Source organism: Ahaetulla prasina, chromosome 3 (assembly GCF_028640845.1).
Source record: "Ahaetulla prasina isolate Xishuangbanna chromosome 3, ASM2864084v1, whole genome shotgun sequence".
Classification (NCBI taxonomy): Eukaryota; Metazoa; Chordata; class Lepidosauria; order Squamata; family Colubridae; genus Ahaetulla; species Ahaetulla prasina.
The window spans coordinates 181,205,684-181,491,397 of record NC_080541.1 but is presented as its reverse complement, the minus strand read 5'-3'; the positions used below and the strand labels follow the sequence as shown (position 1 = coordinate 181,491,397).

General features: G+C 39.4%; 7 protein-coding genes across 14 annotated transcripts; 3 read left to right on the top strand and 4 right to left on the bottom strand.

Moving 5' to 3' along the window:
* The first annotated feature begins 74,772 nt into the window (after window positions 1-74,772).
* LOC131194893 (armadillo repeat-containing protein 12-like) lies at window positions 74,773-84,998 on the top strand. The gene is made up of 6 exons (XM_058176462.1): window positions 74,773-74,911; window positions 76,440-76,588; window positions 77,380-77,514; window positions 80,812-80,985; window positions 81,608-81,679; window positions 82,588-84,998. The coding sequence occupies exons 1-6, from the start codon at window positions 74,773-74,775 to the stop codon at window positions 82,954-82,956; spliced, it is 1,038 nt and encodes a 345-aa protein (XP_058032445.1). The 3' UTR covers window positions 82,957-84,998.
* A 333-nt stretch (window positions 84,999-85,331) lies between these two features.
* BRPF3 (bromodomain and PHD finger containing 3) lies at window positions 85,332-142,463 on the bottom strand. 5 transcript variants are annotated; one of them, XM_058176457.1, is made up of 13 exons: window positions 142,228-142,463; window positions 117,239-118,605; window positions 116,282-116,438; window positions 115,269-115,400; window positions 113,617-113,745; window positions 112,633-112,945; window positions 112,107-112,370; window positions 104,471-104,977; window positions 99,472-99,568; window positions 98,101-98,198; window positions 89,827-89,924; window positions 87,654-87,808; window positions 85,332-87,257 (listed from the first exon to the last, which is right to left on the bottom strand). In XM_058176457.1, exons 2-13 carry the CDS (start codon window positions 118,585-118,587, stop codon window positions 87,074-87,076), a joined length of 3,483 nt encoding a protein of 1,160 aa, XP_058032440.1. In that variant the 5' UTR covers window positions 118,588-118,605; window positions 142,228-142,463; the 3' UTR covers window positions 85,332-87,073. The 5 variants fall into 5 exon arrangements, with proteins under 5 accessions (XP_058032440.1, XP_058032441.1, XP_058032442.1 ...); XM_058176458.1 differs by having other exon boundaries at window positions 99,472-99,565; XM_058176459.1 differs by having other exon boundaries at window positions 104,471-104,974.
* Window positions 142,464-146,473: 4,010 nt separating this feature from the next.
* On the bottom strand, window positions 146,474-175,820 carry MAPK13 (mitogen-activated protein kinase 13). The gene is made up of 12 exons (XM_058177186.1): window positions 175,528-175,820; window positions 171,339-171,468; window positions 169,592-169,650; window positions 163,659-163,767; window positions 161,102-161,131; window positions 157,947-157,994; window positions 155,781-155,895; window positions 154,293-154,364; window positions 152,468-152,547; window positions 150,983-151,061; window positions 148,472-148,648; window positions 146,474-146,778 (listed from the first exon to the last, which is right to left on the bottom strand). Exons 1-12 carry the CDS (start codon window positions 175,644-175,646, stop codon window positions 146,699-146,701), a joined length of 1,098 nt encoding a protein of 365 aa, XP_058033169.1. The 5' UTR covers window positions 175,647-175,820; the 3' UTR covers window positions 146,474-146,698.
* Window positions 175,821-178,555: 2,735 nt separating this feature from the next.
* On the bottom strand, window positions 178,556-224,015 carry MAPK14 (mitogen-activated protein kinase 14). 4 transcript variants are annotated; one of them, XM_058178986.1, is made up of 12 exons: window positions 223,739-224,015; window positions 214,619-214,748; window positions 211,200-211,258; window positions 207,911-208,022; window positions 206,111-206,140; window positions 205,678-205,725; window positions 205,164-205,278; window positions 204,325-204,396; window positions 189,973-190,052; window positions 185,976-186,054; window positions 182,806-182,979; window positions 178,556-180,661 (listed from the first exon to the last, which is right to left on the bottom strand). In XM_058178986.1, exons 1-12 carry the CDS (start codon window positions 223,852-223,854, stop codon window positions 180,594-180,596), a joined length of 1,083 nt encoding a protein of 360 aa, XP_058034969.1. In that variant the 5' UTR covers window positions 223,855-224,015; the 3' UTR covers window positions 178,556-180,593. The 4 variants fall into 4 exon arrangements, with proteins under 4 accessions (XP_058034969.1, XP_058034970.1, XP_058034968.1 ...); XM_058178987.1 differs by lacking the exon at window positions 223,739-224,015 and adding an exon at window positions 220,148-220,580; XM_058178985.1 differs by lacking the exons at window positions 189,973-190,052; window positions 223,739-224,015 and adding exons at window positions 187,056-187,135; window positions 220,148-220,408.
* Window positions 224,016-224,095: 80 nt separating this feature from the next.
* On the top strand, window positions 224,096-264,825 carry SRPK1 (SRSF protein kinase 1). The gene is made up of 16 exons (XM_058178984.1): window positions 224,096-224,455; window positions 224,901-224,961; window positions 243,922-244,040; window positions 247,007-247,115; window positions 247,674-247,761; window positions 248,320-248,407; window positions 248,964-249,070; window positions 250,703-250,868; window positions 253,012-253,037; window positions 254,625-254,838; window positions 255,303-255,710; window positions 256,309-256,409; window positions 258,321-258,428; window positions 258,891-258,960; window positions 259,838-259,930; window positions 262,217-264,825. The coding sequence occupies exons 1-16, from the start codon at window positions 224,134-224,136 to the stop codon at window positions 262,399-262,401; spliced, it is 2,265 nt and encodes a 754-aa protein (XP_058034967.1). The 5' UTR covers window positions 224,096-224,133; the 3' UTR covers window positions 262,402-264,825.
* A 2,936-nt stretch (window positions 264,826-267,761) lies between these two features.
* On the bottom strand, window positions 267,762-274,687 carry LHFPL5 (LHFPL tetraspan subfamily member 5). Its single transcript, XM_058177842.1, has 3 exons — window positions 273,975-274,687; window positions 270,036-270,272; window positions 267,762-268,081 (listed from the first exon to the last, which is right to left on the bottom strand). The coding sequence occupies exons 1-3, from the start codon at window positions 274,384-274,386 to the stop codon at window positions 268,065-268,067; spliced, it is 666 nt and encodes a 221-aa protein (XP_058033825.1). The 5' UTR covers window positions 274,387-274,687; the 3' UTR covers window positions 267,762-268,064.
* Window positions 274,688-283,372: 8,685 nt separating this feature from the next.
* CLPS (colipase) lies at window positions 283,373-285,145 on the top strand. Its single transcript, XM_058177843.1, has 3 exons — window positions 283,373-283,686; window positions 284,145-284,267; window positions 284,694-285,145. The coding sequence occupies exons 1-3, from the start codon at window positions 283,603-283,605 to the stop codon at window positions 284,856-284,858; spliced, it is 372 nt and encodes a 123-aa protein (XP_058033826.1). The 5' UTR covers window positions 283,373-283,602; the 3' UTR covers window positions 284,859-285,145.
* The last annotated feature ends 569 nt before the right edge of the window (window positions 285,146-285,714 follow it).

Genomic DNA, 285,714 nt, shown 5'->3' with positions numbered 1-285,714 from the left:
TTATTTATTTATTTATTTATTTATTTATTTATTTAATTGGATTTTTATACCGCCCTATCTCCCAAAGGACTCAGGTAGCCAGATAAAAATAAACAAGAACAAATACAAGATAAAAACAATTTTAAAAAACTTATTAAATTGGCCCAAATTAAAATATAATTAAAACAGTAAAAACCCCATTTAAAACTGAAATCCTACGCCAGTCCTGCGTGAATAAATAGATATGTCTTCAGCTCACAACAAAAGGTTCGAAGGTCCGGAAGTTGGCGGAGTCCTGGGGAAAGCTCATTCCAGAGGGTGGGAGCCGCCACAGAGAAGGCCCTTCCCCTGGGTGTCGCTAGTCGACATTGCTTGGCGGACGGCACCCTAAGGAGTCCCTCTCTGGATATAATATGCTAGCAGCAAAATACAATTGTTTAGGATAATTCAATGGACATCTTTGTGAGAACTATGCAGACCTTTGAAAAGGTGGATGCTCCAATGTGGTATTCATGGATTCCTGGGCATCAGTATGAGGAACGGGTTCAAATCTGTTCTGCTTCTCGACAGGCCGCCTTCTCCAGGATGGGTCTGTGCTGAGATGAACCCAGTCTGGGGGTGCTTCTACCCCCCTCCCCAAAAGCAACTGGACTGTTTTCCTTTTTCTTGAGGAAAAAGAACAAAACATTTCATTTCTCATCCAAAAACTTCATCAGTTGTTTTGGGAGGGAAGGAGGGAGGGAGGGAATGGGAGAATGGGTGGAGGAGAGAAATGGAAGGATTGTATTTCTTTGCATTCATCGGGTCATTAGCACACTCTTAACTTCAGGGTCACCAGTGTCAAAGTGCAGATGGAAGTGAAATCTTCTTGGAACTACTGCAAGGGTTATAGATTGGATATAGGTAGTCTCTTATGCCATCCCCTCTGTTGAGGGGATGGATTAACTCAGCATTAACATAATGGACTTCTTTTAACCCTCTTTCAAACCAATGATCCTCTCTATCTGAAATTCATTTGGGAATGATGAAAGTGGCCCAATACTTGGATGGTATCAAATTGGCAAACACTCTTCTAATTCCTATCTTAATAGTAAAATGGAAAAATCCCACCCCACCCCCAACAGCATACTAAAATAAAAAAGAGAAATGATTCCTGATCTCAAACAAGAAGAATGGGGCCAGTCAAGTTACCTTATTAAAAATACACTGTTGATTTATTACAAGTGCTTCCAACCTACTGCCTCCATATGGATCTCACTGCAATTCACATCAGTCAATGAAGATTATGCCTTTTAATGTATTTCTATACTAGCCTAAGGTGTCCTATATAAGTGGATGCAGAGGCAAAACAAGATAATGACAAGTTTGGGAACCTTTATTGCTCTTTTGTAAATATTTTGACAAGGTATTAAGAGAGAAAGCCATTAAGGCCTGAGAAACAAAATGCACAGGTACCGTATATATGGTACCTTGCTCAATAGTACTAACTGTGAGAGGGATCTTGGAGTCCTAGTGGACAACCATTTAGATATGAGCCAGCAGTGTGTAGCAGCTGCCAAAAAAGCCAACACAGTTCTGGGCTGCATAAACAGAGGAATAGAATCAAGATCACGTGAAGTGTTAATACCACTTTATAATGCCTTGGCAAGGCCACACTTTGAATATTGCATTCAGTTCTGATCGCCACAATGTAAAAAAAGATGTTGAGACTCTAGAAAGAGTGCAGAGAAGAGCAACAAAGATGATTAGAGGACTGGAGGCTAAAACATATGAAGAATGGTTACAGGAATTTGGTATGCCTAGTTTAATAAAAAGAAGGACTAGGAGTGAAATAATAGCAGTGCTCCAATATCTAAGAGGTTGCCATAAAGAAGAGCTATTCTTCAACCTATTCTCCAAAGCACCAGAAGGCAGGACAAGAAGCAATGGATGGAAACTAACCAAGGAGAGAAGCAACCTAAAACTAAGGAGAAATTTCCTGACAGAGGAATCAATAGAACGACTTATCTCCAAAAGTTGTGTGTGCTCGAACACTGGAGTTTTTAAAGAAGAGATTGGACAACCATTTGTCTGAAATGGTATAGGGTTGCCTGAGCAGGGAGTTGGACTAGAAGACCTCCAACGTCCCTTCCCATCCTGTTATTTTGGTCTTATTTTGTTATTCAGTTGTTTAGAATGGATGAGCAGGGAGCTAGAAGCTGCTCGTGTGCAGCCCCAGTTATGGGGATAGCTTCAGTCAGAGCATTTTCTTCTCAAGGAGAAAAGCTGACTGCTTCTGCTCTGCCCTCCATAGCTGTTGGCTTGTTCTTGGGTGAGGCACCCTGCCAGAATCTGACCCCTCTGAGTCATCCCCCACCTGCTCAGTTTCACTGCTTCTTGAGCTGCCTCAGGTGTCTGTGTGCCTGCCAGCACCTCAGGCTCACAGTCCGGCTGGCCTGTCTCTCAGCCTCTGACTCAGAAGAGACTGTCATAAAAGGGCAACACCGTCCAAGGCAGTTCCCATCAACGGCATAAAATATTGATAAACCCAAACACTGCAAAGTTAAAACACTTCTCCAAAATGCTAAAATCTCATTTACAAATGAGACCCCAGACAGACCATTTCAGATGCATTCAGGGGAAAGCTTGAAAGAGAGGAGCCGGACATTTTGTGCTTTCTTAAAAAATTGGCAGTTACAGCTTAAGAATGGACTCACAATGGAGAAAACGTTCTCTTTTTCTTTAACAAATCGAATCGTATTCAAGTGAGGACAAGGGAAAAGGGCTCCCATTCCCAAAGGGAGCTGCTATTTGTGTCCTCACTGCTGGTCTTTGGGAAAATACTGAGAACAGAGCTATTTCAGAGGAAATATTTCTCCAGAAACACTACACTACTACACTGCTAACCAGAGCATATAAAACATTTGCTAGATCAATTCTTGAATACAGCTCGCCTGTCTGAAACCCATACCTCATTTTGGACATCAATACAATTGAACATGTCCAGAAATATTTTACAAGAAGAGTTCCCCACTCCTCTGAATACAACAAAATACCTTATGCCACCAGACTTGAAATCCTGGGTTTAGAAAATTTAGAACTCTGCCGCCTTCGACATGACCTGAGTTTAACTCATAGAATCATCTATTACAATGTCCTTCCTGTTGAAGACTACTTCAGCTTCAATCGCAACAATACACGAGCACACAATAGATTTAAACTTAATGTTAACCGCTCCAATCTTGATTGCAGAAAATATGACTTCAGTAACAGAGTTGTAAATACTTGGAACACACTACCTGACTCTCTGGTCTCTTCCCAAAATCCCCAAAGCTTTAACCAAAAACTGTCTACTATTGACCTCACCCCATTCCTAAGAGGTCTGTAAGGGGCGTGCATAAGAGCACAAGTATGCCTACCGTTCCTGTCCTATTGTTTCCTTTCATTATATCCAATTAATATAGTTATTACATACTTATGCTTATATATATGCTTATATATAGTTTAGTTATTTCGTGCTTATGCTTATATATGCTGTTGTGACAAAATAAAAAAATAAAAAAATAAAAATAAGATTCTTGTAATTTAAGCATGGTGCCTTCGTTTTACCCCTTCTCTGTTGTTCAACTGTTTGTGTGTGTTTCCATCAGGACTTAAAATACAGGAGTTATTAAACAGTTATTATTTATTGTTTTTAACTATACTGTGGATAATTTAATGTTGTCATTTATTTAATTTTTTATTCTTCCCAACTACCAGCAGCCTGGGGTGGTTATACTTACTATATCAGTCAATGACAACTCTTGATGGCAACAGGATATAAGTTAAATAAATGAATATATGGCATCTAACCAGAGCAGACAAAACAATTTATCATTTTGACCAGCATTCATTCCTATGTGCAACAGGTGAAATACTGACAGATTCTTGTATTTATCCAGACTGAGAACATAATAATTTTTAAAAATAGAAGAATCGGTGTCAGATAACTCTTTGTATGATGCTGTGATGTGAAGAAAGGCATTGAACCAGAGGTGGGTTTCACCAGGTTCTGACCAGTTCTGGAGAACCGGTAATTGAAATTTTAAGTAGTTCGGAGAACCAGTAGTAAAAATTCTGACTGGCCCCACCCCCATCTATTTTCTGCCTCCCGAGTCCCAGCTGATCGGGAGAAAATGGGGATTTTGCAGTATCCTTCCCCTGGAGTGGGGTGGGAATGGAGATATTACAGTATCCTTTCCCTACCATGCCCACCAAGCCACACCCACCAAGCCACATCCACAGAACCGGTAGTAAAAAAAAATTGAAGCCCACCACTGCATTGAACCCAACAGTGTTTTTTTACCTTAGTCACTTTAAGTTATATGGATCTCAGGTTCCAGAGTATGCTGGCTGGGGAATTCTGGGAACTGAAGTCCATTTTAACATGAGTAAAGTTGAGAAACACTGCAGTAGAGAATGTGATGAAGCAATTTAGTGCTCACCCTGTTGAGGCACGCCAAATATCAAAGATATCCCAGTGTTTATACTAGGCAAACCTTCACTTCTGCACCAGTTGTGAACATTACAAGCAACTTGTTGTTTTCTATGAGAAAAGCACATGTCAATCAAATAACACTTTTAATAGGATTCAGCACATGCACATTTAAGTCATGATATAGTTTCTTCTGTAGTATTTACTTCTGACTTATAAAAGCATCGTGAATGCTAGCAGCATAACATCACAATAGAGAGAGATGTCCCAAATGCTATTGAAGCAAAGGTGAACTTCAAGCTACTTGTTTATGTGCAAGGTTTCTAGGAAAAAAAATAAGATTATTTATAGAAGTATCCAGCAATCTGCTCACCACTGACCACAAAATAAAACAGGCCTTCTATGTCTTTTTTTCTAATTGCCCTGAAATTACACTTGTGCCGTCTCAACATGATGTGCTAAAATCAGTGGTGAGGACTTCCTCAAATTACACTAAGTTACAGGTTATGGAGAGTAATGACTTGCAGTAATACCAACAAGCATCAACATTTCAGAATGGAAAAGCAATTAAATAACAAGGGTAGAAGCAACCTGCTTTTGTTAATACCGAAACAAAAAATTCTAATACATTCTATTAACCTGGACAAACGTCCAAAGAAATGTACAGTAATACATATGAACAATAGTTAAATAACTGGCCATTCTGCTGTCTATATGTTCAAGTGAGACCTGATTCACTATATAAAGCCAACAGAATGGATTTAAACTTTCCATGACTTTGGCTATCTAAGAACAATCTTTGCTTTTAAATTTTGTTTTAATTGAAGTAGGGAACCAACTTTTTCTAGCCTAATAGCTGCAATTTAGAATAGAGTTCCAAAAAATTATTATGTGAATGGAGAGGCTTGCTACACATATCTGCCAATCATAAAGTCCATCATCCAATCTTTATGTAAGGCTTTATAAGGATGTAGTAGCAATGTTATTTTCTCTGAGAAAACATTTGGCTTTTTATAGAACTATACTATTTTATTCCAAAGTGTGCATCATATGACATCCACATGAAAGGTGAAATAATTGCTTGTAAGTAGCCATCATTTTATTTACCAGCTGCAGTGAAAACTCCCAAGGTGTTATTTCCAGAATGATGAAAGTCACGCTAGTAAAAATGCTGCAAAAACGATTTTGCACAAAACCTTACATCTTGGTACTGAGTTTATGGCCTATCAGAGATCTTCTTTTTAAGTTGAAGCTAGGATTTCAAAAACAAATGTTCTTCTAAATAAATAAGACATGTGTGCAGGTTTTTTAAATATTGTCAACGTGGAATGGAGATCTATTACTAAAGTGTCTTTTGTCTTGTTTGTCAATCAACAGTGCTACCCTTTTCTACAGCTATAAACGGGAGAATTTGCTAGCAAGGGAAATGCTACATAAGCACCTGTGAAGTTTAGCTATGAGAACCATGGTTTCCACTGTTGCTTATTGCTCAGGTGGTTCCTCTGAGTTCTCTCCTCTTGAATATGCAAACCAAGGAAAAGAAGGGGCAACTTTCTAGTTGTGATTTTGTTGAAATAATAAGGAATTACTTAATGAGTTTCCATATATAAAGATATACTGAAAAGACAGACTCTTCTGTGACAACATTAATAGCTGCACAATTATCATTACCAGTTCTGGCTGCAAAGCCCTGGATCACCCTTAGATGGCAGGGAAAAAATGGAGTTTTCTGCATCTCTTTACTGCCATCTAGTGGTCACCCAGAGTTTGCAACACCAGCATAACATTAACATTAGGACATACAGTAGTAGCGTTCTCTTTCTCAGTGAAATCAAAATGGTCAAATCAAATATTTATTAAGGTGACGAATCAGCATATTAAAATGGAAAGACATTTGCCAGGTTGTCACAGTCAACTCTTACATTCAGCAAAGACCTGTATTTATTTAAAGCAATACCTAGAGGAAGAATTTTTTAGACAGAGCTGGGGAGAGTTAAACTGCTCTCCTTAGAATAGAATAGAATAGAATAGAATAGAATAGAATAGAATAGAATAGAATAGAATAGAATAGAATAGAATAGAATTTTTTATTGGCCAAGTGTGATTGGACACACAAGGAATTTGTCTTGGTGCATATGCTCTCAGTGTACATAAAAGAAAAGATACGTTCATCAAGGTACAACATTTACAACACAATTGATGATCAATATATCAATATAAATCATAAGGATTGCCAGCAACAAGTTATAGTCATACAGTCATAAGTGGAAAGAGATTGGTGATGGGAACTATGAAACGATTAATAGTAGTGCAGATTCAGTAAATAGTCTGACAGTGTTGAGGGAATTATTTGTTTAGCAGAGTGATGGCCTTCGGGAAAAAACTGTTCTTGTGTCTAGTTGTTCTGGTGTGCAGTGCTCTATAGCGTCGTTTTGAGGGTAGGAGTTGAAACAGTTTATGTCCAGGATGCGAGGGATCTGCAAATATTTTCACGGCCTCTTCTTGATTCGTGCAGTATACAGGTCCTCAATGGAAGGCAAGTTGGTAGCAATTATTTTTCTGCAGCTCTAATTATCCTCTGAAGTCTGTGTTTTTCTTGTTGGGTTGCAGAACCGAACCAGACAGTTATAGAGGTGCAAATGACAGACTCAATAATTCCTCTGTAGAATTGGATCAGCAGCTCCTTGGGCAGTTTGAGCTTACTGAGTTGGCGCAGAAAGAACATTCTTTGTTGTCCTTTTTAATGATGTTTTGATGTTAGCTGTCCATTTGAGATCTTGCGATATGATAGAACCCAGAAATTTGAAGGTTTCTACTGTTGATACTGTGTTGTCAAGTATTGTGAGAGGTGGAAGTATGGAAGGGTTTTTCCTAAAGTCTACCACCATTTCTACGGTTTTGAGTGTGTTCAGTTCCAGATTGTTTTGGTTGCACCACAAGGCTAGTCGTTTGACCTCTCGTCTATATGCGGATTCGTCATTGTCTCGAATGAGACCAATCACTGTTGTGTCATCTGCGAACTTCAGTAGCTTAACTGATGGATCATTGGAGATGCAGTCATTGGTATACAGAGAGAAGAGAAGTGGGGAGAGCACACAGCCTTGGGGGGGCCCTGTGCTAATTGTACAGGTATTTGATGTGATCTTGCTTAGCTTCACCTGCTGCTTCCTGTTTGTTAGGAAGCTTGTGATCCACTTACAAGTCTGTTCCGGTACCTGTAGCTGGTTTAGCTTAGTTAGAAGAATGTCTGGAATGATGGTATTGAATGCTGAACTAAAGTCTACAAAAAGGACCCTTGCATAGGTCTTTGGAGACTCAAGATGTTGTAGGATGTAGTGCAGAGCCATATTAACAGCATCATCTGTTGATCTATTTGCTCGGTATGCAAATTGCAAGGGGTCTAACAGCGGATCCGTGATGGTTTTCAGGTAGGAAAGCACTAGCCTTTCAAAGGTTTTCATGACTACAGATGTTAAAGCAACTGGTCTGTAGTCATTCAGTTCCTTGATAGTGGGCTTCTTCGGCACTGGGATGATGGTAGAGCGTTTGAAGCAAGAAGGAACATAACACATCTCTAGTGATTTATTGAAAATATGGGTGAAGATGGGGGCCAATTGGTCAGCACAGACTTTTAAGCAAGAAGGAGTTATCTTGTCTGGGCCTGGAGCTTTTCCTGGCTTTTGTCTGTGAAATAGGTCCTGCACTTCCTTTTCTGTGATCACTAGGGGTTGTGAACCCAATGAAATGGGGTCAGTTGTAGGAGGCTTGGCTGTTGTTGGTGTGTCTGAGTTGGGGTTGTGGAGATAGGTGGCTGTAGTTTCCTTTCAAACCTGCAGTAAAACTCATTCAGGTCATCTGCCAGTTGTTGATTACCTTCAGCCTGGGAAGGAGGTTTGCCATAGCCGGTGATATTTTAAGAGTTTTCCACATGTTTGCTGGTTCATTTGCTGAAAACTGATTCTTTAGCTTTTCAGAGTAGCTTCTTTTTGCTGCTCTTATCTCCCTTGTTAGTGCATTTCTGGCCTGATTGTACAGCATTTTATCACCTTTTCTGTAGGCTTCCTCTTTGGAATGTCGTAGCTGCTTAAGTTTAGGTGTAAACCAAGGTTTGTTGTTACTGTGTATTCGCAAGTTCCTTGTAGGTACACATAGGTCTTCACAGAAGCTGACATATGATGTTACAGTATCTGTGAGTTCATCCAGGTCTGCAGAGGTATCTTTAAAAATATTCCAATCAGTGCAGTCAAAACATGCCTGTAGCTTTAATTCTGATTCCTCCGTCCAGGTTTTCACTGATTTAATTATTGGTTTTATGGCTTTAAGTCTTTGCCTGTAAGCAGGTACAAGGTGAATCATGCAATGATCAGAGTGTCCTACAGCTGCACGTGGTAAAGACCGATAGGCATCTTTTAGTGTTGTGTAGCAGTGGTCTAGAGTATTCTTGCCTCTGGTGGGACAATTGACATGCTGAAAGTATTTTGGTAGTTCTTTCCTTAAGTTTGCCTTGTTTAGATCTCCCAAAACAATGGCCAGTGAATCAGGGTGTTTGGCTTCAGCCTCCATGATTTGGTCAGCTAGAGTTCGTAATGCCTTGTTTATGTGCTGTGATGGTCCCAATAAAAATATTCATGCAACACATACCTACTATTACATTACCATCTAATTGCCACTCAAATATATAACTCCTCCCAAAGTCAGTGTAGCCTGAAGGTTTAAATAGCTGTGATGCTAGATTTGTTGCTCCAGAGTCAGTCCTTATAATTTTATGTCATCTCCCTAGTCGCACTTGAATGTCTTTGGTAGTGTCAAGAGTTATAAACAGGATTCTTCAAAGAGAAAGACTTTATGTTGTTGAATCTTCTTCCTGTGCACAAGCAGTGGTGGGATTCAAGTAATTTAGCAACCGGTTCTCTGCCCTAATAATTTCTTCCAATAACCAGTTTGCCAAACTGCTCAGACAGTTAACAACCGGTTCTCCCGAAGTGGTGCGTACTGGCTGAATCCCACCACTGTGCACAAGCCTGGTTCTTGAAAATCTTGCACTTGGGTTTCTAGCTTCACCTTTATACTCTGGCTTTCAGCTACCTTTTCTACTTGCCTTCCTTTTTTAATGTTCTTACTGTAGTTCTGAGGATTATTTTAATATATCACATTTTCTCTCCTTTGCCTGAAGGTGGATTGCTATTTTGTGACACTCCCCACCCCCCAGCTTTCTCTGATTGCATCAATGAGATTCATATTGCTACAATTTGGCACATTTTTTGCCAAAATGTGGCATCAGTTTTCCAGTGAAATTAGATGGCGAACCACTGTTCAATAGCTGGAAAGCTAACTTAAGCCTAACTTGGGTGTTTTTGGGGGGTTGGGTTGGGTTTGGAAATTGATAGGGTGTGGGTGTGTTCGACTCTTTTGCCCAGAATTAAACTATTCTGCTCACAATTCATCATTACCTGGTCTGTGATCATGCTGCATGGGGTCCTGCCCACAGTGGCTCTCACCAAAAAATTCAGCAGAGAGGATTTCTTTGAATCTTAAAGTGATCTGTATACTATGAGAGAGACATGGTAATCAATGCAAAATGGAATGGGAATATAAACATTCTTCCCCAGATGCTTTCCATGCTGGCTTGGTATGATGGGATCAGTAATGTGTGGTGGACATAAACTGAAGAAGGCTGGACTAGATAGATTTTTTGTTGTATTGTGCAGATTTTTTTTCTTAATTTGTAATGTTCTTAATTTTTTTCCCCTCCAAAAGAAAACCTCAGACAGTAACTTATGGTCTTCCAATGAGTCATGGAATTCATTCTTCACCAACCTCATCCAGCCAGGATATTAATAACTAAGCAATTGAGAGTTGAGTGAGATTTATTTAGCAATCAAGTGGTTGGATTTGGACTGGGAAAAGCCAAGTTCAGTTCCTGGAAGCTCACTGAGTGACTCTGGGCTACTCACTCTCACAGCTCAGCCTACCTCACAAGGAGAACAAGGTTGCTATTGGGGAGAATATTTGGAGCAGGGAGTTCTGTGTCTGCCACCTTAAGCTCCTGGAGGAAAGACTGGATATAAATGTATCAAATAGTTAATAAGAATTAATACAACGAGAGTTGGAGTCCAATCGCAGCTGAAGGCTACAGTTTTCTTACTCCTGCACTAAAGGATACCCTGCTCCCTCTCCATTTCCAGCAAACACTTAGAACATGGGAACGTGGAGTAGAAGCAGGTGGAAAAAAAGGGATGGGGTATTGGGCAATAAGTTGTAATTTAAATCTTCTTGGAAGACACAAATAATAATAATAATAATTTGCTTTGTGCTAACCAAAAATGAGAAATGAAAGTTCACGCTTCGCTAGATGCATCTGCCTGTGAAAATTTATTTTATTTAGCAATTCTAATGGGTCAATTAAAATATATTAGCATGACAATTTCATTTCTTTTCTGATCAGTTACAAAGTAAACAGACAAATTTAAACCCTTAAGCTGTGAAACAACCTTCAAAATACCTTAAAAAGAATGTCAAGAGGGAACGAGCTTATTACTGTTACTACTATGCATCTCATAAAGTGGTCCTTGGGTCTTTCCAGACAAAAGGTTCTAGTATTGATAATGCTTGATCTTTACCTGGAAACTAAAAATCAAAATTCCCATTTGCTATCCACACACCAGGAGTCTAACTAAGCCTATCTAATATGTAGCGATAATATTGGCCTTGGACTGAGCAAAGCCAGACTCAAATCCCACTGACCACAATGCTCACCAAGGCTCACTTGAGCCTAGTTAGTATCTCTCAGCTCAACTTATTTCACAGGGTTGCAGTGGAGATAAAACTAGGCGAAAGACCACTGTGAGATCTCACCGAACAATTAAAATATAAATGCCATACAAGCAGAGCTTCCCCTGGACGCTTCTCGCTAAGCACCATCCACAGAATGGCATGATACAGCCAGACGGACATGGTTGGACTCTTATGTTCCTGAACACTCTTGGTCCCAACACGTTCCTTCTCAGCATAGTTTGAAGCCAGTATTCCCACCCTGTTTTCTGCTCCATTTTTGTTTTTTGAAAAAGGAGGCAGCTGAAGCAGACAGCAAGTGATTTGCCGTGCTTCTGCAACATGCCTAAAATCATCTTTCATTTCCGTCATCTTCTCAATCTGGATAGAAATCTCACTGCTGTTACTCTCATCCATTTCAAGAGTGCCCTTTTTGAACCACCATTTAAATTATGGCAATTGCTATATTTGCAGTTGGTCGCTTCCAGCTGGACTGGACTAAAGCAACTCTGGGATCTATCTTACTCTCCCCTCCCTCCACCCAGTGGTAGCTTTCAAAATTTTTTACTACCAGTTTTATGGGTGTGGCTTGGTGGGTGTGGCATAGCTTGGTGGATGTGGCTTGGTGGGCATGGCAGGAGAAGGACACTGTAAAATCTTCATTCCCACCCCATTCCAGGGGAAGGTTACTACAAAATCTCCATTTCCTCCCAATTGGGAGGCAGAGAATAGATGGGCCAGTCAGAATTTTTACTACCGGTTCTCCAAACTACTCAACATTTCCACTACCGGTTCTCCAGAACTGGTCAGAACCTGCTGAAACCCACCTCTGCCTCCACCAATCTGCTTCAAGCACCTCTCCCTTGCTATTTTTAAAATATAAAACTGTGTTGCTCTTTTCAATTGCAAAACTGTTGTAATCATTAAGAAGACTGCAGACCTTCGCAGAAGGAGTCTTTCTGTGTTCCAAGGAGCCTCTTTCTTTCTTTAGAAGCTCAGAGGAGCCTTGAAAGAAAGAAAGTAAGTTGCTCTGGGCAGCACAAAACTCTGTTACTGGAACAAACGCTGTGGCACACAACAAAGGAGGGTTATTTCTGCCATGCCATTCATGCGTCCCACAGGACAACTATTCCTATTGTGTCTGAATTGCAAATTGTCCTGTCTCTACCCGCTAAAAATTATGCTGCTACTCTGTTGTGTCCTTTCACAGGGGCCTATTTTACCCTTAGTGGGAGAAATGGATTCAACAGCTCAAAAAGGCCAGACCAACTACACTTAGAGCATTGTCATTTGGAGCCCTCCATAACATTCTGGAAAGGAGGCAGCAGGGGTCAATTCTACTTACGTTTACTACTGGTTCGCATTGTGCCCGCGCCTGAGCACATGCTCTTCTGCGCATGTGCAGATCACTTTTGATGATGTTCGGGTCAGTCGGCGGAGCTTCCTGCCGGTTTTACTACCTGTTCTATAGAACCAGTCCAAACTGGGGGCAACCCACCACTGGGAGGCAGGCTTATTGCACTGTAACAGCTTCCTAGATCTCTCTTTATCTAAAATATACTTGTTGTGACTCGTCCTCCCTCCTCTCCTCAGCCGGGCCCCTCCCATCTCCAACTGGGCCTTTTATCAGACTCCGAGTCTGATAATGAAGATGAACGGCCTGTCATGTCTCCAGCCCCCTGCCCCATGCCTGGAGAGGATTCCAGGAGTGGGAGGAAAAGCCCGATAAACCTCACTCGTACAGCGTGTGTTCCTTTGGCTCAGCCATCAGAGCAGGAAGGCAGCCAGGTGCTGGATTTACTCGGCCCTACTCCCTCTGACCCCTCCCTTTCCCAGAAGCTGCCAGCAGATCCAGCTGAAGACAATTCAGGGTGGGAGGACCCTTGCTTCCAGAGATCTGAGAGGCGATGCCAGCAGAAGGAGGGGTGGGGCAGGCCTGGATAAATGCTGAGTCATGGAGCCACACCCCACAGCCTATATAAAGGACCTGCTTTTGGCATTTCAACCTTGAGTCAAGCAAAGTCTTATCAAGTTTGCTGATACCAGACCCTATCGCTGAAGTCACAACTTGGACTCCTGCCTGCCCTGATAAACCTCGAAGGAACTTGGCAAGCTGCAGAGGCTTCGTTGCCAAGTTTGTCACGGACTTCTTTGACTCTTTCGTCGGAGTGGGGGGTGGGACACGACAATACTTTTTTTTCTGATCCCTTCAAATCAATCCTGGTTTGCTAATGTCTTCTTCCTAGGGCTGAGAGACAGCGACAATGCCAGAATGTTTTCTTCCTGCCTTCCTTACAGGATTAGCCCTGTAAAGTGGGGAAAAAAATAAAATAAGATTTCTTCCAACAACCGGTTCTCTGAACTGCTTAGAAAGTTAACAACCGGTTCTCCCGAATAGGTGCGAACTGGCTGAATCCCACTACTGATTACAGATGAAGAACTCAGGTTGTTCAAATTTGCAATAAAGAGGTTGCTGGAATTCTGGCCATGTACAGTGACCTCCCATCACTGGCTTTTTATTTCTGAAATTATTGGTTTCAGCTCCTTCATCCCATGCCAGGGGTCACTGCACGTGAGTGAGCTGAGCCCTCCTGTAAGGCAGCTTGCTACATGGACAGCGTTGCATCTTTTCTAATCACGAATCTTGATCTATGAATACTGACAGCTGACTGATTGGAGGACATCTCTGGCTGGCTATGTGGGTGCTCCATACTATAATGAGCATTAGGGAGGTATTAAGAGGTAATGCCAGAAGAACGGAACAGTGTCTCATACTAATACCTTCTTAAATTCTAAGCAGAACGAACACATTTCCCATTTTATCATATAGTATTACAATCCCTTTATTCCAACTGTACCTAATGATAGATGATCATTGCATCTGACAGATGCTGGTGCAGCAGAGTGACAGCTGCTCACTGCCCTTTGATTAAGGAGCTGCTTTCAGGCTATCATCCATAGAGCTGTTGGAGTCAGCATAACAGGAGGAAACTATACCCATGGTTCACTGTAAAAGAAAACATGCCCAAGAATGGCTCCTTTGAAAAAAATATGATTTTTTTCCTTAAATCTACTGCAGTATTTGGTATGAATATCCTTCTGTGAGAAGGGGGGGCACAACTAATGTAAAACATTCCAATAAAATAGGCATTTATACAAAAATGTTCAGAATCATCAAGAGTAGCATCTGACTAGACCAGGGGTCTCCAACCTTGGTAACTTTAAGCCTGGAGGACTTCAACTCCCAGAATTCCCCAGCCAGCTTTGCTGGCTGGGGTATTCTGGGAGTTGAAGTCCTCCAGGCTTAAAGTTGCCAAGGTTGGAGACCCCTGGACTAGACAGTGCAAGCAGCAAGATTTCAGAGGTTCTTTGGCAAGGGAAACAAGTCACATGATTCCTATACTCCCAACTGTCTTGCACATCCTGAGGAAAATAAAAATAATAACCCGCTTAGCAGAGATGTCAGTAGGGTACAGCCAAAAATCTCAAGATGGCAGCTGTGAGGGTGAGATTGAAGCGCCCTTTTGGTGTGTGTGTCACCTGTGTGCGTCACACATAAAATCAGATAGTACTTCAATTGTGTTGTCACGGCCACCATCTTGACTTTCTTGACCATGGACTGCAGAAACCTTGGCCCTGAGATTGGGAAGGCAAGCTGTCAGCCTTGTATTTCCATGGAATGTTAATTCTCCAGGCCTGATGCCATGGAATTCTTATGTATCCATTTTTCTACTTCTCTTTATGCACTTGAAACTCAGCCAATTCACAGAACTATAGAGTTTAAAAGGACCTCAGAGGTCATCACTGGCCCAGTCTTCTGCATATCGCAGGTTTTGCTACATTATCCCCAATGGATGACTATCCAGCTTCTGTTGTAAAACCTCTAGTGAAGGGGAAAAAACATTCTACGTGGTAATCAGTTCCACTAACTGACAGCTCTTGGTGACTAGAAGTTTTTTCTAACATCAAAACTGCATCTCCACCCTTGAAGTTTCATTCCATTAAGTCTGGCCTTATTCTCTAGAAAAGTGGGAATTAATCCAAAACCTCTACAAAGTGTCAGGCCTTTAGATATTTGAAAAGAGCTATTACGTCCCTTTCAACCTTCTGCAAATCTAAATGCATCTTCTAGTCTTTTTAACATTCCTCATAGGACTTAATTTTATAGTCCTTTCACCATCTTAGTAGCCCTTCTCTGGACTTGGTCCTGTTCATTGGTGTTTTTTAAACTGGGTTGTGCAGACCTAAATCCTAAAGAAAGGCAGAGTCGAGCAGGATAATCCAGATTCTGTGCTTTTTAAGATGTTGTTGCAGAGGTGGTATTCAGCAGGTTCTGACCAGTTCCGGAGAACCGGTAGCAGAAATTTTGAGTAGTCCGGAGAACCGGTAAATATCACATTTGACTGGCCCCACCCCCATCTATTCTCTGCCAGTCCCAGCTGATTGGAAGGAAATGGTGATTTTGCAATAATCTTTCCCTGCCACGCCCACCAAGCCACTCCCGCCAAGCCATGCCACACCCACCAAGCCACGCCCACAGAACCGGTAGTAAAAAAATTTGAAACCCACCATTGTGTTGTTGGTCTTCTTTGCAACTGTACTACACTATTGAGATGTGTTGAGCTTGTGATTCCCTTGCACCAGATCTTCTCCATTCTGTACATGTATCTTTTGTTTTACCCATTATCCTCTATAGTTACAAGCACATCCCTTGAAAGCTATTTTGTACCTTTGTGACAGGACCAGACAGATGTCAAAAATGAAGGTGGCAGAAATGCCATCATTACAGAACAAACAAGTTTCTCCAGAGTGAAGACAGAAAGCTGGCGTCTGGCAGAGAGCTTGTTTGTGAATGGGGGCGTGGGAGGAAGTTCATCTCTAATCTTCTTCTTCTTCCATGGAACTCAAGTGGACATATCTATAATTGTCATTCATTCAGGCCCTGACCTACTTAGTTTTATGATATACATCCTCTATGGGGAAAACATAAACTTTTTTCTGTTTACAATCTTCATATTAATATTCTGTAAATTAGGTCAGCAAATAATACTAATTCATTCATGAAGACTGCAGTTTTTAAGAACAATGTTTTCATTCTCTATTGTCTCACGGCAGGTAAGGGCAATGTGGAAACTTGTAAATTAAACTGCCCAATTATATTTTATGCAAAGAAATTCCCTAATCACAAGTGTAGGAGGTGGTGGCTCAGTGGCTAAGATGCTGAGCTTGTCAATCAAAAGGTTGGCAGTTCAGCGATTCAAATCCCTAGTACCGCGTAACGGGGTGAGCTCCCGTTACTTGTCCCAGCTTCTGCCAACCTAGCAGTTCGAAAGCACATAAAAAATGCAAGTAGAAAAATAGGGACCACCTTTGGTGGAAAGGTAACAGTGCTCCGTGCGCCTTTAGCATTTAGTCATGCCGGCCACATGACCACGGAGACGTCTTCGGACAGCGCTGGCTCTTCAGCTTTGAAACGGAGATGAGCACCATCCCCTAAAGTCGGGAACGACTAGCACATATGTGCAAGGCGAACTGTTACCTTTACTTTAATCACAAGTATACCTAGACATAATTATGAGACTGCAACAAAGGGCATCTAATTGTCTTCAGCAGTAGCCATCTTGATATTTGTACATCTCACAGACTACAAATAATGTAGATTTTTAGCAAGTAATCTGCAGTTTAGAAGATGACATAGAGCTCTAGATTGTAAGAGATTCAGTTCTAAAGCCATGTCCACAAATACAAATTGTATAATCTAACGTGATGACCTGATTCACAAAAGGCAGGAGGGGGAAAAAGACTGGATCCCCACAATACACTGAACCACCAACCACCCAATCCCATTTTAGCCTAGTTTAGCATGTGAAGTACAATGTGGCTCACAAATCATGTTCAGAAAAGATCTCACATTCAGTCAACAAGTAAGTTAGGACAGGGCGGCTGGTTGGATTTAATGCTCAGTTCATCGACTGATAGGAATTCATTAGACAACTTTCTAAAGAGCCATTTGAACCTTTTCTATTTTCAATGAACACAACCAACCCCTCACTGATTCACAGAAAAGCTATAAGAAATTCAAAAAGTCTCCATCCTATCATATTAAAGATAAATTGGTTAAAAGCTGGAAGTGATCAAAGTTGTTTATAAGCCTATCTTGTTAAGGAAGACAGTCAGCATTTACCTGGAAGAAATATTTTGTTTCCTTGAGGCAACTACCAAAAACTTGGCATCCAGGGGCATCTCATCCAATAACCCAGCCATTTTCTACACACAAAGTACCACAGAATAATTCATTTGGCATGGAAGTTTTCATAGGACTAGAATGTTCAATTGGATGGGCAGAGAATCCCTCCGTGCATGAAACCAGAGTAAGATTATTGACAATATGCATGAAACCAGTGGCAGATTATTCACAGTTTGTAGGGAAGGATGGCCCATGTTACTACATACACATTAACTGAATGAGTATGTCTTGCTCTTCACAGAGCTCCTGGGAGATGGATAAAGGATTGTTCCATTGATACCACTGGCTCGATTGCCATAGAATCAGCTTAAACATATGCTGTTCTTGAAAAAAAAGAGAGAAAAATTTGCATTATAAAGATTTTACAAATTACATGCAGCGGAATCAGAGAGATTTGAGCTTCCCAACCTCCCCTTCTCTTGGTAAGCTTGTGCACAATTTTAGGGTAATTCAGTTGAATAGATTGGCATCAAATTCAGAACAAGAAAAAGGATGTCTTTCTAACCACAGCATTTAATTTGCTTATGGAATTCATTAGTGTAAGATGTAATAATGTCAGGAGATTAGATGACTTTTTAAAAGTAGTATTAGGCAACTCCAGGAAAGAACAGTCTCCCTCGGATTAGCAATACCACTTCATAGTGCTTTACAGCCCTCTCTAAGAGGTTTACAGAATCAGCAAATTGCCCCCAACAATCTGGGTCCTCATTTTACCCACCTTGGAAGGATGGAAGACTGAGTCAACCTTGAGCCTGGTGAGATTTGAACTGCAGCTAGCAGTCAGCTGAAGTAGCTTGCAATACTGCACTCTAACCCATGTGCCACCTTGGCTCTTTTTGCTATGCCATAAAACAATGGATAGCCCATCTTTGCAGCCAAGATACCCCAATTCACAGTGCCCTCCTTCTCCGCATGATCGTATATGTTGACCCTTCTTCAGTGGTGAAATCCAATTTTTTTTTACTACCGGTTCTGTGGGCATGATGTGGCTTGGTGGCCGTGGCTTGGTGGCTGTGGCAGGGGAAGGATACTGCAAAAACTCCATTCCCACCCCACTCCAGGAGAAGGATACTCAAAATCCCCATTCCGTCCCCACTCCTGGGGGAAAGATATTGCAAAATCTCCATTCCTACCCCACTCTGGGGCCAGCCAGAGGTGGTATTTGCCAGTTTTCCGAACTACTCAAAATTTCCGCTACCGGTTCTCCAAACTGCTCAAAATTTCCACTACCAGTTCTCTAGAACCTGTCAGAATCTGTTGGATTTCACCCCTGCCTTCTTCAACCTGATACTCTTTAAATGTGTGTGGCGTTTGCAATTCCTACCTTCCATAGCTAGGTGGCTGCAGAATGAATTCCAAAAATGCAAGTTGCAACACATGAGGGTGAGGGTAGTTTTAAGAAGTGTAATCAGATACAGAGGCCATCTTCATACGATGTTCACTTGCACATTTAAGCTTGGTTAGCTTTAACTTTCATTTTTTAAAAATACTCTGGTGTGCAAATCCAAGCTATAGGATTAGTTCCTAATACAATGAATAGACTGCAATGAATAGAATAATACAATAATGAATAATACAATGAATAGACTGCACTATTATTAATCTTCTCATAGTTCCCATCACCAATCTCTTTCCATTTATGACTGTATGACTATAACTTGTTGCTGGCAATCCTTATGATTTATATTGATATATTGACCATCAATTGTGTTGTAAATGTTGTACCTTGATGAACGTATCTTTTCTTTTATGTACGCTGAGAGCATATGCACCAAGACAAATTCCTTGTGTGTCCAATCACACTTGGCCAATAAAAATTCTATTCTATTCTATTCTATTCTAGAGCGAATCCAGAATAAGGGCTAAATCAGTAACCAGGATAAATACAATTCAAAACACAGTCAGGAAAAAAAAGAAAACCAAATGATTGGCTCATGTATAAAATAAGGTGATACAGTTGTACAGTTGTGAATTTGTCTACATTTCTTTTAGCAGCTATAAAAATGGATTTGGTACACGGCCTGGCCAACTTGCTTTATCTAAAAAATCATTCACCCTACCTGTTGTTATCTATATATTTACATACCATAAGCAGAAAGTAAGGAATGCCAACCAGCTTCCCTATCTCTGCTAGATCGAATAGAAGATAGGCAAACAACAAGTAGTCCTTGATTTACAACCATAATGGAGCTTCCCATTACAGGCAGATTTACAACTTTCTTTGTGGGGTCCAAAAGGTGCTTTTTTCAGGAGACAACTAGACTTTCTTGTTTTTCCTTTTGAAGATGTTTTGCTTCTTATCCAAGAAGCTTCTTCAGCTCTGACAGGATAGTGGAAAGATTTATATTTCTTGCAGACAACTGGTAATCTGCATTCTTTTAGCGAGTCATTGAATCACTTCTTTGTGGTGGTTGTTAAGCAAATGCTGGGGTCCTAAAGTGATCTAATTCTTCACCATAGGCCAGTTTGCCCAAAACCCAGAAGTAGCAATAGCAATAGCACTTAGACAGTGCTTTTACAGCCCTCTCTAAGCAGTTTACAGGGTCAGCATATTGCCCCCAACAATCTGGGTCCTCATTTTACCAACCTCAGAAGAATGGAAGGCAGAGTCAACCTTGAGCCTGGTGAGATTCGATCTGCCAAATTGCAGGCAGCCAGCGGTCAGCAGAACTAGCCTGCAGTACTGCATTCTAACCACTGTGCCACTGTGGCTCTAGTAAATGGAACAGTTTGCCTTCGGAAGTTTTTTTCTTAAAAAAACTCTCCACTAATATAGCAGAACCCCTAAGCATAATCTTTGATAAAGCTTTCACGACTGGTTCCCTTCCCAAACTTTGGTCTCTAGCCACAGTCATCCCTATCTTCAAAAAAGGAGATCCCAGCCTAGTTGAAAATTACAGACCAATCTCTCTATGCTGTGTCCCCTGCAAAGTAATGGAATCTATCATCAACCAATCCATTACCCTCCACCTAGAAACAAACAACCTACTCTCTAATAAACAATTTGGTTTCAGAAAAAAATTATCATGTAACTTACAACTTCTCCACTGCAAAAACATATGGACTACTAATCTTGATCAAGGCAAAGCAATAGATGCAATCTACATAGACTTCTGCAAAGCTTTTGACTCAGTAGTACACGATAAACTTCTCCTAAAACTAAAATCCTACGGCATTTCAGGACCTCTTCACAATTGGATAACTGCTTTCCTGTCAAACAGACAACAAGTGGTCAAAATTGGCAATGCTCTATCAAATCCTGTTCCTGTCAAAAGTGGCGTTCCTCAAGGCAGCGTTCTTGGACCAACGCTCTTCATACTATACATAAATGATCTCTGTGACCATATCTCAAGTTATTGTGTTCTCTTTGCTGACGATGTCAAACTATTTAACACCACCAACAATACTATTACCCTTCAAAAAGACCTTGACTTTGTATCCGATTGGTCTAAAACTTGGCAACTCCGAATCTCAACCAGCAAATGCTCAGTCTTACATATTGGAAAAAAGAACCCAAATACTAAGTACAAGCTTGATGGACATTACCTTACAGATGGCCCCCACTCTGTTAAAGACCTTGGAGTTTTCATATCAAATGATCTAAGTGCCAAAGCCCACTGCAACTACATAGCAAAAAAGGCTCTAAGAGTTGTAAACCTAATTTTGTGTAGCTTCTTTTCCAAAAACTCTACACTACTAACCAGAGCATACAAAACATTTGCTAGACCTATTCTTGAATATAGCTCACCTGTCTGGAACCCATACCACATCTCTGACATTAATACAATTGAACGAGTCCAGAAATATTTTACAAGAACAGTTCTCTGCTCCTCTGTAAACAACAAAATACCTTAGACCACCAGACTTGAAATCCTGGGATTAGAAAATTTAGAACTCCGCCGACTCCAACAAGACCTGTGTTTTAACACAGAGAATCATCTATTGCAATGTCCTTCCTGTTAAAGACTATTTCAGCTTCAATCACAATAATACAAGAGCAAACAATAGATTCAAACTTAATGTTAACCGCTTCAATCTTGATTGCAGAAAATATGACTTTTGTAACAGAGTTGTTAATGCTTGGAATACACTACCTGACTCTGTGGTCTCTTCTCAAACTCCCAAAAGCTTTAACCAAAAACTGTCTACCATTGACCTCACCCCATTCCTAAGAGGACTATAAGGGGCGTGCATAAGTGCACAAAAGTGCCTACTGTTCCTGTCCTATTGTTTCCTTTCACTGTATGTGCTTGTATATAATGTTGTGACAAAATGAAATAAAATAATAATAATAATTAAAAAAAAGTTGTCGGAGCTTCATCACTTAAGACTTTCAAGAAAAGATTGGACTGCCATTTGTCAGAAATGGTATAGGGTCTCTTGCTTGAGCAAAGAGTTGGACTAGATGACCTATTAGGTCCCTTCCAACTCTGTTAATCTGTAAATGCTAGTTTTGGGTAAAAACTTGTAAAATACAGTCAAATGACTATGGGATGCTCCAAATGATTGTAAAAGAGTGTTGCTGTTGCTGAGTGCCTGCTGAGTGCCTGACCTGCAGTCATGAGGTCATCATAACTTAAGAGCTGGGTCATAAGTACCCTTGATGAGGTCCATCATAACTTCAAATGGTCAGTAAGTGACCTACCATAAGTTAAGGGCTACCTGTACTACTTCATTACAGAATATTCTAGCACTAGATTTCCGCCTCAAGCATAAAAATAGACTAGTTTGCTTATAAGACACCGCACAATTTTATCATTTCATTGGATAAACAGCAATTTATCAATTCCTTCCCAGAATAATGACTATTGAATTCACCAAAACAGGAGAGGCATGGTGGCTTAGAGGTGAAAAAGCTTGCCTTCCATTTGGAAGGTTGAGAGTTCAATCCTAGGCAGAGACAGATTTTCTCTTATCAGGGCACAAAGAGAAAATATCTGCTGTGAACTCTGCAAAGGCATCAGGAAGGGCATCCAGTGAGTAAAAGCTCAACTTCAGTCACCCCCAAGTCCACCCTGATAAAAAGAGATTATTAAAACGATAAACAGCAATAAAGGATTATTGATATTAGGGTCTGCCCTCCAACTCTGTTCTTTAACTATTGGCCAACTTGAGAATAGGAAATCCACCTTTAAAATGCAAATACCTTTACACAGGCAAAGTGACAGACATGTCAGGCTCACATATATATTTCTCTCTCTGCAAACATTCTATAGCAGATTAGGGCCATCTGAAGCATTGGAAAAAGAAGTACCCTATATAGAAAGCAAAGCACCACTCAGGCATAAAGTAGCTGCCTCTTTCGGTAAGGACCCCCATGTTTGCTTCAGAAGCTGTCCTTCCTGTGGGACTGCAAGTGAATTAAAGAAGCCATGAATGCATTCACCATATGCAAACAAAAGGGGACATCCTTTGACACAGCTGTATCAGCTCTCCAAAGCAGGGATCTCCAACCGTGACAACTTGAAGCCTGGAGGACTTCAATGCCCAGAATTCCCCAGCCAGCTTTGCAAAGCTGGCTGGGGAATTCTGGGCATTGAAGTCCTCCAGGCTTCAAGTTGCCAAGGATGGAGACCCCTGCTCCAAAGGATGTGGCTGCTTTAATGTTTCAGTAAGTACTTTGTTCTTACTGAAAACCCAAAGAATATCGACACTTTTTTCTTTGGCTTCCCTATGCAAAGCAATTATTTCCAATGCTTTTACAATTTTTACTACAGATTAATGAGTGTCTAATGGTCATTGAGAAACAAAAAAAGCAATCTTAATAGTCATGTGATCAGCTGAATGTATGGAACCAGATTGCTCAGTTTCTGACCATTAATATCAAGAAGGAAATGGATAGGTTACTTCCTGCCAGCCAGTAAGTTAGGTGAGCACAGCAAATGCGAATGAGACTTATTCTAAATAGACAAAGATAGGGTTGCTCAACTAGTTTTTAATAGTATACTTAGGATTTTTTTTTTAAAAAAAGGCAATGGTATGGCAAAAGATATAGCTTTCCCCCTTCAATTCATATAGAATTTATTTAGGCATCAGAAATTACTTTCACTTATATAGTCTAGTTGTCCATTTTCCATGTATCCTTGCAATTAACAATGCTTGAGTCTCTTGTTCTCCTTGAGATCTCTTGAAGAACACGGTAAGCTATGCAATCTGACTCTCAAATGGCCCAAGATGCTAGCAGAGGGACAGTCATCTTTCCTCTCATCCATAAAAAAAGTTCCAAGGTCACAAATCCTTTGACTGTCCTACCTGTTGTGACCCAGGCCCAAGTAGGTAGTAATAAACTTAGTCCGTGGAAAAATAAACTTTATTTGAACAGCTGGGAATTACTTCTCAGCGTCATTCAACTCAAAGTAAAACAAATGCCTCCCAAACCCAAATTCTTCAGTTATCTTACAAACCTTAGTCCAATTAGGCAAACTGCCAAAGGCCCTTCCTCGCAAACGTCCAGAAGCCACAAAAACAAAGACGAATACAAAGCAGAAGACAAAGCAGAAGACGCAGCTACAACGTTGTTTTTTGGCAAAGCTGAAATGCCGGTGCTGGTCTGTTTTAAGCCTTATGGGAGGGGCCAATCATCTCTTGGCCCTACTCCCGAGTTGTCGTCTCTGCTTGAGCTGCTCTTGCCTTTTGGCAGCTCTTCTCATGCGTGCATTAGGAACAGGCTCCTCCTGTTCCTCTGCCTCACTACTGTCAGGCTCTGGAGGCTCTGGAGTCTGCATCTCACTTCCCGATGGCCCTGGCTTCACCTCAGCCACATCACTGTCTGACTCCGTTGCCAGCTCCATAGGCTGCTGAAGGACTACAACACTACCGGTTTTGGTAGAAGGGAGTTCAGCCACTACAGTTTTACCACTAGACATTTGTTGAAACACTGTAGTTCTAATTTCCTAATATCTCACCCTGGTAAATCATGGCTCGTTTTTCTTTTCACTTCTTGTTAAAGAAGAGTTATGTTTCAGAGCTCGCTCGCTAGAAGCTAATCCTTTGGGGAGTTTTCTAAGCACATGAAGCACACTGATCACAAAACATTGGGATGCCATTTGATATATAGCAGGCAGAATCGCGTCCCCTTAATTTGGAATAACACTAGTTAAGTGGGGACATAGAGTGCAATACCTGTGACAGAAGAATTGAAGTGTTAAAAGATCATTTTCATTTGTCATCATGAAACAGTGAAGAGTGTGTTGCAGAGAGTATAAGCACCTGAAAATTGCTTCCCAGAATAATGGCTACTAGACTCACCAATGAATTATCTCTAGATGTATCCGGCTACTGTTCCTATAATTTCTCCTCACCTTCTCTTCGTCTTCAGGCTCAATGTGTGTGGTTCATTCAGTCTTTCTCTACAGAAAGCTTTCTCGCATCTGACGATCACCACCACTATACCGTGTTTCCCTGAAAATAAGTCCAGGTCTTATATTAATTTTTGCTCCAAAAGACACATTAGGGCTTATTTTCTGATTAGGTCATATTTTGGGTAAAATATAGTACTAAATGCATCTGTCTGGCTGACAAGCTTAGTAAAGGTAAAGGTTCCCCTCGCACATACTGTATGTGCTAGTCATTCCCGACTCTAGGGGGCGGTGCTTACCTCCGTTTCAAAGCTGAAGAGCCAGCACTGTCTGAAGACGTCTCCGTGGTCATGTGGCCGGCATGAATAAACGCCAAAGGCGCACAGAATGCTGTTACCTTCCCACCAAAGGTGGTCCCTATTTTTCTACTTGCATTTTTTACGTGCTTTTGAACTGCTAGGTTGGCAGAAGCTGGGACAAGTAACGGGAGTTCACCCCATTACACGGCAGCCCTAGGGATTCGAACCACTGAACTGCTGACCTTTTGATCGACAAGCTCAGGATCTTAGCCAACTGAGCCACCACATCCCAGTGTAACAATCTTAACTGGGGCTTATTTTGAGGGTAGGGCTTTTATTATGAGCATCCTGAAAAATCATGCTAGGACTTATTTTCCGGTTGGGTCTTATTCATAGATTCAAAGCAGCTGTTCCTTTCATGCAGAGCAAAGTCTGAGACTCTTTGTGCAATCCCCCCACCAGCTCTCCCAAATAGTGCTGCTTGACTACAATTCTTAATGTAACCGAAGAAAAAAAAATCACATGTGAAGATCATTACCATTATTTAATTTTCTTAATTTTGAACCCAAGTCTAAACTTTGACTTTCATTCATGGTTCATTGAATCTCCTTGTCACCATTCTGGTCCAACTTACTTGTCACTCAGAAGGCAAGTGCCACCTCAGCTGGCAGAGGGTCATCTACCCCTAGCTTATCTTACTCTCAAACAGTGGTACTCAAACAACAAGGCCAGTCCTCTGCATTTCTCCAGATGCTTTTTAATTCCCATGCCATTTCCCAGTAATGAAACACACCACAGGCACCTATTTAAGCCATAAAAAGACAAGCTTCTGACTTGTACTGTTCAGAGGAAGAAAATGATCTTTTATTGTTCTGGTGTCTCCAGATGAACCCTGTGTGGCTACTTGGAGACTTCCCAGCCCTTCCTCCAGCTTCCCTTGGCAAACTTAATTGAAGAGTCTGTTCTGCTAAAGAGCGGGGCTTCCTGGACCTTCAAGGTCATTCTAATTGCTCCCTTGTGTCTTAAACAGCCTCTGTTTCAACCCGTTTTTGCAAGAATGATAGAATTTCTCAGTTCACTGGTTCAGATAATCCCTCTGGTCTCAGAAACAAACAGCAGTAATAAGAGACTGTAATGCCTTAGGAACTTATTTCAGATTTCTCAAACTTTCAGCAGGTTTCTCATTTCAGGGAACCAAAATGAGAAGCAACTAACCTTGAAGGACATTCTTGCGGCATCATCCCTTGTTGCCTGGGAGGAGAGTGGCGATTTCCAGCATGCCTCCTGGTTAGTGCTGAAGCGGGCATATAGTGGCATCCATCACCTCGCTCCTTTGGGCAGCAGCCAGTTTCCCTCCCCCGCCCCCTCAGCTGAAGTGCAAGACAAAGGGAAATGGATCAGAATCAGGTGAGCAGGGATGACAGGGAAGCAAGCCATGGAAAGAGAGGTCAGCCAAAGTTTTTCCCTTTGGCCCTGCAATGCTGGCTTTAAGCCAGTTTGCCCAGCTGCCGTAAATCAACCACCCCAGCAAAATGAAGCTAATATTAGGAAAGCTCATTCTCATTTTAATGTAAGCTTACCTCATTCCATGCCTCCGGATGAGCATAAGAACTGAAACTATCATTTCTACTAGGTTATTTCACAGTGATGGTGCCAATTCTTTTTGTTATTTGCAGTAGTCTTCTTGAACTTAGTTGAAATGGAATTGTTACCAATAATGTAGTTGTTGTGATATGTTAATTGTACCATGACTGTTTTAGTTGATGGAATTAAGATTCACTTCATAAACTGTCGAGCTTTGTTGATATCTGCCAATCAGTAAATCAAAAGTAGGACTACTATATATGGACTGAAAAAAACTGGAAAACAACTAGATGGCAGAGAAGAGGTGTGTTCTATACCCTTTACTACAGGGGTAAAATCTACTTACCTTCACGACCGGTTTGGAAGTGTGCGCGCATGTCACGTGTGATTTTGGACCCTCTGCGCATGCACAAAGCTTTCTGCGCATATGCAGAAGGTAAAAAACAAGTTACTTCCTGGTTAAAACCAGGAAGTAACAACATCCGGGCAGGTGGGTGGAGCCTTGTGCTGCCGCTTCTAGTGGTTCTCCAAACCACCTGCCACCGTTGCTACCGGTTCGCCTGAACCAGTGTGAACCAGTAGCATTTCACCCCTGCTTTACTACCATCTAGTAGTCATTTGGAATTCTGAGTCTAGGATTGCTCTATAACTGAGTTGCAAAATTCATTGCTTTTTAACATACATGGGTCGTCACAGATTTGATCCTAATTCAAGTAATACATGCAACAATGTTAAGGAACTCACTAATGTTTTTTCATTGTGGCTTGAGTATATCTTCTGAAAAAGAAACTTCTGTTTCTCAGAACAATTGTAAAATCAGACCAAATGAAGACCATTCATTTCACATGTATTCAGAAAGATGTACAATGGACAAACAATAAATAATCAGGCTGAATGAGAGCTCTAGACTGTGACTGTTATGAAATATTTCTTTTCTCGTGGTGTAAGAATTATCCCAGATCTGGGATACCAAATTGGAGAAAAGTTGCTATTCCTGACCCAGGAATAGTTCTTACCTCATGAGAAATAGTGTTGTTGTTTTTTTATCAGAATCACAGTTGCTATAGTCCTAGATTTGGATGTGTAAACCATTGGTTTATTACATTTATGGCCATTAAGCCTCTGCAGACTTCAGAAGTGACATTAAAGCAGCTGAACCTTGTTCAAACTCCTGCAGAAGCCTGGAAAAAGCTGTTGCTGCTGCTGCTGCTTTAAGAAATCCACTCATTAAGCCTGGAAAAGGTCTAGCTGCTCTAATGAGTAGCAGGGACCTTGTCCTTGCATTTGGTTCAAACCATGCCTTCGAATCGTTTTAAAATCAGCCGTAATAGCCACCATTTTCTAGGACACTGGCATAAAGAATAGAGAGTTCTTGGCTTTTGTTTGTTTTTTGTTTTGTTTTGTACACCAGTGAGTTTTGTTCACTAATTGATTATATCCACTTATTTCAGCTGTCTCACACTTTTTTTTAATTGATAGATGACTGACAGTTACTGCTGCGATTTTATGCACCCATACCATAATCACCAGGATTTTGCATCAATTGATTATCTCCACAAAACTTTTTGGACATGAGATTTTAACACTAGCATTGGGCAAAAAAAAAATTAAAAAAATGCAGAAGCCCTACCTTTTATCCTTATGACAATCCTGTGAAGTAAGTAAGATGGAGGAATGGAGAACAGCATGTTCTCTGTGAACAACGTGCAGATAAAACTGAGATTTCTGAGCCTAACTTCCACTTAGCAGGTTCTAAATAAAGGATTAAATATTGTGGAAAGAGGTTCATTCTTTCTGGGTGTTGCTTATTGTTCCATCTTCAGCTTTCTTTACGCCACAATCCCTACTCAGCTAGACACTATGGTACAGCTTTAGTTGAGAACTGATGGCTCATGTGAGGAGCAGACTTCTCCAGTAACTGCATTTCATGGATAGGACTGTTAATAATGGAGAAACCCCGTTCTTCTCTGAATATATTCTTTGTTAAAGAATCTTTGTAGGGAGATGTTCTTCTATTCAAGAGGGGATATAAGGAAACAATATTGCACATGAGTACATATGTCCTGGAAAGCTGTCAGAAGATGATGAGACTCTATTACCTACTATCATTAAGTGTTGTAAGTGTTGTACCTTGATGAAGTGTACCTTTTATGTACACTGAGAGCGTATGCATCAAGACAATTTCCTTGTTATCTCCAGAAACTTGGCAGGCCCGTGGGTAGACGTGGCCAGGACATTTATATATATGTAAATAAATCAGAAAAGAGGCCTCTGACTGACTCTTTGCTGGGAGTATTGGGGAAGGAAACAGAACATTTTGTCCAAGACCTGACTAAAACATCTTCCACCAAAGATGGACCAGCAGCAGGTACAGCAGCAGTTAGAGCAGCTACAAGCGGCTAATCAACAGCTCCAGCAGCAAGTGGCTCACTTGGCAGGCCCGTGGGTAGACGTGGCCAGGACATTTATATATATGTAAATAAATCAGAAAAGAGGCCTCTGACTGACTCTTTGCTGGGAGTATTGCGGGAAGGGAAACAGAACATTTTGTCCAAGACCTGACTAAAACATCTTCCACCAAAGATGCACCAGCAGCAGGTACAGCAGCAGTTAGAGCAGCTCCAAGCGGCTAATCAACTGCTCCAGCAGCAAGTGGCTCACTTGGCAGGCCCGTGGGTAGACGTGGCCAGGACATTTATATATATGTAAATAAATCAGAAAAGAGGCCTCTGACTGACTCTTTGCTGGGAGTATTGGGGGAAGGGAAACAGAACATTTTGTCCAAGACCTGACTAAAACATCTTCCACCAAAGATGGACCAGCAGCAGGTACAGCAGCAGTTAGAGCAGCTACAAGCGGCTAATCAACAGCTCCAGCAGCAAGTGGCTCACTTGGCAGGCCCGTGGGTAGACGTGGCCAGGACATTTATATATATGTAAATAAATCAGAAAAGAGGCCTCTGACTGACTCTTTGCTGGGAGTATTGGGGAAGGAAACAGAACATTTTGTCCAAGACCTGACTAAAACATCTTCCACCAAAGATGGACCAGCAGCAGGTACAGCAGCAGTTAGAGCAGCTACAAGCGGCTAATCAACAGCTCCAGCAGCAAGTGGCTCACTTGGCAGGCCCGTGGGTAGACGTGGCCAGGACATTTATATATATGTAAATAAATCAGAAAAGAGGCCTCTGACTGACTCTTTGCTGGGAGTATTGGGGAAGGAAACAGAACATTTTGTCCAAGACCTGACTAAAACATCTTCCACCAAAGATGGACCAGCAGCAGGTACAGCAGCAGTTAGAGCAGCTACAAGCGGCTAATCAACAGCTCCAGCAGCAAGTGGCTCACTTGGCAGGCCCGTGGGTAGACGTGGCCAGGACATTTATATATATGTAAATAAATCAGAAAAGAGGCCTCTGACTGACTCTTTGCTGGGAGTATTGGGGGAAGGGAAACAGAACATTTTGTCCAAGACCTGACTAAAACATCTTCCACCAAAGATGGACCAGCAGCAGGTACAGCAGCAGTTAGAGCAGCTACAAGCGGCTAATCAACAGCTCCAGCAGCAAGTGGCTCACTTGGCAGGCCCGTGGGTAGACGTGGCCAGGACATTTATATATATGTAAATAAATCAGAAAAGAGGCCTCTGACTGACTCTTTGCTGGGAGTATTGGGGGAAGGGAAACAGAACATTTTGTCCAAGACCTGACTAAAACATCTTCCACCAAAGATGGACCAGCAGCAGGTACAGCAGCAGTTAGAGCAGCTACAAGCGGCTAATCAACAGCTCCAGCAGCAAGTGGCTCACTTGGCAGGCCCGTGGGTAGACGTGGCCAGGACATTTATATATATGTAAATAAATCAGAAAAGAGGCCTCTGACTGACTCTTTGCTGGGAGTATTGGGGGAAGGGAAACAGAACATTTTGTCCAAGACCTGACTAAAACATCTTCCACCAAAGATGGACCAGCAGCAGGTACAGCAGCAGTTAGAGCAGCTACAAGCGGCTAATCAACAGCTCCAGCAGCAAGTGGCTCACTTGGCAGGCCCGTGGGTAGACGTGGCCAGGACATTTATATATATGTAAATAAATCAGAAAAGAGGCCTCTGACTGACTCTTTGCTGGGAGTATTGGGGAAGGAAAAGTTGAATGTTTGATCCATTAATCAGCAAATTTAATTGGCAATAACAAATTTTAATCTGTAAGATAGAAAGTTTAAAGACACACCAATTGATATTAAAGCTATTTTAATTTGTAAATCCACCATGGTACTATAATAGCAAAATTAAAAAAATTAAAAATGAGGCCTTTTAACAATGAGGAGTAGCTTTTCTTTATTAAATGGTTACTTTATCTTAACATTTTTTCCAGCATGCTAAAAGGTTTAGATGACATGAAGATTTGTTTAAATTTAATTGATTACTTTAAAGGCAGGGAATTAATGAGCAAAATCTTCTTTGATATTGGCTTTGTTATAAACATTCAGTGATTGAATTGCGATTATTGGGGTAGTATTATTTCTGAATATCGTAGAGAAAAAAAAATCATAGTACTTTTTAATTAGCTGCAGCTTCAACGTATTTCACAAATATCTCTGAGGTTTACCTCTAAAAAGTTTCAAACTGCATTTGGAATTCATTTACGAGGGAAGGTCCATTGAACACAATAGGGCTGATTTTTTTTAATTAAATATGCATAAAATTGCAATCACCCTAAAATGGGAATAGAGGAATGGAATGATGGTGTTGTGACCCAAGTTCCTGGACCCGGACTCCTGGACTCGGATGATTCAGAAAGTGAGGGAGAAGACCTGGCCAGCCCTGCTTCTCGTGAGCCCTTTCCCTCCCTGGCACCCACTCAAAGGGAGGAGGAGGGGCCGGCAAAGCCTGATTCCATGGAGCCTCCTTCTGATTTGGCAACGCCCCAAGAACAGTTTTGGAGTGATGCAAGATTACGAAGACGTGATCGGCGTGCACAGCAGCAGAAGAGTTGGGACAAAGCCAAGTCATAATTGTCATGCAGTGACATCTGCAGAGACTATAAATAGGAGGCGGGACTTCCTGGTTTTTTGTCTTGGACAAAGTAATGAATTTGCGCGGGCAATCTGTATCAACGGAGGGAAGAATATATTCGTGAGTAATTCTGGCCTTATCTGTAATTTCCTTGTTATCTCCAGAAACTTGGCAGGCCCGTGGGTAGACATAGCCAGGACATTTATATATATGTAAATAAATCAGAAAAGAGGCCTCTGACTGACTCTTTGCTGGGAGTATTGGGGGAAGGGAAACAGAACATTTTGTCCAAGACCTGACTAAAACATCTTCCACCAAAGATGGACCAGCAGCAGGTACAGCAGCAGTTAGAGCAGCTACAAGCGGCTAATCAACAGCTCCAGCAGCAAGTGGCTCACTTGGCAGGCCAACTTGCTGCCAGGAATGTGCCTGCAGCCCCCCCCATCCTCCCATTCCTCCTCCTCGTCGCAAGTGCCCGATAACCGTGCCGGATAAGTTTTCTGGGCAGCCTGAGATGTTCCCGACCTTCTTGGGACAGTGCCAGCTCTACATGGCTATGAGGCCAGAGGATTTCCCAGACAACCGGGCTAAGGTGGCCTTCGTGATTAACCTTCTTTCCGGCTTGGCTGCTCGATGGGCCACGCCCCTCTTGCTCCAGGACAGCCCGCTGCTGGCGGACCAACAGCGTTTTTGGCAGCACCTGCGCACCATGTATGAGGACCCCGTTCGAATGCTGACGGCAACCAGGCGCCTTAAGGAACTCCGTCAAGGGAAACGCCCCCTGCAGGAGTACATCGCCGAATTTCGTCTTTTGTGCCAGGACTCTGACTGGAATGATGCAGCGCTGGTGGACTCAGGGCCACAACAAACTTTATGGACCAGGCCTTTGTGACCCAGTTTGCGGTCCCGTGGTTCCGTGGACCCTCCGATGCGGGTAGAGACAATTGATGGGCGAGAACTGGTGTCCGGCCCCATTAAATTCGCCACCCAGCCTTTGCGCCTGGCTATTGGGGACCATGAGGAGGCGATCCAGTTTTATGTCACGGCGGACCTTCATTTTCCCTTGGTCCTTGGGTTGGCCTGGCTTGGACCCACGATCCTCAGGTGGCCTGGTCGCGAACGCCATCTCTTTCCCGAGTCTGCAGTGCGTCGATCACATCCGCCACACCTGTGCCGGCCAGAACGTCCCCACCGCTGCCATCACCTTGCCTCCTGAGCTGACGGACTTCGCCCGGCGTGTTCAGCGAGAAGGAGGCGGACTTCCTGGACAAAAACCTGGCCCGAGGGTTCATCCGCCTTCAAAGTCCCTCTCTCGGCCCCGGTCCTCTTCGTGAAGAAGAAGACAGGGACTTGCGCCTATGCTGTGATTACCGCCGGCTAAATGCCATTACGGTGCGGAATCGCTACCCCTGCCGCTCATCCCGGAGCTACTGGAGAGGTTGCGGAGGCCACGATCTTCACCAAGCTCGATCTCCGGGGCCTACAACCTGGTGCGGATGCGAGAAGGAGGCGGACTTCCTGGACAAAAACCTGGCCCGAGGGTTCATCCGCCTTCAAAGTCCCTCTCTCGGCCCCGGTCCTCTTCGTGAAGAAGAAGACAGGGACTTGCGCCTATGCTGTGATTACCGCCGGCTAAACGCCATTACGGTGCGGAATCGCTACCCCTGCCGCTCATCCCGGAGCTACTGGAGAGGTTGCGGAGGCCACGATCTTCACCAAGCTCGATCTCCGGGGCCTACAACCTGGTGCGGATGCGAGAAGGAGGCGGACTTCCTGGACAAAAACCTGGCCCGAGGGTTCATCCGCCTTCAAAGTCCCTCTCTCGGCCCCGGTCCTCTTCGTGAAGAAGAAGACAGGGACTTGCGCCTATGCTGTGATTACCGCCGGCTAAACGCCATTACGGTGCGGAATCGCTACCCCTGCCGCTCATCCCGGAGCTACTGGAGAGGTTGCGGAGGCCACGATCTTCACCAAGCTCGATCTCCGGGGCCTACAACCTGGTGCGGATGCGAGAAGGAGGCGGACTTCCTGGACAAAAACCTGGCCCGAGGGTTCATCCGCCTTCAAAGTCCCTCTCTCGGCCCCGGTCCTCTTCGTGAAGAAGAAGACAGGGACTTGCGCCTATGCTGTGATTACCGCCGGCTAAATGCCATTACGGTGCGGAATCGCTACCCCTGCCGCTCATCCCGGAGCTACTGGAGAGGTTGCGGAGGCCACGATCTTCACCAAGCTCGATCTCCGGGGCCTACAACCTGGTGCGGATGCGAGAAGGAGGCGGACTTCCTGGACAAAAACCTGGCCCGAGGGTTCATCCGCCTTCAAAGTCCCCTCTCTCGGCCCCGGTCCTCTTCGTGAAGAAGAAGACAGGGGACTTGCGCCTATGCTGTGATTACCGCCGGCTAAACGCCATTACGGTGCGGAATCGCTACCCCCTGCCGCTCATCCCGGAGCTACTGGAGAGGTTGCGGGAGGCCACGATCTTCACCAAGCTCGATCTCCGGGGCCTACAACCTGGTGCGGATGCGAGAAGGAGACGAATGGAAGACGGCATTCGGCACCTGATACGGACACTACAAATACACTGTCATGCCATTTGGGTTGACCAACACTCCCGCCGTTTTTCAGCACTTCATGAACGACGTGTTCCGAGACATGTTGGATCGGTCCGTGGTTATCTACCTGAACGACATCCTGATTTACTCCCGGTCCAGGTAAAGCCACCTTCGACACGTCGGTCTGGTTCTGCAACGCTTGCGGGAGCAACAACTCAATGCGAAGCTGGAGAAATGCGTCTTCTTCCGGACTTCCATAGAATTCCTCGGGCATATCATCTCGCCCGAGGGCATAGCCATGGACCCATGTAAAGTAGAAGCTTTGTGTAGCTGGGAAGCCCCTCGTCGGGTGAAGGATGTTCAGCGCCTGCTGGGCTTCGCCAACTACTACCGGACCTTCATCCCGGGCTTCGCCACACTGACGGCTCCACTTACCCAGCTCCTCAGGAAGAAGGTTGCGTTCCGGTGGGGTCCCCCGCAGCAAGAAGCATTCACAGCCCTCAAGAAAGCCTTCGTCACGGAACCCGTCCTGAGGCATCCCGACCCGCTCCGGCCTTTTGTGGTGGAAACGGACGCGTCCAATGTGGCTCTGGGAGCGGTGCTGCTACAGGCTCCGACGAATGGCGGCACACTTTTTCCCTGTGCTTACTACTCCCGGAAACTCAATCCTTCCGAGCGCAACTACACTATCTGGGAAAAGCAGGTGCCCGCTATCAAGGCTGCATTCCTGGCTTGGCGACACCATCTGGAGGGCCCGACATCAGGTGGAGGTCGAGCGGCCCATCGGAATCTCGAGCACCTCACCACAGCTCGGAAGTTGAACCAGCGGCAGATCCGGTGGTCGTTGTTTTTTGCCCGGTTCAACTTCCGCGTGACCTACATTCCCAGCGGTCACAACCGGAGGGCGGATGCCCTGTCCCGCAAGCCAGAGTACCTCTGCGCCAAGGACCCCCTTCCTCCACGGACAGTGCTGCCGGCAGAAGCCTTGGCCGCAGCACGGGAGCCAGTGGACTTGCGGGCCCAGGTGCGAGAGGCGCAGCGCCAGGACGCCTGGTCGCAAGAAAGGAGGTGGGCCCCACGTCTCCTTGGACCTTGGAGGAGGGCTTACTCAAGTTTTGGGGGCGATTATATGTGCCCACAGGACCACTCCGAGCTCTCGTCATGACCCAGTGCCACGACAACCCTGCAGCAGGACATTTTGGGTTCTTCAAGACCCTCCACCTGGTGACACGGACCTTTTGGTGGCCCCGAGTGCGGCATGATATACATGCCTACGTGACATCCTGCGTACCGTGCCGGCAAGCCAAGACCGCCATGGGGGCACCTCCCGGGCTCCTCCAGCCCTTACCGATACCCGACAGACCCTGGGGGGCGATCTCTATGGACTTCCTGACAGACCTGCCGCCGTCCTCTGGGTTCACCACGGTGCTGGTGGTGGTGGACATGCTCACCAAGATGGCACACTTCATCCCATGCCGCGGACTGCCCACAGCCGCAAAAACGGCCCGTCTCTTTCTGCAGCACATCTTCCGCCTCCATGGTCTACCGGACAGGGTGGTTTCGGACCGCGGAGTTCAGTTCACAGCCCGCTTCTGGAAGAGACTGATGGCCGCGTTGGAGGTGCAGGTATGTCTGTCGTCATCGCACCATCCGGAGACCGACGGGGGTACAGAGAAGGTCATCGGTATACTGGAACAGTATCTCCGTTGCTTCATCAACCAGCAACAGGACAACTGGGCCGACTACCTGTCCCTGGCGGAGTTTGCTTTTAACAACTCTCAGCACACCTCTACTCAGATGACCCCGTTCTTTGCCAATGTGGGGTACCATCCGCGGCTCTTCCCTCTGGCACCACCGGACTCTCCTGTTCCCGAAACGCAGACCTTCCTGACGGAATTGCATGCGGTCCAACAGTTGGTACGTCAGCAGCTGAATCGGGCAAAGGAGGACTACAAACGGTCCGCCGACCGCTCCCGACGGGCAACGCCCCCGCTGGCAGTTGGAGACCGGTGTGGCTCTCCACCAAACACCTCCCGTCCGACCTCCCGGTAAAGAAGTTGGACCACTGATTCATCGGCCCGTTCCCTGTCGAGGCAGTCATCAACCCGGTAGCCTACCGACTGAGCCTGCCACGATCCATGCGGATCCACCCCGGTTTTCACGGTCCCTTCTGGTTCCTGAGGCCACACCGAGTCCCCTTCGGTGCCCAACAGCACCCGTCACTGTCGCCGAGGACGGATCGGAGGAATCTGAAGTCCACAGCGTCTGAGACTCCCGCTGGCTGAAGGGTCGTTTCCAATATTTGATCGCGTGGAAGGGATACGGGACTGATTTCTCCTGGGTAGATGCCTCCGGCGTTCATGCCCTGACCTGGTGCAGGCCTTCCATGAGCAGAACCCAGCCCGACCGCATCCCGATCGTCAGCCCGGGGAAGGGCCCTGCGGTGAGGATAGTGTTGTGACCCAGGTTCCTGGACCCGGACTCCTGGACTCGGATGATTCAGAAAGTGAGGAGAAGACCTGGCCAGCCCTGCTTCTCTTGAGCCCTTTCCTCCCTGGCACCCACTCAAAGGGAGGAGGAGGGCCGGCAAAGCCTGATTCCATGGAGCCTCCTTCTGATTTGGCAACGCCCCAAGAACAGTTTTGGAGTGATGCAAGATTACGAAGACGTGATCGGCGTGCGCAGCAGCGGAAGAGTTGGGACAAAGCCAAGTCATAATTGTCATGCAGTGACATCTGCAGAGACTATAAATAGGAGGCAGGACTTCCTGGTTTTTTGTCTTGGACAAAGTAATGAATTTGCGCGGGCAATCTGTATCAACGGAGGGAAGAATATATTCGTGAGTAATTCTGGCCTTATCTGTAATTTCCTTGTTATCTCCAGAAACTTGGCAGGCCCGTGGGTAGACGTAGCCAGGACATTTATATATATGTAAATAAATCAGAAAAGAGGCCTCTGACTGACTCTTTGCTGGGAGTATTGGGGGAAGGGAAACAGAACAGATGGATTGTCTTAATGCTGCATTTGAATAGCATCCAGGCTCTAAGATCTGTTTTTAATGCCTGGTTTCCACTATGTAACATGTTAAATAACATATTTTTGAGCCCATGAAAACTGTCTGTCTCAGTGAGACATTTTGATTAGGTAAAACGGTTTAATAGGTAAAGTGTGATATTCAGACAGGTGAAGGTCACTCTGCTCTTCATTGTGCAAGTACATCCCTTAATGTCAGTGCACGGCATGGATTTGTTTTTGTTTTCTATAAGTACAGTAATCCCCTCTTAATGACAGTAATTGAGGCTGGAATATGCAATGCTATTCTAAAGCACAATGTCACGTGACCATATGCAGCTTAGTGATGGAGATTCCAGCAGTCTTCAGTTGTAGTCATTAAACAAATCGCTGTGGCTCTTAAAGGAAGAACGTCATGTGACTGCAACTTCCAACAGGTGGCTTCCTCATTGAGTTCATTGTGGGAAACCATCAGGGAAACTTGCAAATTATGAACATGATGACGGTCGGAAATCTGGGCCAGTTACTGAGTGCCTGGATCACAAGAATGCAGTGATGTTCAGAACATCAAGATTGGTTGTAAGTACCACTTGTTCAGAAACAAGTCTGAATGGTCATCAATGAAGACGTGCTTGCATTTTCTTTTCATTGGTTTCACATTTGGTTTTGCTGCTTAATTTCTTCTCTGCCCAAAGAAAAGGGTGAATATTACACCAACTGCCAATGGATAACAGAGCCATAATTATCTCCTAGGACTGTGAAACCAATTTTCTCCAGTAATCCTGCCAGTAATCCTTGCTAACAAGACTCAGGTAGCATCACCTGCAAGCAATGACATATAACTTGTTGAAGTATTTAAAATGGTCCTGCTATTCATGGTGCCTTTACAATACACAGAAGGATGCTAGACCTTGAAAAATTCAATAATAGAAGACAACTGTGTTCACGCATAGATTCAAAGCCACTGCTCTCATTGTTATACACAAACCCACAATGATGAATCATTAGAGCCCAAATATTATGACTACAAATGCTACATTCAACTTTACTAGAAAAGTGAAAACCTGGGGTTACATTAAAACTGTGAGGTTGCTGTAATGTATGGGAAGATCAGCAGAAGAACAAGTGATACAGAGAAGATATGCTGCTAGCCATCGGTTACAGCAATGCTGAGTTGTGCCTTTGGAAGTATTTATTTATATAATTAGTTGTCAAATTTATATGGTCACCCATCTCCCCTACTCTCACCCCTGCTCTTTTCTCTCAGCAGGTCAAAGAAAAACAAAGTCCAGGGGCCTCTTGAAAAAGCACCTTTGGGATGGCAATTGAAAGGGTCTTTGGTTTTTCTGCCGTTGTTTACCTTGTTCCTATTTTACAGCCAGCACAATAGCTAATTAAAAAAAAAGTTCTATATATCCATCCCAATTTGCACAATGACAAAAGAAGCCTATTCACATTCAGGATCTTTCTACCCTTTTTCAATATAGCTGCTGTAAATGTAGAGTCTTAATTACTTGACAACATCTGCTTAGCAGTAAATCAATGCACCCATATAGTTGATTTAGTCAAAGTCTCTGGTCCTGGAGGAACACTTTCAAGGCACACTTGCCAGAGCCACTTATGGGCCAAGCAGCATTAAAAGTCCTCCTGCTCATCCTGGGTTACCCAAAGGCGTCGCGTCGTAGAATAGGAATCAGTTCATGAGCTTGAAGTCAGCTTTCTCCATTAGAAATTCCAGATGTTTGTACTGACAGATTCTTTTTATTACTTTTAATGGAGCCCAATTGAAAAAAAACCTTGCCTCCTTCAATAGATTTTTAAAAGAGATTGGAAGTCAAGCTGTTAAGCAAAAGTGCCCTTGGGTTCAGCACAGGAGAAGTTGGGAGAGGGGTATCTCAGACATCTGTCAAACGCAGACCTTTGATAGCTTTTATCTTTCACAATCAGGTGCTTTGCTATGAAATGGCGTTCGATCTTTCATTTTTCCTGCCTCATTAATTCACTACATACAGGCATGTGGCACTTTCCAATAATGGATCTTGTGAGATCTCTGCCCCAAAAGGTTTGCAGTTGATAACAAATGCAGAAAATAATAAAAGAATGAAAATAGAGGCTTAGGGAATACTGTGGATTGAGTCTTAGTTGATGATCACTTAATTTTGGTTTGTTGTTTCACCAGGCAAAAGCCAACACTGACCTCCACATTTCAATGGTGTAATAACTCAAAGACACAACTATCATCTCAAAGGGCCACAGATAATTGGAAGAAACAAGAACAACTAACAACCACATTGCCCCTCTACAGGGAAATTGGAGCGACATTTCCTAAAAGAACACATTCTGAGCAAGTGCTTTTATATGAAAGCAACTTTTTATCAAGCTCAGATTAACAGAGTTGGAAGGGACCTTGTAGGTCATCTAGTCCAACCGCCCTGCCCAAACAGGAGACCCTACACCAAATTTCTGACAGATGGTAGTCCAGTCTCCTCTTGAAAGCTTCCCATGGTGAAGCTCCCACACCTCTGAAGGCAAGCTATTTCATTGGTTGATTGATCTCACTGTCAGAAAATGTCTCCTTATTTCTAGGTTAAATCTCTCTTTGATTCAAATTTTAAGCAAACATTGTTGATGTCAAAAACTAAACAAATTCAGACCAAATTAACCTCTGGATGGGAGACCAACACGAAATACCAAGAAAATATGTATCTATGTAATCATCAAGTCATCTAATTTGGCTAGAGGAAGATTTCACCTTTTCCCTAAAAATGAAGGGGCTGCAATCTTTTTTTAACAATTTATCCTCAAATTTAAGATCATTCTCAAGGAGCCTTACTTCAACTTTTGTATAGTTAAGAATGGGGCATTTTATTCCAATCATATAAAATACATTCAAATGGAATCCTTTTCTTGGCGTGTCCTGTTTTCTTGTTTACCTTCTCTATGGTAGATCAATTTCACTATTATAGAACTATTAACTGAAAATTAACAAGACCACCTCTTGGTATAGGTATGGGACACAGTTGTTTGTATACTGGTAATGATTATACATGCAATTATGTACTCTGTGATCTAGCCAATGAAATTACCATATCGTGTGCATATTGGTGACAGTATAGGTTTACATACGTGTAGATAACCACATGTGTGGTTGGCATTATTCTGATTGTCAGATAAAGAATAACTACCCATTTCCTTAGAGCTCTTGTGTGTCTGACCAGGACTGAAGGCTTTCATCTGATTGGATGCTGTGAACATTGATCATGGATTGATGAATCTGCACTGTCCCACTGAGTAATTACAGGCCATTCTACAGAGTAACATCATCCATCAATGTCCTGATACAGTAAAGAAAAAAAAAAGCACGCTTGGAAAAAGCTTTTTCTTCCTTGTCCACATTTTTTCTCCTTCCTTACCCTGGCCAATCTAAATACATTTACTCTTCAATCATTTTATTCACTCACTAAAATTTGAATATATTTCTGAGTCTTTTAAAAATAGGTTGGTTCATGCAGTGATCCACCTAATTTTGAATTCTGTGGTAAGAATATAAAATGACCCCCATTGGATTATATCAAAGGTTCCTTTAAACCAGGATTTTATTTCCATAATGGGCAACTAAACAATAGCAGGAAACCCACAAATCTAGGGCTTGAGGACAATGAAGCCTGTACTTCTCCAATGACTATGACCTAGAGATATTGGCTATTTCCAGTAATAAACAGTTGTTATAAATGAAGTCCACTGAATCTGTCCAAAGTTTCCCAACTGGTAACTATCATTAATATTCTAAAGAAACAAATTAAATTGATTAATGATGTACCAGGGGTGAAATCCAGCAGGTTCTGACAGAACCGGTAGCAGAAATTTTGAGTAGTCCGGAGAACTGGCAAATACCACCTCTGGCTGGTCCCAGAGTGGGGTGGGAATGGAGATTTTGCAATATCCTTCCCTTGCCATGCCTACCAAGCCACGCCCACAGAACCAGTAGTTAAAAAAAATGGATTTCACCCCTGTGGTGTACTATGCCATGCAGTCAGTCAATCCTTGATTCCTGAATCTTTCACCAATGTACTGGAGGTTGGTATTATTATGTAGTAAAATTTGCTTCTATTCCCTTTTTCTACCATAACCCTGACTCTGTTCCCAGGCATATGATATTTTAATAACTTCAAAAACTTCAAGCCTTGATCATTCTGGCCAACCTTTTCTGAACCCTATCTTTTTTTTCTAGCTCTAAATATATACTTTATGAGGTAGAAACTACAGTTGTACTGAAAGCCATATATAATACTATACATACATACTTTTAGATTTATAATATAAATATTATAAACTATATTATAAAATATAAATATTATAAACATTATGGAGTTTCAAAGCTGAGAGTTTAATCTGTTAAACCATAGTTTCTAAACTTGTTGCCATCACATCTCTCTTTAGTGTAATCTTAATATACACACTTCTCCTAAAAATCCAAACCAAATGCCAAAACGAATCAAATGAACAATGAAAACAATACAGACCTTGACTATGTGTCAGATTGGTCTAACAAGTGGCAACTTCAAATCTCAACCAACAAATGCTCTGTCTTGCACATTGGCAAAAAAAAAATATCAAAACATAAAATACAAATTAGATGGACATGTCCTTATAGATGATCCTCACTCTGTCACCTTGGAATAGTCATTTCTAAAGATCAAAGTGCCAAAGCCCACTGTAACAACATTGCCAAAAAGGCACTAAGAGTTGTTAGCCTAATCTTGCGTAGCTTCTTCACTGGTAATATTGTACTACTAACTAGAGCATACAAAACATTTGCTAGATCAATTCTTGAATACAGCTCATCTGTCTGGAACCCGCGCTGCATATCGGACATAAATACAATCGAGAGAGTCCAGAAATGTTTTACAAGAAGAGTCCTCCACTCCTCTACCTGCAGTAAAATATCTTATGCCAACAGACTCCAAATCTTGGGCTTAGACAATTTAGAACTACGCCGACTTCAGTCTGACATAAGCATAGTACATAAAATTATCTACCACAATGTCCTACCTGTCAATGACTACTTCAACTTCAACCACAACAATACACAAGCAAATAATAGATACAAACTCAAGGTTAACCGCTCCAAACTTGATTGCAGAAAATATGACTTCAGTAACAGAGTAGTCAGTGCCTGGAATGCACTACCTGACTCTGTAGTTTCTTCCCCAAACCCCCAAAACTTTAAACTTAAACTGTCTACTGTTGACCTCACCCCATTCCTAAGAAGTCTATAAGGGGAGTGCATAAGTGCACCTGTGTGCCTACCATCCCTGTCCTAATATTCCTTTTTACTTACTCTTTTCATGTATCGAAATTATGTTTATACTTTTACCTGTTATCTTATATATTATTGACAAAATAATTAAATAATTAAATAAAACAAAACAATTGAAATAGGTTTATTGTAACAATGTAACAAGAAGTTTCTGCACATTTCCCCTGGACTTTTTCGACATCTACCCATGGTAGGTACGTCCCACACTTTGGAAAAACCTGTGTTATTCCTTCTCTTGATACTATTTTCAAACCAATTGCCTTTAGGCCAAGATTTTTGTCTGGCAATCTTCCCAGTTCCCTTTCCTGGTCAGTCAGTGGGAACTCAGATTCTATCTGCATGTGTGTGAAATGAGGATTGTTGTTCCAAAGTGCTTGCTTTATTATGTAATTAAATGTTAAGAGTTATTCCACCAGTTGGTGAGATGAGAATTTTTCTAAAACGTATGTGAACCACTCTCAAAAAGGAATGAAGAACCTCTTCAGCTAAGACTTTCCAGTCTCAATTATTTCTATTAAGAACTTAGAGAACATAAAACATCAGAATTGGAAGGTCCTTGGAGGTCTTCTATTTCAATCCCACACGAGCAGAAGATCCTATCATCTCAGACAAATAACTGTCCAGTCTCTTCTTAAAAGCCTCCAGTAATAGAGCATCCACAACTTTTGAAGGCAAGCTGTTCACTGGTTGATTGTTCTCACGGTCAGAAAATTTCTCCTTAGTTCTTGGTTGCTTCTTTTCTTGGTTACTTTCCATCCATTGATTCTTATCTTGCCTTCTGGCACTTCTGGAAAATAAGTTGACCCACTCTTCCTTGTGGCAGCCTCTCAAATATTGGAATGCTGCTGTCATGTCATCCCTTGTCCTTCTTTTCATTAAACTAGACATACCCAATTCCTGCAACCTTTCTTCATATGTTTAGCCTCCAGCCCTCTAATCATCTTTGTTACTCTTCTCTGCACTCTTTCCAAAATCTCAACTACTTTTTTATATTGTGGTGACCAAAACTGGATGCAGTTTTCTAAGTGTAGTCTTACACTTCATGTGATCTTGATTCTATCACTCGGTTAATGCAGCCTAGAATTGCACTGCATACTGCTGATTCACATATAAGTGATTGTTTACTAGGACTCCAAGATCCCTCTCGCAGTTACTGTTATTGAGTCAAGTTTCACCTAATCTGTACTTGTATATTTGATTTTCCTTGCCTAAGTGTAAAATCTTGCTTTTCTCTACACTGAATTTCATTTTGTTGGATAGGGCCCAGTGTTCAAATCTGTTGAGATCCATCTAGATCTTGACCCCATCTTTTGGGGTGTTGGCAATTCCTGCCAGTTTGCTGTTGTCTACAAATTTGATGAGTTCCCCTTCTATTCCCTCATTTTATGAAGATATTGAAGAGTACTTGGCCTAAAACAGAACCTAGGGGTACCCCACTGCTTACATCTCTCCATGTAGATGTAGTTTCATTAAGATTAGGACCCAGATTGTTGGGGGCAATAAGTTGACTTTGTATATAATATACAAATGGATGAAGACTATTGCTTAACACAGTGTAAGCCGCCCTGAGTCTTCGGAGAAGGGCGGGATATAAATGCAAATAAACAAAAAAAAGACTTAACCACTTAATCACTGTTTTGGTGTTCTTATTGTTTTAATTTAGTAGTTTCCCTAAGTGTCCTATTGGCCCCACTGCTTGTGCATTGTGAATCTAGCAGCTAATATCAAGTTAAAACAACAATTAAAAAATGTCTCCAGAAAAAAAAATCATAGCATGTCCAAAACCTATCCCACTCCAAGCAAGATCCTTAAAAAAGGATCATCAAGTAATCTGGCTCAATGTGTAGCATTTATTTATTTGTATTATTTCTTTAACTGACTATATGTCTAACTATGAGATTTCTTAGTAGTTTACAATAAAAAATAAAACCACATTTTAAAGCAGACATACCCAAAGCAATTAGAATAGCACTTAGACACAGAAAGCCAACCATTAAACTCAATACTGAAAGACATGGTTTAAAAAACATGTCAGGAGTCTTTTTAGTAGTGTGCACAAAATTAAAAAATAGGTTTTATTTTGAACGTGGAATGAAACAGACAAATCAGAAGCATTGTCTTTAACTGAGCCCCATTGGAACAGTTCTCAGAATGTTTCCAATATTCTGGTTTTATGTAACAATGGAACTTCAAAAAGTTTAGCAGTAGATGAAGTGGAAATCCCTGCTGGCTCCTATCAGCCACTAATTGGCCAAAGGGATTATTTTTTAAAATATCAAGAAAATTCCCTAAAGAAAACAATAAAAATATAGCTCTGGTCTCATCAATGATAAGTCAGTGAGTTTTAATTAGCTCCACTTTCCTGGTTCTTATTTCAGTAGAGAAGTATTTTCATTTTTTAAAAAAAGCCTGGAGATATATGAACTAGATAGTCATATAAAAAGTACTCTTCATTTCTATAGTATTTTGTTTTAATATTTTTTAAAATTGTACTACTGTGCTGTTCTTAAAAAGAACAGTATAGCACTATTGCAAAAAGAAGAAAGATATGCTGCCAGGTTTTAGCCCTAAATTTTGATTTTCCAGAGTCTTATTTACAGCAAATGCTCAGAGGGATGGATGGACATAGCTAGAAAAGCACATACAATCTGCCTCTTGCAGAATCCCAAAATCAAGCTCTATTTGTCTACCTACGACCTATCTAATGTATCTTCTCCAGAGTATAAAGTCTAATTACTTTTATCCCATCACTTTGAGTAAATAGACATTTGGTCCTTCTCTTCCTGACCTTGAGAATAAGGAATACCTGTTAATGTTTACATAATGGTTCAGTCTAGCCTGAAAATCACTAGATTCCACCTCATCAGTCCCAGCTTTTACAGAAATAAAAAAAAAAATTTTGCCACGTTCTTCAACTAATGAATAAATTTAAATATATCTAAAAGTCACAAGGATAAAATAATAAGAAACCTCAGCAACAATATATTCAAATAAAATATTTACATTTATCAACTCACTTAGAACTCAATAAGGCACAAGCAACATGCATAGGATGCTTTGCCCAAAGCTCAACAAAGCATCCCAAAACATTATAGGAAACTTTGTATTTTTAAACATACATTGAAACTCAAGAGGCCAACAGAGCATGCACGATGTGCACATGTACACAAAAAGCACAACAAATCAACCCTGCCATTAAATAATTTTCGCATTTTCACAAGTTTTTCATTGTGAACAATACTTGTCCATAATGCAAAGTCCTACAGCTGTACAGACAAATCTTCGCATCACTTGCTAACAAAACAAAACAAAACAAAAATAAGATACATATCACCCATCCACATAAACTCTGATTTCCCCATATCACAACTTCTTTTTCAATAGCCGGTACTTGTCAGGAAGGCAGCTAGTCATGCAGTTGCAAGTATCTTTCTGTGCTTAACTGCTTCTTTACCTATAGTGAATCCTATATCCAGTCTAAACCTCTATAGTAGCAGGAATAGAGCAGATTTTGTTGCTGTATTGGTGAGCTGGTAAAAAAATTGGAAGAAAGTAGCCAGTCACAAGTCACAAGACATGAGCTCACCATGTGTAGAAGAGATGGAACAAATGAAATAAACATAACTCAAAACAGCCGGGTTTGGTTCTTGGTTGAAATACAACAGATGTTTCATTCTGACCTTGAATTAAAAAACAACAACAACAACCCTTTCAAACATTCACTTTTTGATTTAAGCTTGAAACACTTGAGAAGGTTGTTTGAAGGACAGGGATGTTTTCATAGGGAAACATTTTGCATACCGCTTTGGGGTTTTTAAAAAAAAAAGCAAATCAAGAGGCTAAACTCTCCCCCCAAAAATGTTAGGAGTCTGAAAGGAAGGGCCTTCTTTAAACATTCTCCAGTATTCACAAATACTTCAGATTTCTTAAGTGCTGGAGCAGGGGTGTCAAACTCAAGGCCTGTGGGCCGGATCCAGCCCACGGGGTGCTTAGATCCGGCCTGCAGGCCACCCTGAAAACAGTGAATGACCCTCCTGAGCTCTGTTTTCGCTGGCAGAGGGTTGCAGGAGGCCATCATAGCCAGAAATGGAGCTCAAAAACCCATTTTCACTGGCAGAGCACTCGGGCAGCCACAGGTGCCCCCCACATGAATGACATCAAGCAGGCCATGCGCACTCTGGCCACACCCATCCCGGCTCCCTGAGGTCAAACACAACCCTGATGTGGCCCTCAATGAAATTGAGTTTGACACCCCTGTGCTGGAGAATCTGATAGGAAGCTTTTCTGGCTTTTGTAAGTGACAAATGTAAGAGACATGGGTAGCACTGGCAGATTCAGTAGGCAAAGCTTTGTAAGGGTTTCTGATCACTCCACAGTGGCCAGCCAGCAGCCAAACCAAAGCATGGGATATCACTATCAGCCTCCTGTTGCTAATCCATGGCAACATCCCCTTTTTCAAAGAGTTGGTCTTTGGCTGTTCAGTTGGTAATTCCCAGTAAGTCTCTCCCTCCATGGATTTATGGGTCTATCTTTTCATGTCTTTTTCTAGTCATTTGCCATGACAGTTGAGGTTCCAAATGGAGTCTTGAGGTTGGGCTGACTTTCAGCTGTACCTTAAGATAGTCTTTGAATCAAACAAGGTAATCGCATTGACAGATTTCACAACAGGAGTAGATTGTGTCTGGGAAAAATACAGGGAATACAAATCATAGGGGAAACCTCAGTTAGTTTTCTCTTCTGCTGTTGCCACTGCATCAGGGTGGGGGGGATGGTCTTTGGAAATATCATACAAACATCTGACAGTAGACTTCTTGGTCTCTTGAATAATTTGTAAATGTTATTTATTTCTATGGATCAGTTGATGGTTGATTTGCCTGAACGCCAAGCTTTCAGGAAATTCCTAATGTTTTGGAGTTAGCTTGGTCTGAGGATGCTCACAGTTCCCCAGTTAAAACTATGGTTAGGATTAGTCTGCAGATGTGTTCCACACCTTTTATGGAGTTTTCATTCTGTCTTCTGATTGCTAGTTGGTATTCATGGATGCCTGTCTGTCCAACATGGTGTCTGTTACAGTGCCTGTATGTTGCAGATGACTTTTTTCTTTTTCATTTATTTCTTTTTTATTTGTTTACTTTGTCAAGCATGTATGAGAAAACAAGTAGAAGTATGAACATAACATATAAACATATAAGTATAAACAGAGATAAGTGTATACATAAGAAATGAGTCTGAATAAATGGGAGCAGTAGGACAGGGACGGAAAGCACGCTGGTGCACTTAGGCACACCCCTTACAGACCTCTAAGGAATGGGGTAAGGTCCACGGTAGACAGTGTAAGATTAAAGTTTTGGGGGTTTAAGGATGTAACAAAAGAGTCAGGTAGTGCGTTCCAGGCATTGACCACTCTGTTGCTGAAGTCGTATTTTCTGCAATCGAGTTTGGAACGGTTTATTTTGAGTTTATATCTATTGTTTGCCCATGTTTTATTGCAGTTGAAGCTGAAGTAATCATTGACAGGACCTTGTAGCAGACAATTTTGTGTACTAAGCTTAGGTCAGACCATAAGCAGCGTAGTTCTAGGTTGTCCAAGTCCAAAATTTCAAGCCTGGTGGCATAAGGTATTCTACTGTGAGCAGAGGAGTGGAGTACTCTTCTCGTGAAATACCTCTGGACTCACTCAATTGTATTAATGTCCATTTATACAGTGTGGATTCCAGGCAGATGAGCTGTATTCGAGAATTGGTCTGGCAAAGGTTTTTTATGCCCTGGTTTGCAGAGAAGAAACTTCACAAAACTAGGTTAACAACTCTTAATGCCTTTTTGGCAATGCTGTTACAGTGCGCTCTGGGGCTTATATCTTTTGAAATGAATACTCCTAGGTCCTCGACAGAGTGAGGGTCATCTACAAGGTCATATCCGCCCAGTTTGTATTTGGTGTTCTGATTTTTGTTGCCAATGTATAAGACAGAGCATTTGTTCATTGAAATTTGAAGTTGCCAATTGTTCGACCATTCTGACACATAGTCAAGGTCACTTTGTAGGGCAGCCGTATTATCAGTGATGTTAAATAATTTTACGTCATCAGTGATTTCTTGGTTTAGTGTTTTGGAGGTCTTTAGTTTATTTGTGTGCTATCATGATGCCATGTGGTTGTAATAATCTGTTCAGATCAGTGGTGGGTTGCCCCCGATTTGGACTGGTTCTTGTGAACCAGTAGTAAAATCAGGAGGAGATTCCACCCACCGACCCTGACATCATCAGGAAGCTTCTGCGCATGCAAACCCGATCCCACGATCGCGCTGCAAACCGGTAGTAAAGGTAAGTAGAACGCACCCGTGGTTCAGATGTTTATCCATCACACATTTACACACTACACAAAATAAAATCCTAAGAAGGAAACAAAGAGACCAGAACACATCTCCTCCAGCGTTCAGCATCCAAATAAGTAGATTAACACCAGACAAACAATCAAACAGAAAACAATACAAAGCAATATCAAGAAACTACCATGGAGAAAACCACACTACCAACACTAGCAGGCAAGCTACTATATATAAACAGGGAGCAAACTCCATACTCACTACCACTGATGATGTTATCTAGTTCACGGGTCTCCAATGTTGGCAACTTTAAGACTTGTGGATTTCAACTCCCAGAATTCCTCAAATCAGCTTTGCTGGCTGAGGAATTCTGGGAGTTGAAGTCCACAAGTCCTTAAAGTTGCCAATGTTGGAGACCCCTGATCTAGTTGGTTAATAAAATGTCTGCAGGCAAACAGCTCAGAGAGCAGCAAAGACTTCACAGTTCAACCCTGAGTTACTTTTCTATTGAAATATGTAACAGCCTTTCAAAAGATGACTTCTACTTAAATGAGCATTCATTTGCCTTTTTTAATGCTATTCTTTCTCCTGGTCTACAAAACAGTGTTAAACTATCTTCAGTTTTTTTTAAAAAATCCTTAAGTAATTAAGTGAATTAAGCTATACAAAACAAGACAATAAAAACAGCAAAGCAATGTTCATTTAAAATATTTGAACATGTTCTGTGGGAAGAAGAGCCCTTTTCCATTAACACCATCCATCTGCTGAACCGTTTGAAATTATGAAAGAAGTAGCACTTCTTTTTAAGAGCTTGTGCTATGACCTATGTTGGATGTTTAGAAGAACTTAAGAAAAAAAGTGACTAAATTCATCAGCAACATTCTGATCTCATATTCCATGCCTACAACATTTACCCGCATGGGATTATTCTGACTGCAGTCTGTAATTAATGCTTGTTTCCATGATCATGCAGAGGTATGTGAGCCATGCCAGCTTCCAATCCTATCCCCACCCATCGTCATCCCTGGTGCATTCCGCCAAACTGCCCACATTTCCATTCCATCTGCCCCAAGCCAATTGCACTGGCTCTGGAGTGGAGTGACCCCCCAGCTCCTGGCAGGAGTCCTGCAAATTAATTGTGCAACCTTAATTAAAATTAAGTAATTTTTCATTTGTGGCTGAGCCGGTGCTTTCCTGATGATTTATTAAAGCAAGCCACGGGTAAATTAGTCACACTCTGACTGTCGTTTCTGTGTGATGGATAGGGTGGAACGAAGTGAGCACAGCAAAAGAGGGATGCAGGCCACCAGGATATAGCACAGCTGACCTTTCCCCTTCAAACAGGCATCTCTTTCTATCCTGCCTCTTGCATATAACTAGATGGGTCCCGCTTCTAAGGTTGTCTTCCACTACTATGTGGCGCTGAGCAAGTGAGCTAAAATTTCTTGAAGGGTTGATACTCTGCTACTATGGTTGTTGCATCCACTTTGGATCTACGAAGGAAAAGGTTATTTCAGCTCTGAAAGAAAAGACAGTTGTGGGCTGCTCTTCTTCTAGGATAAAAATTCCTACTTCTCAGCAAAGCTGACTTTTTAACATAATTTGTAGATAGATAGATATTTTTCAATGCTCTTTGAATACAGTATATTTCATATGCTGGATTATTTTTCCCTTGCATTCATTATACTTCATCTGAATGACGATTCACAAAATGCATACCTTTCATAAATAATAAATTACATGACATCCGACAGATTTGTAATAGCAGCATTCAAGTCCTGACTTGAATACATAATTGACCTGGACAATAGATCTAAAAGAATTCCCATAAATATCTTTTATGTATATCTAATCTTTATTGGTTTCAGTATTATTCAAGACACAACTAGATTGAGCAATCATGTGCTAGCACATCAGTTAATTCTTAGCGATCAAAAAGCACAACAAAGAATGTTCTTTCTGCACCAGCTCAGAAAGCTCTAACTGTCCAAGGAGCTGCTGATACAGTTCTACAGAGGAATTATTGAGTCTGTCATCTGTACCTTTATAACTGTCTGGTTTGGTTCTGCAATCCAACAAGACAGACACAGACTTCAGAGGATAATTAGAACTGCAGAAAAAACAATTGCTACCAACCTACCTTCCATTGAGGGCCTGTATACTGCACGAGTCACATCCTGGACATAAATTGTTTTAACTCCTACCCTCAAAACGATGCTACAGAGCACTGCACACCAGAACAACTAGACACAAGAACAGTTTCTTCCCAAACGCCATCATTCTACTAAACAAATAATTCCCTCAACACTGTCAAACTATTGACTAAATCTGCACTATTATTAATCTTCTCATCGTTCCCATCACCAATCTCCTTTCACTTATGACTGTATGACTGTAACTTTGTTGCTTGTATTCTTACGATTTATATTGATATTGTTTGTTTCCTGATTGTTTATTTGTACCTTATGACTATCGTTAAGTGTTGTACCTTAGAATTCTTGATGAAGGTATCTTTTATGTACACTGAGAGCATATGCACCAAGACATATTCCTTGTATGTCCAATCACACTTGGCCAATAAAGAATTCTATTCTATTCTATTCTATTCTATTCTATTCTATTCTATTCTATTCTATTCTATTCTATTCTAAATAAATATACCTTCTCTAGGACCATCTATACTCAACTTGTCCCTTTAGGTCTTCCAGTGACACACTCATTATCACTCTGACTGGATCTATTCACCTTGCTGTTAATCAGCCTTTTTTTTCCTCTTTCCTTCCATCTTTCTCAGTATTATAGACATTTTCAGACAGCTAGGTCTGTTTACAATATGTCAATATACTTTCTAACCTGTTTCTTCAAAGTCCAGCTTTCATTTCCATAGAATGTCACTGATCCTGATTTTTGAGGATATAGACATGTCACAGCAGATGAATATATATTTTTTCAAACCCTTCATTGCTACTTGATCAAGTGCTAGTCTGCTGTGTATTTCTTGACTGCTGGTTGTTTGACTGTTCATAGTTGAATTTAAAAGGCAGAAACTATCTACGGCTTCAGTATGTTCATTGTCAGTTCTGTATTATTTGCTATACTTGTGATTAGATCTGCTTCTTTATATTTACACTTGTAGTTAGTCTAGACCTTGCAGATCAATGACTGTAGTGTCATCAGCATCATGACAGTAGTGTCATCTGTGGGGGCACCTACCCTCTGGAATGAGCTTCCCCCAGGACTTCGACAACTTCCTGACCTCCGGACCTTTCGCCGCGAGCTTAAAACGTATCTATTCTTCCAAGCAGGACTGGCTTAATAGGGTTTTTAAACATGGATTTTATTGGGGTTTATTTTATATTTTGTATTGTATTTAGGCTTTATTGAATAAGTTTTTTAAATAGTGTTTTTATTGTAATATATTGTATTATTTTATCTGCCTGTTCACCGCCCTGAGTCCTTCGGGAGAAGGGCGGTATAAAAATTAAATTATTATTATTATTATTATTATTATTATTATTATTATTATTATTATTATTATTATTATTATTATTATTATTATCAATGTTTCTTTCTCCAGTTTTAAAATCATGCTAATTTTTTCCAGTCCAGCCCATGAATAAGGAGAGAGAATGCTTCATTTACTCCTTTGAAACTGGAGTGAATCTTTTTCGTCGTGTTCCATCCAATCCTGTGTCTAGCAGTATTCCCCAACCTTTTGGGCACCAGGGACCAGTTCTGTGGAGAAAGGTTTTTCCACAACCCGGCGGGGCATGGTTTTGCGTGCTGCCTGCATTCCGTGGATGGATCTTTGCTTGTTTGTCTAGACCGGTTGCTGGCCTGCTGCAGCCCGGTGCCAGTCCATGGGGACCCCTGGTGTATAGCATCACAGCAGGACAACCAGCACTTCTGCAATTCCCATTTCCCTAAGAATATTCTACACCCTGATATGGTGAACTCAGTCAAAGTCTTTCTATCATCAATGAAGAATATATTAATATTTGAAGCAGTGGTGGGTTTCAAATTTTTTTACTACCAGTTCTATGGGTGTGGCTTGGTGGGTGTGGTATGGTTTGGTGGGCGTGGCTTGGTGGGCATGGCATGGGAAGGATACTGTAAAATCTCCATTCCCTTCCCAATCCAGGGGAAGGTTACTGCAAAATCCCCATTTCCTCCCGATCAGCTGGGACTCGGGAGGCAGAGAATAGATAGGGGCGGGGCCAGTCAGAATTTTTACTACCGGTTCTCCAAACTGCTCAAAATTTCTGCTACCAGTTCTCCAGAACTGGTCAGAACCTGCTGAAACCCATCTCTGATTTAAGGGATTATGCTTTGGCTTTCTCAATTATGCAGTTGCTATCAGCATTAATGCTTCTTATTCTTTGCCTTGTCTAAAACCATCATTTTTCTTTCCAGCACCTCCTTTTCTATACAGGGCTCTCATCTGCATTGAATGATTCTAAACATTATCTTGCTATTATTTGAAAGTTTGCTCACTTTGTTAAGTCTTATTTCTATTGCCTTGGTGCATGGACTGATTCCTTCCAGTCTGTTGGCCACTGTGTCATTCTCTAGATTTGCTGACATAGTTTTGTTAGTACCTTTGCTGATTCTTCTGCTGCTTGCCATATTTCTGTAGATATTCCATCAACCCTTCCCACCAGTAGTGAATGGTGTGCTGATCTAACTTCATCTTCTAGTACTTGAGGTTTTTATAAATAGGGTATATCTTCTAAGGTTTCTTGAATGTTAATGTCTCTATTGTACAGAATTTTAATGTAATCCTTCAAGTATTTGTTTGATATTTGGATCAATTACTATTAGTCCATTGGCATCTTTGCAACCTCCCTCTGAATTTAGAGATCTTTTGAAAGACTTTCCTTGTTTTTCTGTATCTGTTTCCATCTTCAGTGTCCTTACAGAAGTTGTAATGCTGACTCCTGTCTCTTAAATCCTTTGTTAAGTTCCTTCCTGATACTTTTTTCTTTCTGGTTTCTGGCTTCTCTTCTCCTCTTGGCAATTTTTACTTTTTGTTCTAACATCCAGCAATTTTCTTTTGTTTCCTGGTCTGTGGCAATCCCTTTTCAAATTCATCCTAATAAATCCTTCTTTGATTTCATTCCACAGTTCCTCTGGCTCCCTGTCTGTATGATTCAGAATTTCAATATGATTTCTGATTCTCTCTTTGCAAATAGTAAATATATGTTAAATATCATACTACGGAAACTGGTTAACTTCATTCTTTCGTTGTAGCTCGACTTGAAGTTGCACATGAGCAGTTTGTGAATTATTCCATAATCAGCCTCTGGCCACTGTCGTAACTGAGCTCTCCCATATTCTTATGCAAACAATATAGTCCATTTTTTAAAAACTCCACGTATTCCATCTGGTCATGTCCATATATATAGGCATTGTTTTGGTTGTCTGAAGAGTATTAACAATGAAGAAATAATTAGACTGGCAGAAATTGATAAATCATTCTCCTATTTCATTTCTGTGTCCTAGGCCATACAACTATCTTTCCTACTTCCTACTTCCAACTTAAGAAATTCAGCTTCTAGTCATGCACACAGCATCAGTGGTGGGTTTCAAAATTTTTTACTACCGGTTCTGTGGGCATAGCTTGGTGGGCGTGGCTTGGTAGCCGTGGCATGGGAAGGATACTGTAAAATCTCCATTCCCACCCCACTCCAGAGGAAGGATATTGCAAAATCCCCATTTCCTTCTGATCAGATTTGAGATTTGGGATTTGAGAGGCAGAGAATAAATGGGGGCGGGGCCAGTCAGAATTTTTACTACTGGTTCTCCAAACTACTCAAAATTTCCACTACCGGTTCTCCAGAACTGGTCAGAACCTGCTGAAACCCACCTCTGCACAGCATGTTTTCTGAATTTGTTCTGTCACTTTCAGATTGAACTTGCCCATAAAAACCTGCCAATTTCTTCTACTTTTGTATCAATAGATGGAATGTTAATTTAGGTAGTCATCATTTAAAGGATTTTCTAATTGGTATGATGTGGTCACTGAATGCATTTGTATCCAAGTACTCTCTTTGCTGTTTCCTTTCTGACTATAAACACAATCCCATGCCTTGTTTGGCTTTTGTTTTGTTTGGGTCCTGGCTAGTAAACAGTATGATCTTCTGACTGAAAGGGTTAAAAATCCAATCCATTTTAATTCATGGATACTAAGATGATAATGTGCGGCTGATTCATGCAATTTTTCATTCTGTTGAGCTTTCCTGTGTTTCTACTGTTTCCTTCCCATTTTCCCTGTATAATTCTGCCGTTGTAGCTTTGGCTACCTGTCAATAACAGGATATCCTAAAGGCTTTAATCCCAGTCGCCCCATAAACACTATGATTTTAAGTATTTGTTTCATTTAATCTGTTTTTAAAAAGTGCATAAAACCATGACTTTGTGAGCAAAAAAAAAAAAGTATTGGAATTGCCATGCACGGAAGAATTATCTAACCTCTCTGCCATAAGCAAGGGCTTAAGGCAAATTCCTGCTCTTGTGCAATTTAGGATGGCATTTTAAAGTCATTTCTGGACAGGGGCGACTTAGCTACAATAGTTTATGTACTGGTAATCTTACAGCTTAATTATGTAATGCATAGTAGGTAAGGCTGATTTTATGCGTGGTACAAGTACAGTAGCTATTGCAAGATGCTAGGTTGCTGTGCGTTCAGTCTAACCTCAGCTTTGTTACAGTCCTGTACTAACTGTTGATCAATTGTATAAGATTTTGTATCAACTAAAAACACCATAAAGCTGATAATGTCTTACCCAAAGAGTAACTTTCAACCTAACTAACAACTCTGACTCCTGCAAGCCTTGCAACCTCCTATTCGTGTTTGCACTTTTTGGATATTCACTGGGCTTCATTATTGGAAAATCCAGAATGCATAATACTTCTCTCAAAAGGAGAAAGCAGATAGCCACCATATTTCTACCATGTTTCCCTGAAAATAAGCTCTCCCCCAAAAATAAGCCCTCCCTGAAAATATTTAAATGCATGTGCAGCTGATCCCCACCATTTCCTATGGTTAGGGTTAGGGAGACAGAGCTGGAAATCAGGTAAGATGGCAAGAGGAGACCTGTCTTGCTCCATGCACCCCAAAATGATAAGACCTCCCCCAAAATAAGGCCAAGTGCTTATTTCAGGGTTCAAAAAAATATAAGACAGGGTCTTATTTTCAGGGAAACACGGTATTTAGGTGCATGTTTTTATTTACCTAGATCAGGGATCTGCAAACCTGGCTCTTTTAAGACTTGTGGACTTCAACTCCCAGAGTTCCTCAGCCAGCTTTGCTCTGGGAGTTGAAGCCACAAGTCTTAAAAGAGCCAAGTTTGCAGACCCCTGACCTAGATGGATGACATTTCCTTATAGTCCTGTCTTACTCATGGCCAACTGATTCGTTTGTTTTGTATCAATATAATAAATAGTAAGATTTAAATGAGCTTTAGTTTAACTTATGTAATGGTTTCTTTAATATTGTACATTGTCTAGTGCTGCAGTGTTTGAAAAGCAGTGCAGAAAGATTTCAGATAATTAAGCTATGCCATGGATATGAACGGAGAACTTTTTCAAAATATACCACTCCGGAGAATGAAATGTTCTCAGCTGCACGTCAGTGGATGAAAATGGTGTATTTTCACTCTGAAGTTGCTATGAGCCTTAGCCCACCACAAGAGCAACTGCCATTAAAAGACTATTTAGCAACATGCATGGTTAGGTCTTCACTTCTCCCAGGCTTTGAGGCCCCAGCAGGAGTGATAGCAATCTCACTGCTGGCAGAATGGTCTACTCTACATAGCACAGAGTTTTGCATCTTAGCGTGAGATTCTTTCTCTACATCCCACACTTCTGCCTTTGTGTTGTTGATGCAATGAATATTTAGTGTGGGAAGAGTCTGAGCAGATGCATTGTCAGGGCACTTTAATTTTTTAAAAGGAAAAAAACTAATCAGTCTGCAGAATAAATGTAAAAACTGATCTGGGCTAGAAGTCAGCTCTACTACACTAACAGAGACAGACAACATAAACAGTGCAAAAGGAGGCTCATGATTAGCACATAATAGGTAGAAATAGAGCGACTGGTTTTTCAGTCCTCTGTCTGAAAGCTATCCTTCCACTGTTGAGTTACTTTCTTCCAGTTCTTGTGTTTGAAGGGGGAGTTCTAAAACAAGAAAGGGATGGAGGGCTCTCAAAGTTGCCCATTAAATAATACCACCTGGGGAGACTGAATAGGCAAGTGTCCAAGTCACAGTGCTAATCCTTCCAGCCAAACCCCAGCCTTGAGTCAACAAAAAGCTAAATCAAGTTTTGCTGACCCTACTGGCATGAGGTACAGTAAGTATACAGGCCACATCTATAAATTAGTGGATTTCCTCAACTTAATTTCCTTTATTTATATGCCCCATCAACTGACACCAGCCAGCCAGAAAACATCCACCAATCACTTCCTTTAAGTAGGATGGGGCTAAGGAAGAATTGAGTTTTGTTACATGGCTACAGAGGCAGATTTAACACACCCTTTAGAACAGGGCACTCCAACCTGGGCAACTTTAAGCCTGGAAGACTTCAACTCCCAGAATTCCCCAGCCAGCAAAGCTGGCTGGGGAATTCTGGGAGTTGAAGTCCTCCAGGCTTAAAGTTGCCCAGGTTGGAGACCCCTGCTTTAGGATCAAAAATCACTTTGAGTTTGCACAAGTATTTTTGCTTGGATGCATTCCTAGTGCTATTCCAGAAAAACAATAAACCCATATTCCAAAGCAGCTCAAACAACAGGTCACGGGCATGGAGGGGATATGCTATGATGAAAAAGACATATTTTCTATCTTTACTTTAACTGTGCAGACTCCCTCAAGCTGCTGTTAGGCTGATCCAGGTCTCTAATGTGGGATTTGGCTCAGGGAGTGATGGGTACAAAGGGGAAGTCCAATTCAAAAGAAATGGACTCTTACTGCCCTAACCAGAAAGGTCCTGGAGGATGGTCCCCAGGATATTCTGCCCCAACCTAAAATAACCCATAGGATCTGGGCCAATTCCTATTATAGGAGTAATCTGCCTGTATCAGCATCAGAATGGTTTATAAAGCATGCCAGATTGTATTGGGAAAGAAAGACAATACTACTTTAAGACTGAAGCAGCTAAGCATGACTTACAATTGCCTCTGGTATGGATGAGGACACAATGAGGGCAATCCCAAGAGGTCACAGCACCAAAAAAAGAGATTTCTGGGAAATGCCCATATCATGTTTAGGTACGTTAAGAAAAACTCCCAGTTTCCCACACCAATAGCCAAAAGTATTGAATTTCTACCAAAATCATAGCCATTATTTCAAAATGTTTATCTAGAAACGTAAACAAACGTGTAAATTGTTGGCTCATTTTCTACTCCTTGGCTCGAATATTTCTGGCATTTGCAACGTGGTATTGTTTGCTAATCCTAGTCCTTGCTTAACAGTCATTCCCTTAATCACACTGTTCAAAATCACAACAGCCTTGGAAAAAGTGCTTTACAACCTCATCCTTGCAAAACATCACACCATATTTCCACGGTCACCTATCCCATCTGGATGCTTGGGGCTGATTCGCATTTACGACCAGTTGGCGAGCACCCCGTGTTTATCTGATCACCATTTGCCATTTTCTCTGTCAGCTTTCCCAGAAAGTCAATAGGGAAGTTGGCAGGGAAAGTTGCAAGCTGCTGCCGCCTACCGAAAGAATTCCTTCTCATGTTTGGGGGTTGGCTAAAAGAACTCCATCAAAGGATTACAGCTCCATGCAAGCAGATACACAGCTGAAATCATTTTCATGCCCTTGGAGATGTAGGGAGAGAAGGATTTTGTGTCTGCTTGGATTTCAGATGTCAGAGAAGGGATGTGAGTCACTTTGTGCTTGCTGGGGTGGGTGGGGGTAAGGAACAGGGCAAGAAAGCTGAAGACTCCCAGGCCTAATAGGGTGAGGAACAGGCTGGAGCCTCTCAGACTTGGTGGGTTAGGAACAGGCTGAAGGTCCTGAGCCTGGCTGGGGGAAAGGAGAGGGCTGGTGGTGCAGGAACTGGGTTGAAGAGTCCTGGGCTACAGCAGCATCTCCCCAACTCACATGTGGTCTGCACCAGTTCTTCATGAACCTCCCACCCCCACCATACCACTTAACTTACATATAATCATTTAAAGACCACAACTGGGAGAGTCAGGATTGCAGTCATTGAGCAAAGCTGTCACGTGATACCTTGCTTCATGACTGCTTCACTCAGCAACCAAGATTATGGTCCCAGTTGTGTTCATTAAAGGAGGACTATCTGTAGTAGGAAGGCAACCTTTTAAATTTGAAATGATAGGCTGAATTTGCAGATTTTAGGTGATGTAAAAAAACTCAGCAGTTCAAAAGCATGCAAATGCTAGTAGATTTATAAGTACCACATTGGTGGGAAGGAAACAACATTCTGTGCACCTTTGTCATATAGCTATGCTGGCCACATGTCCATGGAAATTGTCTTTGGACAACGCTGGCTCCCTCGGCCAAGAAATGGAGATGAGCACCGTGCCCTAGAGCTGGACACAACTGACAGGACAACCTTTACCTCTTTTTTTTTTTTTTAAACCACATTATATATAAAGACATCCTAAACCCAGTGAAATAATGTGCTTCATTCATGGTGGGAAGCATCACAGAATTTCATTTGTTGTTGCAGAAGGTTGCAAGATCATGGTGTTTGAGAACCTCGAATAAGAAATTATTCCTATTCCTAAAAGTTATCACAGCCGTCATCAAAAGCGGCTCTTTAAGAAGAAAGCTGTGTGGATGTTCATATATGGAGACAGAATATTTCGCCTTTAGATCAGAGGTGGGTTTCAGCAGATTCTGACCAGTTCTGGAGAACTGGTAGTAGAAACTTTGAGTAGTTTGGAGAACCAGTAGTAAAAATTCTGACTGGCTCCGCCCCCATCTATTCTCTACCTCCCGAGTCCCAGCTGGTCGGGAGGAAATGGGGATTTTGCAGTAACCTTCCGCTGGATTGGGGTGGGAATGGAGATTTTGCAGTATCCTTCCCCTGCCACGCCCACCAAGCCATGCCACGCCCACCAAGCCACACCCATAGAACCGGTAGTAAAAAAATTTGAAACCCACCACTGCTTTAGATGATGGAAGACTGAAGCAGCCATCCGCAGCTCGCTTTCCCAAAACCTGCCGCCTACTCTGCACATTGTGCTGCCTGGAACCTTCCCCTCTCCCCACCTGTTTTGATTACCATTCTGCCACGGTAAAGCAATGCTGACGAGAGCACAGCACTGTCAGTTGTGAAATATGGCATTAGACAGCTTAATGGCACAGAACTCCTGCAGCACTACTGTTTGAGAAACCCCATTAGCTGCCTGATAGAAATGTAAGATTATAAAATAACTATTTATTTTGAGCCCAGTGACACGATTGGAGAGGCAGAGATAGCAGAGGGAAAGGTTGCCCCTTTGAGGGATAGCACTGGGCAGGCAAACAGATGGACCGGAGTGAAACATTCCTGTCGGAAGACATCACTGTGCCTCCTAATGCTGCCTCGAAAATTCACTAGATTTCAACAGGTGTTGCAGTGTGTGCAGGTATTGTCTAGTAGTTCAACACATACCTTCAGTAAAATTACTACTTTCTAGACCACAGATTTCTGGACTAAAATCAGGGCAGAGCAACATTTAGGTGACTGAAAATTTGAACAGATTTAGACAGAATAAGAGCCATGGATAGCAAATGGGGTGACCTAACATGTATACAATTTCCCCTTTTTCTATCTTGGGGCCATACACTGAAGGCTTTCCTTTTTTCTTAGTTTTATTTATCCCACTCTAGATCTTACTTTAACTGCTTTATTATGATTCCCACCTACAAACAATGGGATTTATTTTTAGCAAACATAGCACCAAAATCTGTCCTTGAAACAGAAGCAAGCCATGTGTGTACTTCCATAGGTATATGAGGAATTAATACTTAGTCCAAAAATAACAACACTAGATTTTTGTCACAAGATATCAATCCATCTGCAATAAGCTCACTTCATAAACAGGTCTCTTGTTTTATCATTGGCAGATGAACTTAAGGACAGCCTTTCCCAACAGACCATGGCTGAGAATCATATTGTGGAATTCCCTTTGATTGATTTTCAACTGAGACCTTGGGGTAAAAAAGAGACAGGAGAATCTATGGCTAGTAAATCAAATCGTGGTATGACAAAGGACTAGAAGCAGCCTGCTCAGACAGGTGCTACAAGAATAGTAATGAGTGAAGTGCAGTCACTAGAGAATGAGAGTAATTATCTGTGTTTTACTGTTCACACATTGCTGCTAGGTTAAAGCTGTGGTATGGCTGGCTGTCTTCTGTGAAGTTAAACAGTTGCATGTGGCCTTATTTCTCTAACTTACCGAAACTCACACACACACACACACACACACACACCTCAATCTTCACATTTTCTTGTTGTTTTGAGTGATGGAAATTGTATTCCAAATATAAGTAATATTTCTCGAATATAATCTAACCAGGCAAAAGGCCACAGTAGCTGAATGCAATCCTATGAAAATAAATGTGCTTTTTTGGATTTTCTAATGTTTGCAAATCTTTGCTAGTTAATATTATGGGCACTTCAAATGTGTGCATCAGTGTAGGTATGTCCATATGTCCTTTGATTATCAGAAGTTCATAAAGGAAGTTCCAAATAGTGCAGGAAATGGAATTTCTAGCATGTATACACTACTAAAACAGCGATGTCTATGCTGGCTTGGGCATGTCATGAGAATGGCTGATGGTTGGATTCCGAAAGATCTTCTGTATGGAGAATTAGTGCAGGGAAAGCACCTCAGAGGGGACCACAGCTATGATATAAGGATATCTGCAAGAGGGATCTAAAGGCTTTGGGAATGGACATTAACCACTGGGAAACCTTGACCTGTGATCGTTCAGCTTGGAGGCTAAAGACACAGCATGGCCTTCTCCAATTCGAAGAGACATTTGTTCGGCAGGCTGAGGCAAAGATGCAGTCCTGGAACCAGCGAAATCTGGGGGCTGGGCAGGGGACAGAATGTATCTGCCCTCAGTGTGGAAGGGATTGCCACTCCCGAATTGGCCTTTTTAGTCACACTAGATGCTGTTTTAGGATCTCTTTCCAGAGCACGATACCATAGTCTTTTGAAACTGAAGGATGCCAATAGAAAAAGATTTTTTAAAAAAACAGAACAGAGACAGATTTAGGGATGAAAAGTATAGTTTGAATAGAAAAGTCAAGTCTAGATAGAAATTAAATAGAACCAACTCAAGGGCATCAGCCATAGCACACTAAATTAAAGTGGAAACCCTCTAAAGGACAATCAGGACTAGGGATAGCTCCAATACCACCCCCTGCATGGTAAAAGACAGCTGAAACCATACAGTGAAAGCTACTGTTTGAATGAAGTGAGCTTCCCAGGGGAGAAGCCAATTGGATTGCTGAAGGGCCCTCACCTAATTTCCAATTTCGGTGAGACTGGAGAGAGATGATATCTTCCATAATTTCATTCTAAAAATCAGAAGATAATGGCAAGTCTGCATCATCTAAGCCAGAGGGACTGTCCATTCCCCAAGGAAGCAATCTCAGCAATGTTGTTGTCAGAGTTTTCTGCTACATGATGAGATGTCTAAAAGCCTTGAATCATGGCAGTGCATATGTGAAAGGCAGTTGTGAATCATTTGCTCAAACATTGCTTCTCTTTGAAAAGCACTCAAATAGGCATCACAGATCATGTCGCTGAATGTGTAATTGTGAATGATAAGATATAGGATAAAGAGAAACTTGTTTGCATTATATGTGAGAATGTTCTGCTATATTAATGGCATCAGAAGAAAAAATATACTGGGAGGGACAAAATATTAGTTAGATTGGCAGTTGGATCTTCCTTGAATATGGATATTAGAACAAACATTTGTACCATTAGGTCTGACGATCGCAAGCTAGTTAGTGAGCAAGTGATAGTTTGATTGTCATACAATTCAACTCCAGCAACTTCCATCTCCCAGAATCAACAATCTAGGACAGTGTGCTGTTTGGGGAATTCTGGGAGTTGAAGTCCACATATCTTAAAGTGATCAAACATTGATCTAAAGTAACTTTTTCTTTAAAGTAAGATGAACACTGTACTGTAATCTTTCTGTGCATCACTGGATTGAATCGGGATGGAATTCAAAATTTTATACTACCAGTTCTGTGGGCGTGACTTGGTGGGTATGGCATGGCTTTGTGGGCATGGCAGGGGAAGGATTCTGTAAAATCTCCATTCCCTCCCAGCTCCAGGGGAAGGATATTGTAAAATCTCCATTTCCTCCTGATCAGCTGGGACTCGGGAGGCAGAGAATAGATGGGGGTGGGGCCAGTCAGAGGTGGTATTTACCGGTTCACCAAACTACTCAAAGTTTCTGCTATTGGTTCTCCAGAACTGGTCAGAACCTGCTGAATACCACCTCTGAAATGAACCCTTTCCATGCATTACTATTGGTTTGTGGATTACAGTTGATTCACTTCCGCTTCCGCTTTGCATCATATAACATATCCTGTGCTCATTAAAGATTCATGTGATTTAACAAGTATTAGCCAGAGGGATGTACAAAAAATTGTGAGTTCCTTGTGGAAGGTTGTAGTCAAGAATAGTACACAAACTGATTGCTGTGACAATTTCTTTTATCATATTTATGCCAGAAATGAGTATAAAAAAATTAGTGAAATAAGAGGATGACAACAGGGAAAATTATTAAGAGAGGAGATTTTTTCACGTATAAATGTGATGTAAATATTAACAGGGGGCATGACTGAGTAGAATACTGCTTCGTATCCTTTAGTGTCATCCAGACTTTTACACACCATAAATGGCACCATAACTGGAAAGATGGTTTAGTTCCATTTTCAAGTCATACTGCAAATGTTAGAAAAGCCAGCTATCCCAGTGAAATCTTGTCATACTAGCTAATTTGATTTGCGGTGCTCTCAGAGCTATATCAAATAAAACATTTATTTTAATATAGGGTAGTAGAATTATTCTTTTATGGTGTAAAAAAAAAAATACATGTCTTGAGTGGGCCCAGTAATGTATCATTAACACACATCCTTCTATGAGTTTGAGGCACTTTCCATAAAGGAATAGATTCACTAATTACTTGCTACAAATCAAAGTGAAATGAAACCCATGTTGTATGCAGTAGATCTCAATTCTGTTTGAATCAAACAGAACGAGAAAGAAGGAGGGAAGGCGTTGCAGGAAAAACAAATCATAGGAGGTCAAGACTTCTTTGCTTCCCTAATTTCCACCATCATCTGGTGATTGGTCTATAGCTATTTGTGGTGCGCCTTTTCCATGACAGAAAGCCTGGGGAAAGTGATGAGCGTATCTGAAACATTTGACAGCAGAGGGCAAGTTGTAACAAGTAATTAAAGGGAAATTAAAGTTTTACTTAGGATTTTTCAAACTAATTATTGCCTTTCTCCAAAGATATTGTAACTCCAATGACAGACACAATAGAGAATATCCTGTTATTCTGTTAGCTCTATAGGCAGTGACATGAGCTGGATGCTACAAAGATGGTTGAACCAGTCAGGCAAATGCTTCACTTCAGCAGCATGTGCAATGGAAGTACAACCCCCTATGCTGTTCTATCTGCCACTTAATCAAATCCACCCAATTTAGAGAAATATCAGTAATGGTGTCACAGATACATAAGGTAAAGGTTCCCCTCACACATATGTGCTAGTCGTTCCTGACTCTAGGGGGCGGTGCTCATCTCCGTTTCAAAACCGAAGAGCCAGCGCTGTCTGAAGACGTCTCCATGGTCATGTGGCCGGCATGACTAAATGCCAAAGGTGCACGGAATGCTGCTACCTTCCCACCAAAGGTGGTCCCTATTTTTCTACTTGCATTTTGTACGTGCTTTCGAACTGCTAGGTTGGCAGAAGCTGGGACAAGTAACGGGAGCTCACCCCATTACGCAGCACTAGGGATTCGAACTGCTGAGCTGCTGACCTTTCGATCGACAAGCTCAGTGTCTTAGACACTGAGCCACCATGTCCCTATCACAGATACATACAGCTGCCCAAATGATGAGACGCAGTAGAAAAAAATAGGCTTGTAATGGTGGGTTAAACCACTTTTGGCTTAATGTATAACAGACTTATAATAAAATCAATGGGGGAGGCTAGCAAAGAGATGATAGAGCACTTCCTTTTTGAAATGTTAAATGCTTGTAACTATACTGGGGTTTTGTAACTAGACGGGGCTCTCCAACCCCAGGTATACGTACCGGTACCAGTCTGTGGCCTGTTGGGAACTGGCCCGCACAAGTGGTGACCAAGCATGCAGAACTCCATTTGCACATGCACAGGATTAGATTGCATGAACGAAACCATCTTCTCCCTCCCCTGCCACTGCCATCCGCCGGTGGTCCTCAGACCCAGAAAGATTGAGAACCACTGTTGTAAGATATACTATATCTTACCTTTTAGTTCAGGGGTCTCAACCTTGGCAACTTTAAGACTTGTGGACTTCAACTCCCAGAATTCCTCAGCCAGCAAAGCTGAAGTCCACAAGTCTTAAAGTTGCTAAGGTTATAGAACCCTGTTCTAGTTGGCTCAGCTGGTGGAAGTTCAAACATTGCACTTGGGCTCAGTTCTGAGCTACAACTTCACCCTGTGTATGGTTTCTCCATTGACTATAATGCAAATTTTTCAAATGCTTATATAGTATGGGGAGAGAGAAATTTGCATGCAATTTTTGGGCTTGATAATCTTTTCTGGGGAACAAGGCCTGCCAAATGTCCAATTGTTGTAAAAGCAGTGTGGGTCAATATATCTTTTCAGGTTGTTTTATTTTAGGATTTTTAAAAAGAAAGTTAATGAATGCCTTTGAGGATGCTTTGGAATATGAGGCAAGACCAAATTCACCTTCAGAATGGAAAAATATTTTAATATCATCTGAGCAAAACCATCCCACTGTTTGCACCCCCAGTAAAGTTTCAAAATAATTAATGAAAGACTGAGCAATGTATTTGAATATCTACCATTGGATTCCCATCACATTCACTTTGTAACTGTTCTTTTGCCCATTTGCCTGGCAACATGTGAATAAAATGTGCCTTATCAGTGGAACAGAAGCAAGTACTTCTGTTTCGATCTGCCTGTTGAATTTTTCATACCCGCCTTGTAAGGACAGCCATGTTCATCTCTTGTAGCAGAACCTCAGGATTGTTCTAAGTCAACCAACATCTTCATAGCTGGCCTAGAACAATGCTTTCTCAACTCTTGTGCCCGAAGTCCTCTCTTGCATAATACTTGAGAGTCGTTGATGACATTTTCATCTGGATCCAAAGGAATAAAGCTCTCATCAAACTACATCATGATTTCAATCATTTTCATCCCACAATCAACCTCAGACTACTGTAGACCTTTAGAACAAGTCTACTTCCTTGAAGTAAAACTACCCAAAAAAATGGACACAAACGTCATGTTATACAGAGAACCTATAGATTGCCAGGCATCTCCATATGTTTCAGCTTCCACCCAGAACATACCACTAAATCTGTCACTTATAGTCAGGCTCTTTGTTACAATCACATTTATTCTGACCTACATGATAGAGATGCTAAACTGAATGAATAAAAGCGGACATTCAGGATACTCACCCAATAAGATCAATAGAAAATTAACAGAGCCAGACTGATTATGAGAGAGGACCTATTAAAAGAGGACCACAAAAGCAACACAACAGAACACCACTAGTTGTCACTTACAACTCAAATCACTCATATTATTAATAAACTACAGTCCATATTGGACAATGACCTTGTTCTTTCTTAGACAGTGGGTAGCAGGCTTATACTTGTATGCAGGCAACCACTCAGCCTGAAGCAAATTCTCACAAGCAGCAAGAAAGGACAAGGACAGGACAAGCCTTTCAACATTCCAGGATAGTCTTTTGCAGCTATGTAAACGACTGGAAAAACAAGACTTTAAGAGCATCACTGAGCAAGAGACTGCTGAACATCTAAAATCAGACATTTTGATGCTGATACATCAAAAGGTTTCAGGCTATCTCAAAAGTCTCAACAAAATAGGTTTTTAGTATGTTAACAATGTTAATTGAGAAAGTATTTACTGTATGATCTAGGGATGCAGTGGTTTAGTGGCTAAGATGCTGAGCTTGTTGGTCGAAAGGTTGGCAGTTCAGCGGTTTTAATCCTTAGTGCCACGTAACAGGGTGAGCTCCCGTTACTTGTCCCAGCTTCTGCCAACCTAGCAGTTCGAAAGCATGTAAAAAATGCAAGTAGAAAAATGGAGACCACCTTTGGTGGAAAGGTAACAGCGTTCTGTGCGCCTTTGGCCTTTAGTCATGCCGGTCACATGACCATGGAGACATCTTCGGACAGCGCTGGCTCTTTGGCTTTGAAACGGAGATGAGCACCACCCCCTAGAGTCGGGAAAGACTAGCAAATATGTGCGAGGGGAACCTTTACCTTTACTTATGATCTATCTCACATGTAACCTGCATTTGCAAAACTCAGCTGTCTCTCCTTCTGCCATCTCCCATCTCTAAATCCTACGAGCCACTCTATACATCTAATAAACTGAGCTGCAGTTGATGAAAGTTACACTTTTTGATAAAATGTGTTAGTTGGAAAAAGCACTATTTGACTGCTCCTGATTTTGCACGCCCATCTAGGCCAATATCTCTTCTAAGTCTTGCCACGCAACCCTTGACATTTGTCCAAAACTTCACAAACAATGAATCATGGATGAAGGCAGTCTTAAGTTGTGACAAGGCTGAACTAATCCATAGATATTCATACTCACTCTAAACTCTCTCATTTTTTAAAATAATGATAAAACGAAATATGTTATCATGTTCTCAAAATGAGTTTAAATGTATTAAGCAATACATTTAAAACTCCACCAACCTAAGAGAGTTTTAAATATATTTCCTTTGAAAGGCATTTCAAGGGAAGCATTTCCTGGGTGGTGTTATACCCTCATCTTTAGCTATAGAAAAAAAATTTTTTTTTGCCAAAATAATATATGGATAGTGATCTTCAGGGTGCTGAATACGAAACATGCTGATGTCAGGTTTTGATGCCGCAAGTGGTAAAGGCGATTGCTCAGAGTCTTTGAAATGAACACACTGAAAAGCTTCAGCAGCATCATGTCTGTCTAGAAAAATGAGTGTTGTTTTTCCTTCGTGTAAAATAAAATAGCGTAGTTGCTCTGGAGGAGAATTTTTAACTTGTACAATGATATGCAAAAGGCAGCTTGAAAACAGTCCACTCCTCTTGGACTGTGATAGCTGATCACTAAGTGTCTCATGGCATTCTGGCTTTAGCTCTGCTCTGTTGGTATCAACTACTATTATCCCTTCAATAAGAACCGGGGAATGATGCTTAGAGAGATGATTGGCTGGGCTAGAAGACAAAGAAAGTAATTTAACACTGAAATTAATCAAACTCCACACAGGAGATAGTCCTTAAGACAGAGCATTACTTCCTTCTCTTCCAAAAGGTGAAATGGAAAAGCAGTACGTCTTTCCCACTCCAAGTTCTTTCATCAGTGAAAGCAGATCGATCCTTGCAAGAGGAAGCCCTTGTCCTCCACTCCCACTTAAATCTATTAGCAGGAACAAGAATTTAATTACCGAGTACTTTATCAGGAGTTTGAGTTGTGGCGTATGAAACACAACAGAAGAGCCGCTGAGTGAGAGAGATTTCTAGAACTTTCTTGGTTTCTTTCTCTAAAAAAGAAGCTGAGAAGACACCAAAAGAACAGGACGAAGAGAGGAAAATGGCTTTTTCAGATTTGGGAGTAGAAGTTGGCCACCATATGCCAGGACTACTTAGAATAACATGAAGAGCACAGCCTGATCAGACTGCCTGCATGTAGTTCAGTACTGTACAACAAATATCCTCAAAAGATATGCATGAAGTCTTCATCATATACAGGTGTTGGAAGAAATGTCCATCTGGGTTCAGTTCCAAGTGGGGATAAAGACACTGGAAACGTGGAGACTGCTTGGAAAGATGGTTTAATGGTGATCAGGATCACATGGCTTGAGTTCCTGACCAGAAAAGGGCGAGGTGCTGAGCTTGCCCTGGCTTTATGCTTTCTCTGAGCTTTGAACTTCCTGGGGTACAGGAAGAGTATCCTGATTGGTTGTCAGACTCCCAGTGGGTGGGGGTCTTAGCTAGCCTTGCTGGCTGATGTAATCTTCCCAGGTGTCATGTGGTGAGTTTCTGTTGCTAGATGGGTCCTATTGTGTTGCAGATGATGGTCCATTGACAAAGGTGGGGACAATGAGTTTCTGTCTCTGACCCATTGACAAAGGGGGGTGGGATGAGTTTCTGTCTCTGGCCCATTGACAAAGGTGGGGGGAGTCAGGAAGCTGCAGGGAGCTGCTTTGTCCTTAAAACATGTTTTTCCATTTCTCATCTAGGGAAATATATTCTGCCTTTTTAATATTTTCTAAAATATTTCATTCTTCTAAGAGGGGAGTGGGTGCTAACTTCCTACACAGGCAAGGCAGATTTTTGCTGGAGATGCTCCAGCCCACAATTCCTATAATGAGTAGGAAATTTTCTAGGTCATCCAGACAATAAGCACACACAAATGAACTAACCCTACTGTATTGTAAGATTATAGTAACAGAATTTTGCAAAACTTCCCTCCTTTATTTTTTTTCCAGAAAACTAGGGAGGGTCTTTTCTGAAATACTTCCCATACCCCTTTTCTTTCTGTGGACTGGGATACCTTTGGCAAGATGTTTGTCTAGACTACTACTCTGTCTCTTGTCTCCCAGGGTCATTCCTGCAAATAATTACAGGGCTTTCAGCTCTGTATTTCAGTGGTTAGTTTTCTTTTCATGGTGCTCTTAGACCTGGGGTTGGCAACCTTAAAGACTCAAAGAGCCATTTGGGGCCGTTTCCCACAGAAAAGAAAACACCGGGAGCCACAAAACCCTTTTGACATCTAAAATGAAGATAACACTGGGTATATCGTTTTTTACCTTTATGCTATGTATAAAAAAACTATAATGTGTTGCATTTATGAAATCAATGATCTGCTACAGAGAAAACATATTTTTATTTCTGCATGCAACAAAAACATTTTGAACTCCAAAAAAAAAAAAAAGATAGGTTGAAAAGCTCAATAAATCATGTGCCAACAGATGTCGCACATTGGCAGTTGTGATGCATATTTTGAGCGACAGGGAGACGCAGCAGAAGGATGAAAGAGCCACATGCCGCTCCAGAGCCACAGGTTGCAGACTCCTGTCTTAGACCAAGAGTTTTTTCAAATGCCAGGTGATTTAAACTAAGAAGTAATCTGTAAAGGGGGGGAAACCTGCACTGGATTAAATAGCATGTTCCCAGTTGGTCTGGCATGCAAATTATTGCCTCTTTGTCTTCCATTCATTTTCATACGATCTGTTTTCCATATCTAAGTTATAGGTAAAATATTATAAGCTTCTAAGCTATAGGTAAAATATTACCTATGTTCTACGTTTTGTTGAAGAGCAACTGAGTTGACTTAAATTGGAGTGCTTTGTTTTATTTTTTAAAAATCTCTTATTTGACTGTTTAGCGCAAAATGGGCAGGTAACCACATGAGTTTTTGTATCTGGGTTGCTTCAGTCCATGGTCAATGATGATGACAATGACGATGATGGTGATTAATTGACACCTAGCACTCAAGGACTCCAGGAAACTCACAATAATCAAACAAAGAAATTTCAATCAAATCAATAAAACATAAAGATGGCAAGCACAACAGACCAGATAGAATGAAGTCAGGGTTTCATTCTCCCTTGCCAAAGACATGGGTGAAGATGCCAGAGGCACTGCTACAGGGAAGTGCACTTCAACCATCCTACTAATAAATGACATTGTTTAAATGACCAACGTGTACCAATCCTGGAATATCAAATTGGCTGGGCAGATTTGATTTTTTTTTATTTGCATTTATATCCCGCCCTTCTCCGAAGACTCAGGGCGGCTTACACTATGTCAAGCAATAGTCTTCATCCATTTGTATATTATATACAAAGTCAACTTATTGCCCCCAACAATCTGGGTCCTCATTTTACCTACCTTATAAAGGATGGAAGGCTGAGTCAACTTTGGGCCTGGTGGGACTTGAACCTGCAGTAATTGCAAGCAGCTGCTGTTAATAATAGACTGCATTAGTCTGTTGAGCCACCAGAGGCCCGTAATAGATGCTGTAGGAGATGGACAGTTATTTAAGTAACCACTCTGTATCAAGTATATGCTGGTCCAGGGGTCTCCAACCTTGTCAATTTTATGGCTTGTGGACTTCAATTCCCAGAATTCCTCAGCCAGCAGAGGAATTATGGGAGTTGAAGTCCACAAGTCATAAAGTTGCCAAGGTTGGAGACCCCTGTGCTATCAGTAGAAAGCCTGAACTACCTTTGTGCAATTTAACATACTTGCATCAAAGAGGAATTGAGCCTCCCTTGTGATATAGATGCCACCTGAGATGAATAAAAGTTCCTGAAAAGAAAAGTAAAATAGACCATACAGATGATGTCGCAACTTTACCATTTAGGCAAAATACACTGGCATCACAGAAAAAATAATTAGTTTTAGGCTCAAAGCCTAAAACTTTGGAGGATGGGGGTCATGTGTATGTGTGTGTGTGTGTGTATATATATATATATATATATATGTCTTTGGTTGTTCGGGTTTTCTCCCGTGTAAAATTGGAAGTGTCTTGGCGACGTTTCAACGAAGTCTCATTCGTCATCTTCAGGCTTCAGCTTCGTGCTTCTGGGAGCAAGCATATATATATATGTATGTATGTATAAATATATGTATGTATGTATGTGTGTATGTATATGTGTGTGTGTGTGTGTGTGTGTGTGTGTGTGTGTGTGTGTGTATATGTATATATATTTGTTTTCTGAGGTTTTCGCGGGTGTTTGTATGTAGGTCTTTGGTTATTTGGGTTTTCTCCCGCGTAAAATTGGAAGTGTCTTGTCGACGTTTTGACAAAGTCTCATTCGTCATCTTCAGGCTTCAGCTTCGTGCTTCTGGGAGCAATGTGTGATTACAGCTGTTTCTTCCTTTTTAACTGCTAGTGGGGGTTTGAACTGATTGGGTGGGAGCTTGGCTGTGCTCTGATTGGATGATTGGTTCAAATCCCCCTGCAACTCAGACTAATCTGAGCACAACCAAGCCCCCACCCAAACAGGACACACCCCCAGCCAATCAGAGCACAAAGAAATCCCCAGCCAATCAGAGCACAGCCAAGCTCCCACTCAATCAGTTCAAACCCCCACTAGCAGTTAAAAAGGAAGAAACAGCTGTAATCACACATTGCTCCCAGAAGCACGAAGCTGAAGCCTGAAGATGACGAATGAGACTTCGTCGAAACGTCGCCAAGACACTTCCAATTTTACACGGGAGAAAACCCGAACAACCAAAGACATATATATATATATATATATAACAACTGTCATGTTCTACAAATATAAACATATGGAGCTCTCTTTCCAAAAAGGCATCTGGAAATGTTTGGCAACATTTTCCACAACCAGGTCTACATATCTTCTATCCATGATGCCAGCAAGCCAGATGGTCTGAACAGAGCACCGCTAGAGGCACATGCTACATTAATGCTGCGGTGTCTGCATTATTTTTCATATTCCTTCAGTAACAGTTTGAGGTACTTCTTGATTGATAGAGCCCACAGCAACCAAACCTATCTAGCAGCCACCTCTGTAAGTCTACGCATTTCTAACTCTGAACAAGTGCACCCTCTTGAGGCTAAATGCATGACATTAAGGGATCATCCCTAGCAAGTAAGGCATGTTTCTGGTAGCTAAATGAGTAGACAACCATGGGCTTTGCGGCTCCCTTTTCTAATTAGGCTTTGTTCAGCTGTAGTTGTGTTAGCTGTTAGTCAGATATTTTCTCTCTGTATTGCGGAAACCCTCCCAGTTGGGATTCTATGAGGTTATTCAACGGACTGAAAGAAAGGATTGTTACAAAGACCTAACCATCATTATGAACAGCTCCGGTTCCATAAGTGTACTGCTCAGCATTTCTGGGTTGGCATTATCTGAATATACTGTATTGGATTATAACTTCTCAGTCTGCAATCTAACATATTTGGAAGGATTCAGTCTCAAGAAAGCAGCAGCTGTTTTTGAAAATACACACACTTCTTTCTTTCTTTGAGCACTTGTTCAGGGAAACAGGCCACCTCAAAGTTAACTTTGCACAAAGTTGCCAGAGTTTTGTGCACTAACTCCAGAGACAGCACAAAATATTTTGAAAGACTGTTGTATGATTTTAAAACTAACAGAGAGATACAGAGACAGAGATACAGAGAGAGAGATGCAGAGAGAGGGGTGAGGGTGAGAGAGAGAGAGACATAGAGAGATACAGAGAGAGGGGGGAGAGGGGGGAGAAAGAGACATAGAGAGAGATACAGAGAGGGAAAGAGACAGAGGGATACAGAGAGAAGGGGAGAGGGAGGGAGAGAGCGAAGGAGGGAGAAGAAAGTTTTGGGGAGGGGGGGAGAGAGAGAAAGATGTCAAAGGGGTTTTGTGGCTCCCATTGTTTTTTAACAACTAGTGTTTGAGTGTTTAAGGTTGCAGACCCCTGGTGTAGGTTTATAAAAGGACTAAAAATGGAAGTCAGAAAGTATGAAGCTGCATCTTCCAAATTGTAGTATGCCCTATAACTTAAACCACACATATATTGCTATGGAAGTGATTGCTTTTCTATGGATTGCATCAGGAGCTGCACAATTGCAGTGAGATTTAAGCAGGGGTGAAATGTTCCCAGTTCGGACCGGATCGCCCAATCCGGTAGCAATGGCAACGGGTGGTTCAGAGAACCGGTAGCAAAAAGCTCTGGCCCCCCTCATGCCCAGGCCGCGCGTTCATCAGAGTTTTGTTGTTTTTTTTTACTTTTAAAAGCATGTTTTCTTCAGCCAAAAAATTCTTTTAAAAGTAAAAAAAAGCCTCTGATGATCGCGCGGCTCAGCTGGGATAGTCAGAGGAGCCTTTTAAAAGCATTTTTTTACAACCTCTTCAGTTGTAGAAAAAATGCTTTTAAAAGTAAAAAAAAAAGTTGGCCACACCCACCCAGTCACATTACCATCACCACCACCACCAAGCTACGCCCACAGAACCAGTAGTAACAAATTTTACATTTCACCACTGGATTTGAGGGACTTGTAGTCAAACCAATTAATTTCCCAAAAGTTTGTACTGGCTAGATGCTCTAGTTCAGGGGTCTCCAACCTTGGCAACTTTAAGCCTGGAGGACTTCAACTCCCAGAATTCCCTAGCCAGCAAAGCTGACTGGGGAATTCTGGGAGTTGAAGTCCTCCAGGCTTAAAGTTGCCAAGGTTGGAGACCCCTGCTCTAGTTGACAATCTTACATTGGAGTTGCAATGTGTACTTTTATCATACTGACTGCCATAAGAAGGTTGTTATAAGTCATACCGTGAATGTTAATTCAAAAGTTAACATTTCATGTCAAAAGCAAATCAAACAATTTATGGAATGCACAGTATGTGATTAATTTCTAACCAGTACAATTCTCAGTTTAGCATGGAAACCAGATGATAGACAACCCACGTACTTATAATTCGCGGTTTTTCCCAGTCTTATTTAATATCTGAAACTCCGGTCTCTCTTCCTTAAAAGGTTGCCTACCGTCAGTATAGGCAACATTGAAAAATTAAAAGATCCTCGTTCCTTTTTCACTGCTGTCATGTTGTATTGTAAGTGTCATGATGGAACCTGATGATGTCATAAACCATGCACAATCCATCTAACCTTTCCTATTTAAGGATCTGCAGAAGGTCAGGGCCTAGCTGAATCTGGCAATTCAGGAAGAGGAAATGAAGTATTTAGAGCTGATAACAACAAGAAACATGGTATCTGCTGCTACAGGAGCTGGCGCTATTTTCCTGGTGGCCAAGACCATCATGGAAGGGATCAAGAGTCCTCCTCATAATCCAGAGCCTCTTCCCTTAGCCAGTGAGTAATATGGATTCAGGGAGATGTCAAGGTATTTTGCTCCGTTTCAGAAGTGGTGGTGATAAACAATCTATATGGCAGTTTCTCTGAAGCCTTCGTTTAACTGTCAGCTACCAACCAATAGCACCTATGGCTGTGCTTCAAAGTAGTAGTATCATACTTTGCCAGGCCACATGAAGTGTGATATCTTTGTACTATGAATCCAACATAAAACTGATTTTTGGATTATTTACCAAAAATTGATTCAATTTAGGCCTTTCTCCTTTCCCTATACAGGGGTCCTCGACTTACGACTACAACTGAGCCCAAAATTTGTGCTGTTAAGTGAGACATTTGTTAAGTGAGTTTTGTCCCATTTCACGACCTTTCTTGCCTCTGTTGTTAAGTGAATCACTACAGCTGATAAGTTAGTAACCCAGTTGTTAAATGAATCTGGCTTTCCCCGTTGACTTGACTTGTCAGAAGGTCGCAAAAGGTGATATACGTGACCTTGGGACACTGCAACAGTTGCCAAGAAGCTGAATTTTGATCATATGATCATGGGGATGTTGCAAAGGTCATAACTGTAAAAAAGGGTCATAAATTGCTTTTTTCAGTGGCATTGTAACTTTGAATGGTCACTAAATGGACTGTTGTAAGTTGAGGACTACCTGTACTGAAGCTGATGGTTTACTATCTGACTCACATCTATATCAGTTTTTCTCAATCTAATTCACCCCAGATGTGTTTAATTATAACCATCCCCAGATAACATAGATCAATGTCCATGTGTCAGGCACAAAAAAATCAAGGACCAGGGATATTCAATTGAGTACAAGTTTCTTCCATGCTACCTCTAAACAAGAATCTGAACTATTAATGGTCAAGGCAAATTGGTGGCAGAGAAGAGTCAATGGAATTCAAGGGCTGGACTTAGATCCCTTGTGGACGTGAAGGGACTCCAAACTACTGATGTGCTTGACCCTTCCTCAAGCTCAGGCTGATCATTTCCTGCACTGCTCTTTGGAAGTGCAGTCCAATCCATTTGAATACTGCCAGATTGGACAGAGAACATTAATATAGATGACCTCTAAAAGAGAGCAGTGTGGTTTCTTTTATAGCAATGATTGTCTCTGAGGTTAGGTATTAAATTAGGGCATGGTCTAGTTCCTCATATTCTGTTGCCTAAACAACATTAGTTCAGGTCATACATAGAGCAATATTAGAATCACTATTTTTCATGACATGTAAACATAACTAATTGTTGTTTATTTAATAAACTATGTTTAAGATGCTTCAGCGTTTTGTGTGAACTCGGGGTTGATTTTATTATTAGTTCTGCCCATCACTCTGAATGAATCTGCTTCATTCTGCTGCTTAGAAATTATGTAGCCCAACAAGCTGGGAGGACACCAGGTTGGAGAAAGCTGGTCAAAATATATCACCAGTTTTACTGAGTCTCATCTATATTCCATTCACTTCCACTTAAATTCCCTGATTACTTCTCATTTTTGTCTTCTTGCTACTCTCCATCCCTTTTCACTCTTAGAACTTGCTTTAGCTCACCAGAGTAAAGCTGAGGTGGATTCTGGAGAACTCAGAGGACTTTTGCTCTCTCTCAATCCAAAGCTAGATGCTTACTCCAAGAATATGATACTCCACGGAATCACCCGTTGTGTTTATTTACTGGAATCAGAGGTGAGAGTCCAGAATGATAAGGGCAGTGGTGGGATTCAAATAATTTAACAACCAGTTCTCTGCCCTAACGATTTCTTCCAACAACCAGTTCACCAAACTGCTTAGAAAGTTAACAACCGATTCTCCCAAAGTGGTGCGAACTGCCTGAATCCCACCACTGGATAAGGTGTATAATACAATGATGGAAGACTAAGCCAATTGGTAGGGTTTTTGACTAACTGACACAGTTAAGCATAATTAGGCAGAACACAGCAATTTATTCATTATTTTTTTGCTGCATGAACTCCCTATTTCTTGAACTGCATACTTCAAGAAATTTATTTCACAGCTATCATACTATCATAATTAAAAAATAAATTTAGTTGGCAAGCTTCAGACTTCTGTTCCTTAATTTGTTTAACTGTTCTCATCTTTCCTATTACCTATCTCATCTTCTTATGATTATAACTTTGTTGCTTGTATCTTGTGAATTATATTGTTTATTTAGTAGCCTAGTATGATTTACGTTGATTGCTTATTTAGTATCCTATGACTATCATGAAGTGTTGTATCTTAAGATTTATGATGAATGTTTGGAAACCAGAATAGCCAGGAATAAATACCGGTAGGTAATAAGAAATAAATAACTGGTTACTTCACATATTTTAAAATTTAAAAAAAATTGAGTCATTATTTGAATGTGAAAAGTTACAAAGTATTAAGTGGAATTGAATATACTTTCATACGCTTTGCTTTAACTTAGCCATACATGCATTTGCACACACACACACTAATTCTGAATTTTTCCCCAGGCATCTGCATGTACTTATGAGGATATTAAACTTGTGGCCTCATTCCTGGATGATTCGGACATGGGTGTCAAGATTCAGACAATGCATGCTCTCAAGGCTTTTGCTGGCATCTGGAAATTTAGAATCAGAATTCAGGTGATCACCAATATAATACTGTATTTCCATGCTAGACACCTACATATATCAGTATCAATTCACATGTGAATGATTGTCATTTGATATCATGGTCATTGTCATCTATAAGCTTGGAGCTACACCTGTGAAGTTTCTTCAAAGATAAGTATATCGTATACAAAATACAGAAGAGCTGTGAACATGCTGGCCACAAAATTTGATCGACAACTGTGCTTTCATTAAAAACAACCAAAATAATCACTTTAGCTATTTATCAGTTCATCTGTAGGAACTGCAAGAAGCCAGCACTATTTCAAAGTTGTTAGTTGAGAATACCTGTAAGAACCATTCCATAAAGAGAAAGATTCTCTTTCTTGCTTCAATAGTATCAAAGTCATTTGTAATGGATATAACACCAAAAGCATCAAATTAGGAGACCCACAAGGTAGTTGTGAAAGAAACCATGGACAGTTTTGAAAATATGGTTTATATTCCCCCACATGTCTCTTCCCTACCTGTAATGTGGTTGCTAACCATAATGAATCAGAGTCTTTCCTTACTATGGAAGAAGATCCCACTTGTTATTCAGCCCCTAGTTAGATGTGTCCTTCTACACCAAGGCTGTCAAACTGCCAGCCCACGGACTGGATGCGTCACGGGCTGGCCACACCCACACCCGGTTTAGCAAAGGGGAAAAAAGTTCCGATAAGTCACATAATGCCATCATGACAACATGAGTTTGACATCCCGGTTCTACACTATATAATAGTAGAGTGTACAGTTTGCGGTGGATTTAGTTTAAATGCATTAAAAATCAAAACCAAACATTTAGCATACGAGTGAATTACGTGCTCTTTTTTTTGCTAAATATGTCTAATACAAAAAACATTTAGAAAGAGACATTTTCAACTGTAATTAATCTGGCAACAAATAGCTTATGTATGGGAAGTTTGATTCTTTTTTCTTTTTTCAGCTACTAAATTATCTTTTGAACACTCAGAAAAATACAGGGGGTTTTTCCCCACAGCAAAAGCAGGACATACAGGATATCCTTAGGAAATTGAAAATTGATCAATGTTCATAATGTATTTGGAATACAAATAAAATGTTCATGGGCCAATGACTTAACAACAAATAAATTGCTGGGGTGGGTGGGAGGGAGGGATGTTTGTTTATCTCCTGGAAAAAACTGTCTGTATTTTCCAAAGGGATAGGCTAGTTGCTGCATGAAGACTAAATTATAGAAAGCTGCATGATTTTAATCTGCATAATCAGTAGTTAGGCATAACATAAAGTACTCTTATCACCAGAAATTAGTCCCAACAAGAAATGTCAATCTGGTTTTGATTTCAACCTTACAATTTGCAATTAATGAACCCTACCCTTTATTAATTGAGCTCACAAGTACAACTAGAAAAATATTGCAACTTCAATAAACCATACACAAAATGGTTCTCTAAATCTCTTTGGAATCTTTTCCTCTTTCAACTGGATGGGACTGTTAAGATACATCATCTGGTCTGCTTAAGATTTATTCATGATAAATCCAGCTATGTTCTCTCATCACTACAGCAATGACACTGAGAGAAGAGATTTACCATAACTTTCTTGGGGCAAGTTATAAGATGCTTTATGTATGAATGTGCCAGAGTAATGCACTGGCTTAACCACTGACTGATATTGGAATGAGAGCCCCATTTTTGTTGATCATCTGGTTTATAGGTGACAAATAATTTTTTTGCCAAAACCTCAGTGTACTTTTGTGTCCCACAGACATCAAACTTGGTGACAGCTAGAAAGTGACAGGTGTAGGGGCACTGTGGTTTACCCTGCACAGCTATTGTCTTTGCAGCTTCTGCAGACATTTATATTGTCTTTTATTATATTGTCTTTTATTATTGTCATTTATATTTACATTTATATATCATTTATACTGATATTGTTTCCTGATTGCTTATTTGTAGTCTATGACTATCACTAAGTGTTGTATCATTGTTAAATTTGTACCCTATGATTATCATTAAGTATTGTAAGTGTTGTACCTTGATGAACGTATCTTTTCTTTTATGTACATTGAAAGCATATGCACCAAGACAAATTCCTTGTGTGTCCAATCACATTTGGCCAATAAAGAATTCTATTCTATTCTATTCTATTCTATTCTATTCTATTCTATTCTATTCTATTCTATTCTATTCTATTCTCTCAAGAACAGGAAGTCCTGTAACTTCCTAATACCCTGCATATTTTCAGAGTCTGCAAAGTTGTTTACTAATGCCATTTATTTTACGTGGTCTTGGCATTTGTGTTTCCTTTCTGGCTCAATGGAGACACTGGTGCTGCACTTAAGATTTGGGAAAACACTGCTATTAATGTCCCTTGAAGGAGCTCTTAGATTCTCCAAAGAAATCACTCCTTTCCTTTCATCCACCAACTATGAGGAGGAACAGATGATGTTGCAAGATGAGTTGCTACATTCCTCCTGTGGGATTCCATCTCTTCTTCCCTTCTTTTTCTAAACTCAACTTCAGAAGCTGGTGTTAGAAGGATACTAGTACTCTTCTCTAGAAGGTGAAACCAAGAGTGGGAAACATGTTTCCTCCCAAAGGGGCAGGAAATAAATTCCTTTTCTTGGCTTGTTTCTCCCCGGAAATTAAACTATTCCTGTGATACTCTCTGGTGCTCAAGAATTGTTCTATTTATATTTTATCCAACACTTATCTGGAATAATAAATAATTATTAAGTAATGAAACAATTCCAAGAATATGATTAATTATAGGACTGCTACTATAATACACTCAAAAGGAATCACCCAGTAGGTTTATGTTTTTTCTGATTTTGGAAAAGAAAACTCTTTTTTTTAAAAAAAATCATTTATAGTAAAATATTAGTGCTTTAATGATTTAACAAAAACTGAAAAAAAACCCTGAAAGCATCAGTTCTTATACAAATGGTGTTTGCAATGATACATAGTAAGAAATATATAACCTGAGGCTCACTATCAGTGCAGGCAGCATCCCCAGAGAGCTCTAAATGTTATCAAATTGTAATTATTAATCTGATTGAATGGGGGAAGTTATGAAATGCATGACTTGAGGGTAATCATATTAACTGTATTTAATTAGAATGTAAGTGAAATGAATCCAGTTTCTTTTCTTTTCTTTTTTTGTTCTGATGTCGCTCACTACTTTTTGCAATGCAGCCCCTGGCCCAGCACTTAATGGCTACTTGTAGCACACCTCTGAAACAAAGGATTTCTGCCCTATTATTCACAAAATAATGCTGTTATAAAAAAAATGCTGTTTTGTTCTTTGCAGGAATTCATGCCCAAGATTCTTGAAATGATCACTGAATTATGGGACACCGATATACACGTTGCTGGACTGAGATTACTGAATGGATTGCCGTGGCCAAATCACATGCAACCTCTCCTGAAAAAGCTCTTGCCCACCTTAATGGACATTCTGCAGATGGGGACCAATTTGGCTCAGGTACTTTGATTCATGGACTGTCCAATATGCTCTACTCCAGGGGTGTCAAACTTGATTTCATTGAGGGCCGCATCATGGTTGTGTTTGACCTGGGGAGGCTGGGGGAGGCATGGCCGGCTTGACGTCACTCATGTTGGGGGATCTGTGATGGCCCGAGTGCTCTTCCAGCGAAAATGGGGCTCCTGAGTTCCATTATCAACTGGAACAGCCTACTGCCGCCCTCGGCCAGAGAAAATGGAGCTCAGGAGGGCGCGTACACCCACCCAAGCTCCATTTTCACTGGCAGAGGGCGGCAGGAGGCTGTCGCAGCTGATAACGGAGCCTGCCCTCATGGAGCTGAGAACAGAGCCTGCCACACACTGACCTCCCAAGTTCCATTTTTGCTGGCAGAGGCGCCGTGGGCCAGTCCTTTGCTGTTTCTAGGGTGGCCCCATAGGCCAGATCTAAGCATCCCACAGGCCAGATCTGGCCCCCAGGCCTTGAGTTTGACACCCCTGTTCTACTCTAAACCCAAACTCCTAATATCATCAGCTTTTGGAGGGCCATAATGAAGAAGCCATGGTGTACATAAGCACCCCTACCTTTACTGATTATATGGTCTGAAAGTGTTTTTTTTTTTCAGGTGCAGATTCTAAAATTCCTTAGCACATTAGCCCAGAAGGAGGAACTGTTATTTGATATCATGAATTGCCAGGTAAATATTTCCTCCCTGCCCCCACAGGGATATTTGGGAGTGGAAGTAAAATACTCGAGATCAAAAGTAGATTTAAAGGAGTTATTTAATCAAACAGACATTAACCAATATGTAATTGGAAGATACCCTAATGTGTATCTTCCAAACATGCTGACATTGCAATTCCCATTGCTAGCTATACATTCTAGGGATTGCATCCCAACACGGAGTATGTCAGATGTCAGAAAACAAAATACCATATTTTTCAGAGTATAAAATGTTCCAGACTATAAGACGCACCTACCTCTTTTGGTGAGGAAAACAAGAAAAAGAAATCTGCTTCTGCCTCCCAGCAATTTTGCCTCGTTGCAGCAAACAGCAAACAGCCTGCTTTACTTTCATTTTCGTTTTCAGCATAGCTTGATTAGCACAAGAAAAAAAAAGTCTGCTCCCAGCAATTTACCTCCTTGCAGCAAGCAGCAGAGGCCAGCTCAGCAATAGGCAATGGCAATCCTTGCAGCCTGAAACAGCTGAGAGTCGAAAGGCCGATCCAACCGACACTCAACTTGTGCTAATTAGGCTGTGCTGAAGCTGAAATGGGCTGTTTCTTCTTGCTGCTTGCTGCAAGGAGGTAAATTGCTTGGAGGCAGAGGCCAAAGGATGGGGGCCAGTGGGTGGGAGGGGATACATTCAATGTATAAGACGCACCTGAATTTTCACTCCCTTTAAGGGGGGGGAAAGGTGCCTTTTATATTCCGAAAAATACGGTACATCTTTCCTGTCATGAGATAATTTCTTTTAAAAGAATCCAAAGTCTGTTACCCTCAAAAGATGAAATCAATTAGCCAGCAGGGCATGAACAGTCTGTTGGATACTTATTTTATATTTTTCTTTAAGGCTTACATTTCATTACCTTTCCCTTTTTTAAGGTGCATCCAGAATTCCTCAGCCTATTCCAACCTTCCCAGCTTGGAAGCCTGCTCTTTGAGCTGCTCGTGCTCGTGGAACGGCTCTGTGAGGGTCGCCTGACTCCCCATTACCAATCAGGGCACTGGCAATACAATGAATTGTCACTCTATGAAGTCCTTTTTGGAATCAATTCTCGGCTAGCTGATTGTCTTCTCTCCCTCATCATTCATCCCGAGGAAGAAGTGCAGATTCAAGCCTGCAGAGTTATTCTGAAACTGCAATTAAATGAGGAGGGGGAAATGGCTGGTATCCAGAGCACCAATTCTTCTTTCAGCAAATTCTTCGGTGAGATCAACACTGATGGCCCCAATGCTGAACCTATCTATTAGATCATTGCAAAATTTAACACAGAATTAAATTATCTTTAGAAATATAGAAAGAAAATAATTATTTTGAAAAGATAAAATCTTTCGAATTGGAAAGTGTATATAGGAGAATAGCAGGTTGGTATTCAGTCAAGGGACCAAACAATCCTAGTGGCCTTGCACCAGTAAAAGAAGAAAAACTCTTCCTCAATAGTAATATCCCAAAAGAGAGCAATATTGAAAGCATCCGTCCAACTGGTAGAACCAAGAAGGGCCTTCTCTGTGGTAGCTCCCTCCCTGTGGAAGATCATCTTTGCAGAAATAAAATTGGTCCTCACCTTGATGCTCTTTCAAAAGGCCCTGAAGACCTGGTTTTCCCAGTGGGCCTGGAGGTGGTTGGTTTAATTGTTCTTGCCAGGGGGATGAGGGTTTATTGGATGTTGTATTGGGGCCTTTGTAAGACCTGGAATCACTGTGAGTGAATTGGGTGGTTGCATAAATCAGGGGTCTCCAATCTTGGCAACTTTAAGCCTGGTGGACTTCAACTCCCAGAATGCCCCAGCCAGCAAAGCTTATTTGCTTTATTAAATTGCTTTAATAAATAAATAAATAAATAAATATGACCCCCAACATAAAAACATAATTAGTATTAAACCAATCACAGGCACATATTCCTATGCCCAAGAGTCAAAGAAAATGTAAAGCTACTCAAGATGCAAACATGGAATTTCCCTGTCCCACCATTTATATAACATATAGCAGGGGTGTCAAACTTGCGTTGTCACGGCAATGTCACGTGACGTATCGGAACTTTTTTCCCCTTCACTAAACTGGGTGTGGGCGTGGCCAGCACATGATACATCCAGCCCACCGGCCGCGAGTTTGAGACCCCTGACATACAGTATAATCCACTCTGGAGGAGGATGACCTGGTGTTTTTCACTGAATGAATTAATGAAGTATAAATAGGAATAAAGCAACTAGAAGTTCTCATACATTTATCACTTATATTCATCCCAGCCCATGCATATTTCCTTTGGATTGAAAAGCAGAAATGGAAGAAGCAGCAGCACAACAGAAGATCTGAAAACTCCTGTAGTTGGAGGTTTGCATATAGAATACAGTGAAAACATGAATATCCTGCTCAAAGGCCTGCTCTTTCATAATCCCCCAAACTGATATGGACAGAAAAGTATAAAGATTAATCCTAAACCAAGGTTTTTAACAAGATACTTGTCTCTCCTCCCTAATATTTTCCATCTTGAAACAGTCCAATGTAGAGTGGCGAGGAGACCTTGTATATTAACTTGCATGCACATCATGTAGCCTAGAGGTGGAGCTCTTCCCTCACAATCAGGAGGTTGTGAGTTCAATCCTAGGTAGAGGCAGATATAGGGTCTCCTGCTTGGACAGGGGTTGGACTAGATATCCTGCAAAGTCCCTTCCAACTCTGTTAATCTGTAACTTCTGATAAATTAAAATACTCATGGGGCAAAGTAAGTTCTTTGAATTGACCTCTTCAGAAATCAGTATTAATGATGTTTATAAATTTGGCATATAATTGCTCTTTTTGTGCCTCAACCATCAATGATGATCGTATTTTTGGCTATTTCCCTGGCAAAGTTGCTTTGACATGCAGGTATTCTAGTGTGGAAGTGCATCAACATATCTATAGCATTACATTTGCTTGTGCTCGGGGGTCACTTTTCCACACCTCATAGTTTTCTAGAGAATGTACCTGGAAACAGGAAAGGCTTATGGTGTTTTCAAGAGGAGCTATTCATAAATCTTCTAAATACATTGACAAATCATTTCATTTCAGAATCCATCTCTGGCAAGAAATCTCCCCTGCTAAAATAGTCCAATCAGATATTTTACATTAGAACATTTATTTCTCAGAGAGAAAATATAGTTTCAGACAGTCAGATTATAGTAGGTAAAATTAGCATTTTTCTTTACAAGCATAGAATTTATTACCTCTTATTTCATCTGATATAAACAGTTCTAGAAAGCAAATAAACTCACTTTCTACAATAAATAGAGCCATCTGTGCTTTACAGCAGACTGACAAGTTACGTTTAGGTCCCATAGCAACAGCAGGATATTAGCCAATTCAAATCCTTAAATTGTAATTTTTTTTAAAAAAAAATGGAAGAAATTAAAATGCAAGATCTTAAAACAGTTAAACATAAATCACAAGTCCACAGCCAGGCTACAATCTGGGAAAATGTATGTTTCTTTAAATTAATTATATTGTATGCATACAAAAGACCCAGCAACACAACTGAGGACTTAAAGATTAATAATTGGCCTGAATAATTTAGAACAGTAGTTTACAATTATGTACAAAAGTTCCTTCTGTAACCACACCCTTGAGATATTATTAACTTTTTTTTAAAAAAAAAAGATTCCTATTCATGTTCTGTATATGTTACAGATTTTTCCCATATAGTGTGGTTTTATGTCCCAATGTATAAGATGTGGTTCTTGGAAAAAAAAGACCACATAGAAATGGCAGTGATTTTCCCACAATAACATTTGTCCCACAATCTCTTAATAAGAAAATAACAATAATAAAGTTAAAAAGGGAAAAGAGGGGGGACACAATGGTTTTCAAATTACAATCTTGCACTGTACCTTTGGTTTGAAATTGTTAAAGGAACAAAAAAACTTCACAAAATCAAATGTTACCTATGAAATGCACTGTCAACTTGCAAGGTTCAGCTCTTTCTCTTTTTGTAGCATAGGCAAGTTGGAAAAAAAAAAGGTTTCTCCAAGGGGTTGTGCTCTATTTTTAACAGAACCCAATAACGGAAGCTCAGAGCGCATGAAAGCAAATACTGAAGTGTTTATGGGGTGGCCAAGAGTGACTGTAGGGAATTCCAGTGAATAAGATGACAAACACATTCCAATTTAATTCTCATTTCTTCGGGTAAAGGGGAACCATGATTCTACATGATTGCCCTAGTCCAGAGCTGCATACGTCAAAATACATATGGCACTCTATATAAGCAGATACTTACTACTGAAAACTGGAAAAAGCTCTAAATGAGTAATGTGATGCTTAATGGCCCAAACCTAAGTAGGGTGATGCATATAAGGAAGAGATTTTTATGCATGTTCCCTTGTAAATAAACAAGAGGCTGCTTCCATGCCTAAAAAATCCTACAGAATGGACAGGATGCTGTGATTTTCTGAAGGACAGACATGACAAGTGAGACAAGGGCTTCAGTGACATTGTTCATGAAAGGCGGGGGGGGCAATGGGGGGGGCAATGTTTTCAATACCATAAAGATTGTTTTTTCCTCATTTCACAATAAACCTTCATATCTAGCAACAACATTCTAGCAGCATAAGTATTTGTAAAATAACATTTAAAATATTACTTTATCAATTTTCAGAAGTATACGGATCTGAAATTGAAATGTAAAAATCACAGAAAATATCTCCCAAGGGGTTTCTTCATATTTAAAGCTCTGTGAACGTGAGCATGAGGCAAAATCAGGAAAGGGGCATTACCCCAAAATATTCTATCTATCTTTCTTTTTCTTTAATTGTAATCTCTAACATAAAAACATATACAAATTTAGAGAGTTCTACACAGGGTTGCAAATATAATTGCATGGGGGAGGGGGACCAGTGTTTTTCAAAAATAACTTGAAAATATATGGTGAATATTAGTGAACATTTGGCACACGAGAGTCATCAAAAAGACCCTCAAGTCATAACAGAAGCAATAAGCTCCACAGCTGCTTCAGGACTAGCTGAAGATTAAAAACTCAAGAGTCTGAGGGCTTTTGTCCAATCAGCAAATTATCTAAGGTTCTGCCAGGGTAGCAGCATTATAGTGTAGCTGCTCCTGACATCTTCTTACTAGGTCAGGCTGCTACATCACTTCTTTCCCTCCTGGATCCTTTGGCTAACATGTTCAGAAAGAAACCAGGCAGACTTTTTGGCACATATCAAGTATGCAACATGAACTTTTCCTACTGTTGGAAATACCATGTCTCTACTAAGAATGCAAATGTGGCAATTACATCTTCTTGTAGGCAGGAAAATCCCATATTCCTCAGGTCATAGTTGATCTACTTTGCCTGTAGATGCAGACCTTACTTCCTACAGGATGGGGAGAGCAAAATTTCCTACAGATAATTGGGTGTGACGAATGGATGGTCTCCCCGAACACGGCTCATATGAATCATTGCACGATCATATGCAACCTGGACAGACTTGCGGATACTGGTTTTCCGTCCTTCCAGCATCTTGAGTTTATCCACAGTGTCATCTACTCCAAGAGGAAGAACTTTTTCTCGTGGAAGCCACTGCCTACAGGAGAGAGAAGAGAGAGAGAGGGAGGAAGGGAGGAGGGGGAGAGAGAGAGAGAGACAGAACATTATTATGGAGACAGTGAAGAAATCAAGAGCATTACAAATTGTACAAATCAACCCTTCTATGACTTTTATATCTTCAAGTTGCACTAATGCCTGATAAAGTGTTAGGAAATGTACACTCTCTAGCAAAAACAAGCTAGGGTTCTTAGTGGAGTTACAAACAGAAGACATATTTATGATTCACTAGAAGAAGAATGAATTCTTAGTTTGCTCCTCAGTTACAAAGACTGAAACGTCCCTCAATCATCAAGCAAGCTTGCTACATTAATGAAAATAAATACTTGACATTTTATTGTCCAAAGAAAAGAAGTTATTGGCTTATTTTACTCACCATGTCCTCTTGTTATCAAAGAAAAGGACAAGGAAAAGTTTTTCTCCAGCCTCCGCTTGCTTCTGCTCACCTAATTTTAGCACTTCCAGAGGGGGGACAGGGATTGGGACTCCATTGTGAAGGAGGCCTTCTTGCGGCATCTCAGGATCAATGATCTAAAAGCCAAGAGCAAAACACAGTGGTGATTTAACACAAGTCACAAAAATTTAGCTCAAAGATATAAATAGCCCTTTGTTGTAAAATCTCGGGATGTTTGAAACAAAAAGAAGCTTAGATGGCATCTAGGTTTTGGTGGTAACATGGGCATTTTGTTTTGGCAAGCAAAGCTTAAATATTTTTGCACAAATTAGACCAACCTTTGCTCACTGCTTAAAGGGGGAGAATGTATTTCCTCTAAGAACATACTTCAAAATTCTTACGCCAGCATAAAAAACAGATTAACCCTGATAATCACTCTCTTGTACCATGAAAGTAATTTATTGAAATTGTTGTATAAAATACAAATTTATATATTTATATATATAAATATTTGTTGTAATAATTTATTTTATATTTTCATTTTCGTATGGAACAAGGCACACTTTTATATACCCTGAATCTAATAGCCCAGATTTCTGAGATTAAATCATGGAATTTAACTGGATCTGGGAACTCACTTGAAAGTATTAGCATTGATTAAGTATTAGTATTAAAACATGGAATGAAGTTAAAAAAGACATTAATATGGGAGAAACTACAATTGTTAGGGAGAATTTCTGTAATAAAAATGAACGTCTTGTGTAGAATGATGTTTCTGTTTTAGATAATACCTGCTTTGACAACTAATGCACCATTTTAAACAATGGCAAAAGGATATATTTATGCTTGTGTAGCGGGGGGAGGAACCAAATGTTAAATATATGGTATTACAAGATGCAAAAGAGGGTATTGGATTTGTAATTGTATTTTGCAGCATGGCCGCAGCTGAGAAATAGAAGGCTTCTGCAGTAAGATGGACATGACCTGAGATTTGTATTACTTGTTATTTGTAGCACAATAAAATCAAGACTAATGTGGATTTTAAAAATTACTATGTTAGATATGCCCTATTGAAAATAAGAAATAAAGTCAAACCCACAGGTTGTGCCCAAAAATACCTTTGTGAATCTGACACAAGAAGCATTTATAAATGAGAAATAATAGGCAAATACTAAAAATTCTTGATGGGCTTTTTGTGTAAAACAGAAGAAAATGAATGTATGGTTCATGGTTTTGATGATAGGCAGGGAAGATTAGATAAAGAGTCATGATGTAACTTTAGAGAAAGACACACATTTATAATTATATTTATAACTGCTATAAAGAAGACCAGAAGCCATTTCTTTGTATTCTTTTTTGAACTTTAGCTTTTTTATTTTTCTTTCTTTCTTATTTTATATTAGTTGCATTAGATTTTATCTTTATCTTTTAAAACTTTTAATAAAATTATTTTTTTAAATAAAACGTATTAGCACTGTATGTCCTCTGTACTTCTCATTTATGTTGTTGGAATTTATATAATGTTACATCATAATCTATCTTAAGGCAGATATTATTTCAAATCTACTTTGTGAAAAGCAGAGTAAAATATTATAGAATAAATGAGTTAATCTGGCATTTTGCTGTCATGATAATGTAAGTTTTAGAATAATATTTTAAAATTCTAGAGACTTAAGAGAATGAACTATTTAGTAAACATAGAGAGAAGTCTAACTCAGAAAAGTTAAAAACAGCAATACATCTTATAAATATTAACTCACAATATGCTAAGATAATAAGAAACACAAGTGAATTATTAATGATTTAATTTACTATTTATTATTTAAATTCAATATATTCTGAACAGAAAAACATTAGCTATATAAAATGGAGACTTAAGAATATTCAGCTATATGACTTTTAAATTGAAGGAGAAAAATAAACAATTAATAAATAGTTAAACTACCAAACTGAATTCTGAAAATTCAAATCTAGCCCAGATAATCTTAAAATATTAAGAGGCTGTTTGATATTTCCAAGTAGGTGCACTATTCTACCTTTTAGCATGAAGCAAATATAAAAATACTGAGTAAGACTGTTCTTATGCACAGTTCTTCAACAGAATTAACTTCTTTTTCCAAGAAGAAGTACTGCTGGCTTAGCCTTAGATACATACCAGGGCTGGGTAAGAAGGATAGCCACGACATTTTGCCCACACAAGCTCCAGAGGTTCTAGGTCAGCGTGTTCCTCGAATGACATCAGCAAGTTTCTTCCTAAGAAGTTACAGTAACAGACAATTTAGAATTATGTTGTGCTATGCCAAATTCATCAATCATAACAATGAAGATTCAGTGTTATTGCTATGGAAGCATAGACTGTACACAGACTAGATTGTTCTAGGTCTTACATGCTAATTAAAAATAGATATACTAAAATAAAAATTGAACAAAAATAAAAATAGCATATTAGGGAAAGAAGGCAATAACTTATCCTACCACTTTCTTCTTGTAAATTGATAAAAAGAGCCTCTTATAATGAATTTAGTACAAAAGAAATATATTGCAAATTAGGCAGGACAATCCTATTATGTCATTAGGGCAAAATTCATGAATGTCCCTACAATGCCCTATTCAAATCATCCTCAATCTACTAAAAGGAAAACAACATAAGATACAAATCTTCTACTAGCACAGGAATGACTGATAAAAGAACTGTCTTATATTCTTGTATACATAACCAACATTTTCACCTATAAATTTGGAACTACAGGTAGTCACCAACTTACAACTGACCACTTAACAATAGACTCAAAATAAGTTACTTGCAACTTGTCCTCAAAGTTACAACTGCCATATCACTCCCACAATCACATAATCACATTTTGGACACTTGGCAACCAGTTTACATTTATGGCTACATGATCATTTTTGCAACTTTTTTTCTGGCAAAAAACACCCATTGGATAAGCTGGGTTTGGATTTATGACCAGATAATTCACTTAATAACTAACTGTTTCCGCAAATTCTTGCAAATTTCTAATTGTTTTATATAGTAAAGCATTTTGTACTGTGAATACATTGTATAAGATTTTAAATGTCTTTCTTCTGCATTCCTATATCTGTATCCTGTTCCCCAAAGTAACTACTGTATTTTTTGGACTATAAGACGCACCTTAATTTTTGGGGAGGAAAACAAGAAAATGGACGTTGGTCTTACCTGAGACGTCCTTTCTCAGCAAGGAGGAAAACGGCAGTCAGGCATGGGTTAACTCTTGTGTCAAGCTTGTAGGACCGAGTCTTTAATCTGTTTCAAGCCCCGCCTTATCCTGTTGTCTCTCCAGTTTTTGGCGAGGAAGCTGCTCAGACTCTACGTGTCTTCCTGAAATGACAAACAATTAATGTACGCCCCCCCCCCCCCCATGGATAAACATCGGCCCCAGAAGGGTGGGGCTGACTGCCGTTTTCCTCCTTGCTGAGAAAGGACGTCTCAGGTAAGACCAACGTCCATTCTCCAGACAGGTGGGAAAACGGCAGTCAGGCATGGGACATACCAAAGCTAGGTGATTGTCCGGGAGGGTGAAGATAGGCCGATGAGTCATGGGTTGTCGTGTACACTTTGCAAAACTCGTCTACCGAAGGAGGCTTCTGCCGATGCATAGGTATCGAGTTTATAGTGTCTGATGAAAGGCGACGGTGATGACCAAGTTGCCGCCCAGCATACTTCCTCTAAGGGCGCCTGGGTCGCCCAAGCTGCCGAAGTGGAGGCACTCCTCGTGGAGTGTGCTGTGATGTTCTTTGGCCGAGGAAGAGATTGCAAATCGTATGTCATGGCTATGGTGGCCCGTATCCATCTGCCAATGGTAGGTCCTGAAACTTTGGAGCCTAACGAAGAAGGTTGGAAGGAAACAAGGAGAGCTTCCGTTTTACGAAATGGAGAAGTACGATGTAAGTATATCTTTAAGGCTCTTCGGACATCCAACGTATGCCATTCATGTTCCTTTTGATGTCTGGGTACGGGACAGAAATTTGGGAGAATCAGTTCCTGAGAACGATGAAATAGTGAATTAACTTTTGGAACAAAGGTTGGGTCGAGACGCAGAACTACCCTATCGAGGTGAAAAATGCAAAGGTCTTTGCGTGTTGAGAGCGCTGCCAATTCTGAAATGCGGCGAGCTGAAGTTATGGCAATAAGGAAAGTCACCTTGAAAGTCAAGAGTCGTAAAGAAGCCTCTCGGAGTGGTTCAAATGGCGCTCTCATTAATGTATTAAGAACTTTATTAAGGTTCCAGGATGGGTACCTGTGAATAGTAGGAGGATGCAGGTTAGAGGCTCCCCTCAAAAACAATCTGATGACTGGATCCTTTGCCAGGGACTCTGATGAGCTGAAGGTAAGCACCGAGGAAAGAGCTGCGACTTGGCGTCGGAGGGTGTTAGGAGAGAGACCTGACGTCAGGCCCTCTTGTAGGAAACCAATGATGTGAGATAGGTCAGGATCCCTAGGTGAAATGGACCTCTTTGAGCACCACATCGAAAGCTTTCCAAGTGAATTGGTATATGCGCCGTGGATGGTCGTCGTGCCGCCTGAATTGTCGGTACTGCATCTGGGGAATGTTGAGACCGCTAAGATGTCCCGCTCAATCGCCAGACGGTGAGTTGTAACCACTGAGGTTCTGGATGGATGAGAACGCCAGACTGAGAGCAATCTGATTGTCTGGTATGCGCCAAGGTGTTGTCACTGAAAGAGCTTTGAGGTCCGCAAACCAAGGTCTCCGAGGCCAATGAGGAGCCACTAGGATTAGTTCGGCCTTCTCTTCCAGGAGTATTCTGATTACCTTGGGAATTAATGGAGCGGAGGAGCATAAAGCAGTTCCGTGGCCATGGTGATCTTAGCGCATCGACCGCTTCCGCTCCTGGGGACGGGAACCTGGCAAAGAATCTGGGTAGTTGATGATTTGAGGAGTTGCAAATAGATCCACCTTGGGAAGACCAAATCGAAGGAAATCTTTTGAAAGAGAGCTGGATCTAGTTTCCACTCCGCTTGATCTATTTGCTGGCGACTGAGGGCATCCGCCCGAACATTTGCTGTGCCTGAAATATGGGAAGCTCGAGCGAGAGAAGGTTGAATTCGGCCCAGTGGCCGAGGTCAGTGTCTCTGTCATGAGGGTTCTTGAATGTGTGCCTCCCCATCTGTTTATATGGGCTTTTGCTGTTGTGTTGTCTGTGAGCACAAGAATGTCCTGACCCTTCACTAAGTCGTGGAAGTGGAGAAGGGCCTTGTGGATTGCTCTTAGTTCTAGAAGGTTTATATTGAGTTTGCGTTCCTGTGCTGACCATAAGCCTTGAGCCATATTTGGACCCAGGTGGGCTCCCCATCCTGTGAGACTGGCATCTGTCGTAAGGACAATTCTGTTGGGTTCTCTGAATCGACTGCCCTTGGACAGAGCGTCTGATAGCCACCACTGGAGTGATGTCAGTGTCTTTGGTAGAAGGCAATTCTTGTTAGTGATGTGGACTGGCCTCTTCGTTGATACGGGAGCAAGGTCCATTGTAGTTCCCTGCTGTGTAAGCGAGACCAGGGTACAATTCCAAAAGTGGAAACCATCTTCCCCAATAGTTGGGAAAGGGATTTCAAGGACTGGATCGGGAATAAATGATCTGTCTGACCAGATCCTTGAGACTATTCTGGCGATCCTGGGAGAGGAATACTAATGACTGTTTGGAATCTATGATAGCTCCCAGGTGTAAGATAATGTTGGAAGGTGAGAGGTGGCTTTTGGCCCAATTTATGGAAAAGCCATGTTCCTGTAGTATATGAATAGTGGTATTTAGGTCCCGATGAGCCAAGGGCTCAGATCGGGACATGATGATAATATCATCCAGGTAGAATTGGATACGGATGGGATGAGTGCGAATGTGACCAATTAAGGCTCCCATGACTTTGGAGAACACTCTAGGGGCTGAAGATAAACCAAACGGAAGGGCCCTATATTGAAAATGTTGGCCATTGTAACAGAAACGGAGGTATTTTCTATGTCCCGGGGCAATAAGAACATGAAGATAAGCTTCTGTTAGGTCTATTGAAGCCATGAAATCCTCTGGGTGAATGGCTTCTAAAATAGAATGTAAGGACTGCATCTTAAATTTTCGATAAGCAATGAATTTATTTAAGGATTTAAGGTCCAGAATTGCCCTCCATCCCCCCGAGGGTTTAGCTACTACAAAAAGTCTAGAGTAAAACCCCTTGCCCTGATGAGACTGTGGAACCTGTTGAATAGCTTTGATATTGGAGAGATGAGTAATGGCCTCTTCCATGATAGCACGTTATGACTGTCGTGAGAAATGGGACAAGGAATAAAAACCTAGGGGAATAGAGGTGAATTCTAAAAGAGACCTTCCTAATAGTCTGTAGAACCCAAGCATCCGAAATAGTAGATTCCCAGTGGGCGGAGAAAGGGACAGGCGTCCGCCAATGGGAGGAAGAGAGTGAATTACTTAGATCTCACGGGCCTTCCCTACCCCCACGGAAGGGCTTTCGGAAGAAATCTTGTAAGGTGTTCTGACCTGATTGTCCTGCTGAAAGGAGCCTCTGGGTTGAAAGGTCTGTGTTGACGTGGCTGGTAGAAGCTGGAATCGGAACCCGAAAGGACTGATGACGAGAATAAGGAGTTGAGCGAGCGTCAGGCGCCTGGACAATGATGGAAGAATCTTCCGCTTATCTTTTGTTTCAATCAAGAGGGGTTCAAGTGATTCCCCAAACAATTTTTCTCCTGAAAAGGGTGATGAGGCTAGTCTCCATTTGTTTTTGACATCTGCCTGCCAATTACGAAGCCAAAGGAGCCTGCGTGAAGTGATAGAAGACCCTATGGCCTTGGATGCGAAACGAGCGGCATTGAGTGTGGCATCTGCCGAGTATTCCAGTGCTGCAATGATCTTGTTAAGGTCCTGGTGGGATCTTGTATCTGCTGGGTTTGTCCTTGCTTGTAACTGCTTCAACCAAATGATGGTTGCTCTGTTGAAAAAGGATGCTGAAGCAGCCGCCTTCACTGACCAAGCTGCCGCCTGATGCCCTTTTATTAGAACCTTTTCAGCCCTTTTATCTTCAGGACGAAGATATTCCTCTGGCGGTCCCGTTATGTGGAGGTGGCAGAAAGAGACTATAGGATTGTCTACTGCCGGTACCTGTAGGAGGTTGGACATTTCAGAAGTCATATTATATAAACGTTTGTCTAGGCTGTTTGGAAAAGGTCCAGAACCTGGGACTCCCCATTGTCGTTGAACCACATCTGTAAATAGTTTGGGGGACGGTACAGCGTCTGCTGTTATTGCTGGTTCAGAAAATAAAGTAGTAGAGGGATCATCCCCTTTTTCCCTACTAATTCTAGTTGTGGCCACTTCTCCCAATCGGGTGGTCATTTGGGCCTTATGTAATAGTGATTTAAAGACTTGAGGATTAAATAATCCAATGAAGGCTGGTTGTTCAAGATCTAAGCCTTCATCTTCTGAAAGGGCCTCATCCCTAGGGATCTCTCCCTCTGACAAATATTCTTGATCTGAATGGTCAGGAGATACCGTCTGACCGTGTTCTGACATGATGTCTTCAGAACCTAGATGTTCCTGATGAGATCTGGCTGGAGTAGCTTGAGGCCTAGACTCCTGCTGATAACATTGCCTGAAGCTGGATCGAATTGCATCAGCAATGAGAATCCCAAACTCTGGAGGAAGCTGTAAGCCCCCCTGGCCCTGGATAGGATTGGAATGGGGCGCTGTTTGAATGGGCTCCCTGGCATCAGAATGTTGGCTTGGTCTTATATCAGTTTCTGGCATAGTCTGAAACAATGGGGCCCCATCTATAGGGACTGGAGTAGATCCTGTAGTTGGTTGATCTGGTGACCAATTAGGGGGTAAAGAGGTAACAGATGCTGCCCTGTGGGGGGACTGTTCCTCCTCCCGTGAAGGAGTAGTACTCACAGTGGACTGAGGTCTGGAAGTGAGAGAGGCCTGGTGCTGGGCCTTGAGACTGCCTTTTCTAATGCCTTATGTCTCCTCCTTTCCTCCACCGTGGGTTTGGATTTGAGTTCAGATCCCTTACTTTTGGAAGATCTGCCTGTAGGGGCTGATGTTCCCTCCCCTGGGACATCCTCAGGAACCCGGGAGGTGATATTTCTTTCTTTATTGGTCTTTTTGCTCATTTTTTAATAATCCTCCGAAATAAGCAGGCAAAAGCTTAGTAAGAATCGCTTCCCAATATGGCGACCGGCTAAAGAACTTTAATTGCCTCCAAAATGGCGCCCGGAGTCTTTTCGCCAAAATTAGCCGTTCGAGAGATCGCGCCAATATAAACTGCCCTTGTGGCCTCAGAGGCAAAAGCTCAAGTAGGAGGCCCCACTCTACTTCCCCCACGATTTCACCAGCCGGTGGTATACTTGCGTGAGGAGGGTTCTGTAGCGTCAGCCAAACTGTTCTCCGCAGCTGCAGCTGAGATCGGAAAGATAAGGGCTGTAATAGATCTCTCGGTGGGCCGTTTCAGCTGCTCAGCAAAGGCTGTGAAACGCAGCTTGCAGAAAACTCCGCCCCTTTGCAGAGTTGGGAAGCTAAGCAAACCTCTCTGAGCCCCGGGAGGTTGCTGAGGAATGAATCTGCCAGCCGGCAAGATTGCTGCTCTCCTTTTGCCGCTTGATGATTGAAATCTGAATCCTTTGTAAATCTTGAAATAACGCTGAAAACTTGATTAAATAAACGCACAGAAGAAAAATAAAACTAGAGCTAACTTAGGAGCTCAGGAAGACACGTTGGTCCAGCTTGGGACCGAGTAAAAAACTGGAGAGACAACAGGATAAGGCGGGGCTTGAAACAGATTAAAGACTCGGTCCTACAAGCTTGACACAAGAGTTAACCCATGCCTGACTGCCGTTTTCCCACCTGTCTGGAGAACAAGAATTCTGCCTCTGCCTACCAGCATCAGGATCAGCAGTGTCCTCACTTCCACTCGGATTCTGATAACGAGTAGCAAGATCTTTTTATAGTTTAAAACAAACCCTATCATTCTACGCACGTTTAATTAGAGTGGGTGGGGTGGGGGATGATTTTCATGGGGGCAGAAGAGGGACTTGGCACCGAACGCTCCACTCCCAAGATGCCCCGTCTTCCTACCTATAGCTATAGGCGTTGAAAGCCTGGCTTTCTCGCAGCAAGGCCTCATAGAGATGCAGCACTTCAGTCCACCTGGATGCTGCCATCTTGTAGACATGGTGCCGGGTTTCCCAGCAAGCCCCCTTTGCTGCCTCAGTCGGAGCCTGATTCCGGAAGCAGTCCAGGAAAGCGCAGAGGTTGGGACTCAGTTGGAGAAGCAGGTGCTACACAGGGGGCGTAAGCAAGGCTCTGCCACCCAAAAACAGTGTTGCCATGATCTCCGCTGCCTGGAGATCTCCAATGCCTCCCCGATTCCAAAATGAGGCGTGCAGAGACAAAAGAGCATTGCATTTTCTGGCGGTTCCAGGCAGCAGAGATCGCGACAACAGTGTTTTTAGATGGCAGCGCCTTGCCTTGTACCTCCTGCACAGCGCCCAGCAAGCCACCAGTTCCTTGAAGATGCAAGCCCACTCAGCATACCCGAAGCCTGCAGGTGGCCTGCATGGACCACCCTGTGCAGGAGGTACGCTGCGTAGCAGCCGTGGGGGCAGAAATCTTGGGAGGTTAAGGAGAAGTCTGCTGCTGTAGGGAGTGGGGATCTCCAGTCTTCGCACAAGTAGTGAAGGCAGCCATCAGAACTGCTAGAGCCGCTTCCAGGCAGACCCTGGGAGGACTCGGAGCTCTTGGTGGCTAAAAGGGAAGAAGAAAACTCTGGGCACGTTGAGAAGACACACACTCCTGTTGCTGGAAGAAGGGGAGAAGGGCTGCTTCTCCTGCAGTCCCCCCCACTCATCCTTGCACCTACCCTTGCGCCTGCACTCCTCCCTCCTCAGCCACCTTCTCCTCCCAAATGGTCTTCATGCCCAGAGGGGCTCCATCCGCGATCGAGGTTCATTCCCCCCACTTCTCTCTTAAACTGAACTGCATTGTGCTTTTCTGACTTGCTGATAAATGATCCTGGGAGAAAGCAGCAGCTGACCACTGCGGAGGCGGCACTGATCCATTTCAGGTGGTCAAAAGGCCAAGCGGCTGTGGGGAACTGAGACATTTCTCCTTCACGCCGACCCCCCAGCTGCTCAGTGCAGTTCAGTTTAAGAGAGCAAGGGGGGAATCAACCTCAACCGTGGATTGAGCCCCTCTGGACACAAAGAATAAATTGACAAACTGTTTTTATGACTATTCAAAAGCAAGCACCGCTGAATTTGGTAGTGCTTAACTTTACAGCAATATGCAGAGAACCTATTCTCCTGTGGCACAACCAACATGAAAAACAGCACCTATATCTTACTCATATTAATTTTATGTGCAAATTTTATCTCACCTGAGTTGCTATATGCCAAATCTTTATTTACACCATCCAGAAAAGGGACCCGTATAAGAGCAGGCTTTCCTCGGCTACGTTTGTGTGGTGGAGGACTACTGTGAAAAAAGGAGGTATGACAAAAAAGTGAGATACTATAATACCATTTGATAGTTAGCTTCAGTTCAATTCACATAATGCCATGAACTAAAGGAACCTAAGGAGTCAAGTCACAAAGGAGTGTTATTTTCTGGGATGGTCACCATGCTAATGCCAAAGCCATTCCCCTGGGCTTGATATGCAATTTCAGCATCCTTCTCCAGCGGGCCACAAGACCTTTACATGAGATGGATATCTGCAGGGCAACTGAAACCACATGAAGGAAAACAATGGCAAAATAATTGCCGATTGATTGAATATTTCCTATTTCTAAACTGCTCATTTCCCTCAGAGAGGGGCTCTGTTATGTCTTTAAAATAATGATTAGCTGCTTCCAGGAATTGCATAGGACAGGGGTCTCCGACCTTAGTCCCTTTAAGACTTGTGGACTTCAACTCCCAGAGTTCTTCAGCCAGCTTTGCTGGCTGAGGGACTCTGGGAGTTGAAGCCCACAAGTCTTAAAGGGACCAAGGTTGAAGACCCCTGGCATAGGAGGAATGAGGAAGCAAACAAATGCCAAGGATGTTTCACATTGTTAGGAAAGATAAAGAAAGACGATGACAAGAGTTAGCCGAGCTAATTTAGTTCTACAATTTCTAAGGCAAAAGTTTGGATATAAATCTAAAAGGATTTAGATGTCTACTGGACGAAGCAAACCATTGTTTTTGTAGGGAACTTTCCTAACACTTGGATTGGAATTTATTCTTGACCTTACGGTACCCATATATCTTGAAATCATAAGGTAAGTTAATTTTAAAATACTAGTGCAAAATGAAAAAAAAAGGATCAGAAAATAAATATTCTACAAGGAAGGGCTTCCCCAACTTTCTGCCAACATGCTTGCCATCACATTTTCCTTTAGTGTAATCTTAATGTATATACCTCCTATAAAAAAAACACAAAAATTGACACAAATGAACAATGAAAATAATACAATGAAACTTTGGAAAAGTGAATTTGTTGCAATCATATATTGTAACTAAAGGGTTCTTCATTCCTCCCGTGGACTTTGTCTGCACCTCCCCAAGGGAGCTATACCTCAGACTGGGAAACCCTACTATAAGGTAAAACATATACTGCACATATGAGATCCAGCGTTACTACTGGATTGTATGTTGCCCAAAACATAAGGCAAGAACAAACACCTTGAAATCTGCAAAATCTTCTACAGTAAATATATAAAATTAGTAGAATTCTAATTATTTGAATGCAACCACCCAAAAGGGGTCTTACCTGCAGATATCAAATGAAAGACCGCTGCCCTGTCCAGAGCTACATTCTGAGTCAGACCCACTTTCTATGTGCTTCCTGAAGCCATTGGTCACAGCTGCTGAGAAGACAGATGAGAATAAGTCTAGTTATACATAATAGTCTTCTTCAAAAGATATTCAGAGATTCAAGGAAAACTCAGAAACACAGTTATACATTCCAGCTAATGAGATTAGTTGAGCACGTTCAGAATGCCTTTAAGATGTAAGGCAACAATTGGGAGGATCTTCCAAACGTTTGTGCAGGGTGGCAGCCCAGGAACATTTTCCATCTGGATATCTAGAATATTTTTGATTCTAGAGACCTGGTTGAGCAGTGAAATGAACTTAATCTAGCTGTTTTGGCAGCCAGAGAAATGTTGAGGAACATACACTATCACAACTTCATCATGCTTAAGGAGACTCCTGTGTGGGCATAGCAGAACTTATGTTGCTTTAGCTTTTCAAATCTGAGCCGGATTCACCAGCATCCAGTGAGTTCTGAATTTTATTTATGATGCCATTGGCTTGAACCCAATAAAGCCTTATGCAGTTAACATATAGATTGTGTTAATCCAGATACAGTAACTGTGGGGCAGGAAAGTGAGATATATGTAAGAACCCATTTATTAAATGACGCACAACAGACCTTGGGGAAAATGTGAGCAATTTTAACTCCTTGTCCTAATTACAATATAACATTTGAGTTTGAAGCCTGATGGAGATATTTATCAAAGTAATTATTCTAGGGACAATCTTATTAATAGAATCCTACATTCCTTTGATCCTCACAGATGGTATTCTTCCAAATTACGTTAAGAGGATAACACTTTTAGTTTTATAGGCACATTTTGCTTTTCACTCTATTTCCAAAAAATAATAAAGAAGCCAATTAGTTCCAAGTTATCCCTTCAAACTAATAGAACTCATTCAAAATACATGTTCACTGCGTTTTCAATTGCATTTTTCCCCCAGCGTAAAAGTCACTTCAAGGTAATTTTATGTTTCTTCATGTGCATTATTACAATAGAAGAAGTACAGTAGTAGAATAAAACAGATAATTCAATACGGTAGTTTTGGAGGGGTATTTCAAGGATTATATTCTGCAATCTTATGCAAGTGCCTGATCACCAGGGGAATCTTGCATATACTGTACTAAAGTTGGAACATTTGTATGTATATGAATATTTACTGTCTTTCTATAAACATCTTCTAGGTCAAGAAATGTTAAACATTCTAGTGTCTTTAACCATATTTTCTATGAATTAAAAGTTATTTTGGACCCAAAATAAACTAAAAGAGAATGAAAACACATAGCATGCAAACCTAACATTATATGGATTATAGGTAATCTCTGACAAAAAGTTTTGAGATTACACAGCATTTTCAGTATGATTATAAATATAAATAAATATAAATAAATACAGTTCATATTGAATTGTGTACTTAATGTTCTACATATAGGTTTATTTTGGTTTTGCCTGAATATAATTATCCCATAAAAATAGTACTTGTATCAGTAATTCTATCAATCTCTCATAGAATTAATTTTGGAATGGTCTTCATTCCAGCCATTAACCCATGATTTTTCAACAGCTAAGTCTTTTATCCCTATCCTTTTAAGTTGTTGTTTTAAATTTTGATTATTATATCCATTCACACAAGAATCCCTTAGGCACCTCATTACTTTTCTTCTGAGAATATGTATTTGTTTTAGTCTTTATTTAATCCCAATAGATTATTATGCATTTGTATTATAACAAAGGTGCTACTTTCCTCCCTACTGTCATTTCCTTTATTATGACGATTCTAAAGGAAAAAAACCTGTCTAGCTATCTTCTATATATTCACTAATACCAGTTATTATGTATTATAAGTATAAAGGTATAAAAAGTAGTAATATTCTTGGTTCTAGAAGAAGGAAGGGCGTACACAGGAAGAGAAATTTTAACATGAAAAGGGTAATAAACATATCTTCACTTTTGAGCTTAGTTCTTATAGAATAATTCTTATCCAACTGAAGACACTGAAATTGGAAATAAAATTTACAATGATGCTACAAAAGGAAATCTCCCTACAAAAGCAGCTGTCTTGGGAGTGATTAATAATAGCATCATCACGTTCTGTTTAACTGCCCTGCCTATGTAAAAGGCAGTGGTGGGTTTCAAATTTTTTTACTACTGGTTCTGTGGGTGTGGCTTGGTGGGCATGGCAGGGAAAGGATACTGTAAAATCTCCATTCCCTCCCCAATCCAGGGGAAGGTTACTGCAAAATCCCCATTTCCTCCCTATCAGTTGGGACTCAGGAGGCAGAGAATACATGGGGTGGGGCCAGTCAGAATTTTTACTACCAGTTCTCTAAACTACTCAAAATTTCCACTACCGGTTCTCCAGAACTGGTCACAACCTGCTGAAACCCACCTCTGGTAAAAGGGGTTTAAATGCTTTTAGAGGTATCACTATTGCCTTATCTGCCTGATTTGTTTGAGTTTTACATATGCTAAAAGTGTTCCAGACCTACTAAAATGACAATCTTTGCCGTTTTGTTTCAGGTTGTGTATGATCTACTATTTTTTATGATGATAATGGATTTTATTTAACTAGAAACAAGATTGAGCAGTAAAACTGCCAAAAGATTGCCAACATCAAAATTATTCCTCTGATGTAAAATGCTCTAAAAGGATATTTTAGAGTTTAGAGTATTTTAGAGAATTGGCAATTAAATGGTGAATATGATTCAAACCACCATAAACTGATTAAACATTAGACTGAACAGGAACTAGATCTCATGGTCATAGAAAATAGATAAATGTGGAATAACAACCAGAGGGACAACCCGAAACTTGGCTCCCAAATAAAATGCATTCATGAAATACATTAGCCTCAAGAAGACTCCCTATTGATGTTATTTTTTTAAAAGAAAGGTCCACATCACCCCCTCAAAATACAAGGATGAAATCATTCTATTTTGCAAAGGATTAGCACTGACATAATAAACTATCTGATCTTATTTTCTGCCAATTAGTCTTCATTCTTTTTCTTAACAAACGTGTCCTTATAATTAATTCATGAGAGGAAAAGCAGAAAACTTCCTTTTCTTCACTATATAATTTTCTATTCACAAACAAAAAGATAAAAAGGATGGAGTCTAAGGGGAAAAAGTTTGAATGAAAACAGTTTTCAGCAGAATATTAGAATCTTTTTGTAATCACTGAGCTGTCACACAAATGCCTCAAATGGGAAAAATAACCGCTGCGCTTACGAGAATACGAAACTACCCTGATAGTTTATTATTTTTAACAACAGCTGCTATGTAATCCTAACACACTAAGCTGACGGCATCTGAACTCAAAAGCAAACAGGTTAAGCTTAATTAATATTTGGACAGGAGACCTGCAGGTGATACCACAGCTATTGTGCATAAGCTTTTGAAATAAGACTGCACAAATGTTATAAAGCATGGATGCAAGCACATAACACACCCATCACTGATTATGTGACCACCATATCATTGTTGACTCTTCGCAACCACGTAGGTATTCTCCATGACAATCTGTCCCTAATATGCTCCTTCAACTCTTCCAATGACATCCTCAACAGCCCAAACACATAAATATCAAAACACCTTGGGATATACTTAAGTGGGAGATTTCACCTGCTACTAGTTTCTCAAAATTGGATGCTCCCGAAATATGACAATTCTCACAAAATGTAACTGCCCGGTACGAGGTTGAAGAAGACAGACCCATGACTCTAACATTATTTGCTGCTACTTAAGAAAACGCTGCATGCAACAGTTATCAGAGTTATGTACTACCAATACTTAAGAAAATGTAAGGTCTTTGGTCCTGCAATATATTAAAATTACTGATCTATATTTTGTCTCTTTTAAACAGTTTTCAGGGAAAAAATTTTTATGCATAGGATCATTCTGCTGCATTTTACTTGATTATTGTATGCCGCCTAGAGTCGCGTCTCGTGACATGGTCAGCCATATAAATTTGATAGATAAATAAATAAAAGTACTCTGTGGAGCACGTACAGTAAGTAAAAATATTGCTTTTGGAATGGATAATTTGGATATTTTGATTCTCTCTCTTTTAAATATTGAAATAATATAATGGCTCACAGATCAATGTTCACTGTGTAATGACTACAGCATCAAATGTTAACTGCCACATGTGAATAAACTCTTAGAGATAAGTATCATGGCAGAACTTCAAATATGAGAATTTTCAGATATGTTTTTCAGGGGAGCCTGATCTCACATTCACTTGTGAGTCATCACGTGAGCCTTGAATTCAGAGACACATTAAGAGAAGTGTTAGAACCTGCTGTTTAATATTTCAGATCTTATAAGGTGAAGTGAAGCTTTCATACTGTTGCATTCTTCCAGGCACCATCAAACTTGTGTTCGGCACATTATTCTGTTCTATTCTAAAAGCAGTGGAGATGATTCTGGTGGTAACTGTTTACATCAAATGTTCACTGGAAAAAAAATCTCAATAGTATCAGGATTCATTCCAATGAAAGAGTTATAGAAAGTAATATACATAGTGACCCTCCCCCAAGTAAAAATATGAAAAGAGGTCTAGGCAAGGGGAAACATTTTTGGGGTGAAAACAGAGAAAATTATATCCTTTTCTACTCTCAAATGTTCCAAATCCTCCTAAAAGCAGTCCTAGCAACAGAATAAATAATAATAAAAATAATCTAATCAATTACAAATCAAAAAGTCAGCATATCTTTCACAACTCAGGCTAATCTTCTGTTTAGAGCCCATAGCTTTCTCTTGTCCTTAATATCATTGGAGCCTGGTGTGAAAATTCCTATGACAGAAACTGCACAGAAGCCAATTATCACTCAGGGAAATCTTGATGCTATAGAGATACAGACATTTCTTGCCAGCCAGCAAGCAGATATCCTTACTCTAGAAATCTCTGACTTTCCAAAACATCAGAGGAATGAAAGCTCAGGGGAGTCACCTGTCACTCCTGCCTGCCTGGGGGATTTCTCGTCATCGCTCTCGCTGTAGCTCCCACTCTGTGGCTGTTTCCGAGATGGCTGCTCACCCTCTATGCTGGAGGGGGAGAGCTGCCCACTTTGGCTGTGGTCCTCTCCATTCTCAAGGGGACAGTCCAGATCTCTTTGTAGTTTCACCCCGTTCTTGGCTTTTTTAAAAAGGACAGAAGTCCGCCTGCCCACGCCACTAAACGGGGGGCTGGCAGAAGTGCCCGTAGCCTGAAGGGCCAATCCATTCAGGCCGTTGTCGCTGAGCAAATGGTGGAAGGCGTGGTGGCTCTCCCTCTGCAGCGTCTTCTTATCAAAGAGCTCACCCTCGGACTTCAGCCGTTTATGCAGTCTGTTCAAGGACTTGCTTTCGCTAATGGGTTTGAGAGTTGGAGGGTCCTGCAGAGAGTCCAGCTCCGATAGGGAGGGTGCAGGTCCTGTGGGCTCCAGGGTAGGGGGAAGTGGGGGCTTGGTGTCATCTGCTAAAGAGAAAAAGAATCTACTTGAACATTTTACAAAGTATTCCCCAAAGTAGGATCACAGCTTTCTGTTTCCTCCTATGATTGTAAGTCAATGGTACATCAGTTAAATAACTACTTTTTGTATTATGTATTTAAGGGGGGGGCATTCCAAGTATGGGAGAACAAGGCAGAGAGAATCTTATCAGAGTCTTCAGAAGGAACTATTCTGACTGCCACAGGAGCTAGGAAATACATCATCATTTATCCTGTGGCATTATTTAGGATGGAATAAATATGCAAAATATGCAAAATTTCTTAATCCCCCACACATTACATTTAGAAGGATTTACTTCTGAGTAAATATGCAGAAAACACTGAGCTGCATGAAATTCATTTTCCTATCTTTCTTTACTCATTTTTTCAGATTCTAATACTTTTCAAGTATTCTGGCCTTCACATGATTCCCTACATAAGAGGATCCGGACTTATGAAAGGTCTAGTCTAGAGATTAAAGAAGAATTTCAAATGCGGTCCAAGTCTCTTTAAAGGGATGAAATCCAGTTTCATGCACACTAAAAGCAGTCACTAATGTATTTTTTAAATTTCAAACAAAACTGTCACTGTTCCTTGCACAGTCACCAAAACATTCAGGATAGTCCAGATCTGACATATTTCTTGTTCTCTTACACGACTATGGCATGCTTGAAACTCATAACAGAATGAAATCACACTTTCATTCTTCTCCCATTTAAGTTCTCTTTCCATCCAAACAATCAGTCTAAGCTAAATTATTCACTCCATATCCTAAACCATATAGCTTTCAACATGGATGACCAGGGCAGAAGGTCAATACAACAGATGATGAAACATGCACAATGTCATCACACAAAAACAACATACAGAGTTGTGTCAGAGACTAGGACACAAGTATGTAAAGACAACATTTGTTTGATGAAATCATTGGATTTATTTTATCATCTTCCTCATGCTATTCACTGACCATTCTCATGGAAGAAGGAATGACTCAAGAATTTCCTAACTAAATTAAAGAGTGCTGACTGAAAAATAGCATACCAAGTATTTTATTTCTCCATGAATGAGAATGAGAATAACACTTAAAACACTGCTAGAAGATAGCAACATTCTGTAGTTGCTTCACTAACAGTTAAACATAATTTAGTCCCACTTGGGGAACTGACCGCAAGAGTGTAATTTCTGGGAAAAAGTGTGTGGAGAAAACAACTTGAAAGTATCCCTGCAAGAGAAATTAGACCGGTGTAAGTCATTTCCAAGGTTTTCATGTGCTGCCCTATCTTTCTTTTGGTCTGCAGAACAGCTGTTTCATATCTTCTGATCTTATAACTGGAGTGCTGTTTGAATAACAATAGCTCTCCCTACAGTTATTGTTCCCTTGCAGAGAGCTACAGAAGTCTAAACATCTGATGTGTGACAAAATACTAAAAATCTTCAAGTCTGCATTTAGAAGAGTACACATATTTTTTTATATTACAGGTTTTCTAGGAAAAAAAATATATATGTAGCAATTTATGAACCAAAAACTAGAAACAAAGACACATGGAATGAACTCATTTTTTTAATTAAATACCCATCTCATTTTCAGACTAGTTTTTAGAAAAAGCAAGGAAAGAGGATGTTTCTCCGTCATTTTCTCTTGCAGCATGTAGTAATACTTACAAATCAATTATAATCCTTGGAAAACACTTGCTGTATTTTTTTTAAAAAACCACCTTATGCTACTAGCCATGGACAAAATGGAAGTGGAAATGGCAAATGGACATAACATTCTGAGTAGATATGAATAGGACAGCAAAATCTCCATATCCTAATCAAGCGGTGTTATTTTTTTTAATGCTATTTCTAAAAAGCAAGCACGCATTTGTCTTTCATGTCAGTCATGAAAAATGATAGGAAAAGAGGTAGAAACCAATTGTGTAAATTTAAATTGGCTACACTCCCGAACTGTCAAAAATGCTGCATGGGACCATAAATGTCACAATGCAGAAAGAAGATAAACTACAGACCAGCAGTATAAGCAGTCTTCATTTCTGTGATACAAGTTAGGGAAATACTGAAACTGCTATATAGGTAGTCCTTGACTGTAACACTGGTTTCCAATAAAACATGTCATAAATCACGGTCATTGGACTGTGTGATGCTGCAAACACCTATAAATGTGGGCCATTATTAAGTGCCCAAAATGCAGTTATGTGACTGTGGAAGAGAGAAGCAGCCCTAGAAATTTTGAATCTGGTTTCATAAGAACCTTTTGCAAGCTTACAAAACAGAAATGGGCAAAAGTTTGTCATGCTGTGGCTAGATAGCTGAGGAATTCTGTTCTGAAACTCTGGATGTGAAAATAATTAGCTTTGATAAGTGGAACTTTATTCTGAGGAATACCAAAAAGAACAGAGATAGGAAACTGCAATATGAATAAATCAGATCAGCGGTAGACACCTACAAGCAACTTTTGTGAATTAACAGATGCCTCAATATTTTTACTGCAGAAAGAGGACATAGAAAATACAGATAGTCCTCGACTTATGACCACAAATGTGGCCTCGACTTTTGAGCCCAAAATTTATGTTACTAAGTGAGATATTTGTTAAGTGGGTTTTACCCCACTTTCTGACCTTTCTTGCCACAGATGTTAAGTAAATCCCTGCAGCTGTTAAATTAGTCACACGGTTGTTAAGTGAATCTGGCTTCCCCATTGACTTTGAGTGTCAGAATGATCACATGACCCTGGGACTCTGCAACTGTCATAAATATGAGCCAGTTGCCAAGCGTCTGAATTTTGATCACCTGACCACGGAGGTGCTTCAACAGTGGTTAATGTGAAAAATGATAATAAGTGACTTTTTCAGTGCCGTTGTAACTCTGGTCACTAAATGAACTGTTGTAAGATGAGGACCTCCTGTACTCTAACTGAACAGTTGATAACCTACTATACTGTGCAGTTTAAGACCAAACAAATAAGTCCTTGACTTACGACCATTTGTTTAGTGACCATTCAAAGTTACAATGGCACTAAAATAGCGACTTATGACTTATATTTTCACATTTACAGCCTCTGCAGCATCCCAGAGTAATGCAATCATAATTTAGGCACTTGGCAAGTGGTGGATATTTATAATGTACTGTCCTGGGGGTCATATGATCACTATTTGTAACCTTGCGACAAGCAAAATCAATGGTGGAAGTCATATTCATTTAATAACTGCATTGATTCGCTTAACAACTGTGGCAAAAAGGTTGTATAATGAGGCAGAACTCCCCTAACAACTCCCTTACTTAGCAATGCAAATTTTGGGCTCAACTGTTGAGGTCTATCTATAACAACAACAACAACAAAAACAACCTTTCATCTTTCCTCACTAAATACAATTGATAGTTTCTTTTCACAGGCAGACATATATTAAGGCTGCAATGAAAGCCAACTTGAGAGTAATAGGGCTATATTGTAAAATATCTTTAAAATTATATCTAAATTTTTCTTGAGGGTAAAGAGAAATTTATTTATTTCTACAAAAAAGGAAGAGATGACGAATGGGATATTGTACAGTACACAGTACTAAGAATTCTCTATCAGGAAACATCCAATACGAGTTGTCCTCGATTTACAACCATTCGTTTAGTGACCGTTCAAAGTTACAATGTCACTGAAACAAATGACATATGACCCTTTTTCACACTTACAACCATTGCAGTATCCCCATGGTCATGTGATCAAAATTTGGACACTTGACAACTGGCATGTATTTATGAGTGTCCTGGAGTCATATTTGGCAATATTCCAACAAGCAAAAGTCAATGGGAAAGCCAGATTCACTTAACAATCGTCTCAGTGCTGTGACCACTAAACAACTGTGGCAAGAAAGATCGTAAAATGGGGCAAAACTCTCTTAACAACTGCATTGCTTAGCAATGGAAATTTTGGGCTGGACTGTGGTCGTAAATTGAGGACTATCCTTACAGCAGTAGCCAGTTCATGCTGAATTTACTGATGACTATTATTTGTAATGTATTAATGATATCGAACCTCAGCTAGACTATTTTTAGGGAAGGAAAGCAAATAATCTGAGCAGCTCTTTTTGTGCTATTGCCACAGCATTCTGTGTAAATCCCTGAATAGCCCAGCTCAGAATCAGCCTCCTGCCTGCTTTTCTATATACAGCATTTTCCATTTTCACTGCCTCAAAACGTAAGAATTATGACTTCACATCTTTCTTTGGGAGAGAACAATCAAGTTAGTTACAGTCAGTCAACTAATGTCACTTGAAAAAAAATAATAACCCCTTGTTCAAAAACAGATTAAGACTCTTGCTAGCTGAAATCACTTACGGCTTTAAGTCATGATTCATTTTGGTGATGGTTTATTGAACAAGTCATGGTATTCTGACTCATTCAAAAATCCTTAAACACTGTGTACATAAATCACAATGTTTGGTTTTATGTATTACACATAGACAAAATCGAATCTATTTTGATTCCCGCTGCCCTATGATCAGAGTTCAAGATCTCTTGAATTCCCTTATTTACTATTAATTGGAGAATGTGTGTATAGTTTCCTTGGAAATCTCATGGTATAATATTCATGGCTCATTTTTACAGGTAAGAACACAGTTGCAAAAGACTTCTTAGTCACAGAATAATAGACAGGAAGGGAACATTTAAGCCATTATGCAAAACACCCTGCTCAGCACAAATTAAAGAATCCTCAACAAATACTGTATCTGTCTAACCTATGTTTGCACATACTCAGTGAAGGAGACCCTCCTACCTTCACTTGTTAACTGGTTCTGTTGTCAAAAATGCTTTTAACATTAGAATTTTCCCCCCTAATATTCCATTGGAATAGTCTTCCTATAATTTAAATCTGCTACTGTGTGTCACGTCCAACATTTTGGAACAATAGAAAACTGACCTTTTGGGATCAGTGGTAACTTCTGAGCTTGCTTTTCTTCTTGCAGACATTTAATTACTAGGCTAGGTAATATCATTAATGCATGAGGGAAGGAAGTCTTCTTGCTGTTTAAATATGGTGGCTTGTGGTACTAGCCTCCATTGGGGTATTGTTTCTTTCTCAACTGCTCTTTGAACTGAGTGTAGATTCTTCCTTGATTGTTCCTATTCAGGTTCTAGTTCTTGCTTTTCTAAGTGTTGGTTAATGTGTTATGTGATTGATTGTAACACAACGTACATAACCGATGAAAAGGATAGCACTACCACAGGTATCTCCAACCCCCAGCACCAGTCCTCAGCATGCCAGAAACCATGCTACACAAACAAACAAAACCCCATCGCCAGGATGCAGGTAGCACGCAAAACCACATCCCCTCAGGTCTATGGAAAAAACTTTCTCCACAGAACTGGTCCCTTGTGCCCAAAAGGTTGGAAGCTGCTGCTTTACCACACATTAAAAACATCTTAGAAATTACTCCCAGGTTAGTATAACTTGTTGACATTACAGCAGCCCCTCAATCATCAGTATCTATCCAAAGCAAACATAAAGACTCAACAGCCAAAGAAGACAAAACATGTCAAGTGACAACATACAATGCACGGACCATGCAGATTGCTATATAGGACAAATTGGCAGTACGTAACCATGAAAATCAATTAGCAGCTGGAAGACATGAGGAAAATTCTTTAATTTCATTACACACTGACAAGTATAGGTGGTCCTCGACTTACAACAGTTCACTTAGTGACCGTTCCAAGTTAGAACGACACTGAAAAAAGTGACTTATGACCATTTCTCACACTTACACCATTGCAGTATCCCCATGATCATGTGATCAAAATTCAGATGCTTGGTAACTGACTCATATTTATGATGGTTGCAGTGTCCCAGGGTCATATGATCACCTTTTGCGACCTTCTGACAAGCAAAGTCAAAGGAGAAAGCAGATTCACTTACAACAATGTGACTAACTTAACAACTGCAGTGCTTCGCTTAACAATTGGGGCAAGAAAGCTCGTAAAATGGGGGGAAATCTCACTTAACAACAGTCTCGCTTAGCAACAGAAATTTTGGGTCATACACCGAGGACTACCTGTACAAACACAATTTCAATTGGGAAATTATAAATGTTTTAAACCAGGCCAGATCAATCTATCACATATAAATAGGTAACAAATTTCAGCACCACACGTACTAATGATTTCACCCAGCCTGGGAATGAAATATCTACAAGAAGCAAATGGAAGCACAGAGAACACCAAGAGCCAAAAAATTCAACTCTCAGCTACATATATTCTCTACTAGAAAACAGGTCTCAACTTACTTTTCTGTAAAGTCCTTTTAGGTATTTGAATAGTGCTATTATATCCTCCCTTAATCTTCTTTTCTCAAGGCTAAACATACCCAGTTAACTCAATGCCTCCTCACAGGTTCCTCTTTATACCAGTTTAGGTTTTCTAAATTTGTTTTAAATCATAATACTCAGAACTAGACACAATAGCTGAGATGGAATCTGAATAAGGCATAATAACCAAAAGCCCACTATTGCTTTCCTTGAACTGACTTTCTATTAATGAAGGCTAAAACTGCATTTATCTCTTTTGTAGCCACCTACTCTGGTGACTCATATTTTTTCTTTTCCTCTTTCCTTCCTTCCTTTCCTTCCTTCCTTCCTTCCTTCCTTTCCCTCCCTCCCCCGCCACACCTCTCTCTTCTTTTTCCCCAAAGAACTATTTAATACTTCCAGGATATGTGATAGCACACAGAATGTTCCAACCTAGTATTCCCTATAGATGCTACAGAGATATCAGTATAAGGACATATTCTGGGCTGCAGCCAAGTAGATTCAAGTCTGGAAAATCTGATTAGCCTCGGTTGTTTTCTTCCAAATTCACCAATTTATCATGAGGTACAATTTGCACTGTGCAGTATGACAAATATCACAATTCCTGAAGATATCTTTGACTCAATGTTTAAATAATTTTGGTATGCATTATTAAAAGCAATAATTATAGCAAGGATTCTTCTAACAGACTTGTGTAAGATTAATGTGAACGGATTCCTAGGGGTATTTTTACTTACCCCACCCAGCCCAGCCCAGCCCAGCCCAGCCTAAACTAAATCTATTTCCTCACTAACTTATTGAAATCTAGTGAAGTCTCTCACCTTTTTCCCTATCTTCATCACTTTGCAGCATTTTTTCCAGACCTTCTTCCCATGGAGCTGATTCTCCATTTGGCATGGCTTTATTCTGCTGCTGAGCCAGCTTTTGCCTGACGGAGTTGATTTCCCGTCTCAAGAGTCGAACACGACGAGTTCGGGCACCGCTTGATCTCATGGTGCTCACTATGTCTAGCTTTTCCAGTAGTTCCTTCAGTTGTACTTCCAAGGAAAGATGAGCTCGGTTCTCAGCAACAAGAATATTGTCAACTGCAATCAGAAATATTGGGTGTGTGATAACAATTGAGAAAGTTCTCCGCATCTCAAGCCAGACCTACTCACCATTCCTACCTAGCTGAACATTATGCTACATTATGAATATTATACCACAAGCAGGAAATTCATCCCTTAAATCTGGAATTAGTTAAATATTTTTATATAGGACACTTTTCAAGGTGACTTCTTGAGTTGCTTTACATTTTTATACACATGTAGTTGTCTTTATTATATCAGAAATAGCTCAGAAACTTACCATCCTCCCAAGAAAAACGATAAAAATCTTCTGTCTTTGGAGATTCAGGCAAATGAATCCCCACTTGGGGGTCAAAGCCAATATTCTCAGCTTGCCGTCGTGCATGGCGTAATATTGAACCTCCAAGGTCTCTGAGCCGGACAGCTGCTCGATGGAAAATTGTGTCTTTAGAATTATACCTCATGCAATTGGCAAGCATAAGGTTAAAATCTTCTTCAAATTCATCCAGTGTTTGATACTGGTGGGACTCCAACTTCTTCCTCATGGTAGAAAAATCCATTGGCTTGGAAATGAATTCCAGGTAATCTGGAACCTAAACATATAAAACCTGTACAATTACAAAAATCATTTACTAGCCAACCAGGGTATACCCATCATAAGTATTCTGTATGTCCTCTTATTGGCACTGGGTTTGAACATAAACTTACAACAATGCTACTTACTTAATTACATTCCCTTCAGCTCTTGTAAACACAACTATCTTGCTAAGAGATACAGTCCATTTCCATATAGACAGTGCTCAGGTTAGGGACAGTTTGGTAGCTCTTTGCGTAAGCAGTTTATTCTTCCAAAATACTTTATTTTATGAAACAATAACATGAATTAATCAAGTAACAAAACTTTATTGTTGTCAGTTGTATTTTTACATTGTCCAAGAGCTGGCAGGGTTTTATTTTTTTCAGTTGCTGAGTACTATAAATGCTTTTATTTGATGATAAAAGAACAAGAATATTGCATTGTTTATCTCTGTAACAATGAGAGAAACTTTGCAAGAATTTTGTGAAATTTTAGCATTTGCACCCCTCAAACTCTTGGTAATATTGCAAGGCTATCTTTAATTCGTGGGTCCTGAAGAAGTTGTTGTTGTTGTTTTTATTGTCCAAATGATTCAATGCTCCCAAGTATTGCATTGCCAATCTTTGATACAGCCATTCCTCTAAACAGAGTCTTCAGATCATCCTAACCATGTATCTAGGTACTTGCCTCACTCAGGTTTACGGGATCTGCAAAGATCTGGGCTGGATCCTTTTCCTGCAGTAAATCCAGTGTTGTGCGCAGAAGAACATTGAATGGTGTGAGCTGTAACTCCATAGCAGCTTGCTGAACCTTTACCTGAAATCAGAATAATACTACTATTCAGAGATACCAGAGAGGGGGGAAAAGGAATATTTTCTTTTCATATATAATTAATCTACAAAACTCACTCATTCATTATATAACACTGTAAAATGAACTGTAAATAAAACCCAGGGAGTTATCCAATATATGAAATTGCCTGATAGTATATAGGAGCATATATTTCAAGACGACAACATTCGCTCTGCTCAACTTATATCACTTTGTCAGAACAAGACAGTGATTATTTAAAGCATAAAACTGCAAATTAAAGCAGATACCGTATTTTTCAAAGTAATAAGACGCACCAGAGTATAAGACACACCTTAGTTTTGGGGGAGGAAAATAAGAAAAAAGCTGATCGGCAAGTGGATTGGCCTCCCAGAATGCCCCCAATCAGCTGTTCCCAGAGGTGAATTTTAGCAACAGGTTCCTTGGTTGTGAGCTCTATGCCTTATTTTTTTTTCCTTTTTTCTGCCTCTGAAACTTCTGAAACTCTGTTTCAGAAAAAACTTTTTTTTATGCCTTTGAAAGCCTCTGAAACAGCTTCAGGAAAAAAGCCTCTGAAGCTCTGTTGGGGGTTTCTTTTCTGAAGCTTCGTTTCTGATGCTTTTTTCAGCCTCTGAAACCTCCATTTGAGATGCTGGGCGGGACTACATTCGGAATATAAAACACACCCAAATTTTCACCCTTTTTTGGGGGGAAAAAGGTGCGTCTTATATTCCAAAAAATATGGAGTACTTAGCTGTAAAATGGCATTTTACATGATTGTGAAATTTAGAAATATAGCTTTGTTGAAACCTTTAACTTAAACTAACTGGATAACATATAGTTATGCCTTCCCATCTTTATGCAGATACATAAGGGTCCATAATTAGATAAGTGATAATTGGTGAAAGAACCATGGCTTGTCCCCTCCAGGGAAGCTCATCTGGGAAGCCTACTGTTCTTGTAACACCAATCAAAAATATTCATATTTCCCCAAACAGTTCAGTAATAAAATTGATTTTACATTACTGGTGTAGTTCTACAGATGTGCTTGTTTTCATAGATTTATCTTTGCTTTTAAAATTTTTATTATTATTTGACCATGCACCATCCAGAGAAAAATCTGGAGTGTTTGAACCAATCAAATGTGCCCTAAAACATGTTTTAATTACACAATTTCCAATCCATTTCCAGATTTATCTTTGGCTGCAATTATATGGCAACTTAATCGAGTGTGAGTCACACTAAATAAAGTGATGTTTGATTTTGAATAAACATGCCTAGAACTGGAAATCAGCATAGAAAAAATTAATATAATCCCTTTTCTTGATCTAATCAACATGAAATATTATTCATATTTATATACCACCTGGAGTTGTTTCAATATGAGATGAGTGGCAAATAAATTTAATTAATGAATTAATTAATCCATCCTTCAGTAGCTATAAAAATCTGTAATGCATATGCAACTTCAGTAGCAATTAATATACAGAAATGATTCTAAAGCATCATCAAGACATGCTTCTATTTACCTGTTCACGTTTGAGTTTCTCACGTTTACGAATTAATTCAATGAGCAGCCGGGCTCTTTCTAGATCATGTCGAAGTTTCTGCCAATATTTAAGCTCTTCTTTTACTGCACTAGTCTTTTCATCCTGCTCCTTCTGTGGAGATAACACTTTATTGTTACAGATTGTATTCTGTCACTTCACATCTCGCCATTTTCTCTTTCTCTCCACAGTAATTCACAATTAGGGTCTACCTAAAATACAGTATCTAATGCTTAACCATAAATATTTAACCCAACTGAATCTTAAGTCTTGGTGCTAGGCTGCTTATGTGATTGTCTTTCCCAGGTTGTTTTTGACCCATCCATTCAGTCCAGTAGGATGCTCTGGGTCCTGTCTGTTTTAGAGTGTCAGCCAATGGGGCCCAAGAGAAGAGCCTTTTCTGTTGTGGCACCTGGAATATCATCCCTCTGGAAATCATCCCTCTACTCATTGGTCTTTTGTTAAGCCTAGAAGGCATGGTTCTGTGCTTGAGCCTGGTACCCCAGATGTGGATCAGATCCCATTTCTCAGTTGTGCACTTAAAAAGTTAGAATTGGAAAAAAATATTCCTCTATAGGAGAAAGAACATCTTAATAATTAATATCCACAACCCAAGTGTTAATATCCACAATGAATAAAAACTCTATAGAAGGAGTTAACCCTATTTCCAGGCTCAAGGAATAGTTTCATGAATATATCTCATCTTGGTTTTGCCTCTTTGCTGTATTATGTAATATAAAATATTGATGTTATGCAGCCATAACTGATAGTAAAGGAACTATGCAATGGAAGCATCCACTAAGAGAAGATTTAATGATTCCATTACTACTATCCATTCAAACTATCAAAGTTAAGTAACTTATTCTAACTAAAAATAGCTATTCCAGAAAGGATCATTTTCATCCAATTCTTTCCTAAACCTTCCCATTCAGTTTACCAAACATTTCTCTTTCATACTACTCCAGCAATACTATCATGATGAAAAATTCTTATACCAGTTCTGCATTTCTTTGGGACTGTAAGTGAGAGTGTAGCCTCCGTATCAGTGGTACACCGTTTCTTGACTGACGTTTCAATAGCCAATAATTGTGCAGCCTCTGCATGAACTGATTCTTTCTCTGGAAGTTGAGTCCACTGCAGATTTTATTCAGCCTGGAGAAAATAATAGCATCAAAAGAGCTTATCCCTTATTAAATCCAATTTCAGATTCCGCAAATCCATATGAGGCATGGTAACTCCTCTACTTCAGGCAACATGGACCACTGCCTAATTCTCTAGTCACATGAGCTTTAAATACAAATTTGCAGTATCTCAGATTAGAGGATTTTCAACTGGAAAATTAATGCCACTAGAAACAGTTGTACAGATCCAGATCAGCAGCAGTAATAGTAAAATGAGCTATGCCCATCCACCAAATGAGCTCAAACGAACAAAATTTACTTCACAGTTCTAATTAACCAAAGCAATTTAGTATTTCAAAAAACATTTTTGTACAATATGAACTTCAAGAAACAAGCTTAGCTGTGGGCTGGGGCTACAATCAAGCATATATAGTAAGGCTGCCTCATTCATCCCGAAATCTGTTAGATAGGTCTTTCTAATTCCCCTCCCACAGGGCCACTACCACCAACCACCCTGTAAGAATGATCCCTAAAGAGAGACATTGAGAGAGGGGAAGGAAGGCTAGACTTCGCTCCCCCTGTTCTGGCTATTTAGAAGGGACCCTAAAATTTTATTCACTTGCTCATTTCAAATAATATTCATTTTTATCTGCCTCTTTAAATGCCTTATAAGCCATTTGGAGGGATTGTTTATTCTACAAGGAAGGATGTAAATAATTGGAAACTGTACATAGGTTAAGTCCTGTGAGATTAAAGCAGAAACCACAGCAGACAGACTACTAGGCCATGGATCTATACCGAAACGATGGCTGCAACAGCTGTGCCACTCACCGGTAAGAAGGGATCTGTGTGACCATTAGCAGAGGTGCAGAAGCACTGCTTTCCTTTTTCACCTTCTGCTTCCAATTTACTTTGCTTTTATTTTTGGGACTGACCCTTTCCATTGTCACATTCTTTACAATGTCCTCATCTCCTTCATGAGCAGTAGTTGCATGTCCTTTTTTCACAGTGCCAGGAGGGGAATGTGCCTCACAGTAAGCAGTTTTGCGCACAGTGAACGTAGTGCCATTGAGACTGGTCTCCCTCATGGGCTCAATCTTCATGAAGAGACCAGCTCTCTGGGCACAGGTAACATGGAAAGCAGTGTAGCAGTTCATTTTGTGGCACTGGATAGCTGCTCCCATGCCCTTCTGCTTGCAGATGTAACAAGTTAGTTTCCAGCGGGCAGGCGGGATATTTTCTATTCCCTCAATGGGTTCCAGAAACACAGTGTTTGCAAAACAGATTTCTGGGATCCAGATGGCACAAACAACGTGAGCCCAGTGACCATCACTGGTCTGTTTGAATGCTCCACCTTTGTTTGGACACAAGACACAATCAACAGGGTGGGAAGGGGATTGTAAACAGCAGCGACAAAGCCATTGTCCCTCAGGGATGTAGGGAACTCCATAACACTCTTGGTGCACAGCCAAGTTGCATATGTCACAAAATAAAATGACATTGCTGTTATGACATTCATCATCCATGCAAACACAACAAACAGCATCCTCATCTATCATAGTCTGCTGGGCTCCATTATTACGACTCTCCAAATACGATTCTTTCTCCAGACGATCTAGTAGCAATTCAAAAGTCTCTGCAGAAATTGACCCATACCCATCACTCTTCCTTTTGTCATTGATCATGTCAAGCCAGGCCAAATCCTCCTCATCCAAATCATACTCCACTTCAGCGTCAACATCCTCGAGTGGTTTCTCAATATACTGATAGTAAGCTGAAGGCAAGGGTGGTGCATCCAGCTGGCTGAAAGAATCAATCATGCGAAAGCTGGGCTGTGGTAGATGAAAAGATGCTCCCGAAGCATGTTTGGTGCATGTCTCCTTTTTTTTACCTTTGCACTGATTTTTCTTAGATTTTGAAGGAAAAAGGGGTTGTTCGCTGTTTTCTTTGTTACTGTTGCATTCTGTGATGTCCTGGGCGGTTAGCTCATCCTCGGTGATGATCTTTAGAGGATCATAAATGCTGATGCGATGGAGACGGCCATCAATATCGACTTCCACTATTCGCTGAGCCTGAGCATATGTCAGGGTCTCTCGGGTGGGTGAGCATTTCAACCTGTATGGTGAAGGAGAACGTCTTCCCTCTAAAGTCTGCCGGGACCTCCTCCGAGGTTTCCTCATAGCAGCAAGTTAGAAAACCTATAGGATAGTACAACAGAAAATAGTTTGAACACCACTATATTCAAGCATGTGCACATCATTTTAGTACATGGAGTCTAACTCATTAGCTGATTAATTGCTTGGAGTGATTTCTAATTAGTGGTACTTAGAAACAAAGCACACCCAACAGCAGTTTAGTTAACCACAGTTTATTGAATAAAGCACAACTGGCCAAATTTTGACAATATACTGTATAAGTTACAAACCAGGGGACTCTATAGACGCCAGTTCAGGGGTGAAATGCTCCCAGTTCGGACCGGATCGGGTGATCCGGTAGCAATGGGGGCGGGTAGTTCAGAGAACCGGTAGCAAAAATCCCTGCCCCCACCCCCACCCCCATGCCCACCCAATTGCCCGGTCTCCACTTGCCTACTTGACAGCTTGCTGCTTCTTTCGGGCTCGCTCGCTTTTCCTGCCTTGCTTCGGCAGCTGCAATCAATTGCATCAGCTAACAACTCAATCTGCCTGCCTGCAATCCATCTCATGGTGAGCAACTCATTCTCATTTATTTGTAAAAAAAGAATTGGCATGCTTTGAAGCATCTGCAGCCATAAACCCCAAGAATTTTGTGATATTTCAAATAATGTTACAAAAACTTCAGGAATATTACAGAAATGTCAGGAGAGACTGATTTTGAAGGAAGTGAGATGATATATATTAAATAAAACCTGTTTATTGCCTGGATCCCAGCTTGTGTTACAATCATAATTTGGTTTGCTTGGCTTTGATATAGGCTATTCATTATGTGAATCTTGTCACTGTGGGAATCACTAACCACTTAAATAATATTGATAATCTTGCAATATTTCTTGTATGAATATATATTAATAATTTTGGTTCCTGTGATTTTGTGAAAATTCTGCAGGGCTATGAAGATATAGCTTTTCACCCCAGCAATAGACTAGGATAGAAGTGAGGTTAGCAAATGCAAGAGTAACGGTAGACTTGATCAGATGTTATGGCACTGAAATTGGGATATAAGGTGTTGTTCTAGATTTAGTTGATCATATTTATTCTGTTTTGTTAGATGTCATTTGTGAGCCACTTAGGATGACCATATAAAGATAAGCCGCCATGTAGGTTTTCTAAACAAACAAACTGGCACAGGGGTAAAATCTAAAAATTTTCTCTACAGGTTCTATGGGTGTGGCTTAATTGGTGGGTGTGGCTTGGTGGTCAGGTGACTGGATGGGCAAGGCCAATAACAATAAATAATTTAAAAAGTACACAAAACAATAAGAGGTACAAAAAACCAATTTTGACACTTTACACACACACAACACAACTGACTCACACATACACACACACAATGCCACATACAGCTTTATGAGATTTTGTGTGTTTGTATAGTTAGAGTGAAACACTACAGAAACACACCAAATCTCAGAAAGCTGCACAAATATTTTATTATTCTATTTTATTTTATTTTTAGATAAAAGCAGCTAAATTTAAAAGTTCCTTAACTTTGAATTGCTATGGCTAAAAAACAAAATAAAACTCCTAAAAAAACTCCAATCAATTATTTTTTTAAAGCTCCCCCCCCCCCAGTTACTTATCCAATTGAAAGCACAAGGCAGGCAGATTGACTAAACTATTGGAGCAGCCATAATATTCAAATGGGTATGGCTATCTTTTGGACATTAGAAATTGAATTTCTTTGCTACACACTAAAGAACACAGCTAAATATTTTAACCTAAAAATTGATTAATACCAACCATGGCTAGATTAAAACATCCACTCTTCAAATCATGATTCCTGAGGCTAGTTTGTTTAAGATACATATCCATAGTTATAATGATGCTACCTATTCTAGCTAACTTCAACTGGATGGTTTCCAAATACCTCCTTTCCTAACCAGACAGCAAACCAGACTTGTTGTGGCTTGTATGTATATTACACTAAACCAGTCTGTCTAGGTTCCAACATCACAGCAGCCTGCATTTAATCTAAAGCATAAGCAAATGTTTTCAAACTCCTTCCAATTGAGAAGCTGAAGAGCTTAAAACTCACTAAGATGACTCCTTGTAACAAAAAGAAAACTTAGTATTAAATGTGAGCAAAACCTTTTAATCAAAACAAAACATGATAATTAGGAATTATATTTTTTGACTAGAATCTAATCAAGTTTGACTGTAATGTTTGAAGCACAGTAAACATTATGAAATAAAATAACAGTGCCAAATAGCTATTGTCAGATAAGGCTCCTGTTAAAACAGAAATCTGCTAATGTAGATTGGCTTACAGTTTGGCTCCCAGGCTTATTATTTTGAAAGGTGTAATCATTATTCAGGGGCAATTTAATTTAAATAAATGAGCTTTCTAAAACTGTCAACCATTAGAAGAAAAATTTTTAGAAACTAATTTCCAAGACAAATATGTGAATACAGACACATAGGAATTTTTTTTCTATATCAATAAGTATTATATTGGGGTTTTTTTTTAAGTCAGTTCATAACAAGCTAGGGTGTTACTAGTAGAAAATAAACATTTTGGTCACTAACTTGTAACTTCTGAATTTAATGTAACTGTCTTCCAAGAGAAAAAGGATTGCCAGAATGTCTATGGAATCCAAGCTTTTCATTTTTGTAACCACATATAATCACAAGATAGTTTAGGTAGACTAAACATAAAATGTTCAGCATACACAGCACCCTGAAAGACAAAGAAAGTATCAACTACCACTTTATTTTATTCAGGCACATACTGTTATAAAAAAGGAGCTTTTTGCATATATTGGCAGACATCCTTTTAGGAACTTTTTAATCCTGTTTACAGCAGCAGTTACATACCAGTTTTTTTATTATTTATTTTTTTTATTATATTATTTAAACTTATATACCGCCCTATCTCCCAAAGGACTCAGGGCGGTTTACAGGCATATAAAAACATCAATATACAAATTAAAATAATCATTAAAAGACTTATTCTAATGCCAATAATTAATAATACCAATTATTAAAAATAGAAATATAAATATTAAAATCAATTTAAAACCCCTCTAAATTTAAAAATCTAAGCCAGTCCTGCACAGATGAATAAATGAGTCTTGAGCTCGCGACGGAAGGTTCGAAGATCTGGAAGTTGACGGAGTCCTGGGGGGAGTTCGTTCCAGAGGGTGGGAGCCCCCACAGAGAAGGCCCTTCCCCTGGGCGTCGCCAGACGACACTGCCTAGCTGACGGCACCCTGAGGAGTCCCTCTCTGTGAGAGCGCACGGGTCGGTGAGAGGTATCTGGTCGCAGTAGGCGGTCCCGTAGATAACCCGGCCCTATGCCATGGGCGCTTTAAAGGTGGTCACCAAAACCTTGAAGCGCACCGGAAGGCCACAGGTAGCCAGTGCAGCCTCGCAGGATGGGTGTTATCACGGGAGCCACGAGGGCTCCATCTATCACCAGCGCAGCCGCATTCTGGACTAACTGTAGCCTCGGATGCCCTTCAAGGAAGCCCCATGTAGAGCGTTGCAGTAATCCAGGCGAGACGTCACGAGAGCGTGAGTGACCGTGCATAGGGCCTCCCGGTCCAGAAAGGGGCGCAACTGGCGCACCAGGCGAACCTGGTAGAACGCTCTCCTGGAGACGGCCGTCAAGTGATCTTCTAGAGACAGCCGTTCATCCAGGAGGCCGCCTAAGTTGCGCACCCTCTCCATCGGGGCCAATGACTCGCCACCGATGGTCAGCCGCGGATTTAGCTGACTGTACCGGGATGCCGGCATCCACAGCCACTCTGTCTTGGAGGGATTGAGCTTGAGCCTGTTTCTCCCCATCCAGACCCGGACGGCCTCCAGACACCGGGACAGCACTTGATAACCGTTGGGGTGGTCCGGTGTGGAAAAGTCCAGCTGGGTGTCATCCGCATACAGCTGGTACCCCACACCGAACCCACTGATGATCTCACCCAGCGGCTTCATGTAGATGTTGAACAGAAGGGGCGAGAGGATCGATCCCTGCGGCACCCCACAAGTGAGGCGCCTCGGGGCCGACCTCTGCCCCCTGTCAACACCGACTGCGACGGTCGGAGAGATAGGAGGAGAACCACCGATAAACGGTGCCTCCACTCCCAATCCTCCAACCGGCGCAGCAGGATACCATGGTCGATGGTATCAAAAGCCGCTGAGAGGTCTAATAGGACCAGGGCAGAGGAACAACCCCTATCCCTGGCCCTCCAGAGATCAACCACCAACGCGACCAAAGCCGTCTCCGTGCTGGAGCCGGGGCGGGAACCGGACTGGAGCAGGTCTAGATAGACAGTTTCATCCAGGTGCAAGGAAACTGATATGCCACCATACTCTCTACAACCTTCGCGCGAGCGGGTTGGAGACCGACGATAATTACCTAAAACAGCGGGTCAGGAAGGCTTCTTGAGGAGGGCCTCACCACCGCCTCTTTCAAGGCGGCGGAAGACACCCTCCACCAAGGAAGCGCTCGTAATCGCCTGGAGCCAGCCTCGTGTCACCTCCTGCGTGGCCAGCACCAACCAGGAGGGGCACGGGTCCAGTAAACACGTGGTGGCATTCAGCCTCCCTAACAGCCTGTCCATGTCCTCGGGAGCGACAGGGTCAAACTCATCCCATAAAATGTCACCAAGACCACCCTCAGCCGTCTCACCCGTATCACGCAATCTTGGTCCAAACCATCCCGAAGCTGAGCGATTTTATCGTATAGATAACCGTTAAACTCCTCAGCACGTCCCTGCAGCGGGTCATCCCGCTCCCCTGGTGTAGGAGGGAGCGGGTCACCCAAACAGGGCGGCTGGGCGGTTATCTGCCGATGCAATGAGGAGGCGTAGCTCGCCTCGCTTCCCTCAATGCCACTAGGTAAGCCCTAGTATAGGACTTCACTAGTGTCCAATCAGCTTCCGAACGGCTAGACCTCCAGGAACTCTCTAGGCGTCTTCTCCGGCGCTTCATCCCTCTCAGCTCCTTGGAGAACCAAGGAGCCGGTTGGGACCTGCGCCGGGTCAGAGGCCGCAAAGGCACGACACGGTCTAAGGCCCCCGCCGCGGCCCGTTCCCAGGCCGCAACAAGTTCCTCAGCCGAGCCGTGAGCCAGACCCTCAGGAAATGGCCCAAGCTCCGTCCGGAACCCCTCCGGGTCCATCAGGCGCCTGGGGCGGAACCAACGTGTCGGCTCCGTCTCCCTGCGGTGGTGAATGGCGGTCAGAAAGTCCAGGCGAAGAAGAGAGTGATCTGACCATGACAAAGGTTCAGTGACTATTTCCTTTAAGTCCAGATCTCTCGACCACTGACCAGAGACAAAAATCAGGTCCAGAGTGCCACCCCCAATGTGAGTAGGGCCATCAACTACTTGGGTCAGGTCCAAGGCCGTCATGGAAGCCATGAACTCCCGAGCTGCCGTCGATGGCAGGCGGACGATGGCAAGTTAAAGTCCCCCATGACTAAAAGTCTGGGGGTCTCAACTGCCACCCCGGCCAGCATCTCCAGGAGCTCGGGCAGGGCAGCTGTCACACAGCAAGGAGCCAGGTACGTGATCAGCAAACCCATCTGGCACCTATGACCCCATCTCACAAGAGGATTCGCACCCGGCAATCTGAGGTACAGTGGTCTCCCTCGGCTCTAGACTCTCTCTAATCACAACCGCCACCCCCCCACCCCTACCCTGGGCCCTCGGCTGATGGAATGCACAGAAACCCGGCGGGCACATCTCCACAAGGGGCACACCCCCTTCTGTGCCCAGCCAGGTTTCCGTGCGCCTATAAGGTCCGCAGCGCCCCCCTGGATAAGGTCATATATTAGGGGGGCCTTATTAACTACGGACCGTGCGTTGCATAACATCAGCCGCAGGCCCAGGCTCTGGGGGTCTTGACCATCCGAGGCAGGAAAGGGCGAGGATCGGGCGCGACCGCTTGCAAACATCGGGCGCGCCCCCAGAACGATATGATCCCCCTTCCGCCATATCTGCCCCTCCACTTACCGTGAAAATCGGGCCACCCTCACCAACAGGAACGCAATCTCCCCTAACCTCCGAACCTATTAAAGAACCGTCACGAGCACGCGCAGGACTGGCTCCCCTCGACGGGCTACCCCAACGCCCGCCCTAACCCTCCCACCCCTTAAAAAAGCCCTATCTAAAAAACCCCAAAGGCTCTTTTTTTTCGCATGCCACCTCTGTGGGTCCCAGGACCCGTCATTGAGGCCGGCCCTTGATAATGGGGCGGGCCATTCCTGCGAGGTGGGGGCACCTCGCAGGCGCAAGAGTTCTAAGGCAGAATATCGCATAAATAGGTTAAAAGCATAAACAGGAGAGAGAAGACGACGTGAGGTAGCAAGGTAATGTCTGGGGTGGCAGGATGTAATGCCAAGTCCAAGTGGATACCCATCTTCCAAAATGTCTTCAGATGGTGGCTGGCTTAAAGCTGGTACAAGCTGGTATAAGTCGCAGATGCAGTCTGATAGTAAAAAGTTATTGTGACTCTGCGGAAAGCTCAGTCCTAAAATCCATCCTAATAGAGGTGGTATTCATCTCCCCCGTTCGTGGCGTCACCGAGATTTCCAAAGTGGATGTTTCCTCAAAAGATGTTGCAGAGTAGGGCCCCAATACACCATTCGGTCTCCAGTCACCTTCCCGGACAGTCCCAAAAATGGCCATAACCCCTAACTCCAGCCGGCCATATAAAGTGCAAGATGACAAATGCAGCTGACCCATGTTGCAGATGGTAATGCAACTCCTAGTCCGAGAAGAGGCAGGCCCCGCTAGGCCTGACCAGGCCAAGCTAGGCCAGGACACCTCCGGTGGGGGCCACAAGAGGGATCTTTCACAGCCCTTCACCCTAGGCCCCTCCACCAAGTCCAGAGGGGGTCAGGGGAAGTCAAGAAGAGCTGGAGAGCCCAGAAACCATCCGAAGACGTCAGATGCCAAGAAAGCAACGAAACGGGGGGAAAAACCCAGCTGCGGCTTCCAACAGCCAAATCCAAGCCGCAGCCTCGTCCGTAGCCCAGTGGCTGCCATCCGCAGCTCGCCCATCCCTCGGCCTCGTTCCGGCAGTCGGGGGTCCAGAGAGGCTCCCAGACCTCTCCCCCGGCTGCCCGAAAGATGACATACCGGATTGGGGGGCGAAACCGCTCGGCAGGCCACCTAGGTACCGGCGTCCTTCCTCCATGCCCAGCTGTTTCCTTCTTCGGCTCCCGCCCGGCCGAGTAGTAAAATGGCCGCCGTTCGCAGCTCGCTCTTCCCCGGCTTCGGTCTCGGCAGCCGTGGGTCCAAGGAGGTCCCAAGACCCCTCTCACGGCTGCTCAGATGGTAATAGACCTAGCCGGGGGGCGTAGGCTGCTCGGCAGGCCGCCTGAGCGTCGCCATCCCCCACTTCACCGGATCGTCGTCCTCCCGATCTCCCGGTTAGGCAGCCATCTTGCGCATGCGCAGAGCCTTACCAGTACATTGTTTAGGCAGAAAGCTACCATGGGACACTATCAGTAATACAGATTTCCCAGAAAATGTTGAACCGTGAAACTTTCTGCTGCTTTAAATCAAGTGAGATCCAATCTCACATTACTGACCTCTATGTAATATTGTTCTTTTTCTTCCATTTAATAAACATATAAAAAGTATCCTCCACCGATACTCTATAGCCATGATGGCGAATCTAGGGCATGCGTGCCACAGGTGGCATGCAGTACCCTCTTTCTGGGCATGTGAGCTGTTGCCCCAGTTCAGCTCCGCCGTGCATGTGCGCGTGCCTCCAGCTGGCCAGCTGGTCATCAGATCTCCACAACACATGTGCAGCGGGTGGGCCATGTGCACGGGCCATGTGTGCAGGTGTTGGGACGGTGCACATGCAGGAGGGGTTAGGGTTAATGTGAGTGGCCACACGCGCATACGTGGGGGCAGGGCTTATGCAGGGGTGGGTGCACACATGCACGAGGGGTGGGGCGTATGCAGAGGGCTGCACTCACATAACATTCTGGGGATTTGGGTGCGCACCTGTGCATTCGCAGGCACACATGCGCACGCTTTGGGCACTCGGTCCAGAAGAGGTTAGCCAGCACTGCTATATAGTATATAAAGATTTCTCCTGTAGCTAAAAGTATCAGAAATAATGTGGAAATAGCTAAACATGATGTGATTTCCACATTTCACCTCCTCCATCCCCAAAAGGGGAAAGTTCATTTCCAAAAGATTATGCTGGAAATTAATGTTCTACTTTAGGATTCTACTACCTCAGCAGATGGCAGCACTGAGCTAAATTACTTTACTCTCAGAAGTGCTAAAGTGCTAACTCTTAAGAGTGCTGGCCCTGGTCGGTCTTGTCTGTCTGTCTGTCGGTCTGTCTCTTTCCATCCTACTATCCATCCTATTTATATGACCAATCTTGTCACAAACCATGATTCTCTGCGATATCCAAAAAAACCCATAAAAGGGCAATATTAAAAATATTCCACAATTTAAAAAATCATTATTAAAAGGCTAGAGGAGAATGTCAAATGTTACAAACAATGTAGCCACATTATTAAATCACCAGTTAATATTATATGAGAACCACAATGGAATTTAAGGTAATTAAGCTGGGGAACTGAGAAAAGAAGGAACTTTTATCACATAGTCACAAAAAATTGTCAGACTATACCAGTGATGGCCATACTTTTGCCTCAGCATGTCAAAAATTCAGAAAATAACAAAATAACTGAATTGGAAGGGACGGACTTTGAAGGTTTTCTAGTCCAACGTCTATATCCGTGATGGCGAACTTATGGCACGCATGCCAGAGGTGGCACATAAAGCCCTCTCTGTGGGCACGCACGATGTCGCCAGCTGCTCTTCTGATTTCTGGCATGCACATGAGCGCCAGCCAACTGCTTTTTGTGGGTGCTAGAGTCTGAAAAACGGCCAAAAACTGCCTGAAAAAAACCCAAAAAACAGCCTGAAAACAGACATGCGCGTGTCGGCTAGCTGGTGTTTAGGTTTCGAAGGTTCACCATTACTGTTCTATACCATTCCAAACAAATAGCTGTTCAATCCCTTCTTAAAAGCCTCCAATTCAGGCTCCCACCCCCACTGAACAAACAAACAAATCAATTCTTTACATTGATTTTACATACAGATAGTCCTCGACTCAAGATCACAATTAAGCCCAAAATGGCTACTGCTAAGCGAGGCAGCTGTTAAATGAATTTTGCCCCGTTTTATTATCTTTCTTGCCACAGTTGTTAAGTGAATCACTTAAGTAATCACATGATCCCAGACACTGCAGTTGTCATAAATATGAGTCAGTTTCCAAGCATCTGAATTTTGATCAGGTAAACTAGAGGATGCTGCAATAGTTGTGTGAAAAATGGTCATAAGTCACTTTTTTAGTGTTGGCGTATCTTTGAATGGTCACTAAATTTGAACTATTGTAAGTTGACCCATATTTGTTTTTAAAAAATACAGTCCAAATACAGTCCAATTATGTGATCTCCAGATCTGCACACCGCTTACCTTCAGGCAATGTTCTCTTTCTATTGGCAGGCCTACCCAAAGTACCTCCAGATTGCACAAGGCCTTTGTTCTTGACACCACATTCTTGTGCAGTCTCCACAACCTCCAAAAATCTTGTGAGAATGAAGTGAATACTTTCAAGAATATTTGTTGGGAGTTGGTGAATGGTGGTGTCAGCCACAATGTCATGGCCTGTCACATGGGTGTTGTAGGTTCGTCATCATTGGACTACACTCAGCTTTCTCAATCTCCCTTTCACCAACTTGGGTCCAGTAATCAAATAGAATAAATAAACAAGGGCTACCAGATCTCAGCTGCAAAAATCAGATAATCTGATCGGCAAGAAATAGTTTCTCTTTTCTTAGCATTTTCTTTAGATGCTCTAATAATATTCAGATTTTTGAAGCCTAGATTTGATAGCCTTATTATATTAAAGCTTTAGACTACTTCAGGCAACATGGAATAACTGTTTATATGGTCTACTAAGCACTTATGTAATACTTTTCTGATGTTACACAAAGTGATTTCGTTATTATAACTTAGCATAGTATAAACCAAGCCAATATCACTTGTTCAACAAATAATGCTTAAAACAAATGCAAATAATGCACTATCCAAGCCATTTAGTTACTCTTCCCAGTTAAGTAAATTTTAACCAGGAGATTGGACTATCTCTAATAAATTATTTATCATTTGGGAGCGCTCTTGGAGCTGGTAATGTCATTTGGGTCAACGTAACCTTAAGCGCATGGGGCTTATCACTTATATGGATATTCCAATAAAGATCTGACGTGGACAGAGATACTGTATTCAAAACAGAATGTTAATGTTTTTCTAGATCTTTCTACTTCCTTAGTAATCTGCTGTTGGTCTTATTTTTATTCTGCAGCTTTGTATACGTTTGTTAGATTTTATCTGTACTCCTATTAATTTCTTTTAGTTGAGCTGTCTAGAAAACTCCAAATCTTTGGTGGTATTTAAGTAGTGCATAAAACGGATATCCAGCACTTGTCTAATAAATAAAACATACCAGATTTTTTTCCATTTCTTGGCCCAAAAAAAATCAAAAAGCTATTATGTAATTCCCTAAATTCACTAATCATATAACTCATCTTTCAGTATTTTAGACAACTACAAAGATAACTGCGTCAAGAGCAGAGGGTAAGGCAATCAATAATATATTACTTAATTGCATGCATACAACTCAAAGCATTTCAATTTCAAAATAATTTTATGAAGTGGATTTGATAAGCAATAACAACTTATTCCTAATTCTCACATTCAAGCCTCATACATTTAAGTGAATATACAATAATACTCCCAGCAGAAATAATATTCAGATTTTTGAAGCCTAGATTTGATAGCCTTATTATATTAAAGCTTTAGACTACTTCAGGCAACATGGAATAACTGTTTATATGGTCTACTAAGCACTTATGTAATACTTTTCTGATGTTACACAAAGTGATTTCGTTATTATAACTTAGCATAGTATAAACCAAGCCAATATCACTTGTTCAACAAATAATGCTTAAAACAAATGCAAATAATGCACTATCCAAGCCATTTAGTTACTCTTCCCAGTTAAGTAAATTTTAACCAGGAGATTGGACTATCTCTAATAAATTATTTATCATTTGGGAGCGCTCTTGGAGCTGGTAATGTCATTTGGGTCAACGTAACCTTAAGCGCATGGGGCTTATCACTTATATGGATATTCCAATAAAGATCTGACGTGGACAGAGATACTGTATTCAAAACAGAATGAAATTGTTAATAAGGATGGCCATATCTAACTGCTTTTGTGGGTGCTAGAGTCTGAAAAACGGCCAAAAACTGCCTGAAAAAAACCCAAAAAACAGCCTGAAAACAGACATGCGCGTGTCGGCTAGCTGGTGTTTAGGTTTCGAAGGTTCACCATTACTGTTCTATACCATTCCAAACAAATAGCTGTTCAATCCCTTCTTAAAAGCCTCCAATTCAGGCTCCCACCCCCACTGAACAAACAAACAAATCAATTCTTTACATTGATTTTACATACAGATAGTCCTCGACTCAAGATCACAATTAAGCCCAAAATGGCTACTGCTAAGCGAGGCAGCTGTTAAATGAATTTTGCCCCGTTTTATTATCTTTCTTGCCACAGTTGTTAAGTGAATCACTTAAGTAATCACATGATCCCAGACACTGCAGTTGTCAAAAATATGAGTCAGTTTCCAAGCATCTGAATTTTGATCAGGTAAACTAGAGGATGCTGCAATAGTTGTGTGAAAAATGGTCATAAGTCACTTTTTTAGTGTTGGCGTATCTTTGAATGGTCACTAAATTTGAACTATTGTAAGTTGACCCATATTTGTTTTTAAAAAATACAGTCCAAATACAGTCCAATTATGTGATCTCCAGATCTGCGGCACACCGCTTACCTTCAGGCAATGTTCTCTTTCTATTGGCAGGCCTACCCAAAGTACCTCCAGATTGCACAAGGCCTTTGTTCTTGACACCACATTCTTGTGCAGTCTCCACAACCTCCAAAAATCTTGTGAGAATGAAGTGAATACTTTCAAGAATATTTGTTGGGAGTTGGTGAATGGTGGTGTGTCAGCCACAATGTCATGGCCTGTCACATGGGTGTTGTAGGTTCGTCATCATTGGACTACACTCAGCTTTCTCAATCTCCCTTTCACCAACTTGGGTCCAGTAATCAAATAGAATAAATAAACAAGGGCTACCAGATCTCAGCTGCAAAAATCAGATAATCTGATCGGCAAGAAATAGTTTCTCTTTTCTTAGCATTTTCTTTAGATGCTCTAATAATATTCAGATTTTTGAAGCCTAGATTTGATAGCCTTATTATATTAAAGCTTTAGACTACTTCAGGCAACATGGAATAACTGTTTATATGGTCTACTAAGCACTTATGTAATACTTTTCTGATGTTACACAAAGTGATTTCGTTATTATAACTTAGCATAGTATAAACCAAGCCAATATCACTTGTTCAACAAATAATGCTTAAAACAAATGCAAATAATGCACTATCCAAGCCATTTAGTTACTCTTCCCAGTTAAGTAAATTTTAACCAGGAGATTGGACTATCTCTAATAAATTATTTATCATTTGGGAGCGCTCTTGGAGCTGGTAATGTCATTTGGGTCAACGTAACCTTAAGCGCATGGGGCTTATCACTTATATGGATATTCCAATAAAGATCTGACGTGGACAGAGATACTGTATTCAAAACAGAATGAAATTGTTAATAAGGATGGCCATATCTAACTGCTTTGTGCTGTTTGCGGAACTAATTCAAAGACCTGGTTAGGGAAAAATTATCAAAAAAATTGTCTGAGATTGTTAAATTATTTTAAGTATCTTTCTCAGAATGCTTCAAGCAAATAAAAATAGGGCACCCCCAAATTCTTTGGCTGTTAATTTTTAAACAGAATGTTAATGTTTTTCTAGATCTTTCTACTTCCTTAGTAATCTGCTGTTGGTCTTATTTTTATTCTGCAGCTTTGTATACGTTTGTTAGATTTTATCTGTACTCCTATTAATTTCTTTTAGTTGAGCTGTCTAGAAAACTCCAAATCTTTGGTGGTATTTAAGTAGTGCATAAAACGGATATCCAGCACTTGTCTAATAAATAAAACATACCAGATTTTTTTCCATTTCTTGGCCCAAAAAAAATCAAAAAGCTATTATGTAATTCCCTAAATTCACTAATCATATAACTCATCTTTCAGTATTTTAGACAACTACAAAGATAACTGCGTCAAGAGCAGAGGGTAAGGCAATCAATAATATATTACTTAATTGCATGCATACAACTCAAAGCATTTCAATTTCAAAATAATTTTATGAAGTGGATTTGATAAGCAATAACAACTTATTCCTAATTCTCACATTCAAGCCTCATACATTTAAGTGAATATACAATAATACTCCCAGCAGAAATAATATTCAATATCATTTCATTGTGAACAAATTGGTCCAAATATTAAGAATAAAAATTTTAGAAAAATAAATGAAATTCTCAGCATTCAGTTTCTAATATTCAACTAGTACATAGTAATCAGTTCTCATTATTAAACTTAGTCTAGCAAGGAATATGACTGACTAATCAAATCGTATCCACACAAATTAATTACATTAGCTTTTCTATGCTGTTGCTGTTTTCTGTGATTTATTTATTTATTTTTATTATTATGATCCCGGACACTGCAGTTGTCATAAATATGAGTCAGTTTCCAAGCATCTGAATTTTGATCAGGTAAAAATCTAATAATAAATAAAAATCTAATAAATAAATAAATAAATTATCCTGTAGGATAGTCAATTTGTACTATTGGTTAAGTTATCAGGCCTGAAACTGGAAGACTGAATTCTAGCGTGTCTTTAGCCATAAAAGCCAGCTGGATGACTTTGGGCCAGTCATTCCCTATCAGCCAATGACATCCGGCTCGGGCGACAAGCCAGTGGATCAAATCCCATTGCAATCAATAGCTCAATATTCAGTTGACTCATAAAAAGTTGACCCTACACTTGCAGGAAAACACTAGGAGGAAACTAACAATGATATAGCACTTCATATTACTCTGACTATAATACTAAAGAATGACCTAAAAGTCTGTTCAATAAATAGTAAGGCAGATAAATTCATAAATCTCAAATTAAAAGATATCTATAGTATATTCTTTATACTCCACACTCAGATCTCTTGAGTATCTGAGTGTGGAATATAAATGCCAAAGCCCACTGCAACAACATCGCAAAAAAGGCTCTAAGAGTTGTAAACTTAATCTTGCGTAGCTACTTCTCCAGAAATATTACACTACTAACCAGAGCATATAAAACATTTGCAGGACCAATTCTTGAATACACTCACCTTTCTGGAACCCACACCTCATTTCGGACATTAATACAATTGAGCGTGTCCAGAAATATTTTACAAGAAGAGTTCTCCACTCCTCTGAATACAACAAAATACCTTATGCCACCAGACTTGAAATCCTGGGCTTAGAAAATTTAGAACTCCGCCGCCTTCGGCATGACCTGAGCCTAACTCATAGAATCATCTGTTACAATGTCCTTCCTGTTGAAGACTACTTCAGCATCAATCGCAACAATACACGAGCACACAATAGATTTAAGCTTAATGTGAACCGCTCCAATCTTGATTGCAGAAAATATGACTTCAGTAACAGAGTTAATGCCTGGAATGCACTACCTGACTCTATGGTCTCTTCCCAAAATCCTCAAAGCTTTAACCAAAGACTATCTACTATTGACCTCACCCCATTCCTAAGAGGTCTATAAGTGGCGTGCATAAGAGCACCAACGTGCCTACCGTTCCTGTCCTAATGTTCCCCTTGATTGTATCCAACTCGTATAATTATTTCATGCTTATACTCATATATATGCTTATATGTCGTATAGTTATTTTATGCTTATGCTTATAAATACCATTGTGACAAAATAAATAAATAAAATAAAATATAGTCCGCCTGTATTACTGAACAAAAAATAATTCTAAGGAATAAAAGAATAGTGTTGCTGAGAATTCAATGATTGAATTATTTCATCAAATAAGCAAATATGAAACAGGAGATTAGTAAGGGAGGCCAAAGCACTTTTCTTTCTTTTTCTTCTTCCAATCTAAACTAGTGATTAGGCAACTTCCAGAAAAAGTGGGGTGGGAGGCTTCAAGCAAGGTGGAAAGAAAGGGAAACATAGTTGTAAGGTACATACAATATTTACCTTCTGAATTCAACTGTACACAAACTATACTTGGTTTGTGCTAGTTTGCAGATGAGGAGAAACTGGGAATTATAGTTAATACTTTAGTGAAACAATATAGATAGATTTGAGCACACAGCCAAAATGAATACTACAGAATGCAATAGGGTGGACCAGGGTGACCTTATTGATCATACATTGAACATGTACCAGGAGTATGAGGCAGCTGCTAAAAAGCATATATGATCTTTAATAGCAGTGCAAATCCAAATCATTGTCCTTCAAAAGCAACTGTGACAAATTGGATTGAGTTCAGAGGAAAGGTATCAAGATGATGGAGGGTGTAGAAAATAAACCCTATGAGGAACACATAAAGGATCTGGGTATGCTTAGCCTACATAAAAGAGTGAGAGGAGACATGATAGCAGTCTGTTCATTTGAAGGCTACCCAACTCCAGAATGACTCTATTTTACCATTTAAAAGCAGAAAAACAATAGAGGAAGAATCTGAAACATCCAATTAACCACATTTTATGTTAAAAAAGAACCCCAAAGAGACAGGCACCACAGCTAACCTATCACAGAACTTGGCAGAACAACCCAATGATTTTAAGGACTTCCAGAATATCATTAGGATTGGATCCCATTCCAGAGGGCTACAACGGAACTTCTACACAAAGAGGGAGTGGGATTATTTTTAAGAGCTGTGGTGGTGCAGTTAGAATACAGTACTGCAGGCTACTTCTGCTGATTGCCAGCTTCCAGCAGTTTGGCAGTTCGAGTCTCACTGGCTCAAGGTTGGCTCAGTCTTCCATCCTTCTGAGGTGGGTAAAATGAGGACCCAGATTGTTGGGGGCAATATGATGACTCCGTAAATCACTTAGAGAGGGCTGTAAAGCACTATGAAGCAGTATATAAGTCTAAGTGCTATTGCTATTCTATTATTACTCCAGAGGGCAGGACCAGAAGAATGGGTTAAAACTATAAGGAAAAGCTTTCAGGCTACACGAGGATAAATCTTCCAGTAATATGAGCTGACTGCTACTGGAACAGACTGCCACATGAAGTGGTGAGTTCTCTTTTGCTGCAATTCTTCAGAGGTTGGATAGTCATCTATCAGAGGTGCTGTAGGGTAGGTGTCGTGTCCCACTCCTCCGCTGACGACCGGGTCGGGGAAGTCCGTATCAAACGTGCCTCTGCAGCTCTGCCAAAGTCCTATCAGAGTTCTCAAGGCAGGCAGGAGACCAGGAAGTGACTTCAGCAATCCAAGTTAGACTTTGCCTGACTCAGAGAATGCCAGAAAGCAGATCCTTTATATAGGCCACGGGGTGTGGCTCCATGACTCAGCACTTATCCAGGCCTGCCCCTCCCTTCCTTTTGCTGACGTCGCCTCTCAACTCTCCGGAAGCGAGGATCTCTCCAGCCTCCAGCTGTTGGCAATCCTAGCTCATGACTGGCCTCACATTCTTCAGGCTCACATGCTGTGGGGGAGGGATTTAGTTGCTCCGTTTGCCTGGGCATGGTGCCAGGACTGGGGGCTGAAGGCACGTCAGGCCCTTCATCTTGCTCGGCCTGTCCGGGCATGGTGCCAGGGCTGGGGCCTGGAGGCATGCCAGGACATTCTTCCGAACTATCAGCGTCCGGCAGGAGATAAGAGGGGCCCGGCTGCGGCAGGGGTAGCGGGTGAGACACAACAGTAGGACTACATAACATCTAAGGTCCCCTCAAACCCTATACTTCTCTGCACTTGCTAAAATATTGGTTAGTCCTTTTGCTTGATGTATTCGTGTTATATAGAATTGATTTTAGATTTAAAAGCACAGCGATGATGCTCCAAAAACTACAAAATACAGAGTTGGATAATATCCTTACTAAGTACAACTAACATATCACAAAATAATGTGCACATTTTCTAATACTTGAACATTCTGAGACAAAAGAGCCAAAGTACATAAATTAGACCACAAGGCCTGAATTTAAACAGTGATGGGTTACACATGCCAGTGTGGAATTTGTAGTTACTGTGCAAAGCCAAATGAATTATGATTTATTAAGCCAAGTATAGATGATAAATCACAGCTGACTACAGGTCATTCCCAAAATGAAGACTGCAGTAGTATAAATTTGAGAATGCCAGCAATTGTAAGTATCAGGTTCAATACAAGATTCTGAAAGATGAAGAAATGCCTGGCCCTATGTGTAGGGGGGGAAACAAGACTCCCAGCTATTAGTCAAGCAGTTTAGTTATTGAATAGTTAAATGTAATATCTCATTGCTTAAAAGCAACATTTATAAGAAACCAATATTCTGCTTTACTGAAGGAAGGACTATAAAGCTTCAAAGATTCCAAAGCAATTTTTCCATTTTCCATTTCTCCCTTCATTCCTACCATGACAGCAGAATATTTTATAGAGGGGATGTAAGAACTGTCCAAGATTTGATGCACAAAAGTCCATCAAATAGCTGTATGAATTCAGATGTACCCAATGAGATGCATTAAACTGATTCTATGATTTAATTAAGTACTTTGATCAAACTGAAGCTTCACATAGTTCTAATGTGCTTCTTACAGGGCTATATTCCATGGCTTGATGATATAAGCTCTGATCCATGAAAGCTAACATGAAAATGAATTTGTTACTGTTTATGGTATCACAAGATTTTTGTTTATACAGAAGATACAGCAAAGGAATGTATCCTTTAAAGTTTCTGTTTAAGAAGGAAAAAGGGAAATGGAAAGCAAATGTGAATAAGAAAAGTGAAAGCATGCAAAGAAGTGGAGGAAGGAAAAGGAATAAGGTAAGAACAGCATTACCTACCGGTATCAAGCGATTTCCAGAAACTCTGAGAATTATAGTACTAGTGGCATCAGATTGTGAATGGCTGACTGAAAACAATTTTTTTGTTCAGGAAATTTATTTATGCATTCAAGTAAAGGTTTACAAAATAGTTGCTAACCATTTATTTTTTCAAGACTACTTCATCAGGGAAAAAAGTTAAAGATCCCATAAAGAGGAGAACAAAAAATCATGTATAATGATCAATCCATGTCTTTAGGAAGCCATCATAATCTAGTCGTGCATATAGGCTTCATAATATATAGAAGTTTTATTAACTTGAACCAAGGAGCTCCCATAATTTGCTGGGAACAAATAATTTGTTAGGAACTAATTATTTTCCTCTCTTTTATAATTCTGGAAATATAAAATTAGAAGTTAATAGCAAAACTGCTCAAGGATGATTCAGAAACAAGCAAAGCTATTACTAAAATTAATAGCAACATGGCTTTGTTAAAAACAGATCATGCCAGACAAACCTTATTGCAATCTTTGACAAAGTGACAAATTAGTGGACCAAAGAAATGCTGCAGACATAGTATACTTGGATTTGACAAAGTAGACCACAACCTACTTCTTGATACATTAGAAAAATATGGAATTTTCTAATATATCAGTTCACCGCCAAAAGGATTCATAACTGGCTGACTAACTGCATCTAACATGTACTCCTCGAGGGAATTACATCTACATACAGTGGGGTACCCCAAGTTTCTGTCTTAGGCTTAGTATTCTTCCATTTTTTTCATAAATGATTTAGATGAGAGGATAGAAGGGGAACTCATCAAATTTGCAGATAACACCAAGCTGGGGGGAAGGGGATTAGCCAACACTTTAGAAGATAGACAGTGCATCGCACTTAAATACTGAGTCCTATCCAACAAAATGCAATTCAGTGGTGAGAAAAGTAAAGTTTTACACTTAGGTAAGAAAAACCAAATGCACATCTATAGAATAGGTGATATGTGGCTCAATAGCAGTAATAGTGAGAGGAATCTAGGAGTCCTAGTGGACAACATTTAAGTATGAGTGTGCTGCAGCTGCCAAAAACTAATGCTGTCCTAGATTGCATCAACAGAGGGTTAAAATCAAGATCCCATGAAGTGTTAATACTGCTTTATACCAGTTTGGCCAGATCAAACCTGGAATATTGCATCTAGTTTTGACCACCATGCTAGAAAAAATGCATTGAGACTCTAGAAAAGATGCAGAGAAGAACAACAAAGATGATTGGCGGCTGGAGGCTAAAACATATGATGAATGGTTACAGGAACTGGGTATTTCTACCAGTAGTTTAATGAAGAAAAGGACTAGGGGTGATATGATAGCAGTCTTCCAATATTTGAGAGGATGTCACAGAGAACAGGGGGTCGGTCAACCTATTCTTCAAATCACCTAAGGACAGGACAAGAAGTAATAGATGGAAACTTATTAAAGAGAGATCCAACCTAAACCTAAGGAAAAATTCCCTGATAGCAAGAAAAATTAACCAGTGGAATGGCTTGCCTCCAGAAGTTGTGGGTGGTCTGTCACTGGAGGTTTTTTAAGAAGAGACTGAGTAGCCATTTGTCTGGAATGATATAGGATTTCCTGCTATAACTACCCTTACGTGCTGATGTTGCACTTTTTACAGTTAGCAGAATACAGTTTTTTTCCATTGCTGATGGAAAAAATAATGCTAAATTAAAATGATACAGACGATAGTACTTTATTCTGTGTATCATTTTAATTCAGCACTATTTTTCCCATCAGCAATGTCCTTCATATCCAAGATCAACCTCACAAGTAAGTCCCACTTAGAGACAAGATTCTGGAATTCAAAATGTATTGCCTGTAAATTCTGCCTGTTTTATTGCTTCCTGTAGACTCTAGCTGAGGAATTCAGGATGAAAGCAAAGACAGCTGCCCCCCACCCACCCAATAGCCTCTTTTGACTGCCTATTTTTGTGAAAGGGAGACTGGTTCTCCATGGCTCCAATCATCAGAATTTATTTTTGTGCACTCAGTTGGTCAAACTAAACATAATATTAAATATATACTTTCTGTGATTTCTACAACTACAGCTACAGTAGGACCCCGAATACAGCTGTGTAAATAGGAGGGAAGAGTTCCCTTTCCAAAGAAACCATTGGTCCTGGAAATAGTTTGCACAGATAACAATTGACATTTCTGTGCCAATATGCATGTGATTTTTAACAATTTCATAACATGAGGAAAAGTTTTAAACTCCCATTATTTGTGTACCAAACCCCATAACAGAAGAGAATATCTGTAGCTTATCAAGGACTCCACAGTGTTCAAGTAGCCTACAATAGCTATTAATTACTTTAATATCTAACATTGAACCTAATCATGCATTTCAGATCTTAGAAATTTGAATCTTCTAGTTCAGTGTTTCTCAACTTTGAACTGTATGGTCTTCAACTCCCAGAATTCTACAGCCAGGTACATAAAATATGGCTAAAAACAAGGCTCCGAACCATTTGTGTGTATGCAACTTTAGATTTATCTCTATGGTGAATTCTGAAATCTGGTTTATTTTTTTTATTCTTCTACACTTTGGATGTGACTGCTCATAAACCACATTGAAGATGATTTATAAACTTTAAATCATAATGAATCAAGATGATAGGGCCTTGCAGTTAAGTGAAGATTCAGAGAAGATAAGGTGCCAGTGTATTTTGCCTCTTTGGGGGCCAGTGAGCTTTAATTCTTTCTCATACCATGCTAAAATCTATATAACATTTTCTTCTCAAACAGTATAGATCTAATGGAGTTACAGAGGTTTATAGAGTTACACTTCTACTCTGTCACCCCATATTGTATTGTTTCTCTCATTTAAATATTCCCAGATATGGAGAGAAAATGGTTAGGGAAAACTTCATCCATTTAATTATATAAATATTACAATTTAAAGGCTAGTAAAAGCATGTCTAAGCTTAATAACAATGACATGAAAACAAAAAGGATATATAAATACTAAATACATTAATAAATATTGCTTTAAGTTGCAATAATATTTGATTTACAGTTGAATATTGTAATATTTTCCATTTAATAAGCAATCTACTAAATGAAAAACTAGCTTTCAAGCAATTTTATCAGCCTTTTAGCTACCCTTCCAGATTTTAATTAAGATATATTTGCTAATGCCAATTTACCTAGAACTACTGAAACAGTTTTCAAACACTTCACATCCCCTTCCTTTGTATTGCACAGCTCATTCATCAACAGGTAAAAGTTGACATATTGCCACAACCCACCCACCCCAACCACCTTTTGGGATTTGTGGAAAGCAGAATTTGAAACAAACACTTTTCAGTGCTTGATACTGCAAATCTGGTGGGTTTAAATGGCATACTAAACCTCTAAGTTCTTTTAACTCAGGCCCAAAAGTTAAAAAATTGGGGGTTAAGACAGAAGCATATACATCCTTGTTAAAGCTATAGAACTGGAGTTGGGCTTTACTAGTAACAAGGAAACAGGCAGCTAAGGGAGGAAACAGATGTTGGATCTAGACACCATGATATAGAAAATCTGGCATTTCTGATATTTACAGTTACTAGTTTACCGTTACATTGGGACATGTAATATATGGGACCAACAAAGGAAGGGGAAGCAAGTGAATTATTCTGAACTAATTGGTCAAATATGTGCTGACAGGATTCGTATTTCCCAATATATTTGTATAATGCACAGTTGACTATAGTCATGCCTGCTTTAGCCACTATAATACCTGTTTGTGCAACAGATTTAAGTCAAAACTAAAGAAAACATTCTTGGATTCAAAATCAATGCAGCCAATAAATCAGATATTAAGGCTATACTTTCACAACAGGAGTTTTCTACACCAGACAAAAATCAATCAAAGCATTGTAAGCACAGACTTACGAAAAGAACTGTCATTATGTACCGTGTTCCACGTTGTTTTTAAAATGCCCTATACCCCTGAAGAAATCAATTGAGCACTGATAAATATACTTGAGTCGCAGGGTTTTCTCACCTCAAAATGAATACACTACTTCAAAGAGGGAGGGGTGTCATTTTTGTTTTCATGTCTGAGGAACAATATACTGTTGGCATATTTAATTAACTGGATGGTTATCCTCTTGAGATTCTGTAACAGTGCATTCTTGCAGAGGGTCAGTCTAGATGATCTGTAAAGTATATCCCAATTCCTTCTTCCTACAATTCTACAGAAATTTTGAAAGTAAGCCTAAGCTGACATTTACTTAATTCCATTCTACCAGCCATTTTTATATTCAGGATAACGCATGAAAGCTTTTCTGTCATCTCGGTGCATCTTTTCCAAGACTTGTGTAACTTCCAAGGAGAGAAGCAATCTAGAACTAAGGAGAAATTTCCTAACAGTTAAAACAATTAATCAGTAGAACAAATTGCCTCCAGAAGTTGTAAATGCTCCAACACTGGAAGTTTTTAAGAAGAAATTGCATAGCCATTTGTCTAAAATGGTATAGTTTCCTGCCTAACAGGGGGTTGGACTGGAAGACCTCCAAGGTCCCTTTCCAGCTCTGTTTTCTATTCTAATTCTTAATTCCAAATTCTATTCTATTCTGTTGCCTGAATACGGACGGGCAGCCATGAATTCCGCTAAGGCTTTTTTCGATTCCTTCAACACAGTAATGACTCTCTAGCAAACCAACCGATATCAGGCAGCAGAAGCGTGTAACGTTGGACTACAGACATCGCTCTATCTAGAAAAAGCTGTCTTGGTAGAATCCTGCCAATCCTGAATCCTCTGAGCGGAATTCGGGTTCTACGCAAAGCTTTGCTTTTTTTCCACCGACCGAGGCATTCATTGCACGACGTCAAGTATCGGACCCCAAGCAAAAATTCCCCCAGGCCCCTCCACGGAAAATACTTTTCCCAGGAGGACGGTCTTAATCAACCCTGTTGCAAGCGAGGCTCTTGTCACGTGGCCGACAAGGCAACAATTTTGATCTCTCAAAAGCCAGCCCGTCTCACTTCCTTCCACAGATTTAAAAAAAAAACAAAAAACAGCAAAGGGACGGGGTGGGGGAGGGAGGAGGGGGGAAAGGAGGAGAAAAAGTAGGCCTGAATATGAATTTATCAATGTCTCCAAGGCCCCGGGGCGGGGGGGGGGAGGGCAGGGGGGAATCCCTCCACTAATTGCATAGCAGGTAAAGGAATCATCCGTAGTCGTGTTCGGATTGGGAAGAGGCGCCGTCCATCATCCGTCAATGGAATCAATCGCATCCTCCGGGTTCCAAACGGGAGCGACGTGTCCATGCCTCGACCAATGATGAAGGGGAAGGTGGGCGTGGCCAATGATGTCCCGGTTATGAGGGCAAACAAGATGGCGGGGAGCGGTTTCCCTCTTTCCCCCGCGTTCTCAGTTGCTCTCCCTTTTCCCCTCAAATTCGGTATAAGGCGTTGTGGAAGGATCCCTGCCCCGCATCTCGGAGGGTTCCAGGCCTTTCTAATTCTGTCACCCAGCTCCCGCCCAAGCCGGTCACCTTCATGCGATCCTAGGGGGACCGCGAGGAAGGGAAGGGGAAGGAGGTTGCGACTGCGGCGGCACGGGAGGTGGGGGGGCGGGAGATCTTACTCTCTACTTGCCTGGGCCGCCTCCTTGTTCTCCTCCGCGGGGGCCCCTGGCTTTCTGCGGGGCGCTCGGGATTGCACCGTCGGCAAAGGGTGGAGCGGGTGGGGGACACAAGATGTCGCCTCAGCCCGTATCTCCTCAGCGCCGCCCCCTCATGCCCGCGATTCCCAGCCCGCTCGGCCCCGCTGCCTCTTGCCTCAGTGCCTCTGCCGCGGCTCCGGCTCCTGTTGCGGGGTGGGTGGGGGGAAGGGAGCGAGGAAAGGCAAGATGGAGGCGGCGGCGGCAAAAAAAAAAAAAAAAAAAGCAGGAGCGCAGCCCGGCCAAACGATGGAGAGGAAAAGGGGGGAAGGGAGGGAAGAAGGCGGCGAGGGAGGGGGCTGCAGCCGCGCTCGGCTCTCTTTCTCGCCCCCCCCCGACAAGGACCGCCCCCCCCCCGCTTTTCCTCTCCGGACATAAAATTGGGAAGGCCTGGGGGCAGCGGTGGGACGGGAGGGGGGGGGGGTGACCGAGGTAGGCTAATGAACCTTGTGTGGTGCGGCTGACAAGACACACTTGGGTGGGGGGTAATTCTTGAAACTGGCTGCCTCAGGAGGCCGGTTTTGGGGACTAAGTTGAATTCTGGCGACATGCAGGGACTAAAAGTGCTGGGAATCATTCTGAGGCAGCAAACGGAGAGCTTGTTCATACCTGATCCAATTCCTACAGGGGGAGTCACTTCCGTGTAAGAACGTGTGTATCCCATATGTAGATTGGAGCATGTGTGCAATTCGCTGCAGGCTTATGTTTTGGGAGGCCCTGACCAACAAAATGACAAGTGTCTGAATATGGCCTGGTGAACTACATGTGATGTTAATATTATGTGCCACACTAATAAATGAGCCTGTTTCTCATAAATTTCAAGAACCTGGGTCTCAACCAGTCTCCTCAATCTGCTCCAAAAGTTTCTGTTCCCTCCCTTCCCCAATACAATCACTGGCATTTTAATCCATTACGTGTTGGAAAGCACCAGGTTGAAGGTGGCAGTCCTGGATTATACCATTCAGGTACATGGAAATAGGAAAGATGTGGACTGCTGTTTAAACTTTCATTTGATTCGTGAAGAGGCTGGATTTTACATGTTGTACAGAACTTTTTCCCCATTGTTATAATTGCAATAAATTGCAGCCATATGCTATTTACAAGGATTCCAAATATATGAGTTAGCTAGTGACATAAAGAAGCCAGACAGTATAAGCTGTGTGATTCATATGAAAAAGAAGTTACATTGCAGTAGTGCTCAATTCATGAATGCTAAGTAGAAGGAAGTAGAAGAACTTTTGAAATTGTTATATAGTTTGCTCACCAACATGCTTATACCTTTATTACAGGCATAGTATACTCATTTGGCTAAAACTACTCATGCTATTACTGAATGCAGATTCAAAATGAAAATGCACGGCTTTAAAAGCCAGCTGCTATTAAAAATGGGAAGTATTCTCAGTCAGGCTATAGTAAGTAAACCTGGATACTCAGCTATCCAGAACTTGTACTCTGGCAATTTAGAAGATTAACTTGTAAATAGTTTTGATTTTCTCTACTATTTATATATATATATAATTTGGATTGTTTTATCATAACCTCTAATCTGTTTAAAATGTTCCACTTCTTTTCAGCTCTCAATTTTTATGAAATGCATGCAACTTAATAAAAGTTACTTTAAAACTAAAAAAACAATCTTGTTATTTGTTGCTATACTCCTCTCACCTGTATTATTTATTTACTAGAATGATATTCCACCTTTTGTGCAAGAGTTTAGAAAAGGCACACAATATAGGATGTGCTCTGTCCTATTTTCCCCCCAGCAATTACCCTCTGAGATAGGATGTGCTGATAGCAAATTATTTCTTCCAAATCAACCAATGAGCTTCTGTGTCTGAGAGTTAAATTTATTTCCTCAATACCAGTGATGATTTGCTTCCAATGCTGTGAAACAGATTTGGAAGTACACATTAAGAAAATGTTCCACTGATGCAATGGCATAATTTAAGTTTCTTTGATAGCAGCTAACAATTGTTGATACTTATTTTCTGTTAATAATGGGTTGATACAGTTTTTTCCATAGATGTTTCTATTGAACTAAAGTAAAACTAAAAGTAAGTATCAAAAAGGGATAATTTTGAATTCGAAATACAGAGTAGAACAAAGAATTCAGAAAAATATTTCCAAATAATTTCTGGAGAGAAAAGTCATTTCCAAAACAAGATTGGTTTGCAACTTAGGTATTTTTACGGCTGAGGTGATAATTGTTTTATGAAGAGTAGAATTAATACATCACTGCTTCCTCATTGTGTGGTGGTGGTATGTGTCCTTGAGAGAGATGAGCAAAGAACACCAGGAGTGTACATTATGAAAATAGATTCTTAACAAGTTCATCAAAAATGAGAAAACAAACAAGTAACTATATCAGGCCACTGGAGGTGACTTTTGTGACAATGGCAAAGGCATTTTGTATTGCATAAAAGAAAGCAATGGTAAATGACGGTAGTTAAACAATAAAGGCACAGAGATAATGTAATTCTGTGCTGGATTTTGAGTTTCTTGGGTCAGATGGCACTGCATATGTTCCCAAAGAAGAGCTGAGGCTTTTGGAGTACTACCACTACCACCAGTGTTTGTAGCATGGTTAGATGAAAGCCTTAGGAACATGCAGTTGCTGTGTTGGCTTATTGTGCAGGAAAAGAAAACCCAAAGCTACAGAGACATGACAGTGGAAACCTAACAAACATAAACATGGGAAAGTTCAACACAGTGAAATGTCATACTGACATTTTAGGCATCAGAAAATTCACAATTCAGTTTACTACTCTGGGCACAAAGATCAAGTGTTGCTTTAATAGGAAGGATGGAGCAAAAACTATTTGGGTACAATGCAGTCAGTGGCTGAATAATATCAGACTTCACAGACAACTCTGACATAGTTATCTATGTTTATGTTCCAATCACCTGTAGTAGAGGAAGTTCTGATGTGTTTTATGGTCAGGTTCAATCTGACATCAAGAAAACATGTAAGGTGTGCTTCTATTGGAGATGAATGCCAGAGTTGGAAATTGTAAAGAAGAAAATCTGAAAATATTATTTGCCTAAGAAACAGAAATGGATCTGGAGAAAAATTTAAGTTTTTGAATGATTTCATTGTTGACAGTTTTCCAACAAGCCTATATATGTGTACATTATCAGATGAAATATCTAAAAATTAAAGTGGCTGTGCAGAAGTTATAAGTTAGACCTCTACAAGCAGGTGTAAAAAGACTGAAGATGGTATTGGGAATGGAAAAACATAATTTACAAAATAATCTCTGAACTCAAATGGAGGTTCCATGCTTGAATTGGTATATTAAAAAAAACACCACTTAACGGATAGAACTGGCTCTCTGGAGGAGCCTAATACTGAGAAAGATGGAAGAAAAAGTAAGAGGACAACCACCAGCAAACTGGGTGGATTCAATTTCAGTGGCAATGGGTGCAGCTTCAGAAGATCAAATGGGCAAAACGGTAAATAGATCATGCTGGAGAAGTTCTGTGTATGAGGTTGCTAAGAGTCAATACTGACTTGAGTATTGATGTTTAAAAACATGCATTATCATAAAGGGCTTCTGAGAATTACAGTAATATGAAACTACCCTTCATTTCATCGCATTATACATTTCAATCATTTTAAAGTACTAAATATTGCCAAATGAGTCCGATCTATAATCCAACAGGCTATTCAGTTCTTCTGCTTTTTATCTTAAATTGTAAATCCTGGCGCTCATATATGTGTGTGTGTGTGAGTGAACATGTGATGTACACGCACACACATATCCCAAATCCCAAATTAAATAATAATAATAGAGTTAACATTTGCAAAGAAACATACTGGGATATTGGTGAAAATCATGGCAGTTGGGAATTATCAATGCTTAAAGATGTAAATACTTCCCGTTTGCAATACAATATGGCTAATGTAAGGCCATTAAGAAGTGAGAGATCTGTTTCAAATGTAAAATATTTAGTCAGAATGAATCACAAGGAACATAATGTAACTGCTCTTTGCAACTGTTCCTTTATTATATATAAATATTTTTCTTTTTTGAAACATGCTTTTTTATTTAATTGGAGATATTAGGAGAAAGAAAGAAAAAAGATTTTATTCACTTGTAGAAATATTTACTTTAACTTTTAGACCAAGTTTATGGAACCAGTTACAAAAAGTACAAGAAAAGGAAAAACATAGCCATCACATTTTATCACAAAGAGATTTAATGAGAATCACCTCAACTGGTGCCACTCAAGGTTGTTATTATCACTCTGATGTTCAGAGCAAAGTTGGCCTCTGTCGATTCATTATTATTGTGCTATATGTATATGGCCTTTTTCATCCTGATTTATATTTATTCTTCTTTAGGATCAAAACACCGATGGTTGTATATCGTTGGAAAGGTCAATCAGCGCTAGACATACAAGAGTCTATAAGGTCATTCCACTTCTCCTCTTGGAATCTTTCCGAGCAATTGGGCTGAATGACAGTATTTCACTGTAAATATGCCCTTTAAAGATAAGCAAAATTTACATACATGTAAGTGCATTTTTGTTCAAACAATAAGGGCACGCTGAACACATATTGGTAAACTATAATGGATGGAGGATTGAATGCAGCTGAAAATACCTGTTGCTATCCCAGTATAATTTTTGAACAGCAACAAATACAATAGTAACAGATGGCAACACTTCATCTTATATAGGCCTTCCTAAACTGCTCAGTTTTTTAAAAGGTTGTAAAAGATCTATTCTTACTACTGGTAGTATCCCATTCTATTGAATTTCACAAAGAGATGGGTAATTACTCCTGCTGTATTTAAATGATATTTAAAAACATTATTATAGGTGGCATTATTTGTTACTTTTATTAGGTATGGATTTAGTTTGCTAGCTGCTTTTTAAAACCTAATTTAAATGTTATAATTTTATGAACGCACTATATTGAATTGTATATTAGACTTATACTGTTTTGACTGCCACCCTGAAGATAACAGGCAATACATGGCTAAGAAATGCTTCCAATATGTCAATACTTAATAATTAGATGACTAAAAAAATGGATCTGTCATTGTTAAACATCAATTTGTTAGATTTATCAGTTCATCTCTTCAGTATAAGTGAGTTCTGTTCTAGCTTGTCATTCCATATCATATACCCATGAATGTACCCACTACAAGGTGGGCTGTTCCCTGCCATTATTAAGGTTTCATAGGAAAGGATTATAAATAAACATTTGCTTCTTTAAGTTTTTAACTTATCATTCAAACTAGGCTATTAGCCGCTGGCTCTTACTTTTATCTAGTAGATTCCTTTTTTGCTGCATAACCCCAGGCTTAAGCAGTTAGGGTTATTTAATTTTTAACATTATAAAATGTTCTATTATGTGACGAGTACTCCAAGTGTGGTTTATCCATAAATTCCCAAAAAATTTTCTATCAGTCAGAAAATGGAAGAGTGGCTCATTTCCTTTTTCACTTGCTGGAAAGATATCACCAACCAGTTATTAACTATATTCTTTTCATACATGAAATTTAATCTAATGCCATAGTTGTCAACTGGTCCAATAACCATCATGTCCTGTTCTCCGCAAAATTCCTAAGTCTAATAGGAGTTGTGTTTTTTTTAAAGTATTCTGGTGAGATCTGAGCTGCTTATGGCATATAATTTGGTGGTCTTTAGAAAGTAGGTATTCCTTTCATTACTCATTGTTTTTCTTTTTCTTTCCCTCTTTTGAATAATCCCTGGTCTTTATTCTTTAGGAGACTTATTTCCCAAGTGCTTCTGCTTGACACTCAGTTTTAAACCTAAAATGAGAAATGTGTTGGTGGATTACTGTAAGTGACCTTCAACATAGTGACAACGAAATGCAGTGTAGTGATGTTTCCATATTATATTAAAGTATGCTGAATTTTTGTGTTTCTTCTTGCCCAAAGAATTATGGAATAACAAACAGTGGTGAAAAAGAATGGGGGAATTACCTACAGAATTTTTCTTAATTAGTATTTGTGTAGGTCAAGTTGCAGTCTATACTCATAGTTATGAATTTTATCTACTTCAGAGAGAACCTGTACTTCAGACTGTATTCAACATTAATATAGCTAGTTATTATGTGTGCAGGAATTGGAGGACTTCAGGTTCATAAACTCTGATGAGGATTGCACTAGAGGCAAGGATATATAAAAATTGTCCAGCTGAACTTACTTCTCCATTCATTTATTGAAAGCTTTGTACTCCCTATGGAATCATCATAGGAGTGCTGGGCTTCTGTCTCTTCCTCAACATCTCTGAATGGATCGAAGTAGGAATGGGCCAGAGCTTGGGTTGCTGTGAGTCGTTTTTCTACATCGAGCTGCAACATTTTGTCGAGCAAGTCCACAGCTACAAGTAAAGATATAAATGTAAAAATTAAAGAAAGCTATAACTGTTTATTATAGGAAGGATAAATCTAAAAGCTTAAGATGGCTGGTGAACTAAATTGGCTATATTTGCTTCATCCAGTTTTCACATTTCAGTAAACAAATATAAGTGGCTCATTACTGTAGTTGAAACGTACTGTAGAAGGAACTTCAAACAATATCCCTGGAAAATCTCAGTACGAGATGAGCCCAAATATAGGTCAAGTCATTTGACCTATATATGATAAAGCTTACAACATAGTTAAATTAGGTAGAAGGATTCAGCTTGATGTATTGTAAAGTGGTCTGTAACTTCAACAAAGTTTAACTTTTAAAACATATTTTTTGAAGTTTCAGGCCACTTTGTAATACATCAAGCTGAATCCTTCTATCTAGTTTAACTACGTTGTAAGCTTTATCATTTGGAATTTGAGGCAGGGTGAAACCCAAGTGACTTGATGTATATTTGTAAATTTTACCATTACATCACCATGGAGCCAGTGAATAATTTCTTCTCACTACAAGTAGAAGTTTTGGGAAAGTGCTCTTATCCAGACTGTAGTGAGGAGGCAACAGTAAAATTTAGAAATATGTAGGAAATGTGAAATACTTTTTATTTGAAAGTCAAAATAAAATTCAGTGTTCTTGAAATGAAACTGAAAATGGGACCACCTAAAATTCCCTTCAAAATCACAAAACTGTGCCTCACTTATTTTGGCAATGTCATGAGGGGGAATTCACTGGAGAAAGCAATTATTATTGGAAGACTTAGCGGTAAAAGGAAACCAAGCTGCCAAGGAACATGATGACTGGACAATATCAAAGTTGACACCAATCAGAGCTTAAAACAACTCAAAGAAGTAGTGCAAAATCAGAAGATGCAGAGAGACCTGGCCCATATAATCACCAAGAGACAGACATGACTGAATGGTTGACATCATCATCATTATCAACATCAATGTTCCCTTGTTCCCTTGTTTTTTACCACAAATCCAAGAGGAAATTGCAGTGCAGTGCAGTGCATACTGATTGCTACTAGACAATTGGCAGAACAAATGATCAAGGTATAGTTTTAAAAAAACAAAAAACAAATTCTCCACTTGAAACAAGAATACAGCCCTGTTCTTATCCACTGAGAAGAGAGTAACAGTTGTTTACAATATGTTAGCAAAATATACACCTTGTTTCAGCGGGGAAGTTTCTTTAAATAAATCTTGAAATACTGAGCTAATTTCTGGTATTCTTTTCAATTAATATTTTTTTCCAATCTGAAAACGTAAGGCCACCTATTATACAGATTCTATTTCCATAAATCCCTATCAGGTTTCCTTAATGTTTTCAACATGCGCCTGCCAAACTTCAACAAGCCACAACATCATTTTTTTCATTGTTAAATTTATTCATGATTATATTTACTTTCTGCCCATCTCACAGTTTGAGATGACTCTATGCATGTTGCAATCTGATAAAATTATGCTAGTATTCTTAAAGTTTACATAATCTCAGTACTGTTAACAAAACTTGTATAAGAAGTATGCAGTACATATGCAGATACATTTGGCTTGCCTGCTTGCAAAATTAAGCACAGTACACATGAACCTTAACTGGGACCGATTCACTTGTAAATGCTAATTTCCCCTAACAGTTTTATTTTAAAGAGGAAAAAAAAATCAGATTGGACAATCATCTGGCTCAGATCAATCTTTTGTCTGCTCATGTGCTTAACTGCTTCTCATCACTCACTCCCATATCAGCAGATCCAGTCTAAGCAAATGGTAGCAGGGACATGATTAGCTCCTTCTGTCATACTGGCTCGACCAGAAAACATGTGGCTAAGAAAAAGGCAACCCTCCTGTGACAAGGCACAGAGCAGCCCGGCTGGAGAGCTAGTAGTACTCGGAAAACTCCACCAAATGACACTACTTGAAATAGTAAAATTTTACTCTGGGATCAGCTCCAAACTCTTACAACTCATGTTTTGTTTTGAATACCAAAAATGCCACTTGTGGCTGCTAAGCTAGAGAAGACTGGCATATAATACAACATTTATTTTAGAGTATTTCCCATTATACTTAAGGGGATTTATTTTCACAACAACATCCAGAGGGTAATGCATTATTCATGCTTAATTACATTTTGAAGATTTCTTTGCTATCAAAGTCACACAGAATATGCTGGCTCAGCTAGAATCATAAAAGAGATTCTTTTGACATGTTCATCTGTCATCCGAATAGAAGTTAAATAATAAATTTTGGTTGTATAATCTTTCTGAGGAATATTAGTTTTATCGTAAATTAAAACATATAAAAGAACTTACCCAGGGGACTGGCTTTGGGTAAAAGCAGAGACAAATCCATTTTGGGAATTTTAGGAAGCGTCTGTATGTAGCTTTTAGCCTAAAAGAAATAACATTTTCATAAAGCCATATAAATGTCACCTTGAAAAGTTACATCATAATCAACTCTTTATAGATTGATTAGAAGCCCACATACTGGCCATACACTTCTTTTATATAAAGTAAAAGGTCCACATTAGCCTCCTTTGGGCTGTGTTGTACATAAGACAAAGTAATAATTTTACTGTCGTCGGAATAATAATATGACTTCATGGCTCTAATAGTTGCAGCTCTCTTTATATCAAGATGGAAGCTTGTAATCTAATGTATAACATGCTGCCTAATTTCATATAATGAGAGAGTTCAGAAGGCAGACAATTGGGAGAGAAACTATTCAGCTATCTAAAAAGAGCAGCCTCTTGCCCCTGCTAGTTAACTAGGTAAGGAGGGCAATATAGAAAATCGGATTTAGGAAGCGAAAGAAAGGGCACCTTTGAAGAAGAGAAAGAAAGGCCATCTTTCATCCATATCTGGCTTTGGTGCTGCTCATCTTAAGAGCAATGATTGGCACTTCAAAAAATACCTTTATGGTTCAGATGACAGTTTCTGCCTGTTTGTTCTGACTTCTCCAAGTAAATAAGGTGCAGTACTAAACAAAAATCAAACCAAAGTAGGATTTGCATCTAAATAAACATGCATAATACTCCATCTTCAATTTATGGAAATGAAATATTTCTACTTACTGATCTCTGAATATCTATATTCATTTGCCATTTTCATAAGAATTTGTCTGTCTATAAATCATGCTATGTTTATAGCTAGCACATTCCAGCTTATTCTGGCCTTTGTTCAACATTTTTGTCATTCCTTTTTCAATTTTTATAAGGCGATACCTTTTCCATGACAGGAAAACCTTCCTATACTGGCAGGGAAGCCGTCTTTCATCAGGCTGTGTACAGAACAGGCAACCCAGGGCCATTTCCCCCTCCCAGTTCTGCTTTAGGGAAGGAAAGTGCATCTTTCTCCAGCTGTTACAACCCCAGTATTTCATTTAATTTCAGAGTTAGTGTTCAATGGTTTTTGTCAGGAGCTGAATGCACCCAACAATCCTCAGCAGCGATGCAGGAATAAACAAGTGTTAATGAATATTAATAATGCATGTTATAAAACTCAAAGGTTATTAAAACAAAATGCTGGTATAATATCATTCAGTTTTCTTGTCAGAGAAACTTACAAGGGTGGTCGTTTAAAGTACTAGATTAAAGCTAGGAAGATACCCATCACATCAGTTTTCTCTATTTTAACTGACAGGGTTTTTGGGAAGATTAATGGGGCTATGAGAAAGCACATTACTCTGAGTTAATTGGAGGAGTGGTGGGATACATATGTACACTAACAGTTGATATCATTTATAAAAATTGGGAAGAAAGTTAAACTTTCTAAAACAATAAGAACATATGACTTTACCGCTTTGTCTTCCAGTTTTTGCACAAACTCTTCTCCAGGGCTTCCCGTCACTTTCAGGATCTGGGTGAGCTGATCAAGATCTGCCAGGCTGAATCAAGGATTATCAACAGAAGCCAGACATTGAATTTGACAAAAAAAAAAAACCCTTCATAAATGGCTCCATTTACCATATATTTATCCTACTTTTTCTATAAAAGGGCAAGATATATAGCTTGCTTCCCTACCTCGTTGTTGGCATCACTAGGCTGAGAGATACTGAATCTTTCCTGCTAAATCATTGATTGTTAGGGAGAATAAAACCTGCAACCCACAAACATTTGTGTTAAAGTATAAATAGTCCTTGGCTTACAACAGTTCATTTAGTGACTGTTCAAAGTTACAACATCACTGAAAAAAAGTGACTTATGACCATTTCTCACACTTACGACCGTTGCTGTATCCCCATGGTCATGGGATCAAAACTCAGATGCTTGGCAACTATATGACGGCTTCAGTGTCCCAGGATCATGTGATCTCCTTTTGCGACCTTCTGACAAGCAAAGCCAATGAGTAAACCACATTCACTTAACAATCATATTACTCACTTAACTATTGCAATGATTCACTTAACAACTGTGGCAGGAAAGGTCGTAAAATGAAGCAAAACTCACTCAACAAATGTCTCACTTAGCAATCTAAATTTTGGGCTCAGTTGTGATCATAAGTTGAGGACTACTGTAATAGGAACAACTTCAGAATATCAGTTTATTTCAGAAATGTCTAACAGCATAATCTATGACCTCCTGGCTAAACATTTAAAAGCCTTTTCATCAACAGAGATAAGTGTGCAGTGTGCATGTCAGTTTTCAGACTGCTGAAGATGTTGGCAAAAGATCCAAGCAATGAGCTGATGTAGGCTGCCTCACCTGCATAGAAACAGCAGGCCTCTTCCCACTTCTTAGCCCCCTCCACCATAGGCACAATCAAGGGTTTATTGACTATTCATAGATGCCTTATCTGAAAGAACAGCAGTTGCTAGAACTCTTGTGTATATAGTAACCTTAGCCTTCCTTCTAGTGAATCTTGGAACTCTGCAGAGAAGGAAGGAGAGAGACAGGATGCTGGACGTTGTGGCTATACTTATGGAAGACTTTATAAATGAAAATGGGGTTGAATTGTGTCATTTCACAGAAAAAAAAACTTGTTTGGTTTAAGGAGCTGCAGACCGAGCTGTGAAGAAATTGAGATGTGATGAGTGAAATGTGATTTGGAGCACATGCGGACATACATGAGGGCGTGCATGTCAGGAGCACCTTCAGCTAAGCATGACTTTTCCCAGGATCATGCATCAGCTGCTGAGGGCAACTCCATAAAACCTAAGAATAGAGTCAACAGTTTTAAGCTGTTGCTGACAAATACAACATGTGCCCCCATTCTTGTTCTTAATCCCATTTCCCACCCCCACACACCCTGATCTATGCCCAACCTGAACAGACAGGAGCTATGTTGGTGCTCAATGCTTCCTGATGTTTGCTTTTGAAAGTGAAGCCTTGCACAATCTATTATACATTGTCTTGAACACAGCTAAAGATCTCAAGCATCAAGAGAGAAAGAAACATTAAATAACCTTGTTTGCCACAACTTTGCTATTAATTAAAATCCCGTAATACGTGAAAATAGATTTTTAGATTAAACAGTGCTCACAGTATTTATTTTTTGCAAGTGTAAGTATTTTGAATTTTCATACTAGATTTCTTCCTACTGATAGATAACCCTCTATGTTATTTATATTTTCAATCCAAGCTGTGAGAGCATCAGTTTCAGACAGGGGCACAGAGAAGGATACAGTCTTTACCCTTAAACAGAGTTTTTCCAGTCAACATTTCTGCCATGATACAACCAACAGACCAGATGTCCACTGTTTGAAAGAGAGAAATATACGAGAAACGATTTAATGCTAAGGTTTGAAATAGCAGTATTAGAAACACTTTACGCATGCTTGTAACAGATCTGCTTATTTACAAGTTACATTACTGTACCTTTAGCCATCAGACCTGGGCTGCAAAAATCCAGACAACTTGCAGCCAAGAGATATAGAAAAGTCTAACTCTTTGCTGCCATCTTGTGATCATCCAGATTTTTTCAACATAAAACTGATAGTCCAACTTGTAATATTATCTTTTATTATTCTTATTTTGTGGTTTTGAAATCCTCTTTAAGTGCTATACAGCAATGAGCTATTTTGCACAAAGGAAGCTTTTCCCCAACTTGCTGCAAACACATGCACACGTGCGCATGTGCGCGTGCGCGTGCGCACACACTCACACAATGGGCTGTGTCTAACATAATTCCTAGCCAGCAACTCTCTGACCGTGCTTGTAGAGGATTGGGGAGTTGAAGAGCAAACCATTTTGAGGACACTATAATGGGCAAATGTGTATTCAGATTTTTTCTATTGTAATTTGGTTACACAAAATATATGGCTGGCACTTATGGTTTTTTCAGATATTTTAGCTTCATTTTATTCAAAGGTGCTATTATAGGAGAAATGCATTAGACCAGGGCTGTCAAACTTCTGGCCCGCGGGCCGGATGCATCACACACTGGCTATACCTACCCCCGGTTTAATTCCGATATGTCAAGTGATGCTGCCATGATGACCTGAATTTGACACCCCTGCATTAAACTAACAAAACAACTTTTTCACAGTAGTAATAGTTTTGTCAACAGCTGCATATGAAGCACGGGTGTCCACATATCACAATGCAATTGAGTTAGAAATTACTCATGCTGATCAATTAACCAGGAGACACAGAACAAGATTCTTTTCTATTCTTTGCAAAATCATTGGACTGAATTAATCTGAGTTTTAGGAATTAATAGCAGTGAAAATAAAAATATGTAACACACTCTGTGGTAGCTGTCTGCAGTTTATGGAAAGTGACAATTCAAATTAGATGAAATCTTTTATGCATCTATCTGGGTATAAGCATCACTGAAAAGAATACAACTTCTCAGTAAGCAAAGTAGGAGAAGCCATAGTACTTTAATTAATGTTTGCTTGAAGAAAAGTAGACTGCATACTTTGGGCATATCATTTGCAAAGCTATATACTATGTTTTACAAACTAATTATTGGGCTCCTACAATTTGAATGCCACAGTTTAAGATAATCTGAATCAGGTCATGCTGTGAGGGTTTGTATTGTACTTATTGAAAAAAGGGGAAAATTAAATACATTAAAAATCTCATAGAAACTCCAGAGTTAGCCATTAATCCACAACTTACTAAGAATTCCCCAACACAGACAGACCCAAATAAATAATTTAACCCACCAGTCTGGTTGTAATGCATCCAGTTCAGAATCACTTCAGGTGCTCTGTACCAACGAGTTACAACGTAGCCTGTCATCTCTGTGTCTGTATGCCTTGCTAAGCCAAAATCCAAGATCTAAAAACATGAAAAATTGTTTTGTGCAATGAGAAATTTACAGAGCGGTGTTGCCATGTACCCAAAGCAATAGCAAAAAAAATAATAATATTTTTTTTCCAGAAGGTTCCATAAAGTTTCTTAAGTGCTTCCTAGAAGCAATAAATTGCTATTACAAAGCCATCACTGCTTTTTAACACAGTGGTGACTAAAAGCACGTTAGCTTTAATGATGCCAGCTGAGGGCCTTTCCCCATTGTGGAGCCAAAGGGCAATCCACCCATCTTTGAGTCAGCAGGAAACTACACTGGCTTGAAATGTGCTGCCTAATTACAATGCCTAGCCTGCCTCTGTTGCCATCTGCTCTAAGTCACCATCAGCTTGTGTTGTCTTGATGTTGTGGGTACAGCACGTGATAAGCCAACAATTAGTTGATCCCTCTGGCTGTGCTGACCTCCCTCTTCAGCATGTCACCAGTCACAGCACTGTAGCAGGACAATGTCTGTCATCTCTCCTACCTGTGCCCTATCCCCTGGCATCCCAGTCTGTCATAATCCATGTGGAATAATCTTTTTTAAGAAAAACAGGCTGGAATCAAGAAGAACTCTGAGTCAAAAAATAGCACTTATTCAGGGCTGCCCTCTTCTTCCTTCTTTAGCTATATCACAAATGCCAGTTTTCAGTGTTCTGTTATGAGAGGCAAAAGAGGGGTTGATGCTATCATTCCATGCTAATTTTGCCTTGGATCAAAGTAAAGGCATAGAATTAAAGACGTTTCAATACTGCACAGTGCTATTGTGCAATTCTGATAAGTCAATGGCACTACACTAAAATGTCCAGCTGCTAGAGCAGAACTGGTGCAGAAAAGGGTGACAGGAAGGGGGAAGATGTGCCTTCATCACCTGAAATGGTCAATCGTAATTCTCTGAACACATCTTTTACCTCTGTCATACAGTGGTGGAAAAGCATAACAATTTTTGCCCATCTTAAAGTCTGTCATTAAATGCTGTTGGTATAAGGGGAAGAAACTGCTTTAGCTGGGGATAATTTAAAACAGCCTCAGTCATGGGCTGGGGACAAGAGGAAAACAACCTAATGGGAACAGACAAGCAAGAGCAGCATTGCCAGGGCATGTTTATAGCATGACTAAGTACAGGTGGGAAAGGCCTAGAGGGAAACCAGTTCTATTTCATTTTTTGAGTGTTATAATCTTGTTTAGCCAAGACTCATATGCTTTGCCAAAACTCATGTTCTAAAGATTTGCCAAGCCTAGCTATAAATCAAGGGCAGAAAGTATAGCAATAGCATTTAGACTTGTATACCATCCCATAAGCTTTACAGTGCTCTTTGGGCAGTTTGCAATGCTGGCTTATTGCCCCCAACAATTTGGGTACTCATTTTACCGACCTCGGAGGGCGGCGTCAACCTTGAGCCCCATCAGGACTGAACTACAGACTGTGGACAGAATTAGCCTGCAATACTGAATTTTAACCTCTACCCCACCAGGATTCTTTCCTATATACTCCATTGTACTATAGAAAGAGTACTGACAAATCATTTAAGATGCCATTATTATGCAAGTCTAAAACTGAGAGTGGGATGTAAACTGCATTAATATTACTGTGGATTTAAATTCTGAGCCTCTGCAGTATAGGTTTAAAACAGAGGACATCATTAAGCTCTAATTATATGTATCTTATGTAATGTAAGGATTCTTCTTGGTGAAAGTTCTTTGTGAACATACTTTTTTCCCTAATTAATAAAAATATAATTTTTCTGAAGGAAAGAAAATAGTTGGAAGAAATAATAGGAAATATGGGAAATTTAGATGATGTCATCTAAAATTCCATTTCAAACAAAGCAATTGCTTAATAAAACACAATAAATGTGTTACCACTCAGGTGCACTTTAAACTGGCTGATTTAAATGAATCTAACTTTAGATGGCCCATCAAAATAAGTAGGTGTTATTTCCAAATGATGTGTTGCAAAGGAAGGTGCACTGAAGATTCAGAACAACAGTCAAACCAACAACGCAGTCGACTTTTTCATTAAACAAAAACAAAAATCCTACCTTTAATTCACAGTCTTCATTCACTGCTAAATTGCCTGGCTTTAGATCCTGCAGTATACAAAATTAGAAAACTCCATTGTCACTATCACAATTCGATCCTATGTAATAGATAATTACATAATAAACATGTTCTTTCCTCCCATCCCACACATTGGGTTTGCTCCCTAACAAGCACTTAACATGATCCAGGCTGTCTGATGTCCATTTGGTCCTCAGCGCTGAAGAAGCAGTTTCCCTGGCTAAAAATTAGAATGTGACCAGCCAGGATATTCAAAGGAAAAATCTGCTACTGATTAGTATATAGAATGTCTACCAGGGAGGTGTTGTAAGGTTTAGTCATTCTGTTCCATTAATCTTTTTTCTACTTTTTGATTCACATGATTGTTAATCTATTGACTTCATGACTACTGGCTGCCACCAAAGAGGTTGTTTTTCTTAATTGCATGTTAATGATCACTTGTATTTGTACAGCCTTGATGCACCTGCTCCCCCACATAAGTATTACTGAAGCCGAAGATGTTGAAGACACATGTTGAATTATAGTGTCTCTTACATACATCCAAATCACTTCTCTCAAAATGTTTGTGACCCGTTGATCTGTTGGCTAGTCATCCTTTCAACCCATCTGCCACGTTTGTATCTCTTTGCTGCCATCTCATTGTTAACCGGATCTGTACATCACTGTATGTGGAAGCCATACCTCTTCTAGGTTACCTTCTGGGATGGGGTGAACTTTTCAAAGAACATCCTGTGAGAAAGAGAGGCAGGGCTTCCCCAAAAGCAGGCTGTCCATTGGGAAGGGGAATGTAGGCTGCAAAGGTGCAAGAGCCAGGTCTATTCAGTTAACCTTTCAGTTAGGTGCATTAAGCCAGGGATAGGCTAGTCAATTTGAGGTCTTTACAGGGTCTATATTGGCCAAGTTTGGCTAAAACACCACTGAAGAAAGATGTGCAACCCATATGAACCAGATGAAAGGAAGGATCCCACAGTAGAACTGCCAGCCCAAAGGTACTGGAGCAGGGAAGGAACGTAATACATGACATCTGCCCGCCGAAGCAATGGGCTGACTATCAGATGGAGGCTGTGTTGCAAGGAAATGTCCTTGGGGAAACACTAATGGGGTATGCTTGTGCTACAATAAGGAACTGTGTGGATGAGCTCTTAAACCAGGGGTCTCCAACCTTGGTCCCTTTAAGACTTGTGGACTTCAACTCCCAGAGTTCCTCAGCCAGCTGGCTGAGGGACTCTGGGAGTTGAAGTCCACAAGTCTTAAAGGGACCAAGGTTGGAGACCCCTGTCTTAAACTGTAATCCAGTTCCCACTAATTTAATAATTTTCTTTTAAGCTCAAAAATTAGGAACAACTTAGATTGCACTCTTCTTGCTGGTTGACAGAGGGTTTTTAACTCACTTAACAGCTCTAGCAATATTTTGGAAGGAAGGATACCAAGCAGGAATCTTCCTGCTTTGCCTATGAGTGCTCCACTGCCGTAGATGTTCTACCAATAGAGTTGTGGATGTCACAAAACAGCAGTGGATTTGCCGGATCCAAATTTCCTTACTCTTCTTAACAATTTTCTCCCAAACAGCCGATGCCACATTGGCAAATTGCCTTCCATTTCATTCAACAGGAGTGGGGCGGGGAAGAAAACCTGTTTTTCTATCTCTCCCTGTTGTTGTGCTGCTGCAGCAGAATGACAGAACAGAGGGGATAGTAGTCATTCTATAAAGGCTTTTCATTTCCCAATTCCTCTGTTGTAATTATTAAGAGCTAAATTCCTCTCCTTCGCCACAATTAATGTGAATATAAATATTCTCTGAGACTCCAAGTATTGCGCATCTGACTATCTTTGCAATTGCATGGTATGTACTAATAGGACAGTGTGACACATTTCTGCTCCATGTGTTCAACCAGGTAAGTATTCTTCCTCTTTGAAAGGTACCTAAAAGTCTCTCTCTCTCTCTCTCTCAGTTCTGTAATGTTTTCATTGGATTATTTCCATGTTTTAAAAACTGGCCTCAGGGCATGCACGAGGTCTGTCTAGTGATGTCTTTGGCTTGGGTGACATGTAATATGTTTTCCTCAGGCAGTTTTCAACTGCCATATAAAAAGGTGAGCCAACAAGTTGGATTACAGGGTTTGATGCTGAAATGCATGAGAGAAATGTCAAATGAATTATATCTCAGTTGGGACAGAATGTATTTTCTAAAGTGAGATGCGCCTTGTAGCTACCAGCTTCCACCAGTAGCAGGAGACTGGAGAGGCAGAAATTCTTACGTGAACATTGCACCAAAACTTGTGTTTATTAAAACATTGGCCTGAGCATCATGTGGGGTATGATCTTGGCCCTGCTCCTGACCACAAAAAGTTTTGGATTGGCGCAATGAGTTTTTTTTCCTTTCTGAGGACAGATATGTACAATTGGCCAGGTTCCCATATTAATATGGTTCGCTAGTCTTTAGCTTAGCATATAAAGTGGGAAGCATTGCTAAATAAATCCTGATTTAGTTAATTAATTCTATATTTGTAAATATATGGAGAACATCTTAACTCTTCTGTTGTTTTCCAACTACTGGGTTATTTTATAAGGAAGAATCAGTGGGTTAAGAAATTTAGCAATTTCACACACACACACCCTCTCTCTATATATATATATTCTTGCAAATGTATATAGCAAAATATATAGCAAAAATATTTATACTGTCAGTGTGTTTCTCCACATTAATATTAACAAAGGAAACAAGGAATTTCCAAAGTTGGGGATAGGATGATATCAGCTGAATAGGATAAGAGGGGCTGTCGTTGTTTGCAACATGCTGGTGGGCCAGAATTAGGATATTGACACCAACTACCAAGAGGCTTCTAGGACTAGGGAGATGTGCAGGTTCTCTTCTGGGGGGACAGAAAACAAAGGTCATTTGGTTTCAGCACAGCAATAGAGATTAGGCGATCTTTTTACATACCAAAGAGGATGGAAAAGATTGACAACAAAAGCAGTTTAGCAATATGCACTAGTGCAGTCTTCCATAGCTTGGGGCCAGTGGTGTTTGAGGCTGGGAGATTATGGGAGCCACACCTGGAAGGCACCAGGTTGTAGAAGGCTGCACTGGTAAGCTGTACACTCTAGAACAGGAATAACTTTAAAAAGAACATACCCTGTGAATGATTCCAGCAGAGTGAATATACTGCAAAAGAAGAAAAAGACCACGTGAAGATTACATACAGCCTCCTCCATAATTGATATTAATCACAGATTCCCTGTGATAGAGCATGTTCTATAGCAGGGGTCTCCAACCTTGGCAACTTTAAGACTTGTAGACTTCAGCTTCCAGAATTCCTCAGCCAGCTTTGCTGGGAATTCTGGAAGTTAAAGTCCACAAGTTTTAAAGTTGCCAAGGTTGGAGACCCCTGTTCTATAGAATAGAATTTTTTATTGGCCAAGTGTGATTGGACACACAAGGAATTTGTCTTGGTGCATATGCTCTCAGTGTACATAAAAGAAAAGATACGTTCATCAAGGTACAACATTTACAACACAATTGATAGGGTACACAAAGTATCTTTCTATGTGGATTGATTATCTCAAAACAACCCTTAGAAAGTGGAAAGACCATTTATACCAAAAAGAAAAATAATCCAATAGAAATATTCTAGAATTCCTCAGAGCTTCTTGTCAACAAGCAAAAGCAACCCTGATGAGGCCTTCTTTTTTTTTGTGAGAGGGATTCTGGTGAACTCTTTCCTTGCAACTTTCTCCTTTCCTCATTTTTGCTAAGTCATGAGCTCTGGCAATCTTCTTTACTGATGACCTTTTCCTATGCTGAACGACTAGCCCTAGAATACCCAGGAGGTGTGGTCACCACTGGATGGGCATGATAGGAGGGGTGAACGAAGGTGAGGACACTGATAATGAACAATTCAATACAGAGATAATAGCCATCTTGCTTATAACCAAGCTATCTTGGCTACAAGCCAGATGCTGTGGATGGGAATGATTTGTACTTCAGAAATGGGAGATGCTTCTGAGAAGAGAAACTCCAGGTACTGTAAATGATGAGGTCCACCTCATGTGGACATCAGTATGCAAAGCAATAGGCCAAGCAAACCAAGGATTTAAGGGTCTCTGTATCAAAATTCCAGAAAGTTTAACAATCAGTTCTTGAAAGCATATCCCTGGATATAATCATGCAAGAGGTACGTGGAAGTCCAAAAGGCTAAAGCACAAAAGAATTTTAAAGTAATAAGGGAAGTAAAAGCAATAAGAAGGTTTTTTTTTCCTGGCCATTTCAATAGTAAATGAAGAAAAAGGAAAGAGCTGAGACTACTTGTTAGAGAAATGGTAATGTAGTAGAAAAGGTCCCTTTCAACATCTTTTTCTTTCTTTCTTCTTCCTTGTGATATTTTTATTCCTTGCTCTATTAAAAGACAATTCCCTCTAGGGAGGAGTGGCAATCTGTTAGGGAGCATGTGACTTCTGTGAACATGTTTAAATCTCCAGGTCAGACCAGCTGCATCTGAAAATCTTGAAAGAGCTTGCAGATGTTACCTCCAAGCCCTTTTCTATGATCTTTGAGAAAATATGGAGAATGGAGAAGGGCAAATGCTGTACTGATCTTCACAAAGAAGTAGGGTTGGGGAGGGGAAGGGAAGAAGGACCAGAATAATTACCAACCAGTAAGCCTGTAATTGACACATGACAAAACTCTGCAATAGATTATTAAAAAGCTGATTAAGGAGAATTAAAAATAAATAACTTGCCAGAAGCCAGCAAGTATTCATCAAGAAGAAATCATGTCACATGAAATTGATATTTTTGGACAAAGCGGTTAATTTATTTGATTGTAGGAATGTACCTTGACTTCAGCAAACCATTAGCCCAGGTTTGTCATAAGATCTTAATAGAGCAAATGGCACAAAGTTGACTGGCTTATGCTGCTTTTAGATAGAAACAGAGCTTGTACAATCATACCCCATGAGTGCCATCATGCCAGTGACTCCCTATTAGGCTGGAAGGAATTATTGCAGGGGTGCGTTATTCTTTTACTACATCTACTTTCATTTTAATAAAGCTTCCTAAAGCAGGGGTCTCCAGCCTTGGTCCCTTTAAGACTTGTGGACTTTAACTCCCAGAGTCCCTCAGCCAGCTTTGCTGGGAGTTGAAGTCGACAAGTCTTAAAGGGACCAAGGTTGGAGACCCCGATCCTAAAGAGAACTTGGAGAGATTCATGTTTAGGAAAAATGTCTTTCAGATAAAGCAACTATCAAAGATCTGATAGGGTGATTGTGTGTTGTGTTGAGGGTAAGTGTCAAGTGGCATATCACCAGGGTTAGACGCTGTATATTTATAACTATCTAGAATGAGAGGTTAGAAAAAAGTAATCATCATAGTTGTAGATAATAAATATATGAGAGAGAGCAAATGCCTTAGAGCAGGGGTCTCCAACCTTGGTCACTTTAAGACTTGTGGAATTCAACTCCCAGAATTCCTCAGCCAGCATATACTGCTTGATTGGTCAGGGCCCAGGGATGCTAAAGTTACAGATCCATGTACTTCATGATCTCTAAAGTTCCTCTCACTCCTTTCAATCCTATGATTATATGTTCAAAATCTATTAAAATATGTTGTCACTACAAAGCTACTAAAGAAATGAGGTGATTTGGCAAAAGTGGCAGAAATTTATTTCTGTTCTGAACTTTTCTGAAGTTACTTACCTTCAAGCCTTTCAAAACCTGGTATATCAGATACTGAATCTTTTCCTCACTGAATTGGTGTCCCATTATCTTTTGTAAATCTGTCTGCATGTATGGCATCACCAGGTAACTAAAAAAATTTAAAAGTTAAGTATCAGAAAAAGATGTAAGGTATAATATCTTGGAGTTATATAGTTCACCAGAAATAGTAGCTAATTCATGCTAAGACTCTTACCAATTTTATAAAATCCCATTTCTGAAAATAAGAGTACAGGGGTGTATTTTAGAACCAGGAATGGGAACAATAGCTTTATCTCCTTAAACAAAATACAACTTAACTTAATCTTTTTACTGCAACCCATAACAAAATCACCTGAACTTCTCTGAAACCACTATGTCTACTGTCTTAAATAAGTCTATTGTCAATAATAGTTTAGTTGATGTGAGACTCACACTGCTGGCTTTTCAGATCCATTTAATCTATGCTTTTCAATTTCTGACTCTGTGTTTATCCATACAACACAAGGGACTACCAGATGGAATAACTATTGACTGGCAGCTAAGGCCCACTTGATTTGCACTGACTTCTTATGTAGTTATTAATTATATAGAAGTAAGAGTCATCTTTGAAACCCTTAACTATGGTACAAACCATAGCACAAACATTTCCTTATGATATTGCTTTTAATCCCCAACCAACACCTATGGCAGCTTAAAGTAATCTTAAAGTGAACTGTTTCAACTTAGAGTGGTGTTCTCCATCTCCTCCCAACACAATTCTTGCTCTGGATACATTCTAGCATGCTTCATTGATGATATGGATGATGGTCAGGATTTGGAACCTGTCCAGATTCTAGTGGCCATCTAAGCTGCTATGGGTTAGGTTAGCCTCTCACCCCCAAATCATGGGGATTGCCCTCCACGGCAGTGGTAGGATTCAATTTTTTTTACTACCAGTTCTGGGGGCATTGCTTGGTGGGTGTGGCATGGCTTAGTGGGCATTGCTTGGTGGGCATGGCAAGGGAAGGATACGGTAAAATCTCCATTCCCACCCCACTTCAGGGGAAGGTTACTGCAAAATCCCCATTTCTGAAAATAAGAGTACAGGGGTGTATTTTAGAACCAGGAATGGGAACAATAGCTTTATCTCCTTAAACAAAATACAACTTAACTTAATCTTTTTACTGCAACCCATAACAAAATCACCTGAACTTCTCTGAAACCACTATGTCTACTGTCTTAAATAAGTCTATTGTCAATTTAATAGTTTAGTTGATGTGAGACTCACACTGCTGGCTTTTCAGATCCATTTAATCTATGCTTTTCAATTTCTGACTCTGTGTTTATCCATACAACACAAGGGACTACCAGATGGAATAACTATTGACTGGCAGCTAAGGCCCACTTGATTTGCACTGACTTCTTATGTAGTTATTAATTATATAGAAGTAAGAGTCATCTTTGAAACCCTTAACTATGGTACAAACCATAGCACAAACATTTCCTTATGATATTGCTTTTAATCCCCAACCAACACCTATGGCAGCTTAAAGTAATCTTAAAGTGAACTGTTTCAACTTAGAGTGGTGTTCTCCATCTCCTCCCAACACAATTCTTGCTCTGGATACATTCTAGCATGCTTCATTGATGATATGGATGATGGTCAGGATTTGGAACCTGTCCAGATTCTAGTGGCCATCTAAGCTGCTATGGGTTAGGTTAGCCTCTCACCCCCAAATCATGGGGATTGCCCTCCACGGCAGTGGTAGGATTCAATTTTTTTTACTACCAGTTCTGGGGGCATTGCTTGGTGGGTGTGGCATGGCTTAGTGGGCATTGCTTGGTGGGCATGGCAAGGGAAGGATACGGTAAAATCTCCATTCCCACCCCACTTCAGGGGAAGGTTACTGCAAAATCCCCATTTCTTCCCGATCAGCTGGAATAGAAGGGGGCAGGGCCAGTCAGAGGTGGTATTCTCCGAACTACTCAAAATTTCTGCTACCGGTTCACAGAACCTCTGCTCCATAGTCATTTCAATTTGGGTTGCAGTAATCACCAGAGACATAGCTTCTACAGAGGTACTTGCCTATAGAATGTCAATTGGCACTTCCTGAAATATTTGTCAGATGTTATGCAGGCTTCTTATAAAGACAGGCTTAATGCCCTTTTGAAAGAACACTAGACTTATTTTTCAAAAACAAGATTGCTGCTCAGTGCTGCAGAGAAGATTGACTTAATCTGGGGAAGAGAGTTGGATTTTGCTAGTTGTGTCAATATTGGGTGCATTATGGATCTTCTGCCAATAGGTATCTTGTATAGTTCTGTATGTTATTGTTTCTATCACTGGGACAAGGGGAATGACTTCTATTTTGACTTCATTATTTTGTCTACCTCTGAAAGCCCTGTTGACAGCAGTTTCATTCTCTCTTATTACAAATTAAAACCAATTATTGATTGTCCTTTCCTATTTCACTCTATGCCCCACTTCCATTCAATTTCAGAAGGATGCTAGACCCATGTTTGGAAATAGTAGAACTGGCAAGAATATCAGAAAACAATAGCAATTTTTAAAAAAAAAATGTACTCACAAGTTGTACTCTGCACAATGTGCATTAAACATATAACTATGTGTTGTTTTTGTATAAAGACTTTTAAAAAAATGCCTAGTCCATTTTTACATATATTTGAATATTATAGCTTCATATTTTGCTTTATATGTTGCTGCTGATATGTTGTTTTTCTTTTACATTTATATGATTGGTTTAGACTTTGTGCAATTGTTTAGTATTCATTGTTCTTTCAAGGAATATAAAAAGGGCAGTTGCATAACATTACCAGAAAGCACATCCTAAGCTAAATATTAAAAGTAACTGTACCAACTCTTATGGAAAAAATCAGTTGCCTTGAAATGTTAAAAAAAAAAGTCATCTCTATAGATTTTACTCTGCTAGTCGTTGCCCTAAAATGTAGTAGTCTTTATTAAAGGCATTTATGTAGAAGCTATATTGTGTCAACACAGTGTAAAATGTTTCGCATTTTGAATCATGCATCAAGCAAGTTTCATAAGATGACCTATGATGTCTCTTCCAATTATGTTTTATGATTAATTAATGAACATATCATAAATATCTCCCCAATCAAATATCTCAGATTTTATTAACTATTGCCCATCCCATAATACAGATTGTATTCAAAGTCCTGATTGGCTTTTGTGTGACACAGATTGCTCTCAGCAGGCAATTTTTTTGTATAAATATTAAATATTAAAACATTACAAGGATAAAAGATTGTTATGGGATGCCAATTCTGGTAGAAAGCATATTCTCCTCCCATGTCATCTATTTTCAAATGTAACTCTGTCATCAAAGTTCCATTTGAAAAAATGCACAGCAGGATGAAAATACCATTTCTTCATTTGGGAAATTGAGATCCAATGGAAGCAGTTTTAAAAAAATGTAAACAGAACATCTGATTATGAGTAGCAATTGTTTCATTAGATTGGCCCCAGAAAGTTTCTAATTTAAAAGCAACAGTTAAAGACAGAATTTTCAGGATGCTAAATTGTATGTAAAAACTAATGTGTACTTTGCACTAACAGCAACAAAAACAAACTAGGAATTGACAAAATGTCCATCTGCCAATTGTGAAACTCCACACTGCTTGTATCCACACATATAGTATGCTGTTACATTACAACAGAAGTTCTTGGGAAGAATTCGATATGTATGAAAGCCAATACCAACTAAAGAACTGGCAGTTGTGATTTCATATTTTTGTGTAGATGATAATAATGAGCACTTTGTCTATGCTGTGGTCCCACCAGTTCTTTGTTGCAGATAAATAGCAATATTCTATATTGCCATTTACATATTTATATATTGCAGATATTCCAATGCACCATTGTTGCCACTTTATCATGTTTGTTGTTAGAAAATGAAGAAACTGAAATGAAGACAAGCCATATAACACCATAAACTTAACAAATTGTTGATTTTAAAAAGACAAAAAAGTCTGGATAATGGATATGGCAGTACCTGAAGATAGGAGAAGAGAAGAGAAGAGAAGAGAAGAGAAGAGAAGAGAAGAGAAGAGAAGAGAAAGAACTGGAGAAAATTACAAAATATGAAGACCTGCAATTCTTTTGACTGTGGCAAAAGAAAACAAAGACAGTATCAATAGTAGTAGCCACCTTGGATGCAATACCAAAGCACCATTTGAACATCAGCAGTGTCAAAATTGCTATCGGTCAATTGCAAAAGGCAGCTTTACTTGGAACAGCTAACATCCTGTGACAATATCATTAATACCATCAAACAATGACACCTGCCTATTCCAGGTAAGGACTTGATAGATGGATAAAAATACCCAATCCAGTATAAACATTTGGCTGACTGTGCAACCAACTGTAATATCATCAAGCAACATCTACCTATCCTAGGTCCTTGGGAAGGACTCAGTAGGTGGATAAAAAAATGCCAAATCCAGTCTAAACATCTGGCTGACTATGCAATTAACCATCATCATAATAAAAACTGAAAAAACAGTTGAACACCTAATTAGCTGCTGCAAGAAGATCACACAGCCTGACTACAAAGAATGGCATGATAAAGAAGTAACAATAGTGCAGTAGAATATCTGCAAGAAATACCATCTGCTTGCAAGCAAAAACTGGTGACATCACAAAACAGACCAAATAATAGAAATTGAATAAATTGAAGGAACTTTAGAATTCAAACAGACCAAGACCTGCCACACAACACCTTAGACTGAACAATTGTTGATAAGAAGGACACAAAAAAATCTAAATAGTGGATCCACTATTTAATAGCAACAGCAGAATAGAATAGTAGAGAAAAACTGGAGAAAAATCACAAAATACAAATATCTGCAAATAGGAGTAGAATGACTGCGGCAAAAGTCACACCTTGAATACAGTCCCAAAACATCTGGAGCATCACTTGAAGACAACCAGCATTGACAAAATCATCATCACTCAATTGCAAAAGGCAATTTTACTTAGAACTGTTTACATCCTGTGACGACACCTTTAATATCACCGAACAACAACATCTGCCTATTCCAGGTCCTTGGGAAGGACTCAATAGATGAATACAAATGCCAAATCCAGTCTAAACTTCTGGCTGATTATATGACCAACCATAATTTATTAAACCTGCATACCACCCGACTATCAACTATTCACAATAATAAAACATTACAATAAGATCACTAAAACATAAAAGACAAACACGGTGAAGTGAGAGGTATTACTCTTCCTAACCAAAGACCTGGAAAAACAGCCAATTCTTCACAACTCTTTTAAACAATAGTAGGATAGGCGCCATCTGGATCTTGGAAGGAACCTTATTCAGGAACTGCTACAAAGAAAACATGCTTCGATCTTTTGGAAACACACTTCCAATAGGTGACATTGATTAATTGAAGGAATCTGGAGCACATCAAGATTGCAGGATTGCATCAGCTAGACGGATGTTATGGGAAGCATATGGTCCCTCAAGTATCCAGGCCCTTTATGGCTAGTTATTTATTTATTGCTAAACTAGGTGACAGAACCGGTATAGATTCATGTTTGAAAATAACAGATTTTGAGAGAAAATGATTAAGGGACCAAGCTGTTGTGCCATCTTTAAAAGTGATTATTTTAGAGTGGATCTACCTATTCATCAAACCACCTGAAAGCAGAACAAGGAGCAGGGGATGGAAACAAATCAAGGAGGGAACCAACTTCGAACTAAAGAGACATTTCCTGACTGTTAGAACAATTAATCAGTGGAATAACTTTCATCCAGAAATTTGTCTGAAATGGAGGAGGGTCTTCTGTTTGAACAGGGTGTTGGAGTAAAAGCCCTCCAAGGTCCCTTCCCAATCTGTTATTCTGTTATAATTCTGCAATAGAGCTATAGAACATCAGAGGGTAGAAAATGCAAACTTACAAGTCCTGGAATCCATCAAATGAAGTAGCTGAAGTGAAGACATCAAGTAATCCAATAACCTGCAGCAGAGGTAGACTCAGAATGTTAGCTTACACAGAGTACAAGTAAAAAGAACATATCTATCTAACATGATAAAAACATTCTGCTTTCCCAACCAGAGACCAAGCCATGTTTATTGGCAACTTGAGGCCTTTCTGAGCAATGGGCTGGGAGAGGGGAAGTCTTATATTTTGTGATGTTCTCATAGGAAACTCCAAGACCAGGGAATAAATCCAGGGATAGTTGTATAGAATGTATGTTTCAAATTCTGGATGCATCAATATTTTATAAATTAATTAGAGCCTGCTGCACCACAGCTGACACTTTACTGTAGCTGAGAAAATAGCAATTATAGAAAACTGCCAGCATATGTTTGCATAAGTTTCATTCTTATTAAAATTCAGGCTGGATTCCCATTCCCAAAAGGCTACTGAATTTAGAAAAAAAAAGACATTTCCATTAACAGAGTGTCATGCAAAATGATGCTGCACTCTTCCTATCTAGTTCATGTAGAGAATAGGAGATTCCAATACACTAGACTGATGTCAAGGAGATACCATGTAATAGGGATGTGTTATGTCTGCTGGAATCATGTGCTTGCTTACATAAAATAAATCAGAGTGCGAGACACAGGAAAGAAGGTGCTAGGAGTGGAATTTCTCAGATGTCATTTGCAGCCCCTTATGGCTATGTTACACTTGCCCTACAGTAAGTTAGCAATTGATAAAACTTTTGCTGTGCTAGTTAGTACAGAGCATAATTAAATTAAAAAAAACAATAACCTGTAGCTTAATGAATGCATAGCATGAAAGGACCAGATTTCTACCCAAACTACAAATCAGGCAGTAGCATTAAACCTGAAGTACAGAAATTCAGTACCTGTATCAGGCAGTAACTGCAATGCCTAGCTTCTATACAGTACTGTAAATCCACTATTGCTAAAAAATTGGGGTGGAGGGATGAAGGAAAAGGAGTTAAGAAGTAACTATCACTATCAGGATGTTAGGAACCCATCAGCAGAGTGTGAAGAAGGCTTGCTTTTACACTCTGGGGCTGCTTGGGAGTATTTGATTTATTCATAGCATATTGTAGATAATTACATTTTGCCAAGTATAATTTATCGATCAATTATGTGGCTCTTAAATCTTTCAGCAAAAATTGAAATATGATTATCAGTAGGCAGACCAGGGCATTCAGCTATGTTAAATTCATGACAAGTTATCCTTGTTATTGAAAATGAATATTATAAACTTATCCCTCTTTTCATCCGGTGCACAGAATGTTTATTGCATCTAATTTTAGCTTCAGACATACAGGGGCTACAATTTGCAGAATTCCAAAGCATCCAACATATCTCAAACTCAATCAGGTTGAAAAAGGAAATATGAGAACTTGTCATAACTGATGGTCCAAACTTACTACGGCACTGATTTGTAACTTTTGAGTCAATGTAGCAACTTGAATGAATGAGATCTGTCTATCAGACGCAGGGATGAATTTCAGAGAAGCTGTTACTGCAAGTTGTTACTCTTCTGGGCACACATATTTTGCTATTTATTTGAATTTTTGTCTCAGGTGAAGATAGAAATTATGCCTTTTCTTTCTTTTTCCCCTTCTCTTTCCCTCTTTTCCCAATTCAGTTGTTATTGTGTAAAACACGGAGAACTCTTTTGGATACAAACAAACATACAGAGAAGTAGCTACTCACATTTTCATGCTGCATGTGCTTTAGCAGTGTGAGTTCCCGATAGGCTCGTTTGGCAAAAATCTCAGACTGGAATGGACGACAGAGCTTCTTGATAGCTACTTTGTCTCCTGTTTTCTTATCAATTGCAGAACTATGGCAAATCAGAAAAAAAAAATTCAGAAGGTAATTACATGGAAGCATTATGCTGATCTGTGAAATCCTAACCATATTTATAGGTAAGAGAGTTTTTTTTCAATGAAGTTTATGGTCTAGGACGCATAACTAGGACTGCAACTTTAGCTGTACTGCTGCAGTATTTGGATGAAAATTCAATTATTTTCTGCGTATATCAATATGCCTAAGGACACTGACATATAAACTTAAGGCTTTGTTTATAACACATAGTGGTAAATGTGTTTGCCACTGCATTTTTACATGATGAAGAACCAAAGACTGCAGCCACTTCCTGAGTTATTTAACCATTCTGTTCTAGAAAACTGCATAATCTAGTTTTTGTGTAGATCTGGAATTCATCTACAAGCTCTATTAATTTGGATTACGCATGAAAATGCACTTTTATGCATTTTAGATATGGCTTATAGAAACATTTGTATAAAGTTGAGTCTAAAATTGGATCTTATGTTACCTGGGAAGCCTAGCTACATAGACACTTTTATTTCTGAATGCATACATCTATAAAAACCTATTTCTACATATATGTTATAAATTAAATGTATCAGGGTCTCTACTAGTTCTTATCAACTGATGCCTTCTAGAAATTTTAAAACTACTATAATTCTCTGCCAGCATTAGTGTATTGCAATCTGGAGAATATTAGGTTTGGGAACTACAGCCTTTCCAAATAATGGGACACAAATTCAATACCAAAAATTGTAACTTTCAAAAACTCTTCCATCTCTCAGGGAACTTTGTAATATCACCAATCAAAAAGTTCAAGGGGAGATTTTAAACTGTTGAACTATAATTTCTTAGCACCTAGTATTAATATTCACTTAAAACTTAATAAATATATAACTCTGTATAACTGGGAAGAGAAACAGGAAGAGGAGGATGAAAGTGGGATATGGACAGCAGTATTGGAAGTTAGTTTCTAGATTAGAGATCTTGGCTTGCATAGAATAGTGTGAGAATTCTTGAAGTAAAACTGAGTTTTGATTGCGCTTGTGACATTCTGGCCAAAATGTACCTGAGTTGACTATTAATATCCTTACCATTAGAAAGAAATGTCAATGAAGGTGAATGAGGTAGGAATGAGTTACTGAAGAAGAGATTGTAAAGCAAGAAGAGATAGGGGTAGGGTTAAGAATGATGAATTAACATAAATTGACTACAAAATGATCTATTCAAATCATGTATGCTCAGATAGTTTTGTCAAATGAGGAATTTTTTTTTTTTTGAGGAATGAATGCATATGGAAAAATAATTCTAAATCAAGTAAGAGTATGTGAACAGAGAGAATACTGTAATTAGATGAAGTCGATGAGATTCTGAAAAAAAAAGGAGAGAGAGATGAGAATCTTAGAAAACAAAAGACAGTGTATGGACTTATGTATGGATGTGGTGGAAAAAAGAATTTAAAGGCAGTTCAAGGGCAGAAAGGTGTGGAGAGCTTTAGTGTATTATGGTGACTTCAATTACATTTAGATTTCCTCCTCTTTTAATTTCTTGCCTTAATTATTATTTTTAACTCACTGGCTCTTACTCTTTGACTGAATTTTCTTACCCATAATGTTTATAATATTTCTTACCTAAAAGAGGAATAGTAGGATGGGTAGTTATATACCTCTGGAATACAGGACTTGGGTTGGTATTAGAATAGAATAGAATAGAATAGAATAGAATAGAATAGAATAGAATAGAATTTTTCATTGGCCAGTGTGATTGGACACACAAGGAATTTGTCTTGGTGCATATGCTCTCAGTGTACATAAAAGAAAATATACCTTCATCAAGGTACAACATTTACAACACAAATGATGGTCAATATATCAATATAAATCATAAGGATTGCCAGCAACAAAGTTACAGTCATACAGTCATAAGTGGAAAGAGATTGGTGATGGGAACGATGAGAAGATTAATAGTAGGGCAGATTTAGTAAATAGTTTGACAGTGTTGAGGGAATTATTTGTTTAGCAGAGTGATGGCCTTCAGGAAAAAACTGTTCTTGTGTCTAGTTGTTCTGGTGTGCAGTGATTTATAGCGTCGTTTTGAGGGTAGGAGTTGAAACAGTTTATGTCCTGGATGTGAGGGATCTGTAAATATTTTCACGGCCCTTATTAAATTATAAATGTAATTATTTCATTTAAAAGTCACCTGCAATCTGGATTTATTTCTGTTTTAATTAATATTCTTTATCTTTATTGCTATTATTGTTGATAGATTTTTGTCACTATTCACTGGAAAGGGAATGCATATTTTACATGCCATAAACTTTTTTTTAATGCAATGAGTGAAGCACCTATTTCATTTTTCAGAAGCAGCAGGATAAAAACCAATACATCAGTTTTGTATTTTCTGTAATACAGTATTTGCTGACCAACACTAAAGAAACTAGCCACTCAATGAACCTGTCATGTCTCATTCATTGATTCTCATGCAAGACTGGATCTATGTGGGACGGATAGACAGCTTCCTTACTCCTGAGAAAAAGCAATAGGATCTTACCCCAAAGGAATTCCTTCCAACATTATTATATTTAAATTTAATGTTTGGCAGTGTTACCTGGCATTTGTTCATTTGATTCTGAGGAAGCGATATATATCCAGGAATCTGAACTCAGTTAAAAATCCAAAATAAATGATTGTTCTTTTTATTCCCTTGATCGTAAACACAAAGGAATGGCTATAAACAAACTATTTAAATGCCTTAAATCTGTCTAGGATCCGCCTGTAGCTACAAAATGTTACATTTGACATTAGTCAGAATAAGTCAATGCACAATTAACATTTCAAATTAGGCTGTCATGTGAAAATATCTGCAAAAATCATGGATGTAAATTTTAACTTTAGATACATCTCGCTCAGAAGCCAGCATAATATAAAGAAACAAAATCACCCCACCCCACAAATATATTCTATGTGACAAAAGCATTGACTCACTGGCTCTGGCTGTTACAGCATGTCTGCTCCAGGCATTTCAGCCCAAGAACCTGTGCGCTGTAGAAGTCATTGTACTTTAACCAAAGCACAGAGGGTAGTTCAGAAAGAATAGTTTAATGTAAACAAGACTTGTCTGATAACAGTAGCAACTGGGACTGCTGGACTCAGTGTTGGGAAGTACAAAAGGAAAAAGGCCCTTCCTTCCTCCATATCATCTTATTTCATCTCAACACTCGTCCCAGGCCCTATAACACTTTGACCAGCCTGGAGAATTGTGGGAGTTATCCTAACATATTCCCAGTTGGAAAAGTGTTTTGCATACAACAGCATAGCATAATCATACTGCAAATCTTTGGCAGATTACTATCATTTTTCTCTGGCTATAAACGTTTTGTGAAAACAAGACATCATTCCATGCATTGCTATAGTCACTTTCTGTATGTCAAATATATACTGTAAGCCAAGTCCAACTAACTTGAAAAAGTGTAGTGTGAAAACTGGAAGGTTTAGTAAAGGATCTCCTTTACTAAAAAAAAAGTAAACTTATATTTATTTGATCAGCGTGAATTGTTAGGGTTCCTACAGCGTTTTCATAGTAGAGTATTGGAAATAATTTAGCTATGTTGTCTCTAGGAATCGAAAATGATGGCACATAACCATTAATTGAAAATAAGATGGTGCTAGACAATGCTCCTTATTAATTTGTCATGCCAGCAATATCTGAATTGTTTCCCTTCCAACTGCAAACAAACAGCACAGCACAGTATTTGTGCTTCACCCTGTTTAAAGATTAAAATACCAAATAATTGTAAAATAAGGGACTTTGCAGAAAAAGAACCATTGGAAACTCAGAAGGTTTCCATACACAAGGTAACTTTCAATATCTGATCAACTGACGCTTAGAATGACGTTGAAAACTGTGGCCGGAAGGAAACCAATTCTCTTTTCCAGAATGCAAATGTATGTTCACCAGGGTTAAATAAAGTGATTCCCTATGATTCCTCCTCAAAATCTAAGATTCCAGGATCCTGTATATCCATCCCCACTTCCCGCTTTGCCAAAGCCCCGAGATCCAGAAAGTCACTCACCAGACAGAGCCATAAGCCCCAGATCCTACAGGGATGATAGCAGTATATCGTCTAGGAAGTTCCCAAATTGTCTTGTTCACTTCTTGCCTGAAGAAGCCTTTTCGCCTGGGAAAGCTCATCTCCTCTGTGCCTGGAGTAGAACTCTCCAGTACACCAAGTTCCAAAGAAACTCAGGCCAATCCAGATTTTACCACACGTAAGCAGACAGACAACTTCTCTTAGGAAAGTCAACCGTAGATTTCCTTCTCAACTGTGTTGTGAACAATGAGTGTGTATGAGGAGACTTATAGCCCGCCTCCTTCTGCCCACTCATCAGCTCAGGAGGAAGGAGTCAGGTTTCAAATGAGACACTCCCCTTGCAGGTACTTTCAAAGGATCACCTTTTCTATGTGAAAGGTAGCCTTTATAGTAATAGAAATAACAGCCATGCCTGCCTAATACAGATCTACTGCTACTACCAATACTTTTTTGAAGTCTTAATAAACTTGCAGTGTAAATGAGTAAAGACATACTGTAACTTACTTTTATTCCTTGGATATTTTTTTTAAAAAATCCTTTAATAATTTTATTAAACTTATCAAAGTATAAAATACAATTAATGCAACGACAGATAATACTTGTTGATGAGAGAATGTTGGAAGTTTAAAGGCAAAAGATAGTTTCCTGTAGCAAAAATTCTGATATATGAAATTTTTAAGTCTATTTGGGATACAGTTGATTGAATAGGCAATAGACAATACTTATGTTCTCTTGTAAGAGGTGGACAGCCATGATCTAAAGGGCAAGAGCTAATCAGCTGTCAACTTTCCTGCCCGTCATACATTGTGGGTAGTTGTTTTGAGTTGCCAGTTATGTATGTTTCCTTGATCACATAATCACATGCCGATTGCGAGAGCTAGCAATTAGGTGGATAAATTAATGCAGCCTCTCATTATGAGAGGTTTGGTCATACTGAAAAATGTGTGTCTGCAGTTAATGGGTTCCTGCACAGAATGACAATCACAATTTTGTCATGCTCATGGACTGTACCATCCTTGTTCTTAAACAGAGGACATCTAGTGCTTTATAAAAGGCACACCTTATTCTAACATTAGCGTGTGTGTAGGCCAGGTTTTTTAGAAGACTGTCATGAGTGGAAAGTGGTTTTTTTTTATAGTCATCTAATATCTGAATATCTAAGTTGTATCCCAAAAGCCAAATAAACTAAATTTATTTTTTATTCTTGGGCTGTATTTTAGAGAATTTCTGCTTTGCAATTGAGTGAAAAGGTCTTTTTAAAAAAAAGTCTAACAAGTGCATTTAAAGCCAATTTTAAATATAAATTAAATGTTTTATATCAGCAGGTGGCAGCACTTGTAAAATCAATATGCTCAAGTGGAGGCTCTTCAGGCATTGTGAATGTTGAGGCCGGCCCATCTGCTGATATGTCAGCTGATATCAGAAACATGTACTAACAATGAGTTATTTTTGGCCAACAACAAAGAAGGTGGCTTCATTCTGGCAATTTAAAGTTTGATCTAGACACGGAAGCAGCAGCACCTGATTTCCCTTGCTTGAATTCCAAAACTAAAATCACACCTTGTTAATTCTTGGAGGAACGCAGCCAGGAAATTCCAGGGTTGTAAACTTAACAGGGAAGTCAGGGGTAAAAACACCTAATGGAAAACAAGAACATACCTTTTCCACAGTTGCCAGGAAAACTGCAAGGATATCTCCAAATATCACAGATGGCAGTGCTACTATTGAGTTTTGTGATGAAAAACTGGTTACAAATACCACTTACCTTCATTAATGAGTTTTTTTTAAGCTTCATAAAATATTCTGAAATTTGTTATAGTGCTATGTGCCTTTATTTAAAATAGTGATTTTACTGGTTAAAGAAGTCTTAAGTTAGCAATTTTCTGAGATTCAGAAGCTGGAAGGGAATCACACGTAAGAGAGATCTTGAACATACAGGGTAGAACTTGTGCCAGAACCTATTTCCAAAGTGCCTGGGTTGATGCAACTGCGATGCTTCAGGACTTGGATATGGTCTTCCAGAAATCCAACCTTGGGTGCCTGGGGCAGGAGCCCTTCAGCTTGGATCATTTCTGAGCATGGTGGGCCAAAGGATTGGAGCAGCCTTATAACGCTGGGGTGAGATGAAAGGGGCTGCCTCTAAGGCGGGGCCTGATGCTCAGAAGCCATAGGGGAGTCAGCAAATGGGTTGATCTCTTCCATTGAGTAGTTTTGTTGTTCCCAATAAAAATATTTTGTTTTGTGAGACTTAAGTTTTTAATCATTGTTTGGCTTGGTTTATAGATTGGAATTTGATCAGTGAGCATGGTGATGTATTTTTTTTAATTGGCCAAGTATAAACATTGTTTTGGGGAGGGATTAGGGAGTCATCACACAGCTCCATGTCATTTTATAGGGTTGCATCACTACAGATGTTTGAAGAACTTTCATCCTAAAAAATTATATTTGTATGCTTATAGTTTGAATAATATGGATAAAGCAAATGAAATATTTTGCTTTTAATGATAAGATTTACATTTATTTATGTTTAAATAAGCATTCATCGATAAAAGAGAAGCCAGGCTACTTTTGACAAATTTATGACAATGCCAAGGATTAGAAATAGGAATGCAACACACTTTCTTAAACTATGGGTGCAAATGTTAATTTGTATAAAAAAAAAAAAACCACTTGCAGAATTGACATTTAATTGGATACAGAAATCTCTTTAAAAATCACCACCAGTATCTATTTACAGTACCTTTATCACCATGCACCACATGGACCCATGGCGTTTTAAAAAAATTCTTATTGTTTTTATAATTAGATTAAACTTAAACAGACTTAGTTTGGATTTTTATTCCACAGCTTACTCTCAGGGATGAAGCAAAGCAAGTGCAGCATTTAAAAGCAAATTAAAATATATGTGGCTAGTTAGGAAAATTATTGTTATGTGTAAAATTGGGATCCAACTGTATGCATCATCATGAAACTTTATCACAATTAAACAGCAATTTATAAACACGATCAGTCCGTTTAGTCTGAAAAATAACTTTATTTTAAAACCAGTTGCATTGAGTGATTTCCTATTTGGCAAAACCAGTTAGAGCAGAATTCCACTTTAAAGTTTGTATTTTCTATCGTTCTAACCAGGAGTGCACTCCACAGGGGTCCCTCCATCTAAAATCTCAGCTTTAAGTGTTTTACTCACATATAAACTTACATTTTTTAAAATTCCCTTTGTAGTATTTATGCATGAAAGTCACAGCTACAATAAAATGACAGATAAAAATAAACTTCCTGTATATTTGACAGAATATATCTACATTTCCACCTGAATTCCCAGACCGCAGGTTCAACAGACAAGTGATTTTGTTTAGTTTACAGAAGGCCTCTGGACAAGAAGCATGAAGAAGCATTGTTCTCTGGACCCCAAGATAAGGTTTCTTTGCAGAGGGGTCTGAACTGAAGAGAAAGGAAGGATCTGATGGCTTCATTATCCACATTCCCTTTTTTTTCTTTTTCTTCCTTCCTTCCTTCCTTTAAAAAAAAAACAGCTTCTATGTACAAAAGGGATAAATACACAAAATCCCAAATCCATCAGAAAAAACAAAAATATTGTGGAGCTTTCAAATAGGCATACAATTCATGCATGATGCCTGCATTATATAAATCTCAGGAAATATTTTAAAAATAGGTTCTTGGATATTCAGAATATCTGATGAACACAAAATATTTGAACTGAGGCCTCCCACCCATCCTTATGCAGGGAAATGTTTCTTGAATTCATGAATACAATGAACTGAGTTCTTCTTCAGGCACATATCAGTTGATAAATGAACTGATTTTTAAAGTCACAGATAGAAAGTTAAAGAAAGATGCATATTTATCAGTTCCTTTCCTGTTAAAAGTGCCCAAAATATTAAACCATAAATTGGACAAAGTTAGATGGATGCTAAATTGTACGGCTCTAACGCTGATAACTGAATACATTAATTTATTGACCAAGTTGCCTCTTCCAAAATAATATAAGCAAGCCTACATGCTTGTACAGCTACAACATGCAAAAACCCACATTTCATCTGAAGATGGTATAGAAAACAGTAGCATAGCAGAGGTGAGAATCTCAGAATTGGGGAGAGAAATAAGAAAGAGAAATGATCAAATTGCTTCATGAGGAATGGCTGGAATATCTGTGTCTTGATTACAGTAGTCAGGTGGGGATACCTAGGTATTTTGAGGCCTGCACTTCAAAAAGAAGCAACCTCCAAATTCCATTGCTGAGACCATGAACTCAGACTTAATTTTACGCTCAGTCATTTAAGGCAGTGCTTCTCAACCTCAGAAACTTTAAAATGTGTGGACTTCAACTGCCAGAGTCCCCCAGCCAGAATGTAGATTGCAGAAATCTGGGAGTTGAAGCCATATTCCTTAAAGCTGCCAAAGTTGAGAAACACTGATTTAAGGCACAAACTTTTTTTTAAAAAACAACAACACCTGTTTCATATTAAAGACAGCCAGACATTCAGGAGTCAATTTTTCTGCTATTATAAAATAGTGGGGAGACTTTGTGGGAATAAGTAACTGAAATAAATCCACTACCCCCTCATCTTTGAAAGCAGGGAGCACAGTTCAAGTAATAGTTCAGTTTCCATTTTCTAAGTCTTTTCTTGGTAGAAGAGCCATTTAATGGCAACAATTTCTACTGAGCATCTGAAATCTCAGCTTCCCTGCATACTATCTGCCTAGACCTAGAGCAATGAAAGCTGATTATCAGCAGTAAAGGCGAAAAAGCAATCAAACAGGTCTGTAGAAACATGTCCCAAACTGTGTACAAAAATACAAGAGAACATGCAATTTTATACAGGTTCTGTATAAATATTCCCCTCTGAATCTTTCTTTTCCTTCCTTTTCATTCAGCACATTCACACATATGCACACATACACACGTGCACACATCCTCCCCCAAGGAGAATCTTCATGGCAAGAGGCACTTGAACAATATGTGGAGAATTCCTATGAAAAAGATGTTCCCCTCACAGTGATATGGGACAAAGAGAAATAGGTTCTCAGGATTCCATTTCTTCCTGATCAAGTGGTGGCGGCACAAAGCTAACCACTTCATCATAGGTCAGGCCTGGAGGAGAAAGAAAGATGGGTTAAGACATTCAATAGCTCAGAGATAACTACTTCCCACTCTTTTATCCCAGATGATGAAAAGAAATGACTCTAAAGTTATTTCAATCTGGTGAGATAACTATAATTTTCTTTCGAAAAGGATGCTGATAAAGGCCACATCCAACATTGCCTGAAAAGACTTTCCTTCCTTCTTGGCCTCTCCCTAATCTCTGGAACAGCTGTATTTCTAAAACACATCGGAACATGCATTAGAGTCCTTTCTCCTGACAGAATGTTACTAGATTTTTAAAAATCTTGTAGACTTGTGGGATTATAAATCAGACCCAAATGTTTTTTTAGAGGAAAATGGCAAACTAGATAACAGCAAATATAGTCAAATTTTCATGAGATTAGATGTCTCCCAAATTCTAATTCAAGCATTCACTGCGGACATGTGAGTAGAGAAATACACAAAGGGATCTGGATATACAATATACTTCAGCCACATCGCAACTACCTTTGTGCAAACTGTCTCAAACCTTTCTGAATTACAAGTGCTGCAGTTGTCCCAAAGGAAAATTAGAAACGAACAACTTTACTTTCCTATCTTCTCCATAGCATTGTCAGCTCCCATTGAAAACACTAATTGGGGGGGGGGGAATCTCCCAACAAATATGTGGCTCTGACCTATTTGTATACAGATATACAAATTTGTATACATTAAGTCCTTGACTTATGACTACAATTGAGGCCAACATTTCTGTTGCCAAGCAAGACAGTTATTGTGAGGTTGGCCCATTTTACAACTTTCTTGTGACAATTGTTAAGTTGAATCACTGCAGTTGTTAAGTTAGTAACTGCCATAAAAAGATGCCAGTCGCCAAGCATCTGAATTGGGATCACATAGGACCATGGGGATGCTGCAGCAGTCCTAAGTGAGAAAAACAATCATAAGTCACTTTTTTCAGTGCTGTTGTAACTTTGAATGGTCAGTAAATAAATGGTTGTAAGTTGAAGGCGACCTGTATATATAGTGAGCAATTATAAAAGTGTAACTTTGTTTTACAAAACTGTAAACATTGCAAACTAAAAATCTCCGCTCAGCAAGTATAAAGCAAAATGCATACTTACTTTGCAGCAAGTCCTATTGAACAATAGCTCTTATTCCAGATAAATGTACATAGACTATTGTTTTGTGTACATGTGTGCATGCACACATGCAATTTAGTTTATTCCAGCAACCTGGATAAATTGGGGAAAAGTTTCTCGAGATACCATTTTTCTCCCTTCTGTTTACTAAAGAAAACTGGCTGACAGAGAGGCCCTTAAATTGGATTGCAAGCACACTTGTGCAAACACACAAATAGTATACTTGCTCTGTACTACATCCCATTGATTCAATGGCTTTTACTTTCAGTCAGTGTGCTCAGGATCCCACAAGTATGCAGCAAGTGTCTACAACAACTGAGGCCCCCTCTCTATCCATTTAAAACACTCCATTCATGGAAGGTTCAGATTCTCCTGGATCCTCAGTTTGCATGGAGCCTCCATAATTAGTGAGACCCTACACGACACTCACTCAGTCTCTACAGTGGAAGTTCCTAACTGATAGAAGCAACTCCTCCCTGTCTTGTGCCTCAACTTCAGCTTCCTGCCCGTTTGTTTCCTTTCCACAGCTTGTTTCTCTCATCATATTCTCAGCCAGAGGAGAAAGACAAAGCTAGTCTGCTTGTTCCCATCTGCCTTGAATTATTTCCCTTTCGTCTGTTTCAGCCATTTCTTTTCTTTATTTACAACTGTCCCCCTCCCCCATAATTTTGCTTTACCTGCCTCTTCCCATTACAGAATTCTTAGTGAATGCAAAATAAAAACCCTATTTTTTTCTTTATGGTAGAATGCAAAAACTATAACGAAGAGAAGGATTTTGTAAAGTGTTCTTTCACTGAGCATCATCAGGACTGTTTTAATATTGATGGTAAGTCACAGAAGCCTTGACTCATCAACTATACTAAGTTTTCTGAATTTCTCTATTCAGAAGGTATGCTTCTGCACAACCTTCCTATTTTGCAAACCAGATTTCATTACTTCCTGACATCTTTATCTTTTCACATGGAACTACAACAATAATATTGGTGAATGGCATCAGTCTACCAGAAAACGTACTTTTCCACTCCTCAATATCAAGTTCTCTGCTTTCAAAGGATTGATCATAAGGATCTGCTACTGGCTCATCATCTGGGTCATGATACTGAGAAAAATAGCCGTGGGCCAAAGCTTCAGCAGCAGTGATCCGTTTATCTGTGTCCAGCACCAGCATCTTCTCCAGCAAGTCTACAGCTTCGGAAGCCAAGGGAAGAAAACAAAAAGAGGGATTAATGTGCAATTCCTCGTAAAGTCCCAACTCAACTTAAAGCAAATCAGTATTCCCCAATGCCAATATGCTGCCATTCAGTTTGTATGCAAGAATAATAATATGAGTTTAATATCTATAAAACAACATTCTAAGAAAAGTGTGCTTCTAAGAAAAGTGTTGAAAATTTGAATTCAACAGGAACCCTTGGTTGTGTTTCTGAGCATAAAGGTGAATGGTAAAAGTATTCAGACTTCTCTTTCTCTCTCTCTCTCTTTCTCTCTGTGTAGCATACATGGAAATCTGCAATGCTTTTTATAACAAAGTAGTCCTGGCAGTTTAAGATCGCTAGTTTGTTACTGGTAGTTCGTGGACGCACACTATTCCACAGTGCAACAAGGGGGCAAACTAGCTTTGTACCAACTGGCAAGCAGAGTTCGAGGTATGTTGGGTCATCGGGGTTTCTTCTACCGACTTTGCCTCGCATTCAGAAAATATTGAGTAATTAGGAGGCAGAGCACCACATTGAAAAGGAAGAATGTACATAGTATTTATTTAAAAGATCTATATGGCCACCTATCTTAGAACACAAGATAACTATCTTGAATGCAAAGTATGCGCTTAACCTAACTATCAATGAAAACTAAGTGACATTAATTATATATGGAATAAAACATAAGAAATAAATGAAGATAAAAAAAAAATCACTTTTATTGAAAACATTTCTTTAAGAGGAGAAAGTGTGTTGAGTTCTCTTTTGTCTCTTAAACAAAAATATTCATTTAATTAACAAAAGGCCAGGTGAAAATCCTGGAGGGACAGCTGTTCCCCATATTTATCACTCACCTAGTAGATAAAGCAGCTCATAGATGCAAAGAAATGAAGCAATCTCCAACAAAACATAAACATATATACATAGACAGACAAACACAACAAATGATTCTGGATGATATAAAAAATTAAAAACAAAACAATACCAGACAATAGAAAAGGAAATGGTCATCGTAGTGGAATACATATAAAACTCTCTCCTGGACGAGGTCCACATCCCCTCCTAGCTCAAAGCCTAGGAAAAGACCTAGGTCTTCAGTGTTTGCATAAAGTACAGTAGAATACAATAGAACTGGGGTCATTCAAATCCCTAGGAAGATACTGTTTCAGAGCCCAGGTGCTGCCAAAGAGAAAGCATGCTTCCTGGTTCATATTGTTTAATGGATAAGACCTGGGATATGCTGACTCCGTCTGATCCTACAGGATGTGCACACACAAAGGAAGACAGGTGGTTCCTCAAACAACTAGAGTCTATGCTGTATAGGGTTTTGAAGGATAGCTAGGACCTTGAACTGGAACCTAATGGTAACCAGTAACCAGTGCAGCTTGCAAAACACAGGTGTTACATGGGTTTCCCATAGCATATCTTTAATGGTTCATAATGGTGTGTTCTGAAACAACCTAACCTTCTGAATTGCCTTCAAGGGCAACCTCATAGAGTACACTCTGGTAGTCCAAATATGATGTAATCATGGCTCAGTAGCTATTTAAAAAGCCTTCCAGTTTCAGGAACATGTGCAATTGCTGCACAATAGGAATCTGTACAAGTTTCTTCCTGGTAACAGCTGCTGACGATGCTTTGATCAGGAGCTATAGGAAGAATTCGAGAAGTCCTTCAAATTGCATCTAAGTTTCATCATGGAAACTCCAGCCTCATTTAGAAGTACATATGAAAAATCCCTGGAACCAGACAATCTTTACATAGCTAGCCTCTTGGTTTTGCTAGGGTAGCAACTCCAGGACCTGAGATCAAATGCTGACAGCATCACTGAGGTAGCCATGGAGTTTATGAACTACTGGGCTGCTCCAAACTCTACATCGGATGTGGGCAGAAAGGACTTTTAAGTCTTTGAGACTCCACTATTAACTGGCAACAAAGCCAAGCAGGTTATGTAGAGATCTCACTGAGTAGCAGGTAAGCTGGTACAGCAGCAACTAATCAACTACTCCCTTAAGCCTAACTTCAGGCACAGGATCTTCCATCTGGTTATCCATGGTTCAAAACCTTGAAAAGCCATTAGAACTTTGTAGATGAAAACTGTCCCCCTCCCCAGGCCATGCCAAATTAAAAACTTAAGAGGGTTTATTACAGACAGAAGGATGCTGCCCTCTGGGTCCTTCCAATTCTTGATTATGTATTGACATAATCAGGTTGGTTGTCTCAGCCATAATAAAATTATCAACTTAACATTTGTTTGTAAGAAAATAAATATATTTGAGAAAGTATAGGTTGGGCTTAGGACTTTCAGTTAATATACTGGTCTCATTTTCCTCGTTTCCTCCAAATTATTTAGTGCTACAATTGGAATTGTCTTTTCTATGGACTCTCTCTATCCATAGAAGGTCCTGATACTCATTTGAATGGACAGTTGTGTTTTGATGATAAACAATTTGCTGACTTACTGGAAAAACCTCCACTTGAAACAATTTTTATGGCAAGGTGCAGAATCTATTTTTAAATTATTAAAACAGGTCAATGACACTAGACAGCAAATTCAAAAATAAATGGAACAAAATACAGTAGCAATTTTCAAAATTCTATTCAGAAAGGAATTTTATCCAGAAATTCTCTGGTATCATCATCTGAAAGACAAGCATTCAGTAAATTACATTAAAGTTCTGAGTATTAGTATGAAATGAATAAAACAAACCAAAAATTCTTGGTTCATATTTGATGCTAAAGGAATCACAAAATGAACATCTGAGTTGCTTAACCTTATCTCCTGGCAGAAGGAATGAAGTAGGAGAGATTTAGTGTTATGAATAAGCCTGAATGACTGCATACAAATGAAACCAAAGTCATCTTCACTATGTATGTGAAAAACTGCTTCAAAGCCTTTATCTTTATCTGTCATGCCAATATAGTGTTCACGAACTTGGTGTACATGCATTTGATATTCTCCACTGTGGTGGAACTACTGTTAAGCCTTACCTAGAGGATTCGCACCAATAAATACATTTTCAAAATTCATCTTCGGCATGTAAGACAAGGACTGTATGTAATTTCTTGCCTGGAGGAAAATAAAACATATTATTAAACTACCAGTATGCTTCTTAATCACTGCAAGTTTCTATGTAGGCCTGTTTTTTTACTTTGATTTCATCTGATTTTAGTTTTTTAATTACTATCTATCTTTATCTTCTCATTTATATACTCAGCATGATAGTGATGCTATAAATAAAAGGCTAGAATTTGGGTCCTATGCACTGCATAAGCAATACCTGTGATATGCTAGAGGATAGCAATGATCTTAGATGGTTGGAACATTGATTCATTGCAACATATTACAGCAGAGGAACATCTGCATGGGACAAGTGTACCAATTAAATGAGAGATGTACAATTGTACTAAGAAGAATAGAAAAAAATGTGTGACTCATCAATTTAGATTTGCTTCTGATTACTTCTTCACTGAACTACAGTAACTTGCCTACATGTAAAGCTTCTTGTGTAGATGGTTTGAAAACCTCAGTTGGTATAAAATGGAGCTTTTGAAAGTTCTTGGGAAATAGATGTTCACAGCACCTTTCTTTAATATTTTACAATTTGTATAGATTTGTTATTGGTTTTCTAGTACTAAAACTTTAGTGAAATGGGACCAGATTTCACCTGAAGCACTAGCTGTACTAATATAAGCTTCCTCAAAACTGCCTTAATGATCCTCACACTAATGGGTATCAAAAACATATTTCCCATTATCCATACCTAATGAATTGTTTCTTTTAAAAATATATACAGTTCCCTATATATTATCCTTTAAATACATTGTAAAGATGATTTTATTTCTATTGTACCTACTACTGGAACACAAAATGCTGAAATTACATGGAGAGAAGTGGAGGAACCAGATTCTCAGGTCAATAAGTACTTTTAGATTGGGAGTAGATTGTTACAAATGCTTTTATGATTGTTTAAATTTGGGTGCCCTTGGAAAGTTAAAAAATATTAAAGTGAATAAAACAATCAAATATTTAAATTGCAGACCAATGTGCACATCCTCCTAAGATCTCACCTCATGGCTGGGCATCCTGTTAATGAGATATGCAGGGGGTGTCCCCGTCAGACGCATGATTTGCTGAAGCTGGTTAATATCTTAAAATGCCTTGTCAAGGGCTTTGTTACTATTTCAACAACAGTGTCAATGCTCAAATTAGCTTTCACTCTTTTGCTACTTAATAGAATGCCTTGAGGGTACAGCATGTAAGAATTTTTCCTATAGATACAAACTTTCAAAGCAAACATGCAATATTAGAAAGCACAAAAATACTAGTTTGTCAGTGAATAAACGAAAACTGATTTAGTATCAACTAAAGCCAAGTGTGCACAAGTGACTAGGAAAAAAAAAAAAACTACACACATTAATCTATTTAATTCCATGTATGACATTTCATTCTAAATCACAACTTGCCTGCATAGGGAAGGAAGAAAAGAGATTTTAACTAATTCCTGATATTGTAAATACCAAACTAAACTAAGGGATTACAAATTTTTCAACTTCAGAATGGTACTACAATCTAAAGTCCTTTTGAAAATCTAATATTACTTTCTCTAAGAAAATACACTATTATCATATTTTTGTTTAAAGAACATCATTACTTTAGACAGCCAATAAATTATTTTGCCTTTAGGCAGAAGCTCGATTCCTTAACTTTTATGATGTATATCTTTATCTGCAAGGAGAAATCAGATTAATTACTCACTCACTGCTGAATTTTTGTTATCAAACTAAAAGTCACATGAGAAAAGATGGGCAACCTGTTTTCTCCCAGATAAGACAAATATAAACAAAAGGCTGTATATGTTGAGATTCATTAGAAAGGGAATTGACGCACCAGTTGGAAAGTGTAGGGACTCTATTTTCTCCTTCTTTGGACAACTAGTATAACTGAAAAATTCTGGGGAAAAAATCCAACCAAAGAATAAGGCCTTGGTAGTGCCAATTTCCATACTAACAAATAATGCAAGTTAAGGCAACTGGTAATTAACAATCAAGGTCTCATATTGTTAGCCATATAAAAAATGAGCATGAAAAGAGGAAAATTTATCCTTTGTCCTAATCAGACTTAGGAAAATACTGTGATATTATTTTAAGATATTACTAATACTGACAACAGCAGCAAGACTTATCTATTCTCAAGGATCAGCTGAGCTACAGGGGGAAAAAACTGGCTTCCCTATCTCTGAAATACAGATTCCAAGTTAGAGGACCAGAATGTTTAATTGTTCTGTGAACACCTTGATCTTCAATATTGTCTTGTATTTATTCTCAGAAAAATCAATCCCTAATAAGTCTTCTACTTTGTGTATGCTAAAGTTACGTTTATCAGATCTGTATGTCATATTACTTATTCAAACCAATGACTAAGCTAACCAAAATCTTTATCTCAAGTATTTGTTTGAAAGCTTTTTCAGATAACACGATGCTATACTCTTTAACATTTTTCACTATTCAGCATGCTCTTTCCTGAGATCTTGAGTTGGCAACTAGCAGAGCAAAACCCAGCATGCATAAAGGAGTTGATGTGACAGTTGCAATCAATGAAGCTGTAAGGGGAAAAAAACCCTGTTACCTGAAAAGTAGACCCTGATTTCCAAGCTGTCAAGCACAAAGACAAGTATTTTTTATTACATAACATACAGGGAAAATTAGTTTTCATGCTTTTACCAAACTGAAGCACATGCTTTTCAGAGGACAGCTATTTCCTCTTTTCTCAATAAGCCAGTTCTTCTAAATCTCTCCAGAATTAGAATGTTGACTACATAGTTTTCTTCAAACTGTCATGTTTTCACCTGTTTAAATAGTAAGTTTATTTACTTACTTATATTTCATATTTCTTAACCGCTCATTTCCCTTGAAGTTCTTGAGCATTATTCTTTTTACAATCCATAGTATTTCCTTTATGTTCATTCAGAATTTGTTTTTAAAAAAAGAGTTGTTTTATACATATACATTATATACACATTCCTCTTTTATCAAATCTTCCTGGACCGAATGAATTAAGCATTTTTCAACCATTCCTACCGTAGTTTCTTTTAATTTCATTGATGATGAAATTATATTAAAATTATATTGAAATTATATTAAAAATCTACTCATATAGAAAGGCAAAATATGTTAGCTACTATGCTCAAATGTACTTTAACGCTGCTTACCAAAAAGACTAGAATAATTATACAGCAATTTTATGATGCCATGCTTTGAACTCTAAATGGATTATGCAATCTGAAGTACCGTTACTTGAGGTAACATCCAGAGTTCTCAGCAAAGGTCATGCTGGCAAGGAATTCTTGCATGCATGAGAACACTCAAGTTTGGTGTGTGAAGGTTGGTCTGAAACAAGTAATAACTGCAATTCAAATGCTTCATTTCATGGATTGTTAAGTCTGTGATAAAACAAATTCAAGTTACAAAGACCAACCTCTAAGAAATGCACAATCCATTTAACAGAGATGGCACAATGTGCTATCTATTCCAATGTCTTAGTGGTACAAATTTTGGCTCATAGAACAAAAACTAGATTCTTCCTATCTGGAGAGCTAGATTTTCCTGAATAAATGTAGGACATGCATGGAAATAGGAGAAGTAAAGGAAAAGGACACCCATTTCAGAGTTTGCACATGCACTATTGCATGTAGTTTCTCAATAGCATGTGTGAAAATGTCTATACTAATAGCATTTAATAAAGTATATTTAATGTTTAACTAAGCCTCATATAGCCTACGAGAAACAAAATAATGAATAATGTGAGGAACTAGTTAACTGAAAAACAATATAGAGGAAGAACAGTGAAACATCAAGATGCCTATAGAAATGAAGAAGAAAAAAAGCCAACATAAAAAAAATAGAAAGACAATCGTCATGACAGCAGAGCAAATGAAAGAAAAGAAATCCACATAAGGGAGTCATTACAATCAAATTTTAAACTCACAGACTCTGAAGAGATTTTCTTCAAAAGCTCAGGGCCTGGGGTTCCAACGAGCCTCAAAATGAGCTTCAACTGATCAATATCTAACAATGGACCATAAAGGAAAATTCTGGGACAAATAAAATGAAAAAGCAGCAGCCCAATAAAATAAAAGGGGAAAATTCAACCAAATAATTATAAGCAAAATTAGCATACCTCTTATGTATAAATAAATATCCCAAATACCTCCTGGAAATTCTTTGCTCAAATATATCTAAGTAATATGGAACACTGGAAGTAATTAACTTCTGGAGGTGGCCACTCATCAGAGCAATGCAATTTCATGAAATCATTCTCAATATTGTGACTTTTCTTCCATAAGCTGTTATTTTCCTGTTCATGAAAGTAATACAGTTCTGAATACAATAGCAGTAATGTAGAATACAGACCTTCTTCAGAATTTTGAGACTCATGTCATATAGACAGTATAAAATTCTACAGCTGATATAATTGGGTTTTTGTCTAAAGGATTAAAAATATGAAAAGATTATAGTTGAAGTTCTAAGATCAATTTATCTATAAAGCATTTTTATTAGCTATCAAAGTATTTCCAAGTTAATTTAGGTTTCCTCCACCTTGTTCAAACCATTTCCTAATGCAATGCACTTTTGCAATATAAAACCTAATTTATATACCAAAGACTTAAATGGTTTTAAGTTAGATATACTTAGCTCAAAGTCATTAGCAAGATGAAGGCTCAGTGTCAAATACAAAAACTGGCATGCACAGGTGCTACTCATTGTAATAATTACTATTATTTACTTCTAAAGCCTACATTAAGTTTTTGAGACTAGTTTTAATATAGAACAATTTTTTTTGCTTATAGTCCACTAATTCAATTATCTCCCTCAGTTTATCCCAAACTAGTAAATTATTTGTCTTACAAATATATTACCAAAACCAATAAGAAAAAGGTCAAGACAATACATAATTATTTGAAACAGGAAGAATTTCAGCTACTTCAATTTGAAGCAATCTATCTTATAAAAGTTGTGATTACTAAATAAAATATTCTGACCATAGAGATACAAAGCTTTAATTCTTATCAGTATAATGCTGTATGTGTAATACCCAAACCAATTGTTCTAAATATCTTACTTCCTCTAGGATAAATGCTAAATGGTTTACATTATTTGAAAAAGAATTTGAAAAATGAACTAAGTTAGGTATTATATGTTCTTGAAACCAAATTACTGCATTCAAATTATATTTCTCCATTACCTATACAGTATTTTCTAAGACTATTGAAGATATGTTCAGTCGCAATCGATGAACATTTTGTACAAGCAGTAAAAAATACTGAAATTGTATTATTTGAAACCAATCCAAAGAATAATTTGTGATCAGCTACAGAAGAAAATTCTTATACAAAATTATAACTTTGACATGATTAGATGATTTAATTACATTTTGGAAATGATGCCACCATTCCTGATTGCAGTCAGATTAAAAGAGAAGCTAAGAGTAATCTACAACTGCAATGAGGATAAAACTTGGATTCTGAAGTATGGAAGAAGTTGACCACTTAGATTCTTCTAAGTCTTAGAAGAAGGCAATGACAAAACACTTCTGTACTGTTGACATAAAAACTACATGGATATAAATGAAAAATTTAGACAGACCAGGGTGCCAAAATAAATGCTACCCACTTCTCCATTTAACATAACATAACATAACATCAGAGTTGGAAGGGACCTTGGAGGCCTTCTAGTCCAACCCCCTGCCCAGGCAGGAAACCCTACACCATCTCAGTCAGATGGTTATCCAACATTTTCTTAAAAATTTCCAGTGTTGGAGCATTCACAACTTCTGAAGGCAAGTCGTTCCACTTATTAATTGTTCTAACTGTCAGGAAATTTCTCCTTAGTTCTAAGTTGCTTCTTTCCTTGATCAGTTTCCACCCATTGCTTCTTGTTCTACCCTCAGGTGCTCTGGAGAACAGCCCAACTCCCACTTCTCTGTGGCAGCCCCTGAGATATTGGAACACTGCTATCATGTCTCCCCTAGTCCTTCTTTTTGTTAAACTAGACATACCCAGTTCCTGCAACCGTTCTTCATATGTTTTATCCTCCAGTCCCCTAATCATCTTTGTTGCTCTTCTCTGCACTCTTTCTAGAGTCTCAACATCTTTTTTACATCGTGGCGACCAAAACTGGATGCAATATTCCAAGTGTGGCCTTACCAAGGCATTATAAAGTGGTACTAGCACTTCACGTGATCTTGATTCTATCCCTCTGTTTATGCAGCCCAGAACTGTGTTGGCTTTTTTAACAGCTGCTGCACACTGCTGGCTCATATCTAGATGGTTATCCACTAGGACTCCAAGATCCCTCTCACAGGTACTACTATTGAGCAAGGTACCACATATACGGTACTGGTGCATTTTGTTTTTGTGGCCTAAATGTAGAACCTTACTATTTTCACTGTTGAATTTCATTTTGTTAGATAGCGCCCAATGTTCAAGTCTGTCAAGATCTTTCTGTAACTTGAGCCTATCTTCTGGAGTGTTGGCTATTCCTGCCAGCTTGGTGTCATCTGCAAATTTGATGAGTTCCCCATCTATCCCCTCGTCCAAGTCATTGATGAAGATGTTGAAGAGTACTGGGCCTAAAACAGAGCCTTGGGGTACTCCACTGCATACTTCCCTCCATGTGGATGTAGTTCCGTTGAGGACTACACGTTGAGTGCGGTTGGTCAGCCAGTTACGAATCCATCTGGTGGTGGTGCTGTCTAACCCACATTTTTCTACTTTATCTAGTAGTAGGTTATGGTCTACTTTATCAAATGCTTTACTGAAGTCCAAGTAAATTATATCAACAGCATTCCTCTGGTCTACTAATTTTGTCATTTTGTCAAAGAATGTGATAAGATTAGTCTGGCATGATCTGTTTTAGACAAACCCATGTTGGCTTTTGGTTATTACTTTGTTTGCTTCTAGGTGTTCGGTGATTCGTTGCTTGATTATCTTTTCCAGAATCTTCCCCGGTATTGAGGTCAGACTGATAGGTCTGTAGTTTCCTGGATCTGTTTTTCCTTTTTGAAGATGGGAACTACATCAGCTCTTTTCCAGTCCTCTGGCAGCTCCCTGTGCTCCAGGATCTTTGAAAGATATAGTTCAGTGGTTCTGAAATCACGTCTGCCAGTTCCTTCAGAACCTTGGGGTTTAGTCCATCCGGTCCTGGTGATTTGAACTCGTCTAGGGTAGACAGGTGTTCACTTACCATTTTCTTCCCTATTTTAACTTGTGTTTCTAATCTGTTTTTGTAGTGCTGTTTTGATAGGTTGGATTGTTTTTCCTTTTGTGTAAAGACAGATGCAAAATATGAGTTAAGTAGATCTGCTTTCTCCCTGTTGCTTGTCATCTTCTTGCCACTTTCTCCCAGCAATGGGCCAATTGTTTCCTTGACTTTTTCTTGTTTTTAACATGTTGGAAGAAGCTTTTTATTATTTTTACTTTTGTCGCTAGCCTTTGTTCATTGTGAGCCTTAGCTTTCCTCACTTCATCTTTACAGGCTCGGGCTGTTGCTGATATTCTGCCTTAGTTATTTGCCCCTCTTTCCACTTTTTATATTTGTCCTTTTGTCTTTCAATTTGTCAGATAGTTCTTTATGCATCCATGCTGGTTTCTTTGTGATCTACTATTTTCTTCTTCATTGGTATTGTGTTAGACTGTGCTTTTATAATCTCACTTTTCAAAATTTCCCAAGCTTCTTGAGTTGTTTTCCCCCTGAGGATTCTCATCCATTGAATCCTTCTCAAGATCTCTCTAAGTTTATTGAAATTAGCTCTCTTAAAGTCCAAGACTCTAGTTTGACTTTGTTCTACTACTTGTATTTGCTTAATGTTGAATTCCAATATTGCGTGGTCACTTGCCCCAAGGTTCCTGTAGCTTCAACACCTTCTATCATTTCATCTCTGTTAGTGAGAATTAAGTCCAATATGGCTGATCCTTGTCGCCTTCTCTATTTTTGGGAAACAAAGTTGTCTGCTAGGTTTGTTAGGAACCTGTTGGATCTTCCACTTGGTGCAGAGTTTGTTTCCCAGTTGATGTCAGGGTAGAAGAAGGAATATTTAAAATTTATTCATCAGTTTTAGTCTTAGATTTTACTCAACACAAACTTGACTGAACATATTAATATGCTTAAATTTAAGTACCCAATCTTCTACTAAATTTTTGAAATATGTAATCCAGATATGTATAGCAAATATTAACAAACTGCATCTACACAGCTTAATTTCTTTTATTAAAAATTATAATAATAAAATCTAATATAAACGAAAGTTAAAGAAAAAACATAGAGTACAGGTTCTTTGATGATCATAAAAATTTAAAACAGCCGCAACCACTAAACAGATGTCAAAAGGCTGCAGAGGTTCAACAGTACCTGGAAATCAGGCTTTAAATGCTGGCAATAAAAGTTTCTTGAAAATTATTGATTCTCAATGCATTTATTTGTGGTGATAGCCATAGCATTCTTACTATACCAAGTGTGTGCCATATGCATCTTTAAGATGTCCATATGATTCCCTGAAAAAACTGGGAATTGAAAGAACTGGAACCATTCCTACTCACTCTTGTTGTTGTTTTATAAAAAGCTTACCCAAGATAATGTGTGTCTTTTACAGCGAATATTGCTGAAGCAATTTACCTCTTTGCAGCAAACAGCAAACAGCAAACAGCAAACAGCAAACAGCAAACAGCAAACAGCAAACAGCAAACAGCAAACAGCAAACAGCAAACAGCAAACAGCAAACAGCAAACAGCAAACAGCAAGGCCAGCCTCAGCACAGCCTGATTTAGCACAAGCAGTTGATTGGCAGTTGGATTGGCCTCCCAGAATACCTCCTATCAGCTATTCCAGGCTGTGGGGATTGCTGCCACCATTGCCTGTCACCTACTGCCGCCTCCGCAGTCCATTTTCAGCCTCAGTGCATCCTATTTTCAGCCTCAGTGCATCCTATTTTCAGCCTCAGTGCATCCTATTTTCAGCCTCAGTGCATCCTATTTTCAGCCTCAGTGCATCCTATTTTCAGCCTCAGTGCATCCTATTTTCAGCCTCAGTGCATCCTATTTTCAGCCTCAGTGCATCCTATTTTCAGCCTCAGTGCATCCTATTTTCAGCCTCAGTGCATCCTATTTTCAGCCTCAGTGCATCCTATTTTCAGCCTCAGTGCATCCTATTTTCAGCCTCAGTGCATCCTATTTTCAGCCTCAGTGCATCCTATTTTCAGCCTCAGTGCATCCTATTTTCAGCCTCAGTGCATCCTATTTTCAGCCTCAGTGCATCCTATTTTCAGCCTCAGTGCATCCTATTTTCAGCCTCAGTGCATCCTATTTTCAGCCTCAGTGCATCCTATTTTCAGCCTCAGTGCATCCTATTTTCAGCCTCAGTGCATCCTATTTTCAGCCTCAGTGCATCCTATTTTCAGCCTCAGTGCATCCTATTTTCAGCCTCAGTGCATCCTATTTTCAGCCTCAGTGCATCCTATTTTCAGCCTCAGTGCATCCTATTTTCAGCCTCAGTGCATCCTATTTTCAGCCTCAGTGCATCCTATTTTCAGCCTCAGTGCATCCTAGATGAAAGGATCTAAGTGGTCACTGAAATGTCATTGAAAGAGTTACCAATTGTGGCCAGGCAGAGATGGGTGGCATTTGTCCATATAATCACCAAGGTCCCAATTTAAGGACACCTAAGTAAGTAATTAGCAGAAGTAAAACTAAAATAAGAAGAATTTATCCAAAACAAATTTTATTAAAAGAAAGACATGCAAGTAGCAGTAAGACTCGTCTTTAAGGACCGGGAAGTCCCACAACTGAAGCTTGCCAAAATCATAAATGAATTGTGTAAAAGCCAAATCTTATTCAGATAAAGCAAACTGTTGATCTATAATCAAAGTGAGTAATCAATAAGCAAATACAAAGACAATATTTTGAAATTATCTTTTCAAAAGTTTTAATAACTTAAGAGTATTTTCATAATATAAATTGTGTGCCAATGTAGACAATTTTCTTATAATACTTTATGCTGAGAGAAGAATTTAAATTCAGGTCTAATTCACACATCACACTTAGACATGCTGGAGTGTGTATAATGCTTAATGTGTGACATTTGAAACCACTGTAATAATTTGTAAATCCCAATTTATGATCACCATAACTATGTTCAATAAATCATATGTTAGAACAGTTTACTAGTGTGAACAAAGGCAGCCTAAAAGTTCACTTCAACTACATTAATCACATACTTCCCAGAACACAGCTTCACAATTGAAATATTACATTGAATGGGGTCAGGGTAGAAGAAGGAATATTTAAAATTTATTCATCAGTTTTAGTCTTAGATTTTACTCAACACAAACTTGACTGAACATATTAATATGCTTAAATTTAAGTACCCAATCTTCTACTAAATTTTTGAAATATGTAATCCAGATATGTATAGCAAATATTAACAAACTGCATCTACACAGCTTAATTTCTTTTTATTAAAAAATTATAATAATAAAATCTAATATAAACGAAAGTTAAAGAAAAAAAACATACGAGTACAGGTTCTTTGATGATCATAAAAATTTAAAACAGCCGCAACCACTAAACAGATGTCAAAAGGCTGCAGAGGTTCAACTGTACCTGGAAATCAGGCTTTAAATGCTGGCAATAAAAGTTTCTTGAAAATTATTGATTCTCAATGCATTTATTTGTGGTGATAGCCATAGCATTCTTACTATACCAAGTGTGTGCCATATGCATCTTTAAGATGTCCATATGATTCCCTGAAAAAACTGGGAATTGAAAGAACTGGAACCATTCCCTACTCACTCTTGTTGTTGTTGTTTTTTTGTTGTTGTTTTATAAAAAAGCTTACCCAAGATAATGTGTGTCTTTTTACTACAAAAAAATTACTAGAAAATACAACAAATACATACTACTGTACTTTTCGGAGTATAAGACACACTTCCCCCCCCAAAAAAAAGTGAGTGGAAATGTCTGTGTGTCTTTTACAGCGAATATTGCTGAAGCAATTTACCTCTTTGCAGCAAACAGCAAACAGCGTGGTCAGCTTCAGCACAGCCTGATTTAGCACAAGCAGTTGATTGGCGGTTGGATTGGCCTCCCAGAATACCACCTATCAGCTGTTCCAGGCTGTGGGGATTGCTGCCACCCATTGCCTGTCACCTACTGCCGCCTCCGTGCAGTCCATTTTCAGCCTCAGTGCATCCTATTTTCAGCCTCAGCGTGCCCCATTTTCGGCCTCCGTGCGTCCCATTTTCAGCCCGTTCCAGGAATAGGCAGTGGCGGAGATCCTCCCTGCCTGGAATGGGCCAAAAAGGAAATGTGCAGAGACCAAAAATGGGGTGCATGGAGGCGGGGATAGGTGGCAGCGCCGATGGGCGGCACTGATGCCGATGGGCGGTGGCAATCCCCGCAGCCTGGAACAGCTGATAGGCAGTATTTCAGGAGCCCAAGCCAACCACCAATCAGCTGCTCACGCTAAATCAAGCTGTGTTGAAGCTGACCATGCTGTTTGCTGCAAGGAGGCAAATTGGTGGGAGGCAGAGGCAGATTTTTTTTCTTATTTTCCTCCCCAAAAGCTAGATGTGTCTTATACGCGTATCTTACAGTCCGAAAAATACAGTATATAAAAACATATAACTTAATTACTGAGATTAATGTAAGTCTTCAAAATAAAAATAAATGCTTTGTATTGTTTTAATATTTTAAGGGCATTAACACAGAAGAAATGAAAGAGACTACCCAGTAGTAGATAAACCCATGTTATCACTAAATTAATGGGATATACTTAATATTTGAGAAGCCTAGTATTCTCTTTAGGAAGAAATTTTTTTGAAACATTAAAACTAAAGAGACTTTAAGACTCTTTAATTTAGCTAGAAATAATGTATATTTTACTATTTGGAGAATATTCAAAGAATAATATTATACTATTATTCTCATAAATATTCCCATAAAGGTAATGATTTCCCCTGTCCAATCATGTCTGATTCTAGGGAACTGATGCTCATCTCCATTTCTTAGCTGATGGAGCTAGTGTTGTTCAAAGATATTTTCGAAGGTCGTAGCCAGCATGACTATACGCCAAGGCACACAGAATGCTGTTACCTTCCCACTGAATATTCCTATACATATGTATTTTTCTTAATAGAACATCACTGGATGTTCTTAATGATGTAATTTCTATGGCAACAATGCATTTTCTCTTCTCAACCACAGTTAAATACCAGGCCACAATTCATTTCGAATACATACAAAAAAAAAAGCTTTAAGAAAGAATGAATTAATTTTCCTAAACCAAGATTGACAAAATAGCTCTGCAATAATTTGAACAAGAAGGAGTTCAATATCATAGTTTCATATTAATTAATATATCCTTTCTAGTTCAACTTGTTTTATTTTACTTATGGATGCTTCTGAAGGATACGGTCTGTACCAGGGAACAGTGTTCTTCCAGTCAAAAGTTCAGCCATAATGCATCCAACTGACCAAATATCAACTGAGGATAAAATAAATCAAGTTAAAAGTAAATCAATACTTACAAAGCTCAACTGAAATATTCTACTGGTAAAAAATTCTTTACAATGTACATGTAGTTGTTAAGAATTAATGAAAAAAACAGATTATCTTGTAAAACTAAGAGAAAGAGGTAGGATTAATTAAGGTGATCCAATACACACAAACAGACCTGGGGGGGAAGGAGAGGCATGTACACAGAAACACAGGTATAGAGAGAAGTATCTGTGTAAGTTAAATTATGAATGAAACTGATAAAAATATCAAATGAATAATCTGATTTCAGAAAAGGCAGAGAGATGAATGAACAGGTAGGAATCATAAGATGGTCAACAAAAACAGTGGACTGATATTTACCTTTCTCTATTGATAACAGTAAAACTCTTTATTATGCAGAATGTGGAATATAATATAGCTAACCAGTGTTTCAAAATACCTGATTCTTCTTTGGAGCAGCTACAATGAACAAGAAGGTATTGTTAAAAATCAAGTTAGAAGAAACAGATTTGTTTGGGTAGCAAATGGAGAGAGACAAAGTGTCTGTTTAATTTTTGCTAGCAATTTACTATCAATTTATACAATCAATCTTTTATAATAACGAAAGACATGATAGATAAGGGAAAACTTATGACAAAGATTCTTCATTTAATTACTGTACAGTTAATGAGCAGCAAGATAAAACAACAATAGCCAAAGAAAACAGAATAAGTGAATCAGTTTTATATGACTCAAAAAGTGTGACTTAATGGAACATAAAATATAAAATACAACATTACAAGACTTCATAATGTCCCTGTTTCAGAATTAAGATATATTAAAGCAATGAGGAATAGTTAAAGCAGTGATTTTATGCTGGTAAATACCACAACTGTGAAAATAGAATACTGGAGAAAGAGAAAGACAGATTGCAAGAAAAACAATCCATTAGTCCTAGAGAAAATAAAAACTGCTTCCTTGAGACAATAACCAAGAAGCATAAACTCACTATGAATGGATAATATACTAGGAAAGCTACTAGCCTTGGCAGGGTTGACAAGAGTAGAAAAAAATGGATAAAGTAGATGAAAGGATCTAAGTGGTCACTGAAATGTCATTGAAAGAGTTACCAATTGTGGCCAGGCAGAGATGGGTGGCATTTGTCCATATAATCACCAAGGTCCCAATTTAAGGACACCTAAGTAAGTAATTAGCAGAAGTAAAACTAAAATAAGAAGAATTTATCCAAAACAAATTTTATTAAAAGAAAGACATGCAAGTAGCAGTAAGACTCGTCTTTAAGGACCGGGAAGTCCCACAACTGAAGCTTGCCAAAATCATAAATGAATTGTGTAAAAGCCAAATCTTATTCAGATAAAGCAAACTGTTGATCTATAATCAAAGTGAGTAATCAATAAGCAAATACAAAGACAATATTTTGAAATTATCTTTTCAAAAGTTTTAATAACTTAAGAGTATTTTCATAATATAAATTGTGTGCCAATGTAGACAATTTTCTTATAATACTTTATGCTGAGAGAAGAATTTATCCAAAACAAATTTTATTAAAAGAAAGACATGCAAGTAGCAGTAAGACTGTCTTTAAGGACCGAAGTCCCACAACTGAAGCTTGCCAAAATCATAAATGAATTGTGTAAAAGCCAAATCTTATTCAGATAAAGCAAACTGTTGAACTATAATTTCTTAGAAAGCATCCCTCTAAATTATTGGCAAAGAATGTCAAACTTTCATAAGGACATAGTTAGATCAATGGTGGAAGAAAACTAAATCACAGTTGGTACCAGAACTGAAAGTAAAGTTTTTTTTTAAATTTTACAAGGGTGTATAGTATTGAAGCTTGAAATATGAGAAGCATGAACCAGGCAAAAATTAGACTGTCAAAATAAACATGAAGTGCAAGCAAAATGTTACTTCATTTGTTACAGTTACACATGGATAAAAATATCAAATGAATAATCAGATTTCAGAAAAGGCAGAGAGATGAATGAACAGGTAGGAATCATAAGATGGTCAACAAAAACAGTGGACTGATATTTACCTTTCTCTATTGATAACAGTAAAACTCTTTATTATGCAGAATGTGGAATATAATATAGCTAACCAGTGTTTCAAAATACCTGATTCTTCTTTGGAGCAGCTACAATGAACAAGAAGGTATTGTTAAAAATCAAGTTAGAAGAAACAGATTTGTTTGGATAGCAAATGGAGAGAGACAAAGTGTCTGTTTAATTTTTGCTAGCAATTTACTATCAATTTATACAATCAATCTTTTATAATAATGAAAGATATGATAGATAAGAATCAAATCTGAATTTTAAAACATGGATAATCTGAGATATACAAAATCTGGGTTAAATATTATAACAAAAGTTAGCATGCTTAGCAAACTAACAAATGATAGTAAAGAAATAAGGGGACAGATATTTTTATTTTCTTAGACTTGCTGAAGAAGGAAAGAGGATTAATCCTGGAGAGGGATGCAACGAGCATCTTAGACAAGGTGATGATAGATAAGGGAAAACTTATGACAAAGATTCTTCATTTAATTACTGTACAGTTAATGAGCAGCAAGATAAAACAACAATAGCCAAAGAAAACAGAATAAGTGAATCAGTTTTATATGACTCAAAAAGTGTGACTTAATGGAACATAAAATATAAAATACAACATTACAAGACTTCATAATGTCCCTGTTTCAGAATTAAGATATATTAAAGCAATGAGGAATAGTTAAAGCAGTGATTTTATGCTGGTAAATACCACAACTGTGAAAATAGAATACTGGAGAAAGAAAGACATGCAAGTAGCAGTAAGACTCGTCTTTAAGGACCGGGAAGTCCCACAACTGAAGCTTGCCAAAATCATAAATGAATTGTGTAAAAGCCAAATCTTATTCAGATAAAGCAAACTGTTGATCTATAATCAAAGTGAGTAATCAATAAGCAAATACAAAGACAATATTTTGAAATTATCTTTTCAAAAGTTTTAATAACTTAAGAGTATTTTCATAATATAAATTGTGTGCCAATGTAGACAATTTTCTTATAATACTTTATGCTGAGAGAAGAATTTATCCAAAACAAATTTTATTAAAAGAAAGACATGCAAGTAGCAGTAAGACTCGTCTTTAAGGACCGGGAAGTCCCACAACTGAAGCTTGCCAAAATCATCATCAATGAATTGTGTAAAAGCCAAATCTTATTCAGATAAAGCAAACTGTTGAACTATAATCAAAGTGAGTAATCAATAAGCAAATACCAAGACAATATTTTGAAATTATCTTTTCAAAAGTTTTAATAACTTAGAGTATTTTCATAATATAAATTGTGTGCCAATGTAGACAATTTTCTTATAATACTTTATGCTGAGAGAAGAATTTAAATTCAGGTCTAATTCACACATCACACTTAGACATGCTGGAGTGTGTATAATGCTTAATGTGTGACATTTGAAACCACTGTAATAATTTGTAAATCCCAGTTTATGATCACCATAACTATGTTCAATAAATCATATGTTAGAACAGTTTACTACAGTGAACAAAGGCAGCCTAAAAGTTCACTTCAACTACATTAATCACATACTTCCCAGAACACAGCTTCACAATTGAAATATTACATTGAATGGGGTCAGGGTAGAAGAAGGAATATTTAAAATTTATTCATCAGTTTTAGTCTTAGATTTTACTCAACACAAACTTGACTGAACATATTAATATGCTTAAATTTAAGTACCCAATCTTCTACTAAATTTTTGAAATATGTAATCCAGATATGTATAGCAAATATTAACAAACTGCATCTACACAGCTTAATTTCTTTTTATTAAAAAATTATAATAATAAAATCTAATATAAACGAAAGTTAAAGAAAAAAAACATAGAGTACAGGTTCTTTGATGATCATAAAAATTTAAAACAGCCGCAACCACTAAACAGATGTCAAAAGGCTGCAGAGGTTCAACTGTACCTGGAAATCAGGCTTTAAATGCTGGCAATAAAAGTTTCTTGAAAATTATTGATTCTCAATGCATTTATTTGTGGTGATAGCCATAGCATTCTTACTATACCAAGTGTGTGCCATATGCATCTTTAAGATGTCCATATGATTCCCTGAAAAAACTGGGAATTGAAAGAACTGGAACCATTCCCTACTCACTCTTGTTGTTGTTGTTTTTTTGTTGTTGTTTTATAAAAAAGCTTACCCAAGATAATGTGTGTCTTTTTACTACAAAAAAATTACTAGAAAATACAACAAACACATACTACTGTACTTTTCGGAGTATAAGACACACTTCCCCCCCCCCCCCCAAAAAAAAGTGAGTGGAAATGTCTGTGTGTCTTTTACAGCGAATGTTGCTGAAGCAATTTACCTCTTTGCAGCAAACAGCAAACAGCGTGGTCAGCTTCAGCACAGCCTGATTTAGCACAAGCAGTTGATTGGCGGTTGGATTGGCCTCCCAGAATACCACCTATCAGCTGTTCCAGGCTGTGGGGATTGCTGCCACCCATTGCCTGTCACCTACTGCCACCTCCGCGCAATCCATTTTCAGCCTCAGTGCATCCTATTTTCAGCCTCAGCGTGCCCCATTTTCGGCCTCCGTGCATCCCATTTTCAGCCCGTTCCAGGAATAGGCAGTGGCGGAGATCCTCCCTGCCTGGAATGGGCCAAAAAGGAAATGTGCAGAGACCAAAAATGGGGTGCATGGAGGCGGGGATAGGTGGCAGCGCCGATGGGCGGCACTGATGCCGATGGGCGGTGGCAATCCCCGCAGCCTGGAACAGCTGATAGGCAGTATTTCAGGAGCCCAAGCCAACCACCAATCAGCTGCTCACGCTAAATCAAGCTGTGTTGAAGCTGACCATGCTGTTTGCTGCAAGGAGGCAAATTGGTGGGAGGCAGAGGCAGATTTTTTTTCTTATTTTCCTCCCCAAAAGCTAGATGTGTCTTATACTTCGGCGTATCTTACAGTCCGAAAAATACAGTATATAAAAACATATAACTTAATTACTGAGATTAATGTAAGTCTTCAAAATAAAAATAAATGCTTTGTATTGTTTTAATATTTTAAGGGCATTAACACAGAAGAAATGAAAGAGACTACCCAGTAGTAGATAAACCCATGTTATCACTAAATTAATGGGATATACTTAATATTTGAGAAGCCTAGTATTCTCTTTAGGAAGAAATTTTTTTGAAACATTAAAACTAAAGAGACTTTAAGACTCTTTAATTTAGCTAGAAATAATGTATATTTTACTATTTGGAGAATATTCAAAGAATAATATTATACTATTATTCTCATAAATATTCCCATAAAAGTAATGATTTCCCCTGTCCAATCATGTCTGATTCTAGGGAACTGATGCTCATCTCCATTTCTTAGCTGATGGAGCTAGTGTTGTTCAAAGATATTTTCGAAGGTCGTAGCCAGCATGACTATACGCCAAGGCACACAGAATGCTGTTACCTTCCCACTGAATATTCCTATACATATGTATTTTTCTTAATAGAACATCACTGGATGTTCTTAATGATGTAATTTCTATGGCAACAATGCATTTTCTCTTCTCAACCACAGTTAAATACCAGGCCACAATTCATTTCGAATACATACAAAAAAAAAAAGCTTTAAGAAAGAATGAATTAATTTTCCTAAACCAAGATTGACAAAATAGCTCTGCAATAATTTGAACAAGAAGGAGTTCAATATCATAGTTTCATATTAATTAATATATCCTTTCTAGTTCAACTTGTTTTATTTTACTTATAGATGCTTCTGAAGGATACGGTCTGTACCAGGGAACAGTGTTCTTCCAGTCAAAAGTTCAGCCATAATGCATCCAACTGACCAAATATCAACTGAGGATAAAACAAATCAAGTTAAAAGTAAATCAATACTTACAAAGCTCAACTGAAATATTCTACTGGTAAAAAATTCTTTACAATGTACATGTAGTTGTTAAGAATTAATGAAAAAAACAGATTATCTTGTAAAACTAAGAGAAAGAGGTAGGATTAATTAAGGTGATCCAATACACACAAACAGACCTGGGGGGGAAGGAGAGGCATGTACACAGAAACACAGGTATAGAGAGAAGTATCTGTGTAAGTTAAATTATGAATGAAACTGATAAAACATATCAGAAATTATGAACTGGTCCCATTTCAATTATACTACTGTATGTGTGTACAAAAATAAAATGAAAACTATTATAGTTAATGTAACATTATGATTAGGTTCTGGCGCACTGGCCAGCTGGTCTTCACGTGCACGGGAGCACCAGAAACTGGAAGAGCAGCTGTCGTGTTGGGAAGATGAGCTTCCTGTTTCCAGCGCACTGGAAGACCAGGTGGGTGGTGCCGGAAACCAGAAGATCATCCTCCCGGCGCACACATGTGCACAGGGTGGCTGCACTTCTGGTTTCTGGCATGGTCTTCACGCATGCATGCCCGCCCAAAACCAGAAGACAAGTGGACGGCACACATGCGCAAGCCGGAAACTGGAAGATCATCTTCCCGGCGTGACGTCTGCTCTTCTGGTTTCTGGCACGCATGCACACTCCCATTTCGGCAGTCGGTGCCAAAAAGGTTCGCCAACACTGGTTTAGGCTAATGAAACATCATACCTGTTTGATTGTAATGCATCCAGTTCAGCATGATCTCAGGAGCTCTGTACCACCTGGTTGCTACATATCCTGTCATTTCATCATCTGTATGCCGTGCCAACCCAAAATCCAAAATCTGAAAAATAAGAAAAACAGATGTATATTGACACAATTAAAAAAGAATGTGAGCAAGAGAAGACAAAAAAAAAAAAAAAGGAGGTTGAGACAGAAGGAGCACACTTCTTTTCTAGCAAGCTACACTAGGAAGAAGTCTGAGATTAAGCAGGCAGACAGAAATGGAAATTTTAAAATACAACAGATATCAAGGATTTATAATACATCTGAGACAGTGTATGCAAAAGAACAGTAAAATTATAACATTAATGAATCACACACAAGAATGATTAAGTTATATCCAGAAAAACATTATGGGCATATATACACAGATACCTACACTTCATTATCAAGATCTTGACCTATAAAATTAAAAATGCTTAATTTCCATAAACAAGGTGGTATACTAATTCCAAATTACCTTCAACTCACAGTCTTCATTCACAGCTAGGTTACTAGGTTTTAAATCCTAAAATAAAAAAGAGAAAAAAAGAATCAGCCCGCCATATTAAAATAGTTGTTCAAAACCAAGCTATTAAATACAGACACATCTTATTCGTAATAATTTTTATAACCTATACTGTATTGTATAACAGCAACAAATGTTACACAAAAATGTATAAGATTATCCATAAAAATACAATATTGCACTTACTGTAAAAAATTACCAAAGAGAAAATGAGTAAGAAAGGTGAGTGGAATCAACACTGTAACACAGTTGGATGTATAATGTCTTCCTTTATATTGATATGCTTAATTATTTTCATTTATAACATTTCAATATTTTGTCTTCCAGAAGAATTATAATATATACTATAAATATTATTATGTTTTAATAATTCAATAATACTTACTCTGTGTATGATATCAGCAGAATGGATATACTAAAAGATAAAAATTTAAATATTAAATTTAGGCAAATATTTTCAATTTACTTATGAAAAAAAATGTTTTTTTTACCCCATTTAATAAGCATTCATGATATGTACTTTTTTGCCCTGCTCTCAGCTTCTTTCTATAGGAAAGCAAATATCTGCAACTAGAATTTTTTTTAAATGCCTATATGAAAAACAATAATGTAATGTAAGATTTTCATTCTTCAGATATAATCCTTTCTTGTTACATTTTGATTCAAAATATCTATGTGCGAAGTGTCTTGGAATCTGAGCAATTAGATAATCTCATCACAAATTACACCATAAAATTTTAAGGGAATGTCTGGCAGTTTGGACAGATTTCAATAAAATGAAAGTGGATTAAAGATATGATAATTAAGCCTGTCTATATACATTTAGGAGATTCTTGTAACCCAATTCCACCTTAATGTAGTTGTTACTGTTTGTGTTTTGAAGTTATCGTAACTAGTACTAAACCAAACTAGAAACTGAGAGACTGTGAATTCTGGTCCTATCTTAGACACAAAGGTGACTGGGCCTGTCACTCTCTTTCAGCCCTAGAAAGGAGACAATAGCAAATTTTTTGGAAAAGATGCCCAGAAACAAAACAAAACAAAACAAAACAAAAACCCTGCAGGGACCGGTCCAGGCAGTCACCAGGAATCAACACAGACTCAAAAATACCCCAAAATAAAAAGTTGCTGAGGTGAGCAAATTAGTTATCGTTTATTTGGCTGATTTTTTTTGTTGTCACGCCATATTTTTTCATTAGTTTCTAGTTTCCAAAAAACAAATGGGCAACGTAAAGATTTATCCAGATACAAAGACATGTTTAAAATATGCCTCAATTTGTAAACCAAAATCAAAACTTATTTTCAGTTTTCCCCCCATTGTACAATATAAAAACATGTTTTCTTCTAGGACTGCCCATTTTGTTAACCAAAACAAAGAGCTGAATTTTGGCTTTGCATAATGTAGTTCAACTAGGCCACTTTTTCTCTGCGCCAATATAGGACATTTCCCAACTCTGTGTTTCCTTCCTGGAGCGAGTGCAGTCAAACAGGAATCACATGACGGGCAGTGTCAATAAAAAAAATGTAGAATATTTCCTGAACTCATTTTTGGGAGGTTAGGGGAAAAAACTACGTTTCTGAATTGAATAAAATGGTTGAGAAAATATTACTACTGGCTACATTATAAAATTATGTTTTTCATGCCTGTTGGAAATCTTTCCTGTCTTTGTCTAGATGACAAAGGGGGGGGGAGTGGGACAGAGTACTTTATAATGTTATCTACAGCATGATCTCTTCCCCTATAGGTAGTATTGCAAACAATTGAAGGGATTAGGTGAAGACTTTTTTATATCCCCTTCCTTCAAGTGTCAAAAACAGTCTCCTCTTCTTCATATCTAATAAAAATACAGCACATGCAATACAAGCAAATGAAAAAATGGCATGCACTAAGAACATTAATGCCTCTGAATATAATGTGGAGCCAAAGCTGGGCCAATTCAAATTCAATTGTGCAAGAAGCAGAGCCAATTCAATAGTTGTGCAACAGCATTTTTACTTCCATCCTAGATTTCAGAAAGGACAAACGTTCTTCAAATCTATTTAAAAGGAAATCACTCTACATAATTCAGAAGAGCAAAAATGCAATAACTGCCTTTGCCTGAATACATTATTTGCCTCTATAGTTCTCATTAAAAGAGAAAGTAAGTGTATAGAGGAATTACTATGCTTATAAAACTGGAAATACCTTCAAACCCCTAAGAATTTGATAGATGAGAAACTGTACATGGTCATCTGTGAGTTTCTGACATTTTACAATATTGTTCAAATCCGCTCCCATAAGATGGGTTACAAGGTATCTGGAAAACAGAAGTCAAACCAAAATGTTACTTCTTTGTAAGACACCTGAACAAATATGAAAACCCTACCTGTGCAAAAATATCCAGAAGGATGCTCCATAGAAATCATTGACTTGAGTGAACTATCTTTCTTTGAAGTATTAAAGCAGTCATGTCTTTCTTGAAAGACTGTCTCCAGTTGTTTGCATTTACATGCGCAAGCAATACTTTCCATGGAACTGTACGCAAAGAAAAGCAGTTGCATGTGCACACATAAGCACAGATAACCCGGAAAAACATTCAAAGCAGACTTGAAGCCTTCCAGAGAACATGGCTGTTTTATTATTTGAGAAGGGAAGTTTTGCCTATGTTAACTTTCTTTGCAAAGCATCCCTTTTTAATGCTTTACACAACTCAGTCCAGCATTTCTGAGATTAAACATATGTACTGTAAGCAGAGCCACTTAAAATCATTAATTATAAACAGAATGTATGGTATAATCCAAGATATGTAACCATGTTTTACATATCTACTAATCACCATCTAACAGTAAAGTGTACCCTTCATTAGTTGAACTACAAATCCTCTGACATCAACGGCAAAAGTTGATGTACACAAAATTAGTTTTGTCAAACTCCAACTCAGTATACTCAGAAAATGGCTACGGAAATTCTTAGTCATCCAAGTCATGGTTGTCCCAAATATGCTTTTTCAAGAGGCAACTGGATTTTCTGGTTTTTCTTTGAAGATGTTTCGCTTCTCATCAAGAAGCTTCTTCAGCTCTGAAAAGTTAACTTTATCTCAATTTTTTTCACAGAGAGAACTTTATTTTACAGAAATATAATTTTTGATGTATTTTGTAAGTACATAATCAGCACCATTATCCACTTAATCCAAAAATATAAGATTTGTGCATCTATAAAATTGTATTTATAAAATTTTGTGCAGTTTTATTATTTGGGAGATATCTCTAAAATATTCTAGATTATTCCTTTCAAATGGAAACAGGATAATAAAAATAAAGGCTGTTTCATATAGGTTCTGGCTTGTAGGTTATAAATGTGAGAAGACAACCCATGACACTGTCCTTCTGTGTTCACATAACTTTTATTATCAACCAACCCATCCACTCACTGCAGCCACGATTAACCACTTCCCAGAGAAATTATAATAAGAGAATAAGATTTTTCAGAAGTTAGTTGTTCTTCCTAAAAATGAATTAAGGAGATCTTTACAATGATTCAGTTTTTTGATTTCTCTAAAGAAATGTAAAAAGGTTGTACAGTACAGGCTATATGAAACATTTAGCCATACTAGTATCTATTAACAAAATCCATCTAAATGAACTTATTAAAACAGGAAACCTGTCTCAACGTGCCTATGAAAACTGTTACATACAAGTTTTACAAGTTTTAAACACAGCTCTTTAAAATATTTGCCACTTCATAATCTATTATCTCTCATCATACAGCTACATGTACATGAATTCTTTAATGAAAAATAATGATGGAACAGACAAGCCTGAAAATTCAACAATAAAACAAAGGAATTTTATTCCTCCCTGTTATCAGACATTCAAAATATTTTGCTCAGCTTTTCTTTTTCTAAGTAAGTCCTCCCTGCCCCCACCTTTTCCCAGACAGAAAAGTAGTCAGTTCTGCTTCAGAAAGTAAATATTTTTGCCAACACCTGTTATTCAAATGATAAAACCTCAGCTTCAAAATAGTATACAACATAAACAAGGAGATACAAAGCTCAATAAGTTGACGAGAGAGAGAGAGAGAGAGAGAGAGAGAGAGAGAGAGAGAGAGAGAGAGGGAGGGAGGGAGGGAGAGGGAGAGAAGGAGGGAGAGAGAGAGGAGGAGAGATGGGGGGAAGAGAAATATGATGGCATACAAATGGAAATTTTCACAAAATTCTGCATGGTTATTCAAATACTTAAAATCAATTTATGTATGAGATGGCTTAGAAACTATTGTCACCACATGTATAGCAGTTTCTAATGTTTTATCTTCCTTTTGACATGAATATATTTAGCAAATTATATATCCTATGATCCTGATAAATACTGACTGGGTGCAACATCATATTACGTTATGACTTTGGGAGAAAAAGCCACACATTCTAGGGAGTTTGAACATGTAGGCTAAAGTTGCTGCCTGAATCTCTCTTCCTCTGCTTGGTCAGACACAGGTGCTTGTCTAGTAGAGTGGGAATGTTGTCTATCAGGGCTTTAGCATTGTCCTGCAGGACTCCAGCCAAGGTAAACAAACTGTGGGCATGTGGGGTTGGGCCATTTTTTACAACCTGGTTAGAGGACCTGGAGTATGATCTTGCAGGCTTCAAACCTGGGCCCCATGCTCCAGGATATATCTCTGTGCAAGGTAGGTACAACCAGAGCATGTTCTTATATGCACCAAATGTGCCAAATTTGGGGATCAGATGTTATGTGGTTGTTGAGGTTGAGCCCAGGCAAGTGATATGGTAGAAGGGGAATAACAGTAGGTATCTTGAAGATGGGGTGCAGATTTCTAGGGTGTGTGGGACTGGACAGACTTATACTTCTGACTAAAAAGCATTTGATTCTTTGGCTGTTTGTTTCGAATGAACAGGTTTTGTTTCGTAAGGTTGCAGAGTTCTATTATTGTCCGGTCTGGTATCTAGATTACAATTTTATTATTAAGGACCAGTGATGTATTTTTTTCATGCCTAGTCCTGGCCCCAATAAAATCATTGCTTTGGTTTGGAGGAGCCAACATGAGCTTATTCATCTTTGGGGGTGGGAGGACACAGAAGGAACTTCTGCATGAAACTATCAACCATAATTCACAAAACTATAAACCATAATTCACAAACTACAATAGCTGAGTTTAAACAACACATAAAACAAAATCAAATAAAGTATATCAGGACACTATGATTTTACCATTTCCTCAGAGAATATATAGTGTGAAGCAGTCCTTATGCTATTTTTCATTTCAAATGCAAGATTTTTCAATGCTCACACACTTCTACAGCAACAAAACTGAAGCAGGTATAGAACCTAAACTATTTGTGTCCTTAGATGCATACTCTCACTCATATTTGCCCCATTAACTCTCCTCACATGCAAGGAAGTTTTCACCAAGACTACAAATTTTGTATTAGTGTTTTTAAAAATATAAAGTATATGTTACAAAGTTTTGAATTGTTGCTTACACATCATTGAACTCTTCAAATGACTTCGCAGGTGAGAATACATCTAGAAGTCCAATAACCTGTAACGGGGGAAAAGATATTCCTAAGTAAGCATATACATTAACCCATTTTTTTCCAATCCATTTCCCCAACTGAAGTATATTTATTATCCTAATCCAGAGTGCCTGCTCTGTAAATACATGATTTAAAGCATCAAATCCTGTTTTATTTTCATTGTTCTCTTGTTGCCATGTATTTTATAGATCAATTTGTACTAAAAAATGGCTACTCTGTAGTAAAGCAACTAAAGAGTAAGTTTATATTTGGGTAGAACTTCTACCCAACATGCATTTCAAAATGATGATGATGATGATGATGATGTATAGATGTACTGACAAACTCTGGTGAAGGACAGTTCACTACATCTTACACAATATGATGACTTTGCGGTGATCTATCCAACTTGCATTAGATATGACTGCCCTAGCCCTAGGGGACAAAAATCAGTGCATTGGGATGTTACAGATCTAGCTCTGAAGACCTAAATCAGAGATGCTTAGATCCATCTGCAAGCAGTCTTTATAAAAATGGCTTATTTGTTGGAAATGCAACAACAAAGAAAAATGTTACCATATGTGATATATGTACAAAAAGATCAAAAGTACAGATTTATCAAAATATACTAAAAATGCTGAAAATAAAAATTGAATCAAAACCGCAAATATTTTATTAAGTTTGATTCAGAGAATCATACTGAAAATGCATCAAAATTGATGACAATTATGTTGACAATGGCAAGAAATCAGTCTGGCACAATGTTGCCAACAATACAAAACAGAAAGATTAAAATTGGAGAATGGCCTATGTGGCAATTTTATACAGTTCTTTCCAAATAACAGCAGTTACTTCCAGTTTTTAGCAAACTAATGCTTCAGTTAATGACCATGGCATTCACTTAATGACTAATACGTTTGCTTAACAGTCCCAAAAATGTCATAAAACCGATTGCTCATGTGACTGACCTGTTTTAGGCTTATGATCATAATGGGCAGGTTCCACTATGGTTGTAACTCGAGGAGTACCAGTGTCTGGGACTGGAATTTTAGCTAAGCAATGCAATTGTGAATCGCAACATCATGTAACCACATTGCTTAGCAACAGCAATCTTGGCAAAGTTCAATTTTTTTTTGCAGAACCATGCTAAAGAAAACTAATGTAGACATCCTGGGGCTTGCTATAACTCATCACTATCATGCTAAATATACTATGATTACTGATCGTTGCTATTATTAATTGCATTTAATAAAAACCATTATACAAGTAGTCCTCGACTTATGATCGGATGTTCAGAGACAGTTTGAAATTATGACCCCAGACCCTGAAAAAGGTACTTACAACCCAGATTCAAGGATCTCACAGTCAACCGCCCTGAAGTCATATGATTGCATTTTGGGCGCTTGAGTCAGTATAATGCAAAAAACCTGAAATGAACAACTTTGGGGCAAACATATATTAGGAGATAGCTATATTAGGGAGACTGGCTTTTTGAAAGACTTTTCTAAATTTATGGGAATTTTAATTACTGTGGGCCAGACATTAAAAAAAATTGTAAGTGCTAGAGCTATGTCATGCTTCTTTGGTTTGGAAGAGGGGCTTTGGAACGTGCAGAAGTGTGAACAGAGCACTAGCTTGTGACTCCTAAAGCAGCTCATCTCTTTCCAGGACCAAAATTATGCCAAATTATGGACGCTTCTCTTACAATCATAATGACAGTGCATTTTCACTCCACATGTTTTGTAGTGATTCTTCTGAAGTGTTCACAGTTCTAATATCCATCCATCCATCGATCCAATATCCAATCCACATGAATATTCAATCCAATTTACTTGTGAAAACTTTTCACTGACATCAGAAGTAGTATTTAAAAAGTAATGGACTTTTACTGAAATTCCTAAATATTCATTGTCAACAATAAAAACCAAGGTAGGCCTGTCCGTAATGAGCAATCAAAAATAAATATATGAGCAAATATAGCCTTTTAAGCATAATGTTTTGCCAGTTACATCAATATATTTCAGTAATAATTTCTTCACACACAATTACAAACTACCAGTCTTTACTATGGTACATTCAGTGCTCTGACATTATCTGCAGAAGAATGAAACCTGATAGTCCTTGAATAATAGCAATAGCATTTAAGACTTTACAGCACTCTCTAAGCAGGTTACAGTCAGCATATTGACCCCAACAATCTGGGTCCTCATACTGACCTTGGAAGGAGGGAAGGCTGAGTCAACCTTGAGCCTAGCAGTGGGCAAAGTCACTGGGCCACTGTGGCTCAGTATAAAAAATATATTATTTAGAAGCAAGGCACTATGCAACAGGAGCTATAGTTTGAACTGTTATGGTCAAAGAGTTGACAATCTGATCATACAGGTTCATCTGCATAATTTTGTTGTATTGGTCTTCCTAGCACTTAAAGGGAAATTAGGAAGTGCTTTTATAGAACAACTTTTCTACACTTTCATTAAAATTTAATAAATAAATAAAAATTATTTACTAATATATCTGAAGAAGTATTTTGATTAAAAGCAGATTAGCTGTACTGTACTTCAAAAATCTACATCAGTTCAATCCTCAATACTGCAGGCTTTACTCAAATAAAATTTGTGTAGGATAGATCTATTTATTAAATATTGTGAACTTTGCATCAAATGACAGGCATAATCATTTGATTTATGTAGCTGCTTATTTTATATCAGTAGCTCTAGAAATGAACAAGGAATTAAAACCAAAAAAGCAATACTATTTGCAAAAAAACAAAAAAAAACAACCTTCAAACAATAAAATGAAATCTGTCTAGAGGTCTTTTAAAAAATCAACCAAATTCTAATCAAACAAGATAAGAACTAACAACTCATCTGACAGGGTTGCTTAACCTGGGCAACAACTGCACTAGAAGAAGAAATGTTTTTGCAATATTGCATTCCAGAAATACAGAGAAGTTATGAAGTATTTCACAACAGGCTCCAGAGTTGCAGATTGCAGAATTAACAGTTATATTATTTCCTCAAATTTGACTATGCTCTTAGTTAATAGGAGAATAAATACTGCACTACTATATCCATCCACTATCATTGTTTGCTTGAAGACTGACGTCATTTTCATTTCATTATGGCTGACATGTAAACTGCCAAATGGAAACTCATGGATTGCAGTGTTCAGTTCCAATGTGTGAAAGGTGCTTTGGATTCAGCACAATCATATTCATTGTACCTGGCCCTGTATAAAGAAAACTTTCAGACAGTAGTTCTGCATGAGCCTGACTAACCCCTTTCCTGCTCAGAGACTTCACTCGTACAGTGAACCAGAGTTAACAAACAGTTCATACTCAACTTTGCTCTCAAACCAAATATAATTATGATTTATGTCAAACTCACATTTTCATGTTTCATATGTTTAAGCAGTCGCAGTTCGCGGTAGGTCCTTTTGGCATGTATGATAGACTGAAATGGTCTGGACAATTTCTTCACTGCCACACGGAGGCCAGTTTTAGCATCAAAGGCAGAGCTATAAATTCATTTAAAAAAAACATTAATGGTGTAATCAGTATTAGCATTTTATAATGAAAAGATTATCATTTATCTTATTCTTTTGAAAGAATGTAACTAACTTTTGTAACTTAGAATATGAGCTCCAAAAGAAGTTGAAAAATTTTCTCGGAGTAAACTTGGAAAAGAATTATTATATGATATTCATTTTAATATACTATATTAAATGAATAAGTTTGGGAATTATTTTTGCTTTATAAAGAAAGAATGAAAAATCTTGCAATCATATGACTAATAACACAGAGATATGACAACGACTTCCTGTAAACTCCTTGAAAGTTTCAACCTCAAAATTCATATATTGTGACATTTCCTAAACAAAAGCTCCCTATATCTTGAAGCACGATGAATGCCTCATAGCAAGCCAGTTGTGGAAATAAAGTCCAAACTACTCCTCAGATCTTTAGATTGAATAACTTAATTCAGAAATATCAAGACATTGTTTTTTTTCAGACACTTGGAAGCGGTAAAATGTTGAAATTTTATTGCCATGGTTTCTGATCTAATCAGATTGACAGACAACACTAAAGAGATACTGTACACTCATTTCTACATATTAAAAAAATCCAGACATATTTTTGTAATTGTTATTAACTAGCAAACAAGTGCAAAATGTACAAAGAACCACCCATCAGATCTGAACATGAAACAGATATTGTATATCTGACTACACCACAGTTCAGTAAGAAATAATTTTACTGCATTTGAATAGAAAAAGCATTTGCCAGAATTTCAGTACATAATTTCACTACAGCAAGCCAATATGGCAACAAATAGCTTGAATTTCTGTCTGTTTTTCTGTTAAAATGTATCCTAAAACTAATGTGCCCATATCATTTTTAGCTTGAAATTGAATGGAAAATCTTTTTTCACTCTTCCCCAGAGTCAGCCATACCTGTGCTAAATTGAAAATAATCGCTTATGTGTTATTAACTGCACTGGACTGAACATAAAAAGAGACATTCCCACAATGGATACCCAATTATTTAAGGCTGGCAGGAGTTCTTGCAAAATGTCTGCAATGTCTGTATTGGCACAGGAAGAACTGATGTCATACACCACTAATTGACTTGAATCCTCATCATGCCAAACTAGTTCCAAGGAAAGATCCATATCTAATCATCTTCTCCTTTTCCTTTATATAAGCAGGTGGGCAGTTTTAATTCTAATTTTCTAAGAATACATTTGAGGTCCCCACCATCCAGTCAGAGCTGAAGAAGCTTCTTGGGTGAGAAGTGAAACATCTTCAAAGAAAAACAAGAAAGTCCAGTTGCCTCTTGAAAAAGCAATTTTGAGTTCATCCTGAGCCCTTAAAATGAATGTTCTTGTCAGTTTAAAGCAGGAACTTGTAGAACAATTTATACCTGGAGGTATATAGAGAATGAGACTTTTTCTTCTTTCTAATTCAATTGAGACCACATAACACACTGCAATTTCTAATGCTAGAAGCATTAGCTGAAATAGTTATGTTATCCTGAAAAACTATAAGATGGGTCTCAAGATGGAACAAAGTACAAGTAGTTCTCAACTTACAATCATTTGTTTAGTGACTAAAGTTATAACAGCATTGAAAAAAGTGACTTACATCATTTTTCACACTTATGACCATCACAGCATCTCCAAGATCATGTAATTAAAATTAGGGCTTTTGGCAATTGCATGTATCTATCATGGTTGCAGGATCCTGAGGTCATGTGATCATCATTTGTGACCTTCCCAGCCAGTCAAGCAAAGTCAATGGGGGGAGCCAGATTTGCTCAATGACCATATGATTCACTTAATAATCATGGCAAAAAGGTTGTCAAATTGGCCATAACTCATTTATTTTTAAGAATCGGGCTTTAGAATAAGTTTTTTAAATGGTTATTTTAATTTGTATATAAATGTTTTTATTTGCCTGTGAACCGCCCTGAGTCCTTCGGGAGATAGGGCGGTATACAAATACGAATAATAAATAAATAAATAAATAAATTTATAGCAGCCCTGCTTAAATTCTGGTCTCAATTACGGTCATAAATCTAGGACTACCTTAAATATATAGTAAAAGAACAATGATAATCTTCAGATTACGTGAATATCCAGACATAGTTAATTATTTCCCTGCCTTAAGATGTTTGGAGGAAAGGGGGAGAATATAACTATTTAAATATAACTATTTAAAACTTTGAAGCTCGCCAGAACTACATTGGTTATAACAGAACTACATTGGTTTCTCAAGGAAGTCCCACTATATCCTATTCAAATTTACCAACTGAAACTGAATGCCTTATTTTTGAATAAGGAGTAGGAACTAAAATCTAAGTCTAACTGAAATCTTTGTGGCTACACCATAAATTAGAAAATTTAATAATCATCTGTATGAATTTAAAATATACTGTTTTTCTCATGTGATGAAATTTTGGTATATAACGATGACTCATTCTCAGAACTAGGAGTATAACATAAATAATCTATTTTCTAGAGGTGTAAACATTAGAAAGAAAACTTGGCCGCTAGACCTTTAAAAACTGAACTACATTTTTACAGATATAAAAGCATGCTGATTCTCTGTACATCTTTCCACGACTATAACATACGTAGTGCTTTTAGATTGGCTGAAATAAATCATTAAAAACTTACATAAACAAACTCTTAAAAATATACTAAACACATTTTGTTGCCAAAAAAGCATGTCCAAATTTGAATTTGAAATGGCTATATAAAAATTTGTATCAAGAAACTAATAACTTTATATGCCTTTATTTGAGGTATTTGAAACAACAGATTGAACAAAAATATTCATAGATCTAAGTAGAGTCAGTAGGCATTTACATTTATTTTTTAAAAAATAATGAAATGCATTTTAATATTATTCCAATGTCCTTTCTATAGAAGGTAGTCCTCAAATTGCAACAGCTGACTGTTTGAATTTACAACAGCACTGAAAAAAGTGACTTATGACCGTTTCTCACAGTTAAGACTATTATAGCACCCTCTATGGTCATGTGATCAAAATTCAGATGCTTGGCACCTGATTCGTATTTATGACAGTTGCAGTGTTTAGAGTCATGTGAACACCTTTTGCCACCTTCTGACAAGCAGAATCAATGGGGAAGCCATTTCACAACAAATGTGTTACTTGCTTAACAACTGTAGTGAGTCACTTAACAACTGTGACAAAATAGGTGATAAAACGGGGCAAAATTCACTTAACTGTCTCTCACTTAGCAACAGAAATTTTGGGCTCAATTGTGGTTGCAAGTTGAGGACTACCTATATATGATGCATTTTGAATAATGGTATACTCTTTCAATGTTTGATTCCTGGCATAATGTTATCTGGGAGGTTTAGTGCTGAATTTCAGTAATGTAGAGCATTTAGAGAAGCCATAAGAGACCAATACAGTATGAACTAAAAGCACTGATAGGTCTATTGACTAATCCTACTGCATTTGTTAAGCAATGTATTTGTCAAGAGTACTTTACTTCCTTCTAATCAGAAAAAAAGGAAAGATTTACCAGCATAACTGACTTTTAATGTTTTTTTTTTTAATGTAAGAATATTCAGGCATGTTGTACAAAGGAATTCCAGCAATATTTACTTAAGCTCTACAAACATTCATGGAAAATAAAAATACTGTCTCATTTGGAATGTATTCTCCTACTCATTACAAAAAGTTGGAGTGGCAGAGTGAATCTATAGAATCTATAAACTATTGCAATAAAATGTTATGACTAGAGGCAGTAATCATTATAGCCATTTTTAAGATGCCTACAATGTTAGCAAAATCTACATATTTCCACAAAAGCAAAAAGGTAGGCTGCCTTGCCTTTATTTACTGTCTAACTTAACATAGCATAGGTGTTATTTGTAGTGATTTGTCAATGAATCTGATTTCCTTAAATCTTCTTTTCTCCATGAGGCATAACTACTGTATAATATTTTTCTTCTACTAATGCACATCAGAAAATACAGTGCAAAATATCCTTAGGAGAAACATTATAGCTTCCTCTTCTAATTTACATTACTTCTTTTCAACTATATTACAATGTCTTTATGCTCAGCTTATGCAACCCACAGCTTCTTCTATTTACAAGAGTATGCTGAAATATGCTAACTTTATTTAAGAAAGTGCTATTCATACTCTCAGAAAATTCAGTTTGGTAATGCTGAAATTCAAATCCAGGTCAATCCTGGTCAGCCTAACATACCCACAATCTTTGTAAGAAGAAAAACAATGGGAGAACAGAAAGGATATATGCTGCCGGAAGCTTCTTTCAGGATAGAAGAGATGAAAGCAATATATTTGGCTGGCTAAGTCTCTCATCATGCAGTGCTGAAGTCACTGCTTTCCTGATGTAGTCCCATCAGAAAGCAACATCACCCTAACAAGAAACAATTTTTGCCTGGAAAGATTCTGAAGTCATCAAGGCACTCTCCAAGCCAGATCTCTGTCTAAGACAACCTGCCCAGCAATTCCAAACTGAAACTGGGACAAGAATAATTAAGCAATTCCTCTCTCCCAAAGCCTATCATTTAAAGCACTAGAAAAGCAAGATAGTTTATGCATATTCGTTAAATTTTTATCTGGCCTTTCCTCCAGCTCACGGCAGAGTACAAAACGCTCAATTTGTCATCATTGTCCCCTTTCCCCGCCCTCCCCCTTATTAACCCAGGGAGATAAACTGGGTCAAAAGAGCAACCAGAGGAAGGAAAAGTCCAAAATTGACCAACGAGCTTCCAGGGGTGAGTGGGTTTGCAGGTTCGGCTTGCACTTAGGTTTCCCTGGGTCCTAGTCTAACAGGGTCACCACCTACCAGATGATTGCTCAGAACAAAATACGGTAAGTGGAAAGCGTCCACAAGGGAAAGAAAGAGACTGACAGGACAAAGTGATTGAATAAAACATAGAGCAGGGGTCTCCAACCTTGGCAACTTTAAGCCTGGTGGACTTCAACTCCCAGAATTCCCCAGCCAGCTTCTGGGAGTTGAAATCCACCAGGCTTAAAGTTGCCAAGGTGGGAGACCCCTGGCATAGAGGACAGAATAAAGCATCAGAGGACAGCATAAATCTACACGCCCGGACTTTAGAGAGCATAAAAGAACAGCCCAAACCAGTTCCTTCTGATACCGCAACTTGAACAAACCTTCTTTTGGGGTGTGCAGGGTGTGTGTAAGCATACTAAGCCCAACCACCCCGAGAGGCTTTAAAAAAAAAACTGCCAAGGAATAGGATCCCCACCGGGGTGACAGGCCTCGGTGAGAATGCGGGCAACCGCATATGCCGGGCGGCGCTGCAAAGATGCGCGTTCCGCCCTTTGGATGCAGCGCAGACGGCGACGTTTCCTCCTTTTTTTCCCTGTCAATGGTCGCAACTCACCAGACGGAGCCGTAAGCTCCAGAACCCACCGGCGAGAGGTTCTGGTAACGCTCGGGCACCTCCCAGATCGTCTTGTTCAGCTCTTGCCGGTAGAACTTGGGCCGCTCCTGGGTCATCTCGACCCCCAAGTCCGCCCCACCCAGTGGGGCCGGGAGGGAGGAGACCCTCGAACTGGGGACCTCGGCTCCTCCCCCTGCTGCGAAAGGGAGTTTCCCGCGCGGAGGGAAGGAGGTGGGAAAGTCGCCCGCGCCTAGCTGCAACTTCGGTCGCTGGCCGCGGCTTCGTCCCGAGCGCCTTGCACCGCTTGCAGCCTTCCTCGGGAGGAAAGGAGAAGGACTGCTGCAGGAACAGTGGCTGGAGCGGGGGCGGACAACGCAAGCGCTCACTTCTCCAGGCTGCCCAATCCCTGACGGGAAAGGCCACTCAGGGAGCACGCAAGGTCTCTAAGGAGATCGGAGCTGGTTTAAGAGTCGAGCGGGGATCCAGGCAATGACGAAGTCACGCCAGTCTGACTTCTCCGAACCTCTTCCTAGATCCTCGACCAATCCATAGCAGAGGTATCGCGAGATCTACGGCTCGGAATCGCTAGAGGCAATGCCCCAATATGGAACCTGATTCTTGCGGCCTAAACGAGCGCAGCCCTCCAGGATGGTCTCGCGAGATTCTAGGAGGAGAGAGGGAGGGAAACGGGGGAAGGCGGGGTTTGAGGCAATCGTAGGTATGGCCTTCCTCGGGGGTTTAGTTTGACAGCGCGAGCCCGCTTTTATATCTTCTTGCTTTTCCTCCCCGTTGCTATGGGAAAAACTGCAGCTCGGAGCTTTAGGCGAAGAAGTGCCGTAATCTTCATGGCGACATTTCTAAGGCAGCCTCTTTGATTTAGCGATTAACGTGAATTCCTGTAATGAAAAGAGCTTCCCCCCCCCCCGCTCGTTTTTGCTTAACCAGCCTAAATGTCTATCCAGGTCCTGGTTGTCCCAAAGGTGCTTTTTTCAACAGGCAACTGGACTTTCTGGTTTTCTTTGAAGACGTTTCGCTTCTCATCCAAGAAGCTTCCTCAGTTTAACCAGCCTAAGTTACTGAAACTGCTGGATTTCCGTTTATTTTAAATTTAATTTGCTTTACTCCACAAGTGTTGTCCAGCCTTACTCAAGAAATCAAAAGCGCCCACTCTGCTTCGTTTGTACTGACCCAGTGTTGATGCAATATATTCACCCACATATTCACCTATATATTCACTTGGCAAATGGGCAACTTACTAACAGGCAATGGTCGTTTCCGTCTCCCCCACCCACCCCCAGGAACAGGATTTGTAAGGGGAAATCACGCTTTATACATTATATAACCTTCAACTTATTTGTTAAATTTACATACCCACCCATCTCACACAAAGTGACTGAGGGCGACCTACAAGAATTTAAAAAAAAAGTACCAAAAATTCATTTAAAATGTAGAACGGGGGTCTCCAACCTTGGCAACTTTAAGCCTGGAGAACTTCAACTCCCAGAATTCCCCAGCCAGCTTCTGGGAGTTGAAATCCACCAGGCTTAAAGTTGCCAAGGTGGGAGACCCCTGGCATAGAGGACAGAATAAAGCATCAGAGGACAGCATAAATCTACACTCCCGGACTTTAGAGAGCATAAAAGAACAGCCCAAACCAGTTCCTTCTGATACCGCAACTTGAACAAACCTTCTTTTGGGGTGTGCAGGGTGTGTGTAAGCATACTAAGCCCAACCACCCCGAGAGGCTTTAAAAAAAAAAACTGCCAAGGAATAGGATCCCCACCGGAGTGACAGGCCTCGGTGAGAATGCGGGCAACCGCATATGCCGGGCGGCGCTGCAAAGATGCGCGTTCCGCCCTTTGGATGCAGCGCAGACGGCGACGTTTCCTCCTTTTTTTCCCTGTCAATGGTCGCAACTCACCAGACGGAGCCGTAAGCTCCAGAACCCACCGGCGAGAGGTTCTGGTAACGCTCGGGCACCTCCCAGATCGTCTTGTTCAGCTCTTGCCGGTAGAACTTGGGCCGCTCCTGGGTCATCTCGACCCCCAAGTCCGCCCCACCCAGTGGGGCCGGGAGGGAGGAGACCCTCGAACTGGGGACCTCGGCTCCTCCCCCTGCTGCGAAAGGGAGTTTCCCGCGCGGAGGGAAGGAGGTGGGAAAGTCGCCCGCGCCTAGCTGCAACTTCGGTCGCTGGCCGCGGCTTCGTCCCGAGCGCCTTGCACCGCTTGCAGCCCTTCCTCGGGAGGAAAGGAGAAGGACTGCTGCAGGAACAGTGGCTGGAGCGGGGGCGGACAACGCAAGCGCTCACTTCTCCAGGCTGCCCAATCCCTGACGGGAAAGGCCACCCAGGGAGCACGCAAGGTCTCTAAGGAGATCGGAGCTGGTTTAAGAGTCGAGCGGGGATCCAGGCAATGACGAAGTCACGCCAGTCTGACTTCTCCGAACCTCTTCCTAGATCCTCGACCAATCGATCGCAGAGGTATCGCGAGATCTACGGCTCGGAATCGCTAGAGGCAATGCCCCAATATGGAACCTGATTCTTGCGGCCTAAACGAGCGCAGCCCTCCAGGATGGTCTCGCGAGATTCTAGGAGGAGAGAGGAGGAAACGGGGAAGGCGGGGTTTGAGGCAATCGTAGGTATGGCCTTCCTCGGGGGTTTAGTTTGACAGCGCGAGCCCGCTTTTATATCTTCTTGCTTTTCCTCCCCGTTGCTATGGGAAAAACTGCAGCTCGGAGCTTTAGGCGAAGAAGTGCCGTAATCTTCATGGCGACATTTCTAAGGCAGCCTCTTTGATTTAGCGATTAACGTGAATACCTGTAATGAAAAGAGCTTTTTTCCCCCCCCGCTCGTTTTTGCTTAACCAGCCTAAATGTCTATCCAGGTCCTGGTTGTCCCAAAGGTGCTTTTTTCAACAGGCAACTGGACTTTCTGGTTTTCTTTGAAGACGTTTCGCTTCTCATCCAAGAAGCTTCCTCAGTTTAACCAGCCTAAGTTACTGAAACTGCTGGATTTCCGTTTATTTTAAATTTAATTTGCTTTACTCCACAAGTGTTGTCCAGCCTTACTCAAGAAATCAAAAGCGCCCACTCTGCTTCGTTTGTACTGACCCAGTGTTGATGCAATATATTCACCCACATATTCACCCATATATTCACTTGGCAAATGGGCAACTTACTAACAGGCAATGGTCGTTTCCGTCTCCCCCACCCACCCCCAGGAACAGGATTTGTAAGGGGAAATCACGCTTTATACATTATATAACCTTCAACTTATTTGTTAAATTTACATAGCCACCCATCTCACACAAAGTGACTGAGGGCGACCTACAAGAATTAAAAAAAAAAGTACCAAAAATTCATTTAAAATGTAGAACGGGGGTCTCCAACCTTGACAACTTTAAGCCTGGAGAACTTCAACTCCCAGAATTCCCCAGCCAGCTTCGCTGGGGAATTCTGGGAGTTGAAGTCCTCCAGGCTTAAAGTTGCCAAGGTTGGAGACCCCTGATGTAGAGGACATATCAGATATTAGACGCCGCTCTGCGGAAAGATACTTCTTGAAGAATGCGAAAATAACAAAACCCTAAATCTCACGTTAGAAGTCGATCCTTAAACACATCAAGAACGCCTCTAATAGCCGTCTCAAAGCAGCTCGTAATTCTGCAGGACGCAGCGACCTGCACGCCACTTGCTGATGGATGGGGACCCATCAGAAACCCGTTGCCGGAACAACCGCTCGGATTGGCACCCCCGAAAGGCGTTCTTGCCCTCTTTGAATCTCATGTCGGCTGTGCCTATGACTTGAAACTTCGCCCGCAAGCAGAATTGGCGGCGGATACGTCACAATTCTCTGTCTAGCGACGGCACCTCGCTACCGCCCGCCAGGCGGAGTTTTTAACCCTTGCCCCGCTCTCTGACCCCGCCAAATCCGGCGAAAACCGAAAGGGAAAACAGCGGGCTGCGGAGGGGGAAGCGCATGCGCTCCGCACATGGGACAGGGAGAGGCGGCCGAGGAGCCTAACGTGCGGCTTCGCCCTCCCATGCAGAGGAGGAGGAGGAGGAGGGGGCGGTGCCGTACGCGCTTGGAAGAGCCGGGGGGCGTGGCTTTCCTCAGTAGTCCCAGCTCGGAAGGAAGTGACAGCAGCGGCGCCGAAGAAATTTGGTGGCGCGTACAACGGCGCGCGAAGATACCGGCCGTACGCACGCGCCGGCCGGCCCGCCCACGCCAGGCGCAGGCGCAAGGAACATCTTTAGAGCGCACGCGCGGGAGCTCAGCGGGGCTGCCGTCGCTGGCCGCCATGGAACGGAAAGGTGAGCGCGTTGGGCTTTTTTTTTTTGCTCCGGTTTTTCCCTCCCCCCCACTTGCTTAATTCGCCTCAGGAAGAGGTTGCTCTTCTTGGTCCTCCTTTAATTTGAATTCAACCTGCTGCTCTGATCTAAATGGTCTGGGTTCTGGGTTCTTTTTAATATACTTAATAATAGATGCCTGTTGCATTTTTCAGGTATGTTGACAGTAATGTACTTAAGCGTCTGCTTAGCTCTCCCCTTTGTGCGTACGAGGAGGAGAGTATGATGCTTTGTCTCCACCTAGGTTACGTTCTTAAGGGGAAAAAAATCTGACGGGGCATATATAATTGAAATCGATCATAAATGGTGCCTCTACTGAAGGATTTGTAAACCAATGATGATGCTAAAAATTAAACTTCCTATACCCGATTTTGATTCAGCTTTCTTCTGCTTCCTCATCTCTTTTCAGTTTTAGCATTGCAAGCCCGAAAAAAACGGACCAAAGCCAAGAAAGAAAAGGCCCAGAGAAAGTAAGTGTTCCCCATTGGGTTTCTAAGGAAGGTAATTGTTGAAAGTTGTATATTCTGAACTGAAATAAAGGGGAGAAAGTCTAGTAAACATTTCTGTGTAATCCAGTATTACCCCTGTTCATATCAGCCTGTCCTTATGGCGCTATGTGTATTAAAAGTATGTGTTTAATCTCTATTAATACATTTATCAATTTTTCTAAAGTAAGTTTAATGGATTTAATCATAGAAATGCTACCAGGATATTTGAGTCACATATAAAACAGGGCCAAATTTACATTGTATGTTCTCGCCATTCCTGGGTATTCTGCTACTGTACTTGGTTATTATTTGGGTCATAATAGCCATTTAAGTGCTTTATGGGAAAACCCTACCTTCTTTCTCTGAGAGATCTGAAATATCTAAAGTTCCTTCTGGATTTGCACCATTCCTCCCACCCCTTCTTCTTGCTTATTGTTTAGCTAAAGGCTTTACTTTATGCAACTTAAGTACCATAGTTCAGTTTAATTCTAAAGCTTCATTTTATAGCCATGGGCAAAACAGGAACTCCACATTTTAACAGTGTTGATTTATACCTTGCCTTCAGCTCCCACCTTCTAAAACTTCTGATAGATTTCAGTTAGACTTACTATTGAATAACAGAAAATTGCTTGTATGCTGAGGAGGTCTTTATTAAATTTAAATAAATTCAATTACCTTTGATTTATGCCCTGTGGAACATTTTTAAGGCTGTAATGTACACACTGGCAAGTGTGTAAGCCTATAGCACACTAATTTATTTACTTATTGGATTTTTATTTTTAAGGAAGTTACCATCGTGTGACTCTTGATGACCACGAAGAATAAAATTCCATGGTCTAAATAATACTGTAATAAATGCAACCACTAAAATGTGTCATCAATTGGCTATCAGAATGATATGTAAATAACCCCTGAAGCTCTGTCCTAACTATTTAAAAAACCATTCACAAGAGCTCCTTTTTAACTTGCTTCCAGAAAGCAAGTTCTGGAAGAGGTTATACTTACACTGACCCTAGTAGTAAGAGGGTCAGTGTAAGTATAACCTCTTATGTCACATCATGGGTTCCATAACAGGGAAAACTTCCTGGGTTGTTTTGATTTCATGACAATTTTTTCTTGGTTAGGCTAATACTGTTTGAAGTAGACAATCCTGAATGTGCTTCAGCCCTAAGCCATATAGAACAGTCATTAGAAGCTTATGTACAGAGTAAACCTTTAATTTACTGCACTAATAAGGTGAAATGATGTCCATCAAAGCAATATATCTATATATGTAAATGAAATTGGGATGAGTCATTAGGCATTTGCAGTTATCACACATCAGACATATGGGAAATGATGACTAGATATGGACAGATAGTTGCATCTAAGTTCCACTAAGTGTGTGTATACATACACACATAGACAGATACGTATACACACCCACCTACCCACCCAGACACACATTCTCATATAATGTTAATGTAGAACATAAAATACCTTGGACTGTCTGCACATTTACTTTCTCAAATGAGCTCTGCAAAGAAGCAACAGCAATGAGGTCTCTTTACTGCAGTTCACAAACAACAAAAGCAAAAATGCACTTTTTCATCTGTTGGTTTGAAGCTGTTTCCAATTGCATGTGTATGAAACATAATTCTGACATTTGGCATTCTGAAACTACAAATCATAACAGCAAGAATTCTTGTAATGCACAAATAGTATATAGTTTTGTATTTGACAGCCTGCATGAAAAGTAAGTGCATAATATAGTGATAACACCATGATATTATAATCAGTGAACTCTTCACAGAAAGAAATTCAATTGCAGCACTAAATGTATCTATTGGACATTCAGCAATGTTACTTTTTATCTCTGTGTTTATGTTGTTGTTGTTTTCACTGTCATACTCCTATATCCCTTTAACTAATCCAGGCAATCGTTAGCAAGGATAAATTTAGTTAATGCTTTCTCCAAGTTTCTGTGATTTAGAGGAATTTAAACAGAAGAATGAATCATGCAACTTGGTCAAATTCAGAAGTTCTGGGACAAAACTATAATTTGTTCTGTGTTTGGAACTTTAAAATAGCTTTTTTGGTGTCCAAGATTTAATCCACCTTTAGGATGCATGTGGTAATTTGTAGAAATAGAAATTGCAATCAGTCTTTGAGCATTAGTAAAATGTTGCTTGGTTTTGTGTGAAAAGCTATGAATCATTAATAGGCATCAACAAAGTAGTTCCTGGTCATTTTTATTTGTTTATTCAGAAGAGTTTATCAAAAGGAATAAGTATATCTGGGTATTAGTTAAGCAGGCTTGGACCTGATTACTACTTGGATGGGAGACTATCAAGGAATACCAGAAGGCTATGCTAGAAAAGGAGAAAAAGGAAAATAGAAGACGGTGACAAAACTGCTTTTTTGTTTTAAAAACTTGGACATGAAGTTGTCAGCCTCCATGAAGTTGTCAGAAATCACTTGTTGGAATTTTTCTTTTTAAAAATCTCTTAAAATATTGAATGTATTTTGACCCTAATGTATATGTGGGTTTTTTTATTCATTTTGTGGGTTTTTTAAATATTCAGTTTTTAAAATGTGTTAATTCTTTAAAAGGATTGTTTTGTAAAGTTTACAGATAAGCTTCTTTGTAGCAGAAACAAGTTTATACTATGAAAATTCGTTTTAGGCAATAATTGTGAAATTACTTTGTGCAGTGTTTTATTATGTAAAAATAGGCAGGATCTCTGAAAGACACTTGAAATATAGTGATTAATCTGATAGAAATATTTAAAATATTTTTATATTATCAAATAGCTAATAAACCACAGAATTGCTCTGCCTGCCCACATATTTTTGCTATTTATCTGTCTTCTAAAAGAAAAAAGAACTAACTCTGGAAAATTTCCTTCTGTGGAATTAGGCCTTGCTCATATTTGAGCAAATGGCCATCAGTAAATTGTAGTATTGTGCATGGTATTTTATAAGGGCAAATTCTTGTGGAGAGTTTATTTTCTGGAAAGAAGGTTACACATTTGATGCAAGTATGTATATGCATACATGTACGGGATTACGTGAAAATTCCTTATTATAAATTTCCTTCTAATCTAATTATCAATATTAAAGTACAAAATATGGTCATCTCTCAAGCTCAAACTATCACGAAGTGGTCATTAAACAAGGCTCAGCTGTAAAATCTTGATGTTAACCCTAACTGACAGGAATTATCGGTTACATTTGAATTTGCATTGTTTGTGTAATCACCCAACATTTTTGCTCTAGTCATTTAGCAAATCACCATAGTTCGTAAGGGAAACATCAGGTGACCATGACTTGTGACCTTCCCTGATGGCATCCCAGTGACTTTGCTTGTTGGAAGCTGGCTGGGAAGGTCGCAAATGGCAATCATGTGACCCTGAGATCTGCAACTGTCATATAGTTGAAGCAGTTGCCAGGATTCTCATAGATGCTTTTTCAAGAGGCAACTGGACTTTCTTGTTTTTCCTTGAAGACGTTTTGCTTCTGATCCAAGAAGCTTTTTCATCTCTGACCAGATGGTGGGGAATGGAAGGATCAGAGAACCATCCAGTCAGAAATAAAGAAGCTTCTTGGATCAGAAGCAAAACATCTTCAAAGAAAAACAAGAAAGTCCAATTGCCTTCTGAAAAAGCACCTATGGGACAACTATGACCTGGATGACTGAGAATCTCCATAGACAGTTCCCAGGAAGTCATTTTTCAGCCCCATCATAACTTTCTTTCAGATTGCTAAATGAATGGTTGTAAGTTGAGGACTAGAAAGGACTAGAAAGATTGACAGAATATTTGTGGTATGTATTCAGACCTAGAAATGATATACTTTGGCAAATTGATTAATGCTATTACCATTCTCGGGGACAACTTAGTAGTTTGAGCAGATTCCGTTGCATTCTATAGTATAGTTAGAGTGTGTTCAGCAGTATTTGTTGATATATTTTGGTTTGGTCCTTATTAAGCATTTATAGACGTAAACTCATGTCTACTTGAGTAATCCAGGAATTAGTGGTAAATAGATACTTCAATAGATCAAGGGTGTCAAACGGATCCGGCCCACGGGGTGCTTAAATTCTGCTCATGGGCCGGCCTGGAACTATAAAAGGACCAGCTCGAGGTGCCTCTGGTGGCTAAAACGGGCTTCATGCAGCTTCCCCGTGTCTCGTTTTTACCCTCCATGGCTTCCTGCAGCACTCTGCCAGCTAAAAACTGGGCCCAAACCAGGCTGAAAACTGGGCCGAAAATGGCTGAAAAACAGTCCGAAAATGGACCACGTAGCCCGTTTTCAGTCAGCAGAGTGTTGCAGAAGGTCATGGGGGGCGAAAATGAGGCGCAGGGGGCTGTGCACAAAGCCCTGCACCCTGTTTTGATCGGCAGGGTGCTGCAGGAGGCATCTGTGCTGCCCCCCTGCCACCCCCCTGCCACCGCAGAGGAGAACTACAGTGCTGATCTGGCCCTCAAAGAAATCCCATTTGACACCTGTAGTAGACAGCTCAATTTCTGTCATATAGAATAACAAAGTTGGAAGGGACCTTGGAGGTCCTCCAGTTCAATCCCTGCTTGAGCAGGAGATCCTATACTATTCTAAACAAATGATTGTCCAATTTTTCTTGAAAACATCCAGTGATGGAGCATCAACATATGAAGGCAAGCGGTTCCACTGATTAATTGTTCTTGTAATTAATCTTAATCTTTAAATAATTAAGCTATTGATTAGTATTTATTTAGATAATATTAAAAATTAATATTGTTTAAGTTCAGGGGCAAAAAAAAAATTATTCTGGTGCCTTGCAAAGTATGCTATAATTCTTTGCAAGCAGATATGTTTTGGGACTTGCATGTGATTTGGGATGTCACTGAAGTAATGTGCTATAAACATTTTATTTTCGATACCACTGTTTCGAAACAGTTCGATACCATCGACCATGGTATCTTGCTGCAGCGGTTGGAGGGCTTGGGAGTGGGAGGCACCGTTTTACGGTGGTTCTCCTCCTACCTCTCCGACTGCTCACAGACAGTGTTGACGGGGGGCAGAGATCGACCCCTAGGCAACTCACTTGTGGGGTGCCGCAGGGGTCGATTCTCTCACCCCTCCTGTTCAACATTTATATGAAGCCGCTGGGAGAGATCATCCGTGGTTTCGGGGTGAGCTGTCAGCTTTATGCTGACGATACTCAACTGTACATCTCCACCCCGAACCACCCCAAAGAAGCCGTCGATGTGATGACTCGGTGTCTTGAGGCCATTTGGGTCTGGATGGGGACGCACAAGCTCCGACTCAACCCATCCAAGACGGAGTGGCTGTGGATGCCGGCATCCCGACACAGTCAGCTTACCCCATTGCTGACTGTGGGGGGCGAATCGTTAGCCCCCAGGGAATCGGTGCGCAATTTAGGCGTTCTCCTGGACGCACGGCTGTCTTTAGAAGACCATTTGACGGCCGTCGCCAGGGGAGCTTTTTATCAGGTTCGCCTGATTCGCCAATTGCGCCCTTTCCTGGACCAGGACTCGTTATGCACGGTCACTCATGCCCTCGTCACTTCCCGTCTGGATTACTGCAATGCTCTCTACATGGGGCTCCCTTTGAGGAGCACCTGGAGGCTCCAACTGGTACAGAATGCGGCCGCGTGGGGGATTGAGGGAGCTCCTCGTAGCTCCCATGTAACACCTCTCCTGCGCAGGCTGCACTGGTTGCCGGTGGTCTTCCGGGTGCACTTCAAGGTGTTGGTTATCACCTTTAAAGCGCTTCATGGCATTGGACCAGGATATTTACGGGACCGCCTGCTGCCGCCAGTTATCTCCCATTGTCCGGTACATCCAGTGCGTGCTCACAGGGAGAGCCTTCTTAGGGTGCCGTCGGCTAGCCAATGTCGGCTGGCGGCCCCCAGGGGAAGAGCGTTCTCTGTGGGGGCCCCGGCTCTATGGAATGAGCTGCCGGTGGGACTCCGTCTCCTCCCTGATCTCCGGACCTTTAAACGCGAGCTCAAGACTTTCTTTTTTCATCAAGCGGGGCTGGCCTGATTGATTTTAATATGGGGGGTTTTAGCGGGTTTTTTAATAGGGTTTTAGCTTCTGAAAAAATTTAGCTAATATTTTAAGTATACAGCGGTCAAATCAGATTTTTAAACTTGTTATAGTATTTTAATTTGTTTAGGATTGTTGTTGTTTTATTGGCTGTACACCGCCCTGAGTCTTCGGAGAAGGGCGGTATAAAAATATGAATAAATAAATAAATAAATTAAATAAATAAATAAATAAATAAATAATTATGTGGTCAGGACTGATTTTCACTTTCTATTAAGCTTATTAATTTCTCAATATAAGTTTCCAAGTTTACATAAATTATATTTAGTTTACATAAATTGAGTTACATTCCAGAAAAAATCTTCTAGGCAAAGCTAGAATAGTTGCAAGAAATAATAAAGCATTTAATAGGATTTTTAAAATGTCTCTCCTTCCCTAATATTTTAATCAGAACTCTCTTGTAATCAGAATTATCTACTGTGGATTTTTAAAAAGTTTTGAAGGAAGTAAATTATTCAGCAGAAAATTAAAAGCTTTATTTTTTTAAATAAAAGCTAGACAACAAAATCATTATATAATAAATATTCTGTCATTCCAAACTGTAGCTAAATTTTGCATGAAGCAAATCTGAAATCAGTCCTCCCCAGTGATGTTGCAAGCCATTTACCTGCAATGCAGTGTTGTACATCTGCAGCTAGGTGGTGGAGGCTTAGTCTGCTTTTTCTTCCTTCTGCACAAAGCTTTGCTATATTCAGGGACGACCAGCACCCTATTCACAATTTATGCATGCCATTAAAAGGACTAGTGTGCCATTTGGGTTTTATGGATCTTTTGAAAATTGTTGATTCATCTTCAGAGGTACCTTCATCAATGGGTGTACGTGCTTCATGCAGGTAAGCTCCCCCCACCTCCATTTTCTTACTCATGGGAGAATGTGATTTCAAGAATCAGTATTTTTCAGAAATACAGTACTTGAGATGAAATCTTTGGAATTATTGTAATATCTTTTCCTCCACTTGTAAATCAGCTTTTAATTTGATGTATAATAGTTGCAAAATTATCTGCAGATTATTCTGTCTTTGATTTATAGTCTGTTTAAAATAAATCTAACAGTATTATTTGATTTTACAGAGTGTGTGTAGATTTATATTACTGGCCTACAGCAATAGTAAATTTGGATGCATTTTTAAAGGTTGCAGCAGAAAGAGTTACAAAGATCACAGTGAACATTGTTAAGAATTAATTGTAAAAGTATACATTCTTTGTGAATAATAAATAAGATGGGTCTCTGAATATGTTCAGACTAATGTTATATTCTCTGACAACAATTGTCATTTTAAAAATGTAACATTTTAACATGTTTAAAAGCAAAGATGATATGATTCTTTAGTTTCCTTTAGATGAAGAACAAAGGCAGCCAAATGCTTTCTGGAGACTTTCTAGTAACTTCCTTGCTATAGGAAAGTTGTGCATGTTGAAGAAACAAATGATTGTAGAATATCAGACAGCACTCTGACTAAAACATTATTACTGAGGTTTAGCAAAAGCCACAGCAGCTAAATAATTATTAATTGATTGAAGTATTGTACAATGTGCCTTAACAATTCAATTTTACAATATTTATGGCATAATTAATAGAAAAGCTTTGCTAATGGGTGTAGCTTTTAGTTGGATACAAATCTTATTTAGTTGTTTGATCTCTGGATTCAAGAATTACTAATTATCCTTTTCTATATATTGCTCTTGTCAAATTTCCTATTAACTGCCCAGTTTATTATTTGATTTTGTGTTTATCTGTGTGGGTTCAATTTCTGTTACTTCCACTATGTAGATTTATTATTTTTCCTTATATAGGAGATTTGAATAAAACTGCAACCACTGAAGGTAATGAAGAGGAATGTTCATAAAAGAAAGTTTATTCATTGTTCTAATAATGTATCTAGATATTACTTATAGGGAAAGAATATTTTTTTACCAAATCATAAATGGATATAGAATTGGATATTTCAGAATTTTTTTACAAAAATAGTTAGATACAGTACGTATAAATTATTATCATCATCAGATAATTCTAAATATTTCATTATTTGAAGCTTTTATATTTCTAGATATATTTCTATGGAAAAAATATGTGTTTTTATTAAACTTTATTACCATTTGGTCACAATAAATGCTGCTATTGGAGGGGCGTCTAGATAAGTAGTTCCATATCTGGAATTCTATTCATTTTCTTCAAGGCTGTGATTCATAAAGGTACCTGCAGTAGGGCTGTAAGAAGCTTCATTTCTTTCCAATGAAGATTTGAATGAAGCTTCCCAGTGAAGTTTTGAACAAAGCAACAATGGTCCCCTCACAAGAGAGTTCATTCCACAGGCAGGGCTGTAATCTGTGAGGCAAGCTCACAAGAAACTATTAAGATCTTGATAAATAATTCTGTACCGAAGTAAGGTTAAATCATATTCCAAGAATTTTAATGACAGATTTAAGACTAAGTCTTATATAGAGAAACAGTATTTAACATGTGTATTCATATTTTATTCTGTTCTTATGTAATGGACTATCTGGTCCCCTCTGTATGGGAGGCCTGGTTTTTATTCGTTTTGACAATGTCAGTTTTGCTATTGTGCTGCTTTTCATTGTCTATATAAGAAGTAATTCTTATATTTCACTTACAAGATGAAACTGACTAGACTAACTTCAGAGCACCTCCCACCTTTTAGAGGCTGTACTTTGGAAAAAGGTTGAGAGGATCCTTTTCCTACAGCACTACCTTAGGGGGCCTCCTCAGATATGCAGTTATACTGTGAGTTCTGGGGAATTCAGAGATTATACGCTGAGCAACTGAATCACTACAACATGTGCTGAGTCCCCTTTGGCTGGAATCTCCTTGAGTTACTTGCTAGAGCTATTTGGCCTTGTTGAGATTGGCCAATGGCACCATAAAAGCTTTTCTCCTAATAAGCTATCAAGGGAATCTAATGACATGCATCATTTTATTTATGTAATTATTTATTAATCAAATTTATACAGCTGCCCATGTCATGAGATGTCTTATCTTTTGCATCGCTTGCCTTCTCCTAATCACTGCCAGCGAATGAGAGAGGGAAGAATATGGAAGAGGAAAAGGGGTGGGAGGGTTAGGGTGGGTATTGGGAGTAGCCCGCCGGGTGGGGAGCCAGTCCTTGCGCGCGCTCGTGGCGGTTTAGTAATGGGTTCGGAGGTTATAGGGGGGGATTACGTTCCTTTTGGTGAGGGTGGTTCCATTTGCACGGTAAGTGGGAGGGGCAGATATGGCGGAAGGGGGGGACCGCATCGATTTGGGGCGCGCGCGCTCGATGTCTGCAGGCGATCGCGCGCCCCGATCCCCCTCCCTTCTCCCGTCCCCCGGATGGTCAAGACCCTCAGAGCCTGGGCCTTCGTCTGATGTTATGCAACGCACGGTCCGTGGCCAATAAGGCCCCCCTAATACATGATCAGATTCAGGGGGGTGCCGCGGATATTATAGGCGTTACGGAGACCTGGTTGGGCACTCCTAGAGACGTGACCCTCTCCGAGATGTGCCCACCGGGTTTCCGTGCATTCCATCAGCCGAGGGCCCAGGGTAGGGGTGGTGGGGTGGCGGTTGTTATTAAGGAGAGTCTAGAGCCGAGGGAGACCACTGTACCTCAGATTGCCGGGTGTGAATCCCTCTTTGTGAGGTGGGGTCATAGGTGTCAGATGGGCTTGCTGGTCACGTACCTGGCTCCTTGCTGCGTGACAGCCGCCCTGCCCGAGCTCCTGGAGGTGCTGGCTGGGGTGGCAGTTGAGACCCCCAGACTTTTAGTCATGGGGGACTTTAACTTGCCATCTTCCGGCTCGTCATCGACGGCAGCTCGGGAGTTCATGGCTTCCATGACGGCCTTGGACCTGACCCAAGTAGTTGATGGCCCTACTCACATTGGGGGTGGCACTCTGGACCTGATTTTTGTCTCTGGTCAGTGGTTGAGAGATCTGGACTTAAAGGAAATAGTCATTGAACCTTTGTCATGGTCAGATCACTCTCTTCTTCGCCTAGACTTTCTGACCGCCATTCACCACCGCGGGAGGCGGAGCCGATGCGTTGGTTCCGTCCCGGGCGCCTGGTGGACCCGGATGGGTTCCGGACGGAGCTTGGGCCATTTCCTGAGGGTCTGGCTCACGGCTCGGCTGAGGAACTTGTTGCGGCCTGGGAACGGGCCGCGGCGGGGGCCTTAGACCGTGTCGTGCCTTTGCGGCCTCTGACCCGGCGCAGGTCCCAACCGGCTCCTTGGTTCTCCGAGGAGCTGAGAGGATGAAGCGCGGAGAAGACGCCTAGAGAGCTCCTGGAGGTCTAGCCGTTCAGAAGCTGATCGGACACTAGTGAAGTCCTATACTAGGACTTACCTAGTGGCATTGAGGAAGCGAGGCGTAGCTCGCCTCCTCCCTCATTGCATCGGCAGATAACCGCCCAGCCGCCCTGTTTGGGTGACCCGCTCCCTCCTACACCAGGGGAGCGGGATGACCCGTGCAGGGACGTGCTGAGGAGTTTAACGGTTATCTATACGATAAAATCGTTCAGCTTCGGGATGGTTTGGACCAAGATTGCGGTGATCTGGTGAGACGGCTGAGGTGGTCTTGGTGACATTTTATGGGATGAGTTTGACCCTGTTACTCCGAGGACATGGACAGGTTGTTGGGGAGGCTGAATGCCACCACATGTTTACTGGACCCGTGCCCCTCCTGGTTGGTGCTGGCCACACAGGAGGTGACCCGAGGCTGGCTCCAGGCGATTACGAGCGCTTCTTTGGTGGAGGGTGTCTTTCCGGCCGCCTTGAAAGGGGCGGGGGGGGGGCCCCTCCTCAAGAAGCCTTCCCCGGGCCCCGCTGTTTTAGGTAATTATCGTCCGGTCTCCAACCCGCCATGCGAAGGTTGTTGAGAGTATGGTGGCATATCAGTTTCCCTTACACCTGGATGAAACTGTCTATCTAGACCCGTTCCAGTCCGGTTTCCGGCCCGGTTACAGCACGGAGACGGCTTTGGTCGCGTTGGTGGATGATCTCTGGAGGGCCAGGGATAGGGGTTGTTCCTCTGCCCTGGTCCTATTAGACCTCTCAGCGGCTTTCGATACCATCGACCATGGTATCCTGCTGCGCGCTTGGAGGGATTGGGAGTGGGAGGCACCGTTTATCGGTGGTTCTCCTCCTATCTCTCCGACCGGTCGCTGTGGGTGTGGACGGGGGGGCAGAGGCCGCCCCGGGGGCCCCTCACTTGTGGGGTGCCGCAGGGATCGATCCTCTCGCCCCTTCTGTTCAACATCTACATGAAGCCGCTGGGTGAGATCATCAGTGGGTTCGGTGTGAGGTACCAGCTGTACGCGGATGACACCCAGCTGTACTTTTCCACACCGGACCACCCCAACGGTTATCAAGTGCTGTCCCGGTGCCTGGAGGCCGTCTGGTCTGGATGGGGAGAAACAGGCTGAAGCTCAATCCCTCCAAGACAGAGTGGCTGTGGATGCCGGCATCCCGGTACAGTCAGGTAAATCCGGCTGACCATCGGTGGCGAGTCATTGGCCCCGATGGAGAGGGTGCGCAACAGCGTCCTCCTCGATGAACGGCTCTCTCTAGAAGATCACTTCACGGCCGTCTCCAGGAGAGCGTTCTACCAGGTTCGCCTGGTGCGCCAGTTGCGCCCCTTTCTGGACCGGGAGGCCCTTTGCACGGTCACTCACGCCTGTGACGTCTCGCCTGGATTACTGCAACGCTCTCTACATGGGGCTTCCTTGAAGGGCATCCGGAGGCTGCAGTTAGTTCAGAATGCGGCTGCGGGTGATAGAGGAGCCCTCGTGGCTCCGCATAACACCCATCCTGCGCAGGCTGCACTGGCTACCTGTGGCCTTCGGGTGCGCTTCAAGGTTTTGGTGACCACCTTTAAGCGCTCCATGGCATAGGGCCGGGTTATCTACGGGACCGCCTACTGCGACCAGATACCTCTCACCGACCCGTGCGCTCTCACAGAGGGACTCCTCAGGGTGCCGTCAGCTAGGCAGTGTCGGTTGGCGACACCCAGGGAAGGGCCTTCTCTGTGGGGCTCCCACCTCTGGAACGAACTCCCCAGGACTCCGTCAACTTCCTGACCTTGAACCTTCCGTCATGAGCTCAAGACACATTTATTCATCTGTGCAGGACTGGCTTAGATTTTAAATTTAGAGGGTTTTAAATTGATTTTAATATTTATATTGATATTTATATCTCTATTTTTAATAATTGGGCTAGAATAAGTTTTTTAAGGATTATTTTAATTTGTATATTGATATTGATGTTTTATATGCCTGTAAACCGCCCTGAGTCCTTTGGGAGATAGGGCGGTATATAAATTCGAATAATAAATAAATAAATAATAAATAAATAAATAAATAAGTTTATTGTATGTTCCTGGGCTTTCCCAACTGTTTGATAGCTGATATATGTTTAAGACAGTCCAGCAGCATACATCCTGTTGCATTGTTGGCATTTTTCTGATCTTTGTCAGCAGATGAGAATACTCCAGAATTGTGTTCCTGGATTCTCTCACCTACTCATCAGTTGCAAGCTCAATGGTATGAAAGGATGTATCCGTTCATGCCTCTGGCCTTTTCCATTGGAAGCTGACCAATAATGAAATAGTGCCAAAAGCCTTTGGGGAGTCCTGTTGAGAAAAACCTTATGAGAAGAGCCTTTTTCATGCCCATCTAGGAAGCCCTTCAGGCAATGCATTTGAGAAGATAATTCTGCCACACTGGCCAAAGTATTCAGTGTGCATCACTGAAGATATGTGCTGGAGATCTTTTAAGTAGGGTAATGTTAGGAAGACTGCAGGCAATCCCAAAGTTGCTTGGTTTGAAAACTTCTCGCCCAGCCCTGTAGAAAAAGGCTTACGGCAGATTTCTCCTTCAGCATAAGCCAGTAATGTTATCAAGTCACGCAAATTGTTTTGTCAAGGCAAATAGGGTGTACCGTTTGCTTTGGAGCAGCAAATCGGGTTGCCTTTGAGACTTGAATTACTTCAGATCATTGTTTGAATTTGCAGGCCTAATCTGCACTAAGGTAACTGAAACGAACCAAAGCCACTACAGGTAGTCCTTGTTTCAAAGTTTCAGTGGCACTGAAAAAAGTGACATGATTTTTTTTTCACAGTTATGTCCTGTGGTGATACCTAAGATGGCGCCGACGAAGGCTGCCTCGGTGAAATGCTCTCTAATTGTTTCTTTATTTCTAATTGTTCTCTGTGACTCACTACGGATTTCCTACTCACGAGACCATCTGCTAAAAATTAAGGAACATTTCTTTAAGGAGCAGCTTTCTTTAATCTCACCCCCGCCTGTCTTTACAAACACGGAGGAGATTCTAACACAGGAGGAGGCAATTCCCACGGAGCCATGGATTACTAAAAAACCAAGCAGCGGAAGCAGAAGGAAGCGAGGTAAACGATCTGGGATCTTAATCAAGCTAAGAACTTGCACTAAAACTCCTCTGCCTTCAATTTTCCTAACAAATATACGCTCACTTGCAAATAAGATGGATGAAATACTCCTCTTAAACAAATACTATTCTGATTTTCGCAATTCAGCAGTCCTATGCTTCTCTGAAACCTGGTTAAATGAATCAATTGAAAATAGCAGCCTGAACATTCCAGGATTTCAAATTGAACGATCAGACAGAATTCCAGAAACATCTGGTAAAAAGAAAGGAGGAGGCTTATGCCTATATATTAATTCATCCTGGTGTCAAGATTTTAACATAATTTACAAATTCTGTGACAACAATTTAGAGACTCTAATTATCAACTGCAAACCTTACTATTCGCCTCGTGAATTTTCCTCATTTCTTCTAATTGCTGTTTATGTCCCACCACAAGCCTGTGTAAACGAGGCATTACGAACTCTAGCTGACCAAATCATGGAGGCTGAAGCCAAACACCCTGATTCACTGGCCATTGTTTTGGGAGATCTAAACAAGGCAAACTTAAGGAAAGAACTACCAAAATACTTTCAGCATGTCAATTGTCCCACCAGAGGCAAGAATACTCTAGACCACTGCTACACAACACTAAAAGATGCCTATCGGTCTTTACCACGTGCAGCTGTAGGACACTCTGATCATTGCATGATTCACCTTGTACCTGCTTACAGGCAAAGACTTAAAGCCATAAAACCAATAATTAAATCAGTGAAAACCTGGACGGAGGAATCAGAATTAAAGCTACAGGCATGTTTTGACTGCACTGATTGGAATATTTTAAAGATACCTCTGCAGACCTGGATGAACTCACAGATACTGTAACATCATATGTCAGCTTCTGTGAAGACCTATGTGTACCTACAAGGAACTTGCGAATACACAGTAATAACAAACCTTGGTTTACACCTAAACTTAAGCAGCTACGACATTCCAAAGAGGAAGCCTACAGAAAAGGTGATAAAATGCTGTACAATCAGGCCAGAAATGCACTAATAAGGGAGATAAGAGCAGCAAAAAGAAGCTACTCTGAAAAGCTAAAGAATCAATTTTCAGCAAATGAACCAGCAAACATGTGGAAAACTCTTAAAAATATCACCGGCTATGGCAAACCTCCTTCCCAGGCTGAAGGTAATCAACAACTGGCAGATGACCTGAATGAGTTTTACTGCAGGTTTGAAAGGAAACTACAGCCACCTATCTCCACAACCCCCATCTCAGACACACCAACAACAGCCAAGCCTCCTACAACTGACCCCATTTCATTGGGTTCACAACCCCTAGTGATCACAGAAAAGGAAGTGCAGGACCTTTTTCACAGACAAAAGCCAGGAAAAGCTCCAGGCCCAGACAAGATAACTCCTTCTTGCTTAAAAGTCTGTGCTGACCAATTGGCCCCCCATCTTCACCCATATTTTCAATAAATCACTAGAGATGTGCTATGTTCCTTCTTGCTTCAAACGCTCTACCATCATCCCAGTGCCGAAGAAGCCCACCATCAAGGAACTGAATGACTACAGACCAGTTGCTCTAACATCTGTAGTCATGAAAACCTTTGAAAGGCTAGTGCTTTCCTACCTGAAAACCATCACGAATCCGCTCTTAGACCCCTTGCAATTTGCATACCGAGCAAATAGATCAACAGATGATGCTGTTAATATGGCTCTGCACTACATCCTACAACATCTTGAGTCTCCAAAGACCTATGCAAGGGTCCTTTATGTAGACTTTAGTTCAGCATTCAATACCATCATTCCAGACATTCTTCTAACTAAGCTAAACCAGCTACAGGTACGGAACAGACTTGTAAGTGGATCACAAGCTTCCTAACAAACAGGAAGCAGCAGGTGAAGCTAAGCAAGATCACATCGAATACCTGTACAATTAGCACAGGGGCGGCCCAAGGCTGTGTGCTCTCCCCACTTCTCTTCTCTCTGTATACCAATGACTGCATCTCCAATGAGCCATTTGTTAAGCTACTGAAGTTCGCAGATGACACAACAGTGCTTGGTCTCATTCGAGACAATGACGAATCCGCATATAGACGAGAGGTCGAGCGACTAGCCTTGTGGTGCAACCAAAACAATCTGGAACTGAACACACTCAAAACCGTAGAAATGGTGGTAGACTTTAGGAAAAACCCTTCCATACTTCCACCTCTCACAATACTTGACAACACAGTATCAACAGTAGAAACCTTCAAATTTCTGGGTTCTATCATATCAAGATCTCAAATGGACAGCTAACATCAAAACATCATTAAAAAGGACAACAAAGAATGTTCTTTCTGCGCCAACTCAGTAAGCTCAAACTGCCCAAGGAGCTGCTGATCCAATTCTACAGAGGAATTATTGAGTCTGTCATTTGCACCTCTATAACTGTCTGGTTCGGTTCTGCAACCCAACAAGAAAAACACAGACTTCAGAGGATAATTAGAACTGCAGAAAAAATAATTGCTACCAACTTGCCTTCCATTGAGGACCTGTATACTGCACGAATCAAGAAGGGGGCCGTGAAAATATTTGCAGATCCCTCGCATCCTGGACATAAACTGTTTCAACTCCTACCCTCAAAACCGCGCTATAGAGCACTGCACATCAGAACAACTAGAAACAAGGACAGTTTTTCCCGAAGGCCATCACTCTGCTAAACAAATAATTCCCTCAACACTGTCAGACTATTTACTGAATCTGCACTACTATTAATCGTTTCATAGTTCCCATCACCAATCTCTTTCCACTTATGACTGTATGACTATAACTTGTTGCTGGCAATCCTTATGATTTATATTGATATATTGATCATCAATTGTGTTGTAAATGTTGTACCTTGATGAACGTATCTTTTCTTTTATGTACACTGAGAGCATATGCACCAAGACAAATTCCTTGTGTGTCCAATCACACTTGGCCAATAAAATTCTATTCTATTCTATTCTTTACGGCATCCCCATGTCATGAGATCAATAACTGGCATGTATTTATGACTGTTGCAGTATGCTGGGGTCACGTGATTACCATCTATAACCTTCTCACCTGGCTTCTGACAAGCAAAGTCAATGGGGGAAGCCAGATTCACTTAATGGCCTCATAATTCACTTTAATAACTGCAGTGATTCGCTTAACTGTGGCAGAAAAGTCATTAAATGGGGCACATTTCACTTACCAGCTGTCTTGCTTATCAGTGGAAATCTTGGGTTCCATTGCAGTCATAAGTCAAGGACTACTAGTATAAGGAGATTTTATAGAAAATAATTCAGAGTCTCAGAATTTTTCATTTGTATTGATTCCACTAGCAAGCGGCTTTCTCTGCAAGCATTTTGAGCCAGCATTCCTAGTCTAGGAATTATTATTCATTCTAGAAATTCTGAGAACCATGAAAATTAATGATGTAATTCATAAATATTACAACTTTAGAGAATTGCATGAAAAAGATATGCAGAATGGATGGCAAAATCACATTCTCAAACCATACTTCACTATCTGATTTCTGTAGTTGACACTCCCACTTGAATGCTATTTTTCTTCTGAATTGGTATTTGCAAACATAGAAATTTGCTCCCCAAAGCAGAATTTCCCTCAGTGACCTCTAGTTAGAACCTTGTAATATAAGAACTATATAAAGCAGGGGTCTGCAACCTTGGTCCCTTTAAGACTTGTGGACTTCAACTCCCAGAGTCTGGGAGTTGAAGTCCACAAGCCTTAAAGGGACCAAGGTTGCAGACCCCTGATATAAAGTACAGTTGTATTTGTTGATGATGTAACATTGGTGTAATTTGCAGCTCTTTAAGTATCACTAATTTAAATATTGATGCTGAGATTGATATTGAGAGCCAGTTTGGTGTGGTGTTAAGATGCTTACCAGGAGACTTAGTTCCATGAGGCATGAAAACTGGCTGGGTGACTCTCTTAGCTCAACCTACCTTATTAGTTGTTGCCATGGGGGAAAATAGAAGCTGGGAATATTAGGTATGTTCACCCTCTTAAGTTTTAACAATAAGCCAAAATAGTTTAAAAAGTCAGAATAAATAAAATAATAATTCAGTGGTGATAGATTTAAGCCATTTGACAGCATATTTACATTTAATCCTAACTATATTTTCAGCAAGATGCAGTTTCTTAACATGTATTTGTTAACTATTGTGTTCATCAATTTGCTTTCCTTGTTTCCATTCTTTAATTAGATATATTATTTAATATAATGTCTGAAACTGCTCTAAATTCTCTTTTTTGTGGGCTGAGAGTCTATAAAATGAAATTAAGAAATATGATCATTTTTGAAAGTCAGTTGATTAAAAACATCGTGGTAAAACTGTGGCGAAATAAATAGTTTATAATGTAAATGATTTAAATGGCAAACCAGATATGCACTCTTTTTTCTATGTCATCTTAATTTATTTAAGAATAATATTCATCATATATTCATTAGATATTGCCAGTCTTCCTTTCTGATGCATTCTCAAAGTGGTAGACATTGTAGAACTTTATACATAATGGCTTTATGGTAATTTTGATAGTCATGTGGGCTTCTGCACACTGTCCTTTTATAGCTATGCCCAGTCAAGAGCATGTTCTAGAATTAATGCCAATCTATGGTAAAATTAGGTTTTCATACTGTTTGAAGCCATTCATTTCTCGTAAAAATACCAGTGAGCACCTATGCTAATGGAAGTGACCCTTAATACAAAACTGGAAAATAGCTTAGAACAGATTAGTTTATGAATCTCTGAATCATCCCCCCTCCCTCCCAAGATCTGGACAGCTCTCATTCTGGAGGTGTTCAGGAAGGCCTTAAAGACCTAGTTGTTCTCTCAGACCTTGAGGTGGGGATGCATGTGATACTCCTTTGTTAGGAGTGATTGAGTTTTTGTTATGATTGTTTCATTCTTGATGTTTTGTCTGGACTATCATTGTGGTATTTCTCTCACTGTGTTTTTTTTAAAATTTATGTTATTGTATCTAAAGACTGTTTTAAATTGTGAGCCGCCCAAGGTCATTCTGGAATTGAGTGTGCCAAAATAATTCTTTTTTAAAAAACCTCTATTTTGCCTATCACTAAATAAGTGATAGAGGATTGTTACTGTATATCTTTATTATGCCTTCAATGAAAATCTTTTAGAGAATCTCTAAAGTAAGCCCAATTTTAGGGAAACCAATTGGGAATGATACCAAAAGGCTTGTTTTCAGAAGTGGGTGGGCCTGAAAAGATTTGCATTCTCTGCAAAATTACTGCAGAATATTTTGAATCATAAATGTAGGTTACTATAGACAACAAAAATATGAGATCTGACTTTTTTTTTTTTAAAAAAAAAGACTATTTATATATCTAGCCTTATCTTTAAACAGCATTTAGTCCTTACGTATTCTTTATTCCTCTCCTTATAAACTTACAACTTAAACATTTATGCTGTATCTTAGGCCTGAAACTCAACATCGTGGCCCTAGTGCCCATGCAGAGAATGACCTTCCTGAACAAGAAGAAGAAATACTGGGGTCAGATGATGATGAGCAAGAAGATCCCAATGATTATTGCAAAGGTAGGCAATTACAATTCTACATTTTCTACATTTTCAGTGTGTTTGTTTTAGGCCACTAACACTAGGCTAATATTATGACTTGATGAAACCTTTGCATAAGCCACATTATGAATTTGCTTCTAAAGTAAAACAAGGATCCATTTATTGATATGAAATCATGACTTAAAAGATTTAAAACAGTTTATAATAAACAGTTATATCCTAACTTAGTCTTTGTTAAACTAAACAATATAACTTCAAGATGAAGGAATATGGTTGTTTCAGGTATATTTTATATACCTTAGGCATGGAAGTCAGCTAGGTAATTTTGGGTTATTCACAGGATTTTTGTGGGGAAAATGCTCACTGCCTTAAGTGATTTATAAAAACGAAGATGGAATAGAAACAAATTAAATTTAAATAAATAAATATTTAAATGGTTCACAAATTGCAGAAGGAGCTGCTACTGGCCTTTGATGGGCAACAAGACCCAGACTTTACTCTCTGCTTGGTCAGGGTGACAACTAGTTTGTTTGGACACACTTTGAAGGAAAGCTTGAGTGCAGTCTTGACTCAGTGCACAGTGCTTTGTGTATGCAAAGCTGGCTTGCAGTGAGAATTTATTCCAGGTCTACCTGGTGAAAACAACAGGCCTAGGAAATTGCACAATCAAATTTCTCCAGGCAAAAAGGGCTCCAGCTTCTTGCACACTTAAAATTCAGTTACTGTCAGAAGATATCCCAATGAATCATTGCTTTTATTCATAGAAGGGTTACAAAAATTAATACTAGAAGTGATTTAGGAAATCATATTGCCACAAAGTTTCACAGCCATGTCATAAAGCTTTCATTAAACTATACTATAAAGCAGCGGTCCCCAACTGGTGGTCCATGGACCACTGGTGGTCCACGAGAAAATTTTGGTGGTCTGCAGAAAAATTATTTGCATTTTTTATATTGCACTAAATCAGGGGTCCTCAAACTACAGCTCCTAGGACAGATACATGCAATGAACGTTTGTGTTGCTGCAGAGAGCCTCCCCCTTAGAGGCCTTTTTGTGTGGGTCGGAGGGGGGCAGAAATTCTGACTTGGAGTCTGTTTCAGCCTCCTGGTGCGGGGCTTTGGGCAAAGGCTGGAGGGAAGCACCACTGGTGGCGAAGAGCCGGAGGGCCTCGTTCCAGTGGGACTGCCTCATGGCCTGGAACTGGCTGACCATCTCAGCCCACTGAGCCTCCAGGTGCTGGTACCTGGCCTTGCACTCCCACAGGTCTTCCCTCTGCTTGGAAAGCCTATGCTCCTAGTCCTCAGTGAGGTGCTTCTACTGAGCCTCCTTCTCGGCCAGATCCAATTTGAACTGAGCAGCTGTTTTGCCAACTCTTTCTCATGGTGGCTGCTTAGCTCCAGCAACAGCTTCCTGTTGGGGCCCTAAGGAGCCCAGGCGGGGAGGCGAGGGGTAGCTGGGAGAGGAGGAGCAAGTAGAGGCTGGCGAGGCACTCCTCGACGTGAGTGACATTGAGTTGGCCACGCCCACCCAGTCTCATGATCACCTAGCCACGCTCACCTAGCTGGTCATTAGGCAGATCATATTAGTGGTCCGCGGGATTTAATTAGTGCAGGAACTGGGTATGTCTAGTTTAATAAAAAGAAGGACTAGGGGAGACATGATAGCAGTGTTCCAATATCTCAGGGGTTGTCACAAAGAAGAGGGAGTCGGGCTGTTCTCCAAAGCACCTGAGGGTAGAACAAGAAGCAATGTGTGGAAACTGATCAAAGAAAGAAACAACTTAGAACTAAGGAGAAATTTCCTGACAGTTAGAACAATTAATAAGTGGAACGACTTGCCTGCAGAAGTTGTGAATGCTCCAACACTGGAACTTTTTAAGAAAATGTTGGATAACCATCTGACTGAAATGGTGTAGGGTTTCCTGCCTGGGCAGGGGGTTGGACTAGAAGGCCTCCAAGGTCCCTTCCAACTCTGTTGTTATATTATATTATATTATTATATTAATTTAGTGGTCCTGAGGTCAGAAAGGTTGGTGATCCCTGTTATAAAGTACTAGAAAAGGAAAATATTTTTAAAATAGTTTAATAAACATGAACATTTTAGAAGTAAAACACAGTTAAAGAAATGGTTCAGTAGCCCAGAAAATGAAAAAAAGTCAATAGCCTTTAAATGTTTGATATACGTAATGCCTACATGCCTAGTGTTTCCTGATTTGCCTTCTAGTTAGTGGAAAAGGCAGAGGGATTCATGGGAATCTCAGTCACCACATAGAAAAAAGGCCTACAGTTAGAAAAAGTGTTAGATATTGTAAAAATGGTAGAATTCTTTGTGTTCAAATTACTATGTAAATATATTTAATACTACTAATATAAAAAGCACTTGTGTGATATATAATATAGCAAAGATTAAAACTTTCTTCCACTGAAATGCACTTCATTTAGAAATTAATTTCTAAAATCTACTAATTATGGAACACCTGTTAATGGTAATTCTGGTTACATGAATCAGTATTTTAGCATCTCTCAACAAAATACAGGTAGTTCTTGCTGTACAAAGGGACATGACTGATAGTTGACGTTATGGTCATTGCAGTGCCCCCCGTGGTCATGGATGAAAATTTGGATGCTTAGCAATCCACCTGCCCTTTTGATTGACTGCACGGGCACTGCAATTGCCCCCATCTGCCCATCTGCCCTTCCCAATCTCAGTCGCTCACCAGTGAATGCAAAACTACTATGGCACTGAAGGCCAGGCCTGCCACCCACTTCATCATACCCAGGAGTGCTTTCAGATATATATGATGATTTACTAAAATGCAGTATTGTATTAATTTAGCTTGATTTATTGGTTTTTATATTGTAAAATTTTCTGAGTTGTCTACATTTGAGTCTGTATAAAGTTATGCAAATAAATTTAATTTTTTCTGTTAAAGTTACAACATAACCTCAATTTAACTGTTGATTTAATAATTATACATTTTGCAGGTGGTTATCATCTAGTAAAAATAGGAGATCTGTTCAATGGAAGATACCATGTAATCCGAAAACTGGGATGGGGACATTTTTCTACAGTGTGGTTATCATGGGACATCCAGTAAGTCTTTGTTTTTTGGTTGGAGTTTCTGTTAATTGTTCAACAACTATTATAGATAAACAGCATTTTTTGTCTTTATCCTATTATTTTGAAATCCAGAGCATTCCTACTGTGTTTTATAAATAGAATTCTGTATTTTGTCAGGATTCATGTTTTATCCCTTTGTATCATTTGTTTGTGGTTGTGTTTCATAATCCTTGGGGATGATACTTAGCTCAAGAATGATCTAGAGCAGAGGTCCCCAACACCCACTCCGTGGATTGGCACCAATCCATGGCATGCCAGAAACTGGGCCGCGCAAACAATTGAAGCCCCATTTGCGGGATTCAGGAAGCACACGAAACCACACCCCCTCCGGTCTGCAGAAAAACCTCTCTCCACAGAACTGGTCCCTGATGCCCAAAAGATTGGGGGGCGTTGATCTAGGGTAAGGTCTCTCCAACCACCCTCTGCACACACTCAGCACCCATAGGACATAGTTCTGAGCTCTCATATTTTTATCTGTCAGCATTATGTGTTTCCTAAGAACAATTTGAAATTAAGCTTTGTGTCCATTAGGGGGAAGAGGTTTGTGGCAATGAAAGTTGTAAAGAGTGCTGAACATTACACAGAAACAGCTTTGGATGAAATTAAATTGCTGAAATCTGTGAGTATACAGAAGTAAATTATTACAATATTGCTTAAAATTTTGTATAATACAGGAGGTGGTTGGTGGTTCTTTCAGATCTGTTTTTCAAAGAAGCACTGTTTGTCACAGCTGGCTAACCTTGCAGGTCCTGTTTCCTTTCAAATGTAGATAATTTCAGTTTTTGGGTGCTTAAAATATGGTTGGATTAAAATGATCCTGGAGAGTGGGGAATTTAATATACTGCTCATGTCATCATCTGCAGATGTCATTAACATTCTCTAATAGTATGTTTTCAGGAGAATTTTATAAAGGGATTGAAAATGGGAAATGCAATTTCATGTATTGTCTAAGACCAGATAATTTGGCTATATGGTGTTTTTTTTAAAAGCTGGCATGTTAAGAAAAAAAGTGCTAATGTGGGAATGTAGCTATCTTATCAGAAATGATGATGCATTTGAGTACTAACTCTTAAAAAAGCAATAAGAAGAGCTGGAAAAATTCTTAGAAGGTTTGGAGGGATCTTCCTGTACTTATTTTCTTCTGTCATTTGATTTTTTTCCCCTCTCCTTTATACAGGTCCGCAACACTGACCCAGATGATCCAAATCGAGACAGAGTAGTTCAGCTTTTAGATGACTTCAAAATCTCAGGAATTAATGGTTCCCGTATCCTTTTAATAAAATAAATCACAAAGCATGGGTTCAAACGATAATTTTACATAGCCTTTAACGTATTGCAACACTCATTTCTGTCCATTGTTCAGCCATTACAACTTACGGAGCTTTGACTTTGCTGTGGTATATAACAGCAGAATTATTAGTATTTACATCCCAAGCTTATCCAACTATGCTGACATGCTTGTTAGAAGCCAGGGTACATTTAAAAAAAAAGATGTATAGCTTTTTTAAACTGGGGAAAAAGTCAAATTCCTTTCAGATTAGAGTGGAAAGAGGTTTATTTTTGTATTGGAAGCTTAAATAATAATTTCATCCCACATGGTTCTAATCTGCTGTATAATCTCTGTGTTCAAATATGGAATGTTCTGTAAATCTATTAATGCTGTACCATCACCCATGTTTCCTTGATAGCATTCAGTCACAATACTATAAGCATTACAGATGCTGTTAAGAAGTTAATGCAGACAAAAAGATACTAATACAAAATTTCAAGAGAAATTTTATTATTGGAATAGTCTAGAAATTCACCCTTGATTCATCTCAGATATTTGTATGGTATTTGAAGTTTTAGGGCATCATCTTCTGAAATGGATCATCAAATCAAATTATCAGGGGCTTCCACTACTTTGTGTAAAACAAATCATCCTTCAGGTAAGTTTCATATTTCTCTGATACATTTCAGTACTAATTTTGCTTTTAAAATTTGTTAAAAATACTTTCAACTTCAGAGTTTATTAGCAAACAAACATGCTCTTGAATGGGTGAGATACAGATAATCCTCTAGTTACAATGGCATTTGGGATTGGCATTGCCATTGCTGAGCAATGCGGTTGTAAAGCATGACATCACATGGTCTCATCAATTAGTGATGCCAACTCAGGCATTCTCGATTGTTATTGTAACCCCAAGACAAGTTCATTGTTAAGCAGGAAGCACAAGGAGTCCCGGTTAAATAGTGTGGGGATGTCATAGGGTGTTGGAGGAGGCCCAACAAGGTTATACGGAGTTGGGGTTCCTGTAGTACAGCATGAGTTCAGGGAGTCCACAAAGTGTATGAGGGAGGTCCCAGAAACAGTGACTGGAGTAGTTAAGGGTATTTCTCAGTTTACTGAAGTACTCACTACTGCTAAAGCTGCACTCATTGGCATTTGGCATCTAAATGCACAATTTAGGATGCTAGTTTTCACCTTTAGAGCCTTACGTTGCTTAGAATCTGAATATACCTGCAGGATTGTTTTCTTTCAAAGATACTTTCCCATCCAATAAGATCTAGTAAGGAGGGCACCATTCAGATTCCATTTCTGATGGATTGTCGTTATCAGGAACAACAGGATTGTGTCTCTTCTGTCTCTACCTCTCACCTTTGGACTGAGGTCAGCGTTAACCCTGTTGGCACTGAGAAAAGCTGCTCAAACTTGGCTATTATGGAAAGCCTCAGGAGGCTTTGTAAGACTGATCATCTGCTTAGAGTAGGCAATTATTGTTCTTATCCCTGTTTTGGGGGGAGGGTTGGTGATAGTTGTTTAGGTTGCTATGTTTTTCTTGTTTCCTCTTTGAAAGCTGCCCGGAATTACTGAGAGTGAGTTGGGCAGCCATATGCATTTTGTTAAATAAATACATTTAATTCCTGCATTCTTTGTAAGCTGCGTTCAGACTTCTTTGAATTGAACTACATATAAATTGCAATAAAAAAATATAGAAGTAAAATGAACAGGAAACTTAATGGGACCCAACCAAAGTGTCAGACAGTACTTCAGAGCTATAATTTTATCTCATGGTGAAATTGTTGTTCCTTTTTTGGAAAGCAGAAGCAAAGCAAGGCTGCAGGACCATAGCTAAGTAGCTTTGCAGAAAAAAATCAGTGGAAAATGGAATATCTCACTAGGACAGACCACAGACATCACTGCAATATTCTGACATGCAGCATTGAGATCTGAGCTATCTGTTATCATGCCATCTCTTCTGTAAGGAGGAATCGTGTGAGTTAGTACGAAGTGAAAAGCAAAGAGTATAGAGAAAATGCTGCAAAAATACAGCATATAGTGTGTGCTTTTTGAACAGAGGTGTTTAAAAGTATCTCGGAGGAAGGCAAAGGGGAAATTATTTCTGTACTGTTGTACTGTAGTTCAAATTGAATAGCTATGTACATGAAATCAACTAGAAATTAAGCTTGATTCAAAGGAGATTATCTTGATTAAATTCTGTCTCTTTAGTATTCCATTAAATGTACTATGTTGTACACAACCTGAGTACTTGATTTCTTTTATCTTTTGTGTTTTGCAGGTCTTGCAAGGTCTGGATTATTTGCATTCTAAATGTCGGATTATCCATACTGATATTAAACCAGAAAACATTTTGCTGTGTGTTAATGACCAGTACGTCCGTAAACTAGCTGCAGAAGCTACAGAGTGGCAAAGATCTGGAGCCCCTCCGCCTTCTGGCTCTGCAGGTTTGTGCTTCCTGATTGTTTTCACTTCAAATTTGGTTCATTCTCATAACAACCTCAACTATTCTCATTAATCTGGCTTGGTTCGCCAGTTGCGCCCCTTCCTTGACCGGGATGCCTTATGCACGGTCACTCATGCTCTTGTCACTTCCCGTTTGGATTATTGCAATGCTCTCTACATGGGGCTGCCCTTGAAGTGCACCCGGAGGCTGCAGCTAGTCCAGAATGCAGCTGCGCGGGTAATAGTGGGAGCAACTCGTTGCTCCCATGTAACACCAATCCTGCGCAGTTTGCACTGGCTTCCTGTGGTCTTTCGGGTGCGCTTTAAGATTCTGGTTACCACCTTTAAAGCGCTCCATGGCTTAGGGCCCGGGTACTTACGGGACCGCCTGCTGTTACCCTATGCCTCCCACCGACCCGTACGCTCACACAGAGAGGGCCTTCTCAGGGTGCCGTCCGCCAGACAATGTCGGCTGGCGGCCCCCAGGGGTAGGGCCTTCTCTGTCGGAGCTCCTACACTTTGGAACGAACTTCCCCCTGGTTTACGTCAAGTGCCTGATCTTCGGACTTTTCGCCATGAGCTGAAAACGCACCTATTTATTCAAGCGGGACTGGCTTAGATGTTTTACTAAATTTTAACTGGGGCTATTTATATTTTAGGGTTTTAAACTGTTTTAAATTTTGGCCATCTTGTAATATGTTTTGTTTTAGTCTTGTTTTAAAGTGTATATTGTGGATTTTTAGTTGGCTGTACACCGCCCTGAGTCCTTCGGGAGAAGGGCGGTATAAAAATCGAATAAAAATAAAAATAAAATAAATAAAATAATCTTCTCAATTCTTTTATGGCTTGGTTTTTCCAATGGGAAGATGGAGAGAAAGTGTTAATTTCTTTTTGGTGATCTAATTTGTTCTGTTAATAACCTGAATAATCTGAAGCATGAGATATAAATTCTTGAAATAAATAATAGCAAATATTTTAGTTTGTTTATAAAATGAATATGTTTTATAAAAAAGGCTCAGGAAGAAAATTGTTGTAAATGTAAAAGATTAGATTTTTAAACTTCATTAATAATTTTAGGTACTTAAATGCAAATATGACACTGGTTTCATTTAAATCTTTTTTTTAATGGCAGTATAGGTAGTCTTTGAAGTATGACCCTAATGGAGCCTTCCCTTTAGGGTTGTAAATCAGAAGTATTTTTTATGACTTCTTCTTTTTACCTCTGTTCTCTTAGTCATTCATGCCCTGATGACCTCCCAAAGGGGTTGCTATAATATACATTTGACTGCCCCTGAAGAATGTCAAATCAAGGAGCTGGATATGACATTTAAAGCCAGGTTATCTGAGGGCTGCCTCTCCTCAGCAGGTTCCCCAGGATAGGCATGTTGTTATTCTAGCTGGTTAGGGAGCTTCATTTGATGGACCTCCTATTTAAGCACTAATCTGGCTCTGCTTATCTATTTTGAGATCATCAAAAAAGTCTGTGACATTAAAAAAAAATGAGAAATAGAATATTTTGGCATTGTCCCCAAATGTTTTTTTCTCTGAAAAAAATGAGGGAAATTTCATTGCATCAAAATTTCAGGAAATTTTTGCTCAAAGAACATTAATTTTTTAGAGATGAACTATCGTCGTTGTTTGTCACAGAATCAGCCAGATGTTCAGACTGAATTTGGCATTTTTATCCATCTATCAAGTCCTTCCCAAGGACCTAAAATAGGCAGATGTGGATGTTTGATTTTAAAAAGTATTGTCACAAGATATAAGCTGTTCTGAAGATGATAACTTTAACACCATCAAATGCCTACATCTGCCTATCCCATGTCTTTGGAAAGGACTCAGTAGGTGGATTAAAAATGCCAGTTCCAGTCTGAACATCTGGCTGATTGTGTGATGAGGTATGATAATAGTATTATTTGCTGCCCATCACGCCGTTTGAGGTGACTCTGAGAGGCTTACAATGGGATAACCTATTCCTGAAGGGTTACATTTTAATGTGACTATCTACATAAACGCACATTCTATGCTGCTGGCATCTTAATAGAAATAATATTCTGCTTAATGAAGATTTGTGTATTGTACAACTTGTACTGCATCGTTCCTAGGATGGAAACATGCTAATGGTGCTTTTGCTTTACTTCACAGTGAGTACTGCACCACAGCCCAAACCAGTAAGTTTGATTATTTCTGCTTTTTATATTTTGATAATACATTACATAGTGGGAGATAATCTGGTTATCATTAGCTGTGGCTGGGATTTTAGATTTTAAGAGTTAAAAGGCCGTGCATCTTTCTAAAAGCAAAGAGGTAATGGATTTCATTTTAATGAAACACTTTTTCTTGTCACAAAGCTCTTTTTGTGCTGTCACTTACTAAAGCCAGAAGAAGCTTCTCCCCAACTTTGATGAGATTGTGCTGGAGAAGGTCAGCAATATGTTGTCAAGAAATAAAAGAACTTTGTTCTTTAAAGCAATTATTTATTTATTTATTTATTTATTCATACTTCATGAGTCCACATTTAAGAGCGTTTCACGTAAATCCTCATGGAAATTAAATATCAAAAATTTGCACAGCCCTACAACATTTTTACTTCATGAACAAATGATGGTTCTTTATGTAATCATTGGCATATAGAAGACGGTAAAGCATTAAGGAGAATTGGCACTCCACAAAGAAATAGTGATACAATTTAACAGTTTTGTAATTTTCAACTTTTAATGAAAACTGTTAATACTTGAAATGGTGGCATTAAACCAGGTGTCAGGCCTGGAAACCATACTAGACTTTAGGGTTCCAGACGCTGCCACATTTTTCCCCTGAGGAGAAGAAGGGGGGTTGAGGGGTATGGTAACATTTTTCAAGTGGTCAAGGTCGGATGGTGTTCACATCTGCAGGAGGAGTGGTGAGAAGATATTCGAATGAACTGGGAAAACGTGGGACCATGTGACCAGCAAAGGGGTTAGGGAGGTGGGACTCTTGGGGTTTGTATAACTGGGAAAAGAATCCGGAAGTTCAGTTTTGGAATTTCACTCATCGTGTGCCAGTTTCCTCATGCTAGTAAAGAACTCTGAAAGACAATGGCTTTTGAGTTTTTTTTATGCAGAAGAGGTTTTTCTGGAACCTTGACACCAGGGATACCCAACCCCCGGGCCATGGCCCACTACCAGGCCTTGAGCCTTTCAGAATTGGGCTACGGAGGAAGCAGGTGAGTGCATGTACATGCACATTCTCACTCACACAAACAGTGAGTTAGCACGTGTGTGCACATCCTCACTTGTGCAAGCAATGAGTGAGCATGTGCATGCATGCTTCATTTGCATGAGCAGTGGGTGCGCGTGCCTGCTGCTTGTGCCAAATCATCACCTCTCCCCTCCCGCCACTCCACAAAGCCAAAAAGTTTGGGAATCTATGCATTAAACCACGTATAGGTAAACTAGCTGTCACCACAGAGACTTTCCATGTAGCATCTTTGCTATAGTATACTTAATACCCAATGAAATTATGAGAACAGGAGAGAGACTGAAATAAAGCTGAACTTTACAATCCAAATGATGGCTGTTTAGATGGAAGTATGTTCTGTTGAACCCAGTGATATTTCTTACTAGCCCTTACTAGTTTTCAGTGTATGTAGTATCTCTAATGATTGGTAAGGAATTTCCTTTTTATTATTTATATGAGTTTGGAAAAATGCCTACTAAATTATTATTGCAATAAACAGTAGACCCATAAAAGTTAGCTGATTTGCATTTATCTCTTAGGCTGACAAAATGTCCAAAAATAAGAAAAAGAAATTGAAAAAAAAGCAGAAACGACAAGCTGAACTATTGGAGAAGCGAATACAAGAAATTGAAGAGATGGAGAAGGAAACAAATCCTCTGCAAACTGAGTCTGAAGAACAACAAGAAGGGGAGAGACCAGTTGAGCTAATTTTAAAAGAGAGTTCCCCAGATGAGGGACTGTCAGCAAAGACAGGTATTGATTTCTAGAAAAAAATGTTTTGGATCAATTTATTACTCTAATCCTGCATTCTATGGTGTAATCATGCATTCTTTTGAAGGTGAGCAGTCTTAAAAATAGAGATTTGAATTGATAAAAGTTTCAAGTCATTTGGACTGATACAAATTTTAATTGGCTAAAATAAAATTTCCTAATATGTATAGTAGATGTTTGAACCCAAGTAATGTTCAGACCACCATTATCTCTGGGCCCAAACTATCTCAGAGGATGGTGATGGAGAAAAATGAGAGGAAGTGTTATTATACTATCTTGGAAAAAAAGATGGGATATCAGCAGCAGTGATAATTATTTTTTTTAAAAATGATTAGTAAGTGGCCTGTATTTCCTATTGCCCCTTATCAGGGTACATTGTAATTCCTTTTGTGTCTGTTCTTCCCTTGACCCATAAACATAGTTTCTGGTTTTTCTCTTTTTTTCAGAGCAAAGTAGCTTAATGGAGGGAATTGAAAAATGTGTAACAGAAATTAATTGCAATGGATTGGTGCAAATGTCTACTTTCTCGAAATCCATCAGTCAAGTGTCTGTGAAACTCGAGGATGACGTTCATAATGCCAATGATTTCACTGGCCCTTCTCAAGAGCAGGAAGAAGAGAGCAGTGCTTATAGCCAAAGCAATGGTGGTTCAGAGAACCTAATACAGGAAGCAATATCACAGCTTCCTGTACCCTTAATTTCAGAGGTTCTGGATTCAATGGTTTGTCAGGAATCCACATGTGAGGAACAATATTTAAATGCACAGCAGATCATCCAATTACAAGAAAGCATCAGGTCAGAAATTCCTTCAGAAGATGAGAATGAAAATAACGGGTCTTCTGAAAACAGTAAAGGTACTGCACATTGATTCTTTGTCAGAAATAAATTGTTTATTTTCAAGGAGAATATTCTTTTTAAAAAAATATGTAACAAGTGCTCAAGAGTTGCCTCAAAGTATGAGATGGGTGGCATATACATTTAATTAAAAAAAATCCTAATATTTCATGGTTATATAATTTTTTTAAGCACTTGTCATATGAGTTTAATCTTATACAGATCTTATTCAACGTTCATATTTTTAAAATTAAACCATTTATAATCCATAATTTCAGTTTGACATGTTTTGAATAAATCTTTAAGTTTAATTACACTTTATTGAATTTAACAAAATCTATAGTTAGTCAAAAATGGAAAGGAATTCTACGGCTTAAGGAGATTGCGTAAGCAAGCTTGATTCCCACTATGGTTTATAGCTAAACCACTATTATAATTTCTAAACCATCTTATTGGCATGGATTTTATGAAAGATGTTCCAAAGTTCTTTTGACAAAAAGTATCTCCGAACTGCATTATTTATTGTAAGCTGCCCAGAGTTACTTAAAAAAGATGGGCAATGTAGAAATTGGATGGATGGATGATGGTTGAGTTAACTAATGTTTATGCTGAGTCTAGAAAAAGCTGCTGCTGGAAGTTTCCTCCTTAATCCACTTGAACCTGGGAATGCAGATAAACTCAAAGTGAAGATAGCTGATCTAGGAAATGCTTGCTGGGTGGTAAGTTTACTTTCCTTTCCTTATTGAATGCCAATATTGCTAATTTTGCAGTTTGCTGGAATGAACATAGTTATCATTTAAAATATTTTAACATACTTCTACAAATGCAAACTTAATTTGTTCATAGTTCTTAAATTGTTCTGTGTTCCCAGTTCTTTCTCATACAAATTTCAAAAGATTTGATTTTACTGGACAGGATGTAAGTAGAACAGTTAGAATTTCACCCTAAATTTGTACTTTAAAGTGACTCCAAATTTCAATCCAGAAATGAGAATTCCAGCATCCGTGCCCTCAATTTGGAAAAAGTATCTTATCTCTGCTAGCAACCAGCTTATTGTGGCTGCTATAAAGCAAAGAGGTATTCCATGGATAGCATAGGTGGAATGGCAAGATCATTTCCCCCTTTTTTATTTTGGTCTATATTTAGACCAAAGAATATTAACTTTTTACTCAGAACTGAAAATAAATAAAGGTGTATGGCTTTTCTGAAGGCAACTGTTGTATAGCTATCCTGCATCATTTCTGGATTTGTATGAGGCAATATTCTGCTTATTATCTATGTGAAACTATTCAGTTTTCCTACCCAAATTAAGGAAGAAAAGATGCAGTATCTTCCATTTTCCCTTTCACTGATAATGCTGAAAGCCATTCATATGAAAGCATCCTAAGATATTTTTTAAGCCAGTTAATTAATATGTTAAATGTCTGCATGATGTATGTCCTTATAAGAAAAGGCAAATTGGACTTGAGTCTATTACTTGTTTTTCATTATACGTTGCATGTAAAACGTACCAAAAAGTGTTACATCCAATCATTTAATTGAGAAAAAATATGTAATGTTATAGCATCTGTAATATTACATGTATAAAATATGTAAAAAGAACTAATTAAATATCTGAACATTTATGTAAGACAGCTTTCCCCAACCTTGCCCCACAGTTCCCACGGTCTTGATCCATTCAGCCCACTTTCATCAAGGTACACGGGAAAGCTGCTCTTGACTGTTAATGAACAGTCAAGAGCAGCTTTCCCAAGATTCATGGTTTATGTCATCTCAGCACATTTTCTGCATTGAATCATTTTTAAATAATCTAATTCATTTATAGAAGTTCCACTGATCTTTGTTTGAGAAGACCATGTTTTTATAGAATGAGGATGGGGAATTTCGATTTCATTGTTTGTATTGCTTTTCTAACTTCCTTTTATTCTGCAGATTCTAGGGATGGTTATTCAGATTCAGTGTTCATGAAAGGATTTCAAGACATCAGAAAGCAATAATAGCATATTTCCTTTTGAAGAAATACTAGTTTAAGACATAGCAGTGTGATGGCCTGCTTTAGCATTTCTAGCTGTGCTGGAAAAATGATGGACAGTTTGCTTGCTGTCTCTAGTGTGTGGCTTTTTAAAAAAACAAATAACTTCAAACTGTTCTGCTTTTAAAAATGTAATGTTAAGTAGTTGCAATTTTATTTTAAAAGAGAAGGACACAGTTTGGGTAAATGATTAAAACAGCATCTTAGTGGAAACTATAGTAGATAGAATGAAATACATTTATGAGAGAAAGCAAACAGAATAAAAAACAAGTAATTCTTTACCATCTTTCTCCCTGGCTACATTGCTAGTAATGCTATGGATCTCCTGGGCTTTAATGGATACCACCAGTGAACTTTGTGGAATTTAGTTTTGTTAAAAAGGTATAAAACTGGTCTATAAATATACAGAATAAGGCTTTCCCAGATGTGTACCAGAATCAGAATCTTAGTGCTCCCTCAAGGGTTTACATTACAAGTGAGTCAGATCACCCTAACTTCCTTCTTAAATTTTAAAAACTAGAAATTAGAGATACACTTCTTACCAATCGTAGAAAAAACTTCCTTTGCTTCAAGTTGTAACACATTTCTTCTTCTACAGCATAAACATTTTACGGAGGACATTCAGACAAGGCAATATAGAGCTTTGGAAGTACTAATTGGAGCAGGATATAGCACTCCAGCTGATGTTTGGAGCACTGCCTGCATGGTAAAGTTTAGTTGTGGTGCCTAAACCTTTTGTACGATGTTGATTCACAATTTGGTAGGAGTCTGACAATGTTGGATCATTTTATGTTGTATATCACCCTGAAATCTGATGTGTTGAAAAGCAATATTTGGATAACTTTAAATGCCTTTTTTAACAGACTACTTCATTTAATGAAAATGATTTTTTATATTTTAATTTAAAACTGAGAAGTACTCAGATCTAACATTCAAAACCACTTATAAGTCTGAATCCAGTTAGTAATTTTCCTAGTTAACAAAAGAGTAAGCATAAAACATGCCTTAAATCAAATTTGTGAGACTCTGAAGTAAGTTGCAAAGCACGTCTAGGACACAGGTCAATTACAGAGTCATTATGCATTACAGAATAATTAGAATTATGCTTTAGCACTTAGATCATTTACAAAAAAGTTTTCTGAAAATTATCTGTCATTTTCATCTTCAGGCCTTTGAACTGGCTACAGGTGACTATTTGTTTGAGCCTCACTCTGGTGAAGATTACTCTCGGGATGAAGGTGAGAGCTATGCCGGAACTGTGTTAAGTAGCAGAACCTGGATAGTAAGAAAATTAGCAGAGAAATATGTTGGGCTTTTTTTAAAAAAGAAAATCAGTCTTAAATTCTCCTATATTTTTTTCAAGTATCTTAGAGAACATTAAAGTTTCTAACATTAAATTAGAAGCATGGATAGCAGAATCAATTTCTGTTTTTGCAATAAAGATCTCAGCTATATTTGTGTCTATGTTAAGGACACAAATTTGACACGTATATTTCCATAAGCATTTTGTGAAGTTTGTTTTACATTGCAGAGTAATTAGGACAAAATTATAAAAAAGAGCCATGCAAAACAACATGCGCCAGAAAGAGACAAACTCAGAGGTTCCCTCATAGACATTAAGTTTTCAAAAATGCCTTAAACTACATTTCAGGACCCACCTAAATGGGTTCAGACGCAGGATTTCAGTTGATTTAAATTTATCAATCACTGTATATTGCTTAAAAGTCCTTGGTGTTAAATTTGAAGGTTATGCAGTAGAAATTTCATTGGTCAAAGTCAAACCACACAAGTATATTGAATTACTCTTAGCAGAAGGATATTTAACTGGGAATCATAATTTATGTCTTACTTATTAAAATGACTCACAACTACTAAAAAGCGCAAACTGTTAAGCAATCCAGAGCAATATCTCCCTGAGTCCTCAGAAAAGTCATGTTTATGAGATTTCTGCACATTAGGAGATCCCAGAAAAATGGAGGTAGATCTTTTTACTACGTTCTTTCATCCATAGAAGTTTTTAGAACTACACATCTGGTCCCAAGGTTCACAATAAAGTCAGTATGAGTTAATTCTAATTCTTATAGTCTCTTCCTTATTTTCTCCCTGGAAGCACAGATCATATTGCATTGATTATAGAACTTCTGGGAAAAATACCTCGTAAGCTCATTGTAGCTGGAAAATATTCCAAGGAGTTTTTCACCAAAAAAGGCAAGTGGGAAAATAATTTCATTATTTTAAGATTTTTTGTAAAGTTTGTTGTAAAGTTGTACTGCGTTTCTGAGTCATTTCAAGAACATTGAACTTCAAAGTGCAATGAAAACTGATTCTAGCCTGCTTCTGTCTGTCTGTTTTATTTTATTTACAGCCAGAGGCCCCAAATAACAAAGTGCTAAATATAGTATAAAATTTAGTATTGGATGAAATAGTTATTTTATTGCTAAATAAAATTATTGATAAAAGAGTATTCTATATTTACTTAATGTAAACAACTAAGATACGTAGGGAGCTGAGAAGTGTAATAAATTTGTAATTTATTCCAAACATCACAGGTGAACATGGAACTTTGGCTTTTCCATTAATTCCTGTACTAAATAACTCCATAATTTTTCCTTAACACAATAAAAACCTGAGGTCTAACCCTGGAATACAAATAATCAGGATCAATTCCAATCTGAATATCTCTTTGGTTAAAACCATGAATTTACAAAAGAATCATTTGGGATTTTATATAGCAGTCCTTCCTTGGTTTTAAAAACGTGTATTTAGAACTTAATAGCATTTAGCAAGGGTTTTGTTTTAAAAGTGCATTGTCGGTTTCCAGGAGAATAATAGTTTCAAACACAATTTGGAACATTTAAAAAATATCTTAAAAATCATCTGCAGTTGGGCTGTTGCTACAGGTAATCCTCAAGTTACGAATGTATTGGAGCCTGCCAATTACATTCGTAACCCGAGGATTCATAGGAATGAATCATGTAACTTGAGCATGATCACTCCCTCCTTTCGTCCATGCATTTGCTAGTCAGTTCCAGCTATTGATGGAACAGGTTCAGAGCACCCAAGGCCGCCTCCGATCCACAGATACCTCATGCAATTGCTCCCCCACTCCCCCTTCCTGCCACGCCGGCCTGCTTGTGGGGACTCATTTACTTTTTGAAGATCTAGCGAGTTGTCTCCTCTCCAGCACCAGAGGGAGAGCAGAACGAGCATGTCCTGCTCGGCATCTCTGACTTACCGAAGCTGCGTGCCACTTCTGGAACAGAGGGCAACCTTGGTGAATCTCCTCCAAAGGCTTCCAGTCTTGGCATGGAAAAGTGTTTGTGTGGCAAAGTGAGACTTTGGGGCAGCGAACCTGCATTGTTTCAAGCCTCTTGTTGTCATGCACTTGGAAACTGAACGATTTGTGCGAGATCAGTGCAAACGCTTTTCCGCATCACTAGGAAAAACCAATACAAAAAAAAAGTAATTTGTACTATTGAGTTTTCCCAAGATAGATAGCAAGCTAAACTTCCTATAATTGTCAGGTTCTTTTATTTCTCTCTTCTTACATAGGTAGTCCTCTGCTTACAACCACAGTTGACCCCCAGATTTCTGTTGTTAAGTAGTTAAGTGAATTTTACCCCATTTTACAACCCTTCTTGTCATAGTTATTATAAGTGAATCACTGCCGTTGTTAAGTTAGTAACATGGTTGTTAAGGGAATCTGGCTTCCTCATTGACTTTGCCTATCAGAAGGTTGCAAAAGATGATCACATGATCACTGTAACCATCATAAGCTGTCATAAATATGAGACAGTTGCCAAGTGTCCAAATTTTGATCACGTGACTATGGGGATCCTGCAGTGGTCGTAAGTGTGAAAAACTATTTTAAGTCGAGGATAACCTGTATAAGGAATTGATAGCCCTATTCCAACCTGAAGGGTTTAAACCAGCATTTTTTATTCCTGGAAATAGGGCTGCTAATAGAATTTGATAGATATATTTTTGCTGGCCAGAAACCTTACCAGAGTTTATTATTGAAATAAGAAATTTTGAGATGAAGAGGGAAGTGTTCTTAACTTATGCTGTCAATTATGCCAAATGAACCTGAAAACTAAATGTTCCAAAAATGTGTAATATCACTGAAGCAATGACATCCTGTATAACAGCAAGTCCAATTTCATATATGTCTGCACGTATTTCTTCTATATTGAAAAGAACCAGCTTTTATTTTAAGTGATAAATATTTCTGTTTGGTCTCTTTGAAGATAAGGAAGAAAACTTAGAATACCAAATTTCTTAGCCATGCTTTGGAATCTAGACTGCTTAAAACATATTCTGCTTAAAACACATTCTGCTATGCAGTGCTGCTCTGCTTGCCTGCATAATGCAAATTATGAATTTTGAAGCAGAAAAATACATTTTTTAAAAAAAAAATTATCTTTTAACTCAGTTCTGTGAACTGTTCAGTTGGCCTTCCTGCACATAATGTATTAACCTTTCTATTGTTCACAGGTGATCTGAAGCACATTACTAAATTAAAGCCATGGGGTCTCTTTGAAGTATTGGTGGAAAAATATGAATGGTCCCAAGATGATGCAGCTGCATTCACAGACTTCTTATTACCTATGCTGGAGCTGAATCCTGAAAAAAGAGCTACAGCAGCACAGTGTCTCAGGCATCCCTGGCTCAACCCCTAAACACTCCAGTCTGATATGGTGGCCCTCTCATTGGGTTACGGCATAAAATGTATAAACACACACAAACACACACACACACCTAGATGTCCCAGCTGTCCCTTTTCCTTCTTCCAGGTCAACTTTTTCCTTGTTGATTTTCAGAGTGAAACTTCTCCTTGAAGGCTTTTTAGATTTTAGATAAATCTAACTGTTCATGTGAGATTGTGTATTTGACTTGGTGGGGACTATTATTAGCCAGTGGACATCCAATATGATTTGCAGTGACTGGAGTTTGCCAAAGAATTTTTATGGGAATGTGAAATTATTGCGTAGTCTCTTCCTTACACAGATACCTTACCTTGAAGGAAACCTTCATGGGGATATACTCCCTTAAGTATATTGCAGTCATCCCAAGGGGGATGTGAAGAGCTTGTGAATCCCTCCTTAGCTCACTGACTCTGGGAGTCATTTCTTAGTGCACATTCAGTTGCTGGCAGTAAGAGGAAAAGTAGCAGATGGCACCAAGGTGGTAGCTCCATGAGGAGCACTAGACTCAACTAAATCCTTAGGTGTCTGCTCTGCTGCTTGGATAACTTTTTTTCTTATTTTTTTGGACATACTTTTCTTTAGCCATTGAATCTTTTGAAATTATTTACATATATATATATAAAACATATACACACATGCATTTTTGATCTTTGGTGCTCAGGGTAGTTCTGAGTCCAATGAACTTTGCTCTCCAAAGATGGGCCATATAAACCGGAATAAGTTTCACAAGGGAAATAAAATGAAAGGATGTGGTAAAAGTAACCATTTCTGCAGTATGGATCTATGCATTTATTGCCTGCAGAGGGGAGTCAGAGTACCCAAATTCTATGCCAGGTCTGTCCAATACATAGCCTTGGGCAATATTGCCAGCCTGATAAAGTGGCACAAGAGTGCTTGATAAAACATCTCTGCAACCCAACCTGGAGTTCAAAAGTAGGAATATACCAAGTTTGTGGCAGTCCACTTGTTATGTAGGCCTGCTTTATGCCATTGGTGTCATATTGGCCATGTGTGAAATTGTATTTTTATTAGAGAGCAGTTCTCAGAAAGATAGATTATATCCTTACTGTAAAATAAGGAAAGGTGGTATTAGTGCTATCTTTTCAGCCTTGCTATATGCCCAGACCTAGAACCAACAAATGTTAATGAATGTAATGTTATCAACTGTGTTAACTAGTCTAGAATGCTAGACTTTAGAAAGTACCTTTTTAAATAGAATGTTGTTTTTACTTATATATTAACTTCAGGACAAATAGTCTTAATTTTCTTCCAGTAGAGATAAAGTGACAATTCTGTTTTCAAAATCATTACAAATATACTGCTCAACAGAATATATTGTAACTTTTAAACTCTAAGAAGAAGAACTGGTTGTGACTGAACCTTATCAGATTTTTTTAAATTAGAAGAGTATAAAACATTTGTTAGTTTTACAGTAAGCATCTCCTAGACTATCCCTGGTTACGTTCTTTAAACGTCTTCTGTATTCAGATGTAATGATAGGTTTGGGGTAGCTGGGTCTTCAGTTGCCTTCCTAACAATGGACCAAATAGACTTTTGAGATTAGAAAATTCTCCCAAGGCTGGACAGTGCTAGAAAACTGATACGTTTCAGGCACTGTTTGGACAATTCAGTTCATATGTCAGTAGCAAAATCATTCTTTTCATTGTGTGGCAAATCCCAATCTAGAGTCCTTTTAAGATGCATCCCTTTGCTGAAAAAAAAAAAAATCTGGTTAGCATGTGTTAACAAAGCACTATATCTCCTTTTTAGTTTAGTCATGTAACAAGACTGTGGTTTTAGTAAAATGTTTGTTTCCATTTAGAAAAGCTTAAATAAAGTTCTCTGTGCATAATCTTAAAAGGAAAAAGAGATGTTCCAAAAGTTTTAATTTTATTCACATTATTTGGGGTATCTTGCCTCCCAAAAGCACTTCTGTGCCTGTCTGTAAAAAGATTTAGGATAGAACTTAGAATGTATGTTAGTACTTCCTCTCTGAATACTGTGAAGACATTCTGGCAAGAAGAATTGAACTTTGGTGACAATGTAGCCTCATTTGCATACCCTGACTATCTGACTAGAACAAGAGGCATCTCTTGGTTGTAATACAGGCTTATTCTCCAATGAAGGAGGCTGCTCATAACTCTTTTGCACTAAAGAGACGTTCTGAAATAGTACAAGTGGTAGCTTGTCTGGATTGTCTGCATACTTTGTAGTTCACATCAGGTTCACTCAACTTCCAAATTGCCATTAAGTGCTCACTAACCAATTTGTACTTGTTTTCTTGACCTAAACCTAGAAGGAAAATACATTTTTATTCTTTCTATTGGGTGTATTGTCTTTTTTTCTTTGTAAATATCGCACAATAAACAGATTATCCAATAATCCACAGATACTTTGGATATGCTGTCTATGTTCACCTGAAGTGTTTATTGTAGAGCTCTTATGAGATGTTCTGTGAAATATAAATGGTTTACACATCAGAAGCATAATATGATGTGTTGAATAAGATCAAACCAGTCACAAAGTTAAGGATGGTATTTCAAACTAGTCAGTGAAAAAATTAAATATGAGCACTACCAATGCAATCCTATGAGTGATAAATGTTTTGTAAATTATGCTAATAGAAGGAAGGAGAATATTTCATATCCAGATCCTACAATGTTACTTACTTTTTCTGCTCTTTATTTTTAGCCAAATTCATCATCAGAGCAGTACTTAGACCAGAGTGAATTGGAGAAAAACAGCAGGGAAGTTAAATGTGACCAATCAACTACATTTAAGGAAAACAGTTCATTGTCGGAAGCTATTTTTTTTTCTTCATTTTTTTGAATGAACTGTGTACACATGCACTTTTTTGACCTCTTGCTAGGCTTCTCCACATACACACTTTAGGAACAGGAGAAGCAGCAGAGCATGTGTCCAGAGAGGGCAAACAGAAATTAAGGCAAATGGAGGAAGGAAAACAATAGCCTTCCATTTCCAGAGATCATCAAATGAATTGTGTGAGAAAGCCAGGATTCTGAACTCTAAAGAAGTATAAGTTAGGAGTTTCTTTTATTGTTTTTAAAGTTGTTAATCACTATCACTAATGAATGTAATGATAGAAAGTCAGCTGACTTAGTGGTGTAGATTTATTAGAGTCATATGTATGACTGTCAGCTGGGCATAAACTGAGTTTATGTTTAATGCCTTTGATTCTTACAACAAGTCTCTCCCTTGAAAACAAGGTAGCTGAGCTGAAGATCCTTAGAAAAGTACAAATAAGATCTTAAATATGGCATCTCATTTCTAGGTTAATAGATTCCTTGCTGTCAGTGAAATGAGTTTACTGGGAAAGGACTTTTCAAGGGTAAAGAGAGGTGTACTCGTAGGAAGAATTCAATCCTTGGATGATGAACTTGTGTTCTACTGAGCAGCAGCCAGCTGGGGTTGTAGATGAATGAAGCATTGGAAATAGAAGGGATAGGTATAGTGCTTGTGGGCTTGGAATACAGGTAATACAGGTAATTGAGCCCAAAATTTTGGTTGCTAAGCAAAACATTTATGTGCATTTTGACTCATTTTACAACCTTTGTTGCCAGTTGTTAAGTAAATCACAGTTGTTCAATTAATGACCATTGATTTTGCTTGTCAGAAGGTCACAAAAGGGGATGACATGACTCCAGGACACTGCACCCATCATAAATATGAGTCAGTGCCAAGCATCTGAATTTTGATCACATGACCATGGGGATGCTGCAATGGTCATAAGCATGAAAAATGGTCATAAGTTGCTTTTTTCAGTGTCGTGGTAACTTTGAATGGTCACTAACAACTGCTGTTAAGTCGAGGATTACCTGTACTATGCAGATAGGCTGTTGGATAGTACCAAAAACAGTGGTCCACATTGGAATTAATATTTCATTATTCGGCCAATTCTAAAAACCAAATGTAGGCAGCTGAAAAGCATATTAAGGTCTGGGCCTGATTAAGTATCCTTAAAAACATCTGTTCCATGGAAATGACAGAGTTTGGAAGTTACAGTACATAGATGAAATTGTGCCATGGGAATAATTTACATTAGGCACTAAGACATTTTGAACAAGTCAGACCTGCATAAGAGACTCCTCTTGAACCAGAACAGCTGATAGAATGGTTCTTAAAACATTCCCACTTTCCTGGGAAAATTTACCAGCATGAGGTTTAGAAAAGTAGATGTGGATGTTTCAAAAAAAAATTGCGTAAGTGATAGTCACATTGTTGAAGGTGGGTTAATAGTGTTACAAATGAAGTGTTATATGGAAGATGTAACAAATCCAGTGGAATGGTGTCAGGGATAAAGTCATCCCTTAAAGTGACCTTTGTAAAAGGATAGAGCAGCATGCACTGAGGTGGGGGGGTACTTTATATCATAGAGCAGGGATCTCCAACCTTGGCAACTTTAAGATTTGTGGACTTCAACTCCCAGAATTCCTCAGCCATAGAGGGTACATAATGTATTCAAAAGCTTTGAAAGATCCATCTCAGAATTGCTTTGTGGCAAATGTAAATTGGATATACAAATATACTATATATACTTCTTGATTGAAATGCAAAGAGTAATCCTGAATAATACCTTGGTCCAAAAGTTCCAAGCTGTAACTCTTAAGTATTACCTAACTTTCTTCCATTCATACTAGCTGGACAAATGAATTAACAGGGATTGTACTCCATTGGTTTGAGGAAAACATAACCCCATGACTTATGTCAATGCATATACCTTAACAAGCCTGAAAAAGAAATAGAATTCTGATGAGAAGGCTTGGGCAATTGCCTATGTGCTATGTAGACATTTGAACAGGATTCACAAGAGCTAAAAGGTTACATTTTCCTGAAATAAGTTTGCAGGGCAGCCGTATGCCTGTTATAAGGTAAAGAAAGGTTCCCCTTGCACATACATGCTAGTCGTTGCCGACTAGGGGGCGGTGCTCATCTCCGTTTCAAAGCCGAAGAGCCAGCGCTGTCCGAAGACGTCTCCGTAGTCATGTGACCGGCATGGCTCAACGCCAAAGGCGCACGGAATGCTGTTACCTTCCCACCAAAGGTGGTCCCCATTTATCTACTTGCATTTTTTAAGTGCTTTCGAACTGCTAGGTTGGCAGAAGCTGGGACAAGGAACAGGAGCTCACCCTGTTACATGGCAGCACTAGGGATTCGAACTGCTGAGCTGCCGACCTTTCAATCGACAAGCTCAATGTCCTAGCCCCTGAGCCACTGCGTCCCCCTATGCCTGTTATAAGTAATATTAAATTAGCTGAATGGTTGCAATATTTAATTCAGCAAAATGTTTTGAAGTCTATTATTAATTATCCAGATCTATTGGGCCCCGTAGCTATAGAACATCTTACAAAACATGATTGCAAACAGGATGTGGAGATCAAAACCAATTAATGTCACACTGAACAAAATTTATTTTTCATAGTCTTTTCTGGAAAAGAGCACACTCTTTTTTGCAGAATCACTCTTCTATAACACAGACTGATGTGTCTAGATAACTGACAGAATCCACATTAGCATTCATGTGTATCAAGCAGCTTTTCTGAGTCCAAGGTCAAGTTGGAGTACTCAGTATTCAAGGGCAGAAGTAAGTACACTTGCAATTCCTTCAGTATTCATCTTCATTTATTTGCTTCCTCTGCAGGACAAAAGAACATGTCATAATAATCCAGAAAGTGCCATTTCCCCTCCCAATTTCTCCAAAAGTAGCTAATGAAATAACAACCATTTTTCATTGTCTGAAGTGTTTTTCAAATTTGGTCATTTTATGATGATTTCAACTCCTATCATTCTGGCTGAGGAATTCTGAGAGTTGAAATCCCTACATCTTAAAATAACCAAATTTGGTCTAAATCTCGTTGTTACCAGCTTGCTCGTGGATGCATGCGTGCGTGAAATGCTGCGCATGCGCAGAGATGTTTGGGTGGGTAGGCAGAGCTTCCCGCCACTGCCGCTACCGGTTTGCCCGAACTGGTGTGAACCGGCAGCAACCCACCACTGGTCTAAATAGAAGCTGTGATGTCACATGTTACACATAGGATAGAATTTGCCATTAGCACTTGAAGAGTGTTGAATTTGTTGACCATGCTTGACTATGATTATAAACCCAGGGAAGAGAAGGGCTCTGCTTTGCAGTAACTTACTTCAGCTGAATTAGCATGGCAATGACAGTTAGTGACAACTAGGACCAGTTTATATGTGCCTCCAAAGAAATTGTGAATAACATCTCCCAGCTTGGTAGATCTATCAAGTTTTTTACAGCATCCTGAAGGCCGCTGTCTGAAAGTTGTAGGGACTATTTTTAGTTTGTTATATTGTTTTGAACTTTTGATAATAACATCCCCAATAACTTTTCCCTTCTTCAACAGAGGGCACTGTGAAACCAGTTTTCCCCGTGTTTTCTGATATTGAGAGGGGGAAAAAAACCACTGCAGTCTTTTTGTTGTTAACAATCAGAAGAGACACATTGGTTTAACAGACAGGTTGAATGTACATTTGGAGAACAGGTGAAAAGGCACAAGTTTTAATCACCCATTTTGTTGATTGAAACTTTTCCAAATGGGAAAGATTGGCCTGACATTTGGAAAAACATAAACCCTAATAACCCTCTATACAAAATGCAGAAGTAATGTCCAAATTATAGACTTTTTCATTCTAGAATCCCAAGCCTGCTGAATTACCCTAAAGGCCAATTTCATTTTTATCAAAGCAGTGGATTTTTCATTTTACAAATGTCTAAAACGTAAAACTGTGATGGGACACAAAGTAACAGTCTCATGGATATAATGCTATTTTAATTATTTTTAACCACTAAGGAAAGGAATAATTTAGAAGACAGTTTATACAGTAGCTACAAATACCAGAAGCGTACTTGGGATTTTTTCTTTTAAACTAAGGGCTAAGGGCTTCCCAAAAAAAGTTTGCAGAAACGTTGCATATTTTTCTCCAATGATTTATAATGCATTCATGACCCTGCTGTGCTCCTCCACTGCCCAATCCCTCACTTGTGATGAATTAGAATATTCTATTAAATTTTTTTATTATTTCCTGCACCAGCAGAATCAATGATACAATCACTGAACTCGGCCATCGCCAGGCAGCAATACAGGGGCACATTATGCATTTTTACTGGAATAAAACTGCATATAGCCAGTTGTTTTTTTTTTACAGTAGACATCTTGTAGCTTGCATATACTGCCTTTGTTTGAAGCATGGAAGAAAAACACCGTGTTTCCCTGAAAATAAGACCCTGTCTTATATTTTTTTGAACCCTGCAATAAGAGCTTGGCCTTATTGCCATGCGCTCAAAAGCCTGATTGGGCTTATTATCAGGGGATGTCTTACTTTGGGGGAAACAGGATAGTATACCACAAGAACTATTTAAATTAAGGAAAAGAAAGGTTCTGACAATTTTAATGCAGCATAAGTTCTAATATTAATAATCTGCACATGACAAGCTTATGCACTTTTTGTCCTTATAAATTTTATGGCAGTAAATGTCCAAATCTCATCACCTTTAGTTCCACTGTCCTTGCTATTTTGACTATGGGAAGGGTAGGTTCTTCTGGGAAGGTGGTGGGGAATTGGCTTACCTTTGTTTTCCACTTGGAAATCAGAGGGTAGAAGATTGTCTTGGCGGTTGCCAAGCACAAATGCTAAAAAAGAAAGGATGAGGGCATCAAGAATGCCAATGATGCAAAGGATGTATGCCCAGCGCACAGTGCAGACTCCCAGGGTGTATTTGTCAGTCTTCTCTCCACACATGCGTTTCACCTCAGGGGAGTCCCAGCCATCAGGGTAGAGCAGGCAGCCAATGGACAAGCCTGCACCTGGAAATGGAAGGTAATTCAGTGATGCTATTGAAAGACACAGTTGCAACCTCACTGTAGTATCTCGTGGGTTTTTCATATGAAGTGTTCTGCTCAGCCTTCTGATTATGCAAGCTGGGCAAGCTATACGAATCTAATCAATAAACAAATAAATAAATGGGACAGATTCAAAAGGGGGTTCAAGTGCAAGTGATGGCACGACAGTACAATGTAAAGTACATTCACTACCTTTTACCACCTTTGAGAAACGGAGGTATTCTCTCTCCTTCGAAACTGATCAGAAAGCTTGATATTGTTGCTCATCTTGCCGTCTTTGCCACAACCACAGTTTAGCCAAGCTTAGTGAAAACTTGAATTAATGCAAATACAGGCTTAATTTGGGAATTAAAAAAAATTTGCAGTTCTAGAAATTATTGTTAGCATCAGGCCTTTTCTTCCCCGATTGAATAACCACAGGTCAGCTCCATAGCCAGGGCAGAGACGACCACAATTTGTGTCTACTTTTTGGAAATAAAATCTCTATGATTAATACTTTATAAGCTGTTCTTAGATGAGTATCTTAAGAGAGATCTGTAACCTGTACAAAAGACTTCATAGTATTAGAGTTTAACATGAAAAGTAGAAAGAGGAGCACAAAATGTCTGTCCTTAAAAAAAGTGGACAAGCACAGGACATTGAAAATTGCTTTTGTTACCATTTAGTTCAGGGGTCTCCAATCTTGGTCCCTTTAAGACTTGTGGACTTCAACTCCCAGAGTTCCTCAGCCAGCTTTGCTGGCTGAGGGACTCTGGGAGTTGAAGTCCACAAGTCTTAAAGGGACCAAGATTGGAGACCCCTGATTTAGTTTATGATTACGTGATATTCCTGCAAGCAATCAAGAGCTGTAAAACTATTTTACTTCTGTTGTCCAGAGAAGCATTAGTCAAGCCTTTACTAAAAAGCTAGTTATTTGCTATGGTCTGCCCTACATTCAAGAAGAAAAGGTTTTGAAATATCTACTCATTCCCTGTCTTTGCATCCTGAGTTTTAATCTATGACAAGGCAGTCCTCACTTAACAACTGCCCTGTTTAGCAACAATTTGAAGTTACAACTGTGCAGAAACAAGTAACTTTAGGATGGGGCATTACACTTACCACTGTAGCAGCATCCTGGGTTACATTTGCCCTTTGCAGACTTCACAGCCAGCTTCTGACACGCGGAGTCAATGCAGAAGTGGACAGTTAAAATTGCAAGTTACAGTTACATGATGGCTTGCATAACAAATACATTGTTTAGTGATAGAGTTGCCTGTCTCAGTTATGGTCATTAAGTGAGGACTGCCTATACAGTACTTTAAGATATAAATTTAAACAGCCAGGAATTTATATGGAAGTATGGTGAGATTTCCAAGGTACCAGATTCTATGGTCAGTATAACACATTATTATTGTTATTATTGTGAGGAAGGTGAATTTTCAGATGAATGAGAGTGTGTTACTTGGATAGAAACATGTCACAAGGTTGCCATAGCAATTTACTGATTTATTCTTTTAAGAAAAGCTTTTATACTCCCCTGTCGCTCAGGATCTTTACAGTCCTCCAGCATTGTGCCCTTCAGCCAATGTGGGTTAATCAGAAGCCTTTTTCAAGCCTCTTAAGTTATTTATGTTTGAGGCCAGGAAGAATTACAGCTTTCTTTAATGACTGTGCCTGTCCTTTCAGCTTATTCAAAATGCTACTGCTAAACCTGTTGCTGCACTGCCAGACTTACTTTAACCGCTATTTCATGCAAATGCATTTCTATTTGCTGAAGAAGCCTCTGCAGATCATGTAGCCAGGCTTTGTTCACCGGCATCAATATTTGAAAAAGGTTTCAAATACCATTACTGGCTTTCAGCATCTTCATGCTTTAAGATCAGATGGCCTTCTGAAGGTCTCTCTCACTATAAAAAAACTGGAGAGAATTGTGCTCCATCTTTGGCATCCCCATTACAGGCAGGGCTTAATTAGCGTAAGCATATTTAAGCAGGATATTCTAGGCGGAATAGAAAGTCATTACCTAAAATCCTGGCCCTAATTTGAATTTGTGGTAATTTTTAGAAGATGGAAAGCCAAAGTGCATTTCCTCAAGCAAAGAATGCTCGTGTTTTGCATACCATTAAATAAAGCAACTCATTTATTTCTCTCGGAATGAAGTGAAAGAAGGAAACGTTTAAAAAAAAAACTTTACCACTAATAGCAAAAACTTATAAATGAACAAATAGAAGGCAGGATGTATTTCATTTTGAGTTCCGGGAATTGAGTAATTCCCAAACAGCATTATTTAATTTTGCCCCTAGGATCTTGTATGTGTGCTATGTGTGTGTTCTGACTTGCAATGCTTGCTAGGCTCAGGTGTCCTTTAATATTATTTTTCTTTCTATAACATTGCTGATAAATATGGGAATATTATACATAATTTTATATGTAAAGTATCCCGATTAAAATTGGATCTTAAGTCCAAATATTTTTGGTGAATCTATTATAATTATGGCTATTTTTGACTCCAACCCACTAGTTATTTTGAATTAGTAAAACCTGTACCCTTTTGCTATTAAATATTGCAGTAATATACCTTACTTTCATCATAACCTTCCCATGCCCACACTGGCACAGAATTATAGGAAGCGTAGTTTTACATATCTGAAAGGCTTCAGCTGGTAGTGACTATTGTATTGCCCTTTTCTCTTATGAATCAAAATTTTACCCTGTTTTTCTTCTTCAGGCTGCAACTATCTTGATGGTTTTCTGACTTCTCTCATATGTAAAAGGAAATAAAAACGGAAGCTCATTTTCCTTTTGGCCTCGGAAATTTCTAGCTGCTAATATCTTTTATAAAGCATCTCCTTTTCATCAGAAAGAAGCATTTTTCTTAAAATACACATCTCCTCTCTAGGCAATGCTAACTGCTAAATCTGCCTGTCAAAAGCACTGAAGATGGAGCCTTGATCGTATTCAGCAAGATTCCTCCTGTGTTCTCCTTGCTCATTCCTGCTTGTTTTAGTGATGTTTTAAATCAATACCCTCTTCTATGCAGTCACTTCATGATTACATCTACACCTTCACCAGAGACAGTGATTATGGCAGCCACAAAGAAAGCAGATTAAGAAAAAAAAAACATTAAAACATAACTTCATTTTTTTTTAAAAAAACACCAAACAATCAGAAAAAGTGCATCAATTGCTTGTCCTTCAAATAGATTATACAATTAAGCGTCATTGCATATCACTTAACAGACTACAATATACTTCAAGAACAGGTCATTTCACTAAAATAAACTCATTGCTGTCTAACATGGGAACTAAAGAAATGGAATATTTTGTTTTCAGCGACAGTTAGCACATTCAGGAAAAGGCTGCCAATGGAACCTGAATCCAAATAGCAGATTTATATTCACATGTTGAAAAGAATTGCATCATCAAGGAACTAATATTTACTTTGCAGTAGCACAAATCCATTTTGCTTTCTCATTACTAGGAGTGATGCCGATGGAACTTCAAGCCAAATGGCAGATTTATATATTCATTTTAAATAGATGCCCCTTGCACTGCAAATTTGGGAGATAGGACAAAGAGGTTATGGTATCCCCAGCATAATATACTTGAGCAGGAATCCCTTAGCACATTGAAGCTATCTTTAACGGATGTCTTAATCTATCCCCTGGGTTCTCTATGTCCAACTCACATGCTGCCAGTTGCATCCAAGCACACACTTTGTAGACAGTAGCTGCATTACAGAAGAAGAAGAGGCTAAAGCAGAGGATGCAGCCAATTATGAGAAAGGTAGAAATGCCCACAAAAAACATAGCTGTTTTGAAAGCACTTGAGGGGATGGTGCCAAAGTCCAGTGGGCTGCCCTTGCAGATGAGTTCACTAGTCAGGGCATTTCCAATGCAATAGGAGTAGAGGCCAAAATAACCAGCTTGTGGAGTGTCAATGCTGTCCCCAATCCAATAGGGCTGGATGAAAGTTACCACCATGATCACAGCAAAGCAGAGGGTGAACAGTGCCCATAGCACTCCCATGGCTCGAGCATTCCTCACGTAGTTGGTATGATAGATCTTTGCTGCTTCCTGTGCTGGCAGCATCTTTGCCATGGCTCCACGGAGAGATGGCTATGTCTTGTAAGACATGTCTTGAAGTTCAGGGTCAAACAGAAAAATGATTGCCTTCTCACTCCAGGAACTTTAATGAGGGGCAGCACATAGGGAAGCTGAATCCAAGGAAGAGGGGCTGCAAGGTTGGCTTTCCACCTCACTGATAGATCAGGATTCTGTGAAGCAGCTCTTGCCTTTCCTGTGACTCTTTGCCCCAGCCACAGATGCTCGGATGACCATTTGCAAGAAGGGCTATTTGTTTCCATACTGAACAGCTCGGTGGGAGGTGCTGGAGCCTGAAGAATGCTTAGCCTTAGTTGCTGCTGCTGCTGCTGCTGCTGCTGCTCCTCCTCCTCCTCCTCCTCCTCCTCCTGTTCCTCCTCTCCCAGCATCCTACATATCTGGTGCTTTCCAAGAAAGTGGTGTTCCCTCCCTGTAAAGGAAATATCCCTCCTGCTTCCAAGCAGCAGCGAAGAAGAATTTCTGCGGCTTTATTTGTGAGCTCTGTTTCAGCACCACAGACAGCGATTGGCAGAGAAAGCCAGGCAGCCCACGACTGATGAACCGAAGGGTAGTCACTGTTTCCCATTAATTGGGGGCAGACACCAGAGAACCGACACCGATTCCCTTGACTGGGATAAATAGAGATTAATCCACCATCCCCATTTCAAATTAAGTATTACCAATTATACCTTGGAAAATAGTACGTTCCTGGACAGGACATATAAATCTTGTTGAATATAGTTAACATAAAAGCACATTGTTCTTCCTGCAAAACAGAGCAAGATGCCAATTTGTACAACATCAAGATGAGCTGGTTTTTCCAGATATTGGCTTTAAGGCTGAATTCATAATCTCATTTAGCTATTATGTGATTTGTATAGTTTTGAGTGCAAACATTTCCGAACAGTACAGTCAGTCCGATAAATTTTATGACTTAGAATATTATGCAACCTTGCAAATAGTGTCTTATTCAACAAATCGACATGTAAATCATGGTGAGTCTAATGTATGAACATCCACAAAGTTAGCCTTTCTATAATATATTAATGCTGTATTATTCTATCTTAATCAGATCCCCTGCAAACGTGATGAATTATGCTCCCAAAATACCATGAAGCTGACAAATCAATTAAATATTATTATGGTTATAGACCAGCATAAGAAGGGAGAAATATACACAATTAATCATTTTAAAAGCTAAAAGAATAAACAAAATTAAAAATAATTATAATGCTGATACATACATACATATATTAGTATTAGTATATAGTAGATTTTCTAAGATGTTTTTTCTAAGATAGCCTCTTGTTGCTGCAGGACCTCTAGTCATTTCTGAGAAGCTAACTATTCCACTCCATCATTACTGGAAGCCCATTGAAAGGGAATATACAGAACTTTCTTGGCTGATTGAAGACATAAAAGGACAACCACCTCATAGTGTATATTCACCAAATATATTGGAACAATTGGCTAAAAATGGAAAATGTGACATAAGCATTACATGTACAGTAGATAAAAGCATGAGGAACATTCAGACAATCTTGGAAAGATCTTTTGCCATAAATTCTGGCTAAGCTGATGAGTTGGCATGACTTCCTCATAGTCTCAAATGGTGAAAAATAATTCTTATCTGTTGTCAGTGTAAAATTATTTAGCCTATTGCAGTGTAATGAATCTTCTTGAAAAGAAATGTGTGCCTATTTATGATATAACCTGGCTTATATATTCATAATTCCTAATTAATTACATGAAAAAGAATTACTGGTAAATGACTATGCAGAAATTATATAAGTCTGTCCATAGGTTCTCAAATCCTTGCAAAGAAATGTCATGCACATTGTTAAACTAAAACCAACATAGACCTTACCAGAGTGTTTGGTTTTTCTCTGTAAATATTTATTTCCTGGCATAGGTAGCTCCCATAGTTCTCAGTCAGGATCAGGTTAAGAGTAGGCAGTGTTACATAACTAGATTGAGAATAATAATTCTGCTAGACATTATCAACATGTATTTTACTGGCTGATTAGTCCAGGATTGCATAACAAACATTTGGATCCTGAGAAAGTTCCAGTAGGCCACATTTGTTGTTAGTTCCAGGTAGCTTCTTGTTTCAGGCAACCTGGCATACACCTTTGAGAAATAAGATGTCTTTCACACATGTTGTTATAGCAGGATTTTTCCACTAAATTCTGCTGAACTTTCTGTATCAGCTTTGTTTGATACAGTCCCTAATTTTAGACTGGAAAAAATCTTATCACTCTCAGCCAACATAGCTATGCTGCCAATCTATACAGGTGTTCAATTGGTCTAAATGGCTCTAGAAAGGGGAAAGTTATGCTATATGAAAGTATTCTAACATAAATGATGTGGGGGGATTCTAGGATTCTCTGTTCCTTTTTTAAATAAGCCAACTAGAAAGCTAAGGAAAGATCTGCTCTTATTAATTTTGCTTCATCAAAATAAGTTCTATCAGTTCATCAAAGCTATTGATGACAGGATCAAGACATTATTAATGAACTGACCAGTAGTGGGATTCAAGTAATTTAACAACTGGTTCTCTGCCCTAATGATTTCTTCCAACAACCAGTTTGCCAAACTGCTCAGAAAGTTAACAACCAGTTCTCCCGAAGTGGTGCGAACTGGCTGAATCCCACCACTGAACTGACCTAGACAAAACCAACAAGACAAAACCAACAAGACAAAAGCTGTAACATTACACTAAGCCACAAATCATAATTTTCCATTCCAGTTCACAAACTCATTCAGCCAGATCCTAACAAAAGATTGAGCAAAGTTTTTCTGCGTTTCACAGAAAACTGACAAGCTGAGTGGAGATGAAAAATTCAAAAAGGGAAAAATTGCATATCATATATCATGGTTTGTTGAACATATCAAGTTGTTAGATTAACATGTAACACTAAACTTTGAATCCTGGTTTCCAACAAGTGGCTGACCTCTTAGAATATTCTGAGCTAGGTGGCTTCTGGGGTGGTGTCATTCTGGTATGGTGTAGAAAGATGGGACTCCTTCCTTTTGCCCGATTTTTTGTGTCTGGAGACCGGCAATGATAAAGCTGGACCCTGTAGAGGACAGCAAAAGAAAAGGGAACACTTGGAGGCGACGGAGTGAAGGGCGATCCCCCGCCACAGAGGGTGGATTCCCTGAAATCTGACACAGAAGAGACTAGCTGCTCCTTCGGCTAGGTCCAGAGGCGTGACGGCCCAAGCAAATGGCGAGGAAGTGAAAGAGTAATAAACAGCAGAAAGTATCAGCAGTAAAAGTTTAAACAAAAATAGGACACTGTACTACTTCTCTAAGCTGAGGAAATCTGCCAAGAAGTGGCTGAGTGAGCTTCCAAAATCTGAAAAGCAGCGCCTAAGCGGTGGAAGCGGAAAAGGAGGAAAAAAGTAAACAGAAAGAGACACTATCGAATGGACTGAGAGTGAAAGTATTTATGTATTGTAAATGGTGATCTGAAAGACTGCCGTGCTTAAAGACTGGGAGATTTGCTGTAATAAAGACAATAGTGTGGGATTTATACTGAGAGCAGAGGAACAACAGATTGTTGTTGGAAAGGAAAAAAAAAGAGAGACGAAGAAGCTGTGGAGAAGGGACAGTGACTGTGCAATTTATTGATAGCAGCCATTTCCCATCTTGGAGAAAGTTAAGTAACAGTGAATTTAGAAAGCATAAAGTTTAAGTAAAGAAAAAACAACAACTGATTACTAGGGTGATAACTCTGGAGTGGGATTTAATTATAATCAATTAACTATCTTTTATATCTTTTATAGCTTGATATATTTCTATACCTTTTATTGAATTGATTCTAATATATTGTTTCCCCTCTTTTTCTATGTAGCTATATTTAGTTATAAAATACTTTCTTTTTTATAGATTTATAAATTGATTATAGAATTTGTCTTGCTTCTTTGTTCATTATATTTATATTTATATTTGCTAAACTGGATTGATTTAAGATATTAATTTAGGATTAATTTAGGATATTGTATGTTTGATTTCAAATAGATAAAAATAGGTAAAAATAGTGCTGTATATAATAGTTGATTGGTATATTAATAGTGGATAATAAGCAGATTTTACATTTGATTAAATTACATTTGCATTTTATTTAGTATAATCTTGGTAGAGATAAAAGGTAGACCTTTCTATAATATAGGATTAAACTCTATATGGTACGGTGGAACAATTTCTTTCAAGTACTCAAAATGTCAAACACATCCACAGTTCCTCGTGAAGTTCAAGTAAGGTTCACAAAAAAAATCAGTACGAGATGAAATTTATAGAAGAACGAGAGAAGAACAAGTAATCCATAAGGAAAAGGAAATTATTATACTAAAACAACTACCAAAAAGGGTTCGAGATAAAAGAAGGAATTGTCAGTTCCTCTCATCAAAATTAATGAAACAAAGAATTATGTTTCGTTGGTTAGTCCCTGAAGGAATGTTAATATCCTGGCAGGAAAAAAATAAAGAGTAGACATGGTTGACAAAGCCCAGAAGTTCTATGAACAATGTTTTGGAGAAGAATCGGACAGCAGGGAGGAACTTGCGTGAGGCGGCACACATGCTGGAGATTCGCCATCATGCATGTGCAAGGCGGCACGCATGCCGGAGGTTTGCCATCATGCATGTGTGAGGCGGCACGTGTGCCAGAGGTTCGCCAACAAGCATGCACGATGGACCGCCGCACTTCCAGGGCCGCCAGCACCGCGTGCACGACAGCCAGCTGGCCGGTGCGCATTTGACCACAGGAATGCGATGGGAGCCGGTGAGGCTGCGCATTTGTCTCAGGACGGTTTTGCGTGCCTCTTCCGGCATGTGGGCAGCATACGAGAACACGAAAGGTTTGCCAACGCTGGCCTAAACAATTGTTCACAGACAAAGAGGGAAGGACATTACTGATATAAATTTATATAGAACAAAAAAGAGTAGTCATTGCAATTATATATGCACCAAATATAAGACAGAAAGAATATTATAGCAAATTATACAAACAATTACTAATGCTAGAATTTGATAATATTTGTATACTAGGAGACTTCAACAGAGTGGTAGACCCAAAAAAAGACTATAAAATAGGAATAAAAAAGAATCTCAATAGGAAAACCCTACCAACGGTATTTTTTGATATGATCCAAATTAAATTTGAAAGATACATGGAGAGAAAATAATCCACAAAAGACCCAATATACTTTCTTCTCCAATCCCCATCAATCATGGTCCAGAATAAACATGGCATGGATGGACCCGGAAATAGCAAAAGAAATATTGGAAATAGAAATTGCAACGAACATCTGGGCGGGCCACAGTCCAATAAAAATTAAATGGAAAGGAGAAATAAAAAAGAAAGGGAGGTGGACCATGAGCCAGAGGGTGATTAAAGAAAAAGTTATATTACATATATAAAAAAAGAACTAGAATTATTTTTAAAAGAAAATTGGAACGAACAAACTGCCACCCAAAACCTATGGGACACACTAAAAGCATATACGAGGGGATATATCGATTGCATATACAGCCCGAAGAAATAAAAATAAAAAGAAGCAATATACAGACCTTCAGGAAAAACTGGGAGAATTCGAACTTAAATTACAAGAATAACCCTTAAATCAGGAAATTAAAGAACAGAAAGAAATTACCAAACACAAATTAAATCTAATTACACAGAAAGAAGTGGCACAAAAGATTAGAGCAGTCAAACAAAACTATTTCGAAAATACCAACAAACCGGGTAGATGGCTTGCTCACAAATTAAAAAAAGAAAAGGAAAAGAAATTAATACGAAATTTAGAATATAAAGAAGGGACAGTACACTTTCAGAAAGACAAAATAAAAACCATAGTGACAAATTACTTTCAAGCCCTGTACAGACAAGAAAAAATAAATGAAAATGATGTTAAGAGATATTTAAGAGAGAGGAGTCACCCAACTATACCAGATCTAACTAAAGAAATATTAAATGGGAAAAAAATAACAGCTGAGTTGAAAAGGGCAATACAAAACCCAAAAAATAACAAAACTCCAGGCCCAGACGGAATCCTGGCCGAATTTTATAAGGAATTTCAAGAATTACTAGATAAGTTATTATTACAAACATATAATGAAGTATTAGAGAATGCAAAGATACCAAAATCCTGGATGGAAGCTTTAATAACACTTATTCCCAAAAGTAATACCGAAAACAGAAGATTCAGAATTATAGGCCTGATTACAAGATATTTATGGCCATAATAGCAGAGAGGATTAAAGGTATATTAAACGAAATTATTAAATCAGAGCAAAATGGTTTTTTGCCCAACAGATATATCAAAAATATATGAGAACCATCATAAATGTACTTGAATATTATGAAGCCCACCCAGATAAGCCAGTAGCTCTGATATTCTTAGACGCACAGAAAGCTGAACTGGGACTTTATGATCAACCACATTTATTTATCTGCGCAGGACTGGATTAGATTTTAAATTTATACTGGTTTTAATGGGTTTTATTATTTATATTGCTTTTTAATAATTCGGCCATGTAGAATAAGTTTTTTAATTGTTATTTTAGTTTGTATTTATATGTATTTTTACTTGCCTGTGAACCACCCTGAGTCCCTAGGGAGATAGGGCGGTATATAAATGTGATAAATAAATAAATAAATAAATAAATAAACCAATTAATAGAAATGAATTGGGGGGAAACATCATAGAAATGATTAGAGCAATTTATTCCACCCAGAGAGCAAAAATAATTATAAATGGTGAATATACGGATAGCTTTAATATAGAAAAAGGAGTACGACAGGGATGCCTTATTATTCATTCTATTCATAGAAGTATTAATGTCACAAATTAGAGAAAATTCAGAAATTAAAGGATTAAAAATTAAATCACAGGAATACAAAATCCAAGCATTTGCCAATGATCTGGTATCCATTACTGAGGAGCCCCTAGAATCTGGACAATTATTATTTAAAGATATAAATCAATTTGGCAAAGTTGCAGGGCTCAAAATAAACAAGGATAAAACTAAAATGTTGACTAAAAACCTAACAAATAAACAAATTGAGAATTTAGAGGAGAAAGTGGGGATTTCGACAGTCAAAAAAATTAAATATTTAGGAAACAGATACCGGCAAAATGTATCACAATTAAAAAAGATAATTATGACACACTGCTACAAAAAATTCAAAAGGATTTAGAAACCTGGTCTAAATTACAAATATCGATGATTGGTAGAATTTCAATGATTAAGATGACCATACTACCCAGATTATTATATCTGTTTCAAACTATAATGATTAAATTAGAGAAAAACTTCTTTGAACAATTAAATAAAATCACATCAAAATTTCTTTGGTCAGGGAAGAAACCTCGTACTAAATTCAAAATATTGCAAGATAGCAGGTGGCTTTAGTCTCCCAAATTGGGAGCTCTACTATCAGGCCGCAACGCTAACATGGCTTAAAGAATGGATCCAGCTACAAAATAAATGAGTACTAACGATAGAAAGCCATGATCTCCAGATTGGTTGGCACAGTTTTCTCTGGGATGGGAAAAATAAATAACATACATATTTTCAAAGACACTTATTAAGAAATGTCCTTTTACAAGTTTGGGAGAAAATTAAGAAGGATCATTACACAAAAGTCCCAGTTTGGCTATCAACTATGGAAGCAATATTAAACCCAAATACCACGGATTTGAGCAAAATGATAAGACATGCAGAGCTACTCAATGAAAAAGGGGAATTAAAATCAATTCAAGATTTGAAACAACAAGGATTAAACATGGAATGGTGGCCACATCTACAAATAAAAACCAGATTCAAGAAAGATCAGGAGCAATATAGCATACATAGAGAACAATTGGATATATACAAAATTCTATTAGGATCAGAAAAAAAAATGATCACAAAAATTTACAATTTCCTCTTAAAATACAAAATGGAAGATGAAACAGTAAAAGAAACAATGATCTGTTGGGCATAATATAGAATTAGAAAAGTGGGACAAATTGTGGGATAGAAATTATAAATTAACAATGGCAGTAGCCTATAAAGAAAATTTGCATAAAATGTTACATACATGGCATTTGGCACCAGCGAGATTGGCCAAAATGTTCCCAAATTTACCACCGAATTGTTGGAGATGTGGGTACAAGCTAGGCATATACTACCATATGTGATGAATGTGCCCCAAGATAAAAAAAAATTGGCAAAAAAATTAAAAATTGGCTACAGGGAATTACCCAACTAAAAATGGGATGTAAACCGGAACTCTATTTATTAGGAATAATTAACCCAAAAATAGACAAATCTTTGCAATACCTAATACTTCATATATTAACAGCAGCAAGGATTGCTGTCGCATATGGATGGAAACAAAACAATGTTCCAGAATATAATCCGAAAAATCTTACAGTGTGTTTGAATGGAAAAGATGACGCTAGAAATTAAGGAAAGGGAAGAGTCGGAATATTACAAAGTGTGGAATAAATTATATGATTGGTTAGAAAAAAGAAATCAAAATAATAAATTGGAATGTTAACTTAATTAAGTTAAAATTAGGAAGTGTAAACCACTGAATTGTGTTAACCAGATAAGGACGGATTGGTAAATAGATACCAATATAAATATAAGCATGTAGAGTATTGATTGAATAAGAACAGAGAATATATATTAATGTCGATATGGCAAGCTGTAAAATAATATATGATGTAAAGTTCTGTCTGTTATGTGTTTTTAATGTGTTTTTGTTTTTTGTTGTATTTTTCTTTATTTTGTTTTTAAATGTTAAAAGTTTAATAAAAATTATTTTTTTTTAAAAAAAGAATATTCTGACCTAAATCTAAACAAATCACAAAAAGGACTTCCAGAATGTATGAACCTATCGGTGTCATGATTGCCTTGCTGATATTGAGGGTCCTGATCTCTGCAGGTTTCAAAATCAAAAAAGACCTATTCTTAACTTAGTATCCCAAGGTTTGTAGATTGCAGCTCTTATATTTTGCTTGCTTTTTTACTATTTAGTCTTATGTTTTTTTCCAAATCAAGTTTGCTATCAAGATCACATGTTTCCATGAGATACATTCATTGGAAGGAAGGAATCATGTGACTTTGACAAAGGGTTTTATTAACTGTCACTTCCAAGTAGGTCTGGACTCTCATCCCAAGAGCCTTGAATTAACTCATTGGCTGCCCGGAATCAATGGAAAGATTTTGGATTTTGTTGCTGCTGACACTTGCCTTGGCTGAGTCTTCTATTCATCCAAGAGGACTATTTGTTAACTTAGTAAGTGAATGTGGGATATCCTTATTTTAATCCTTCCAGAATTATCTTCTTTTAGGTTTGGACATGGATAAGGCTAGGAATAGTTTGTTCTGGTCTTATTCTTTTATTTTAAAAACCTGCAGCATTATTATTCAATCGATAATTGAATAATACGCTGCAACTAATCACACATGCAATCAATTTAGAGTACTATGTAAATCAGAACATAATCATAGATCAATGTCAACACTTGACATTCCATCAAAATTCCTGTGGAATGATTATGCAGCTGATTATATAGGCCTGGTTATTACTCAGTGCTCTAACATATTTTTATGGAGAATGTAATGATGAATCTAAAGAGATAAGGTCTTTCACAAAAGGGCAGATGTAGAAAAATGAAAAGAATGGACAAATTGCTGAATTAACCATCTTGTTCCACACATTTACCTCCTGGTTTTGCATTTGTTTTCCTCTAGGACAATGGGGAGCTGTGTCTTAATAGCTTTCAGTGCAAAAGCCGCTGCTGTCACCGAACCAACGGATTAAGCCTTGCTCGCTGTGCAGACAAGGCAGCTGAAAACCAAGCATGTTCCCTAAAAGTGAGTGTCATTTAAAAAAAAATTATATGCCCATCATGAGAGAATGAGAGAGACATATTCTGTTCAGCATGATGGCAGTTAAGTGTTCAGCTAATAGCACAGAAGACAACTTTAAAGTAATTGTGATACGCCTTGTGCAAAACAAACACTATGAAATAAAATAACATATTAAGCCATTGGCACCATTATTGTAGGAAAATGAATAGTTTAAAAGTGAGAAACATTTTTATGGAGAAACATATGTCAGGGGATTCGTAGCTTAATGTTGGTCTATATCCCAAGCTAATATCTCTGTTTTCTGCACCTTGGGAAAAGGGTCCAAGACTAGGGAGAGGTTGTTATGAATGATGGAAAAACTTATATTCATTGCCTGAATGGGTCCTATAAGCCTGGGAATAATGATCGGTATCTTTCTGTTTCCTGCAGAATCTATACGGAGTTTACTACAAGTGCCCTTGTGAGAGCGGCTTAATCTGTGATGCTGATCGGACCATTGTGGGAAGTATTGTCAATTCTGACTTTGGCATTTGCAAGGACCCATCAAATAAAATCGGCAATGAAAAAAAAGAAAGAAAGAGGCAGGGTGGCTAGATTTACCATGGATCCTTTAAGTAGCCATATAGCCATTATTACTTTCATTGCAAAACAAATTCCAATGCTTTTAGGTATTGCTCCAATAAGCATGCCCTTTGTTTATCTAGATTTCAGTTAGATTCAAACATTTTTCTGATCCACTCTACTGAAAATGAGGCCTTGTCATGCATTTTTGGTTTGATATCAGCAATCAGTAATATCTGACTCACCTTACTTAGATTTGGAACCAAATCCAGAATGGAGTGACTAGTGATTGGAAGACAAATTATTAGGTCAAAAGGCCATAGTTGTAGCCTAGACCAGGGGTCTCCAACCTTGGCAACTTTAAGCCTGGCGGACTTCAACTCCCAGAATCCCCCAGCCAGCTTTGCTGGCTGGGGAATTCTGGGAGTTGAAGTCCGCCAGGCTTAAAGTTGCCAAGGTTGGAGACCCCTGGCCTAGACTGGGAACCCCTGGCCTAGACTGGGAACCCCTGGCCTAGACTGGGAAGCTGAAACAATATATTGACAAAGTATTTGCATCAACAGCTGGTACATGAGTGAAGATACTGGTACATCTTCAAAATGTATGTAGAAACCTGTTACTCCTAAGCATGTTCACTCTCTTTTAATGATTAATATATTCCATCCTAGGTACTACATTTTTAGAATGACTAAGCTGGGAATTCATCTTTCACAAAACCAGAGTGAGGGAGACAGAGGTGGCTTTCGAACTAGCATGAAATTACAGATCAGGAACTGAGCAGAAAATAGACAACAACAGCAACCAATGAGCAGGGGAAGAAAATGTATGATAATCAGGAAAGGATATTTTATTATTATTAAGGCAGTGTTTTCCACTCTATTCTGGTGGT

Coding starts and splice junctions, on each gene's coding strand:
- LHFPL5 (XM_058177842.1), bottom strand. CDS start 274,386: ATGGCAAAGATGCTGCCAGCACAGGAAGCAGCAAAGATCTATCATACC. Junction 270,273..273,974: donor TTGGATGCAACTGGCAGCAT/GTGAGTTGGACA, acceptor TTCCATTTCCAG/GTGCAGGCTTGTCCATTGGC.
- CLPS (XM_058177843.1), top strand. CDS start 283,603: ATGGAAAGATTTTGGATTTTGTTGCTGCTGACACTTGCCTTGGCTGAG. Junction 283,687..284,144: donor GAGGACTATTTGTTAACTTA/GTAAGTGAATGT, acceptor GTTTTCCTCTAG/GACAATGGGGAGCTGTGTCT. Junction 284,268..284,693: donor ACCAAGCATGTTCCCTAAAA/GTGAGTGTCATT, acceptor TGTTTCCTGCAG/AATCTATACGGAGTTTACTA.
- MAPK13 (XM_058177186.1), bottom strand. CDS start 175,646: ATGAGCTTTCCCAGGCGAAAAGGCTTCTTCAGGCAAGAAGTGAACAAG. Junction 152,548..154,292: donor TCTGTTTAAGGGTAAAGACT/GTATCCTTCTCT, acceptor TCAGCCTGGCAG/ATCTTGATCAGCTCACCCAG. Junction 146,779..148,471: donor TTCAATAAATGAATGGAGAA/GTAAGTTCAGCT, acceptor TTATCTTTAAAG/GGCATATTTACAGTGAAATA.
- SRPK1 (XM_058178984.1), top strand. CDS start 224,134: ATGGGACAGGGAGAGGCGGCCGAGGAGCCTAACGTGCGGCTTCGCCCT. Junction 250,869..253,011: donor TCCGCCTTCTGGCTCTGCAG/GTTTGTGCTTCC, acceptor TTTACTTCACAG/TGAGTACTGCACCACAGCCC. Junction 253,038..254,624: donor CTGCACCACAGCCCAAACCA/GTAAGTTTGATT, acceptor TTTATCTCTTAG/GCTGACAAAATGTCCAAAAA.
- LOC131194893 (XM_058176462.1), top strand. CDS start 74,773: ATGAAGTATTTAGAGCTGATAACAACAAGAAACATGGTATCTGCTGCT. Junction 74,912..76,439: donor AGAGCCTCTTCCCTTAGCCA/GTGAGTAATATG, acceptor TTTCACTCTTAG/AACTTGCTTTAGCTCACCAG. Junction 76,589..77,379: donor TTTATTTACTGGAATCAGAG/GTGAGAGTCCAG, acceptor ATTTTTCCCCAG/GCATCTGCATGTACTTATGA.
- MAPK14 (XM_058178986.1), bottom strand. CDS start 223,854: ATGGGTCCCCATCCATCAGCAAGTGGCGTGCAGGTCGCTGCGTCCTGC. Junction 204,397..205,163: donor GATGCATTACAATCAAACAG/GTATGATGTTTC, acceptor TTTTATCCTCAG/TTGATATTTGGTCAGTTGGA. Junction 182,980..185,975: donor TATTGGTGCGAATCCTCTAG/GTAAGGCTTAAC, acceptor TGGCTTCCGAAG/CTGTAGACTTGCTGGAGAAG.
- BRPF3 (XM_058176457.1), bottom strand. CDS start 118,587: ATGAGGAAACCTCGGAGGAGGTCCCGGCAGACTTTAGAGGGAAGACGT. Junction 89,925..98,100: donor TTTGGCATATAGCAACTCAG/GTGAGATAAAAT, acceptor GTAACTTCTTAG/GAAGAAACTTGCTGATGTCA. Junction 87,258..87,653: donor TTTGATAACAAGAGGACATG/GTGAGTAAAATA, acceptor TCTCTCCTGTAG/GCAGTGGCTTCCACGAGAAA.